Source organism: Canis lupus, chromosome 10 (genome assembly GCF_003254725.2).
Source record: "Canis lupus dingo isolate Sandy chromosome 10, ASM325472v2, whole genome shotgun sequence".
NCBI classification, from domain to species: Eukaryota; Metazoa; Chordata; class Mammalia; order Carnivora; family Canidae; genus Canis; species Canis lupus.
This window is the reverse complement of record NC_064252.1, coordinates 49919671-50140716: the sequence shown is the minus strand read 5'-3', so window position 1 is coordinate 50140716 and position 221046 is coordinate 49919671. Positions and strand designations below refer to the sequence as shown.

At 49.4% G+C, this 221046-nt stretch overlaps 3 protein-coding genes and 1 long non-coding RNA gene across 13 annotated transcripts; 3 read left to right on the top strand and 1 right to left on the bottom strand.

Annotated features, from left to right (window-relative positions):
* The first annotated feature begins 3614 nt into the window (after positions 1–3614).
* Positions 3615–42681, top strand: STPG4 (sperm-tail PG-rich repeat containing 4). Of its 2 annotated transcripts, none has more exons than XM_025466053.3 (7): positions 3615–3772; positions 5680–5739; positions 6842–7099; positions 19035–19099; positions 19485–19539; positions 39462–39566; positions 42538–42681. In XM_025466053.3, the coding sequence occupies exons 1-7, from the start codon at positions 3695–3697 to the stop codon at positions 42652–42654; spliced, it is 738 nt and encodes a 245-aa protein (XP_025321838.1). In that variant the 5' UTR covers positions 3615–3694; the 3' UTR covers positions 42655–42681. The 2 variants fall into 2 exon arrangements, with proteins under 2 accessions (XP_025321838.1, XP_048971827.1); XM_049115870.1 differs by lacking the exon at positions 42538–42681 and adding an exon at positions 41662–41802.
* A 9323-nt stretch (positions 42682–52004) lies between these two features.
* Positions 52005–196619, bottom strand: TTC7A (tetratricopeptide repeat domain 7A). Of its 7 annotated transcripts, none has more exons than XM_025466022.3 (21): positions 196292–196619; positions 158878–159041; positions 154800–154968; positions 138626–138756; positions 135687–135802; positions 124649–124727; positions 123711–123868; positions 123042–123105; positions 113307–113444; positions 111428–111511; positions 107264–107368; positions 97179–97296; positions 95894–95951; positions 94795–94867; positions 92818–92978; positions 77539–77655; positions 74065–74162; positions 72535–72669; positions 64842–65044; positions 55092–55196; positions 52005–54121 (listed from the first exon to the last, which is right to left on the bottom strand). In XM_025466022.3, exons 1-21 carry the CDS (start codon positions 196494–196496, stop codon positions 53900–53902), a joined length of 2703 nt encoding a protein of 900 aa, XP_025321807.3. In that variant the 5' UTR covers positions 196497–196619; the 3' UTR covers positions 52005–53899. The 7 variants fall into 7 exon arrangements, with proteins under 7 accessions (XP_025321807.3, XP_048971822.1, XP_025321815.1 ...); XM_049115865.1 differs by lacking the exon at positions 196292–196619 and adding an exon at positions 168797–168974; XM_025466030.3 differs by lacking the exon at positions 196292–196619 and adding an exon at positions 167645–167917.
* On the top strand, positions 168597–173790 carry LOC112671770 (uncharacterized). Of its 2 annotated transcripts, XR_003143850.3 has the most exons (4): positions 168597–168788; positions 169536–169647; positions 172768–173273; positions 173464–173790. It is a non-coding gene; the product is annotated as an uncharacterized LOC112671770 (long non-coding RNA). The 2 variants fall into 2 exon arrangements; XR_007413776.1 differs by lacking the exon at positions 169536–169647 and having other exon boundaries at positions 168599–168788; positions 173464–173789.
* Positions 196620–196745: 126 nt separating the features above from the next.
* Positions 196746–207106, top strand: MCFD2 (multiple coagulation factor deficiency 2, ER cargo receptor complex subunit). Of its 2 annotated transcripts, none has more exons than XM_049115868.1 (4): positions 196746–196896; positions 202658–202818; positions 203600–203759; positions 205351–207106. In XM_049115868.1, exons 2-4 carry the CDS (start codon positions 202670–202672, stop codon positions 205477–205479), a joined length of 438 nt encoding a protein of 145 aa, XP_048971825.1. In that variant the 5' UTR covers positions 196746–196896; positions 202658–202669; the 3' UTR covers positions 205480–207106. The 2 variants fall into 2 exon arrangements, with proteins under 2 accessions (XP_048971825.1, XP_048971826.1); XM_049115869.1 differs by having other exon boundaries at positions 196746–196900.
* The last annotated feature ends 13940 nt before the right edge of the window (positions 207107–221046 follow it).

Below are 221046 nucleotides of genomic sequence, written 5' to 3'. Positions count from 1 at the left end.
TTTATGTTTTTGTTTACTTGGCTTTTACAATATGAAGGTAAAGCACTTAGCATAGTCTGTGGCATTTTTGCAGTAAGTGCTCAGTCGATAATACTATGCTGTAAAACCCCCCAGTTCCGACTGTAAAATGAGGGGATTGGTCAAAGTCCATCTTTCCCAGTTCCGTAGTTCTTCCAGTTCCTACATTTTCAAGTTTAAGTTAACAAGGTAGAAGGGGGCACACTATTTTGGGGTATATCATTAATTGCTGATTTTTATATTCACAAAAGTCACAAAGTCAGTATTGATTTTTATAGGAAATTCAAAGTATACAGCAGGTTTTGGGGTGTTTTTAAAGGTTTGTTTTTGGGAGGGGGGTGGTGTTGGGAGAAGAGGGGCAGAGGGGAGATTGAGAAACTAAAATCTTGCTGAGTGCAGACCAGACTTGGGCCTTAATTTCATGACCTGGATCACAATAGCTGAAACCAAGAGTCAGATGCTTAACCAACTGCACCACTCAGGAGCCCCCTTGAAGTATAGAACAGTTTATGTAATTTAACTGGTCATATTGGGCACATAATGAGCTGGATTCAAATCTCAGTTCTGCCTTCTACAACGATCTTTTTTTTTTTTTTTTCTTTTTTTTTTTTAAGATTTATTTATTCATGAGAGACCTAGGCAGAGGGAAAAGCAGGCTCCTCACAGGGAGCCTGATGTAGGACTCGATCTCAGATTCTGGGGTCACACTCTGAGTCAAAAGCAGATGCTCAACCTCTGAGCCACCCAGGCGTCCCTTCTACAACAATCTTAATGGAACTCCGGACTAATTTTAAAACCTATCTTTAAATCTTAACCATACTGCCTGTTTTATTTTAGCAGGATCACGGTAATTGGTAATTATTACCTCAACTGCTATCTGTAGCACGTTTGCTCTCAGGTTATTCTAACAAAAATTGTTAGAATGCTGCAGTTAGAAATGATCCATGCTTTAGGATGTATTTTACAGAATTTTTATTAAAGATCTGATGCATAGCATAGATACTGTTGACCTCTACTTAGTGTAGTCTTAGAAATACTTTTCCCCCCTTTTAAAACTGCTGTTATAACCTGAAAATTCTAAATTTTTCTCAGTGATACTGTACAAGACTATGTTTTCTTAGGACATTTTGTTTATCCTACATGCTTAATCTGTCTTATTGGTGAAGTCCTTGAAGTCTTTGACCTATGCTGTTTCTATTTTTGAGATTCTCAAAACTATTTTCTCATCTAGATGTTCTTTTCTATTTCACACCTTGTATGGGTTTCTAGACTTCTCTGTACCTTTCATCATATTCCTTTAGTCTCTAGAGTACCAGTCCCTAGTCTGCTGAGCCAGTTTTACAGGCTCAGCCAAAATAAGAAAGTGAAATTAGGAACAGTGATGGACTTGATTTAAATCTCTTATATTTATGAAAACTCTGGCTATTAGCCTCTTTGTCAGTTGTGATTTCAAACTTGGTGCCTGCTTGGCCTCCCCTCCCCCACATTTTTTTAAAGGTTATGTTGAATTTAGAATCCCATTAAGAGAAATTTAAATGGAGTCTCACTACTCAAAAAGTCACCTACAGAATTTTAGGCCCTTGCCTCAGAATTGAATCGAATCTGTTTTCATAAGATCCCAAGTGTTTTGTATGCACACTTTTGAAAAGCACTGTGCTAGTTTATCCTCTAAAGTGGTCATTTGTTGAAATATTTTAATCCTTCTGGTTGTTCAGAAGACTCAGAATTAAGACAAAAACTTGTGTTTGGAATGTGTTTAAAAATTAGGGGAGAGGGGATCCCTGGGTAGCGCAGCGGTTTGGTGCCTGCCTTTGGCCCAGGGCGCGATCCTGGAGACCCGGGATCGAATCCCACGTCGGGCTCCCGGTGCATGGAGCCTGCTTCTCCCTCTGACTATGTCTCTGCCTCTCTCTCTCTCTCTGTGACTATCATAAGTAAATAAAAATTAAAAAAAAAAATTAGGGGAGAAACAGTTTGTCAAAATGAATCCTCCAGCAGATAGGCACAGGGTCCTTTGAGGTACAAGGATTAGGCCAAGGAGGACTTCTCAGAGGCAACTCGAGGTTTGCCAGGCTGTTGAGGAAGGGGAGCATTGTAGCATGTACAATAGCATTGTAGCATAAAGGGAGACCAAAGTGTGAAGATGCATGGGGTTTCCATGAATTACATCAGTGTGAGGTTCTAATGAGGAAAAAGGAAAGGAAATTGGATTGTGAATTTTGCTTTTGTCCCAAAGGCAATGATTTGTCGGTATTTACTGAATACACTGTGCCAGACATGGTTCCAAACATTTCACTCAAGTTAGTCTTAATCACTCTGTGTGGGTAGGTACCAATTTATTATCACCTTTATAGAAGACAAGTCACAGAAGAGAGTGGTCAAATCCTAATAATCACGGGAGGAAAGATATTCAAGAATGACGGAGTGGGGTAATAAAAATGCAGCAGTGACCAACGGGATCAGGTTTGATAGTTGAAAAGTCCCCATTGGATTTGGTGATTGGATCACTGGCTAGTTGAACAAGTGCAGTTTTGGTGGGGTTTTTTTGTTTTGTTTTTTAAGATTTTATTTATCCATGAGAGAGAGAGGAAGAGACACAGGCAGAGGGAGAAGCAGGCTCTAAACAGGGAGCCCGATGCGGGATCCCGAGCAAGTGCAGTTTTAAAAGAAAGGTGTGTACACGTGTCAGATTAAGATGGCTTTAGGGAAGTAGGAGAGGTGAAAGACCGGAGTCTCCTCTAGAAATTTGTGAAAGGGAGGAGAGACTTCATGGTATAGTGGACAGTGGGGTGCTGGAACAAGATCTGGATTTGAACTCTGCCTCTGCCACTTGTGATGCCCAGTCAACTATGTATGCTAAACTGTCCAAGTAAGCCTGTTTCCTTACTCCTAAAATGGAATTAGTATTTACCTCACAGGGTTGTTGTGAGGATTGAATTAGATTAATGTGTATGAAGTTTTTAGAACCCCGCGGGTGCTCCATAAAACGGAATTACTAAAGTTGGGGGGAGGGTTTGTTTCTGAAGATGAGAATGTTTGTAAGGCTGAGAAGCTACAGCGAAGAGAGACTGGAAGGGAAAAGGGTCTATCAGAAGGAAGGGTGGTCCGTGGTTTCACAGCTAGGGAAGCCTGCTTTGGCGAGTGCGCACTCCTAAAATCAGGCAAGAGAAGAAAACACCCCCAGAATTTCCATCCAGAGGAGCTTAGAAGCCACGTTAGAAAGTGGGTGCTAAGGCTGATTTTTGCGCTGAAGTGAAGCATGCCTACGAAGCCTACTGTCTCCCTGCTTTGGGATGTGGGGCGGGGTTCTTCTCTGTGAAAAGGCCGGTGGGGATTACGGTGCGCTCAGGCTCGCCCAAACCGTCTTCGGAAGCCTCCCTCGGCGCAGCTCCCCGCCCCAGGTTCTGCAGCGCCTCCAGGGCCCTCTAGCCTTTCCCTGCGAGGGAGCGGCCGCGCCTTGAGCCATTTCCTGTGCGCACCGGGTGGCGCGGGCCTCAGTGCGCCCGCCTCCCTCCCCCACCCCACCCCTACCTCCACCCCCCAGCTGGACACGACGCCCGGCGGTCCCCTGCGGTCCCCTGCGGTCCCCTGCGCGCGCTCCCGAGCTCGCGGGCCCCAGGCGCCTCCTGGCAACCGGACGCCAGGCTTGGCGGAGGGAGGGAGCGAGGAGGCCGCCATGGACCAGCCAGTCGCCATCACCTCCAACAGCCTCAGGGATGACCTGGGGCCTGGCAGTTCGATGGTCACCGCCTCGGTACAGACGTCCTCCCCGTCCCCCCACCCGGCCCCCCTGCCCGCAGCCATCCCCCGCCCGGCGGGCTCCTGCCCGAACTCCCACGTCTCTAATGCTGGGCCCTTGTGCTCCCCGGTTTGCCCTTCCTCCCTAACCCTGCCCTCCTACCTATCCTGCAGTCCAGTCCTGATCTTTATCTGAGGTCTACTTGGTCTTATTTCCTCTTCCCTTGCTCTCCCTCATCCTTCCATTTGCCCTTTGTCCTCCGTTTTTTCTTTCCTCCTCCTGTACTACCAGCTGCGCCGCACAGCTGCTTTGACGTCTCCCTCTGCCGAGAGGATGGGTTTTCCCTTAGTCCGAAGTGCAGGGTTTTGTGCCTGCCTCTTGCTTTCGTATTTATAAACTATTTTAAACTACCTTAGTTTACTTTTTAAATATATTTGGGCGAGGGATGTTTAGCCTATCTTTTGTAAAAAGTGATTCACCCCCTAATATGAATTTGAAGTGATAGGTGGGTGGAGTTTAGATCCCTGGCCTTGGGCAAAACAAAACAGCAGCTGCCAATTACCTTCCTTTAGAAGCAGGGTGTTTACTTCTCTCTTCTTTCCACTTCATTTGCCTGGTCCTAGGGAGAGGTGGGAGACTTGTCTTGACCTGCCTGAGAAAGTTTGATTTCTGTGACTATAAATGTGCAACAGAGAAGATCCAACGTGAATCTAATAAAGGGAACGTGTAGGAAGAAATACAGACTTTGCAGTGTGTATGAAACTGTTTTGTTTTGTTTTGTTAGATGCACATTTCATAGTGAAATTAAAGCCCAGGGGCACTCTAAGTAGAGTGGATATAAGTTGCTAAAAAGGAAGAATGAATTATATCAGTTTTACTCTAAGATTATTATTTCTAATGCATTGTTGCTTGAAATAACCTATATTTTATAGTAGTAACAAAATCATTATAAATGGAAGTACCATTCAGTGTTTTAATGACTTCATGTAGTGAAAATAGCACAAAAGGAAAAAGCTAAACAACCATGTTCTGTTGGTGGTGAGGCTGAAACAAATGTGGAATAATAATAAATGGGTATAGAGTACCTACTGTGGAAGCCAAGAGCATCCTTGGAAACTAGGGAATACCAAAATCATCTCCTTTTTAACTTGGCAGATGAGATGTTAAAAAATAAAAGCTATCATTTATTGACCACTGGTTGTGTGTTTAAGTCTTTAAATGTAGAATGCCTTATTTTTATACTCCCAAGAGGGAGTTGAGACTCATAAGGGTTCAGTGACTGGCCTAGTGCTCCTAACTGGTAAGCGGCAGAGGTGGAGTTCAAGCCCTCCTGTATCATTCTGCCTCTGTAGTGTCACAGCTGGCTGGACAAGCTGAGAAAAGTAGCTGTATCATATTTGTATGATACATATTTGATAGTATATATAAATCCAGGGAATGGTAGTTTTAAGCATTTGCCAAGTCACTGAGAATTTGTATCCCAATATCACATTAATTTGATGACTATCTTCCACCTTGAACTCCCAGCGCAATCACCTGAACCATAAACCTATTATAATAATACAATTTTGGATTTACACAACTCTTTGCTTCCTAAGAACACCAAATTTTGCCACATCTAATTTTCCTTATGACATCTCCCTGAGATGAGGATGTTTATTACTCTCATTTTTCCAAAGGGAATTTAAATGGCTAAAAAGCACATCAAGTCATAAAATAGTAATTTAAGGAAATATGACAGGCAAAATTGATCGTTACGTAGCTTTTATTTTGATTCAGGGTGACCAATTGGATACAGGTATTAATCTTTTCAAGCCAATGTTTTAGAAAATACATTAAAAAAAAAAGAAAGAAAAGAAAATACATTTGACTTCTACAGATCACCTCTCAAATGAATAAGCACATTTTATGTTTGTTAATAGAAACCAACCCGGAAGACATCATCTTTTGAAAGAGAAGGATGGTGGAGAATAGCATTAACAGTATGTGTTTTCATTCTTTCTATTCAAGTAATTTGTATTCTTATTGATATTTTAATCAGCCTTACATTTTAAGTCACTAACAATTGTAAGAAAACAGTGGACCTCATTTCCTATTTATAATTTTAGTCTCAGCATCAGACTGAGAACTAAATTTTGGATGCAGTAAAAAGTGAAACAACTCTAGGAGTCTAAGTGCTTTACAGGATAGCTAGATAAGGTCAATCTAGTTTGTGATCTGGGTGAGATTACACAAGAACAAGCCCCCAGTCTAAAAAAGGGGGTTGGGTTTCAGTTTTTATCTTGGTTAGATGGGATTTAGGGCCTGTGATAGTTCAGTTAACATGGGCAATGTAGGAAAGCAAGGTGGTAATATATGAAAGAACAATGACCAGAAGATCCCCCTTTCAAAAGACATCATTTCTATATTGTAGAAATATTTTCTATCCACATTCTTCAATAATAGAGGGGCCATGGGCCAAAGCCTTCTTGAAACTGAACTAATTTTAATGGTGGCACCAGGCTGCGTGCTCAGTAGTAAGTCAGCCATAAAAGCAACATTGACTAAACTTACAGGTCGAGCCATTCAGCCACACTGTGGTGATTTGAAAGTACCAAAGCTCTTATGGACTGATTAGACCACATGCTTTCTCAGTTCATCCCCAGCCTCATGTTCTTATTTTTTTAGCTTCTCACTTGAGGGCTAGAAAGAAATGTGTAGTGTCTGCCAAGCAGAAGTAGGCTAACTTTTTTTTTTTTTTTTTTTAAGTCAGGAAACTAACCTGAGTGGTCTCAAGGGAGACCTGACATTTATAGTTCACCTGCATTTCAAGTGTTAGTATCTCTGAAGTCACTTTTTAAAAAGTTAAAACTTCAACAATGGCCACAACCCATTTGCTATAATTCAGCAATTGTCTCAGAAAGGAAATAATCATGATTCTCTTGAAATATTGTCAAGAGCATTTACTTTATTCGATAAAATTTTATTAAACTTTAAAACAGAAAGAAATGTTCCTTAAGAGTGACTGACCCTTCTACAAATGATGCTTTAGGGGATGTTACCAGTTTACACACTGATCTGAAAAATGGTATCAACTTTCCACAGAATACTCCTATCCCTGGCACTTACCACTTGAAAACTTTCATTGAAGAATCCTTATTAAATCCAGTAATAGCAACCTACAATTTTAAAAACGAAGGAAGGAAAAAACCACCTCTTGTGCAAAGAAATGATCCAGTCCTAAATGACCTTCCCCTGTACACACCTCCTGACTTCTTGGACTTGTTAAAGAAGCAAGTGGCCACTTACTCATTTAAAGACAAACCTCGGTCGAGCCCCAGCAGGCTGGTTTACAAAGATCAGGTAAAGTGCTACTAAGTCTCTGGGTTTTTGTGGGAAAGCTACCAAGAGCCTTTGAGGAAAATATTCTATGTACTTTGAATGCATCTTCCCCAGGAGAAATTGAAATCCTTTAGGATGCCTTATTGCCTATAGAAGTCAAACAAGGGCTGCCTGATTTGCAAGTGAGGCCTTTTCCCTGTGAGGCCTCCTTTTATATATATATATATATATATATATATATATTTTTTTTTTTTTTTTTTTTTTTTTAATTTATGATAGTCACACAGAGAGAGAGAGAGAGAGAGAGAGAGGCAGAGACACAGGCAGAGGGAGAAGCAGGCTCCATGCACCGGGAGCCCGATGTGGGATTCGATCCTGGGTCTCCAGGATCGCGCCCCGGGCCAAAGGCAGGTGCCAAACCGCTGCGCCACCCAGGGATCCCCCTGTGAGGCCTCCTTAACCTTAGGAGAGTAACGTGGGGAAAAATTATTCCCTCTCCAGGCACTCTTAGCAGGATTCCTCTGACTTGGGGAGCTTCTGGGATCTTACCTGTGATTGGGCCATACTTCTGTTCCCTCAAGCAGTTTAAACCCAGTACCCTCATCTTTTAAAGAGAACATTTTTCCAGTGAATAGTGCCCTTTAATGAGAATATGACTATAACTGAATATCCTAGGGAAAGTCTTTAAAAAATTTTGTTGTAGAGGGGCACCTGGGTGGCTTAGTGGTTGAGTGTCTGCCTTTGGCTCAGGTCATGATCCTGGGGTCCTGGGATCAAATCCTGCATTGGGCTCCCGGTAGGGAGCCTGCTTTTCCCTCTGCCTATGTCTCTGCCTCTCTCTTTGTGTCTCTCATGAATGAATAAATAAAATCTTAAAAAAAAAAATCTTTAAAAAAAATTTCTTGTAAAAAAAAAAATTTCTTGTAGAAATGAGCACTGTGGTACCAAGAAGGTCAAATTCTACTCTCTGTTTCCTCCAGTTCATTCATGACACTAAGGATAGAGAGAGCACTGCTGTGCTTATGATCCTGTGCTAGGTTCCGCGTAGGGAGATGTGCCTGACTGAGGGAATCTTTGAGTAACAATGCAAGAGCAAATATATCAAGTGCTAAGATAAATAGCATGGCAGGAAATGCCAGGGGGAATTCAGTGTAGGCTAGATTGAAAAGCTGGAAGGCTCCCTGGATTAAGAAGGACCCAAGCTGGACCTTGTATAATACATGACATTTATGTGGCTCTTAATAGCTTACTGTGAGTTTCCACACGTATTCTCTTAGTTGTTCTTCCCTAAAATAGGCGGAACAGTTGTTATCCCCTTTTTATACATGAAAACCAAGGTGAGTAGATACTAAGTCACTTGTTCACAGGCACATAGCTGATAAATAGATGAGGCAGTACTTTTAACTGAGGGTTTCTGAGTTCAAATTCAGTGCTTTTTCCAGTGTGCCTCTGGCTGTGAACCCGACTTTGGATGTGTGGATCCAGAGTAGATAAAGGAAGGGCATAACATTGTCCAAGGCCTGTTCCAGGCTGGCAAATACAGAATTGGGACTTGGCCTTTAGCACTTGGGACTTTGGGCCTCCTACTTATTAAAGATTTTTTTTCTTTTTTTTAATTCATGGGAGAGAGAGAGCAAGAGCACAAGCAGCAGGAAGGATCAGAGAGAGAAGGAGAAGCAAACTCCTGACTGAGTAAGGCACCCAACTCGGGGCTCGATCTCAGTACCCCAGGGTTATGACCTGAGCCAAAGGCAGATGCTTAACTGAGCCACCCAGGTGCCCCTGAGCTTCTCATTTTTAAAGAAGCCAGTAATAGTATTAACCCCTACAACTTTATTAGAATATCGTTGTGATAACCTGAGAAGAAACGCATTGCAACTGGAAGCTGAATTAAGTACAGGGGCTGTGGTTATAAAGATGGGCAAGAAATTTTCAGCAGGGTGAGCACGTCATAGCCAGCATGTAAACCCTTCCTACTGCTTTGCAAATTATAGCTTTGAAACAGGACAGAATGATAAATGCTCATTGGGTAAATCTTACCCTGTTTGCTTCAGTGGATGAATACAAACACTAAATTATACTTAGACATTTATGGCTTGGTATCGGGTAACCATGCTACATGTGAAATCATTCTGGCCACCTCAAGTGCAAAACCATTCTTCCTCATTCTGCACCACCACTTACTGCCCTTCTACTTCCTCTCTTCTTGCTTTTAGGGGTTTTTGAGGGTAGGCCAAGGCCCACTGCTGAAAGGAGAAAACAGAGAGGGTTAGTATTAGGCAAAATTTAAAGCTTTAAAGGGTCATAAGAATTTGGCTTACCCAGAGGGGTGGATAAAACCTGAAAACATTCTCTATTGCTTTCTTTTTCTTCTCTCTCCCCACCTCCCCAAAAGGATAATGCTGTAAAAACTGGAAGAATTAAATGTTTTCCTAATTTTCTGTTTCAAAAATATATGATAATCTTCTCAGGAAGAGAGAGATTCAGATGTAACTTTGTTTACTCACAAATAAAATTCATGATTCTGGTTTTTTAAAAGCAGAACCCGGCATCTGGGTGGCTCAGTGGTTGAGTGTCTGCCTTCAGTTCAGGGCATGATCCTGAAGTTTCAGGATCGAGTCTGCATGGGGCAAAGGGAGCCTGCTTTTCTCCCTCTGCCTGTCTCTCGTGAATAAATAAATAAAATCTTTTTTTAAAAAAAGCAGAACTCAGTAAAATAATAATTTGAATCTGAGGTAGATAGAGTATACATTGCTGTTATTTACTAACACAGAACAGCATTCTCCAGCTTCACAATTTTTAATAGAATATTCACTTTGTACTGCTGCTTTTTGTGTGTAAGAGTTTTTCCTATTTTCAACGCCTTTAATCTGAAGCATGCAACTCGTAGAATCTAAATCAAAGACTCCTATCAGGTATATAGATGTGTCTGTGTGTTTGTGTGTGTTTGCACATGCATACATGAGTGTGTACGTGTACTCACCTGTCTGGCTCTTTCCAAAGACTGTTTGAGATGGTCCTACGATTTTATAATACTTCTTTTTGGAATTATTTTTTGAGAAGTAATAGGTTTTTATTATAGAACATGTGAACTGAAGTGAGGCTATGTTTCTCCCCTATCTGCAGTGTTATAACCTGCTCTTTGCCTGGCTGCCATTCTCCACTAGCGCCTGGGTTCCAACCCCGTCCCTTCTGGATGATTTTAACTCCCTTTTGCTCTGACTCTCTCCACCGCTCATGTGATTTCAGTGTGCCCCATACATGATCTTCCAACAATCTTGCTTTTCAGTTTCTTGAATTCTCCTCTGCCTTAGCCATTCACTCTTTAGAGTTGTTTGTGGCTTTTTGTTTTTTTGTTTGTTTTACTCCTTAGAGGTTTTCAAGACCAAACATTTCAATCCTCCACAATCTCAACTGCATACAACCCACTCTTATCACCCTCTCCTAATCTCACCCTAGGGCACTAACCCCAACAATTTTTCCATCCTCCCGATCTAGAATCCATGCATCTTACCTCCTTTTCACTGCCTCTGACTTTTTGATGTTTTCCTTCCTTGCAGAGCCTCAGTTCCTAGTTACTCATTAGAGCTTCTCCCCCCTTACACTCTCAGTCCCTTGCCCTGGTGGCTCATCTTACTCGTCTGGCAAGGCAACCACACTGTTTAAGTCCAAGTCTCTGGGAACTCTGTACCTGCATCCACGTAGCTGAATGACTGATCTTATTTTAAGTTCTTAACCATGGGACACTTGGGTGGCTCCATGGTTAAGCATCTGCCTTTGGCTCAGGGTGTAATCCCAGGGTCCTGGGATGGAGTCTCACATCAGGCTCCCCATAGGGAGCCTTTTCTCCCTCTGCCTATGTCTCTGCCTCTCTCTGTGTCTCTCATGAATAAATAAATAAAATCTTAAAAAAAAAAAAAAGAAATCCTTCACCTTGCCTGACACTGAATGGACTTCCCTGGTTGTTTTCTCTGCCCCTCTTGTAGGCGGCTTTATCTCACATCTCCCCTCTTTCCAGAGCTCCACCTCCTCCTCCTCAGTCCTTCCTGTTCTCTCTTCTCACCTTCTTCAGCACCCCCCCCCTTTTTTTTAAGATTTTATTTATTCATGAGAGATACAAAGAGAGAGGAGGCAGAGACATAGGCAGAGGGAGAAGCAGGCTCCCAGCAAGGAACCCGATGCAGGACTCAATCCCAGGACCCCAGGACCACACGCTGAGCCGAGGGCAGATGCTCAACTACGGAGCCACTCAGGCGTCCCTCCCGCCCGTTCTCCCTGACCTCTTCATGTTGGAGTGCCCCTGGCACTCATACCTCTTCCTCTTCTACACTCACTCCATCAGTGATCTCATTCAGTTCCAAGGCTTTGGACACCATCTATTTGTTTGAGATTTCCAAATTTATACCTCCTTTGGACTTCTCTCTTGAATTCCAGACTTGTATATCCATCTATATTTTGACTTCTGCACTTATATGTCTAATTCAGGGTTTCTTAACCTTGGCACTATTGACATTTTGGACAGGATAATTCTTTGTTGTGGAGGCTGTTCTGAGCTTTGTAGGATGTTCAGCAGCATTCCTGGAAAATTAGATGCCATTAACTAATTAAATGCCATTAGCAGTCCCCCTCCCAGTTACAGCACCAAAACTATCTCCAGACATTGCCAAATGTTCCCTGAGGGTGAGGAGAGGGGGCTAATAAAACCAACCAACCAACCAACCAACCAACCAACCAACCAACCAACCAACAAACCCACCTCCTTGCTTGAGAACTTTAGTGACAACGGGTGTGATCTCTGAGTGGTTCTTCTCAGGGTCAACAGGTTTATTGTGAACTGGCTTCATCTTACTATCCCACTCACCCCCTTCCTGCCCCTGGCCTCCTGGCTACTTCTTGAGCTCACCACTGCACCACAGTGTCTTTGCATTGGATTCTCCTTCTTCTTGAGTGCTCTCATTCCAGATATCTGCATGACTCACTCCGTTTCCTTCAGTTCTTCAAGTGTCACCTTCTCAATGAGCCCCATTTAAATTGGCCACCTGACACTTCAGACCTTCCCTACACTGCCCTTATTTTTTTCTTTAGCACCTGTAGCCATCAATATACTCTGTAATTTACTTTTACTTTACACTTACTATTTGTTTTCTGTTTTCCCCCATGAGCATGAAGCTACATGAGGACATGAATATTTAACTATTTTGCTCACTGTTACATCTTTGCCCCTAGAACAGTGTCTGTTGATTCATATGTGTTGAATGTGGAACAAATGAATGATTACCCAACTATCTGATATCTGACTGGGCCTTATTCTATTTGTTTCCTTTGATGTGTCTTTGTGTGTGTATTGTTCACTGTTCCTCAAAACTTATTTTCATGAACCCTAAGACCTAAGAGAAAAGTGTTCTCCTTCAGAGAAGGTTTGCTTTTGGTTCTCCTGATACTTGGGGGAGCTACTAATCTGATGCCACTTGAAATGCATTGTCTATGTATTCTTAGATTGCTCCAGTGTTGGGAATTTGGACTGGAATCCATGAAAGGGACTAGCCCATGGTTATACTCTCTTAAAGATGGATTTCTGCCCCCCTTTCCAATTCTGCTCAGCACCAAGGCAACTCTGTCTATAGACGTTTAGCACTGAGTGATAGGGGTGGGTTTACTTTCCAAAAGTGTTCTTTTAGGGTCTCTAATTCCTGTGGGTAGGACTCCCATTAGATCACCTTCATTGATGGGCCTAGGCTTTGACCTCTGGATCCTCATAAGACTCTGAAGTTGCCTCAAATGCAGCCCTGTTCTTCTGCTGAGCTTAGTCTGGACCAGCAAACATCCTCTGGGCAAACGCTGGCCACATACCTCTTTGGCTTCTTGCTATGTCTCGCTATAGTGTTCTTATGATTCCTTGTTATCCAGTTAGCAATTTCAAATCATTTTAAAAACTCTTGTTTGTTAGCTTTTAATATTTTATTCCTCATTTGTAGTAATTGTCTGTGGTAGGAAAGTTCATCAACCAGATAACATAGCTTGCCATTAATAGGAACCAGAACTTTTTTTCCCTTAGAAATATACTGTGAATCTTTTCCTCACCATTATATATTCTCTATATCATTTTAGATAGCTGCATAATATTCTACTATATGCACATATCCTAATGTAGTCACCATTTTCTGCTGTTAAGTCATAGAGTGGAATTGTTGGGGAAAGCTATGTAGATGTCTAAGTCTTTGGAGATGCATTGCCAAAATACTCTTACAAAGTGTGCTATCCTGCAACTCTATCTTGCAGAGTGGAATAAATCCAGTACCATTTTACATCCACTGTTTATGTTTTCAACTAAAAACACGGATCAAAGGACTTACATAGGAAATTTTAAAGTATAAACTTGAAATCAGTATGCCAGGGGAACTTCGAACAACCCCAAGTCAGCTAAGCAGAGTTTCCCTACAATGAACAGGAAAGGGAGAAGATAGTGACTCTGCTCCAGTCTAAAGCCAGTGAGTCAGTCACTGTGTGGCTTCAACACTTTTGCATCAAAGGGTAAAAATGAGTTATGTTCTCTCTCTTTTTTTAATTTAAATTTTAGATAGTTAACATACAGTGCAACATTGGTTTCTGGAATAGTCATGTTCTCTTATAATCCAATTGAAATAGATAATCTAAGAATGAACAAAAGATATGAACTAGCAGTTCAGTTTACCAGAGACATACTAGTTACTAAAAAAAAAAAAAAAAAAAAAGCACAAAGTGATGCTTGGCTTCAACTAATAATTAAACAATGAGAAAGGAACAAAAGTGACTAGACATAATTTTTTTTGCTTGTCAGATGATCAACAATTTAAGTTTGATGATACCCATTATTGGAAAAGCGAGTACAGAAACAGATATTCTCACATAATGTTTGTATAATACACATTGTTGCAAATATTGTGGAAGGTAATTTGGTAATTCCTAGCAGTTTTGTTTTTATTTTTTAAAAGATTTTGTTTATTTATTCATGAGAGACCCAGAAAGAGAGGCAGAGACACAGACAGAGGGAGAAGCAGGCTCCATCCGGGAAGCCCAATGTGGGACTCCATCCTGGGACCCCAGGATCACACCCTGAACCGAAGGCAGATCCTGAACTGCTGAGCCACCCAGGTGTCCCTATTTTTATTTTTATTTATTTATTTATTTATTTATTTTTTTTAAATTTTTATTTATTTATGATAGGCACACAGTGAGAGAGAGAGAGGCAGAGACACAGGCAGAGGGAGAAGCAGGCTCCATGCACCGGGAGCCTGACGTGGGATTTGATCCTGGGTCTCCAGGATCGCGCCCTGGGCCAAAGGCAGGCGCTAAACCGCTGCGCCACCCAGGGATCCCTCTATTTTTATTTTAAAGAGAGGGAGAGCTAGTGGGGCGGAGATGGCAGAGGGAGAAGGAGAGAGAGAATCCCAGGCAGACTCCCTGCTGAACGTGGAGCCCAATGTAGGACTTAGTCTCACAACCCTAAGATCATGACCTGAGCTGAAATCAAGAGTTGGATGCTCAACCCACTGAACCACCCAGCACCCCAAAGGATCCATTTTAATGTATTCAAAAGACGTCCTTGAGAGTCTAAGATTGAGAAAATCTGGCCAATCCATTGATCATTGTCAACTGTGTTGAAAAATGAATTCAGAGAATTTGTCTCAGGGACTGGGACCCACTTATAGTTCTTAGTTCGTTTGGAGCTGATGAAAAGTACAGGGTACTTGCAATTTTAGTATACGTGCTGTCAAAGTGAGCACTATAGGATACTTGCAAAATTAAGGACAATGTCATTGCTAGCATGAGGAAGGCTTCTTTTTGAAAAAGTTCTATGTCATCTGTTCCTCAGACCCAAGTCTGAGCAGTGAATCAATGATACTTTCATATGACATAAGAGACTTTACTTCTCAGAGAGAAGGTGTATTTGATGACATTTCTACTAGTAGGGCCTAAAAATATTACACCTACCAGCCCATTGGTTGAATTCACCTTATGATTATTCTGCTAGGGCTTCTAAACGGATGAACAATCTATTCTCTTCCATCCCACCTACTTATGGATCCAGATTTTCAAAATATTGTCATACCAAGGACCTAAGAAGTTTTTTTTTTTTTTTTTTTTTACTTTTTCCAGTTTTCTGACATTGATGGTGCTGGTACAACACAACTGAATTAAGTATCCACACTAATATCATCTTGCCATATTTGATGACTCTAAGGTATTGTAAGATTTCTGAGTGCCTAATCAACATGGATTGAAACAATTAGCTAGAGTCGGGTATTATCGTGGGCACATTGTCCAGATTCTCTGAGCCTTACATTACAAATGAAGAACTGAGAAGCATATATAGGAATTAGGAAAGTGCGTGTGTATGTGTGTGCACCCGTGTGCACATGTGCATGCACATATGCATATACATACATACACATGCACATACACATCCTTTTTTAAAAAGATTTTATTTATTTATGCATGAGAGACACAGAGAGAGAGGCAGAGACATAGGCAAGAGGGAGAAGCAGGCTCTACGCAGGGAGCGTGATGGGGGACTCTATCCCAGGACCCTCGGATCACAACCTGAGCCAAAGGCAGATGCTCAACCGCTGAGCCACCCAGGTGCCCTACATTCTTTTTTTTTCATATACATTCTTTTTGGTGTATATGTATATTCCGTTAGACCCAAGGATAATGGAACCACCCAGATAGCTTGCAACAAGGTCAGCAATGCGCGGAGTAATACTTTCTTATAAGAGGCAGCTGGATATTTAAGACTTTATGGAAAAAAATAGCCCTCTCTCAGCTATATTAAATAGCAAAGAATGGCCAATGCCAAGAAAGTAGGACAAGTATAGAAGCAATAGGTTACCAGTATTCCTTTCTAGATTAATGCTGTTTAAGACTTTTTCTATGAGTACTTTTATTACGTAACTCTTTTGTGGTTGCTGAGTATAGAGCAAACAGCAGCTTAAGGGTCGTTTTTTTCCCCCCACTTTTCACTTCTTTCTTATTTCTTCTCCTGTATATGTGGGTATATGTGCATGAGAGAGAGAGAGAGAGAGAGAGAGCACAAAAACAGTGAGCATAAAGCATATATGGACAGTTTAAACAGAAAGCAAATATCCATGTAACCATCATCAATATCAAGAAATAAAATGCTGTGGCCCCTAAGAAAGCATCTGTTTAAAATTCATTCCTGTGCTCCCATGGCATGATTAAACAAACAAACTCATGTCTCTTTGGTGTTTACTATGTCGAATAAGCAATTAACAAGGCACAGGTGCATCAGGACAATGTATGTATTTCATCATAAAATCTATATTTACTGTTCTTATCACTGTATCCACAAAAAGCTGCGTCTGCAATCAAAAGTGTATTAATATGCGAAAGAGGGCAGCCCGGGTGGCTCAGCGGTTTAGCACCGCCTTCAGCCCAGGGCATGATCCTGGAGACCTGGGATCGAGTCTCACGTTGGGCTTCCTGCATGGAGCCTGCTTCTCCCTCTGCCTGTGTCTCTGCCTCTCTCATGAATAAATAAATAAAATCTTTGAAAAAAAAAATGTGAAAGACAGCTGTGGGGTTAAATACGATAACTGAACTTCCTTGTGGCAGATAATGCCAGGACATGGATGCCTCATTTTCAGCAAAGGCAGTATTGTATTTTTAAACCTGATTTTAAAATAAAAGGGGTGGGGGAGATTGTTCCCTTGAAAGAAGGAATCTTCCCAGGATTTTGTAATAAAACTCCTCCCTGCCAGCTCCTTCAGCATAAGAAGTTCTAGAGGTCTAGAGGTCCAGTGAGTCTTCGTTCCTCTGGCTTCCAGTTCTCTTCCTTCTTTTTCTCCCCTCTCACATATCCCACTCTCTGTCTGTTTAGGTTCCTCATGCTCCTTATGTCATGAACTTCTGGACTACTATCTATAGATAGAGAGACAGTGGAGTCCCCCAGGTAGTTTGCAACAAGCTTGGCAATGGGCAAAGAGACGGTCTCTTCTGCAACATTCTTCTCCATAAAATGACCTTCCTTGGCCCCCTTGAGGAAGTCCTGCTTTCCCTAAAGTCCCACTCAAATCTCACTGTCTTTGCCATCTTTAGACCACTCAGGTGGATTTATTTAATTATTTCCCCCTGGCTTTACTGAGGTATAATTGAAAAAATTGTGTATATTTAAGGTGTATATGATGATTTTATATTGTTATGCATTATGTGGGAGCACCTGGGTGGCTCAGTTGGTTAAGCATCCAACTCTTGATTTCGGCTCAGGTCATGATCTCAGGGTCATGAGATCGAGCCCTGCATTGGGCTCTCCTTCTCTCTCTCTTTGTCCCTCGTGCCCCTCAAAAGAAAAAGAATCTATATTTTGTATGTATCATGAAATGATTATGACATCAGGTTAATTAACACATCCATCACTTCACATAGTTACTATTTTGTGTGTGTGTGTGATGAGAACACATAAGATCTACTCTCTTAGCAGTTTTCAAGCATACAATACAGTCTTAACTAGAGTCACCATGCTGTACATGATAGCCCTAGAACTTATAATAACTGAAAGTTTGTACCCTTTGACAATCATCTCCCCATTTCCCCACCCCCAGCCTCTGGCAACCACCATTTATTCTGTTTCTATGAGCACCCTTTTCTTTTTTAAGATTTTATTTTTAAGCAATCTCAATAGCTAACGTGGGGCTCGAATTCACAACCAGGAGATCAAGAGTCACATGCTCCACCAGCTGAGCCAGTCAGGTGGCCTTATGAGTACTCTTTTAGATTTTACATATGACAGATACAAAACAGTATTTGTCTTTCTCTGGCTTATTTCACTTAGCATAATGTGCTCCAGATTCATCCATGTTGTTGCAAATGGCAGGATTTCTTTTCACATTGGAATTATATTCCTGTGAGATATGTATATGTACACACATACATATGATTCATGTACATATATATAGCATTTATATCATATACTCATATATCATATATATATAGATTTATTCATTATCATATATATACTCATTATCCACTCATCCATCAGTGGACACTTAGGTTTTTTCCAGAGGTTGGCTATTTGTAAATAATGCTACAGTGAACATGGGAATGTGTAGATATCTCTTTTAGATATGAATTTTGTTTCCTTTGGATATATACCCAGAAATAGGATTACTAGATCATATAGTAGTTCTATTTTTTACTTTTTGAGGAACCTCCATCTTATTTTCCATGATAGTTGCACCACTTTACATTCCTACCAACAGTGCTCAAGGGTTTCCTTTTTCCCATATCCTGACCAACGTTTATCTCTTATCTTTTTTTTTTAAAAGATTTTATTTATTTATTTATTTGAGAGAGAGAGACAGAGGTAGCAACAGAGAGCATGAGCGGTGAGGAGAGAGAAAGTGGGCACTCTTGTCCTCTTCCTGACCTTAGAGGAAAAGCTTTTAGCTTTTCACCATTGAGTATGTGAGGTTACCTATAGGTCACTTAGTTGGATTTAATTCATCTCTCCCAACCCCCAAGTCTCCAACTTATAATTTTTTAAAATAGTATTTTATATTAGAATTGTTTGTGTATGTGCCTTCTCACTCCTGCTGGTCAGGGATCTCTTACCATGTGTTTCTCCCCATCACACCTAGCAGTGCTTTACCCACAGAGAAGCCTCACTAAATGGTACTTAAATGGATTTGTTGAATCTAGCACTTTTAAAATACGGTCAATTGTTCAGCACTTTTCTATGCATCAGCATCACCACAGGCACATTATCATAAAATTTACCATGAAAAGTGGTGTTTTGAAGCTCCATCTTTGAAAATGTACTTTTTCCACTGTTAAGATAGAGAATAAATTATATAATGCTGTATAGTCATAAAATAAAGGATTATGAATGACAGGTAATAAAATAAAGTGAGCTTAAGACCTGTATTAATCTATTTTTGGTGTCCTTGTCCATTCTATGTAGTCAGTTAAGCTTTCACCAGGGCAATACGATCTACTTCCTGCACCAGTTCCCAAGCACGCTTCCAGGTAATTATATACTTATCAAGTTGCTTTTACTAATTTCACTCATGCCTTTTTATTTACATTCTTAACCAATACTAATGGCTTTTAAAACTTATTTATGTTCATCATATCTAGATTAGCATTTTTATTTTATATTTTTAATATTTTATTTATTTATTTGACAGAGAGTACAAGCAAGGGGAGCAGGATAGGGAGAAGCAGGCTCCCCACTGGGCAGGGAGCCTGACTTGGGGCTTGATCCCAGAACCTTGGAATCATGACCTGAGCCACCCAGGCACCCCTAGATTAGCATTTTTAAGTGCTTAGTGAGAGACAGGAAATAAGTTAACAAAGTTCTCACGTTAAAAAATAGATTTAGAAAATCATCTTTTTTTTTTTTTAAATATAGAAGCTTCGTATTTCGTTCTACAGTTCAAAGATTTCCAACAAGCTACTTCACTCCTGTAAGTATATTATAGACAATTAACTCATGATGAATTTGATGTTTAAGATATGCAGTGGTTCTTTCTGATATATCAAGATTAATATTTTGTTATCTGTAGTAGATAAGCAGAGAATGATTAATGTAATTGACTTGAGATATACTTCAAGTGTATCTGAAGCTATACTAGGGATTTCAATATAAGTAACCCATTTGTGTCAAGTTACAGAGGAAAAGTAAAATCTCCTTTCCTTTCTGTAGGTCTTGACTCATATCACCTGCTCAGTGAGGTCATCCCTAGTCACCTGTTCAGAATTTCCTATGCTCCCTTTCTTGCTTTATTTTCCTCCATACTGCTCATCACTGTCTGATACACTACACTCAGACATTAATCTGTCCTATTTTATCTGTCTTCCCCACTGGAATGTAAGCTTCATGAAGGTGGGGATTTTTGTCTGTTTTTGTCCTGCATACATAACACCTGGAAAAATGCCTGGCACATGGTATTATTGACTTAATGAATTAATAAAATCATCAGAGATATTTGATAGATCATTGTATTAACAAAAAGGAAAAGTATCTCTGGGTTCTTTAAAAAATGTGAAAATGCCTTCCTGCATCCACAGATTTCCAAATATATGTTCATGTGTCATGATAAAAATGAACTTTAGATAATTAACTATTAGGATGCCAAAAAACAATTATATAAACATTTTGAAGGATTAAAGCAATATGAAATTATTCTGGGGTGGTTTCATGGACTTGAGTTACCTATTTGTAACTAGAAACCCAAGGGGAGAAAGATATACAGTGAACATCTGAAAGAGGAATTTAGATAACAGAGTTCAGAAACAGACCCTGGACTTATATAAGATTTTTATATTTGATAAAGATGGTATGACAAATCAGTAGACAAAGGAAGAGATATTTTATGCTGGGCAGTTGATTAAATAACTTAGAAATTAAGTTAGAGCCTTCCTACCACATATTGAAATAAATTCCATGTTGATAAAAGAATTAAATAAACCATAAAACCAGATGAAAATATATTAGCCCATATCTAATTTTAGAATAAGGTAGATTTTTCTGAGATAAGAGCAGTGGTTGAACTGCAAAGAAGTATTTGGTTTGGTCACATAACACTTAACATTTTTTGTATATCAGAAGACAAACTGTAAACAAAGTTAACAGGCAAATGCAAATTAGGAAAAATATTTTCAACAGATGTGGTAGATAAAGGGCTAATGGCCTTATCTAACAATCTCAAGGGAAAACATCAATAGAAAAGTAAAATAGATGAAGGCCATGAGTGGACCCTTCATAAAACAAGAAGTTCAGATATCCACTAAAGGTAAAAAAAATTGTGATCCCACGAACAAATGTGAGAAGTGAAAAGGCTGATTGAAAACTTTCTGTATGTGGGTGGTGTGCTGGGCTGACTAATGGTCCCACAGATGTGTTCATGTCCTAATTCTTAGAACCTGTGAATGTTACCTTGTGTGACAGAAACTGCCCTGCCCATATGATTATGTGAAGGATTTTGAGATTAGGATTGTCCTGGATTCTCCAGTGGGCCCTAAATGCGGTCACATTATTAGAGAGAGGCAGGAAGAGATTTGAGAAGGAGCAGAAGACAATGTGGCCACAAAGGCAGAAGTTGGATTGATGTGACCACAAGCCAAGGAAGGTGACCATCACCAGAAGCTGGAAGAGGCAAAGACAGACTCTCCCCTAGAGTCTCCAGAGGGAGCAGCACCCTGCCAACACCTTGAGTTTAGCCCAGTGACCCTGATTTCACACTCTGGCCTCTAGAATTATGAATCAAATTCTGCTTTTTTTTTTTTTTAAGATTTTATTTATTTATTTATTTACGAGACACACACACACACACACACACACACACACACACACACACACACACAGAGGCAGGGGGCAGAGGGAGAAGCAGGCTCCATGCAGGGAGCCGATGTGGGACTTGATCCCAGGACTTCAGGATCACACCCTAGGCCGAAGGCAGGCGCTAAACCGCTGAGCCACCCAGGTGTCCCCAAAATCTGTTGTTTTAAGCTACCAAATTTATAGTAATTTGTCACACCAGGCACAGGACAGCAAGATAGATGGGGAGTATGTCCCTTGGATTTCACAACGGATTGATGGGAGGAGGACATGGGAAATTCTTCCTTTGGGTAGTCCTAGACCTTTTTTCTCTTGGACATGACAGTAGCTTCAAAATGACTCCTCAGCCTCCAGCTTAGAGTATAGGCCAGTTGCCAGTGTTCTGGGGGCTAAGTCTGGGAAGAGGCTGGGGGGGTCTCACCGCTTGATGTGTGGAGAATTTCACTTAATTCCTGTTTTGGGTAAAAGCTCCTGTCCTCAGAGTGCCTGGGGTTCCTGTGTCCAGTTCCCTGGTGCAGTCTCCCAGAAATGAACCGCGTGCCCTGCCTGCAATGTAGGAAGGGAGTGAGGAGGAGATACCTGGAGAGAAGAGGTCTACCAGTTTCTTCTACTTTCAACCACCACCTGCCCATTCCCACCTGACAGGGGCCTCATTGCCTAAAATTCCTGACCTTCTCCTGGGGTCTGTGAAGCAAATCAGCCTGTCCCCCTGGAAGGCCCTCTCCAGGCATGTGGGCCTCGGCTCTCTCTCCGCTCTACTACATAAGGTACCATTCCTCCAGGGTGCTTCATGTTTTCCCCCAGTATGTACTCTCTGTTGGCTATTCTCTCTCTCTCTCTCTCTCTCTCTCTCACTCTCTCTTTCTCCCCCCCCTTCTATGTGTGTGTGTGTGTGTGTGTGTGTGTGTGTGGAATGGGAGGCGGATAGTTACACCTTATTTGATGGGAGGAAAGGAAATAGATGCATATGTACAGATGGCTTTGGCAGCAAGCAGTCAAGACAACTGGATTTTTTTTTGCTGGGTAATGACTCTGTTCCCCTTGAAATATATGCTTTAAATGAATGCTGTGAGCTAATAATGATTTGCTTACTATTAGTGAGAAGAGACTCAATAGTTCTCAATAGACTCAATAGTCCTGTCCAGGTTAGGCGTCCTGGACAAGCAGCTGGGGATGTGAAATGGCTCAAGCCAGTTGATTCTGATAGTTTTTGCCTTTGTTCTCATTGCTTTTACGGAGAGATTTTTCGAGCTCCTTATTCTGCCATTTTCATTGATGTCACCTCATCCATTCTATTTCATAAATAAAAGTGATTCACTGATTTGGAACATCCTGTCCTTCAACAAAGTGAAAAGAATACTTTCATGGAAAATGTTTTAAGACAAAGAAATAGCCCAGGGCTGTGATTCATGTCTGTCCTAAACATGCATTCCCAGAGCAGAATGTGGGTTTGGTTTAGATCCACAAACTTGTAAACTGCAGAAAGCAAACTCCTTTGATCCCAACAGTGGGAGATGACGGTGTGCTCTGTGAGTATGGTATAGAAATGCTGCTTACCATTCTTAAACCTTTTTGAGATAAATGCAGTAATCTTCAGGCCATTATAGAATGCTACTTAACCTTTATCCAAAAAACTCATTTGATTGATTTTGTCATTCAGTTTAATTGTTCTAGAAATTGACAATACAATCATAGAATTGTTAAAGACCCTTATTTTTTTTTAAGATTTTATTTATTCATGAGAGTCAGAGAGAGAGAGTCAGAGAGAGAGAGGCAGAGACACAGGCAGAGGGAGAAGCAGGCTCCATGCAGGGAGCCCGATGCGGGACTCGATCCTGGAGCCCCAGGATCATGCCCTGAGATGAAGGTAGATGCTCAACCACTGAGCCACTTAGGTGTTCCCTATTAAAGACTCTTAGAACTGGAAGGAACTTTATAAATAAGCTACTGTTGACCCTTGAAGAACATGGATTTGAACTGTGCGGGCCCACTCATGTAGGTTTTTTTCAGTAAACTCAGTATATTCGGTAAATACATTATAGTCCTATAAATGTATTTTATTTTCTTTATGATCTTAATATTTTTTCTTTAGCTTACTTTATTGTAAGAATACAGTATATAATCCATACAACATACAAAATATGTGCTGACAGTATATTACTGGTAAGGCTTTTAGCCAACAGTAAGCTATTAGTAGTTAAGTTTTGGGGGAGCGTGAAGTTATACATACATGGATTTTCCATGTGTAACCGGTGCCCCAGTCCCCACGCTGTGCAAGGGTCAACTGTATTTCATTAGCATTGATGATGATAGCCACCATCACTCATTGAAGTGTTTTCTGGTGCAGATGCATTTAATCCTCGCAGCAACTTGGTGGGTTAAGTATTGTGTGTGTGTGTGTGTGTTTTAAGATTTTATTTATTTATTCATGAGAGACAGAGACACAGGCAGAGGGAGAAGCAGGCTCCATGCAGGGATCCTGACCTGGGACCTGGGACTCGATCCCAGGTCTCCAGGATCATGCCAAAGGCAGGCACTAAACCGCTGAGCCACCCAGGGATCCCAACTCGGTGGGTTAATATTTCACCTCTACTTCACAGGTCAGGAAATGGAAGTTAGTTAACAGAGGTCACACGGTTATTTAGAAAGTAGAGCTGTGACTTAGACCCTGTCTATGGTGACCTCAAAACCTGGGCTCTAAGCTGTGCTGCCTAGTGCGTGAGCATGATCAAGTGACTTGCTTAGTGCCTTTGGACATTTAGAGCTGGTCTGGGGTCAAATCCAAGTGGCAGACGTTGTGTTGTCTCTGGCGTCACCATTCCTCACTGATGACTAAGGCTTGTTCATGGGCCCAGGTTGGCCTGCTTGACCCTTTTTGCAGTAGGATGAGTTCACAGGCAGAAGGCTTCTCTCTCCTAAGAGGTCCATCTGCCAGCCTGCCTGCTCGGCCCTGAGTATCTAAGATCCTTAAAATGAATGGATGCAGCTTAGATGCCAGCTGGGAGCCTTGCTACATTGCCTTTTCTTCATTTGCCATATTTTTTTCCCAGAGACACCTTTAGGATGTTAGAACTTCCAGTCTTTGCTCAGCAAAGTTTCTTTGGACTCACCTGAGTCTAGCTAACTCCAACAGAGGTTCTTTCATCTATTCTACACATCTCTTTTCGGTGGCTGTGTATGGGAGGCCCTATGCTAGGTAAGTATTGTTGAGTATTCAATGGCAAATGACACGTTTTACCAGGGCTCTCCTTCTCTCTTGAAGGGCAAGGACATCGTTAAGTCAATAACCAAACCAAGGTGTACCCATACAAGCACACAGAAACCTACGCAGATTAAACGAAAGTCCAGGGTTCACAATGCGTGTGTCTGACTGGTGTAGGACCAAATAGCTTGGCATGCACCACTTGAAACGTGGAACCCAAAATTAGACACTTGTGACTCAAGTTTAATATTATCTGTTGATAGAAGCACACATGTACCTCCTTCCTCCCAAGAGCCATCTCCAGAACTTTCTGATACACTCAGCAGGTGCTGACTCCAGGCTGAGGAAGGAAATAAGGGCAGGAGTGAAGAAAAGGCTTGAAGGAGGAAAGAGACACCCATACTTATCCCTTCAGAGCCTGTATCCTAAGCCAAATTCAAAAGAACCAAAGTGCTAGTTGTCCTCTTAGGCTTTGGATCTAAAGGCTTTTCCACAAGCCATTTATTAGTTGACAGGCCCAGAAGGGAAATTTGTGTTTTTATGTCCCCACTCACTGCAGCAATGCCTGAAACTCCATAGGTAGAGATTTTTAAAAATTTAATTTCTAGGGATCCCTGGGTGGCGCAGCGGTTTGGTGCCTGCCTTTGGCCCAGGGCGCGATCCTGGAGACCCAGGATCGAATCCCACGTCGGGCTCCCTGCATGGAGCCTGCTTCTCCATCTGCCTGTGTCTCTGCCCGTCTCTCTCTCTCTCTGTGACTATCATAAATAAATAAAAATTAAAAAAAAATTAATTTCTAAGTAATCTCTACATGCAGTGTGGGGTTCGAACTCATAACCCCTGAATTCAAGTGTCGAATGCTCCACCAACTAAGCCAGTCAGGTCCGCCCCCCCCCACCCCATAGTAAGGATTTTGATATGGCAGCCTAAGATCTGAAATGAGACATGTGCCACTCTCGATTTAACTGTAGAAAAATCTTTTGGGGGGATTTCTCCTTTTCACATGTCCTCTTTTAAATGCAAAAGCTCTTAGAAGGAGAAATATATTGATCCAATTCATACTGAGGAATTAGTGACTTATTAGATCCCCCACCTCCACCCCCATCCTCCAGGAATATAGATGAGATGACAAGAATTAGGATACTGGGATATCCCCATATCCTGGGTGAATTAGGATATGGGGATATCCCAGTATCCTGGGTGGCCCAGTGGTTCAGTGTCTGCTTTTGGCTCAGGTCATGATCCCGGGGTCCGGGGTCCTGGGATCGAGTCCCTCATCGGGCTCCCCTCGAGTCTGCTTCTTCTTTTGCCTATGTCTCTCTCTCTGTGTGTCTCTCATGAATAAATAAATAAAATCCTCAAAAAAAAAAAAAAAAAAAAAGAAAAGAAAAGATATCTGGGATAAAGGAAAGGCAGTGAAAAGAGGAAGAATTATAAGAAGGGGATTCCAGTTTTTAGATTTTTATATCATTAGCTGTTTGTTCTGTGCACAAAACATGTGTTACAGTTTCTGACATTAACCTAAAGATAATTCCATAACAGACTCTACAAAATGAAGAAAAATAAAATTCACAAAGACTTGCTCTGTTGGGAATTTTAGTATATGTGCTGCTGAAGCAAGCACTCTGTTGGGAATTTTTACGGATATTTTCCTTATCAAATAGAAAAGTCTGTTGATTCTTATGGGAGAATCCAATTTTGACATAATTGAAGATGCAGAGTCAGAAAAAAATCTACAAGAATGAATGTTAAATAAATGGATTTCCTGCATATGTAGAATATTTGAGTATCAATTTGAGTATCCTTGCTTCATTATAATCATGGTCATAATAGCTACTTGAATTTAAAGTTTATATTTTCTATTCTAAAAGTAATAGATGATTTCCTTCTCAGGATTGCCAATTGGCCATACGATCCCTTCTCACTCTCAAATCCCAGTAAAAATGGTAGAAAAAGAATAAATAAATCCACGTGGACAAAGAGAAAAAAAGGGAAACGTTGGCAGACAAAAGATTTCAACAATTTTTGGACAAAGTAGAGGAAGCCACCAGCTAAAAAGCAGGCAGGGGGTGGTCCAGAAGAGATGGCAGCCTGTTTGTCTCTTAGAACTGCAGAGAGGCTCAGGACTTGGGGTGGGGAAGATAAGGTGAGGCATAGGGAATTAGTTGAACCCCAGGGAATTAATTGAAATGGTACATACAGAGTAATCTAAGCCTGGTGCTCCCTTTCTTCTCCTAATGTAAAATGCTGGACTTTGGACATTTGACCCCAAGCAAAAAATTAGTAGAATTTATCCTCTAGAAAAACTCAGTGTGGGGCACCTGGGTGGCTAAGTCGTTGAATGTCTGTCTTTGGCTCAGGTTGTGATCCCGGGGTCCTGGGATTGAGTCCCCATCAGGCTCCCCGCAGGGAGCCTGCTTCTCTCTCTGCCTATATCTCTGCCTCTCTGTGTGTGTGTCTCTCATGAATAAATAAATAAAATCTTGAAAAGAAAAGAAAAGAAAAGAAAAGAAAGAAAAGAAAAGAAAGAAAAGAAAAGAAAAGAAAAAAGAAAAAAGAAAACAAAAGAAAAGAAAAGAAAAGAAAAGAAAAGAAAAAAGAAAAGAAAAGAAAAGAAAAGAAGAGGAAAGAGAACCACATCCTGATATTTAGGGAACCCCAGGAAAAAGACTGGCTCACCGTTCAGTTGCCTGATCTTCACATATCCCAGCCACATAACCAAGCCTCCACCAGGCAACTGTGAAAAGCCTGTAACATGAATGAGAGATGGAAGTATAAGACAGACAGAACAATGGAAATCTGGCTGAAAACAAAATGCATTAAATAGAGGGAAGATTTTTTTTAAAAATCCACTTAGTATCCACAAAGAGAGGAAGAAGGGAAAATTATTTTCAACTCAGAAGTCTGTGTTCAATCAATCGTGAAGACAAAAATAAAGGCATTTTCCAACATGCAAAAATTAATAAAAATTGCCTTTCTAATACCCTTTTCAAAGAAGCCACTGATGGTAAAATACAGCAAAACAAAGGAGTAAATCCAGAAAGAGGGAGGCATGGGATCCAGGATAAAGTGGGTCCACACTGGGAGAACAGTTAAAGATGTCCCAGGTGGACCACTGTGCAAGAGGTTGAGAGGAAAACTAATCCACTTTGAGAAAGAAATTAAAGATTTCAACTTCATGAAATCTTGCATTTTGGGGTAAAATTTGCAATTTCACTTTGTTTTTTTTTTTATTTTTTATTTTATTTATTTATGATAGTCACAGAGAGAGAGAGAGAGGCAGAGACAAAGGCAGAGGGAGAAGCAGGCTCCATGCACCGGGAGCCCGACGTGGGATTCGATCCCGGGTCTCCAGGATCGCGCCCTGGGCCAAAGGCAGGCGCCAAACCGCTGCGCCACCCAGGGATCCCTGCAATTTCACTTTGAATTGGATTTGCATTTTATGTGCAATGTACTATTAAACATCATTTAATAATGACAGAAAAACTGACTTACAAAGACACTGTCTGTCTGCAATGGTGGATGCCAGTATTAAGTAGGGAGAAATGTTTGAATAGGATATGATTTTGTAAGAGGTCAGTTTATTGGAGAAGTCTGACAACTTTGTTTACATTCACAACTTAGTTATACAAGCACAAAGTGCTGTATACTTTGCTGGTGCTGAATACTCAGATCAAGAGACTAATGCTAACATAAGACTCAATGCATAAAATCTTTTCTAAATTTGGGCATCATTTTTTATGGATTATCACAAATCGTATTTATTAGTGTAGAGGTGATATACAGCTTCTTCATCTAGATTGCCAACCCTTTTTAAAACGTATTACATTCATTTACATCTTTGCCAGCAATCAAGGGAGTGCCCATCTCATAAGATTTGTATAAATTTTATCATTAATTTTTAAAATACGTTAATTTGATAGTAAAAGAATGGTATCTCATTATTTTAATTTAATCTGTAGGATCTGAAACTACACATTCTAATTTTTTGTTAATCAGTTATTTGTGGTCCTTCCTGAATACTTTCTAGTCATGGGTGGAGTTTTAACATTCTTTTCTGTCAATTTGTATAAACACTATAGTGAAAAGATATTAGCACTTGTATTTGCTGAAGCTTTTCAGGGATTTTGCCTTTTACTTTCGTGTTTTTATAGAGAGAGACATTTAAAGTGTAAAATGTTGATGTCGTCGAATTAGAGTTTGTCATCATCTTCTGGAATGTAAGTTCCATGAAAGGGGGGCCATCTTATTCATCAATGCCCAGAGCCTAGTACAGTGCTTGAAAAATGTGTTGAATGAATGAATGAAATTTATGTATATTTTCTTATTTTTTCCACCACTTAAAAAATTCCCTTCAAAGACACGTTCACTTTACTTTTCTTTCATGTATTTGGTGTTTTGATTTTTTAAAAAACAATTCTTTGATTCTCCCAAAATGTGTTTGTGTACAATTGCATGGTAAGGTTGTGCTGTCATTTGAGCCCTACTGACTTAGGACAGGTTGCCTTATTGTTGGTATACCTGAAGCCTACAATCACCAGAATTCACCAGAAATCTGACCTGTATGACCCATAGACATCTACGGAGTCACTCTAAACCCTTTTGAGAATGAGGCAAGTTAAAAAAGATGGATACATATAGGTGTGGATCTCCTCTTCCTTTCTTTCCATAATCTGTGAAAAGTGGCCCATTGAAATTTGTTGATCATTCATGCATAAAATCTTCAGGAGCAGTCAGTTAAAAGATGAGTAAATCACCATATGAATGCAGAGCAGATTCATGAGAGACACACAGAGAGGGAGTTAGAGACACAGGCAGAGAGAGAAGCAGGCTCTCTGCAAGGAGCCCGATGCGGGACTCGATCCCGGATCCCAGGATCACGCCCTGAGCTGAAGGCAGACCCTCAACCGCTGAGCCACCCAGGCGTCCCTGCATGATTTTTTAGTTCTAAAAAGTACATTAACTTTGGATTTGAAGATCCTCTAGGATCATAAGTGTCTGAAGGCCTCTCAGTGTGGAGAAGCTGTTCTCACTTGTTAAAAAACACAGTCTTCTTGGGAGCTCAGTGGGTGGCTCAGTGGGTTAAGTGTCTGGCTTTTGATTTCAGCTCAGACCATGATCTCCAGGTCATGAGATGGAGCCCTGTGTCAGGCTCCACGGCTCAGCAGGGAGTCTGCTTGGGATTTTGCTCTCTCTCCCTCTCCCTCCACTGTGTGCACTCTTTCTCTCTCTCAAATAAATCTTGCAAAAATAAATAAAAAGCCAAACCAAAACAACAACAACAAAAATCCCCAGTCTTGTTTGTGCCAGGGATTCAGTTGGTGAATTACATTTTGCCCCAAAGTATAGGTAGCTCTTAAGAGAAGCCATTGGAAAGGGATTTGTTGGGTTGAAAAATGGTTTTTAATCTTCAGATTACCAAGGTGAGGTTGTATACTCATTGGCTATTTCAGTTATTATTGAAGTAATAATAATTGGTTATGGATCAGTACAACTGTTTTTTCCATAGTAAAGACTGTGAGGAGGATATTTATGTGAACATTTTGGGATAGAAGCCGGGAGACATGGTCTCCCTTAAATAAAAAGGGCCTTTTTGCATGCATAAAAAAAAATTGTATTGGCAACTGCTGCCACCTTTTAGCACCTTGATAATAATGGCCAAGCCTTGTAAATCCCAAGACCTAAAGGTATAGTTGCTTCATAGCAGGATTTTTCTAAAGAGGAGAATACTGCAACAAATCCTGGGCATTCTTATCCAAGGGAGTTGGACAAAGTAAAACTTGTCATTTGTGGGTTTTCCTCCCCTTGCCCTTCCCTTTAATTGATTCTATTGCTTTCATAAATGACCCACATAAATCTCTCGACCTGCCAAAAAATTGCGTGGATTTTGTTTCCTCTTGGATGTGTTTCCAAGGGTGGGCATTAAAGATATCAGAGATTCTGCACAACCTCTTTGAACATACTGGGGCCACTGATAACTCTTTTTTATGCCCATTAGGGTAAAGAGGACTAAGGAAGATTCTATTTTTCCAAGTCTTTTTCCCCTGCATCTACTTGGCATGTGGACCATACAGACCCAGTGCTTCTCTTGTCTGTTGCTGGTGGTAACTGATACAACACCTTGAAAAGCAGTTGGGCATTATGTTATCTTGTGCTGATTCCATTTTGAGAAAATCCTCCTAAAGTAATAATTTATAGACAGAAATATTCATCTATACAAAGATGTCATGAAGGGATTACTTATAATAGCAAGATGACAACAGCAGCAATGTAAGAAAAATTATGAAAATGCAGGAAATGCATCAAATCCATTTAGTGACTATGTGGAGGTGCTGTGATTAAGGGTGATTATTTACCTCCTTTCTTTTCCATTACTTTTATAGTTTTTCAAAATACGATTTTTAGAATTCAGAAAAGAGGCGGGGTGTGCCTGTTTGGATCAGGTGGTTGAATGACTCTTGATTTCAGCTCTGGTCTCAATCTTAGGGTGGCATTGGGCTGGCACTCACCTCCTTGGGATTCTCTCTCTCCCTCTCCCTCTGCCCTTCCTCCCACTCTTATGTGCACCCTTTCTCTCTAAAAAAATAAAAATAAAAAAGATATAAAAAGTCAGAAAAGAGGTAGTGTTTAAAAAAAAGAAAAAATAAAAAAAAGGAAAGAGCCATTTGAAGTGTTTGAAGAAAAGAGCCGTCAAAATAGTGTTTGAAGAAAAGAGCCATCAAAATGGTCAACATAAAAATATTTTGTTACTTAAAAAAATAGCGCCACTTACTACTATTTAATTAGGACTCAGTCATCCACATGATTTGGGGCTTCCAGTGATTTGCTGAGCAGATTCTTTACAGTTATTAATTCTTACAGCTGTATATAAAGTGAAAAACAAGACATGCACATCTTTCCTGACAATAGGAATAAAATCTTACAATGTCAAATGAAATTGAGTTTCTTTTATTTGATGACAGAAATATTTCAAGATGTTTCTGTATTTCTTAAAACCTGACAAGCCTATAAAGAATAAGGAAAGGATTAGATAAACAGGAAAGGGTCTGTACAGATAGGAATGAGCGTTATATGATTTGTCTGTTTTAGTCACATTTAACAGCAGTTTGAAAAGGGGATAGCAGATCTGTGCCATACTCTCTGCATTAAAACTAGCACTATGAAAGAATGCTGAATCATTCCAGCTGTTTTTTGCCTTTATGAAATTAGTTCAATTAAGAACTAAGTTGATAGTTGGAAATTCCACAAGGAACAGAAAAATAATTAGTAAACATGGTCAGATTGAGTCAAGCCAAACAGATTGATTTCTGCATGAATGAAATCTGAAAAATGATTAAAGCAGGTCCCAGTCTCAAATCTCCTCAAAGGTGAGTTCACTTGTAGGTAACATTTTTGGAAAAATACAACCTTTTAAATACAGCGACAGATGTACTAGGATTTTTTATTAAAAGATATCCTGGCAGTTTTTCTTTTTAAAAAGTTTGTGCAACTTTTCCAGTGATATTAACACCAGCAGAGTCACATATCCCTGTTTGGCTGTGGGTGTAAAGAATTTCCTGCTCTCTTTTCTTATAACAATATCTTGAGTGGGAACAGGAAAAAGAATCTAATCGGTAGGATTTTTTTCAGTTGCATGTGATAGAGAAGCCCATCCTGACTTGGCGTAAGCAAAAACATAAAACATAAAAGTGGGATGGAATTTATTGGTGCACACAGCGTCTGGGACTTTTGCCACTAATTGACCTTTACAACCTTTCGGGCATGCTGTTTATGGGCTGGGATGACAGCCCACCAGCAGCCCCAGGTGCAGCACCTGCCTGCCCAGCGAGGAGAGTGTGAACATGCAGGCTCTTTTTTTGTTTTGTTTTGTTTTGTTTTTTTAAAGATTATTTATTTGTTTGTTCATGAGAGATAGAGAGGCAGAGACACAGGCAGAGGGAGAAGCAGGCTCCATGCAGGGAGCCTGAGGCAAGACTCGATCCCAGGTCTCCAGGATCCGGCCGTGGGCTGAAGGCGGCGCTAAACCGCTGAGCCACCCGGGCTGCCCATATGCAGGCTCTTTGGATTGGCCAGGTGGCAGTCATGTGCCTGCCCTGGGCCTGTCGCTGTGATGGGGAGCTGCCTAAGGTCCTGCGTCCAAGTGCGGCCTTGGATCTCTAACCCCGGTGCAGCTCTGCGGTCCTCTAGAAAAGCGAGGGTGGGCCGGTGAGTGCTTGCAGCAATGCTGAACTGCCTGGGGGTCCCCGGCAGGTGCATTCCTGTAAAAGCTGCATTTCTAGGGTGGGCAGGTTTGCGATCGCTCAGTGTTGCCAGCCCCCTCGGCCCCTACCAGGAACCCCGACTGCCCTGGTTTCCCTCTCTAGGCAGAAATAAACGGTATGGAGCTACACCTAAGAGGTATGATCAGTTCACCATTTCGCAAATGTGAATAACTTTTGGTCTGATAGTTTTGCTTCTACCCTAGGCGACAGCACTCATGGCTCCCTGAACTTGTAGACCAATGGTTAACAGAATTTTAGAGTTTTGTGAGTTGAGTATCCTCAGCCACAGGCCTCCTCTTGAATTCCCAGAGAAGCAGTTGCAGGTTCTCCTGGCACTCACCGCCCTACAGCCCTTGCAGGGACCCCTGTTTCCTTTTCTGGGGCCACATATTCCAGCTATTACAGGCATGCGGCCACATTTTGGGGGAGATCCTTTTTACCACCCCATCTAATAATTTCAGTTATTGCTGCTCACTACTTGTGTTTTACATGTGTCTGGATAGATCTTTGAGGCCACAAATTTTATTTCTGACCTTTTCTCCAGGTATGATTCATTGAAAGTTGTGCCTAGAATCAATGGGGACAGATCGTGTGCTTTTTCTTAGGTTCCCTCTAGCTTTGTGATTTTAAAGAAAAAGAGCTTAGAACTAAGCAGTGATACCTCTCAGCAATAAGAAGCAAGGACAGAAACTGGCTCTGATTCCCACAAGTGAGGGGCTAAAGCATTTGTTGGTAGCCCACCCAGCCTCACTTCTCATGGGCTGCATGGAGGTGATGGCGTTTCCCACCTGAGGCTGCAGTGAGCACTGGGTGAGAGTGGGTTCTGAGCTAGAGATGGCACAGGATTGGGCAGCTTCCCGGGCAGTGGCGAGGGTCCCGAGGAGGTCGCGGTGGGCAGCTGAGCCTGCTCCAGACAAGGCAGGAGAGGCCAGGGGCCCTGAAACCTGCAAACCAAAGGGGGCGACTTGCAGAGATTGGAAATACAAAGGTGACACTTAACATTTTACACCATTTAAAACCATTCTTAGTGTTAAGACACATGTAAAACATAACGAAGTGGTAACTGTCTTGAGAAAGTTGAATTTCAGGTCCCTTTTTTTTTTTTTTTTTGGACTGGAGCCTAGGCACATTTTATTTCTGTGATGCAGTGAATTTGTCTGAATGGTTAACATGAATGGCATGTTCCTCCCTGGGTGGCTTTCCTAGTAATGCTTCTGTACAAACCCTTCGTCCAGCTTCTTTGTCTGCAAACTCCACCCTCTCCTTACTCTTTAGGTCTTAGATCCTTTGTAATTCCTCAGTGGCGTCTCAGGCCCCTCAGACCAGACAGTTTACCCTCCTACATGCTCTCCTATAGCATCCTATCTGCCCCTTTGTGTCATATGCCACACATTTGTCATAGTTTTTATATGGCTAAATGTAAGCCTGCTAGAATGTAAGCTCCGTGAGGGTAGCAACATGTCTATCTTGTCAATTTATGACTCTGCCAGAAGCTGAGACCTCAAATAACAATATCATAAGTGAGAGGACATATATCTGCCTTGTATAAATGTCCTGCAGTAGGCAGTTTAGAGCTGGTAAGATAATTCAGCAGCATCATGTTTCTGCGTGCTGCTCTGCTGAGCGTGGCTTCCATTCGGATGGCCCCAGAGAGCTAAGCACATAATGTGGGATCAACCAAACGGGGTGGGGGAGTTGGGGGGAGATGGAGAAGCTGCCCTCTCCATAAGGATGCTCTGGGGTTTGTACACACCTCTTCACCTCTGGCCTATTGGCCAAGAAATTAGTCATGTGGTCACACCTAGCTTCAGGGGAAGCTGGGAAATGTTGCCTTTATGCTGGGTAGACATGTGCCCGTTTAAAAATTGCTCTTGTACTAAGGGATAGAATGGATATCGGGAGACAATCACATACCACTGTATTCCCACTTCCAACGCACTGTGTACTGGCTGAATGAAGAAATGGGCTGAGCACCTACGAATTCATTTGCTAGGGCCTCCCTAACAGAGTACTACCAACTGAGTGGCTTATACAACAGAGACTTATGGTCTCACAGTTCTAGAGGAAGTCCAAGATCAAGGAGCCAGCCAGCAGTGTTGGTTCTTTCTGAGGGCTGTGAAGAAAAATCTGTTCCGTTCCTCTCTCCTAGCTTCTGGTGGTACGCTGACAATCTTTGGCCTCCTCTGGTTTGTAGACTTCTGCCTTCATCTTTGTGTGGTGTTTTCCTTGTGTGCGTGTCTGGGTGTCCAGAATCCTCCTTTTTATAAAGGATAACATTCATCTAGGATTAGGGCCCATCTTAATAACCTCATCTTAACTAATTATAGCTGCAAGAACTCTATATCCATAGAGGCTCACATTCTGAGGTACTAGTAATTCAAAACTCACAGGAGCTATGAATTACGGGGAACACTATTTGACACAATTCAACACAATAAAAATTTGTAGAGTTTGTGAATTTTAAGGGGATCGCAATTGAACACATAGTAATTTGGGATAATCTCATCTACCCTCACACAGTCTTTCAGAGGTACCTGGCATTTTGCTGCTCTGGGATGCCCCAGAGTGATACATCTTTTAGTTCCAGAGCAGAGAGGCAGAGATTAGCTAGTCCCACTCTCCCAGCCCTGGAGGAGAAGTGTGTTCGGTGGCGGCATGGCAGGGCTTTCCAAAGGCCTATAATGGTACTGAGAGTTATTGCCCACTGGGAAGCTCTTTCATGGTATGACATGGTCCCAGGAGCACTCCAGAAAAGTCAGTGGGGTCTGTGTACTCTGAGCCCTTGGTAGTAAGTGGAAAGTGGCTTCCCTTGGTACCATCCTGTGGCCCACTGCAGTCACAGTTAGCACAGGCTGGTCACAGCAGGGCCTAGTGTAGAGTCTTGAAGCCAGGCAGTTAGCTCAGCCCTCACTCAGCACCATCCTAGCTCCTCACATGTTTTGGGATAAAAAGAATCCCTCCCTGGACTGTAAACTCCTCTGAGGTTGAAGATAGTATTTTATTCATTTGTGCTATCCTGTTAGTTAAAGTTGCTCTTGAGTAGAAACTCAATTACTTTTTCAAAGGGAAAGAAAGATAATATCACCTTGTCAGGAGTAATCATGCCCCAAAGCAGAAGAATGGGTAACGATGAAAGATTTCCTGTAGTTACTTTTGGCAGCAGGTCCTGGGACCCTAGGAAGGTGACAGTTCTCTCCGCTTTTGGCACCAAATGTCAGTGGCCTTTGAAAGGTGTACTTTTGGGAAACCCAGGGTTGCCAAATCGTGATGCTAATTAAAACAAGGGTTAAGAGATGGCTCATCTGATTTGTGAGAGAGGTGCTTGGTACTGTCTGATGAACCTGGGTGCCACCCTCCACCCATGCACCCTACATAAGGTAAATCCAAGCTCTGGGTCATGCTCAGTCCCCAGTCAATGAGGGAGCAGCCTTCCTAACCATTCAAATGTTCTTCATCTTTGAAACATCCTCCCGTTGAACTGGATCCAGTTGCTCAAGCCACATTCTAAGCCACCCTGGACTGTGTTCCCTTCCCTCTACTCCTGCTCTGCTCTCTCACATTGTCCTCAGAATCAGGGACTCTGCTGGAGCTGCCGCCCACCCATTGCAGGATCTTGGCCCAATCAGTACTTCTCACATAGAACAACATGCCTGTGGCCTCTGAAATATGAATTTGGGCCTGTATCCACTTCCCTAATGTTGTCTCTTAAAAGATTCCATCTGACGCAAGTGGGGCAAAGAGTATGCAGTCATTTCTTTTCTGCCCCAAGTCTTGGGTCCTTTGATTTAGATGATCAAGCCCATTTAGGGGGGCTACTGGGTGGCACTGGCACACATCAGCACTTTGCCAGGCCTGGCACCTGGACTCCCAAGAAGCTCATGATATGGAAACTTAGGAAGGGAAGCCATGTCAGGCTTGAGGGGAAGGGGACACGTGGCAGCATTTCTTAGCCATCCTGCAAGTGGTTGCTGTAGGCGTTTATTCAACAGTAGCGCACTTAGCTGGATCTTTTGTCCCAGTACCATTCTGACTTGAAAATACTGCATATATTATGGCCAAACCAATTGGGGGGAGGTGTTGGTTGCATAGACTATTCCTGACAGATCCCCCTGAATTTCTGTGCCTTGGTTTTTATGGCAGCTCACATTTCTCCAGTGGGAGTGCAGAGGTCACTCCACTCACGCTTGTAGCAATCTCTGTCCCACGTATGTATCAGTTTCAAAGTGTTACTGTGTTCATCTCTCTAACATGAGTTGTAAAATTATGAGAGGCATCCATCTCTTGATTATCAGACTTGTGTTTGACCTTTAATAACTCCATTCATGGAAGAGTAATTGAGATGGCAGCCCAAACTACACGGCTTTGCCACCCACAGGAATGAAAGGGAAAGCTTTGCTCTTAAATCCCTTGGAAGGTCTGCAGTCGAACACTTGTTCTGCTGAATCTGATGGGCTAATTTGCAGCCCAGCCTTAGTGATGATAAAGATCTTACAGGACACATTTCTCTGTTCTAACCCTATTGTTACTTTTATCTTTTTCTCCTTTGCTCATTTTTCATGTTCGTTTATCTGTAAAGTAGATATATATATATATATATATATATATATATATATATATATATTTTCATGTCTCAAGAGCACTCAAGTCTATTGTAGAAAATTTAGAAAATGCAGGTAAGAAAAACAAAATTCTTTTTACACTACATGCTGCCACCTGGGGAAAACAGCCGGTGAACATTCCATTCCTGGTTTTTATGCACATTTTTTTAAAGCTTGCATTTTCACTGAAAAGTATTTGGAAGTAGCTTTATGTCTGTAAAAATCCATCACTCGACAGCTGAATGGAAGTATCACAGTGTACTTAGCCAGCCACGCATTATCAGTCATTTAGTTTGTTCCAACTTTCTTTTTTTTTAAAGATTTTATTTATTCATAAGAGACACAGAGAGAGGCAGAGATACAGGCTGAGGGAGAAGTAGGCCCCCCATGGGGAGCCTGATGTGGGACTCGAGCCCAGGACCCCAGGATCACCACCTGAGCCAAAGGCAGATGCTCAACCACTGAGCCACCAGGTGCCCCTCAATTTTCAATTTTTAGAAAAAACATTTGTGGCCAAATACTTGCACACGTTGTCAATTGTTTTCTTAGGATGAATTTCTAAAAGTGGAATTGCTGGGTCAGTATAATAAACATACATCATTTCTAACTTTGTATTGTAAAAACTTCAGAAATACATACTACATAGACACAATACTCTATCAAACACCCATGCATCCATTCAACAATTGTAGCTCCTGATCAGTGTGTATCCCACCCACTTCCACTAGTCCCTGCATTATTTAGGAACAGATCCTAGACATCATGTCAGAAAGATTCATTTCTACCAAATAGCACAAGTAATTAAAAATGGGAGAGAAAAAGTGAACTGCCAGAAAAAAAATAAGAGGTTAACGTCTTGTCCACATCATCCACTGCGATGTTTGGGCTCTTTCCATTTCCCCTGCTGTATCTGGCCTAGGACTCTTCATGTGTCTTCAGATTTCTGCAACAGTCTGGTAACCAGACTCCTTTCTCCCCCTCTGGATAGGTATAGATGTTTACAGGCCCTTTTGTATCTTGCCAAATTGCCCTCCAGAAGGACTAATCAAATTTATACTTGCACCAGAGTCATAGAGGAGTGTCCATGCTGGTGGTTAAAATTTGGGGTCTTCCTTCTTTAATTTTTCCCCTCTTTCCATCCCCCTTCTTCCTTTCTTCTTTTTTCATGAATTTTGAAGACCCTGAAACAAGAATCATATCCTTGGTTTTTGTTTTTTTTTTTTTTTTAAAGATTTTGTTTATTTATGAGAGATGGAGAGAGAGAGAGAGAGGGGCAGAGACACAGGCAAAAGGAGAAGCAGGCTCCATGCAGGGAGCGCAATGCAGGACTCGATCCCGGGACTTCAGGATCATGCCCTGGGATTGCTGGGTGCACCGCTGAGCCACCCAGGATCCTCCATATACTTGTTTTAATGAGAACTTATTCAGTTATTCATAGAGGTTAAAATTACTCCCAGCCACCTGCCATTTCCTCAGTGAACAATTGTATTTCCTCCTTGTGAATTGCCTTTTAGTAATTTTTCCATTAGGATGATCGTTTTATGTTAATGTCACAGCATTGTGCTGATGTCAGTGAATTGCTGTGAAGACTTGTTTGGACTAAGATAACACATATTACGCTCAGGAAAGAATATGTATGTTTTATAAAGCTTAACAGCTCAAAGCAGCAAGTCGTTAACAGTCCGAAGGGCAGGTATGGAGTGAGGCGTGCCAGTGTGGGGCAAGACGGAGGGGGACTTTTACAGGTCACTTAATCTTCAGTCTCAGACACCCACAAGGCAGGTAAAGCAGGTAAAGCAGGTATTATTCCCACTTCCCAATGGCTTGAGCCAGGGCACACCTTAATAAGATCCTCCAAACCCCAGTCTAGAGATTTTTCTACCATATTACAGTGATCCATATGTTTATTTGTGGAAGGCAAATAAAGCATTATAATATAACAAATATTAATAATTATAAAACACTCTTTTTTCCCCCCTTCCTATAGCATGAAGGCCCAGGACCAGGTCATTATGACTTGAAAATACCTCCAGCAAATTCTGTTACTTCTTGTTTTCAGTCCAGAGTACCTCGATTTCTGCCCTCTTGTTCTGTAAGTACTCTGAAAGATGATGATTGTAGGTTCTGCGACTGGGGTTGGCGGGGGGTGGGGGAAGCAGTGGGGTTTGGGTTAGAGTTCTCTAAAATCTAGTGTGTATATGGTATCTGATTGCTTGTCCAGGTGGGAAAGAGCACAGAGCTCAAAAATCTGGCAAGTTCCCAGTCTGTCTTGGGCTCAGAGTGGCTCCAGATCCAAAGACCATGGTGGAATTTTGGGTCCAGTTGACAACATGCAGCATAGTAATTAGCTGTCAGTGTGTTCTGATCTGGATGCTCTGTGGGAAAACATGTTTAATGAACTGAGGCAAGCAGTGGGCAGCGGCTGGCCCCATCCACCCAGAACCGCTTTGTGTGTCTTCTGGGAGCAGGAACATTATTATTGAACCAAAGGGACCATTAAGGCACAAGCAGTCATCCTGCCCCCAAGAACTCAGGATAGAGAGTGAAGAGGGTCAAGTCCATGGAGAGACACAGATACGTTGGAGGGGGAGGTGTTTTGAGCCTCAGAGGCCTAGAGAAGACCAAGAGAAATTGCAAAACATAACATGGAGCTGATGAACAATGGCTATTTTTATTTAAAAAAAAAAAAAAGCTGATAGTTTTAATTCCCCTGGGCTTGTTCCCAGTCTTCTCCCCAGTTTGAAAGTCCCCAGAACTCACTGGTATGTTGCCTTATTTGAGGTGGTTTGAGGAGACAGAAATACAAATTCTGCCAGTAAGATAATGGGCCCATTCCAGGGGTTTAAGGAAGGGTGGGTGTCCCAAGGTGGCGTCTTTAGGATCTTGCTCCAGAGCTACCAACTCTGGCACAGGGTAGTGTGTGGTCTTTACCTGGAGGACTACTGGGGAGTCCCTGTTGGTAAAATTAAAAATGGACCAAAGCAGGAAATGGTGGATCCCTTCCACAGATCCTCATACCCTAGTGGCATTAGCATGATCCAGACACAGATTTTTGTCCCAGCTCACAGGGCTGAGCATCCTCAGGAAGCTGGAGTTTTGTGAACCAAACTCCCAGGAAGCTGATAGAGAAGTCAGAAGGTGTAGCGTTCATTTACAAGGGTCCACCAAGGGGGCTGGGGCCCAGAGGCACTGCTTTGTGGGATGTCTCCCTTTATAAGAAACTCTTCATCGAAGCCAAGGACAATCAGAAGTTTGCTCAGTGACAGGGCTGGGATGTGGAGCCGGATGTTCTCAAGGTCTGAGAACCATAACCGGTAGCCTCCTGAGGGGTAGCCTTTGAGACCGAGGCCCACAGGCCTCCTGTTCTGTGGGCTGGCTTTCCAGAACTTCACATGCATGTTGCTTCCTCATTAATAGCACTAATGAAGGCTTCAGCTTCCTTTGACGTCTGGCCAGGGCTTGATTAGATTTCCAGGCTGCTCCTCTGCTTTTGGCAGGGGAAACATCCTGTCATTTACAGCAGCTTCTGCATGCAGCTGACTTCATCCACTCTAGGCTGACCATTCTGTCCCACTCTCAGGGTAATCCTATTTCCACCCTCTCTGTCTCCTGGAGAGATAATAAACTGCAAAGAAGGATGGGAATGACTAGCACATGATAATAGGGAATAATAATAGTGCTGGTAGCTAATGTGCAGCACTCTCACTGCCAGCCTGGCATGGTGCTCTCTGTCCTGGAGGGCCTCCAGCCAGCCTCATTACCTCATCTGATGGGTGAGTCTGGGGAAGCACATGGCCCAGGGTCACAACGAGCCATTGGTGGTGGAACTAGGACTCAAACTCAAGCCTGCCTGACGTTGAGACCCTTCCCTTAGCCACACACAGAGACACAGATGCTTCTTCAACAGACCCAAGAGAAAATTCCCTGGGACTTCAAGAATATGTACATGCACCCCGACATGGGAAATGCTGACCCCAAAAATCAAAGTCTTTCTGTCAATGAAGATGACATTCATTTACATTTTATCACCATAGAAGAGAAGCTTCATGTAAATCATTGGCAAAATAATTTTTTCAAGAATTTCATCCAAACGAAAACATGATTTTTTTTTTATTTATTTATTTATTTATTTATTTATTTATTTATTTATTTATTTATTTAAGATTTTATTTATTTATTCATGACAGAGAGAGAGAGAAAGGCAGAGACACAGACAGAGGAGAAGCAGGCTGCATCCAGGAAGCCCGATGTGGGACTCGATCCCGGGACTCCAGGATCACACCCTGGGCCGAAGGCAGGCGCCAAACTGCTGAGCCACCCAGGGATCCCCTTTTTATTTTATTTAAAAATTTTTTTTAAAAAGATGTTATATATTTATTCATGAGAGACACACAGAGAGAGGCAGAAATACAGGCAGAGGGAGAAACAGGCTCCCTGAAGGGAGCTTGATGGGGGACTTGATCCCAGGACTCTGGAATCATGACCTGAGCCAAAGGCAGACGCTCAACCACTGAGCCACCCAGGCGTCCCCAAAAACATGACTTTTAAAAATTAGAACTCACAGATCTCTTGAAAGTACTCTGGACCCTGGGATCCACAGAGCTTGAGCTACAGAAAGCTGAGTTTGGGCTTTTGCGGTCAATCACCCAGGTTCAGAATCCATTTTCTCCAACTGCTTACCATTAGGCTAAGGTAGAGGGGAGGACGTGGCATTTCTGGGGACAGGAGCAGTCTGGGCAGAGTGCCCTCTGGGAGGAAGTGTGCCTTGGGGTGCAGGAGGGATATGAGCCAAACCTGCCCCGCAGGTCTAGGCCGGCACTTGCGTGTCCTCCCGCTTCTTGGCACCTCTGGAGCCCTGGGGAAAGCCACTGATGGGAGCGGTCCTCAGCTCTAAGGACACGCTCCAACTAAAGGGTGCCCCAGGCCACAGCACAGTCAGAAATGGCCCTCATCTTCCCCAGTGGGGATTTGCCAGTCACATCTGAGCCCACAGCCCGGCTCAGGGGGCTCCAGGGTATTGGTGTCACTGTCTCATCAGTCCCTGTTTTCTTTTCTGTTTTCAGAAAACCCCAGGCCCAGGAGCATACAAGTCTTCAATGCAATTCCCCAAGCAGCCCCCAACCATAGCCAAAATGGGCCGAGAACATAGCCTTTTCTTCAACAACACAATTGGCTTTTAAAATAAAGCCATGTTGGCCCTAAGCTACTTTGAGTTTAGCAAGTTTTATGTTTAAAAAACTCTATTTTATCTGTTCTTTTGGAGTCTTTTGGAGTCTTTTAGTCAAAAGACTGGAACATAACCGATTGCCCAGGTGACCATCCTGGCCACTTATCTGGAATACTCCTAGCATAATTTCTAGTTCACTCTCAAAAGTGTCCTGGCTTGAATCATAAAATGTGCTCTCTCCGATTTTTATCAAAGGGTATATTCCAAGACACTGCCCCTGGGTGGCTCCTTTGGCAGCTTGGACAAGCCCTGATATGTCCAGGCCGTGCTCTGCATGGCCTCAGGCTCTCCAGCTGGGTCCAACTGCATCAGGGCTGGATACCTCACAGCCTCACGGAGGCTTCCTTGGGGGTCAGCATTCAGCCAAGGCCACGCTGAGTATGCCGGGATCCCAGCAGGTGGTTCTTTCTCTCTCTCAATTCCCTGAAAAGAACAATATTGATTCAACACAATGAGTGTTTGTGGTTTTAAGTCAACAAAAATATTTGAGTATCTGCTCTGCACCAGGTGTGTGCTGCGGTTGGAGAGCAGGGGCTTCACAGAAAGGTGAACCAGGCATGTGAGTTTGGGGAGATAAGGTCAGCAAGGCAATTTGGGGCAGTCAGTCCCTGGCTCAAGGGAGGCTTTGAAAGCTGTGCCACGGGGCTCCTTCTGGTCACCGTGTGTCTGAAGCTCACATGATGGCAGTTCCACTGGGAAGGCAGGCCCAAGAGTCAGGGCATCATAGGGTCACTGCATCTGGTACACAGAGGAGCGATTTGGACAATGAAGGCCATGGGAACACAGAGCAGGGACCGGGCAGCATGGCCACAAGCGGTGAAGGGCAGCCGGGCAAGGGACCTGGAGCCTAAGGCAGAAAGGAGAATGAAGGTTGGGGCCAAGGACCCGGTTTGGATGAAAGGCGGGAATAAACATTTGCTGGATGGGGACAGGGGGAGTCTGGCCCAACTAGAGGGGGTTTGGGGGGTCGCCAAGAGGGTGGGGCTCAGTCAGAAGCTCGGGGCACCTGCAGCCCTAGATGCCAGAAGACCTGCTCAGGGAGCCCCAGCTAGACAGACCCCCATGAACGACAGTGGATATCTGGTTGGACAGATTCCAGAGTCATTAATAAATGGAGAGGATCTTTTTTTTTTTAATAATAAAAAAAACTAACTTAAAAAAACAAATATAAATGCATATATATATTTTTTAATTTTATTTTTACTTTTTTAAAAAAGATTTTATTTATTTATTCATGAGAGACACAGAGAGATAGAGAGAATCAGAGACACAGGCAGAGGGAGAAGCAGGCTCCGTGCAGGGAGCCCAATGCAGGACTCGATCCCAGGACTCCAGGATCAGACCCTGGGCTGAAGGCGGCACTAAGCCACTGAGCCTATAAACCGCTGCCCTATATATATATTTGAAAGGTTTTATTTATTTATTTATGAGAGACCCAGAGAGATAGAGAGGCAGAAACACAGAAACACAGGGAGAAGCAGGCTCCCTGCAGGGAGTGTGATGTGGGACTCCATGCGGATCCCGGGCTCACCCCTGAGCCAAAGGCGGTTGCTCAACCGCTAAGCTACCCAGGTGCCCCATAAATACGAGGAAAGCAAGGGGGTCCTGTCTGGCTGGGCCTCGTGGATGGAAAGCTAGAGGAGCCTCTCGTACCAGCAAGGGGAGAGGGAGATTGTGTCGTGAGTGTGTAGGGGCGCCTCCCTGATGGGAGTGGGGGCCAGTGGCAGGACGGCCTCCCCTCAGGCCTGCGTCTCCCGCTCAGGAGGCCGCCTTCACGGCCTCTTCACCGCACCCGATCTGCCAGCTACCGGGGCCACTCAGCCTCTCCTCAGTCATTGCCCCCGCCAACACCCGGAAAGGATGGAAGCAGCCCCTCTTGTCTCCAGCATCAGATTCCCAGGGCAGAGGCTCCAGTTGGCCAGCTTGGATCAGGTGTCCATCCCGGGCCCCCCTGCTGTGGCCAAGAGGGTCGGGGACCCCCGGTCCCCAGCTGTGTGGCGTGGGTGTCATTGGGGTGGAGCGCAGTTCCTTGGATTCTATTTTTTTTTATTTATTTTATTTTATTTTATGATAGTCACAGAGAGAGAGAGAGAGAGGCAGAGACACAGGCAGAGGGAGAAGCAGGCTCCATGCAGGGAGCCCTACGTGGGACTCGATCCCGGGTCTCCAGGATCACGCCCTGGGCCAAAGGCAGGCGCTAAACCGCTGCGCCACCCAGGGATCCCTCCTTGGATTCTAGAAAGGAGTGAAGACCCTTTGGGAATAAGGAGGGAAGGATGTCTTCACCTGCCTGCAGGAAGGGACTGGAGAGGCTTACAGAGACTTCCCCTGGAGGTAAAACCAGTGGAGAACATTCTGCAGGGCCATCCCGACACCCTTGTGTTTCGTTTCCATTTGCCAAGCTTTGCCTTTGGCTCCCATGACTCTGTCTGTCTGTCTGGAGCTGGAGCTACCTCAGCCCGGCCTTCCTTACAGCTCTTGCCCTCCGGGGTGATTTGGGGGGGATGGCACAGTGACTCTGCCCGTGGATATTAGCTGAGGGCCCGGCGGGAACGAGGCGGTGAGAAGAGCAATGATTGACTTCTTTGGCGTGTTCCAGTATTTTTTTTTTTTTGTATTTCCTACAAATAGGGACAGGCTTTCCCAAAGAGACCAGAGAAAGTCTGGTTGGCTTTCTCCTGCCACAAGCTCAAAACTGAGACAGTATTTGGAGAACAGGGCTGCCTCCTGTCCTTTGCAAGAGAGAGAGACTGGACAGACCTGGGTTGACTTTGGGCTTGAGCTCTGAGATTGGGATATTAACACCTAGCAGTGAGGGCTGTTATGTGCATCAAATGACATGTCCAGAAGCGCTTAGAAAAGCCATAGAGCGCCGCAGTTGGAAGGGATCATGGTGTTTATCCTGAGTCCCCCCTTCCTCCGTCCCCCATGGACTGCTGTGACACTGCTTCTCGAGGCCCCTGTCCTGGCTTGCCCGACCCTCCTCCGTCCCTCTCCCATCCCACCCAGCCACCCCCAACTGCCCTCTGAATCTGGCGTCAACCAGAGGGCATGGCTCTTCTTGGCTGCAAATATCTTCTGCTGTTTTCATGTGAGATTCTCTCTCCATTAAGTCAGAGCATGTCAGAAGTCACAGCACTGGTGGGGACAGCTTGTCCTCCTCCTCCCTCTGCTCTCTTTCCCTTCTTCCTCACCCCCTCCCACCCTGGCTCGCTGGACCTATGGGGGACATCTTACAGACCTGGAAGCCAAGGGCCACAGGTTGCTTGGGAGCCAGGCCCTGCCTCCAGCATCATCTCCCACCTGCTGGATGCCACTGACCTCCCTGCAGCAGAGCTGCCCGGACTCAGGTCCCCAGGCCTGAGTTTTGAAAGCCCTACTTTCTTGAAAACAGAGTTCAAAATTTCCAAGTTCAGAATCAGTGGTTCTAAGCTGCATTTTAGAATCCCCTGGGGAACCTTTAAAAAATCTTGGTGCCGGGCAGCTCCCAGACAGATCACATTAAACTCTCTGGGGGTAGGGCTCAGACCCAGTAATTTTTTTTTTTTTTTTTTAAACACTGCCCTCATCCACCTCAGGTGACTCTGATGAGCGGCCAAGGTTGGGGGCTACTGCTAAGATGGTATGAAGGCACCAATCACCAATAATTCTGTGTGGGACAAGGCAGTTTGCCTAGCCCTAGAGGTTAAAGAGGAAGGCAGGGCCCGTGTGCTAGGGTCACTTTCCAGCTACAAAGAAGAGATCGACCTATGCTAGCATCTGGCTGAGGCTGGAGGGAAGAGAACGGCACAGGGCTGGTTTGTCCGGGTGAAGCTAGAACCTGGAGTGTCATTAGGTAGAGGTTATTCTGGGTAGAAAGGATCATAGGAGCCTTGAACCCGGGCACCTGTCACCAGGCTGACTCTTTACCAGGCTTCTCACAGACCTTTGGTTTTGCTCCAGGACACAGCTGCAGGCATGCAGACCCAGCAGGGCCCAAAGGCCAGGGTTTGGGCTCTAGGTTCAGGGCTGCAGGGATGGGGTGGGCTTGCGGGGACCAGCACCAGAGACACAGAGCCTGGTTGGCCTTATCTGCAGCCTCCCCAGAGAAGAGAAAACCCTGGATGGCAGGAGGAGCCAAGTCTGCACCCGCAGAGGCTGGGAGATTGGGGAAGCAAGGGCGGGAGAGAGATGGGACACTGAGATAGGGGAGGCCCGGGGGTAGACACAAGGAGAATCATCTCCCAGGGGGCACTCCTCGTGGCACTATTGGCCCAATCAGCACCCAGTAAAAGGTGTTACCCAGGCAGGGTCATGTCTGTTTAGGCTTCTAATCCCCACCCCCTCCCAGGCTGGACATGGGAGCCTGCTGCAGAGCACCCCTGAGCCCATGTGCCCATCCCTGTGCCTGGGGTGGCTTTAACCAAACTGTCTGCATTAGTTTCCTGGGACTTTTCCTACAGACTTTGTTGCTTCCAACAACACAGACTTACTGTCTTAGAGTTCTCACTGGGCTCAAGTCAGGGTGTGCGCAGGGTTGGTTCCAGAAGGAGCCTCCTTTGAGAGGCTCTGGGCGGGGGGGGGGGGGGGGGGGGGGGTAGGACTGTCTCCTTGTCTTTTTCAGCTTCTAGAAACCACCCACCTTCCTCTGCTCATGGCTTCTTCCTTCAAATCGCTCCTGTTCCCAGCACACCTACTCCTGACTCTGACCCTCCTGCTTTCCTCTTGTGAGGATCCTTGTGATTATATTGGGTTCACCCAATCCAGAAATTCTCCCCTTCTCAGGAGTCTTAATAATCATGTTTGCAAAATCCCTTTACCACATAGGCCAACAGGGTGCCTGGCTGGCTCAGTCAATAGAACATGCAGCTCTTGATCTTAGGGCCATGAGTTCAAGCCCCATGTTTGGTGTAGAGGTCACTTAAATAAATAAACTTTAAAAAGAAAATCTTTAAAAACCATGTAGGAGAATGTATTCACAGGTCCTGGGGATTAGGACATGGACACCTTTGGTGGTGGGGGCATTATTCATACCTTCACTCTATCTAACCTGTAGCTGGGTAGCGAGTGAGGCATCCTTCTGCCAGAAATACTTTCCCCACCCTACCCTTGGCGTGCTAACGCCAAGCACCCTCCCCTCATCTTCCTGAGGCAGGTTGGGTGCTTCTCATAAATGCCCCGGCAGTCCCCAATGCTGGCCTGAGGCCAAAGTTGTACCGTGGGCTCCAGGATCATAGAGTTGGGGCCTACTGGGGCATCAGTGAATTTCCCAGTGCCTGGCACAGTGTTAGCACATAGTAGATGCTCACTGAATACTGTATGTGCTCCAAGGTACACAATTATCCTTTAGGGAATGGACAAGCCTTGTATAAAATATGTTATGGAAGCTCCGTGGATTATTTTGGGCCATGAAGAATTATTTAGGGAATGGCTATTAGCCTGAATAGCCTGAGTCGTTGCTGGCATTGTGTGCGGACAGAAATCATCTGAAGAAATAAGTTTTGAAAAAGAGGAGGTAAACTGAGTACTGATTTAGAAATCATTCCTGGAGGGTTGATCTTAAGGTTGCAGGTGTTAGACATTATAAACCAGCTCTCTCTAGATCACTTAAGAGGCAACTGTGTTAAAAATTGCATAATGAGAAGTGGGGTTGGGCAGAGGGGGATCTCCCCTAATGTTTTACAAATGGTACTTATAGCCACAGATAAAATCTCCAGTGGCCACATTATTCTAGGATTTTAAAAGTGCCCTCTTTTTTATTATTATTGTTCTAAATATTTTATTTATTTATTCATGAGAGGCACACATAGAGAGAGGCAGAGACATGGGCAAGCAATGTGGAACTCGATCCCAGGACCCCGGATCATGACCTGAGCCAAAGGCAGGTGCTCAACCACTGAGCCACCCAAGTGCCCGCCCCCCTTAGACTTTAATTCACCCGAAATCAGAGCCACGGCGGCTTCTCACTCTACAATTTTTGGTCAAATATCAGAAAGGTATTTGATCAAGAGCGCTGCCCGTGCCAGTGGCTTCACGCTGTGCTGAGCCCCATGGGGCCGGAGGAGGAGGACACGTACCTCCTGTCCAGGAGAGGAGAGAGGACAGAGGTTACATAGAAGCCATCAAAGGCCAACAGAAGGGGTGAGGGGCAGTTCTCTCAGCCCCGTGGCTTCGGTCTTTTCAGCTACTGCCACCCCACCATCTGCTTCTCCCTTCCTCGACCCCCCAGTCGTAGGGCAGCGGCCAGACCCTCTGCAGGCGTTCACAGCGGCAGTGCCACGAAGGGCAAAGAGAGGCAAAAGGAAACTAAGGAGACGTGACAACCAAGTGTAGTATATGGTTCGGGGCTGGACAAAAACAACGCTACACAGGACACGAGTGACAAACTGGCATATGGCCGGGATGGGGGTAAAAGAGCGTGTCAGTGTTAAATCTCATTTGTCCACCGTGCTGTGCTTATGTAGGACAGTGGCCTTCTTCCTTCACAAGCACACTGAAGTATTAAGGGGTAAAGGTGCATGATGTAGGCACAGACGTTATGGGTGCTTCTCATAAATGCCCCGGCAGTCCCCAATGCTGGCCTGAGGCCAAAGTTGTACCGTGGGCTCCAGGATCATAGAGTTGGGGCCTACTGGGGCATCAGTGAATTTCCCAGTGCCTGGCACAGTGTTAGCACATAGTAGATGCTCACTGAATACTGTATGTGCTCCAAGGTACACAATTATCCTTTAGGGAATGGACAAGCCTTGTATAAAATATGTTATGGAAGCTCCGTGGATTATTTTATGTAGCACCCGTCTGATGATGCTCAGACGGTTCAGAAAAAAGTAAGTGACAGTACATGGTTTTGAGAGAAGTCCACAGTGACAGGGGAGGAAGAGAATAAGAGTGGGAGAGAGTGAGTGAGAACAGGAGAACTGTGACAGCCAGCACCAGTCTGGGACCCCCTGCCATGTCACAGGCTGTGGGCCAGTCCACGGAGGAGGAGCCCACCCGTGGTCCAGGCAGCTGGCAGGAGGGCAGTGGCATCACGTGGCCCAGCACGCAGCTCCTGTGGTGAGCCTGTCACGTTTCCGGGCTGCCTGGCATCTTCTGAACCCCCTTGCTAGTTGGGGACCTTCCAACCTTTTGAGTGACCTCCGCTTAAGGAGTGTCCTCCCCGGCCTCAGAAGGGGCGAGAGCAGCAGGCAGCACTGGGCATCACTCGTCCCTCCTCCCCGAAGCCGGCCTCCAGCCCCTGGGGCCTGTGCGTGGTCCCCCGTGACCCTGCGGTGGAGGACCCCCAGCGATGCACGTTTCCATGGATCCCAGAGGGGCCATCCCTCTGCTGCGGTGGTGGCACTTCTGTGGCTCTCTCTCAAGGTCCAGTGAGCTGGTGCCGTGCCGAGTCCTCGGAGGGGAGGCGGTGGGAGGAAGGCGGGGTCTGAAGGCCAGGGCCTAGGTTCCCAGGCACCATAACCTCTCCCCCTTTCATGCGGACAAAAGCCACCTCCCTGGGTGGTTGACCATCAAGGGAGCGACGTGACAGGTGTATATACATTGAATAGTCCTAGTGGCTGCCACCTTCATTGCCAGAGATGGGCAGTTAGTGGAGCTGTGCCTCTGGACCCGGGCTGGGTGCCGCCTCCGTCCTAGACCCCGGATTGTGGCCTCAGGTCTGTGCAGGCAGTTCCCGCACTAGGGCCCGGAGACGGCCCCCTGGTCTCTCTCCTGCTGCTACCTCCAGGGCTCTCTGTCCCTCGCGACTGGAAGAGTCTGATAAAAATTCCAAGGACCTGCTGGCAGGGGACAGGGAGCAGGATGCTGTCCCCATGGCGGTCTTCCTGGCCTCCGCAGTCCTAGGATCAGCAGCACGGGGGTGGCCCCACACGCCGCTTGTGTGTGAGGCTCCCTGATGATGGGCTGCCATCAAGGCTGGCAGCACGGGCTGGGGGAGGTTTGTTTCCTTGGAAGCTTCCCAAGGCCGAGAAATATTTGCATGGTGATGACATCCGAGCGCCCAGTGGGGGGAGCGAACGCAACAATGAGGACTTTGCTATCGGAAAGGAGTCTGGGTGTTGGTGGCTGAAATTCCATTCATATTTATGCCTGTAGATAAACACTATTAATACTGAGGGGCTGTGTCCCAGAGTGTGCCGGGGGTGCCGGAGGTCCCGACTCCAGCCCTTGTTCTGGCACCGCGGATCGGACACGGGGTGTGTGTACGAACAAGGGGTCTGCAGATGCGAACTGGGGGTCAGGAAGCAGCCTGGGTCTCCCCTACTGCCCGGCTCTCCTTCATCTGACCAACTGAGGTCAGCTGGCATCAGGAGTAGGAAGGCCTCCCCTCCCTCCTTGCTCTTCTTTGTAGGATGAGCTTTCTAGACCTTTCTCCAGGGCTGGCAGACAAGGCGACACCACCTCTGACCTCAGGCAGTCTTTAATTGTCACTGCAAGCTTGGGTCCTGGTGCTGGGGGTGAGGGTGTGAAAGTCGTCATTTGATACTGATGGTTAAATCACTGTGAAAGAAGCTGGGCACCCAGCAGCTCCCCCAAAGGCCCTTCCTCTCAGGAGCAGCAGGACCATCCCCCCAAGAATAGGGCTGAGGGTGGGGGTGGAGGAGGCCAGACCTCTGTGAGGCCACCGGAGTGGGGCGTTCTCGTGTAGGCCAGGCCAAGCTCTGGGGGAGCCTCTAGGGCAGCTCTCCTCCACGGGGGTGGCTGCAGTCCTGGGGGCGCACCCCACGATCCCGGGGCACACGAAGAAAACAGAGCTTCTACGCAAACTTCAGTCATCCTTCAAAACTTTGTCGCACGTTTGTGTTCCATGTAGTGTGCCGAACGGGTGTGACCTGCTTAGGAGCGTGTTGGTGTGGAGGGCACAGCGCAGGCAGCTGCTGAGGACGCGTGTGGCCGGGAGCCTCACCACGCGGCTGCCTCCTGGTGCTTCTCCCCACGGGCTGAAGATGCTCCACCAGCAGCGCCCGCAGGACATGCTCTGTTCAGGTCATGGGTCTGGCCCTGGCCTCCCCCCGCGGGGCACTAGAGGCAGCAGGGGGCTCAGGCCCACCTGAGCTACAGGTGCCAGGCCGGGAGGCTTGCTCCAGCAGCCTGCCTGGCCCCCTGCCTCCGTCCACCCCCACCCAAGCTTCTGCGCCTGCCTGGCCCTCTCGGCTCTCCCCTGCTCCAAGCAGTCTCTTGCTGGGCCCCGGCCCCCGTTTGTGTGACCTGCTGGGGTGACTGCTCAGGCCTCTCCTCCTGCAACACTCCCTCCTCACTAGGCGCTCAGGGCCTGTTCGGGGGTCCCCGTTGGAAGGAATGAACACGCTGTATCCCTCTCAAGCGTCTCTTTATTCCAGACCTTTATTTCAAACCGCCAGCAAGGTGGCCCAGCCCCCCGAGGCTTCCTCCGGAGGAACGCTGCAAGCCGAAATGCACTTGGGGCTCTTCCTATTACCAACCACCAGTCTTGGGCACCCCGAGGCAAATCAGTACCATTTGCTCTTCTCATTCAGTTTTTATTTTTTTTCTCACAGAATTTCAGAATAAAAATAGATCTCTATCATATATATATCTCTATACCTATATTTATACACACACATGGAGACAGAGATCCTTCAGCAGAGCGAGGGATCTGGTGTCCTCTGCAGTGCCGGTCGCCGTGCGGGAGGGCCAGGAGGGGGCAGGCCCTCTCGGGGGAGGCACCCAGGGGTGTGCAGTGCTGAGCCAGTGTGGCGGGGGGGGGGGGGGTCTCCAGAGGCCACCCCCCCCCCCCCACCGAGGAGCAGACTGGGCAATGAGGAGCTAGGGCAGCCCTCGCCCAGCCTTTCCACACACCCTAAGAGGAGACAGCCGTACCAGATGGAGCTTTAAAACTAAAACCCAAAGTGCAGATAGAAAAGGAATTCCCTGATGAGCATCCCCCCCAACCCCCAGGGACGGGGAATAACTTCTTGGGGAGTATCCCAGCAGGGCTGGGGGAGCCAGCAGGGTTCCACCACCCACCAGCCCCCCCGCCCCCTGCTGACGCTCCGTCCCCTCCTCTGGTGTTCAGTTCCCCACTGGACCTCAGGCAGGGGAAACTGAATGGCCTGATGCAGAGACGGGCTGTGGGTGGTGAGAGGTGCTGGGGTCAGCCCTGGAGACACCCATCTCCATATTATTATCCCCAGAGGGTTCTGCGTGGTACCCATTGCCCAGAAACATGAGGCCTGAAGGGGTACGTTGATGCACGGTGTGAGGAAGAACGGGTCCAGCTGCCATGTTCGTATCCTGGGGTCTACGGCCTAGGCCTAAGGAGACCACTTGGGCAGGGGCAGGTTTCCAGAAAGGTGAGCATGGCAGAGATGGGAGAGGAGTTAGGGCTGGTGCTCAGTGCCCCTGGCCAGGCACCAGAGGCCCAAAAGGCACTTGGCAGCAGAGGGGAAGAGCAGTGGAGCTCCACGGGCAAAGAGGGGCATCCCCCAATAGCCCAAACCTGGTGGGGGGGAACCCGGAGATCTCACCCTCTTCCCATTTGCCAGCAGAATCTTCCAGCCCTGATGGCCCTGGGCAAGACCTGAGAGTTATCTGAAACCCTGTCCTGAGGCTGGGGCTGAGACCAGGGCCCTGGGGCTCACCCGCTACAGAGGCGCAGGTGGAGGTGAAGTGTGCTGGGACGCTCCCCCACCCATACCTCCAGGGAGCGAGTCTGGTCACCATGACTCGAGGTCACTTGGGGTTCAAGCAGACCGTCTCCCGAGGCACTGGGTTAGGAAGTGGGGAAAACCCTCTTGACCTAGTCAGAGGGCAGTTGGTGGCGTTCATCTTTGGTGTGGGAGAACAGGGAGCTGAAGTTCTAGGCTAGCACCTGTGCAGTCGCCGGGATCCCAGGGTGGGGGATGTGGAGAGTGGCAGGTGTCGAATGGGGGGGGGTTCTAGACGCTGGGGGGTGGTACCGAGGAGGCACAGACCCTCCGGGGCAGATGCTCCCAGGCTGCTGTGGCTTCCCAGCCCCTTCCTTACTCATAAATGCCACCATGTCTGTCTGAATCCCAGGGAGCAAGGCATTTGCTTTTGATGCAAATCTGCTCCCCCCCCCCCGCCCCCCAGCCCCAGATGAGCAGCTCCCAGACCCAGCTGGCCCTGGAGGGAAAGCAGGGCTGGAGCGGGGGAGGCGAGGAGACCCGGCCCAGAAGTGTTCCCTAGGCGTGTATTTCCCTGAGCCCCACCCTGGGGGGCAGCCCTGTCCCCGCCGGCCGTCACAGCTCTCTGGGGATGATGGAGAAGGGCAGCACGGGGCTGCTGGCCTCCAGCTCCAGGGCGGTGAGGAAGCAGTCGACGGCGGCCTCGCTCTGGCCCTGGGCCTGCAGCACCTCGCCCAGGCCCCGCCACGCCTCGTGGCACGTGCTCTGCCTCTCCACGGCGTCCCGCAGCACCTTCTGGGCCAGACTCTTGTGGCCCAGCCGGCTCAGCATCAGACCCTGCGGGGAGAGCACGGGAGAGGTCAGTGTGGGTGTCCTGGCACCCCCCTTCCCGCCCGGCCTCCCCGTCCCGGCTCCCCCGTGGGGAGAGCTCTGTCCCTCCTGGCCCCAAGGTCAGGCTGGCAAGTCAGCAGATCCCATTACAGCTGGGGCGGGGGGGGGGGGTGGGGGGCTCCTGGCAAGTCCCCTCTCTCCGGCCTTCACTTTCCTCAGCTGTAAGTGGGAAGGGCCCAGTGCCCACCCGCAGGGCTGTCAGGGTTACAGGAGTTAGCATTGGGGCAAGCGCTGGAATAATGCCTGGCATGCCTGAGCTCTCAGCGGGACAGTCTGTTACCCAGAGGCCTGGCCACCCTGCCGTGGAGCGGCCCTTGTCCCCAGGGAGGTGGGGGCGGCTTCCTGGCCTGCCTCAGCCGCGCTCTTCCTGGGGACATCGGGGTCCTGGCACCCACCGCCCATCCCAGCCTGGCCTGGCTGGCGAGGGTCCCAGGAGGGTGGGTGCTGGGCAGAAGGACGGGCTCTGGTAAGAGGGGTCAGGGGTGGCTGGGAAGCTTGGCGCTGCTGTTGGTCTCTAACAGCCCTGCTGGCAGGGAGAGGTGACAGGAATCATCACAAAATCCTGGGAAGTGAAATTGGGACTGTGTCCCTTCTACATCCTCTTCCATTCGTATTGAGGAGAGTGCAGGGAGGTGGGAGGACAGGGTGGTGAGTGAGGCGGGGGACCAGGACACCCCCTTCGGCCTCCCGTCCCAGAAAGGCTGCTTGGCTCCATCCCACTGATCTGTGTTGCGGCCCTGAATGGAGGCATGGGGTGGCTGCATGGGGGAGGGGGGCCCCTCTCATTCAAAGATTCGAGGTAGAGCCTAACACCACCTTCCTGGACGGGCAGGGGCTGGGGTGCGGGAGAAGAGCCTCCCGGTGCCCGCCCACTGACGGCCCTGAACATTTTTAGCTGGAACATTTTCCTCCTCACCACGCTCCTGGGACTTGGGCCCTCTGTTGCTATGGCGACCCACTGGGGAAGGTGCACATGCCCGCTCATTTCATAAAGTCCTCGGAGAGCCTGGAACACGACCAGCTAGGCGAGGGCGAGAGCTGGCGCTCAGGAAGCGCTAGGAAAAGCCTCACCCTCTCCGGAGGTGGCGGCCAGGGGTCCTGGGCCCCGGGCAGGAAAGGAAGGGGGCGCCGTCTTCAGGCAGCCAGGGCGAAGCCGTGCAAGGGAACCGGATGGGGTGCAGGGCAGGGGAGCGTGGGCCCAGGGCTGCCCAGGACCGGGGTGCAGTGTCCAGCCTGGCCAGCAGGGCCTAGGTCACGGGGCTGCCCTCAAGGCCCTGGAGCTGCACCCTGGGCAGCTCCCCATGCACCGGGGCCCACAGGGAGGAGGGAAGGTGGGGGGGGGGGACCACAGGCCACCACACACCAAAATTAAGCACCAAAAATGGAAGGTTTGGGCCGCGTGAGTGCAGGAGCAGCGGGGGACAGATGGGGAGGCCGGCAGGGTCCCCCGGGGACGGGCGGGGCCCCAGTACGGTTCTGTACGAGCTCCTGAGCTCCCCAGGACAGCCTGTTTGCACAGGGAGCTCCACCACTCAAGGAGCTCGAAAACCCCTGATCTTGAGGAGAGTGTGGGGAGGGGGCCAGATGTGTCCGCAGGCTGAGCGGGGTGTGTGTGTGTGTGTGTGTGTGTGTGTGTGTGTGTGTCTGCTGGTTTTACTCTCAGGAAGCTTTGCAGTAGGCTCCTCTGCATGTTTCACATGGAGAGAAAAGCCAGGGCTCCGGGGCTCCGGGGCCAGACCTTGGCTGGGCTGGAATCCCAGCTTCGCTACTGACGCGCGCAGGAACCGTGGGCAAGTGGCCCGTTCTCTCTGAGCTGTGGTTTCCTCGTCTGCAAAGCAGGGAACGGAATGCTACCTCCTGGGGGGCACTGCTGCAGAGTCTGCAGGGATGATGTGGAATCATGTAGTCAGGGCACCTGGTGGGCAGACAGCAAAGGGACGCGTCCCCAGGATGAGCAGAGGGTCCTGCTGGAGGGAGGAGTGGGAGGAGCTGCCCTCTCCAGAGGGCAAGGCTCCCTCTGTGGGCCGAGACTGGGGCCCGGGATGGGGTTGGATCACGTCCCCCATACCCTGGGGTGCTGACCTCAGAGCCTGAAAGGAGACACCGGGCTGGGGTCAGGCTGGGGCCCCAAAGCCCGGGGCCTGTAACAGGATCTGCTGCCACCTGCCTGACACACCAGTCTGTTCGTGTTTGGTAGCAACTCGGAGCTGTTTGCTCCCTGACAACTGGGCAGGGCCCGCCTCGGGAAGACGGGAGGTCTCACCTACTCTGCCCCCGCCGGGCGCTCTGCCAAGGGCCCGCCATCACCCCCTCCCCCCGCGCCCCCACCCTAGCGGCCCACAAAATAGGTCTCCAGGGACATGGTGGAAACGCGGTTCCATCCAAACGTCCCTGATGACTCTGCCCTACTCTGGCCACGGGGCACCCTGAGCCAAGAGAAACCAGACCTGCTGGTGACTCAGCCTCTGACCCTCACCTGGGAGATGCCACAGCCATGCTGCCACCCGCAGCAGCTGGAAAGTGATGTGCAAGTTGCTCATGGCAGTTGAGCAATGCACCTTTGAGAGGGGGCGAGATTATTGCCACTCAGGGAGGGCAGGGCTGGGGCGGAAGGCCCCAGAAGTTCCCAACTTCATCCATCCCTTCTTCCCTCCCTCCCTGGATCTTGGGGAGGGGGGAGCATCTGGCCTCATCTCAACGACCCAGGACCTGCTCCCCACCCAGGAAGCCCCCCCAGGATCACACCTCCGGCTACACCATCCCCTTGAGGTTGTGCTCCGTTACTGTGGGCTCTGGTGTGCGATCCCTGTCCTGTCCCTTCCCAGGCTGAGAGGGACAGGGTCCTCGGCTCCTGCCTGCTTTGTTATTCCCCATGGGAGTCAGCTCTACAGAGCTGGGGTCGGGGGGCAAGGGGGGGGTCCTGGGTCCCAAGCCAGGCACACAGGCACTTACGTGCATGCTTACCGACCGGCTTAGGGCCACAGGACACGCAGCCTGAGGGGGACCCTCCTTGTTGGAAGACGTGGCTCTCTGCGGCCTGGGATGGGGAGGAAGGAGAAGGCCCCCTGCCTTCCTTTTTCTGAACCGCTACTGCACACCACGTCACCTCATGAATTCAGTGCCCAACACTGTCCCCCAGAGGGAAGCGGCAGTGGAAGGTCTCGGCTGCGTCTGTCTTGTCTTCTTCTGGGGGGAGGCCTGCCCTGGGAAGCAGCCCCTTGCTGTAGGCCAGCTGCAGGCCAGCCGACAGCTCCCTCCCTATCCCTACTCTCAAGTATTTATAGAAGTTATTTTGGGGCACATTCCTGGGATTCTGTAACAGCCTTTCCAGCTGGGAAGCAGGGAATCAGCTGGAGGCTGCTGGAGCCTCCTGGTCCCAGGAGCCCTCAGCGCGGGGACCCTGGGGCTGCAGGGAGGAGCCTGGGGTGGGGCCCCCTCTGAGGTCCTCACCCACCCGGGGGCTGACACACCCTGCGGGGGAGGCCCACATTCCAGCCCAAGCTCAGGAGCTCAGGCCCTCTCTGGATGCCAGGTTCTCCCAGGTGTGTCAGCCTCAACCTGTCCAACCTGACTGAGAATGAGGCGTCTTCTCCAGGCTGAGAACAGAGTCCACAGATCACCACATCCGTCCTGGAGCGGGGCGCAAATCCTCCTAGACCCCGCCCAACACCTGGTTGACAAGCTCTCCTAGGCTTTCACAGGAAGAGCCCCTGCTGCCAGAGCCCACACACTCACCTGGAGCTCAGCTAGGTGGGGGGCTTCTGGGGCAACAGAGGTGGCTGTGCCCATGCCTCTCTTCCTCCTGCCCCTTCTACCCCCACCAGTGGGCCTCTTGGCTGTGGTGGGGGTTGTCTGTCCTTGGAGGGCCATGGCCAGGCTCAAAGATAAACACTGGTTTGAGAAGGAAGCACAACACCTCCTGGGGGGCTCCCTTGCCAGCTCCCTTGCCAGGCTGGTTTCAGGTTCTGGGCCTCCGGAGGCTCTGCTCACTCTGGAGCACAGGTAGGCCCTCAGGGCTAGGTCAGGAGCCTGGACTTGGGGTGCTCAAAGTGAACACCCTGTGATGGGCAGTGAGAGGGGGCGCCATGGCAGCAGCTCTCCTCTCTGGGCAGAAGGCAGAGCTGAGGGGAGGGGGTGCCGGCCCACTGGGCAAGGGGAAGGCTGGACTCCGCTGCACCCTCCAGACATGGGGAGTCTTTACGACCAATGATTTTGGAGCTAAATTAAGCGAACGGTGCTGCACTATTGTTCTGATCCGAGTCTATGACAGGCTGACAGGAGGCTTCCCTTCCACATCAGGGGGCTGAGGCCTTCAGGAGCCCACAGGTAAGCCCGAGGCTTTCCAAAAGTCCTGAGCCAGAGCCCAGGGAGCCCGCCCTTCACCTTCTCGCGGGTGTCTGAGCCTGAGGGCAGGTGGTGTGGGCTGGGGCTGTGCCAGCCCAGGAACGAGGCCGGTGGACTAGGGGTACCCCACACAGTGAGCCTGCAGAGCTCCCTCCTGCCTCCCACTCCGCTCTCCCACCAGGGAGTGCAGACCTCAGGCAGAACTGGGCAGGGATGAGGGAGCTAAGGCAGGATAAAACCCACAGCACTAGGTCGTCAAATGGCCAACAAGACGTTCTTGCCAAACAGAGTGAAGCTCCCCATCTACAGGAGCTGGTGGGGCGGCGCGACTGTGGAGCAGGCTGTGTGCGTGTGTGCGTGTGTGTGTGTGTGCGCGCACGTGTGAACTCAGGGTCCCTGCGCAGACAGTACAACACAGCACAAGACTTCTGGGCTTCCTGTGGCTTCCGGCCGCCTGCACCCCCTAGGCCACCTGCCGTAGCGCAGGAAGCCGACAGGAGGGAGCAGGTGCGGAGCCCGAGACCCTGGCACGTCGGGCCCCGGGAACCAGAAGCCCTGCTGCAACGTGTGCTCGCAGGGAAGCTTCTGAGGGCCAAGCACTGGGTTTCACTCTTCAGCTGCTCAGGACACCTTTTGTCCTTAACGTCAGGAAGCAGAGGCTGAACCAGCCTGGCCTGACAGAGGCCAGAGTGGAAGGCCGTGTGGGGCCTCCCCAGAACCTGGCCTTCCCTCCTCTTCCCCAGCAGCCTCAGATCCCCAGCAGGGCCCTTTGGCTGAAGAGACCAGCCGTGAAATGGCTCTGGCTCTCACCTCAGACTCCAGCCTCCTGAACAGGCTTCCCCTGCACCCAGCTCAGGTTGGCCTGGCCTTGCCCTGGGGATGCTCTTGTCCCAGCCACAGGGTGCCTGGGGCCGGTGTCCAGCACATCTCTGCCTTGGCCGGAGTCGCCTGATGGGCTCGGTGAGGACCGGGAGGCTCTGCTGTACTGAATCTCTGGGGCTTGGCTCTGGGCCTCTGCCTCCTTCTGCAAACCAAGAGCGTCCAAGCCTGGCCTGGGAGCTCAGCTTCCAAATGGAAAGGTAAAAGTAACCCCAACTACTGGCCGTTAACTTACAGAACTGGTTAACCTCATTTTAACCCGAGATCTAGGGCTTGGCATGGTGACTACCATTTCCCAGATGAGGACGCTGAGGTGCCAAGAGGTTGAGGGGTTTGGTCAAGGTGGAGCAGTGAGTATAGGCAAAGCAGGGTTCAGGTCCAGCTCAGTTAGAACCAAAGGCTGTGACACAACCTCCAGACACAAGCTGGCTCTGATACTGGGGCTCAAAAACCATCCCAGCCAACCAGCCCCAGAGGCAACCTATAGGCAGCCCTGGAGCCCCTGGTCCCTGCCCAGCACTCTTCCCCTCCCTCCCTCCCTAGTACCCTGCTGGCACCCTGGACCACCAGGCAGCCTGGGGAAATTTGGGCCAGTGACCCCTGCCCCACAGCACGAGCAGCCTGGCCAAAGGTGGGGCTCAGGTTTAGGCCACGTGCCACCACGTCTTCCACATGAATGCTGACAAAAATGCCGGGTATTGAGTTATCTTTTCACGGCGCTGAGATCATCTGAGCACTAAAATCCTCCCCTTGAGGTCACAAGGGCCGAAATTATTATGCCCATTAGACAGAAGTGAAAACTGAGCCAGTGAAGGGAAGTAATCTCTAAGAACCCCAGAACACTCAGGCTGGCAGGGCTGGCGGTCCTAGTCCTGCCCTCCAGGGTGGGGGATGGGGCCTGTCAGGGGAGGGGAACTTCGGGAGCTCCCTGCCACCAGAGTTGACCTGTTTGGCCTTAGAGAGCAGAGCCTGCTGTTAGATTCCTGGAGCACCTGCAAAAGGCCCAACCCAGAGCCTCAGGGCTGGGTGGTGCAAAGCCCTGGTCCTGGCTGACTCGGGCCCCACCTTGGGGAGAGGCAGGGATGGTGATGGGGAGCTGGTGGGACGTGGAGGATGCTGTGGCAAGCCCCAGCCTGGGGAAAGAGGGACCAGAGGTTCTGGGGACAATTTGGGCTGGCCACATGCTATGGCTGTGCCCCCGAAACCCCAAACCTACTTGAGGGATGAGACAGCAAGCCCCACGCTGGGAGTGAAAGGGAATGAATGCAGGGAACTCATTCATTGCCATTCTCTCACCAGGACCACGGATGACAGAAACACACTGTCTTCCTGTCCTTCCCAGAGCATCTGGAGAAAGAAGAGGTGAGGTCACAAGGCCAGGACTGCCTCAGACATTACAACTCCAGAAATTACATCACAGGAGTCAAAGTTCATTTAGGGCAGTTTCCCTCTTCTGCTGGGGTGCCCATGGAGGAGGAGAGGGTTCTGGGGGACCAGGGCAATAGAAGCCTGGAACTCTGTCCCAAGAAGGAAGCATGACCACAGGCAGGGGCCAGTGAGGACCAGGAAAGCCTGGCCAGAGGGGTGCCAGGAAACCCCAGAGTCTGTCTTGGGAGAGCAGGGTGGGGTACTGCCCACAAACGCAGGTGGCAGGGAGGCAGCGTGCCTGTCCACTCATGGCTCAGCCAAAGGATGGGCGGGAGGAACGAGTCTGTCCATGGCCAGGGCTAGGGGCCCTCCTACCATTAAAGTCAGGTGACCTCACAGCCCTCCTGGGTTCCTGCCTTCCCCAGGCACCCCTGTTCCCTCGGAGATGCAGAGAGCCTCCTGGCGAGTGGCGGGGCAGAGACAGGCTCAGAGAGAGATGGGGTGCAGGCTGCCTCTGACTCTTCTCCACCAAGCCCATGGAGCCCTCTCTGACAAAGTGTCACCTGGGGGCCAACTCCTCTGCTGATCTCGGGAAGGGCCCTGCTTCCTTTCTCTTGTTTCCTCAGGGGAGGCAAGTAGAGTTCAGGGTCCCCCTCTTAACGAGATTCTTTAGCGCATAGATTAAGTGCTGAGCACCCAGGCTGAGTGCACAGGGTTTCTGGCCACTGGAAGGGAGGCCAAGACCGAGCTGGCAAAGACGGTCAGGACCTGCTTCTGAGATTTCACTGGGAATTTCCATCTGCAGAGAGCACGGCCTTTTCTTTCTGCACCTGGCCATCTCCTGAAGCAAGCTGGCCGTCCCTGAGCCTAGCAGAGGGGGCAGCTGCCGGGCCAGGGCTTGATGGCACGGACTCCTCTGGGGGCACTGCGGTGGCACAGTGGAGAGACTCTTCCCTGGCAGAGCACGACTAAGCTGGTGTCTCCTGCCTGCCTGCTGGGTGGAAAAGCCTGAGCTGAGCCCAGGATGGAGCCTGAAGCATGGAAACGCCTCCCCTCACAGCCAGGGCAGGGAGGACAGTAGGACCAGGAGATGAGAGAACCTGCTTCTGGGCCAGAGTTCATTTTCTTAGAAATGCCTGAACACAGCCTCCTAAAAGCAGTAGCTTTTCACTCCCAGAGGCTTTCTTTCTCTGGCCTCTCCCTAAATCTCCCATCCCATGCACACAGTTCCTGGCCTTCTGGTGTTTGATGATCCTGCCCTAAGGATTGTAAGGCTGATCTTGGCACCCACACAGCTCCCTGAGGGATCCATAGCTCTCCTAGCACAGGCTGGGTGGCCGTGCTCTCAGGGGAGGGGTACCTCTTCTCTCCTGGCACCTATCAGAGGCCAATGTCTTCACAGAACTGCAGTGGTGTGGCATGGCCAGGATGTCCTCCTTGGGAACCTGCCTTGGCAATGACCGCATGGCAGGGGTGGGGACGGATACTCCACGTTCCTTTCTCTGGATAACTCTCCAAGGATGCACCAACCTCCAGAGTTGACAAAGGCTGAGACAACTAATGTATCTCATTCTTTACCATTTTTACAATGAATCCCTTACATAAATGCCAAGTTGACTTAGACAGCCAGGTCGTGGCTCCCCTCATGTTGTACCATCGTGGAAAAGAGCCCAAGGTCACAGAGGCACTCAGTGAGAAGTGCTCTGATGGATTAGCAACGTCTGTCATGGGTGAGGGCCTGGAGAGTAGGGGCGTATATGCTGTTTTGCCTTCTCTCATGTTGCACTGCAGACCTCTAGAAGCACCTTCACGTGCGTCACCTCATTTGATTAGAACTGGTCTAGGAATGATGAAGATTATTATTCATCTACCGAAGGAGATGTCAGGAACGTGGAAGTTATGCGTGCCTTTTCCTAAATCACCTGAGTGAATTAGAGCCAGAGCCAGGATGAGATCCCAGATGTCCTGAGCCTAAAGCCAGCCCAGGGAAGGCACTTACATTAGGGAATACTGGAGAACAACGTGCCAAAGTGTTCCTATGTCTTTGGGAGAAGAGTGCTTCGTAAATCTTCTCCAGACTTGAAATTTGCTATTCCTCATGCATATGTGTGGGATGCTGGCAGGAACAGAGCATGTGGAAAGCGAACGGGCTGCCCACGCCAGAGCAGACTGCCCCTCTGCTGGCCTGTAACTTTAACAGTGGGCAGGCCTGGCTCTGACTCGCTCTCATTCCATCACATCGGCAGGGCACCCCAGGGAAGAGAAAAGGGACCATTTCAGAAACATCTGTAGGGAGCCACTCTGGGCCGCTCTTCGGTTACCATGGAAACCCACCCTTGGAACTGGCTTCAATTTCAGGAAAAGAGCTACAAACAATAACGAGCGTAAATGAAAAATGGTACACTGTGACTTCAAAGTTGTACCTGTTATTGGACTTCATCGGGTTTTAGGGACTGAGACAGCAGACCCCAAGCCCCGAGCGCAGAAAGCAGACATCTCTGCCTGGCTGCAGGCCTAACGACACAGCCCACTTCCTCCCTCCCAGCCACCCTAATCAAGTTTCTGGATGTGACCTCCAGGGAGGCATTTATCACAGGAGCTAATGTCTGAATTGCGGGAGGAAGGAGGATGTGCCTTGCAAAAAACAAACATTTGCTGAGCAGACTGCAAGGCAACACAGAGCCATGTGGAGGGGAACGTGGGCCAGGGTGTGACGTCACCGCGTGGGCTGTCTTCAGCTGGTGCAGAACATTCACATGGGCCCAAGGGAGAAATCCTTTTAGGGATCGGGCAGCAGGAATAATAGCTGGGAGGCTCTCATTTGTTTTGGGGGGCTCTCGGGAGGACCTTATAAAGATGACCTGGTCCAGCTCCTCCCCCCAAGTAGTGTTTCCATTCTCTTGGCAGCGTCCTCACCAGACGACTCCTGGGTTTGTACTATTCTGAGAGCTATACAGTTTTTCCTGACACTGAGCAGAAATCGAACTCCCGGTGGCTTCTCCTTATGAAGGAATCAGACCCCTTTTGGCAATGATAACCCTCCAGCCATCTGGAGTCATTCCGATCCCTCTGGGTTCTACATGTGGCAGATGTCAGTGACGCCCTCGTGGCCACTCCCCTCAAAGAACTCTCAAAAGGGGAAGTCTGAGGTGGAACCTGCACCCTGACAGGGGAAGACCGTGTTGCTGATAGTGTGCTAAATTATACTTCAAAAACCACTGTGCCTATGCAGGCCTGTACACTTTCAGATCATTACATTTCTCCTGATGACTTGCTCTCTGAAAGTAGCTAGGGAAAAAAATAAAAAAGTAAAAGTAGCTAAGGAAGGAAGGGAAAAAATGGTTATCCCTACGGGTCTACTACGCCAGCTGTCAGAGCAGGTACTCAATAAATGTTTCCTGCGCCAGAGGATCCCCATTGCACAGATAAGTAAAACCAAGGTTCAGAGAAAAGCACCGACTTGCGCACGATCGCCCAGAAAGAGAATGGCAAGGCCAAGCCAAGAACACCAGCATCCTGCTCCCAGCCTCCAGACATTCCCATAGAAAGCTGCTGAGCCCTGGGCACCTAGGTCCTGAGTGCCATGTTCCTGGACTGGGGGCTGCCGGGCCCTCTTCCCCTCCACCGCCCCCAGGGGCCATTTTCCATGTGTGCTCGAGTCAGGCCTGACATGACAGCCCAGCTCCAGACATCCCCAGAATGCCACCAAAGAGGCATGGAGCTCCTCCGAAGTGGGAGAGGTAGCCCGGTGATCACGGAGGGCCTGGGGACTCCCAGAAAGCAGAGCATTTTGCCTAGAGTGTCCAGGGCAAGGATCTGATGAGGAATCCCTTTGGGGTTATACTGCTTTATAGAAGTTTAGAGCAAAAAGGAAGTCACAAAGAATTATCAACTCATCCTAGATTTTTTCATCAACTCAGGCAGGCTCTGATTGAAGGAGAGTGGCCAGCCAGTTGTGTCTCCCAACAGAGCAGGGAGGAAGCCACCTCCCCCCCAACACCAGGGGACGCAGACAGTGGAGGGGGAGGGGGAGGAGGGCCCTGAGGCCTTTTTCAAGGGTGGGGGACTGACTCACCAGGCTGTGCATGATGCGTACACCGTCGGGGTTCACTGTGAGCGCCTCCTTGTACAGCTGCTTGGCCTCCTCCAGACTGCCCTTCATCTCGGCCAGCCGGCCCCGCATGTAGAGTACCGAGTGCGAGGTGGGAAAGAGGCCTGCCGCCTCCTGGATGCAGAAACCTGCTTCCTTGAGGTGTCGCTGCTCCATGAACAGCTCAGCTGCGAAACCAGAAGGACAGAGGGAGGTGACAGTGGCAGGAAAAGTCAAAGGCAGAGGTCCTGTCCCCGTATCTGACCATCAGCCCCCAGAGTTCGAGGGTCTCAGGTGACGGGCCGGGCTGGCCCTGGGCCGTGGGGGCAACAGCAGGGAATGGTTTCTGAGCGCTCACTCGGGGTCAGGCACCCTGCTACCTGCCCCACACAGACCGCCTCCGCCGACACTCACTAAAGCCTATAGAACAAGCACTTTTATTACCCCCCTTCAGGAAGGACGACACTGGGCACAGAGAGGGTAGGGAAGTTGCCTAAGGCCACGGGGAGAAGCGGTTGTGGAGTGGGGGTGTGCATCTGGCTGTCTGACTTCCAAGCCTGGCAGTGGGGGCACGGGCGGTGTCCGGCAAGGTCAGGTGGCTTTGTGCAGTGTCTCTCCACACGAAGACCACGAGTCTGGGGGCTCGGGTGGAGGCTGATCAGGGTGAGGCAGGTGTGCACTCCCGCACGGCCCACGCTCCTGGGGACTGACCGTGGGCCAAGGCCTGCTTCTGCCAAGTGTCTTCTCTCACTTACTCCTCCCAGCAGGTGCTCTCGTGCCCACTGCTGCTAACAGACCAGTCCCTCCGTGGCAAGGGGCAAGGCCGCACTGGGCTCCCAGCAGCTCCGGCCTCCCTCCGAAGCCCAGGGCTTTTGCTGCACTGATGGAATACGGGATGCCCACACCTTTCACCAACAAGCTGGAAAGATCTGTCCCACAACCAGTTTGCCTTCTCCCCCAGATCAGTGGAAAACGGGGCCATCTCCGATCCCAGGCCAGTCCACATAAAGACACATTTCAGGGAGCCCGGGTGGCTCAGTGGTTAGGCCCCTGACCTCAGCCCAGGGTGTGATCCTGGAGACCTGGGATCGAGTCCCACATCAGGCTCCCTGCATGGAGCCTGCTTTTCCCTCTGCCTGTGTCTCTGCCTCTCTCCCTGTCTCATGAATAAATAAGTAAAATCTTAAAAAAAAAAAAAAAAAAAAAGGCACATTTCAGATCCACGATGCACGGGTACACACCCCCAGCAAGTACTTTTAGAAGTAGGTTGGCTGGGCTCGAGGCTCGGCCCCATGGCCCACTCAGCCTCCCGCTCCTGGCAGCCCCGGGCTCGGCTGCCCCTCCCTGGTGCCCGCGCACAGATGGGAGCACAGAAGGGCACGCAGAGCCTGGCTTGTGACTCTGCCAAGAGCTGTTCCTAGCACAGGCCAAGGGCTGAGGTTACACTAATTCAGGTTAGGTCTAGGGCGGGGTGGATGACAGACATCCCAAAAGAAGCTCCCAGAAAGAGATGGAAAACCCGGACCCAGGCATCATGTCTTCGTCTTCCTGTTCCAACAGGCAGCAGGAAGGAAGCCCAAGGCCTTGCCTGCAGCACTCGGCGCCTGGGGTAGTCCGCATGAATGTTGCCTAAGGTTCATTGTGTAATCAAGTAGCTTGCCACATCCTTTTAATACTACCGAGGCCTTTTAGAGCAAGGGAACTCTTTTTCTCTAGAGGAGACCAGAATTTGAAAGAATTAAGTAAACAGAGGAGCCAGGCCCCCATGATAGGCTAGAGAGAAATGCAGGCACTTGCCCCATAGACAGCCTGAACGGCATAGTCCCAAGGCAGAAAGCTCGGGAAGGTGAGGCCAGGAAGGGCGGGCTTGGAGCCAGGGTCTTGCAGGGAGGGCTGGCCCGAGCTCAGGGGTTTGTCTAGCTTGGCCTAGGCTCTCCTCTGCTCTGCTGTTGTGTTCCCTTCTGGAACTGCTGCCAGGGGCTCTGAGCAGGCTGCCTTCATAACTGAGCATCCGGTGTGCAACGACTGAGTACTGACCATGTGCCTGGCCCTCCCAGGAGGAGAAAGAGCAGAGGTGGGGGAAAGAAGGGGGATCTGGGACAGCTGAGCAACCAAACTGCTGGAGGGCGCCGAGGCAATGGAGGGACAGGCGCTAATTTTGAAAGCTCGGAGCACTTAGAAGGGGTCGGGTCAGCTGTGCTGGTGTGGTCAGGGAAGACTTCCTGGAGGAGGCAACATTTGAGCCGGGGCCTGAAGGTGCAGGGACGGCTGGACTGACAGAGAAGGGAGGCTGTGGCGACCTGGAAGGCTGGACTCCACTGAGATCCTACTCCCCAGGGTCACCGGAGGTGAGGGGAGAAGCAGAAGGAAGTGTGTGGTGTGAGTGCTGGGGGCCCGGCAGGGCTGCTTCCTCTACTACATTTGAGCACAGGCCCTCCACTCCCCGGGCCCTTGCCCAGCAGGCCTGCCCCAGGCCTGGCCCACCGGCCTGCCTGCTCCTGCCGTGGCTCATTAAGCTGTTTACAGCTTTGCCGGCCTGTCTTCTGAGTCCCTGTCTCTGGAGGCTGATTCTGGTCTCTCCCTTGGGGACTCCTCCCAGTGCTTTCATATCAACAGATTTCAATTACAGGGATCCCCACCTCTCTCTTGCCTTGGGGCCCCGGGCCCTGTCGGGCTGGCCACACACCAGAGAACATGCCCTGAAAAATAGGTAGGGCTGCTTTGGTCCGATGGACTTCATTACCAGTTAGGCAGGAAACCAGATGACACAGAACAGAGCCAGAGAAGTGAGGTCCCCTGAGGGCTCCTGGCCGCCTCGCACACAGTCCCTGGCATGCTCGGCCTCCAGGGCGGGGCCTTTGACCTGCAGACCGGCCCACAGGTCTGGGGGCTGCGGGGCACCCCTTCTTCCCAGCCTTGGCGTCCCTGGGCAACTGTTTTACCAAACATGGTGCTCCCCAGCCGGCCAGCCTCGGCTGCCGCAGGAGCTGCCGGTGGCACCATGCCCGTCCACTGCCCTGATTTCTCGACCTCCCGGCCTTGACTGCCAGGGCCCTGAGGTACCCACCCATCCCGGCCTCCCCGGCCTCCCCTGGCCTCCCTGGAGGAACACTCGCTGTTACTGGTCTTTGCCTCAATTCTCACTCCGGGCCACCACCCCAGCAAACAGCTTGCTGTCCCCAGTGTCGAGGGCCCCTCTACCATCCCCTCAGCTGTTTCTCCTTCTCCCTCTTCATTTCCCCACTTCTCTCATCTTCCTCTCTGCCTACCCCTGACCTCCCCTCCTGCCTCCCTATCTCAGCTTTTCTCCCTCTTCCGTCCATCTCTCTCCACCCGCCCCCCTCTGCGCTTCTCTCGGCAGGCTCCAAATGGAAAACATCTGTTCCCTGGAGCTTTGCAACAGTCCCTTTTATTATTTTTTTCTGAGGCATCCTGATCTAACCCTGCACCCAGAGCTGGTTCCAGTCTCTCTGCTGGAGCCAAACCCCACCCGCCCCCAGGTTGGGGGATGAACTCACTCTTCGCGGGCTATTTGCACACCCTCTTTGCAGGGAGGGCCTGGTCCCGGGGCTCCTCCTGAGTTGATGAACAGGGTGAGGGTGGCTCAGGGTCGAGTCTAAGGCCTTTCAGGGGCCTCCTCACGTGAGAGGTGCTTCCCAGAGACTCACTGTGAGACCAAGGAAAGGAGGGCCACCCAGGCTAAAGGCAGAGATGCCTCGAGGAGCAGCTCAGGAAAGAAGCTAAGGTTAGGCCCTTAGCTAGCCTTGAACCCCAGAGGGGATCACCAAAGCTGCCCCTAAAGGAAACCAGCGTCCTCCCCATGGAGCAGGCCTTCAGGACCTATGGACACCCAGGATAAAGGGGAAGGGAGGGAGGCAGACAAGGGAGGGGTGAGAGAGCCAGCCAAGGATCCCAGAGAGTAATGAAAGGAATCCAAAGGTCTAATGGCGTTGTGCAGGTGGTCTGAGACCCTCCACCCCAGGGACCTGGCACGAGTCAGGGAGGGCATGGCTGCAGGGCCTGGCTGGCTCCCACTTCCTGTCCCTGAGTGCTCTCCTCACTGACTCGGCAGCAGGGAGGAGGGGGTGCCGGCACAGGAGGGAAGAAGAAAAAGCCAGAGCAAGGGAAGAGGGGACGTGGGAAGAAGGCACAGAAGGCAGGAGGGAGAACAGTGGGGAGCTGGGAAGAGGGGAGCATGAGAGAAGATAAAGAAAGAAAGGGATGAGAAATGAGGGAACCGAAGCAGAAGAGAAACATGCGGGACCACCAGTAGGGCAGAGCTTCCCCTTTGACTGACATTTTGGGGAGGGGGAAGCAGAGGGAGACAGAGAACCCTAAGCAGGCTCCACGCCCAGCACGGAGCCCATAGGGGCTCGATCTCAAGACCCTGAGATCAGGACCTGATCAAGAGTCAGATGCTTTAACTCACTGAGTCACGCAGGCGCCCCTCCCTTGACTGTAACTTTATAATGAAGATGATCTTCAGATAGAGCCTGGCCACCTCGCCCCAGTCCCGGGTCTGCCCAGCTCACAGCTGGGGTAGCTTGTACCTCCGGGTGCCCAGGGCCTCCTGAGGACGGTCCCCCTGCTGAGAAGCCTTGGGCAAGTTCTGCTCTGCCCATCGCACCAGGGGCTCTGGGCATAGATTCAGCCTGGACCAGTGGGGGCACTGGCTCTTGCTTGATGCATCCATCCGTCTAGCAGCTGGAGCTCCGTGCCCAGTGCCCAGACACTGTGAATCTGCTGTTTGGGAGCTGAGACTCGGGCCAACTTTCCCTGACTAAGGGAAAGCCCACGGCCGCCTGTGAGTCCCCGGGAGGGGAACTGTCCCCTACATCCATGTCCCTCCCTCTAGCACAACATTAGCTCCCAGAGACAGGAGCTGCAGTGAGGGAGGGAGGTGGGCCATCCTGCTCTTCCAAAAGGCACCTCCGACACGCATGCAGGATCCAGGAGCATCTGTGAGGCCCTGTGCCTCTCCCACTGTCACACGGACCCGCTGCCCAAGAGGCCACATTTCTGTAACTCATCTCTCAAGTGGAAGCTACCCCCCACCCCCGATACTTGTCACATCTGACTGAAATGGGACGGAGGCCTGAAGAGGGCAGGGAGGAGGACAAGAGTTGGGAGGGGAAGGATACCATCCCCCAACCAAAGGGGGGGCGTGTTGATGGAGCCTTACTGCCCCAACAGCCTGGGATGCAGTTTATCCTGAACGAACGCAGGGGGATGAGCTCCTTCCAAAATAATAAAAGACGACGTTCTTCCCTCCCTGCACATTTGCTGCAGCTGCTGGCATCGTCAGGCGGTATGGGGTGGGTGAGGGTGGGGATGCCGGTGAGATACACTCAGCCCAACCCCGTCAGGTTGGGGGTGAGGTCAGGGAGATGTTTTTGCCTCGGTGATTTGGTCCCAGTAGCCCTTTATTCGGTAAGTGCTCGGCACATGCTTGCTGGTGATGCCGACGGCTTACGGAGGGCAGACTGCTCCAGAATCCTCCCCTGCTCAGAAGGGAAAACCTGGGACACTCTTTTTTTTTTTTTTTTTTTTGGGGGACACTCTTACATCCCTTTCTGGCTGTGGCAGCTGTTGCCCACTCTCTTTTCCTTTTCTGCGATAACGACAGAGCCCCTGATTTTTAATGGGGCATACGGACAACCAGGACAGGGACATTTCCCAGGGACCTTTGCAGCTAGGTGTGGCCATGTGCCCACGTTCTGGCCAATGGATCATGAGGGGGACTGATGTATGCAAATTTCAAAAATATGTCCCTAGAGGGAGGGGGTGCCCCCTTCTCCCACTCTTCCTGGTTATGCCCTGGAAGGTGAACGTGATGTAGAGCCGTCATGGATCACAGGGGTGAGTGTGACAACCCTATGGAGAGCAGGGCCCTCAGAATGGAAGGAACCTGGGTCCCTGGGCCAGGAGAGCAGAACTGTCATCCCGGTCAAGGGCGCCATCTCTGAGCTGTTACAGAAGGACAACAAAGCGTCTATCTTGCAGAAGTCACTGCCACTTTGGATTGGTCACATACACCCAAACCTGTCTCCTAAAGCCACCCCACCCCGCCCTTACCTGGCACCCCATTCAAAGCATTCACAATTTGTTCTCAGAGTTGTCTGGGGGCTTACTATCTAGGATAATGTCCAGAGAAGAAAGGCCAATGTGCAAATTACTGAAAGGCATGTATTTATACTGATAATTCCCAAGCCTGATTACAAGCTTCAGGAAGGCCATGATTTAAGTTTTCCTAGAGTAAGTTACCAGAACATACCAGCACTCTGAGCGTAAAGCAGCATACCTGAGCAACGGAAAGCAGGCTTGTAAAATGCAAACATGTGTTCATTTGCTGATGGAGTAGACAACGCATCATTACAATAAAGGCCTTGGGAGCTCCAGGGGAGGCAACACCCAACCCCGGGATCTGATGGATCACTGCATTACTGCTACACTCCTTGAGGCTGGTGGAGGCCCAGGGTGGGTGCAGCCTTCTCCCCCAGGCAGGTGGAGGGGCGGGGGCTCCAGTGCACCCTTCAGGAGCCATGCTCCCTCTGTTCTTAGAAGGAGATGGGGGTGGGGGGTGCAGCCCGGGTGGCTCAGCGGTTTAGTGCCTGCCTTCAGCTCAGGGTGTGATCCTGGAGACCCGGGATCGGGTCCCATATCGGGCTCCCTGCATGGAGCCTGCTTCTCCCTCTGCCTGGGTCTCTGCCTCTCTCTTTCTCTGTGTGTATTCTCATGGAAAAAAAAAAAAAATCTTAAAAAAAAAAAAAAAGAAGACAGGGGCCCCTGGCCTCAGGGGAGGTTTGTTTAATATTCTTCTTCCTACTTAGGATGCAACAAGCTGGCCGGGGAGCCCAGCCCTCACACATCCCCAGCATCCTGAGGGGCCCTGAAATGCTAACTGTAGCAATGTTTGCATTATTAAAACGCTTCCCTGTTTAGCCTAGGCATCCTGGTCCAATTTCTTCCCCCCAGATTCAGAACCTATGGGAGAGAGGATAAGGGAGTACTGCATGCTAATGGGGCCCTCTGTGAAATCCAGACAGTGGGAAGCTTTGGATTCTCAGGTAACCACATTCTGCCTCTGACTTGCACCGTCCGCTTGCTCATCTCAGGAGCTCTCTGTCTCCCCAACAGTAACTGACTCCCAAACTCCATGGTGGCAACGGGGCCAGCTGCCCAACAAGAGAGACCGTCACCTGAATGGCCACCTCAGTGTTACCAGCCCTCTGCCATCACTGAACTACACCACCAGATTTCACTTCTGCTCTAGCTATGTTCTGAGCTCTGAGGTTTGAGCTAGTTTTACTAGGAGAAGGGGAGCAAGGAAGGATGGGGCCTGCTTTTGGGACTGAGAAGGCTATGCATCTGTGTGGTCTTTCCTCAAAGCTTCTTACATTAGTCTTTGCTGCCAGAGCCTTCCCCCAGGTAGGCAGGCAGGCCCTGTCCCCATTTGATGGAGAAGGAAACCCACAGCCAAACAGATTGAACGACTTTTCTTGGGCCAAGCAAAGAACAGCTAGAATTAGAGCTCCAAGTTCCTGATCCCCAGGCCTTTCCACGAGTACTGCAGTCTACGCAGCCCTCGTCAGGGGTCTTCACACCCCCACACTCCCTCCTCGAGGGCAGGATATGGCTCTGCAGGTGGGTGGGTGTCACTGGGCCTGGGGACACTCACCAGCCTGGAGCCAGATCTGTTCCAGTGTGGTCCACAGCTGCATGGGGCCTTGTTTCAGAACTGAGCTGGGTACAGTGAGCTCTGACATGGCTTCCTCCAGCCGGGAGGCCGCAATGGATGATGCTCGCCGAGAGCCTGCAGAGCAAGAGGGAAGGGTGCTGAGCAACACAGCTGGAGCGGTGACTGTACAGCCCCACTCTGGGCAGCTGTGAAACAGCTCACAGATGCCCTAGGAAGGGCCCTCCTCGTACCCTCACCCACGCTGGGATGAGGAGCTTGGGAGGGGCAACCGGGCAGCCAGCCCACTTCTAGGAACCTATCACTAAAGAGGACAGTCCTAAACATTGGCAAAGGTGCCTGTAATCCTGAAAACAGAAATAACCCGAATGTCCAACAATAGGGAGTGATTCAAAAGATCCAAAATAAGTGAGTTATCGTACAAGACCTTGCAGTTGTCATACTAATGACACAGAACCACGGATATGGATGCAGAAGGATGTTCACGGTATACAGTTAGGTGAACAGAAGCAAGCTGAAAAGGTGTTTGATCACATTTTTCTAAGAAAGAAATACAGGCCTGGAAAAAAGGCCTGAAAGGCCACAATTAAGGTCTGGATGGTGAAACTGGAGGGTTTTTCTCTTCTCCCTTCTGCGCTCTGTTTTCACAGGTGCCTATTATTATTTCCTCTCTACGAAGGTCCCACTTGAGATTGTGCTGTGACGGATGCTTGGGTGACGGCTCAGGCCAGACCCTGTGCCCTCTGGAGAACCCCCACCCCTCCGTCCATGGCAGTGCTGGTTGACATGGGCCCCTGCTCAGGAAATGTAAGCCATTGACATTTATAACTCACAGGCAGGTGAAACACGAGCACTACCCGCCCCCCCCCCCCCCGGGGGCAATAAAGGTGCCAATAAACTCAGGAGACCTACGGGCAAACCACAGATGGTTTCAGTTTAGTGACAACCAAGGTGGAACCTGGTTCACGTCCACAGAAGCGGACAGAAGGAGCCATGCCACTAAATACAACTCCCTCACGCTCCATTCCCGTGACTGGTTCTTGTGCCTTTGCCACCATTCCGTTTTAATGAGGTGTTCATCTGAAACAGTCCGCTTTGGGCTTAGAGCTGTAAGGTGAAGCTCAGCTCCTTCCTTTCTACTTGACTCCATCTAGTAAGGACGCTTTGGTGGGAGACCCTGGCTTCGGGCTTAGCCTAATGGGAGGCGGTTTGTGGGCTCCACAGCCAGGCTCTCCACCCTGGCTCTTCTCTCGGCACCCCTGCCCAGGAGGCAGGGTCCCTCCCTTGCCTGCTCCCGCTGCTCGCTTCCCACCCCAGAGCCAGATGGGCCCAGAAAGATGCCCAACGGCAGCTCCTCAGTTCCTCAGCACCAAGGCTCGGGAGCTGCAGCTGGCTGGCAAGGAGCAGGGTGGGTTTGGCCAGGCGGGCAGGTGCCACCCTCCCCATTCGTGCTCAGGCTGGGGGAGTGAGCTCCAGGCCCACATGGACGGCTGCCCGTGGGCATGATCTTACCGGAGTCTGCATCATGTGCGTCGGGCAGAGTCAGGTGCATTCCGCTCTGCTTCTTCAGTGTGACACCCTCGCTGAGGCTCCCGTCCTTTTCCAGGCCTCTGAAAGGCAAGGGGAGGCCAGGCCCCAGTGAGGTGGAGGGCTGGCAGGAAGAAGAAGGGGGCCTTGTGCCAGGCAGGCAGGCTCTGGGGCTGAGAGTTTAGGCCTGGGAACTGAGCCAAAGCTGGGACTACCAGGAAGGATGGAGACCCCCAGAGTGGCAGGACAGACCAGACCTCAGGCTTGGGGTTCTAGAATTCTGGCTTACCCTAGCAGCTACACTGACATGCTGTTAATGTCCAGCACGTATGTGCTGTGCACACATACATGCTGCCACCGTGTGCCTGCGGGGTCATCGGTCTCCCCGCTATTCCTTATTGCCACCACATTTTGTTCCCACAGCTAATATTTGCTCTTGCTGCTGCCACCAACATCGTTCCTGTTGTTCTTTTGGTCCAGCCAGACCCTCCATCCTTTAGAACTCAGCCCAGTGCCCTTCATCCGTCCAGAAAGCCTCCCATGGCCCCTGTGCCCTTCATCGCTGCCTCCTCCCTTGCCCTCCATCAGCATGGATCCAGCAGTATGTGGGTTAGAAACTCTCCCTCCTCTGACGTGCATGATGCTAGAAGCTTCCCCAGGCCAACAGGAGGTCTTTGCTACCTTTTGCTGCCCTCACTATGTCTAGCAGAGGCCAGGCACATAGTAGGCACCAAGGTCTGGCTTCCAAGGAAAGCTTGGTCTTCACAGGCCACCAGAAATGCTCCCAGCCCACTCCTCAGGGAAGGAAGCCCCAGAAGAGCCAGAAAGGGGGGGGGGGCTGGTAAACAAATATGGTCATCTCCCCTGCCCCAATTCCCCAGGTCCCTGTGGCTCCCACACTGCTGGGGAGGTTCCTCTTTTCTCAGAGTGCGAGGTAGAGGAGCTACCAGCCCAGAAAGGCAGCACAGCCTGTTATGCCCATCTTGGGGCACACACACCCCCAGACAGCCCTGCCTACTTCTGGGTTGCCCTTGAACCTGCTGACTTGAAGAAGCTTAGAGGAAGGCCAAAGTGGAAATGGCAGGAGAGCAGGCAAGCCCAGCCTGGGGCCAGAGGCTTCTTCCCTTCACAGGAGTGCCAAGACAATGGTCCTACCAAGAAGGCCAGGGCCCAGTCCTTTCCATTTGAACTTAGGCTCACACTGGCCTGAGCTTGGGCATGTGGGTGCATGGCCATCATGTAGACATTTATAGGATGCCATCCACAAAACAGTGGGTCCACGTTGGTGCTCTTCCTCCCCATCCTCTTCTACTCCTGGGGGGCACCTGAGTGTGGTACGCCGAAGAGCCAGAGGCATGGGCCACCCCTCCTCAGCTGTGTGACCCTCAGCAAAGTTCCTTAGTCATTCTTAGTTTTCTCATCTTGAAATGAGCATGCTTATTGTGTGCAGTGATAAGCAGGAGAGGTCGATCTCACGAGGTTTCTGTGAGGAGTACAGGAGGCAACATGGGCAGGCACAAGCAGCGTCTTGTCTTACCTCCCCTCCCAGCCCGATGGGGACATTCTTAGGGCTCCAGAAACAGCCCATCTCAGGAACCTTCTGCCACTTGGGTCTGGGCCAGCACATAGCACGGCTCCTGCCCTGAAGAAATTGGTGGCCAGGTGGGGAGGAGAGTCCACGATGAGCGCTTAGACCAAGTTCAAGAGGGCTGAGCTGAAGCACCAGTGGCTGGGTGACACTAGGCTCCATGAAGGATGGCATCTGCACGGGTGGGTGTGGGCTGGCCCAGGTGGAGCAGAGGAAGGGGGGTGCCTGGGTGGGGCCAGTAGGCCCGACCTTCAGGCTGTGGATTCTGGCCCCTGTCCTTAGCTGCCCCAAACCAGATTTCACAAGTCCTAGTTTCTGCTCTGTGGCTCCAGGTTCAGAAGGAATGCCCCCTCTTCTGGGGAAAAGCTAGGTGGGTATTGGATTGCGCCCTCTGGTCCTAGCAATTTGACTCCAGATAGCTGGCCTGGCTGAGCCCCACCCTGGGTGGGGAGCTATGGGAGGCTCCCCAAGAGAGGTACCTAGGGAACCCAGGAGGAGCTCCACTGGGCCCCCGTATCAGAGATGAGTGTGTGGGTGGTGACTTAAAACAACCCCAGCGTGAACCTACAGCCCCAGCCCCTTCGAAAACATGGGGAAGCCCCGCAGATCTGGTGCCTGGAGGGGAGGCACAGGGCTGCAGCCCAGGGGGGCCCCGCCAAGACCGTCTGAAGGAGCAGGCAACCAGCCATCCAGCAAGAGGAAGTCCCTGCCACCTCCAAGGACAGCTCCTCTCTGGAAGGGGAGCCAGACTGTGTACCTGGCCCAAGTGGCTGCAGCCAGTGAGTGGCAAGGGGCATCTCGGTGCAGGTCCCCCTCACACAGTCTGTCTGGTTCTCATCCACATACCATCCAGCTGCCAGACAGCTTCCCATTCCCTTTCTGAAAAGTCCCTCACCTCAGAGCCTCCTTCTGGCAGTTTCTACTCACTGGGTCCTGCTCTGCCCTGGAAACTTCCAGGCCTTTCAAAGGCCTTCAAAGAGGCAAGCTCTACTTTGCCCAAGGGTTTTAACCCCATTTTACCCTGGGGCCCTCTCTGTAAATTCTGCCATTAGAGAGACATGCCTCTGGAGACCCTGAAAGCCTTCTGGGCTCCTAGAGTCCTGGTGAAAATGCAAACACGTCTACCAGGGTGGGGTCCCCTAAGGCCAATAATTTCAGGGAAGGGGAGGGAATGAGCACCAGAGGACCAGGAAGACATGGTGCACCTGCCTGGCACAAGGCACTCTTCTGCTTTGGGCTACACAGTGTCAACGGGATTTGAGCAAAGACTTTCAGCAGCTCTAACTTGGACCAGAGGGCCTATCTGGCCTAGGCAAAACCTGGAACCCAGGCTGGGGACCGTGGTAGGAGACAGGCTGTGTGGAGATGGTGGGTGAGAGCATTCAGCTTCTTTCCCCCTCTTCTAGCTTCCAAATGGAGCTAGGAAGAAGCAACGGGCTCAGGAGGGCTGGGACTCAGGGGACAGAGGTTCAAGTCCCAGCACTACCATTTACCAGGTGAGCGACTCTGGCAAATTCTGTAAGGTCTCAGAGTCTTAGTTTCCTTTCTAGGCTGAGAATAAAATCTGACAGTGTTTGAGATACAAGCAGCAATCCCCATGCCTGGCCCAGATGCTCAATAATGACTTCCTTTTGTACTCCTCTGAACTTCTGCTTCCTAAGCAGATCCTTTGTGTCCTCACAGAGGATGGTCAAAGGTGAAAATGAGCCTGCCTATGTAAAAGGCCCCGGGAGCAGTTAGTAGCGCAGTGGGACTAAAATACTGTCACCACCCCCAGGCCTCACGGCCACTCAGAGGTGGGCTGCTGCCTTGGCAACCACCACCCACCAGTGCTGCCAGGCCACCCCCTGGGGACGATGACAAGCACTCACCCCAGCTGGGAGAAGCTGTACAGGGTCTGCCACAGTCGCAGCATCTGCCTGCAGGTCACCAGGGCTTCCTCCGGGCCTTTCAGGACCTGTTCCAGCTTTACCTTGCTGAACATGAGGCTGCAGGGAAGGATGGTAGTGGTCAGTGTGCCCCTGCAGAGGGCCCCCCTGCCCCTGGCTTTCCTCCCAGGCTAGCATTCGGCCCCGCCATTCAGCAGGTTCACCTCGGCCACTTGGCCCCTCTCGTGGACCCTGCCTCACCCGCCGAAGCACCGTCAAAGTGTGGCTACTGCCCTTGCTTTGTTCACCCCTCCTACCCATGCCCACAGTACGCTCCGTCCCCAACGAACACATGGCTTTATATTTACATGCCCCACAGGCCCCCAGTGGGCCTTGTATACGAGAAGCAGACCCAGAAAGCAACTTTTAGTCAAGGAATGAAGCTAGGCCAGGAACTGGCAAAGAAAGGTCCCCTAAAGGGCAGAGTTCTGCTTTCGACCTTGCCGGCACACAATAGATGCTCAATTAACATCTCCTAAATTGAACTGCAAACCGTTTCCTGACCCTGGATACACGAGGACAGTCATCAGTCATGTGTTACTTTATCAAAGAAGTCTTCCCTGGGTTTCCTAAAATAGCCAGCTCCCCTTATATGTGCAATAGGATTTAAGTGCCACCAGGTCCTATCTGGTCACCATTTAGAACAGTCACTTTGTAAAGGGAGAGAGCAACCTCAGAATCTCTTTCAATCTATAAACTGGAGTCCTCTGAGGTCAGGATGGTGTGGGATGTGGGGATGTGGCCCTGATGGGGGCTGAAGGAGAGGAAACCACCACGAGGCAGGACGACAGGAGGGGGCCGACTGCTTTCTCCCTCTGCCCTGGACACAGCAGAGACCATCAGAACACTGCTCATCAGATCCAGGGCGTGTGTCCTGCCGTCCCAGATGTTGGCCCTTCAGTTTTTGGGGAGTACTGGGGTCCTAGGGAGGGTCACGGCAGCTGGGGACACTTAGGAAATTCAAGGCAGTGGCAATTTACTAGCAGCTACTGAAGTACTGCATTCTTTACACGGTGGTACTGCCAGCCGCACTGATGCACACCAGCTGCCCCGGCAGCATGTGAACTTGGCTGAGCCACTGAGGCCCAAACAAGGCTGTGACTCCGGTTCTCACTGGGTGGTGAGCAGTGAGGCCCTTTTAATCCTGGCATCGCCGTTGGACAAACCCACCTGACAGTCAGGCCCTGTACTTGATCGCTGCCCAGTGGTTCTGCTGGCCCATCCGGGGTTGGCACACGGGCCCTCACAGAGGTGGAGTCCTGCAGCGAGGCAGGGTGCATCCTGTGATCTGAGGCTGCAGGCACCGTTCGAGGAGGCCAGCGTTCCCCTCTGACCTCCCTCCCTCGGAGCCCTGGCCCCTCACCTAGTACGGAGACTGGGCCTCCCACTGTCATGAAGGACTTCAAGGGCCTCACTCAGCTCCTTGCTTCTCACACCCTGTTTTTCTTAGACTGTGACTGGCTGCTGGAGAATGAGGGTCAGGGTACAATCTGTTCCGATTCTCTTTTCAGGGGAGGAGGTTTGGGTTCTAGGCAAGTATTCCTTTTTCTTCCTCACTTTTCATAAAAAATGCATGAGCCTTTTCTGCCCCTGTCCACAGGACAGTCAGCACCCTTTTCCTCCATCCAGCCTCACCTCTCCATATTCATCTCCTCTTAAGTCTGACCTTAATTAAATTCCATCTTCCCTGGGTAGCCTTCCCCAGACCCTCAGGTGCCTCGTGCCCTTCTTGGAACATCTGCTAATGTGGCTGGCCTACAAGGTCCCTAGAGCAGAAACCATGGTCCCCACAGTGTGGACTGCATAGGCCTTGGCAGAAATGTGGTCTTTGCATCCTGGTGGGCAGCTGCTGGGGGAAACTGGCCCTGCCAGCCTCACTCTGCCTTCCTGGATTCCCAAAGGGTCCATCATTCTGCAAGTATTAGGAACCTCTGCTTTAGGAATCTGGAGTAGAAGACCCAACTTCCACCTTAGAGGTAACAATTAAGTGCTCAAATGACAAACTACCCAGATAATCAGGTGCTGATTATCAAGTGACAAGTTGATCAGACTCAGTGCAAGGAAGAAAGAGATAAGGGATCCTGCTGGGGCTGGTGTTTGATGAAAAGAAGGGTTGGGGGGCATAGGTGGGAGCTGAGGGAGAGAGGTGAAGCGCGGGGAAGGGGGTAACCAGAGGCTGGAGCAGCTGCTGAGAAGTGAAAACCCCTTCCCACAGGCATGGGGAACATCCAGGCTCGAGTCCATCCAAAGGCTGCCCCTCCCCTCAGGCAGCTGGTTCCCAGGACAGTTCCCTGAAGCACTCCCCTGGCACCCCATCTCCTCCCACATGTCACCTCTTCAGCTCCCCTCTGCTGGACCCCTTCCTCACCTCCACCCCCTGTCTGGTTCCCCCCACCCCCCAGTCCCTGAGCGTCAGGATGAGTGACAGACCCGACCACACCATGTGCCTAGAACAGAAGTGGCTGCAAGCGGAGCTGGCATACGGTGACTTCTACCAACACAGGCTGTTATCCTCACGGCTGCTGACATTCCATTAGCGTGAGTGACCCAGCGCGGAATTTCTCAACCAAACCACATCCTTTCTGGGCTGGGGCAAGCACTCCAGCAGTCACCCTCTGGTCGGATCCTCCACTCCCAGATCTTGGATCCTAGGAGGCTCTAGATTACCTCCTGAGATTTCCTGTCTCACAGCAGAGCACTGCCAAGAGGGATCTTCCTCAGCAAAGAACTCTGCCCGGACTGTCTGTTACATCAACTCAAATGGCTTTGTGCAGCGACCTTCTATTCCTGTCACGCCTCCCCACGCCCTTGGGTGCCCCGGTGCTGCTCATATGGGTATTATTGGCAACCTGAACTGGGGGACAGGCTCTTGGACTCATCTGTGCCCTGCTGCATGTCATCGCCCTTGCTGGGACGCACCCTTCTCCTCGAACATCAGGCCAACTCCTAACCAGATGTCACCTTCTGACTTCCTGTGTGTCCTCATGGGGGCTGTATTCCCCTCCAGGATACCCTTCACTATGTTGGACTTGGTCATTCACACACCTGCTGGCAGGCCTCTGGTGCACTGCTGAGCCCCCTCCCCTCCTTCCCTCTCTTCTGTCGCAGCACAGGGCCTCTCTCTATCCCGAGTGCCAGGATGGATGGCCTGGTTCTTCCCACAACAGCATGAGAAGGCTGGCTGAGTGCTGGCATGCCACTGCAGCTGGTAGGCGACACTTCCCAGAGCCATGCAACAGGCCGGAGCCTCACCGGAACACGGTGCTTCCAGGCAGGGCTTTGGGGAACCTGCTGGGCGTGAGGGCTGGGGGATGCAGGGGGCAAGCCTGGCCTCCCCACCCCTTCAACCAGCTCAGTCCCTGGCATGCCTGTTTTATATACTGAAAGAATTCTATTTTACTATTTTAATTTAGTGGTTTTAGTCCTCAGAGAAGCCCCAGCATGACCACCCCTGCCCTTCTCTAAGTATTCAGTAGTCTTTGCTTAGCATTTAATTACATAATCTATATCTCTAGATATTATCCATCTATAAATCTATATATTTATATACTTATCTTTTTGTCACATAGGCTTATGAGTTTAATAATGAAAATAAATTCGTATCAAGCATTTTTAAATTCAAATAATTTAGAAACACCTCGTGGCCGGTCCTACCTACAGGTGGGAAAGACACCATCTACCTCGTCCTGTGTCCTGTCATGCATCCCCACCTGGATGGCACGTACTTGTCGGCCAGGGCCCTGTTTCCCGCCAAGTCAGGGTCCTCCTCGCCTCTCCAGAGCCCAGCACAAGCTGAGCACACAGTGCCTGCTCAGTTCTGCGGAAATATGTGTTTTTACAACCATCTGGCCACATTCAGGGTCTCGCAATCCGCATTAAATCAGAACTGATTTCTGACACCATCACTTCCCCTGCTGGGTCCCAGTTAGGACGGAGGGGAGGAATCTGCTCATGTGATGCTTCATAACTGCAGAGTGGGTTATGGTGCCACACAGCAAGCAAAGTGCTGGCCGAGTCCACTTGGAGCTGCCTGGAAGCAAGTTTTACAGGGCCTGGGGAGGAGCAGGGGGTGTTCTGGGCAGGACATGACAGCGTCTGGCTCCTTACGATTTGGGGGTCTTCATCCCAGAGGACAGTCACCCAGGCAGAGCCAGAAGTACAACCACGGAGTGTCCCTGAGGCAGCGGCCCTCCCGGGAGCAGAACGGCCACACCGCTGACCCTGTACTGTGAAGTTGTTTCAGAGTGGACAGACGCTGGCCCAGGAGGGAGAAACCCAAGCCAAAGTCCCAGCTCCATTGTCACCCAGCAGGGCATGTCACAGGCTCCAGTGCAACAGGAGTGACGTCTCCCACCAGGTGAACTGCCATGACCTATATGCAGCCACTGAGAAACGCACAGCTGCACTTAGTCCTCCGGCACAGGCCTGCCCCGCGGCTGGGGGAAGGGAGTCCTGCTCCCAAACTGTAGGCCTAGTGGACCCAGCAATGCAGTCTCTAGGCCTTGTGCCTCTGAGGGCTCTCAGAAAGCCCTCGACCTCTGTGGCCTGTCTGGGAAGGCAGGCGGTCCTCCTTGTAGCTCCTGGGGCTTAAAGAAGGGTGTAGGAAAGGAAGGGGATAGGAGGGGGTGGATGGAGGCCCAGCCCGTTAGGTTCAGGTGAAGCAACCGTGGCCATAACCCCCTCTTGTAAGCACTTTCCTATTTGTTCCACTGGGGAAGCCCATGTGGAATAAACACCGAGGTCTTACGAGACTGAATGCCCTTCCCACGCCTTGCATCTGAAGGCAGATGTGAAAGTGAGTGTTTTCTCTGGGGAAGAAGAAGGAGCAAGAGTCCACATAAACACACCATGAGCTCTGTCCCACACCAGGGGTGAGGCTGCCTGGGTTACGGGAAGGAGTCCTGGGTCCTGGACTCCACACTCCGGTCCAATCCAAGTGGCATGTGTGCCCTGGTCCTTGTAGGCCACCTCATGCCCAGGCTTGGTGATCCCTCAGCCACCATCCTCACCATGTGCTCATCTATTGCCATGCTCTGGTCAAGGCCTCCCGTGTCACCCGCACAGTCCAGCACCCCAGGGACACACACACACACACACACACAGCCAGTGCTTGGCCAATAAACAGGCCCAGCCTCTGCTGGGCCACGAAACACTTCAGCCTTGTGTGAGTCTGCATCTGGGCCAGCCCTCTTCCTGGGGGTGTGGGAAGATGCAGATTAGCGAGACCAGCATCTCTGGGTGTTCCCACCGGGTACCTTTGCCCATCTGCCCAGCTGCTCAGGCTGGGGGGTGATGGAGGAAGTTCCTGAGAGATGTGCAGTCAGCCTGGCATCTGCCTCCTTCTCCTCCCCCCTCTCTTCCTGGGCCCTGCCTGGCCCATGTTCCCAGGGCAGGATCAGCCTACTAATTATTTGTCAAAAGGATTAAGATTTGGAGCTGTTCCCATCTGAGGCAAAGACAACTCATTTTTCCCCACTGCCAGAAAGAGGAGATATCTTAGGGTGAGCTTCCCTAGAACTGAGTGAACATGAATCCTTCCAAAAAATGTTTTCTTAGGAAAAAAATATTTAGTAAATAGGGGATATTTTTGTAAAGATGGCTTGAGCTAAGCAAGCACTGTCCTGGGATCAGAGGTCATCTTGTCCACTCTCCCTTCCCTGGAGCCTCGGATCATTCTCTCCTGTGTCCCCTCCCCGGCCTCTCCCTGCAGCACCCCGCTCCTGGTGGTAGAGGAGAAGGTGCAGAGCAGAGGCGGCTGCAGGAAAGGACATGGGCTGTGTAGGGCACGAGCACCAGGAGTCCACATCTTCCCTTTCCTGTTCCTGAAAACGGCTCCCTATAAAATCACTCAGCACACGCAATCAACGCCTGAGTGTGCCCACTGCTGCCTACCTGAAGGGGCCATCTTGGGCCTGTGGCTGTCCCCCAGTTAAACGGGAGCACATTGTGCTGCAACAGCCACCCACCCCATCGCCGCCAGTCTTCCCTAGCAGACCCTGTGCCCGGCAGGGACCATGGCTTTCCTATCTGTACCCCCAGTGACTGACCTAACGTTGCTCAACAGATCTTTGTGGAATAACAAGAGTCTGAGCCACAAGGACTCACCGAGGCCTCGGAGAGCTGTGGGCGGTTCTCGGGATGACAGACGTCCAAGGAAGGGGGCTGCTGTGTCCTGCACAACGGTCCACTCTCCCCTAGTCCCACCAGCCCCATCCCTCCGGCTCCTGGCCCTCGTGGGAGCCCCGCCACGGTGGGGGAGGGGGTGGTGGCAGGTGTGGCAAATGCACAGAAGGGGGAATTATCTCTTTAAAGGACAGTAATTAGTAATTCCGGCTGATGGCTGTGCCGTGCTGTTTTAATGAAGAGTTCTATTTTTACAGAAAACACATAATTGAGTGAAAAAGCAGGCTATTCTTTGAGTCAGGCGGCCACGCCTCTGGAAAGTCTAACTCTTGGGCCAGGAGGCCAGAGCCTGCCCCCCGCGCAGAGTTACACAGGAAGAGGGCCCCATCCCACGTGCCCCAGGCCCGACTCGGTGCTGAGAAGCAGCTCCTCATCTGATGACCCAAGTTCAAACCCCAGCTTCCCTTTCTTCCAGCCATGTGACCTCTGGGGCAAGTCATTTTAAATTCTCTAGAACTTGGGACGCCTGGGTGGCTCAGCAGTTAAGCGTCTACCTTCGGCCCAGGGCCTGATCCTGGAGACCCGGAATCGAGTCTCACATCAGGCTCCCTGCATGGAGCCTGCTTCTCCCTCTGCCTGTGTCTCTGCCTCTCTATCTCTCATGAATAAATAAATAAAATCTTAAAAAAATACCAAACAAAACTCAGAACTGGAGTTTTGTGTCCGTAAAATGGGAAGGATGGTATCTATACCGCCGGGGTGGGGAGGGGGGACTATTATATATAGAAAAATCTGTACAGAAAAGCCTAGCAGGCCTCTAGGAAATACAAGAATGGTTAGCAAGGAAAGGCTGGCTCATGTTTCTTTCCCACAGTGAGGCCCGCGGCACCCCGTGGAAAATTGGCCAAGGTCTCTCCCCTTGTCTTCCAGTACTCCCGGTTTACCTTCTCGTCCTACTGCTCATTGCTTTATACCTCCTCGACCTCCGAGTTTCATAGTTGCTATGCCTATTGCTTTTGCTCCACCCCCAATATTTGGTCCTGCATTGCCTTCTTATTTGGTCAATTTTCCTTCCTGGGGTATGCCTGCTCCTGCACCCTCAGAGAGAACAACTGAGGACAATAAATGGAGGGAGAAAAAAGGGTTGGGGGGAAAAGGTGAAAATTACTCATTTACGTTTTTATATTTGAAATCCCATTAGTTTAGCACTAATGTGCCTTACATGATTGAAGATTCAATAAAAATTCTAAAGTTTGGAAAAAAAAAAAAAAAAAAAGAAAAAGCCTAGCAGGGGGCTCGCACTTCCTAAAGCACTTGATCCAGGCTTGCCCTACCCATCGTTACCCAGCCCCTGGCACACCTCGCTTATGCCCTCACTGGTAAAGTGGGAGTAACAGCGGTTGCTGTACAGGTCCCCAAGGAGATCAGGGACTTAACACACGTGAAGCGCTCGGAGCAGCGCCTGGCACAGAGCAAGCACTGGGTACGCTGCTATTTTACTATTACTGACGCTCATGGGGTTCAAGCATCTCAGGGCTGTTCAGCCTGCCACCTGGCTTGGGTTCTAGCCCCTGCTCTGCCCTGTACCAGCTGTCTGACCTTGAGATATCCTCTAGCTTTCCCATTAGTTGTTTCAAGTAGGAGGGCTATAAGGAGCGAAAAATAAACACATCCAAATAAAACAACAGGGTAAGTGGAATGAGGGTTGTAGGATGCCAACATCCCTATGGGCTCCATCCTTCCCTCCTGGGTAACGAACAAAACAACTCCCCCAGTCTGCCCATCGGAGGGTCTACTGGGGTGTGCTGGGTGTCTAGCCATGGGTCCCCCACAGTGAGGAGGTGGAGCAGGCCTCTAGGAAATACAGGGCACAGGCCTCTCAGTCTCTGCTCCAAAGGTGCTTCCACCCATGAGGGGAAGTTCAAACAAACCATAAGAGAATCCAGTACTCAATCAAGTAGTTCAGTTTTCAGTTTTGACCAATAGAGGTGCGATGGGGGGCTTCCAGGCCCAGTGGTGCGGGCAGGGTGGCCCAGCAAGGATGACAACGACCCAAAGGTGGGGTGGGAGACCCAGCTGACCAGGCACAGAGGCCCCACTCCTAGAACAGGATGGGGGGCAGGGGAAGGGAAGGAACAGGCCCTCTGGTAGGAGTCAGCCCACCCCTTCACCCTCATTCAGGTTGGAGTCACCTGGCTCCAACACCTGGCTCTAACCTGTGGCCTAGGGTTCAGGGCAACACGTGTTGCACACACTCCTCTAAATTCCATGCCTCTGGGAGACTCCACCAGGGAAACTAACTGGTTAAACTCACACACATGCTTTTTGAGGGTACTATTTTGAAATAACTCTAACAGGGAGTGACTTCCCCCTAAGGTGGAGGGTCAGAGTGAAGCCCAGCTTTCTTACCTTCCTCTAGACTAACCCCTAACAGGAAAGGGATCCTGTCAGCAGCTCGTAGCCCTAAAAACCAATAACTTTCCCTTGGGTCTGGAGCATTAACTGACCCACATACCCTCATCTTTTGAGGCTCACACTGACCCACACCGCCTCTTACCAAATTCATTCAAAATGAAGTGACCTTGAAGTATTAAAAACATACAGCCAACAAACTTCTGCTTCTTGAAATGAGTCCCTCTTTGCTTCAAGGGCCCTGCCCTGAGAACAGCCTCAGGGCCTTTCTGAGAGCAACCGCACCTAAGCAGGCCTGTGGCTAGCTGGACGGCAAGGCCTTCTTATCTATGCTGACCCACAGGCCTCAGGCCCTGCTTCCCTTAGCTGCTGGCTACCTCCTGTTGTTTCCAGATGAAGCTCCAAACACAAACACATGATCTTGACAGATAAGAACACAAACCAAGCAGAGCCTTTCTATGACCAGTCAGGAGTGAAAGAACTTCCAGAAAAAAGGTCCCTAGGTGGAACAAAGGGAGGGTATGAGATACCAAGAAGCTAACACCTTGGTCTTGGTCTCTAATCTCTGCTCAGTGAGAAGATCCTTGGGACTCGAAGACCACCCACTGCAGAGGGGAGGCCAGCCCCGCCTCATGGGCAAGAATGCCCGCTCTCCTAGGGGCAGACAGGCTCGGTCTTGGGGCTGGGCCACAATGTTTGCATCCAGCAAAAGTTGTCAGCTGGGAGCTCGGGGAGTGAGGATCAGCAAACCAAGGGCTCGAATCACTTTTGCAAAAAAAAAAAAAAAAAAAAAAGACAAACAAGAAAACCCTGCAAAGGATACCTTCCTTCACTTCCTCTCTACCCCAAACAAACCAAACAACCTGGGTCATGGACCCTCCTGTGGAGCACAAAAGCAGACCGGCGTGGGGAGACCGAGTCCCCTGACTGCAGCGTCACATGGAGCAAGATCATAGGAGGCTCCACAGAATAACCAGCAAGGGGAAATGCTGAATGTCAAACCAGCTTAGCTGATGAGGAACTGACCTTTGGGGAAGAAAGTGCTGGTGCCAGTGATTATGCCTGGCTTAACACTTCCCTCAGCCACACGGCCTGCAAGTTTAACCCCTGGCTCTTTCCTCCCCGGGGGCTGTGCTAGCCAGAGATGTTTAATGAATCCAGCAAAGTGACAAACTATGTTTGTGCTAATACCTTTGATCCCAGCCCCCTCACTGGAGTGTTGGTATTTTAAGTGTCTTTTTGATCTACCATGAGTCCTTAATAAGAGCCGTCCAATACACACACCGGGGTTAAGTCAGAAATGGTAACGCAGGCCCTGGACTCCGATCCCTCTGCCCGAGTGGAATGCACCAAGGGAAATAACCTGAGAAAAAGGTGAGGCGGGCCAGGTAGATCAGAGAGGTGCCCTTGAGGCCACAGTCAGCCTCAACCAGAACCAGCCAAGGTCTGGCCCCAGCTCATGCCTAGTTATCAGCTCAAACATTTTCCAAAACAGCCTAGGTTTCCTGGGGGAGATGGCTGCGCCGCTAGTTTGTTTACACACGGCAAGCTCCGGCTTGCTGAGAGGCCCGTATGATTCCCGCACTGGGGGAGTGCCCCCCAGGATCTTCCAGGTCCCCCTGGGGGCCTGGGCCGGGCCAGGCGGAACCTCCCCGAAGGGCCTAGCGCCCCCACAGGGTGGGGTGGGAGGAGGTGGTCTTGTCAGTCGCCATCCACCCACGGTCTGGCTTTGCAAAACCAGTCTGGCGGGCTGCCAGGTCTGGGTGGGGGCCGTGACTGACAGGCTGGTTATTGGAAAGCTCCCATCATCAAGCCTAGGAATTTTGTTTGGTTGCCATGGTGACTTTCACTACAAGCGCCCTGACTAAAGCACAAGGAATCTGTTACCTAAAACCAGTGCCCCCAGAGCCCCAGCCTCAGGAACCTGCTTATCGGTGGCCTGTTCCCCTTGACCCCATATTCCGTCCCGCCCCAGCTGAGCCTCCCAGCTGCCTCCCTCCGGGGCCAGGGGAGCACAGGCAGCTCCAAGCTCACCCAGGACCCGACCACTCACATCCCCGGCCCCGGCCCCGGTGTACGGAGGGAGTCTGCTGCCCCCCTGAGGCCCCCTGCAGGCTGGCCGGGGCACATGTGTCGGGGCTTAGTCGGGAGCCCTCAGGATTTCAGGAAGCTGCTGGGGTGTCTGGTTGCCCCCGGGGCCAGGTTCACACTGTCCCCGCGGGGCCATCGGTCTCCGCCTCATCACGTTTCTGCCTTTTAAACCCAAGCCCCGTTAACTAAAGGTCAGCCCACAGCTCAGCAATCAAGGTTCTCTGCTTTCTTTCTAATCCCTGAATTCGGGGGTGGATTTCCAGAAGTTCAGCTCCACAAGAGCTGGGTTTTTCTCCAGGAGTCCTGAGCCTTGTCTGTAGGAATGGGGGCCTCCTGGGCCGCTGAGGAGCTTCCACCTCTCCCAGGGCCTCTGCCCTCTGCCTACACCTCCGGGCGCCCTCCTCTCGCTCTGCACCCACCGCGCACCCCACCCTCAGGTCCCACCTGCTGTCTCACTGTTGGAGCTGCCTGCCAGGTCCCTTCACACTGCTGCCCTGAACATGCTTCTAAACCGACTGCAAGACCTTCTTTTATCGGAGTCCTCCAACAGGCCTTAGGAGGCAGCGGGAGGCAGGGCAGGTGGCAGTGTCTGGCACATGAGCAAGCTGCTGGGAGCGGTGCAGGTAAGAGACGCACGACCTGGCGAGGGCGGGAGCCTCCATGTGACCCTCATGTGGGGCTAAGCTCCTGTGGAGAGGGCTGCGTCCCACCCACTGGCCTGCCCCCCTGTGCCAGGCCTGCTCCACCCTCCACACCGGCCTGTCAGCCGCTTGCTTCACTAAGACAGCCTTTGGGAGCCGATGCATGGGCAGGTTCTGCAGAAAAGAGGAGCCTCTGAAAAGCCTCAGCCCCTCAGAGCAGCCTTCGGGGGACTCTCGGTGGCATACAGAACTCCGGTCCTTAAGTGCCCTCAAATGGAGACCTCACTGGGGATGCGGAGGCCAGGGTGAAGGAGGTTTGACTTTTTCTTGTTTTGTTTTGTTTTGCTGCAATGGTATTTACTGGACCGGCTGTTGAATTATCTGCCGTGGCAACAGCTGGAGCCACGCGCAGCTTGTTACCGGTGCAGGGAGCAGCTGGAGAAGCAGGGCAGTCTCAGTTGAAGAGCAATGACATTTTTCAGTGATCCCTGGCCGGTAATGGGCTCAATGACATTTCCTGCTAATCCATGGGTTTCTGTACTCTGCTGTTCCATCTGTGGGGAAGAGTGTTGCCTCATTCGCAAAAAGCCATGGTCATGCTCTATGGTCACTCCAGAGCTGTGTGGTAGGTGAATTTTCCACAACCCCTCCCAACCTCCTATCATATGTATTTTTTTAAGAGTTGATTTTTTTCTTTCTCTCTTTCTTTCTTTTTTCTTTTTTTTTTAAGATAACAGAAATGTATTGTCTCAATAGTTCAGGACCCCAGATATACTCTATATTTTTTTTTCAGTTAGTTTTGCAGCCTTTTAGGGCTGGCTCCAATCAAGATGGAGGTCCTCATGGTCTTGGAGGGGAGGGACTCACAGTGGCTTAGAGATGAAGAATCTGCTACTGGTCCTTGGATGGGCAGGCTTTGTAGAATGAGGCATCATAGAGAATGGGATGCTCTGGTCCCCAGGCCTCTCTACTGTGACCCAAAAGAGAAGAACCCTAGGGATGGGACTCAAAACACTTTACCTCCTTAGGCTCAGACCCCAGAGAGGTCTCCCTGCTGTCAGCCCCATGGCCCGAGCTCCTGATACCGCAGCAGGATGGGGCAGCTGTATTCTCATGCAGAACCTGCCCCTTCAGAAGGCTCCTGCCTACAGAGGTAGGGACACAGTTGACAGAGCGGCACGATTATGCTACAAATTAACCAAGAACACAGTCTGCACTGGGGATAGGCTTGTCACTTTTTCTGCGTCCCATAGAGGATATGCTGAAAGCCATCTCCCTGGATACACGCACATAGGCACAAATGTTACGGTTCAGATCTAGGCATTCTTGGAGGCCCAGAAGCCCATCCATGGGCCTCACAAGGAGGAGTCACCAACCACGCAAGGACCACCTCTCCCCTACCCCCCATGAAGACACTTGCAGTGAGTGAAGCATTCCCTGATGAAGGAGTCAGCACCTGAGTGCTGGTGAGGACGGTGGGGGTGGGGAGCACCCTTGGGGGAAGGGCACACATGCTACCAACAAGAGGGGAGGGACTGGGGACAAGGGGGCTTCCTCACCCAGCCCAGGAGCCACCTTCCCTGAGGCGGGTCGGAGGTTAAGGGAGAGCCAGAGTGCTGCCTTCTAAACCCAACACCAACCCCTCATGCCATGGGTTTCCAGCAGATTTTCCAAAAATGCCATTAGGCTCTCTACATGAGGCCAGGGGACAAGATTTTACCAGCAGAAGGCATTCAGCCCAAAAGTTAGGAGGAGACACTGCAGTAAGATGTCAGACACTGGAATGGGAGGCTCCCTGCTGGGACGCAGAGCCCGTGGAAGGGCCAGGTGGCAGCACGAGAATCCCTTGCCCTGTTTCCATCAGGATAGCTCTGTTCCCCTTGCTCCCAGAGAGTCTCCAATGCATGTAAGATTTCATTCAGGAAAAGGACTTGCTGGTCAAACAATGGCTGATGCCAGGCCCAGACTCTCTTTCTTGTGCCACACACTCTGACCTGGGGGCAGGGCAAGGAGCCCTCCCCACTCTAGGATTCTAAGGTTTCCTTAAGGACAGTTTTTGTTTCCATCAAAGCCTAACTGACCACAGAGTAAACAGACACACACACACACACACACACACACACACACACACACACGGCTAGCAGCAGACAGTGGGTCAGACTGCCTGATAATCGTGAGAATGGAGCTTGAAAAAAGCGAGGTAAACAGGTATTAGAAGAGGAGGACCTTTGTCCTTAGTGTATTTTCACTAAAAGTAAAAAATAAACTTCTACACGTAGGTAGGCCTTGCTGTATTGTGCTTGGGATTAATGAGACAAGGTAACTAATCTCTTGTACACACACGCTGTTTTATCTGTGTTTTAGTATTCCCTAAGCTACCTGCCTTTTCAAGTGAACTGATTTCAATTTTAGTAACCTCTCAAATGCAGGGTTGAGGCCAAGAGTCAGGGCCATCTCCTGAACACAAAGAATGGGCTATGTCAAGTTCATGCATCATCTCTACCTACACCTGGCTACAGGCGGCTGAGACCCACCTGGGACAGGAAAGGTCAGGAGTCAGGGTGCTGTGGGCAGGGAGTCAGGGTGGCCTAGGAAAAGCAGGGCTGACCTGCGGGGTGAACGCCCACCCTTGGCTTTATTCACTGGGGCTTGCTCTTCAGTGGGGCACACTGGAAAGCTTACCCTAAAGGCACTCTGCTGCTCCCAAAACACCTTTCTTGAGCCTTGGTGAGGACAAAGCCTTCTCGCAAAAATCACACGCAAAGCTACCCATGGCATCCTCTGAAGGAGGCCAAAGGTTCAGGAAAGCCAGCTCTGTCCCTCTTCGGCTAGGGATGGACAGAGGCAGATGCCCAGGCTCCTCACACAAAGGGAGACTCGGACTGGGACAATTGCAGCTTCCCTTTATCACTTAACACAGCGGTGGCACCCACCAATTTCACCTAATTCTTTGTGTATCTGTTTTCATTGCCAGTGTGAGTCACCCCTCAAGGTAGCCAAGACCATGCTTCTTCCTGCTGTCTGAAGCGGACAGCCCCTAGCTGGTCTTAAATAGCCCTCCTTCAGACCTGAAGGTGTAATATGGTAGGAATGGGGGTGTTCAGGGACCCCTTATCCTGGGTTCACGGGATTCAGAGAAAACGATCTATTATACCCAGTGTCACAGGCCTTGGGGGAGGGGGGCAGAAATAAAAGATGACTGACTTCTTTGTTCCCTCCTGCAGAGCAACACACCCTACTGCCTCAGCTGGCCCAGCATGGCTCTTGTTCCCGTGCCCTGGTTGGGTGGCAGTGGGTCCTCTGTGTATAGGTGGGGGCAGAAAAGTCTAGTTCTGCCACACCCACCATGGCCTGGGCCAAATGCAGCATAAATCTTATTTCAAAGAGGGGAATCTAGGCAGTGTGGCACACGGGGGGTGAGGAGTTGTCAAGGATGGAGGGAGAGGCCAGGACTGCTCTGGAAGGAGAGAACCCATTCCCCCCAATACCTGTGGCTTGCCTAGAGGCAGGGAGATGGCTCACTTGGCCTCCCCAGTCCAGGTCCAGTCAGTGTTAGAATCTCATCCTTGGCTGGCTATGCCAGGGTTATGATTAAGTTACATGAGTCAGTGTCCCATGAGGCTCCAATGCAGAGCCCGGGGTGGGGTGGAAGCAGCTCAAGCACATGCATTTGAACACCGTCTCCTCTGTGACCCACGTAGTCCCCGTGAGCCTGCAGCTGCTGCACAGAGCTTGCCACTCCCCACCTGACGCCTCCTGGCATGGAACGCCAGAGCTATTCTCTGACCCTACAGGTCTTCGCCCCACCTTGCCCCTCCAGCCAGCAGGTGTGCATGCAGCAGGCACTTAATCAGTGTGTGCTGGCTGACTATGTGGCAGGGTGGAGGTGTGAACAGGCACCTGTGTCTGAGGCAGGCCAGCCCCCAGGCCCTGGCAGTGTTGACAGGGAACTCACTTGAAGTTCTCAGGATACTCTGTGATGGCCATGTTGATGACGTCCAGGGCATGCTGGTAGTGCTTCTGGGCAGAGAAGAGGAGCGCCAGCAGGTGGAGGGCGTTGGCATCATCCCGGCACACTTTCAGGGCCTCCTGCAGCTGCTCGATGGCACTGGATATCTGCCAGAGAAAAGTGCCAGCTTAGCAACCTTCTCCAAGGCCCGCCTCCCCCAGGACTCTGGTGCCAGAGCCGGCCAATGAAGGCACAGCAGACTTGAGCGAGACCCTGGGCCCTTGGGGGCGGGGTGGGTGCTCTGATGAGAAACCCCATCCCTAAATACCATGGCGAGAGGGACTCACTGTCCCAAGTCAGGCTCGGGAAGCCACTGCTGCTTGGGGGTAAAGGGGAGCAGGTTCATGGCATAGCATAGAGGTTCTAGGTGAATGTAGGGGCTGCAAGGAGGCCCCTCAGGTCCCTGGGTGCAGACCCAGAGGTGGCCTCTCCTCTGCACCTGTTCATGCAGTGACGGAGGCCTCATCTTGCTCAGGAGCCCACAGTGGCAAGAGCTTCAGCTCTGGGGTCAGGTGGAGGCACGGATGCCAGCCCTGCCACTTCCCAGCTGGAGCCTTCAGGTGACCTCTCTGAGCTGCAGTTCTTAGCTACAACGTGAGGGTGATGGTCATGACTGTGCCGGTGGCTGAGAGGGTCAGACAACGTAAGGAAATGTCCTGCACCGTACCACATGTGTAAGATGTGCCCTTCCCTCCCCAACCCCTCAGAGCCCAGGCAGCTACCAAGCAGGTAAGATGTCTCCTCCTCATCCTGACGGGTGTGTTCTCTTACGCCCTTGGGGCTGGTGACTACATTGGCTCTTGCGCCTCTGTCCATATCAGAGACCTATTCTCCCAGGAACCTTGGGAGTCTTTTCTAGAAAGTCTTGCTCCTTACCAAACCTTAAACAGGAGACTCCCATGCTCCCCAAAGGGTCTACGGTGCAGCCAGCTGGGGCGTTCGGTTCCCTGGTGTACCTGGCCCCAGCCGGGTCTCCACCCAGCCTCTGTGCACGCACACACACCTTGAGTGTTAGTGCCAGGCCCAGACTCCTTCCACGGGAACTTCCTTTCATGGAAAGTTCAAAGAAAGTGAAGGAGGCTAGGTTACTGTGGTCACCTTTCAGTTTGTTTGTGCCTCCCCAAGGCCATTCCTCCCTGCTGATTCTCCAGGGTGAAGCCCATTATCCTGGGCTGAGTATCCAAATCCACAGCTGTCACTGCTCATGCAGCCACATGTGTTCTGAGCAGGATGGGCTGCAAGGTATCAGAGACCCAGGTGGGCCAGGTCTAGCCTAGAGTCCATGCAAGAGTCCTCAACTCCCTTAAGCTCCCCAAGATCTGAGGTCCCCAAGGGAGCTGGGTGCCAGGCTCCACTGGCCTGGCCCAGCCACCATTCTCTCTGGGTAGACAGACCCCATTCATCAGAGGTGGCTGAATAATTAAAGATCATGAACTTGACTGGCAAGACAAGCACTGGTGCCTTGACAGAGAACTAAAAATAAAGTGGCTCCAGGTATTTCCGACTGTGTTCCTTAGAACGCCAGAGCAGAGTGACGTTTCTTGGTGAACAGTCGCAGAGAGGTACCAAGTGCTTCGCCCAGGACTTGGAAGTCAGGAGCCCTGTGGAGAAAGCCTGGTGGAAGGTGAGTACAGAAATCCTTCCTGTGGTCACTCAACAAGTTCTCAGGAGACCGCACTGTTCAAGGGGGTGTGAGGGCAGAGAACAATCCCTTCCTCTGTGCCCACCATGTGCTTTACCACATTTTCTGACTTAATCCTTACTAGGTCCCTCGGAGGTGGGTACAAAGGTGCTCACGTAATAGACAACAGAGACTCAGACAGGTCACGTGACTTGCAAAGGGCCACATGGCTGGTAAAAGTGGTACCAGTAGCAGATCAGCAGCACTTAGGGACCTGGGAGTTAGGAAATGTGACAACCCACCTGGCGGACGAGGGCCAGCTGCAGGGAGACATAGAGGATGACCTGGGGGTCACCGGGCGCCAGCTGCTGGGCTCTGTGTGGGGAAAGGCAGTGACAGGTCAGTTAGCAAGGACTGAGCACCCAGTGTGTGACGACAGCCTCCAGCAGGCCAGCCCTGTGCTGGGTGCTGCAGGGCAAGAGGTCGGACATTCTCAGGGGGGTGCCCGATGGGAGATGATGGTGGCAGCCCACAGGCAAGCAAGCTCCAAGAGGGGACCATCCGAGAGGGGAGGACTGGGCAGTGGGGAATGCTCCTCGCCTCTAGGCAACTGTTGGCCTAGCTGAGGCCCTGTGGTGGCCTTGTATAGAGCCTGGAGCCTGACCTCTCCACCACAGGACAGAAAGGAACGCTCCTGTATGTGGAGGGACTGGGAATGGCTTCGCTGGGAGAGAAGCCTTGGGAATGAAGAGCTGACCCTGGTAGCTCCATGGGGATTGGCTGGAATGGAACTCTTTCACCTTGAGGGGCTGGATGTCCTATGTGTTCCCACAAAGATGGCATAAGGAGTCTAGGGCAGGCCCCAAGCCAGCAGCTTCCACAGCAGTACTTGGGGGGAGTACTCCACAGGGGAGGGGCTTCTCTGGCATCCCCCTCCCTCCTTCTCTCCAGGATCTTGGCTGCCAGGACATCTCTGTGAGGAAGGCTTGGGGGGTTTGGGGGGTTGGGAGGGTCCTCACAGCCCTCAAGTTGAAGAGGGGCTAGGAGGAGGCAAACACCAATTCTGAGCCCTTGCTACACCTAAGGCACATATGCAAGGTGCTCTTCTAACTTCATTTCACATAATTATCCCAACAGTCATGGGCTATGATTCCCATGTTAGAACCCCGAGCCCCAGGGGGTAGGGGCTGAGCCTGAAGGGCATTCCACCATCAAAGGGCTTGGCCTGCCTACCCAACCCCACAGGTCTGTCCCTGCGTCCCCTGGGGGCTCTCAGCCTTGGGTTCCTGGTCAATAAAATGGGGATAGAAACTTTTATTCCGTCTATACCTGAGGGTCTACTGAGAGAAAGCATGTGAATGTGCCACCCCGCGTCTCTGCTCTGACGGGGGCCCTCCTTACCTCTGCAGCGTCTGCAGTGCTTTCCGGTGCAATTCATCTTGCTTGGACTTCAGAGTTGCTGCAGGAAGACAGGATGGAGACAGAGCCATGAAGGCTTGCTGCAGGGGTGCCGACCCAGCCCTGCCCCATCCCAGGGCACATGGGCTCTGCAGGGTGGAGCCCGATTAGGGTCCCATCCAGCAAATGCTTACACTCAAGCAGCTGTGGACTGATGCCACCTACCACCCTAGTGACTGGGGGAGGGTGTGGGATGTCCACTTGGCCCAGCTTCCCAGCATGCCTCTTGGCATACCAGGTCCTTCCACTCCTTTGCCTTCTTTGCCACATGAGCCTTGAGAGACAGGCTCCATGGCCTGATGCCTGCCTCCTTGGGCTTCCTTACCCATAGGCCTCTTCTTTTATTTTTTAACCATTTTAACAAATTTTGAGTGTTTTGAGTATTAAATTTTAAAGGCAGGCGTTGTTTTTTTTTTTTAATTTTTATTTATTTATGATAGTCACACAGAGAGAGAGAGAGAGAGAGAGAGGCAGAGACATAGGCAGAGGGAGAAGCAGGCTCCATGCACCTGGAGCCTGATGTGGGACTCGATCCCGGGTCTCCAGGATCGCGCCCTGGGCCAAAGGCAGGCGCCAAACCGCTGTGCCACCCAGGGATCCCAAAGGCAGGCGTTTGAAGCCTTAGCTGCACACAGAACCACTCAGTAAGCTTTAAAATGACTGGTCATCCAGGTCCTAGCCCAGCCCTGGTCAGATTACTCTTCTAGGTTTAGGCTGCATGGGACCCCACTACTCCCCCTCTTGCAAGCAGACAGATGTAGGTGGCTGCCTGACTGATGGGGGGACACACGACTGAGGTGGCAGGGTTCAGGAGAGAATGCCAGGCTTGAGTGGAATCCATCCTTCAAGTACAAGTATTTATCAAGCACTAACTGTGTATCCAGCACTATGCCATGTGTCAAGGGATGTTTAAAAGGCCCCAGAAGGTCACAGCAGGGCTAAGGGTAAGACCAAAACAGAATAAAGACACTGTGGGGTCCGACTGCGAGCCCCACAGAGGTTCCAGGGGCAGGTATCAGCTCTGCTGAGGACCTGGGGCCAGGTCACAAAGGGTGGGAAGCTCCACAAAGAGGGCATGTGTGAGAGTGATGGAGTCTGGGTCAAAGAGTGGAAATGAGATGGAGGAGTGTGTGAGTGTGTGTGTGTGTGTGTCCTCAATGGAGATGTGCTGGGGACAGGGCACAGGTGGGACAAGATGCCTGGGAGGCACTGGGGCCCTGGCACTCACCGTCAGTGGCCTGCAGGCTGTATGTGAGGCCCAGTGCCAGGTAGCCCTTGGAAAGGAACTCCCCGGCTTCCTCCCTGAGGTCGATCACCATCATGGCAAAGCGCTCTGCTTCCTCCAGCTGCAGAGAGAAGAGGTACAGGTCACGGGGAGGGGAGGGCTTTCCTGGCCTCAGTACGCAGGCCGCTCCATCACCAGCCTGGGACACTCAGAACAGCAATTCCTCATGTGTGGGCAGCACAACCAGAGGCCAGGTGGCTTGTCTGAGACCACATGACCACTAAGTGGAAGAAAAAGGCTGTTTCCTCTCTCAGCAGTTCCCTGCAACCCAAGGGCCTGTGCGCAGGGTCACAGGGTGCTACCTCTCACAGGAGAAACCTTCCCTTTCCCCAGACAGCTTAGCTCCCTGAAGCTTACTCTGCCAAGAGCACAGACCCAGGACCAGGCCCGTCTGTGACAGCCCCTTTCATCATCTGGCCTCTGTTCGTCTGTCCCTGCCCTGTGCAGCAAAGAGAGAGAAGCCAGGGCCGGCGGGTGGGGGGTGGGGGGGCAGGCAAGGCTCTAGGACTGGGTCTTGGGGACACTGCCAACCCTGCAGAATGGGCAAGGTGCCACTCTGGCTCTGTCTGTAAGCTCGCTCCCGGACACAGGGAGCTCAAACTTTTCAGAGGAAAAAGGCCTGAGGCTGTTTTTGTCCTGGGAGAAGGAAGAACCATTCCAGTTGGAAAGGGACCAACTGGCGCAGGTCATGTGTGCACATACCATCACACATGTCATGTGACATGAAGAGGGGCACCCACAGCGGTCAGGCCAGTCAGGGGACAGCTGGGGGGTCTTAGCCATGCCCACTCATGGCCACAGACCTCCTCCTCAGCCCAGGAACATCATCTGTCCCTGTGCCTGGCACACAGTGTGCTAGTGTTAGTGTCAGTGAGAACAAAGATTGGCACCGCCCCACAGCTAGGGGGATCATACCCAAAGCCCCACTACCAGCCAGATGTCAAGGCCTCTGAGTGAGGCATCTTGCCCCAAGCAGAGGCCCATAAAGTTAGTCAACCAGGGAGCTAGATTCAAACCCAAGTTGGCTTCTGGCCCTCAGGCCAGTGTTGCTCCTGCTGTTCTTATCCTTGCAACCCTACCCTGGCTGGAGAGGGGGAGCTCTGTGCATCTTGTGAGCTGACCACTGGCCATGGCCAGAGTGCTGCTGGACCCTCCCTCCCTAGAAGCTGGAGCCGAGACCCTGAGACAGAGGCCATCAGCAGAGGGGAGGTGAGCTCGGTAAGCCTGCCCTTTGCACATGGCCAGGTAAGCTCTGTGCAGGGAAAGGGCTGAAGGAGCAGAGAGCACATTGTGCGGGGAGAGAAACAACAGAACCAAAATACAAGGAAGCGGAGCATGTGAGCTGACAGCCCAGACAGAGCGGGCAGGAGGGGATGCTGAATCCCTCTGTGGCCTGTCCACCGTCCCCGATGCATGCTGGCCTGGGCAATGCTCCAGCCCCCTCGTGGTGGTGCTCTGGCTGCTGGCCTGGGTTGCCAGCCAGCCACCTCCAGGTTGGTGGGCTGGTCACTGCGAAAGCAGGGAGTCTAAAGACCTAAGCTCTGACACTATCAGGCCCCAGGACTCAAGGTTTGGGGGAGACTGTAGCTCAGCTCAGGAAAGCCCTCAGCTGCCTGCCGCCCAGCCTCAGCCGGCCAGGTGGACCCAAGCTATAGCAAGATCGGTGTCCTATAGCACCTGGCCCACGACCTGAGGCAGTGGGGTGGGTGGGTTTTGGGGGGGCCCTAAAGTCAGTCAGGTGGAGAGAAAAGCACTGAAAGATGAGTTCCCAGACACAGGTTCTGATCCTGGCCCAGCACCTGACAGCTGTGGGGCCTGGAGCAGACCATTTCTATGCCCCAAAGGTCCTCTTCTGCAGAATGGAGACTTGGACTCCTCCTCCAAGGGCTCTTCTGCACAAACCTCCACCCAGGCTTCTGCAGTAGCAGGCTATGTGATGGGCGCAGCTGGGGAGCCCCAGCGACGAGGGGGTGGGATGCCTGGGTGAACTGGCACACAATCCCCACAAGCTCACCCCACACGACAGGGTGGCTCTTAGTTAAGGCTCCATGATGTGATGCTGGCCTGGGGGTAGTAGAGCTCCAAGAGAAGGGAATTTGTGTGACTGTGGTTGTCCAAGGAGGACTCACGGCAGAGGGGGGACAGGAGGCACAAAAAAAAAAGGGTTAGGTGAGCAAACTGCATCAATATCCCATTGCTGATGCAGCTCAGCTCATACACTGTCTTTAGGCATCAATATGCCCCATTCAAACAGGAACAAGCTGGCTTATAAACCACCATGTACAAGTTACAGAACCTAGAAAGCGACTACATCCGCGTATATACACTCTTCCCATGACCATGCCCTTCTGCTCAGCAAATGGTAGCTTGGCTCTCTTGTAACTCATGTAGGGAAGGTACTGGGATCAAGGCACAACAGTTACTAGCCAACAGGGAAAAGTCACTCTCCAGTTCATACACATATTCTGGGTTAGCAGAGCTTACCATACTTTAGCTTTAAAAAGTGCAAACAGGAGCGCCTGGGTGGCTCAGTCAGTTGAGCCTCTGACTATTGGTTTCAGCTCAGGTCATGATCTCAGGGTTGTGGGATTGAACCCTGCATGGGGGGGGGGGGGGGGGGTTCCTGCTCAGCGGGGAGTCTGCTAAAGATTCTCTCCCTCTGGTCCTCCCCCTACTTGCATTCTCTCTCTTTCAAATAAATAAATAAATCTTTTTTATTTTTATTTTTTTTAAAGATTTTTTAAAATGTTTATTTATTTATGATAGTCACAGAGAGAGAAAGAGAGAGAGGCAGAGACACAGGCAGAGGGAGAAGCAGGCTCCATGCAGGGAGCCCGACGTGGGACTCGATCCCGGGTCTCCGGGATCGCGCCCTGGGCCAAAGGCAGGCGCCAAACCCCTGTGCCACCCAGGGATCCCTTTTTTAAAGATTTTATTTATTTATTCATGAGAGACACAGAGAGAAAGAGAGGCAGAGACAGAGGGAGAAGCAGGCTCCTCACAGGGAGCCCGATGTGGGACTCGATCCTGAGGCCCTAGGGTCACACCCTGGGCTGAAGGAGGCACTAAACCTCTGAGCCACCCGGGCTGCCCAATAAATCTTTTTTAAAAAGGTGAAAACATACATGCTTAGCTTGTCCAACCTGTGGTCCAGTCCGACCCCCAGGTCAGAAACCTTCCTCAGCCAGTATTTGCCAGCCTTGTCCATGTAGTTTAGGCCCAGTGTCCGCATTTGTCTCAAATCAAACTCAAAGCTTGAATGTACCGTCCTCACTTCAGCAGCATGTACACAAAGTTTGAATGAACCATGTCCCTATACGGCCAACACCGTTTTGGTTTCTGTTACCTACTACAAAGCAGTCTTTTTACATGTGGAGTCACTGCAGGGATTATGAAGGAAAAACACTGTCAATTCTCATAAGTATGACAATATACAATATGATAACATCCAGTATCTACATACACAGGTGCTCTAACTGCTCTGTGGAAGGGAAAAAATGCTATCCTAGGAAAAAACAACAACAAAAACCCCCCAAACAAAAACAAACCCCAAATTTACATTTATTTTAAATATATTTTAAAAACAAGAAATAAGTATTTTAAGTGTATATATGCATATAATACCTACACGTACACACACATACAACTACATACACAATGCACCATTCCCCTTCATCTAAGACACGAGGGGCAATCCTCCAGCCTTGAGTATGTGGCTTTGTTATTTTTGTTCACAAGCACTAAAAGCCCAGCCAAGTCCAGAATCAGCTCCACACTCAGGAATAAGCTCTCCATGCAGACAGCAGGGCAGCCCTGAAGCTAAGAACGAGCACAAGCACTGGGAACAGACTTCCTGAGTTCAACCCTGGTTTGGCTACTTACCAACTGTGTGACCTCAGGCAACTCACCTCGCTTTGCTATGCCTCAGTCCCCTCTTCTGTAAAATGGGGCAACAAGTGTCTGCCTCATAGACAGACCTCCAGTTGCTGGGAGGACTGAATGAGGTTAAGACACAGTAAATGCACAGAGCAGTGCTTGAATAAATGTAAACCATTATTATTAGTTAGTTAATTCCTATCAAAAATTAGTTGGGGGCAGCCCGGGTGGCTCAGCAGTTTAGTGCCACCTTCAGCCCAGGGCGTGATCCTGGAGACCTGGGATCGAATCCCGTGTGTCAGGTTTCCTTCATGGAGCCTGCTTCTCCCTCTGTCTGTGTCTCTGCTTCTCTCTTTTTCTCTGTGTCTCTCATGAATAAATAAATAAATAATCTTAAAAAAAAATTAGTTGGAAGCTTCCAGGATTTCCTTAGGTCTCAGCCTGACAGATGCGGCAAGTTCCATCTGAGAAGAGTTCTTGTGACCCTTGTATGTGACCTCGCCGACAAATCGGGAAGTAGTGTCAAAGACCATCCCAGGATCCAGAGTGGGGTATGTACGATTGCCTGCCTTTTGTCTCTTGCTAACTTTTAGTTAGGAAAGGAGACTCTACACAAGGAGAAGCTGGGTCTCCACAGCCCTGCGCGGCCCACTGTGCTAGGTGGTCCAACCCTCTCTCTGCCCATGGTCCAGGACACATGTACACACACCCACTCACCTTCTCTTTGTCATAGTACTCACCCCTGCTGTGAGTAACACACTGGGATATTTCTGTCCTATTTTCTGATAGTCTATTCCAATTTTTTTCTTATCTTTTTTTTTAAAGATTTTATTTATTTATTCATGAGAGACCAGAGAGAGAGTGGCAGAGACACAGGCAGAGGGAGAAGCAGGCTCCATGCAGGGAGCCCGACATGGGACTCGATCCCCGGTCTCCAGGATCACACCCTGGGCTGAAGGCGGTGCTAAAACCGCTGAGCCACCTGGGGTTGCCCCCAGTTTTTTTCTTAAGAAAGAATTCTAGGGTCGCCTGGGTGACTCGGTCAGTTAAGCATCCGACTTGATTTTGGCTCAGGTCACCATCTCAGGGTTGTGAGATCGAGTCCTACATCAGGCTCTGTGCTCAGTGTGGAGTCTGCTTGAGATTCTCTCTTCTTCTCCCTCTGCCCCTCCCCCTGCTCATATGCTCTAAATAAATAAATAAAAATAAAAATTTTTTTTAAAAAAGAAAGAGTTCTATTTCACAACCCACTAATAGGTCTCAACTTCTGATGTGAACGCTGCAGCTCTAAGCCAGGGTACGCCCATCTTCGGCCACCCCTGTCCTCTTTCTCCCAGGGACTACCTTACTTGGCCTTTCTAATCTCCAGACACTTCCTCTGGTGACCTCAGAAGTCAACAGCTGGTGGCTCTGTAGTTTGGGGCTGATGTCTCTGCAAGATTAGCTCAGGTTATAGTGCTGGGCCTTCCTTGCTCATCAAAATACCTCCAAGGTGATGGGTTTTTTAAGTTTTCAACCACTCTCCTTCCAGTGATATACAGCTCTTTAATACCTCCTCTACCTATGGTAGCCCTGTAACTTCACCACGAACCCCACGTAGAGACTGCACCCCCCCCTCTCCTGCTATTCTAGAGCAGTTTAGTGCTGCCCTGATGGCACAGGTGGTAGAGAGCTGAAGGTTCTGGGGCACAGGTTGCTTAGAGGACCTGTCCAAGGCCACCTGGCTGCTGAGCGACAGGACTAAGTATCCAATCTAGGTCTCCTGAGCCTACATCTGGGTCTTTCGGAGCTTCATGATTCATGACTGCCCTCTGCAGTTGTTCACTTTCTTCCTCTCTGACCACATGGGAAAAGGATGCACTGAAGGCTGTAACACTTGGACCCTTTGCTTTGGCTTTCCAGAAGTAAGAGAAGTGTTCCCATGACTTCACAAGCTCCGACGGCTCTCTAGTCTTCCTAATTTGGTCCCCACATCGACAGGCCTCTGGCCTGCACACTTGGCTCTTGCTCGGCTGCCTTCCTCTTCAGGGGCTGCCTCATCCACCCGGCACTGAGCCAAAGACGTGATACCCCTGGCATTTTACCCTTTCTCCCTTCTTGTGAACCGGAGAAAGTTCCTTTCTGAGCCTGCAGTGCCTGTTTCAACAGTGCCTCTGGTTCTCCTTAGGTCCTTCCCCGGGGGGCCCAGGACCTGTTGCGAACTGGTCCACTGAAAATTCACTCTTCCCTTCCTGAGAGAAACAGGACAAAATCTCCTTATTTCCACATCCAGTGGCAGGACTGCTGGCATTCTTTCTTCCCTGCCTCATAAACCCTCAACTTGTCTTCCTGGCTCTGGCCATCCCTGAATCTGAAAAATGAAGGTAAAAACCACAAAAGCACCTCCCTTCTGAGAACTCACTATCTTGAAGGGGCTTTCGCAGGGATGGTGGCTATTCACCATGTACCTGCAATGCACTTGCCAGCAACGCTCCTCGGCTCTGGTGTTCAGAGCCTCCTGTAGAGGGCAGATGTGGCTACCTCCGGGGTTTAGACGAGGCACAGTCTTTACTCCCCTAAAACCAACAGCTACTGGGGGTGGGGTGGGCAGGGATTGAACACTATCCTCTCTGCCTCCAAAGCCTCCACAGTTCCTACCACTTCATCCCGCCCCCACGGGGAGCAGGCCTAGAGACAGCACCATAGACCTTTCCAAAGAGGATCATGGCCTGTTCCCCTCTTCTGTGTGACACACAGCACACAGGCACATCCCCATCTCCCATCTTCCTAGGGAACTTTCAACTTTTTAAATTAAATAAATTTTAAATAATTATGTTTGGAGAGATACTAAGAAATATTTACAACTCTTTCCTTCCTCCCCCAAATAGCTGGCTGGGGACCTTGGCAAGACATCGGCTGTGTCAAGGCAGGAAGCTGCCACATGCTGCTGTCACCAGGATGCCTTCCCCTACCTAGGGGAGCTTCGGGCTAAGCCTTGGGCCCGGTGCTCTCCCATCTGACTCCATGCCTGCCTCCAGTTCAATCACCTTGCAGCAAACCCCATGTCACCAGCTTATGACCATGCAGGTCCCTCTGCCTGGTGCCCTCCATCCCCCATCACGCCTGAGGGCCACTTTACTCTCAGAACTCAGCCTAGGGCGTCCCATGCTGGCTCTGGGCATGAGGACAGGACTTGGGGACAGCAGGTGCTCCACCTCTGGGCACACGGCCACCCAGGCCGGTTTCACCCAGCACAGCTCGTTTTTCAGATGTCCCAGTTTCAGCCTCCCTTCCTGCAACTTGGGCCAAGTTGTCCACCCCCAGATTTTAGTCCCCTGCTCATGGAGCTTGGCAGGGCAATGTCTGGGCCTGCTGGAGCTGCTGTGAGCCTGAAAAGCTACAATGGCAAGAGGCAGACAGAGGTGGCATCCCGTGCCTTTCAGGAGCTGTGCTCTGTCCCAAGCACCAGCACACTTCACTCATTGAAGTCAGGCCCATTCTTCCCGCTTATGGCCCTGCAGATAGAGTGCTGGGCCATCTCTCTCCTGGCATCCTTGGAGAACAGGCTGCCCTTAGCTACCCACGGTCTGCTCTCTGCCCAATGCCAACTCAGGAACTTGAGAACTGCTGAACCAGAGGCAGACTTCCTGCACCCATCCCGCCCAGCCAGCTGGGGTGGGAGTCATTCTATTAAGATATGAGTGGACATCTAACCACATGCAGGGTTCTTTGTTGGGGAGGGAGGCTCAGGGTGCAGACACGGTAAGTAAAGAAGCTCCCCAACTAGTTGGGAAGAAAAGCACCATACAAGGCAGAATTTGGTTGTCAAATGATTATGCTCATCGGCAAGTAGCACCGGACTTTAACTCTGGGCTGCAGTTTCATCAAGGGAGAGAGTTTCCGCCCTCAAGAAACACTGGTGATTATAATGTAATGTGCTAGATGTCCAAGGCACGTATAAACAGGGCTTTAGGGAGGTCTGGAGGTTCCAGGTTAGGGATGGCTGCCAAGACCCACCCCCTGTCCCTCCAGCGGGACCTGGATCCAGCCTGGACTCAGTGTTAAACCCTGGCTTAAACCAGCCCCCAAAGCCATGCATGCTTCCTAGCGGAGGTTAAACAGCTTGCCCTCCTCCCCGATTCTGATGACAAGTCTGCATGTTTAAGTTTCCTTTTGGACTTTTCTATTTACGTTGTCATTGATGACTTTGCTCCTAACTCATCTGATTTCAATTTGGACTGATTTGATCCTAATTTTATTACCATGTAATCTGAATGCACGTAATGACTGTAATTATGCCGCCAAGGGAAACAGCTCCTCCACGGCGGGAAGGCCTAAATTTAGGCTTCCTGGCAAGGGTGGCTGCTGGCTGGGTGGACATCCATAGCCACCTCAGGGCTGGCGGCTTTTGGGAGGACATGGGCCCTCCCCTGCCCCAGCTTGGTGAGGCGGGCACCTGGGGCGCTGTCCCAGTGGAGGACTTGAGGCTCCTCTGAGGAGTGCCAGGAGCATGCAGGAGTATGAGCGAGGGGTCGGTGAGCCCACCCTCTCTGCATTCCCTGGCTCACACCACAGCCCTCTGTTGCTGTGTGCAGCCTGGGTGTCTGCTGGCACCTGCATACCACCCACATCCCCACAGCTCCCCACTTTTAAGATGCAGAGTACCAACAGTTACTCTGGAAAGATCTGTGGAGCAAGGAGTTTCCCCATTAATCATGGGGTATGGAAAGCAAGCAGTGATGGAAGAACTGACCACTGGCCTGAACCCTCCACAGTCCAAAGGCCTCCTCCTCTGTGAATCTCCTGCCCCGTCCAGCCTTATACATACTTTATGTCATTTACGCCACATCTGAGGAACAGACTGTTACTATTTCCACTTTACAAATGAGGAAACAGAGGCATGGCACGGGTATGTACCAAGACCGCCCAGGGGTGGCACGGAAACTAATCCACCTCATGGTGTAGCCGTTTCCTAATGCTTGGAGCCTATAAGAGATCATTCTACTGGATTTCCTCCTCACTAAAACCACATTCTAAGAGCAAGGGCACCGGTGCCATGCTTCTGCCTCCCTGCACCATTCACAGCGAATGGGGCCCACCGGGCCTTGCAGGCACTCCAGCTATAAGAATCTGAGAAGCAGGAGACAGAGGGGAAGGTGATCTTTCCCCCCTGCCCCTCATGCTAGGGAGTCAGTCCTCTCTGCAGCAGAGAGAGGACAAGGCTCACTGGGGCGGCGAGGTAGGGACCCAGGGGAGGGTCAGGCCAGTTTCCAGTCCCTGGGAGACTTGGCAGGAATGGTTAGAACACGAAGTCTCCCTTCCCAGGGCTGGATGCCTAAAGAGGGGGAGTGGCAGTGGGTCAGGCAGGCTGCTAATTCTGAAGCCTGGCCCCTGCTGGCTGGGACAAGCTGGGCCCTCAACCATGGTGAGAGTGGGCTTTGGGGTTGGGAAAACAGGCAGGGGTGGACCGTGTATGAGAGCAGCTCCCTTTAGGGAGACAATGGACCTGGAGGGCAGATAGAGGAACTGGGCTATTTTGCCCAAAGAGAGGAGAAGTGGGTGGAGTAGACGACCAAAGTATAGGAGAGGATGCATTTGTTCTAGGACGGCCCCTCACATCAGGAGGCTTGTGTGGGCTCAAGGAAGCCAGGCCCTGAGGGGAGAGGGTGTATCTGACCCTTCAGCCGCAGAGCCCTCGGCAGGCAGCTGAGCACAGGGCACGGACCCATAGGCTAGAGCCAAAAGGAACAAAGGAGCCAACGGAGGAGGCCACCTTCTAGTCCTGCCCACGCAGAACTGTACGCTGTAGTCATGTGAAGCCTCCATCCAAATGATGGCTGGCCCAGGTGTTCCAAGTCCTGCCCACTCCTGCACTGCTGGGCAGGTGGGGCCCCACTTTACTTTTGACTCTACATTTTGGTTCTCTAGAGACCACAACTCAAGGCTGAACCATAAACCTGATACTAGCCTGAGTTGGGGGAGCTGCTGTTGCGGACAGAGGCTGGTTTTCTCAGATTTTCCTTCCAGGCCTGTCTGCCTCCCAGCTCCCCATGTCCCCCTCCACCCCCACCCCTTATACACACAGCAAGATGTGCATGCCCTGATCTCATGCCCATTGCCACTCTTCCGAGGTAGCTGCTGGGATCTGGGCCTTGCCCCCGTAGCTCACTCACCCAATGCAGGGACCCGATGCAGACCTTGGCAGCCATCAGGGGCACGGTGGGGTCTGACGGTCGAAGCTTCATGCACTCCCGCAGCAGTGACACAGCATAGGCCGACTGCAAAAGAAAGGGCAAGTGATACCATCACTGGCAGCCCTGGGTCTTGACAGACTGGGCGCCTCGTGCCTACAGCGGGGGGTATTCCCAAATAGCCAGTCCCTGCTCTTCGTCCCTCCACTCCAAGAGCCAGGAAGAAGGCCCAGCAGGGGAAGAAGCCCAGGTCATGTTGGCAGACAAATCTCTCCCCGGCCTCAGAGTCTTATCTGGAAAATGGAGACTATGACCCTTGCCTGGGTGAGGCGCCAACAGCTAAGGTAACAACAGGTGGAAACTCTTCAAAGGAATTCAAATGTGACCCGCAGAAATTTTAGAGGCAAAAGGGGGCTCTCTCAAACATCTGAGTTTAACAGCCTTGGTTTATAGGTGACAAGATGAGGCCGAAGCTCCACAGGACTTGGAAGAAGGGCCGTCGTGGAGAGTTCAGGGGAGGCATAAAGGCTGGCAGAGGAGGAGAGAAGCTAAGTGGGCAGAGGCAGAGAGAACCTCCAGGCAGGAGTCTGAGGTCCCTCAAGGCTCCAGGACTGGGCCACAGAGATGGGGACAGAACGGACCTACTGAGGATGGCCAGGAGAGACCATCCACAGGCAGGCAGCAATAGCATTCACAGTAATGAGAAAAAGAACACCAGGTAACACGTATTTAGGTCTTACTAGGCACTACCCGTTGCTATGAATCAGAGCTCAGCAAAACACAGTCCACCGGCCAAATGTGGCCCTCCACCTTCCGCGAATAAAGTTTTATTGGAACCCAGGCACACCCATTCATGTGTGTACTGCCCATGGCTGTTTTTATGACAGAGTGGAGGAGTTCCCACAGAGGCTGCTCGGCCTGGAAAGTCAAAAACGTGCACTATCTGACCCTGTACAGAAAGTCTGCCGTCTCCTGTTCTAAGTGCTTTATAAATTTAACTTTCACAACTCTCCTATGAGGGAGGTGTGCTATGTCCCTATTTACAGATGAGGAAACTGAAACAGAGAAGTAGCTTGTTCAAAGCCACAGTGCCCATACATGGCTGAGCTGGGGTTTGAACAGCCTGGCTTAAGCCCATAACCACTGCCCTATCCTCCCTCTGTGGTGACTGCCTTGGCAGGAGAAACAGCCTCGGTCTCCCTGCTACACACACACACACACACACACACACACACACACAGGCGCGCAACATACTCAGGGCTTCTGACCAAATCCAACACTTTTCCAAGAAAACTCAACAGTGACACCCCCCTGCCCCTCAAATGTGTACACTCCACACTTGTGTGATCCCCAGTAGGCAGGGGCAGGTGTGTAACCAGAGTCTCCATATACTAAGCTCTACTCTGAGCCAAGCTTCCTCACCATTAAGGAGCTTTCATCCATCCCAGCAACTGAGGAAACGGCTCTGGAAGGCTTACCTGTCCATAGTTCAGTGTGAGGCACGGACAGAGAGAGAGCTGGACCCCCAGCCTTTTTCTAGCTACCCTTCTTCTCCCACCAGCTAACGAAAAGCTTTTCTCAGCCCAGACATGACAGATGGTGGCCCTGCGCTCAGTAGGCCAGTTCCACGTGTCTCAGCCAAGGGCTAGCTCTGTGCCCAGTACTGCGCTGGGGTTGTGGGGTCACTGCGAGAAGAGGGAAGAGGCCATGGCTCTTGCCTATCAGGTGCCTGTAGAAAGGCCAGAGGGGAGAAGACAAAAGCTACCTTTCCCCACTGCTCACTCAGGAAATGGAGGTGTGAGACCCAGCACCGGCGGGTGTCAGCAGATGACCTATTCCGGCAGGCTGTGGGGAGGGGGCCAGGCCATCGGCTCTCCTGTGAAGGTCACTCCCAGCTTCCCGGGCCACGGCCCCCTGCCCACACACCACAGCAACCCTCGAGCTCCCCTCCCCTTCCCTGGCTGCTGACCTCTGCAGGCCTGAAGGGTTCTCTAACACTGAAATAAAGGTCTACAACCCCAACCGTCCATGTTCACCACAGACCACAAAGTGTTGCTATTTCAGAAGCCATGGGAGGACTCCGCAGTCAGGGCAGGCAGCTTTTTTTTTTTTTTTGTCATGCTGGTTACCTAGCAACACAACCAATGTGACTGCTGAAGAGACCAAGAGAAGGAGCGACCTAAATCATGTCATGGACCTCATCTTTTCTTCCCACGGGCTGCGGTGTCAGATGTATTTATATCCGGCCGGCCACACCTTTAGCAGAAGTGCAGGTACAGAACCTTACGCTGGGGCAAAGGCCAGCTCTGGCCACTCTGCTGGAGGGCTGCCTGGGCCAACCAGGCACACTGAGCTGGTGTGCAGGGTTCCTGCAGGGGTGGAGAGTACGCTTCCAGAACAATCTCTTACTGTACCAAATGCAGGCATGGGTATCACCTACTGTCTCCAGCCTGTAGAGCCTCAAGTGTGAGGTACTCACCGATTGCCCCAACTCCCTGCCTGTAAGCCCATTCTCGTGCCCATCTTGCTGGTCTGTAAAGAAGCCAGACTGGGACACCAAACCCCCTGGATCCTGGGTCGTGCTGGACTGCGTGTGGACCTCTCTGAGCCTGGCTCTTCTCAGTAGGGAGGCTGATGATCCCATACCTCCTAGGCTAACACCTTCCCCTGAGAATGGTGGGGGGCCGGGGAGAGTGGTTTCCTGGACCACCACCAGAGATTAAACCCAAAGCTAACTCCTGAGTGTGCTGCATTCTTCTGAGGAGGGGTCCTCAGCTTTTCTTGGCATCTCAAAGGGTCCATGACCCCCAGAAGGGTGAGGACCACTGCCCTGGCCCTGGGCCTCTCCTCCTGCTCTGTGCTCACTATTCCAAGACTAGAGGTTCTTTGTTTCCCAGAAGCAGGAAGAAGCTGTCACATGCCACTGTGAGCTGTCTGCCCAGGCTCCGTGGAAGCTCCAGCCCCACCTCCTCCCCTCCCTCAGGACTCACTCTATCTGTGGCCTGAATGCTCCCTGAGCCTTGACAAGACCCTGCTGAGCACAGAGTCAGGGTGGACCATGTCTGTGCATTCAGGATGCTCTGGGAGGTGGTTAACATGATGGGAGTGGGGAAGACAAATGCCTGGTGGGGGCTGAGGGGGGTGGGAAGCTCCCTACTTGATTCTCACTACACATACTTCCCTGGCTCCTTCCCACCTATGAGGCTGCAGCACCTGCTCCTCTTCCTCTTCCTTGTCTAACCTTTGTGGGGGAGATGCTGGCAAGCCGCAGAGGGCCCTCCTCTGAGCGGAGCTGAAGGCTAGAAATGGCAGGTGGCACAGATGGGCGGAGGAGGGGGCAGGAATCCCCTCAGCCCCACAAAAGGGCTCTGGGTGTTTACAGCTCTTGGAACAATCTGCAAGCTCCTGCCACCTTATTTCCTGCATTTGTAGCATCCTTGGCTCTAACACCCTTAGCACCCAGCCCCGGAAAGGTTTTCCTTTCATGTTACTGCTGAAAATAGAGGCTTATGTAAGTGGAATTCTCATCAGAGGAGAAACCAGGGGGTGCTAGAACAGGGCTTGGTGGGTAGAGAGTGAAGGTGGCCCTGGTGACCCGGAATAAGGACAGTCCCCTCACACTGGGCAGAGTTCCCCCTGTCCTGCCACATCCATGGGCACAATTCTCCCTCCAAACTCCCTTGTGGGTGCCACTTCTCTGCTCTACTCTTCAACCCCTCCCTCCTAAACAGGTCCTTTCACAGGAAGGTCCTTTCCTGACACCACACTTGATGTGCAGGAAGAGGGCTATGGCCCAAATGAACATGTCCCTCGCTCAGAACCCTTGTCCCATGCCTGTTTTGTGCAGTTGTACTCATTGAGTCACACATGGAAATTCTGATGCCCCATGTGTGCACATGTACCTGAAGAGCATCCACAGACTCACAGTTGCACACCTGTAGGTCACAGATGGACACCAGAGTCACACAGGGGTCTGTGTATGACACTCTGGCACCCCTCACTCTCCTAGAGATTAAAACCCGATGCTGGGGGACATTTCTGAATCATCGCCATGCCCTCTGCCTGCCCCTGGAAGAAGCCAGAGGAGAGCAGAGGCCCCAAAGGTGGTGTGCAACCTCCCCCACCCAACACACACCCTGGTCTTACCTTCCCACAAGCCACCATAGAGAGGGCCACTTGGTACCAAAGGTGAAATTCTTCAAACGCAAACTTCATGGCTCGCTCTAGGCACTGAGGAGAGGGTTCTGGTCAGCACTTCTCCCCAAGAGATCCTCCAACCCCCAGCCGATCTTATACCCCCCAGGGTAATCACTGTCCAAATCACTTCCTGTAGGAGGCTGCAGGAGGTCCATACTTGGTTCCTGTCAGGAAACTCCGGGCATATCCTGGCCCTGGCACTGGACAGGTCATGCTGTGTGATGTTGCCCATGTCTCTGACCGTCTCTGGCCCTCGGTTCCTACCTCTGTAACATGTGAATGTCTCACAGGGCGATGGTGAAAAGTGAATGAGATTGGGTAGGAGCTTTTAAAATGTAAACATCCCATAAAAATGATAACTGTCATTTATTATTATTGTGCATGGTACCACTCTCAGCTTTTTACATGTACTCACACTTACTGTCCCCAACAACTCTGGGAGGTGGGTTCTCCATTACCCCCATTTCACAGATCTGGAGGCTGAGGTTTGAATGACTTGCCAGAGTCACAGGGCCAGTAAGTGGCAGAGCAGGCCAACTACAAAGTTGCCCAAATGGAAAGACTTTTCTCGGTTCTGCTATTCTCTATGACCAGAGACAACTGACTGCCCCGCTGGCCTGTCCGATCCTGGGCAACCCAAAATCAGGAGTGGCCTGGTGGGGTCCGGCAGACGATACAAGTGCTTCCATTCAATGGAGGCAGCAGCCCGCATGTGAGGCCAGGGTTCACCCTGTGGCCATGGTCAGGCAGGGTGGGGGACAGAGGTGCGTTCTGAAACCAGAGAGCATGGACTTTAAGAGTCCATATGGGATCCCTGGGTGGCGCAGCGGTTTGGCGCCTGCCTTTGGCCCAGGGCGCGATCCTGGAGACCAGGGATCGAATCCCACATCAGGCTCCCAGTGCATGGAGCCTGCTTCTCCCTCTGCCTATGTCTCTGCCTCTCTCTCTCTCTCTCTCTCTGTGACTATCATAAAAAAAAAAAAAAAAAGAAAAAAAAAGCTCAATAGCCTGGGTTCACGTCCTGGCTCAAATGCACTCCCCTCCACCATCTAGGGCAAGAAGCAACCCCTCTGGTTGCTTCATCGGTAAACTCAAGAGAACATCACTTAAAGATGTTATCATCTAAAAGCACCTTGCCGGGTGCAAGCAGGGGCTCAGCGGATGTCACCACCTCTCCTCTCAGGAGCCGTCCTAAACACATGGAGAGAATCTACTGCCAAGAGGCCCACTCTTGCACAAGGAGACACGAGCCCTAGAGCTACCTCTGATCCCAGCCCAGATCTGAAAGCTTAAAAATGTGTGTATGCCATTCGCATCATGGGGGATAGAGAGGGGGCAGCGTGGTGTCCTGGTTCCCCTGCCTCCACCCCAGATGGGTGCCACCCCGGGAGTGTTGCCCACGAGGGTTTGCTCAATAGAATGGAGGTGCTCTGTCTAGCTTGAGTGGGAAGGGGTTGCAGGTTCCCAACACACACCAAGCTCAGAGCCCTGCCAGGAGATGGAGTCACAAAATACCAGTGTCATCTACAGCATAAACTGGGGGATGGATTAATTTCCCCCTTGTGCTTCTCTTTACGATCCCATGTGTTCTTTCAAAAGAAAATATACAAAAACACTAGTAGAACAACCCAAATCCAAACCATCCCTCCTACCAGTGAAGGGAAGCTCTCCCAGCACTGGAAATGGAACAGCTCCAAGCCTGGTCTCCCCAAGGACTGAGCTGTACCCCGCGGAGGCAGGGAAAGGATGGTGGAGGAGGTCAAAGGGTGGCTCCACCCAACTGCCTCGGTGAGCCGCCTGACTTCGGGGGCGGAGGTGGGAGCCATACCTCGGAGAGCATGACGTACTGGCCCCTCCTGCCCAGCGTGATGCTCAGGAGGTCATAGATGGCCGCAGCGTTCCGCAGGCTCACCGCCCGGTCCTCCTCCTGCTCTGGCGCCCGGCTCAGCACCACATCCCGGGTAGCCTGAAGAGGGATGTGGTTTAGGAAAGAATAAGGACATAAAATAAGCAGCTGCCTGCCTCCAAGGCCCAGTGACTGTGACCCTTGCGCTGTTACCCCAGGCCATGCTCCCAAAATGTGCCAGAGCGTTTCCACACCCCCAAAATGACTCCCATGTAAGACAGAAAACCTGCACCCGCAGCCTAGGTTGGGGTGAGGCAGTAGTTTGGAGGGCTTCTGGTGTTCAATGGTTCAGACTACGAATCTCAAACCCACAGAAAGGTTGCAAGGATAATGGCACCGCCCACGTCCGCTTTCTCTCTCTCTAGTATATAATAATGACAGAGTCATTGGGGTAAGATGACCCTTGACCCCTGAGGACCAGAGGGCATTCTCTTTACAGCCACACAAGGAATGCCAGTATCTCAGGAAATGTAAAATTGCTACCTCCGAACACCAGTTCAGTCACAGCTCACCACCTGCCCACCAATGGCCTTACTAGAAGTTGTCTCATTCCAGAACCCAACCCAGGACCATGCCCACATTCAGGGGCCACGTCTGTTCAGTCTCCAATCATTCAGAAGGACCCCTCAGCCCCCATCTCTTGGACACTAGCATTTTTGAGGATACAGGTGAGCTGTTTCATGGAAGAGCTGCTTGCATGCTTGTAGCTTCAAGTTATATCTGAAATTGTCTAGATCAGGTGGGTGGCTCTGCTGCCTCACTCACAGGATGGGAGCTTGGGCTGTGGCCCCTTGGTGCCACAAGTCCCTCTGATAAGGATGCCCCCCCCGCACCCCCCACTCCTTCCCATCACTCCTGTGTTCAACCCAGACCTGATCCTTGACTCCTTCTGACCATAGAGCTCTCCTCTCTGAGCTCCCTAAGAAACCTCTCCCATAACATGGGGCCTGTGTTCCTGTTCTCCAGCACTTATGCATTCAGTAGTTCAGAGTTGCCAGGTGGCTGCTGAGCAAGGGGATTGGGGGATCCTGGGGGGGGGGGGGGGGGGGGGGGGGCGGGGCGGGCGGCAGCAGTGGACAATGGGGAAATGTGCTTTAGGAGTAGGCAATTCGGGGATCCCTGGGGTGCTCAGCGGTTTGGCGCCTGCCTTTGGCCCAGGGCACGATCCTGGAGTCCCGGGATCGAGTCCCACGTCGGGCTCCCAGCATGGGGCCCGCTTCTCCCTCCTCCTGTGTCTCTGCCTCTCTCTCAATCTCTGTGTCTATCATGAATAAATAAATAAATAAATCTTTAAAAAAAAAAAAAAGGAGTAGGCAATTCTGTACAATCTGAAGCAAGAGGCTCTGTATCACCAAGCCTGAAGCCTCCCCAATGGGGATTCACGACCCTCTTGTTCTGTGGCCTATGGTCCCAAGCCCTTGCAAACCCATACTCTGGTGACAACACTCAGGCCTGGGAGTAATTCAACAAGAATCATGGAGTCTCCGAGCTGAACAGCAACAGGGCAGGGACCAGGTTAAGGATGCTCTGGGACCCCGGCATCTCCTACACACATATCCCCTGAGGGCTCTATCTGAGCTGAAGCAAAGCTTGGTTCCAGCCAGATGCTCCTGCTGGGTACTCCCAGTATCCCTCTCCCTCTGTAGTTGGGGCTGAACCCCCTTTTGTGTGTTGGGACTCCCCCTCTTCTACTTCCCCACATAGGACCTCAGAATCGAGGATGCTGGGATAAAAGGGAGCTACTGGCCCTTAAAACCAAGTTCCCATTGTCAGATCCAGACAATCCTTTGTATTCACAGATGGTCCTCAAAACCTCCCTCTGGGCAAAATTACGAACCCCTTCTCCAGGTTAGGGGCTGAGGCTCCCACGGGTGAGTGGCTATAGAGGGAGAAGGAGCCCAGTGGCCTTATCACTGCAGGCTCTGAATGTGCCCTATTGTGTAGGCCTGAAGTGCGTTCTCACAGGGTTCTGGAAGCCAAAATGCCTCTAAGATGTAAGGAAGTGACTCACCCAAGGGGGCACTTTAGGAAGACAGGCCAGTGGCCAGGGGTCCTGATGGGTGCCCCTCTGGCCACAATAGGTGAGGACTGTGACCATTCCCATGTACATGGGCCAGCCCCCAGAGAAGGTGCAGGGATGCCAAGCGATCCCCAGAAAGGATGAGCACTGCTGCCAGCCCAATAAACAAGAGCTGGTCAGGAACATCAAAGGGTTAAGGGGAGAGGAGTAGAGAGGGAAAGTGCCAGAGAAATCCCCCTCCCTCCCGGTGAAATCCACCCACACAGGCACCATCAGGAAGGCAGAAGAAATTCTCAGAGGCTTGGCAGGAGCTCTTTGACAAAGCAGAGGAGGAGCACAAACCTGGCCATGGACCACCCCTCATCTCCTCTTCTGGCAACTCCCCAGCTCTGGCCCCCGAGAATGCTCCCCCCACCCTCCAGAGGTGGCCTTGCTAGGCAGCAATGACAAGGGTGGAGGCAATGAGAGGATGTGAGGTATAGTCCTGCCCTCAGAGAGGGGGCCATGGAACCCCCATAGCAGCAGTACTCATGCCCAGTGGAACCTGCCCTAGAAACCCAGTGGGAGAGAGGGCCCTGATGGAAGGGGGGCAGTGCAGGCAGCCTGCAGCTGGGCGGCTTTGCTGTGGGGCCTGGGGCGAAGCCTGGCTGGGCACATGGGCTGTATGTGCAGACCAGTCTCATTCTGGGCATGGTCTGTCCATCCTCAGCTCTGGTCGGCCTGTCCTTGAAGAGTAACCCCTGTGGACCCCGACTCCCACCCCCCTCCACACGGTCCCAGCACAAAGTTAAACTTCCTTTTCTGTGGCTGCCATACAAGGTCCTTCACCACGAGGCCCTGTCCACCTGGCAAGTTTCTCCTCCAGTCAGCTCCCAGTCTCCCCCTGCCCCCACAGAACTCCCTGTAGCTCCCCCTAAGCATCATGGACTGTCTATGCCCTCCATCAACCTGGATGTCTCCTGGCCCCTCAGACCTCAGTGCAGGTACCTGGCCACCTGACTCATCCTGCCAGGCAAGACCACCCCCTCTTGTCCTCTCCTGGCATGGGGCACACACCCCAGCACCTGTATGCCCAACAGTTCATTGGTTCTTAGGCCAGGGACGTGCCTTGCTGTCTCCACCACCTTCTGTGGTCCACATCTGTAATCATGAGTGATGTCAAGAAAGACTTCTGGGCCTTTCTTCTCTTGACCTTTAAGACAGAGTGCATGCCTGGGGGGCAGAAGGGGCGGATTTCCAGCCCTGGGCTAGGGTTAAGTCAGAGGACTGGGTGGTTCTCAGCCTGGGGCTGGGCCTCCCCAGCAGGCAGACAGCAGGGAAGAGGTCTCAGGGCGCCTGTGTCAAGCGGGAAGTATGGTTCCACAAAGGAAAACCAAAAACAGAAGTTTGCCCTAGTTGCTATGGCTTTAGGGTGGGGCTGCGGTAAAATGCTGTGGTGCTGCTCGCTGGGTGGGGGAGACATGGCAAAAGGAAGGAAGCTGTGGGGGCTGGTAGCAGGGCAGGAACTCTGGGGGCTTCAGGGGTCCTGTTCCCTCCTTGCCTGAGCTCACCGCCCTCGGGCCAGCGATGCTCCGATTCACCCCCAGCAGCCTGCTCTGAACTAGTCCCAGCCACTCTTTCCTCCACTATTCAAGTGGCCTTGCTAGGAAATCTTTCAGATCACAGACACAGATGTGCATGCGCCTACGGCCTAGAAGGCAACATGTAGACAATGAACAGTCTTGTCACCACCATCATCCTTACTCGTCTGGGGCCATGAAGACGATTCTCCCCTTGTTCCTCCCTGCACAAACTCCAAGCCCTCACCTCTGGGAGTGCCTTTCCTTTCCTTGTCTGGTCCCCACATTTTGTCCCAGGCAGGGCTCCTGAGCTGTACCTGTTCCTAATCTGTCTCCCCCAAGGCAGCCTCCTCCAAATGGAGAACATTCACCCCAGGCCCACTGCAGGTCAAGAGGAAACGCCAAAGCATGCTCCTCCCTACTCCCTATTCTCCAACAGCTCATCATTGCCAGTGTGACCCACATCTTTCGAGAAGGATCCACGAAGCAAATCTAGGGTCTTATGGGAGGGCCGGCAAGGGATCTGCCATGGGTCCAGGCTGGCCAGCCCACGTGAAAGCCAAGGCAGGTAACCCTTCTTCCAACACTGAGTCCCAGAAGGTGAAACCTCCAAAAGCCAGTCCAGGACAGCTTCTGGCCTCATGGGCCTCCCCTGTCAGCCCTGGTCCTGACCTTGTGCTAATCGCAGAGCCTCAGACCACACTGACCTTCATTTCCATCCAGCCCTGTTTCTCCTTTCTAATCCTTGACACAAACAGGGTAAGAGAAGGAAAGGGAATTGACTTGTGGGGTACTTTGTAAGTGGCATCTCACAGTGACCTCCTGTACTATTGTCCTATTTCACACATGAGAAGACCGAGGCCCAGGAAAGCTCCCCAAAGCATACAGATAGGTGGGACCCAGATTAGAACCTAGACATTCTGACTTCACCCCCAGAGGCCTCTGAAGAAGTATCCAGTAGCCCGTCCATGCCATCAGAGGCCCCAGGATGGCCCTGCTTATGGAGGAACCGAAGCAAAACACAAGGCTGGGCCTTCCCAATCAGGGATAAAGCCCCTTGGGCAACATGTCCAGGCCCTGCTCCACCCGGTTCTCAGACACAGCTGCTCCATCCTGGCCACGGACCCAGCCTCAGGGCCCGCTGCTGGCACCCCACAGAAGCACCCCGGAAAGGAGTCTCCCATCAGCCTCTGTGACTGGCACCTGCCCCTCCCTGGAGGACACTGTCATGTTCCGCTCGTGCTGTCATCCCCCACCAGCAGACATAATTACCATGGCTCTCAAGCTGCCAGTCCACGGAGCCAAGAAATAGCATGCTCTGTGACGTGTCCCATCTACCCCAAGCCCCGGGCCAGGCCCACGCCGGCCCCCACTCTCCTGCCGCGTCAGGCTTCTGCGGCAGAAATCACAGCTCCTCCTGCCAGCGAGGGCGAGAGGCTCTCCCACCTCTACTGAACCGCCTGTTCCGAGCTGGCAGCGTTACCAGACCCTTTACCAAGGCAGCCTGCAGCAGAGCGAACCGGGTGCCAAAATCTGTGCTCATCTGCTGAGTCCCAAATGGAATCAAGCCCGAGAAGCACTTTTTTTTTTTTAAACTGAATGGTATCCTCAAACCAATTTTTCTTCCAACTAGATCTGAGCCTAAATGTTTTCTGAAATGACTGAATCAGAACCAAGTATTTATCAGGACAAAACAAACACGTGTCAAACATCTACAATGTACCAGGCACCTGTGTGTTCGCTGTCTTGCCTTTTCTGTGCAAGAAAGGCCTCATTAGGCACATTTTACAGATGAGAAAACTAAGGATCAGGGAGGGAAGAGCCTTGACCAGGCCGCACAGATGGTGAATGGCCAATTCAAGACTGGATTGACATGCGGCGTGGCACAGTGAGTTAACCTGCAGGGTCCCCAGAAGCTTACCCCTCTCCCCAATCTCACTCAACACCAGGCCTTTGTGACCTTTTAGTTCCCAAGCACCTGATACTAGCAGCAGCTTCTCCACCAGCTGAATGAAACAGGGGCCCACGGATTCAGTCTGCTTTCGTGTATATTTTTATGCCTAGATGAGTATTTTAGAAAGGATCAAGACTTGCATACTTCCTGATTCTCCAACTGTTTGAGAAAAATCAGACTAGTTTTGATATGATTCTTTTAAAAACTAGAATATACACTTGGGGTTCAGGAGACTGGGGTGATTCCTTCTGATAGGAAGACCAGGATTTCCTCCAGGTCCCTGGTTACATTCTCCCGTAGCTGGGAGTACATACGGGATGGAGGCCATGACTGAACTCCCCATCACTGTGTCTGCAGTGCCAAGTATGGTTTGGCATGCTGTAGCTGCTCAAACAAGACTGGATGGATGGATGGACAGATAGATAGAAGGACAGATGAGCAAACCAGTGGGTAGATGGATAGATTTTAAATATCCTTTTGGCCCCAAAGACTCAAAATTAGGTCCAAAACACAAATCTTCTTCAACCAGTTATTACTCGAATACCTTGCATTTCTGTGATGACATTTGTAAGGTTTCTATTTACCTTTTGAAAGACAAGGGGTGGGGTTCCCTATTCATTCTGATCACGCTCGGTTAGCCTGTAACAAAAACCATATCCAAGGTAACAGCGCCACACTCAAGACTGCATGCAGGCTACTCCTCTGAGTTCCAAACCACAAAATAGGGGCTGACGTGCTCAAGAAACCTGCAAACACCCTTTCCCAGAGCAGCTGCTCTGATGATCCTGGAGGTGGAAAGCTTTGATGATTATGTCTCCTGGGTTGCCTGTGCTGGCGTGGCTTTTACCACAGCATAATGAATTCTGCAGGTATTAGTAAAACCGGAGTAACAGCCAAGGCAGCCAGCTGCAGTTCTAGAGGCTTCTCCCTGTTATCTGCAGCCAAACCCAGGCAGCATCACAGGGAGATGAGGAAAATCCTGCAGGTACCTGGAGGCCAGGCTGAGCCTCGGGGTTCAGCTAAGGGATCAGAGCCTGGGAGGCTGGCACGGTGGTGCCCATACCTGCCTGAGAATGTGACCTGCAGGGAAGGAGAGTATGAAACAGGAGCAAGAGAGAAGTCAGAGCCCAGGCCCAGATCCCAAGAGGAAAGCCCTCTGTAGAGGACATGCTAAAGCTCCCCACCAAATTTCTGGTTTCTGAATGTGTGACAAGGCTGTGTGTGAGCAAGAGGAAACAAATCAGCAGGCCTTGGAGGAGAGCCTCCTCCCCGCCCAGTGTACAACTTCCTCTGCTGTGCATGCTAGAGGGAATTCCCAGGACCCCGCCTGGCAAGCTGGCCTGCACCCCGGATCTCTTGGGCAGGCCAGCAAGTCATACAGCCTCTTACAAAAGGGCAGGAGCTGCAAAGATGGAAAGCAAGTATTTAGGAAAATTCACCTTGGCTCCAAATGTGGGCCACCTTGTAGTAAAAGGCCATCTTCCACTTTGAGATATAGGGCAGCTTAGGGTTTTGGGGTGGGGTGGGGGGATAACCTCATGGAAAGGGATCTGAACTCCATCTGGTCCTGGCACACAGATAAGGCAGGGGCCAGAGAATATGGCTGGGGGAGACAGACTCCAGCCTCAGCCCCTGCTGTCTCACACCCACAGGCATGTCCCTGTTGACAAAGCCCTCCCTGAGCCTTGTTTCACTTAATCCTCAAAATTACCCCCTTGGCCTTTTTACAGATGAAGAAACTGAGAATCAAAGCGGCTCATAAGTGGCAGATCAGGACTGCAGGCCAGAGCTTGGGCTCCATGGGGCCCAAGCTCTGTGCTTTGGAAGCTATCTAGGCAGGCGGACATGATTTGTATCACGGCTGCGAGGATCATTACTGAGTGACCTTCACCAAGACACACACACCTGCCCTGAACCTTACTTTTGTCATCTGTAAGTTAGAGACATATTCGTTCTAGACTGAAGTACGAAATTGTTATTTTTCATACGGTTCAACGTAATGCCTCCCTCTAGGAGATAATCAGTTTGGAATCTGGCAGAGAAAGGGCCTAAGGAACATTCCTGCTTTCACCTTTTTACCTCCCACCTGTAATCCTCAGCACAGGGAGGGGAGTTTCCTGAGACAGGAGACTTTAGTGCAGTCTCATCTGAGGGTGTGGGTGGGGAGATGGCTCAGGTGTGTGTGTGGGGGAGGGGCAGACAGAGTACCGGTCTATGTCTGCAGTTCCATCATTAGAAACCAGGCTCAGGGATCCCTGGGTGGCGCAGCGGTTTAGCGCCTGCCTTTGGCCCAGGGCGCGATCCTGGAGACCCGGGACCGAATCCCACATCGGGCTCTCGGTGCGTGGAGCCTGCTTCTCCCTCTGCCTGTGTCTCTGCCTCTCTCTCTCTCTCTCTCTCTCTCTCTGTGACTATCATAAATAAATAAAAATTAAAAAAAAAAAAAAAAAAAAAAGAAACCAGGCTCAGGGGCACCTGGGTGGCTCAATAGGTTAAGCGTCTACCTTTAGCTCAGGTCGTGATCTCAGGGTCCTGGGACCAAGCTCCGTGTTGGGCTCCCCACTCAGCAGGGAATCTGTTTCTACATCTCCCTCTACCCCTCTCCAACATTTGTGCTTCCTCTTGCCCTCAAATATATAAAAATCTTTAAAAAGATAAAAAAGAAATCAAGGTGCAGTCTGTGGTCAGAGTGAGAGCCCATTTTCTTTGGAAAGTGCACTGTTCACCCATGAAAATCAAATCTGTCATTTGGATTTCTATCCCTACCTTGGGCTAACCAGCTAGATGCCCCTCCTTGGAGCAACCACTGACCCGCTCACCAGCATGACCCTGTCAACCTTTCAGGACCATGGCCTAGCCAAGGAAGGATAACCTCTATCCTACCCCAGCCCAGTGTCCCTCCTCCTGCCTACCTGCTGATGGACCCACTGAGGCAGAGGAAACCCACTGACCAAAGCTCTCTGAACAAGTCTGGCACTCATGGTCCCAGGTATTCAGGGGAACATTAGCTTTCTAGTCTGTTCAGGGACCCAGCTCATGGGGTCTTGGTTTCTTAAACTCCTATTTCCACCCACTGCTCTCAGATGTGCCAATTCAGCAAAGTTAGTTCTCAACCTGGGGGGGGGGGCTCCCCCAGCTCACAAGCTCAGAGAGACCCCTCAGTCAGAGGGCTCAGACCCAGCCTTGGACTCCTCCTGAGCACGCATGTGGACGGCATCACCACCCGACTTCTGCCCAGTGGAACCTGGACCTCCCTCAGCCCAGTCCAGGCCATCCTTCCCACCACTCCCCGGACCACACCTCTCTCCTTCCCTGGAGCTCCATGCGTGCATGCGTGTGCACATGTATAGACATGTGTGCGTGTTTGGCTCATCTCCCTGCCTGGGGCAGGGGAAACGGCTCTTGTGAAAACAGCCAAAGAGCACTTCATGTGTGCTTTATCCAGCACGCTTTTTCCCTCCTCTGCTTTACTTTTCCATAGCACTCAGACACCAGTACCCTGGATATTGTAGTAGTGAATTAATTTACTGTCCACCTCTCTCACTAGAATGTAGGCTCCAGGAGGGCAGAGACTTTTCTCCATCTGTTTGCTGCTGTGTTTCTGGCTTCTAGAACAGGGCCAGGCACAAAGATGCTAATAATAAATAGTTGCCTGAACGAGTAAATTCCTGGTACAGGCACACTTACCCCTGTGCACTACCATCATTTTACAGGTGAAGAAACTGAGGCTCAGAGGTACTAGATTTGCCCGTGGCCCTCAGCTAACAGTGGCAGAGCTGGGAGCTGAATCCAGGCCTTATGCCTTGAGAGTACATGCTCCTTCGACTCCCTCACACCAGTCCCAGCACCAGCACAGGGCTGCTCAGTGCATACTGATGACTCACTGATAATCATCTCTTATGATCCGAGAAGAGGTACTGGGGACTCATAACTTGGTCCCTACTCAAGTGCCAAATACAGCCTCGTGCACCAGACCCAAACCTGGTAAGTGAGCCTTAGCCCCATGCAGGGGGTAGATCCAAGAATCTCACTTCAGGGATGTCTGTGGGAGGCTGAGCTGGATCAGGACCTGAGCCCTGCAGTCTTACCCCACAGGGGCAGAGAAGGAAAGCCTTGGAGCTTACCATGGACTCACTGATGAGGAGCAGCAGGAGGGCTTCCTCAATATTATCCTTCGGGCAGTAGAGGCTGAAAGACACAAACGGCAACCCCGGCTTCAGCAGAAGCCTGTCAAAGCAGCACGGCTGGCCTGTCATGCAGGCCCCTCTGCCCCAGAGTCAACAGCTGCCCTGGTAAGGTGACCCCCTCCTGCATAATTCATAGACACCAGATGCCACCTGAAGCTCCTTCTCAAGCCCCAGATGCCACCTGCAGCTCCTTCTCAAGCCCCAGAGTTATGGAACTGAAAGGCTGGGGTGGGCAGTGGGCCCAGAAATGCTACAGATGCTCTGGGAGAAGAGATGTAGCTTCCAGCACCCGGTGCTGCATTAGGCAGCCAGGGCAAGGAGCAGGGGAGGGCCACTCAGATCCCACCTTCAATAATTAATCAAATGAGAGAGAGGTAGGAAGGCAGGTAACCTTCAAATAATTCGACCTTTGGATGCCTTAAAGAATTCTCCTCCCAATCTCCATCCCCAGACCATCTTCCCTGGTCTATTTGGCTCTTGCGGATGCTGAAGAGCCTGCCTGGCAGTGAGCTGGGTGGCTGCTGGAGGAAAGTGCCAGGCAGAGAGAGGGGACATCGGAGCCCCAGGTGGGGAGCACGAGACCGGCGTGGTCTGGGCAGGGCTTACTTGTCTCCTTCATAGAGGTGAGGTTTCCGCAGGGCCTGTGTGATGAAGGAGTTCTCTTCCTTGCTCATGAACTCGGGCAGCGGGTGGGACAGGGGGCTCCAGTAGCACTCCTCACTCAAGGAATGTAGCAGGACCCCTGCCAGATGCTTGGCCGCCATCTGGCAGAAAGGGAGGCGCTCAGACCCAGAATGGCCTCCGCCAAATCCGCCAGCCCTGCCCATGCTGCTGTATGCTGCCCCCCACCCCTAGGAGGCCCACCACTCCACTCCCGAGGAGCCTTTTCTCTCTGTTTCCAGCACTGAGGCCACCCCACCCCTTCTGTTGGCCTTTGATGGCTTCTACTTAATCTTCTGTCTTCTCTCCTCTCCTAGACAGGAGGTATGTGTCCTCCTCCTCCAGCCCCATGGGGCCCAGCACAGCTCTGAGGACTCAGCAGGCCCCGGCAGAGCGTGAAGCCACTGGCACGGGCAGCGCTCTTGATCAGATACCTTTCTGATATTTGACCAAAAATAGTAGAGTGAGAAGCCGTCGTGGCTCTGATTTCGGGTAAATTAAAGCCTAAGAAGGTAGGCCTGACTTGGGGTCAGGGAAAGGAGTCTAGGTTATTTATTAAGATCATAAACAATCTCTAAGAGTTAGCACACCATCCCACTAGGAAGGAATGACACTGGGTTTTAACCCTGATCTAACGCTAGAGGCTACGTGTGGTGCTGTGATAAGGATGCTGAGGGTGCTTCCCAGGCTCGGTGGGAGGGAACGCTGAGATGGAGTAACAATGTCTGCCAAGAGCACAGACAGGGCGAGTAGAAGCACGCATGTGACATACTGTCATCCCTGATTCAGAGGCTGCCTGCTAGCGTCTGTTATCTCCCACTGAAAGTGACCCCCGAATAAGCCAGCTACAGCCAGCACCCAGCCCCAAGGCCCCGCCACGTTACCACTTTGAAGTTCTGAGTTGCTTTGGTCTCCACAGTGCGTAGGACCTCCCGGAGCTCTCTCATCCCTTTCACGATGTTCCTGGGGGAAACAGTAGAAGCAGGGCCATTACCAGCCTAGTTCCCACAGGATTATCATCAAGCCTGCACACACGAGCAGGAGCCCGCCCATTTGAGTGTTGCTTGAAAACACCCAAATGGAATGAAAGGTCAGAGTTGTAGTACCAGGATCCTAGAAGTCCAGGACATTGTCAATCCAAGAACGGGTGTCCCCCACACCCCCCGGCAACCCTGGCTTCCAGTTCACCACCAGAAGGGGACCAAGATTGAGTACCTCAAATATGATGTCAAGTTACCCCAAAGCCCTGGCTAGTGTCAGACTTCCCCAAATTCTCCATCTTCACCCACAACATCACCCACCACATCTGGTCAACACCGGGGTCCATCCTCTCACGTCTCAGTCCCCATCTCCAGGTCCCAGTTCAGCCCGGCTCACTTGGGGTCTGGATAACCACAAGAGCCAGTTTCACCTCCCCCAAGCCCTGCCAGCCCTCTGGATCCTGAAATCATTTGCAAGCTTTTTAAAGCATGACCAAGGGCAAAAAAATACATTTAAAATTGTAACCCAGGGGCACCTGGGTAGCTCAGTGGTTGAGCCTCTGCCTTTGGCTCAGGTTGTGATCCCTGGGGTCCTGGGGATTAAGTCCTGCATCAGGCTCCCCACAGGGAGCCTGCTTCTCCCCCTGCCTATGTCTCTGCCTCTCTGTCTCTCATGAATAAATAAAATCTTTTAAAAAAAATTAAAAAAGAGGGCAGCCCCGGTGGCGCAGCGGTTTAGCGCCGCCTGCAGCCCGGGGCATGATCTGGAGACCCTGGATCGAGTCCCACGTCAGGCTCTCTGCATGGAGCCTGCTTCTCCCTCTGCCTGTGTCTCTGCCCCTCTTTCTCTCTCTGTGTCTCTATGAATAAATAAATAAAATCTTTAAAAAAATAAAAAAATTAAAAAAGAAATAAAATTGCAACCCAGCATGCATGAGACTTTCTTTATATAAAATGGAAGCAAGTTTCTTGATGCACTACTTAGCTCTCTTGTGTGCAGGCCACCCTGCTATTTCCAATTTTACGTCTTGCTCTATTCCTCTTTGTTATAATGTTGGCTGCAGCCCACTAAACAGATCTTGCGACCCACTAATGGGTTGTGGCCTGCAGTTTGAAACACTGCCCCCTGGTCCCTGGAGGGGTCTGTATGCCTGACGTACAAACATCATCTTGTATCCCCTGCCCCCTCCCAAGGCTGGCCCTTTTGTCAGCATCCTCAGGGCTCACTGAATCTTATCTGGGTCTTCACCATGGCATTGGGGGCTGGTGGGTCTGCCCTTCACCTCTTACTAATCTCCTGCCACTCATCTCCTCTTTGGACAACTGACCAGATGATCTATGTCAAGTCTCAGTACAGACGCCTCCCACTGCCTTAAACAGCCCTTCCACATTCATTCTCAGAATGCCCTTCCAACATCACTTCCTCCCTGCAGCCTTTCCAGACCCCTACCCACACTTGCCCCTCCTGCCTGCATCCCTCTTGCACCCCATCAATTCCTCTTCTGAAGTGTGACCTCCCGTGCTCATTTTCCATTATGGGCTGACCCCTCAGGCACTGTGTGCTCCGAGGGCAGGGCTTCTGTCTCGCTCCTGAAGCTCAGCACCAGCACAGCTCCTGGCACACAGCAGGTGCTCAGCCAATGTTTGAGCCCTGCCCTTCTCATTTGCTCTGGGGGTGCCCTGGATCACAGCTCACAAGGGAGAAAGCAGAGGCCACCAGGTCGGCAAATTGAGAAATGAAAGGCCACAGAGAGGTGAAAAGCCAACGGTGGCAGCCCAGGAAGGTCATGGGAGCCCGTCTTCCATCTTCCATGCACGGAACAGATTCCTGGGGGCTCTGGGGCCTGGAGCCATAAAAGGCCAAACAGGCAGATCAAGTAAATAAATCCCTGCCTTCTGGGAACCTCTGGTTTCACAGAAGACAGCAAAGATGTACAAACTACCAACATTATAAACACAGACCCTTGTTTGTAAGGCTGAGAGGGAAGACAGAGACCACTGGGATAAAGAGTTAGAGTCATAGTGACCTTTCTAGTCTGTCCAGAGCTTCAGAAGAACCAGGAGGGGCTAACAGGACTGGAAACACATGTGCCCTTAGAAATGATTCAAGTTTGGGCGCTGCTACTGATGCCACACAGCCCACGGAGGGGCTTGCCTCCCTGCGCGGTGCCGTCCCCAACTCTACAAATCAGGACTTCAGCTTGAACAGTGTCTCCCAGTCTTCTGCCATCTGCAGACCACACTCACAATTCTTGCTCCCAGTGGCACACCATCCATTTTTTAAAAAAATATATGTGATACTTTTCTTTACATCTTTTTTTACTTAAGTACATGTGTCTTAATAAAAAATACCTGGAATCCTAGATTTGGTGTGCTATTTTTTGGGGGGAGGGGGTTGTTTGTTTGTTGCCAATAGATATTAAATATAGAAACACTTCCAAGAAGTTAGTCTGTATATCACTTAAAACCACCTCATATATCACTAGAGGTCCAGTCTGAGAAACAGATTAGACCACAGGTTCTCGAAGTGTGGTCTCTGGACCAGCAGCATCAGCATCCCAGGAACTTATTAACAATGCAAAGTCAGACCCCACTCCAGACCCGCTGAATCAGAAACTCTGGGGTGAGCCCAGCAATCTGGGTTGTATCAAGTTTTCAGGGGGTTCTGATGGACATTCAATGTTGAAAACTACTGGTCTGGATAATCCTCAGTGTCTTCCAGGTCTCCTATGCTAAGAAGCCAAGTTCCAGAAGGGACAACCATGTTTTTAATTTGCTACGTTATCTTGCTTGGAAGTTCGGGAGTGAATGAGTAGGGGACAGAGAACAGAAGGACCAGAAGGGATCTTCCAGCTTTGTGTCCCAGCCCTGCCCTCACAGGGGACAGAAAGACAGGATTTTCCTGGTAGGCGAACTACACCCAGGGACAGACAGGGAGTCCTCAAGAGCCCAAATAGGAGGGGTCTGCAGCAGAGGCCCTTCATTCCCCCTGGAGGCCTTTGCCTGGAAAGGAATCCAGAATTGGACAGAAGGCCAGAGGTCAGGCCAGCTAAGGAGAGAGCCCAGCACCAGCCATCACCAGGAGAGAGAAAAAAGACAGACCGCATGAGCTCCCAGAAAAGACAAGAAATGGCTGGCTCTGGAGAAGCCTGCAGGAGACCAATGCCCTGGCAGCTGGGCCAATGGCCATAGGCCGGGGCGAGGCTGAACCCAGGCGCTGGATGCTGGGACTGCCCCAGAGCCTTATGGCCCAGAGACAGCCAGTGGCTCCTGAGACCTGTGGGTGATTTTCCACTCTGTGGGCTCCCTGCCAGCTTCCTCCCTGGCAGCCCAGCTCAGGCTGCTACCAGGAGCCCAGAGCCAAGAGGGACTACGGCCTCTTTTTCCCACTCCAGCTCAAGGACTGTCCTCTCTCTGCCCTTAATCTCCACATCATCAACACTAGAAGACAGCTCCCAGACCAGCGGCACTGGCATCGCCTAGCAGATGCAGAGAAACGCAGACTCTCAGGGATCCTGCCCCCTGCCCCCAATACACACACAATTAAGGAAATCAGAGCTGTGTTTTCACAAGATCCCATGGCCCAACAGTTTTGTAATTTTACTATTTTCAAATCTGTAAGTGATTCTGGCATCTAAATAAGTTCCCAGGAATTCTTTAGCAAAGCAAGTCGTCACCCTCAGGCATCTTTTGGGTAAATCCCAATTTTATTTTATTTTATTTTAAAGATTTTATTTATTTATTCATGAGAGACACAGAGAGAGAGAGAGGCAGAGACAAAGGCAGAGGAAGAAGCAGGCTCCATGCAGGGAGCCCGACATGGGACTCGATCCCAGGTCTCCAGGATCACACCCTGAGCTACAGGCGGCGCTAAACTGCTGCGCCACCAGGGCTGCCCCTAAATCCCAATTTTAATTGAATGCTCATAAAGAGAGAAACCAACACGGAGGCTCCAGTGGCCAGGGCTGTCTGGGGGAGATTTGGGCTCCCAGCTGGCCCTGACCTGTTCTATCATGTTGGGAACACCCTCTGGCTCAGCTTATCCCTCTGGGAAATGGGAAATCAGATGGGGTTTCTCCCACCAGCCTGAGCTAAAGCTGCCTGTGCCAGGTAGAGCTGGGGCTTTTCCCCGGCTCCATGAGAGGGCAGCTTGAAAGATCTCTTTGTTCTAGTCTCTCAAGCTGACCTTTCTGAGCAGAGCTGCCACTTTTAACAATATCCAAACAGGGCCTCAAACAAACCCTGGCCCAGAATCAGGCTACGTGTGGAGAAGCCAGGAAGCCACTGATCCCAACTCAAGTAAAGCTTGGCTGGCCAGGAACAGAAAGACAGAGTTGTGCAGGCAGCGATGGGTCACTGAGGGAGGGCTCCAGGTGGGACGCGCCAGGAGGTGGCAAGTTCCCCAGGGGCCCCTCGTCAGCAGCAGGCAGCAGGCAGATTTTCCAAAGTGCTTGGTCAGAGCCTCTGAGGAGGCTGGTAAGGCAGGCTTTGTTCTCACAGCTACCAGCACAACGCTTGGCACATAGGAGGCACTCAAGAAATCACTGTGGAATAAATCAACTCCCATTTTCCAAGGGAAAATTAAAGGCTGGTAGATACCTGCCTTTCCAGGCCATCGCTTACTGAGGGCGCTTATCACAGGCACCAAAGCTTCAGATTTTACTCCCTTTAAACTAAAAAGATTCCCAAGAAAAACAATGCTTGTCTTTTGACCCAGGATGGTCACACTCTCCTTTCCTGGCTGTGGGATCTCTAGGATTCCTGAAAGTCAGCCCACTGACTAGTCTTTACAAAGTACCTACTGTATACTCAGTGCCTGGTCACCAGCCCTGTTGATGAGAGGCATTCAACAAACCCTGGCGGAATGGACCGAGAGACAGAATGGGTGAATGAGTATCTCATTCGTGGCTCTGCAGGTAAGGAGCTCATGGTCTGTTAAATTAACCACACTCCTGCTTTACCAGAGTTTAGCAAAGTGTTTTGCATAAAGTAGACACTCAACAAATTATTTTTGGTTTTGGTTTGGTTTGATTTGAAACAGAGAATAAGCTGCATGGCATTTATGGTTAAATGGAATCTAAACAAGACGCTGGGTGCACGTGACCCTGACCAGAAGTCCCCATTTCAGGACTGGCACTAATTGCAGAGGAGAGGTTTCTAGTCAAAGACCCAGAAGAGCACAGCCAGTTGGCAGATGCCGACAGCTGGAGGGTTGAGTCAGGAGACAAAGTCAGGTGAAGTTCAAATACTTATCAAGCTGTTCACTCCTGCCTTAGACCCATATCATCAGTTTCAAAAGCTAAAGCTCTCCTGGTCACCCCAAGTCCCAGAAAAAAGGCAGCAATGCTTCCCTTGCAGGGCCCTAACGACGTCCAGGCAAAGAGATCTTTCCTCTCTAGGGAGGTTTGGGATGGGTAGTGAGTGGGTACTAACAGTAAATACAAGCTGTGCACTAAGAGAGCTTAGAAGAGTATGATCTCTCCAATGGACCTCAGAGGTCTCCCTGTGTCCCCCAAAGAGTAACACAGGTCACGAGGAGGCACCCCGGGGCCTCCCAGTTGGATGATTCTGGCCCCTGAATCCCCCTTAGAGCCATCTGTCTTCTGTGCTCCCCAGTGCTGCACACAGCAGCTGGCTACTGAGAATGAGACAAAATCGCTGCTGACTGAACCCACCTGTCACAGGGTCACACCACACAGCAGGCCGGGCCTTCTAAGTCACCTCGCCATTGGGCAGAGTCCTCCCCTGCAGCCGTGGGCAGCCCAGGCAGCTTTAGCTGCCTCTCAACTCCCCACCTAGTTGGCAGGGTGAAGTGTATGCAGTTGCACACCCACATACACTCACAGCCACCCATACGCACACCCCTCAGCAAGGGAGAGTGCTTTTATAAGGCTGAACAATCTGCCCCAGGAAACTCCTGCAGAAAGCGCGCGCGCGCGCACACACACACACACTCACTCCCTTCTTTTGTTTGGTTTTGGTTACAGTGAGCACGTACTGCTTTAGTAATTAAAAAAAAATTTTTTTTAACATGCACAAAACATACAGCCCACTGGTTCAATATGCATGGCTCAAGCTCACTCCCAGCCCAGAGCCAAGAAGCGGCTCTGCAGGTCTAGGCAGAAGAAAGGGGAAAAAAAACCACTCCAAAGAGAATGGCCCTTTGCCCACTCTGGGGGAAGAAGCCTACAGTTCACATTGTTTCCTGTTATTGCATCGCCCTTAGCTCCCTTGCTGCCTCACCCCTGGAGCTGCTTCATGCAAAGGAGAACCAGAGCTAGGACTTGGGGCCCCGCTGCCAGGGTCGGCAGCCACAAGAACGTGTCAGAAAGGTGCCCTCTCCTGGCGGCCAGCGCCTGCGGAACTACCTGGGAGGAAGCTCCCATCAGAGTCCACGGCTGCCCCCTGGTGGCCTCGAGGGGAACGAGCTGCAGGGTCTCAGGCCCTCGCTCTCTGGAAGAGGGCCTCTCAATTCACGACTGTCCTTTCAGGTCAGTACTTTCAGTTCCAGGTCAGTTAGGAACACTGTCATCAGCTACAGGGCAAGTGGCAGGAGTCATTGGTGGGAACTGATAATGGATCCACAGGGCCAGGCCCCTGGGAACAAATGTCCCTCAAACATACTAAGTCTAAAATACTTAGGCCTGGGCTTAACCCACGCCCAGCATAAAAGAAGAGATGTCGAAGGTCTAGCAAACGTTTGCACAGTGGAGAATACCACACTCTTTGGGTTATGTCAAATCCTCACATGGAAGGACAAAGTGGGACCCTGGGAGCAGGCTCTGCTTGTGGCCATCTGTCGTCGAGAACAGAGTACTCCCAGTCTACCCGGGGCCCACATGGGAATGAGCGCCAGTTCTCAGGTTCCACCCAGAAGCAGGTCCCACCATCTCTCCCTGCTCCTTGGGCCCCAAGAGAAGTCTTCTAACACCGGGAAGCTCCCTGGCCCGAGAGCCCACCCTATCCCAGCAGCACCCCCACCTCCTTGCCTCTTCCTTCCCTAGCACAGAGCAATATGTGACAGCTACATTTGGCTCTGTGACTGCTCTGTGCTGGGGTGGAAGCTCCCTAAGGAGGGGAGCTCATCCTGTTCCCAGCTTCAACCTCATGAGTAAGGTGGGTGCCCAGTGCGTGGTGTGCTCTCAAAGGCTATCTGTGAAATGAATGCTTGGGCTGTTCTCGGGGGTTTTTTCCTTAGCCCCTCCCCTCTACTGGGCTGTGACCTCTCTTTATGTGGCAAAGGGTTTCACCACCTTCCTAAACACCCCAAGAGCCCCAGGTGAGGAAGGGGAGGATTCAACCAACAGGAAATGGCTCTGGAGACCCTTAAACGACTTTTCGGAGCTGTCTGGAAGAGAAGATCCAGTATCAGGCATCGAGGTCCCAATCTAAGCCTGAACCTATGGTTCTTGCACCTTAAGCTAAGGCAGTGGGGATTCCTGGGTGGCGCAGTGGTTTGGCGCCTGCCTTTGGCCCAGGGCGCGATCCTGGAGACCCGGGATCAAATCCCACGTCGGGCTCCCGGTGCATGGAGCCTGCTTCTCCCTCTGCCTGTGTCTCTGCCTCTCTCTCTCTCTCTCTCTCTCTCTGTGTGTGACTATCATAAATAAATAAATTAATTAATTAAAAAATATATTAAAAAAAAAAAAAGCTAAGGCAGTGGTTCTTAACTAGATGTCATTTTGTCCTCCACCATCCAAGACACTTGTCAACATCTAGACACATTTTTGGTTGTCACGTTCGGGGCAGGAAGAGCTATTGGCATCTAGTGGGTGGAGGCCAGGCACGTCGCTAAAGCCTATAAGGTACTGGTATCTGGCTCACAAGGTCAATAAATCAGTACCTGAGAAACCCTGGGTTAAAGTGATGATTTTTTTTTAAGTTAATAACAACAAATATATTTTAAAAACCACTGGAACTCTTAATTGGCCTAGGAAGATGTAACTGTGACCTGAAGACCATAATGAGTAATTACAGAAGCTCATACCACCATGGGTAGTGGTAGGCAAAGCCAGGGACTGAGCGGGGACAGACTCCCTTCAGTACCAGGCGTGCTGGCTCTATCACCTATTAGCTCTGTGACTTTGGGCAAGTGACCTCTCCTCTCCTTTCTTCAGTAAATGGAGATGTTATCAGTTCTTCATAGGATCCTGCCTGGCATGCACTAGGTATTCAACAAGTATTAGCTACTATTAAAAGAAAAGGGGTAAAGAAACTATTTCAAGTCCAGCCAGGCACACGGGGCCACAGCCCTGCTTTAAATATCTGTCACATTCCCAGGCCACCTCTGGGCTGGACGTGGCCACAGGAAATGGATGGAGGGGCTGGGCTGTTGCCACATGTCCCAGGGACTGCTGCTCCCACTCAAGTTTTCGAATGTTTGGGCTGTTTGCTTGGAAAGAAATGACTCAGTTTCCATTGCTCTTTATTTGGGAGGCCCGGCGGGGCGGGGGGGTGCAGGGGGAGAAGAGTCAGCATCCTGTCTTTCAGGGCTATGATTTGCACTTTAGGAAAAGAGGACGAAGGGTGGAGAGCAGAGCGACAGGAATGGAACAGTAACTGGAATTACTTGGGCTGTCCTGGAGGGATGAGCGTTGGTTACTGCTCTGTCCACTGCTGGCCGCACCACCACCATCCCACCACACACACACACACACACAGCCAGAGTGTGCGGAACACGGACAAGGAGGAAGAGGCCTGCTCAGGGACGGGTGGGACCAGCTTCAGGAAGAGGAGCCACCCACTGAGAATGGTGACTCAGTATCCCAGAGAGAGTCCTGAGTCAGCAAAGCGAGGATCAGCCCAACCACCACCAGGCCCTGCTTTCTCCCACACCCCTCCAAGCTGGAAGCTACATGGGTTTTGAGGCTACTCAGATCTGAAGCCAGAATCCCAGTGGGTGAGGTTGGGCAAGTTACTCAACCTTGCTGAGGCTCTGCCCCCTGTCGAGTGACCTGGGGTCACCTGACTCCCTTCACAGGACACTGTACGCTGAGCACATGGTCCAGCCCAGCACACAGCAGGTGCTGGATCACCGCCGGCACTCTCCCGCCTTCCCTCCTGGCTGTCCTTGATGGTCACCTGAACCCAGTCACAAGTGCAGCAAGTGCGGTGTGGGCAAGGGGAACGGGCAGCCCTGAGGGGACTGCAGCAGAGAGGGGGTTCATTGCAACACTCCCTGTGCTCTGAACTCAGTACTCAAGGTGCTTTTCAGTCCTGCCTCTCCTTGGACCCTCACCCATCTAGATGCAGGACAAACAGAAGCCCCCGGTTGGAGGAAGGAAGTGGAGCTGGGGGGAAAGGGGGTGGAAGAGGAACTCGCCTGGGGTTGCTAGGTAGCCTCCCACTCCTGGGCCCCACTTTGGCGACTTCCAGATGGCCAGGGTACCCCACCTCCAACTCTTCAAACCGGAAGCTGAGGCCACATCTACCAAGCTGAGCACACTCAAAGCACACATGCGTGCGAGGCGGGAGCACCTGGGGGCAGCGGCAGGGTCTCATTACTCCTGCTGCAGGCAGGGGAGCCCAACGGGAAGGAGCACCAGCTGGGTCCTGCATTCATCATCCTGGCTCTGCCCAGGGCAGGTCATTTATGTTCTCTGTGCCTCCACCGCCCCCCACATAATGGGGATGCAACAACAGCCCTACCACAGGGCTGCCAGGAGGACCAAATACACATGAAGCAAAGCACTTAGCAAGTACCTCACACAGACTCGGCACGTATGCAGACAAACACAAGAATGAAGGGGACACTGGAATCACAAAGAGGTGCAGACGAGCACCTCCACCCTTTGTGCCTACAGGAGGCCTTGGGAGGGAGGGCCTCTTAAACACAGCAGGCGTCAGCACACTTTTCTATAAAGGGTCAGAGAGTAAATATTTTAGGATTTGCTATTTACTCCACTCCGGGTGAGAGACAATAGGTAAACAGTAGGTATGGCTATGTTCCAATAAAACTTTATTTGCAAAAACAGGCAGCAGCAGACCCATACTGCGAAGGTTCAGCTGAGGGGCCATCTCTCCACACCCCTCATTCATCCTGCAGACCGAAGGGGGTCCCAGGGGTGGGGGCAGAGCCAGGGCAGGGGCTGCCTGCAGCTAGGGAGAAGTGGCCAGGTGGCAGCTGCCTGGGCAGCAAAAACAGGAACTGGCCCACCGGGCCACTGTGTCTACGAAACTGAAGCTCAGCAACCATAAAAGGAAAGAAAAGCCCAGATGGTAGAGGTAGAACAGAGGCAGCATGCTTCCCAGGGTCCCTGTGATGTCCTTCAGCCCGTACCCTGCCAGCCACAGGGTGGTCTGAGGAGCCCAGGGTCTGGGCTAGCTCCATCCTTGGGGGCCAAGCCGCCTTGGCTCTCTGGGCCTCCCGGTCTGCATGTCCCAAATGGCGACACACCGCCTCCCTGGCCTGGCACTAGGAAAATTTAAAGAACAGAAACAAAAGGTATGAAGTTCAGGCTTGGGCCATCAGCCTACCCAGCTGGGGCCTGCCACAAAAATAATACAAATAAATGATAATAATAATACCTCTGGTTTTCTAAGCAGCTGGGATGGGTCAAGAGCTCTGGCAGGTATTCTCACCTGAGAGCAGAGTGACAGCCTGCCTCCTGGTGGGAACCCTTCCACCCTGTTTTTACCATTCAGAAGACAGGGACTTGAGCAGTATCCCCTTGTCTAATACTGAGGGTACAGTGGAGAGAGAGGAGGAGAATGCAGGCCTCCTGGAGGCCAGGGGTCCACAACTGCCCTCCTCCCCAGGTGTGTGCCTCTGCACAGCTCAGCCTGACAAGATGGGAACACACCAGCCCCCACCGATCCTCTCAAGAGCGCACACACGTACACACACCCAGATCAGAGAGGCCAGACTTAACGCGACCAGCATCAGGAGCACCCACAACCCAGAAAGAAACATCCAGGGCCCACTCAGCTGCAAGCGACCTACCCCTTCTTCAGGTTTGTCACATAAGCACTCTGGAGGGCAGCTTCCAGGAAGTAGGTGAGCTCGTAGTCAACCGGGTGAGAGCCTTTCAGATGCCGTGATGTGGTGTTATTTGTGATCTGGGAAGGGGAACACAGAGAGAGCCATGTCTCAGAACTCTGAGTCAGAGGGGTTGGGGCGAGAGTCAGCCCTGGCGGATACAGCAGCCCCATCACTAGCCCACATCCCGAGCCGCCGCAGAGTAGTACGTGGTGCCATTCTCAGACTGAACCCCACCTCACTTGCTTTTGTTTTAAAGACGGCTAAATCATGCGCTTCTCATTCAAATGCTGGATGCCCACGATGGCATGCAAAGCTGATTTTGTCTGCATTTCACAGATGTGGAAACTGAGGCTCAGAATGTGCCTAAGGTCACAAAGCTGACATGCACCTAGGTCTCAAAATTCAGTCTGGCCAGTTACAGGCTCAGGCTGTTTCTACTACTTCTTGGTTCACTCATTCAAAAAACACTCAAGTGCCTACGATATACCAGGTACTGTCCCTGTCATATAACCATGGAATGTCAGGACAGCCCAACAGCTAAGACCTCAGATTCTAGGAAAACCTGAGGAACAATTGTGTTATTAACAGAGGTGGCCTCAAGCCTCAGCTCTAAGGGGATCATCCAGCCCCACCGAGACAGGCCTGCCTTTCCTATGCCACCTCCCTTCCCTCACCCAAGAAACACATCAATGAGCCGTCCACCTTATCTTTCAGAAATTGAAGTAGATTTAAGAAAGGTTCTTAGTTCCTTGGAGCTTGGGGCTGGGTCTTAGGAGGGACACACAACATTTCTGAGCATGCACAGTGTTCTGTGGCCTGCCCTTCCCTGACCCGAGATAACCAGCTCCTGGGGCCCATTTGTCCCCCCAACTGCCACAGGGCACTGATTCCAGTCCTGCCCACCATTACAGCCCCTCACCGCAACCCCCTTTAAAAGTCGAAAGCCTAGGGGATCCCTGGGTGGCTCAGCAGTTTAGTGCCTGCCTTCGGTCCAGGGTGTGATCCTGGGGTCCAGGGATCGAGTCCCACATCGGGCTCCCTGCATGGAGCCTGCTTCTCCCTCTGCCTGTGTCTCTGCCTCTCTCTCTGTCTGTGTCTCTCATGAATAAATAAATAAAATATTTAAAAAAAAAGAAAAAGTCGAAAGCCTAGGCTTCTGGCTGAATGGGAGACTATCTTTCTCATGAAAGTTTCTCCAAACCACATGCAATTCCAATTGAATTGAAGAGCTCCAAAAATACTGCTGTCTAGCAGTGATCCACGTGACCTCAGCAGAGGTCACCTCAACCACGCCAAGTCTCTGAGTAGGTCTCTGCCAGGGAATGCACTCGAGTCCTGTTTTTGCTAAGTCTCTCAATCACCTCTCCTTTCCTCCTGAAATCTAAATCAAGCAGGAGGACTCTTGGGTAGTGACACTCACCAGGGATGTGATTTTACCCTCCAGGGACATTTGACACATCCGGAGACAGTTTTGGTTGTCACAACATTTTGGTTGAGAGGCAGGGAGCTGTCTGAAGAAGCCAGGGATGCTGCTGAACATTTTATTTTATTTTATTTTATTTTATTTTATTTTATTTTATTTTATTTTATTTTTTTTAATTTTTTTTTTTAAATTTTTATTTATTTATGATAGTCACAGAGGGAGAAAGAGAGAGAGGCAGAGACACAGGCAGAGGGAGAAGCAGGCTCCATGCACCGGAAGCCCGATGTGGGATTCGATCCCAGGTCTCCAGGATCGCGCCCTGGGCCAAAGGCAGGCGCCAAACCGCTGCGCCACCCAGGGATCCCCCTGCTGAACATTTTATAATACACAGGGCACCCCACACAGCAAAGAATGGTCTGACCCCAGTGTCCGTGCTGAGGCTAAGAAACCTCCCTCTGGGAGAACTGGCCTGGCCTGAGGATGACTCCTCTAGCAAGGCTGTCACAAGACAGGTGCTGGGGTGATCAGAGCCACATTCCCAGGGTTCCAATCCTGCCAACACTTGGACAGTGTCTGAACTCCAGGAAGCCACTGAACGCCTCCCCAAACCTGAGTTTCTCACTTAGGAAATAGGAGCAACGGGACCTATCTCAAGCCAGTGGGTGTGTGGGTTAAATTCGAGAATGACTGTCAAGTACTCAGAGTACTGCCTGACACAAAAGCAGGAACTCAGTAACCATGAGCAGTATCTTTGCTAAATATAGCTGTCTATCCTTCCCCCCCATCACGTCGGGAGCTCCCCAGATGGGAAGAATCGGGGTAACATCACGGGATACTGCTAACACCAGAACTGCTGTCCTGCAAACAGGTTCCCCAGGGGGCAGGGGGGAGAAGGGGAGACTCGAGGCCTTCCAGAGCCTGGCTGGCTGGCTTCTGCTGGCCTCTGAAAGGCTTGGACAGTGAGCCCCAAGGCCTGCCCTCCCCTAGGGGATCCAGTAGGGAGCTTCCCAGCCACCTGAGGGCGGGGAAGGGTGCCTAACTGCAAGGATCAGCCAACTGCACCTCTTCCAAAGGGACTGTGGTAAACAAATGGTTTCATCTCTCTAAACCTCACCTAGTAGATGGGGATAAATACAATACCTACGTCACAGAGAGTTGCAGTGAAGATTACACAGGTTTGATGGGTGCAGATAAGGCTGTCACACTTGCTCATCAGGATTGAGCTCACCAGGGAGGCTCTGAGCTCCCCAGTGCAGTCTCGTTTATTAAATCTATTTGCTGGAGGCGAAGGGTCTCATTCTGACAGACTAGATATACTGTGATGAGCTTTCCAACCACTGAGGCAGATTGATACTGGAGGGGTAGAGGGTGCCTTTTTCCAATATGCACAAGGGCGATCCACAGGCTTAGTGGGGGGCTGTTGTGACAGGTGCTCAATGGAGGCAGCTAGAAGCAGAGTGCCATATTCCCAGCTCACCTTCTCCAACTCCTGCAGGAACACCTGAGCGATCCAGGAGGCCCTCTCGAAGCAGGTGATCACTTCCTCCTCCCTCTCTGTCAGGCGGTGGCGGGAAGCGATGGAGTTGGGCAGGCGTTCCAGGGAGAGTCCTGCGGGAGGAAGACAGCATCTCAGACCTCCCTGCCCTGACCCCTAAGCCCCCGGCCCTGCCTATGGGCCTGGGGGTGGGCTCACCCGGGGAAACCCAGACTCAGGAGCAGCCAGTGGGGGTAAGGTCTGCGGTGGGGAAGGAGGAGGCTAAAGCGGTGGTATTGGCAGCGGCCGGGGTCAAGCTGCGGGCTAATGGCAGGCACACCTAGGCCTCACACGGGGAACCACACTGCGGCACCCCCATGTCCAACTCCTGCCTACCCTTCCGGCCCAAATCCTACAGGAACCATTCCTGACCCTCCTTCCAGGTCGCTGGACGAAAACACCCACCCTCCAGGCACTCACCATTTCTATGCTGTGCGGTGGTTACTGACACCCAGCTCTTCTCTCCCGAGTGAGGCAAAATGTAAGCCTTTCTGTACCCCCGCTACAGTCCCTAAGTATGGGCACGTACAGATACAGGAGCTGGACAGCACCGTACAGGTACCCTTCCACACACTCAGTCTCTCCCTCAGGTAAGTTATTCTCGAGCAGATCAACCTGCTGGAAGTAGACAGCTGCTGCCATTGCCCTGGAGGCACCCACTTCTGTTCTCCAGCCCCAGCACCTCGCCTTCCCTATGAGCAGCCCTCCTGCAGTCTCTGAGCATCAGGACCCCAGTCCACCTCCTGGGCAGACCCATCCACCCGGGCCACAGTGACTGGCAATGGATGAGCACAGGGCCCAGAACTGGGGCTGAGAAGCTGTGAAGAGGTCAGCCTGCAGACGTTAGGGAAAGCCTGCCTTAAAATGAAGCCACACAGCGTGAATAGAGTTCACAGGACTGAGCTATACACCTGCCAAAGCTTACAATGGTTAAGTGTTATCTTTTTTTTTTAAACCATAATTAAAAATTTTTTTATAAAATAAAGTAAAATCATTGCTCTAAAGCAAATATAAAAAACAACAAAACACACCTAAACAAGAATACACTGAAGCAAAGAAATGGTCAGAACCCAAGAAGGGAAAGCACTGTGATGCTTACTAGCAGTGAATGCCATAAAGGAAAACATGTTTGTGTCAGTTTGGGTTGGTTTTTTGTTAATTTTTGTGGTTTTGATTTTTTTTTTATTGGAGTTCAATTTGCCAACATACAGCATATCACCCAGGGCTCATCCCGTCAAGTGCCCCCCTCGGTGTGTGTTTTTTTTTTTTTTTAAGACAAGAAAAAGACTGAATAAATTAAATTCACAGCCATTGTGGGGGGGAAATCTACAGAGTATAGAAGAGACGAGACTGAAGAGGGCAGATTCCTCACGACACCATCTGAGCACACTGCCTGAAGCTCTACCCCCTGAAACTTCCCAGTGTATGACGAGCCCATGACACCCCACCCCGTTTTGGGTCAAGTCAGTTGAAATTGTGTTTCTGTCACATGTGACTAACACATAGACCTGCAGTGGGTGCTGTCCTGGACTGTTGCTTCCTCATGGACAGAATCCAGGTCTCTCTCACCTTCGTGTCCCACGCAGTGCTTTCTATGCAACAGGTGCTTGGGATGAACTTACTGGAGGAGCTATAGGAATAGAACCCCCAACTCTCTTCTGCCCTCCACCCCAACAGCCAACTGAGGACCATGCCCTTAAAACTTCCCCTTTCCTTCTCTGCCTCCCTTGTTTTAGGCTTTACCTCTTGAGTGGATGATCACATCAGCCTAATTGGCCTCCCTGCCTCCAGTTTTTGTAGTTTTTTAAGATTTTATTTATTTATTTGAGAGACAGAGTGAGCAAGAGAGAGAGAGAAAGAACAAGTGGGAGAAGGAGGAGAGGGAGAGGGAGAAACTGACTCCTCGCTGAGCAGGAAGCCTAACCTAGGGCTCGATCTTAGGACTCCGGGATCATGACCTGAGCTGAAGGCAGACGCTTTATCAACTGAGCCACGCAGGCACCGTTCCCTGCCTCTGCTCTGGTTCTAATCCATCCTGCACACTGCTCCCAGGGTGAACCTTCCAGAACTCCACTGTTTCAACCCTTCAGGGGTCCCCAGTGCTATACAGTGAGGTCCAAACACCTGGTGCCCATACCAGGCCCTGCAAGATTCCATCCTCATCACCAGGCCACCCTTGGCGCTCACCACATGCTATAGGCTGAATGTCTGTGCCTCCAGCTCCCAGGTCATATGTTGAAAACCTAGTATCCAAGGTGATGGCAGTGGAGGCAGGGGTCTTTGGGAGGTGATGAATGGGATGCAAAGCCTTATAAAAGAGACCCCCGAGAGCTGCCTCACCCCTTCTGATACGTGATCACAGCAGGAAGTCAGCAGCCTACAACCCATAACCTAACCATCTCTAGCCTCCAGAGCTGTGAGAAATAAGTGTGTGTTGTGCATAAGCCACCCAGTCTGTACTTAGTTATAGCAGCCCGAGCTAAGACATCATAGCTGCTATATCTACACCCAACCTTCTGTTTCCAACTGCTGACTTTATTCAAATTGTTCCTTCTGCCTGGTAAACACTCCTCCTAACCACCCCCCCCCCCCCCGGAGTCTACCCCAAATTACCACTTACCTTCTGGCCTCCTGAGTGCTTCCTTCTCTAGGGAACCCCTACTAAAATACCCTGGTATAACCAGCCATTCCCTCCTGGGGCCCCAGTCCATACTTTACATAACTCCTGCCCCACCTTTTCTTAAGCTTATTTATTCACAAGCTCACCCAAACAGACTGTATGCTTTTAGAGGCATCAACCATATCGTGTTCATCTTTCTACCGACTGGCACACAGTAGGCACTCAGCAAGCACTGGCTGGCTGGCTGAAGGAATGGCAAGTCTGATCATGTCTGACAAAGTACAAAGTGCCCTGCAAATTCGAGGTAAAGAATTATTGTTGGTCTTGGCTAGATCCCAACTTATATGGATTTAGTGACCTTGCCCTCTGCCAGGCTGGGGCGTGAACAGGTCCAAAGGTTGGGGTGACTCTGCCTGGGGGAAGGCAGGCACAGAATGTGAAGGCCCTTGCTCAACACAAAGACTCAGTTACCAGGGTCACCGAGTGTCAACGTGCCTCCTGCCAAATGACTCATGACCAGGAGGGAAAAGCTCCTCACTCGAGAGCACTAAACAGGATGGAGAAATAGTAGGAGTCCTGGAGGAGACACGGAAAGAAGGCAGAAGGCAGGCTCAGTGCTGGGGCTGGCCCTGTCCCTCCTCCCTAGCTGTGTGGCCTGTCCACCCTGCAGGAAGGTGGGATTAACCAACTATTCAGAGGCCTGGCCTGGGAGACCAACTGCAGATGACAGGAGGACGCAGATACTCCAGAAGCCCCACGGTAGATCTGTTTCAACACAGCCACCCTGTGGCTCACCTGAGAGACATGCTGCTCGCTGGGATCCTTCCTGCCTCACAGCTGGGCTCAGACCTGAGAGGGATGATGTTAGCCGCGTGCTGGCTCAGGCTGCCAGTCCCAAGCCTCTAGTGGGGTGGCCACTGCAAAGTGGTAAATTCAGTAACATCTGTCGGGCCACCACTGTCCATTGCTTCATTTGTCCTCTCTGTTCCAGTATGGGCCTCCCCACATGCTCTCTGGAAATTCTAAGTTCCATCCTCCTGGACAACTCACAGCAAAACCACTTCCTCCTGACACCACCTCCTGAAAGCCTTCTTAAGCCTTTTCCTGACCTCAGAACCAGCAGAACATTTCCCCCCACATCTCTTTTGCATATGCCTTTTTCCTGCCCTGTATCTATCCTCTCTGCCCATTCCTGACTGCTCTTGGCACCCAGTAAGAGCAGGGCTTGGTGTCTGGGGAGGGGATGGATACAGAGCTGAATGCACCCATTCACTGACGCTGAGGATAGAGCCCACAGGCTTTCTCTTGCTCCATTTACAAAATGGCTTTTGCTGAATTCATAAACAAATTGTGGCATAGTTACACAATGGAACACCACTCAGACATAAACAAAAGGACAAACTCCTGATATACATACAATAAGGCTGAATCTCCAAAAAAAAATTAGGTTTGGCACAAGAAGCCAGATATCAAAAAAAGTATATGCTACAGGATTTCAGTTACATGACATTCAAAAAAGAGCAAAATTATAATCCATATTAATAGAAACTAATCACCAGTCACTGCTGGGAGTGGGGATGGGGGTGGAGAAAGAACCAACTGGAAAAGGGTCTGCAGGAAACTTTTGGGGTGATGGCAATGTTCTTTGTCTTTCCTGGGTTATTGGTTACATGGGTATTTACCCTTGTCCAACTCACCAAATCATACAGTTAAGATCGGTGTACCTCACTGTATGAAAATTCATCAGAAATGATGGACACGAAGCCTTTTCTGAAGGAAGCAGTTGTGAAAGCAGAGAAGTAAAAGATCAAAGTAAAAGAGCTACAGTCACTTAGGTGATTCTTTGGGGATAATTTCCAATATACGTTAAGACCAAAAGGCTTCCTGGAGCTGGCAATGGCTTTTCCTAATGAAGGTCATGGTCCAGTCATCCAATTCTGCCCATAAGAAGGGGCTTCTTTACCTTACATTTGCTCTTTGACTCCCATGAAGATCTACTTTCCTGTCTACAAATATGTGATCGGAAATCCACAGGTGACTCCAGCTCTTGGATCCCTTCACCCTCTGCCCCATGAGTGTTTCTGTACAAGTGGCCAAACAACAACACTAGATCCAAGATGAGAGTGGGCTGCTCCTGAGCCAGGACCCCAGTCATCACGCAGCCCTGTGAGTGGGCAGGAAGCTAGAGGCTGCCAGGAAGCACAGGGCACTGCATCTCAATTCCCACTGGCAAACGGGGCTTGTTGTGAAAACACCCAGCTGTACTAGGTAAGGGAAGAGGGACCCTTTCAAGAAGTGGGCTCGTTTTTTGATTAAGTCCAAACTTTCGGTTTTGAGGCAAGCTGATCATGGTTAAGCCCTGGGCTCAACACCCAGGCTGGTCCCTGCCTCTTCAGGCTAAGATGACTCATCACATCACAGATGGGCATCTTTCCAAGAAGCCCCACCCTTGGAGCCTTGGGCCCTAGATGCAGAGGTGGAGAGCACAAGGTTTCCTCTGCAATGGGACTTTCCAGTTGGGTGGACCCCTCCCACCCAGTTGGTCCAAGGCACTCGGCACCCACAGAAGGCTAAGGCCGGAGTTAGGTACCCTGGGTTGGAGGGAGGGAGAGGAAGAAATGCAAGTCATTGCTTCAGTCCTCAGGGAGGAAGCCTTATGCCACGTAGGGAAGAATGCTTATAAATCACACTCGAAAGCAGGCAATTGCGGGAACCTAAAATGACACAGCTACTATGGCAGACAGTGACAGTTCCTCAAAAAATTACAAACAGAATTACTTATGAACCCAGCAACTCCAGTCCTGGTTGTATACACAAAAGAATCGAAAGGAGTGTCTTAAAAAGATAATTTGTACACCCATGTTCATGGCAGCTTTAGTCACAATAAGCTAAAGGTAGGAACATCCCAAGAATCCATTGATAGATGAATAAAGAAAATGTAATATATGCACACAATGCAATACTATTCAGCTTTTAAAAAGAAGGAAATCCTGTCATATGCCACCTAGATAAACCTTAAGGCCATTATGCTAAGTGAAAACAGGCCAGTCACAAAAAGACAAATTAGTACATGATTCCACTTCTATGGGGAACCTAAAGTAGCCAATTCATAGAGACAGAAAGTAGAACAGCAGTTGCCAGGGGCAGCAGACAGAGGCAAATAGGGAGATGTATAGTGGGTAGAGAGTTGAGGTTTTGCAAGATAGAGTTCTGGAGACTGGCTGCATAACAATGTGAATGTACATAACACTACTGTACTGTATGTAGACTTAGAAGTGGCTAAGATAGTGAATTTTATGTGTTTTGACCACAATTAAAAATACCACATCTTCTTGGGCTGCTCCACATCTTGACTATTGTAAATAATGCTGCTATAAACATAAGGGTGCATGTATCCCTTTGAATTAGTGTTTTTGTATTTTCTGGGTAAATATCCAGTAGTGCGATTACTGAATCCTAGGGTAGTTTTGCTTTTTAACTTTCTGAGGAAACCTCCATATTTTTTTCTACAGTGGCTGCACCAATTTGCATCCCCCCTCCCCACCAGTATGAGAGGGTTCTTTCTTCTCCACATCCTTGCCAACACCTGTTGGTTCTTGTGTTGTTGATTTTAGCCATTCTGACAAGTGTGAAGTGATACCTCATCGTGGTTTTGATTTGTGTTTTCCTGATGAGGAGTGATGTTGAGCATCTTTTAACGTGTCTGTATATTTCACCAACTTAAAAAAATGAAAAAGAGTGCCTGGGTGGCTCAGTCAGTTAAGCATCTACCTTTGGTTCAGTCATGATTCCCAACCTGGGATTGAGCCCCATGTCAGGCTCCCTGCTCAGCGAGGAGCCTGCTTCTCCCTATTCCTCTGTCCCTCTGTCCCACTCGTGCTCCCATTCTCTCTCTCAAATAAATAAATAAAATCTTCTAAAAAAATTTTTTAAATAAAAAAAATGAAACAAAAGGGAAAGTATAGACAATTTGATTCCTTGTGCCAATCTCCAAAAAGTGAATACTCTTTGATCCAGTAACTCTACTTCTAGGAATTTATCACTAAAAAAGTTAATGAGATATGTGAAAATTTAGTTTCAAAGATATCTATGGTAGCACTATGTTTGCACTGGCAAAAAGACGAGATTCAACCTTCAGGTCCAATAACAGGGGACAAGTCTGCTAAATTACACCAGATTCTTACACTGCAATGCTATGAAGCTTGAAACAGTGATACAAACATGTATTGGAAAATGACAATAAAGTGCTCACTTTAGAAAATGTATTATAGGGCAGCCCGGGTGGCTCAGCGGTTTGGCGCCTGCCTTCAGCCCAGGGCATGATCCTGGTGACCCGCGATCGAGTCCCACGTCGGGCTCCCTGCATGGAGCCTGCTTCTCCCTCTGCCTGTGTCTCTGCCTCTCTCTCTCTGTGTCTCTCATGAATAAATAAAAAAAATATTTAAAAAAAAGAAAATGTATTATAAAATATGATTGTATGAACTTATTTTTGTTTAAAAAAAAAACTAAAAGGGGAAAAGACTGGAAGTATATAGCCCAAAATGTTTATAGAGATATAAGTCTCAGTTTCCTGAAACACAAAATGGGATTGCAACCAATGGCCAACTCATGGGGGACCATGAAACTGAAATTAGATGGTATTAGACAGATTAGAAAGCACACTCTCAGAGGATGGTAAGTGAGACCCATGGTGACCTCTCTGGAAGGGGGTCTGGTCCACAGACCCTAGAATCCCTAGGGTCTGTCTTCCCTAGAATGACAAATGAAACCTCTAATTCAAGGAGAAGAGATTCCTTCCAACAGCCCATAGAGTCCAAACTAGATCCAGGTCTTCTGGCTTCAACACTGTCTGCTGACTCAGCCCAGTCTCCCTGTGTCTCCCTCTACCTGCTGGGACCCCCAGGGATTCCCAAATCTCAGACTTTCGGCCAGCCTCTGGTGGCCCACCTTTTCACATGCAAACCTGATGGCTGAGTTATAGCCATCCACCCTGCCAGGTGCTGGTGCCTCAAATGCACCCCTCAAAGCCCTGCCTGCATTCCATACCCCCTAGCCCAGGAAGGCACTCAGTGCAGGCCAGGTATGCACACATAAAACATGCCCTGCCTCTTTTAAGAGGCTCTCCATCCATTCCTCTCTCCCTGGAGGCCAGCCAGGCCCTCGCTCCGTAGACTGCAGTCTGGGCGCAGGACAGTAGTACCAAGAGTGCTGACGTGCTTCACCACAAGGCGAGCAACCCACGCCCCTTTGCAAAAGAAGCCAAAATCAACAGCTAATTCCTGCCATACCAGGACTTAAAAAACAAAACAAAACAAAACCCCGAAACCAAATATGCCACTATGCCCTGCCCTAGGAGAAGCCTGGTGTCTTTATTTTCAAAGATTCTAATAAAGCCACAAGTTCTCAGGTAAGAGCAGAATAGTGTGGGGTTGCACTAACCGAAAAAGAACAGAAAAACAAAAACTCGAGGGGTGAGAAGAGAATTTGTGGATCATAATTCTTAGAGCTGCTAAATGGTTTTTGTTTTGTGTTAACATTGTTACTTTCCATGGCCCCTTCACCATTTAGCACCTAGCTGGGGTATTTTGGGAGAAATGAGGCGATTTTTCTTAACAGCCAGGCCTGTCTTCCACTGGTCAGCCAGCGGGCCTGTCCACAGCATGGACTGCAGCTTCCCTGGTGCTGGGCTGTGAGCCAGAGGGAAAAAGGGCAGGACTCGTAGCTGGAGACATGGGGGGTCATTCCTCTCTCACATGTGACCACACTGAGCTGGCGCCAGAGAAACGGAAATGACACAACCCCAAGGGGAGAGGCAGCTGTTGGCCGTAAAACAGCCCTCTGAGAGGTGGCTGAAGATACTGTGGCTGGTGGGACTGAGCTGGGTGAGCCTGAGATGTCCATAGTGCAGGCCCTAAAGCTCCTGCATGCCCATCAAAGCACGGCTACCTGGGTGAAAGTTCTAGAACACCAGTAAAGAGACATCTTGAGCTTTATTGCAAGACTCTCAATCCCCCCTTCATTTCCCAGTCAGTCCCACACCCGCTCCCCCTTTTGCTCCAAGAAGGTGTGATCACACCCCACTCTCAACAAGTCACCTCCATGTCTCCTGGGGCTTCACTCTGGGCTTTTCCATCACCTGGAAGGCACCTCATCTGCAGATGATTCCTTAAGTTCAGCTTCACTTCCAGGCTAACCTAGAAACGCTCCACAGCTAGCTTAGGGCTCATTCCCCTCCCTCTCTGCTGAAACAAAGTGGTTCAATCTGACTAGTACTTTTTGGGCAACAGGGATGACCCCACACACTGAAGTCAGAGAGAGCCGAGTTCAAATCCTGATTTAGTCACTACCGGTATAACTCGAGGGGAGTCACTGCTGACTAAGTGCTGGGATTCTGTCCTCCGTACTTTCACCTACTTGGTCACAGCACACTGATTTGCCTTCGAGGAACCATTCCTTCAATCCAGTCCCCAAGATTCAGGTGGAGAAACCCCACCCCTGGGACTAACCCAGAAACCTAGATGCTAGTCAGTGTAATTGGTTCTAGGGTAGGCATGAGACCAAGCCAGGTCAATGAGGCCCTCTCTCCTCCTGTAGTTCTAAGTGCTATGCACAGAACCATGTAAATCTGGAGCTACTGAGAAAGACATCAACATAAGGAGCCCCCAGATCCAGCTATGCCTGATGCTACCTACCCCCAATGACTTTCTAGTTATATGGGTGCACATGTTCCCAATGCCTCCCTCCATTTTTTGTTGCTTTTCCAGCTAGCTGGAGCAGCATTTTTGGCATTATAATCCTAAGTCTGATTATATGGAAACTGATCCCCAGAAGCATGATGTCACAGAGGGGACAATTTCTGAAGTGTAAGACTTGGTTGAGTTAATGTCAGATATGAGAGATCTCTCATCTCCCAACTAAGAAACAGGAATTCTACATACACAGCAGCAGTAGTACCCATTGAAACACAGCCTATTTTGTCTTAAGGTGAAGGCTAGAGTTTTAGGGCATCTGGTAAGAACACTTCAGGATATTAGCCTATGTTGGATACTTCTTAGGGTTCACAATAAGGCCTACAAAAAGGGCAAACCTCACTCCTGACAATCCCTCTGGAAAATGCAGCTTTGCTAAGGGACTGTTTTGCTTGCAGACAACAATCTGAGGTGGCTGAGGGTCAAATGAGATAATCAGGTTGGAAATTCTTTCCCTTTTTAAGTAGGCTCCATGTCCAGCACAGGGCTTGAACTTACAACCCTGAGATCAAGACCTGTGCTGTTATAAGAGTCAGACGCTTAATGATTGAGCCACCCTGGCACCCCAGGATTGGAAATTCTCTGCTCCTGCTGAAGGCAGTGCCAAAGAAGACAGGAAGACCAGAACCTATCAAGAGCTAAGGTTGGGGCCTGGGAAAGGCCTGATGCCCCAGGATCTCACAAGAACCCTATGCTGTAGCTCTCATGTGCTGCTACGGAGCCAGATGCAGCTTGGGGATAAAGGTGTGAGTACCGTCTAGCCCAGTCCACTGCCTACCCACCAAACTGAGGGCTGGGGGCTGAGAGGGGACCTGAGGCTTCCTGCAGAGACAGAAACTTCTAGAGCCAACTGTTTTGAGTCAATAAAATCTCTGGCACTAGTTTCTTATCCATGGAGTCCAAAGGCTTATTATTAGTAGGTTTGTTCTGGAGAGCATTAGAGCCAGACAGACCCCAAACCTGGAAAACAAGGCCTCATACTGCTCAACTCTTGTGGTGATCCCAGGTTACCCCCATTTGGAAGTGGGCTAAGATGCTACAGCCCTAGTAGGGACTTTGCAAATGCCCCTCTCAGGTGTCAAGGCAGAGCTCCCCACAGAACAGAACTGGGGGCAGCCGCATGGCTGGGGCACCATGGCCAGGCAGGAAGTTCACTGTCCTGCCCCCAGCAGGCCACAGAAATAAGCTACAGACCGGCCACCTCTGGGGTGTTTCCATTTCCCGATTTTTCCAAATGGTAGACTCCACTGACACTATAACCTGTCTGTTCAGGGACTGGACAGAAAAGAGTGGCACCAGGTAGCTTGTGACTCATCACCAGTCTGGCCATAGCTACTGCAGGCTTAACTCCTCCTCCAGAGCAGCTGCTTCTCCCAGAGCCACATCACACCAGCAGAAGGCTTTGCTCACCTGACTGCTACTCCCTAAAGGGAAAGGACCCTAACTGTTCATCTTGCCATTGCTGGCAGGTGCTTGCTGAATCAACTGCTAGCAAATTTTACTTTCTCCTGGAAGACATGGGCCGGGGACCTGGAGAGGTATAAGGACCAGAGGCTAGATGCCTAGCAGAAGAACATACTGACTTCTAACTGGGGAGACTGGGTCAAGGTCCAAATGAGCTGGAAAGAGGAAGAGGATGCTATAGGCTGCAGCTATAACCAAAGGAAGGCTCCTGGTGGAGGAAGCACCTGAACTGCACCTGCAAGGAGTGTTAGGGCTATCTCTGTGCATAGTCAATAAAAAAGGACATGTTGGGCAAGAGTAATGGCTCAGGAAAAGGCAAAGGGACAGAACTGTAGATCACATTGGATGCCAGGAGCAGACCTCATCCAGCTGGATTGTGAATGGCTCCAGAAAGGGAGAACAGGGAGAGAAGACTAGGGGTGCAGAAGAAATGACCACCTGTTCCCCACGGGCATCAAGTTCAGTGGGGAGACAGGGCTGGCAGCCATGAGCACACAGAATCAAACACGTAGGCTCTGTAAGGGCTTCAGGAGGGTGGGCGGCACTGCAAACAGACTTTCTGAGAAGGGCCTCGAAACCATATCACTCTTGATTACTTTTTAATATGAAGTAAATGGGGCAGCCCCAGTGGCACAGGGGTTTAGTGCCGCCTGCAGCCTGGGGTAGGATCCTGGGGACCTGGGATCGAGTCCCACGTCAGGTTCCCTGCATGGAGCCTTCTTCTCCCTCTGCCTGTGTCTCTGCCTCTCTCTCTCTCTCAATAAATATATAAATAAATCTTAAAAAAAAAATGAAGTAAATGGAAGATGTTCCCTCACACAAACCATGATGGTAAGGAGGCAACACCATGAAAAATTGGTATCTGGATGGCATTCGACTCATGGTTTCACTTCAGGTCTTGATTTCAGGGTCCTGAGATCAAGCCCCACATTGGGCGCCTCAGGCCTTGATCTCAAGGCCATGAGATTGAGCCCCACGTCAGGGTCCTCGCTCAGCATGGAGTCTCCTTGAGTGTCTCTTGCCCCATCCCTCTGCCTCCCCACCATCCCATGCTCACCTTTGTGTGATCATGCTCTCTCTCTCAAATAAATAAATAAATCTTAAAAATAAAACAGGTATCTACTAACTGTACTTGGAACGGGCTGGGAATATTTATTCCCCAAGGCTCTCTCTCCCCTGGTCTGCCATCCTTGGTCAGGGGCGAGGGAAGGGGGCTGCCGGTAGAAGTCACAGGGGAGCCACTGTGGGGTCTGGGGACCAGGGTGGGAGAGCGGCAGAGCTGCCACCCCAGACCAAGGAAACTGCTGTCGATGTATAAGAGGAAGTTTTCTGAACACCACTGCCCAGGGTTGCATCTACACTAAGTGGACCCGTGGGACAGTGGTACAGGGCTTCACCGCTGGCTGCAGCTCCTAGTCAACCCAAGGCGAACGGAGGCCAGGAGAGGCTGAAGCCCCCTATCTAACCAAGGCCCGGTTAGGTCCCCTTGTGGGCAACCCTCATGGACAGAAGGACAGAAGGATGATGCCCATTAAGCATCGTCCCTCCTGGTTGGGGCCTGGTTTCTGCAGTGACTGCCTCCTGTCCTCTTCCCCTTTCTTGGGGCTCCTACACCACCCGCACTCTCCTTTTCTCCGTGAACCCATCTTGGTGCTAACTGTAATCTGCTCCTCAGGTGGGGTCCTCTGTCACAGGTAGGACACAAGCTGGAGAGCTAACCACCTGGCCATCAACCTCAACCCTGCTACTTAGAGGTGGCACAGCCTTGGGCAAGCCTCAGTTTCTTCATCCATAGAGTGGGCATAACAACTGCCTCCCACCTTACAGAGTAGGGATGAAGAGGAAACACCTTTCACAAGGTGGAGGGTGGTGTAAGCCCCATGCAGTACACACACATGTGCAAATATCATTTCTGTAGTCCAGGCAAAAGAGACCCAGGACTGCTGCAAGTGCTCCTTCTCTCAAGTTCCTCCATAGGTGTCTAGGGCCCTCCCTGAGAATCAGAAAGCATCTTCTGGTCTAATCCACATCCTCCTGACTTCAGAGGAAGGCCTAGTCCTTGTAAATGATGCCTTGGAAGGACTCATTGACAGGTCCCTCTGCCCTGACGGGGAAAGTAGGTGAATTGAATGTATTTTTATGTCTTTTGGGGGCTAGGGAGTAAAGAGACCTCAAGCCTCCTCCCAACTCCCCTAAGAAGAACCAGATCTCCACGCTGGAGATACCCACACACACGTACTCCCACTGAGCTCCCAGGCCTGGCCAGCTCAGGCTCACCCATGACACATGGCCCTATCCTCCTCCATCCCACCAGGTATGCCCAGGAAACCCTCTGCCCCACTGGATGGTAGCAAGGTGGAACCAGGAAGCACAACCCATTGCAAAATAGTAAATATACTGTATGATGGCCCAGCAGGCAGTGCTTAGGAGTAGGCGCGGCAAGCTCCTGAGGGAGGTCACCTGGAGACAGACAGAGCCTGTAGAGGCTGCCTCTGGTGGAGCATTCTAGTTCAAATCCAAGCTGACTGCCATCCTGGGTAAGTTCCAGTCTTGGCTTCCACGTCTGGAACACGAGGGACTGGTCTAAACTGCTTTTATGATTTACCTCAGTCTAGGGTTCAGAGCAGCACTACCATGGGGTGTGATGAGCTCTGGCTGCCCAGGTTCAAATCCCAGCTCTGCCATTTCCAGTGAAATCCAGAGTCCCTTCACCTCATCAACTGTAACTCCTCATTGGGGACGCCTGGGTGGTTCAGCGGTTGAGCATCTGCCTTCAGCCCAGGGCGTGATCCTGGAGACCCGGGATCGAGTCCCAGGTCAGGCTCCCTGCATGGAGCCTGCTTCTCCCTCTGCCTGTGTCTCTGCCTCTCTCTTGTATCTCTCGTGAATAAATAAATAAAATCTTAACTCCTCATCTTATAACAAAGGAATGAAGAGAATACCTACTCAGGGTTATTGTGTAGATTCATTGAGGTCAGGTTATATCTGGTCCAGAGCAAGAGACTAATAACTATTAACATTCTGTGAATTCCATGGCCTTCACACACCACCATCCTTTCCATGCACTGAACGTTTGCATCCACCCACCCCACCCCCCGACTCACATGTGGTACATAGCCCTAACCCTCAATGTCTAGAGACGGTGCCTTCAGGAAGTAATTCGGGTTAGATGAGGTCATGAGGGAGGGGGCTTTATGATGAGATTGGTGGCTTTATAAGAAGAGGACAGAGAGAGATGGAGGAAAGACACGTGAGGTCACAGCGAGAAGGTGGCCATGTGCAACCCACGAAGAGAGCCCTCACAGACACCGAACCTGCTGGGACCTCAATCCTGGACTTCCCAGGCTCCAGAACTCTGAGAAATAAATCTCTGCTGTTTGCGTCGCCCTGTCTGCAGTATTTTGTTATGGCAGCCCAGTAGATTAAGACAACCCCACGACCAGCCATCCCCATCCCCGACTCTCCACATGGGGAGACCCACTGGGTCCCCCCAAACCCAGGAGAATCAACATCATGCACACCCTGGAGGCCACATGCATGATCTCAAGCACACACAGGGTCAGGTGAAATTCAACATGCCAAGCAGCAGGGCACCGTCGCTGCAACAGGACAGTGAGGACAAGCAGACAGGAGGCAGGCAAGTGGGAGCCACGAGCAGTCAGTGAGAGGCGGGGAGCTAGCGCAGGCTACGAGCGAGCAGCGCACACCGGCGGCTCTTGGCTCCTTACCTCCCCTGCAGGACCTCTGACCACCAGGACTGTGTTCCCCCAAGCCGGAGGCGTGCTGGAAAGAGTAGAGAGCAGGAGACAGGGAGCAGGAGGTAGAGCCAGGGCTATAGGAGAAAGTGCTGGAAAGGGCCCCCAAGGAAGGGTGTTAGGTTTGGGGAGTCCATGGCAGAGTGGCTTTCAAGAGGCCCAAAAGACCCAAAAGCTAAATGAAGAACACCCCTAAAACTGGCCTAGGCTGGGGCACAGAAAAAGGGACCAGAGGGCAAAGGGAGAAGACCCTACATACTGGATCATCCCCGATGGCCACCTCCCTCCCACACTCTGGTGTGGCATCTGTCCAGGGTGACAATCTTGGCAGACTTCCTGGAATGACATGGACAGTCTCTCAAAAGGGAAAGAGACCCAGGGGTGGACAAATAGCCCTTGAGTAAGAGCCACGGTCAAAGGAGGCCGTGCTCTGTACAGATGTCAGTCAATCCCCTAAGAAGACAGAGTGGAGTTTCCAATCCTGGTTTCACCACAAATCTCTGAGCAACTCTGGGCAAGGCCTCTATAGGCCCCAGTTTACCCATATATAGGATGGAAAGAATGTCCCCATCTACGATAGAGAAGGTGACAAACACTCTACCATCTCAGGCACCCAATCCCCATATGGCCATAAGCCTGTCTAGACTTTTCTCTGGGAACTGGCTGGTGCTGGAATAAGGAAATGACCAATCATCTAAGACTCCTGACAAAAATCTGGGCAGAGGTTCTCCTGGGACACCTCACGCCACCAAGGGCCGCTCCTCAGGCTCTATGATCCCAGGGTTCATAGATCTGGGGAAGGAGGAGCCTAAAAGCACAAGGTCTGGGGTCAGGCTTTTACTAACATGTATTCAATGGCAGCTCAATGGCAGCTCAATTCAGCTCAATGGCAGTACATAGTATCCCAAGGGAGCCACCATCCACAGCCCCGTTATCATGACCCTGTATGCCTGGGGCCTCACTAGAACACCACTCACTCTGGGAACTGGTGCTGACCTGCCCATCACTGGATGCCAGCACTGCCTCCCTGTGCCACCTGTAGGTGCCCACAAATACCTGGGGAGTGACAGGCTGTTCTATCCCAGGAAGCACCCGACTGGTAGCCAACGCCAGTCACCAGCACCAATCTGACAACAGGACAGCAGATTTTTCAAGTCTTTCTCAACCTTGTTACCCAACTGATTCCTCTTGGTTGGGGTAACCCTGTGAGGGCAGCTATTTCAACTCTGTTTCACACATTAAGTCAACTGAGGCCAGGAAAGGTGATGTGGTAACTTGCCCAAGGACGTGCAGTTGGGTGACTAGTTACTGACAGAGCCAAGGTGAGAACCTGAGTCTTCTGATATCTACCTGGAGGGTCAGCACCCTGAGCACTATTAGGGGCTACATATCTGGGACCTTGGCCTGTAGGCCAACTGTCAACACAGCATCTACTCCCCTACAGTTGCCACCTGTTCCTGGCTCATGGGGGCCAGAGTGGAAGGAGCTGAACATGGTGATGGGGAGCGATGGCTGGTGCCCATACCTACCTTTGATGACAAAGGCCTCCGCCAACAGCCTCATCTGATAGAGTGGCTTGTTCTCCATGGACATGTCATCAATCCCAGCCCGAGCGTACATGCTGATGGCATCTCGGTACGAGCCCTCCACATAATGCAGCTTGCCCTGGATCAGCATGGCTTCACACAGGTACTGTGGCTAAAAAGACAAAAAACACATTAGCAGGCTCCTGCCGCAAAGCCTCCACCCCATCTCTGCCTCTGGAATGAACCCCGCCACCGCCCCCAGGCTCACGGAGCCATGACCACTTGCCTAAGACCCTCTTCCGGGAAGCCTTCCCTGACCCTCAAGTGCTTGTGACATCTCCTTGCTCCCCAAACCTACAGCCTGTGGTCTATACCACGGCTCTCACTGAAATTCTCTCATGAGTGCCTACTGGTTCCATGTGTGTGCACTGGTATTTTTGGTCATTGTAAATACATATTTTCCCCTTGCTTTTGCTCAAAGACAGCTCCCTATCTGGAATAATCTCCCCCTTCCCCTTGGTCTATCCAGATCCTCTTCCATCCTTTGGGAACATGCTCGGGCCCACCTCTTCCTAGAAGTAAGCACCCCTTGAGTACCAGGGGGCTCTTTCTGTTGCTGAACTCCTATAATGCCTCTACCAAGTGGACCCACTCAGCCCCTGTAGGCCTGACCTGCTCTGACTATTGGTTAACCTTCAAAGGCTGAATTTTTCGAGTGCATTTTCTAGTCTCCCCAAAAAGGCCACCTATGCCCTCCGCCATGGCTATAGATTACACACTCCCAGAGCCTGGTGGTCCACGGGTCTCCTCTAACTGGGCAAAGACTCTGCTGTTCCCCATATTGGTTTCAAGCCACAGGCACATTTTCTTACTGCTCAGGTTCATTTTCACTATTGGTGAGGGCGGGAGAGTGACACCCACCCCTCCCGCTCCCCTCACAGCAATGCCAAAAGCATCAGAGTTATACAGGTCCAGAGGAGAGCTTTTAACTTTTCTTTAGAAAGGAGTCAGATAAATACAGGGCATGAGTCATTATTATTATTATTATTATCATCCTGATCCACTATAAATGTGGAGAAGGCCAGCTAGGCTCAAAAGGACACACTTCAGGGTGTGATGACATAGTGTAGCTCGTAGAGGTTCCTGCTGGACCAATGGCCACTCACAACAGAGCTTCCATCAAGCTGGGGAAAAAATTAAGGACAATGTGAATGCTTCAGATGCTAAATTTAACTACTTAACGAGCTTCCCTTAATCCTGAAAGCATATCTGTCTTGCTTTTGGGTGTCGAGATGTTTTCTCTTTTATGGAGCGATAATAAAAGATGGTACAGTCTTCTTGCTGTTGGATTTTTGGTTGTTGTTGGGTTTTGTGGTTTGTTTTTGCTTTTGTTTTGTTTTAATGTCCTTACGGGGCAGAATTGGCAGGGTGTTGGCTGAGTGACTAACCTTTCCTAGGTCTGTTTCTTCACCTGGAAAATGTAGATAGCAGTAACTCCCCCAGCAGGTTACTGAGAGGACCAATGAGATGTTACAATGCCTGGTACTCGGGCTGGGGGAAGGGGTAGAGCTGATGTTACAGCAAAAGTTTAGAAATGAGCTAGATAGGATCTTAGAGATCATGGGGAGGAGATTCCAAACTGCCCTGAGGATGGGCCTCAGGACCCACCTTGCCCACATCTCCTCCCTATCTCATCAGAGCTACACAGTATACTAGGCACTGCAGCTGGGGCTTCATCTGAGGCCAGGAGAGACCATCCCCCCAGCCACACTCTGGCCTTTGGGGTAAGATAGAGAATCCCACAAACTACTTTTAATATTTTATTGTGCCTAATCAGCATCAAGTTTTTGGCTTTGGCCTGAATAATCGTGACTATCTCAGAGTTATTGGTGCCCGTGTAAGGTCTTCTGATTAATAAAACATGGTAAAATGTGTAATTTGTAAATGTGATTTGACATACAAACAGTTTTCATGATAATATATGTGGATGCTATTCAGCCCATGCAAAGAATGAAGTACTGGCATGGGGAGAGCTCCAAGTGAAAGTTCTCATCAAACATGGATCCTCCTACTCTTATGAGAAAAGAAAGCCCTATATGTATGTTCATTAACGCACACACAAAAGCATGTGGGACACATACCAAATGGTGACCAGCACCGAACTCTGGGGGTGAGGGTGGCAAACAAGAACTTCTATTTATTATTCAAACTACTTGTTTACTTAATGACTTTTTAACAATAAGCCTGAGTCGTTTTACTGTAAAAAAATTTTTTTAAAAATATTTAATGGAGTCTGGAAAAGCAAGAAAATTAAAAGGGGTTTTGGCAGGAAAAGCTTGGGACCTAATGATCAAGTCTAGCCCTTCTGATTGGCAGATGAGAGACTGGAGGACCTAAGAGGTCAGGGGACATGCTCCAGGTCAAATGGCTGGTTTAAGGTAACACAAAACCTCTCAGGGCTACAATAATCCCTGTTAAGGAGTCTGAAGGGGATATCCTTAAATTTTCCGTACATTTCCTCCACAGAAAAAGCCCCACATCTCTTGGTATTTCAGTCCTTGCTTATTGGCCCCAAGGTACCTCTATAATCTAATTTCTCACCATTCCCTTTTGCTCTTGCTGATTGACATACTTTAATGAAAATCTTATAAGAGGAACCATTAAATGATATATTCCTTCCTTCCTGGAATGTCCTAGCCTATCTCTATATGTCAATTACCCCCCACCTCCTGCCTGGAAAGAATCCAATTCTAGTACTACCAGTACCCTGGGTTGACTCCCCACCTCACCCTAGGGAGTAGCCCCCTGAACTTGCTTCCTCATGTAGACTACTCCTGTGGCAATGGTCACAGTCCACCTAGGACAATTTGCCAATAGGACTTCTTTTCTCAGTAAACCTGCAACCAACTGGGGGCAGGGTCCAGGTGAGATTTATCTTTAGTGCCCTCAGAGTACAGTGCCTTGGGCATTTGGTCACCACAAATGTTTAAGTCAGTAAATATATTACTTTGGAACATCCCTTGAAAAAATCACATCCTCTTTAGGTCTCTGACGATATACCCACACCTCTATTATAGCTCAGGATAATAATCCAGATCAGTCTCAACTTTAATGTGCACATAAATCACTGGAGAGCATCTTTTTTTTTTTTTTTTTCACTCTGGAGAGCATCTTAAAATGATGATTCTGATCCAGATTTTACATTCCCCAGAGGATGCCCATACTGCAGGTGGTAGACCACGGTCGGAGTAGCAAAGGTGTGGAGAGAGCTGACTATACTTCCCTCCATATCTCTCCTTGGTGCCTTCTGTACAGTAGGGGCTCAATAAATGCACATAGATTTAAACTAGCTTGCCCTGTTACTGAGCTCTTTTGTCAACTTCACATGTTTGCCTGTTTCCAACTAGATCATGGGCCCACTGCAGTCTTATTTCCCTCAGACTCCCCCAAAGGGCCCAGAACCAAGCACATGCTAGGTCAACCAAGCACTGTCTAATAGAACTTAAACTACATGTATAATTTACATTTTTTTGGTAAAATTTTCTAGTCACCTTAAAAAAGGCAAAAGTAGGTAAAATTAGTGTCAATAAATATTTTTAAAGATTTAAAAAAAAAGATTTATTTATTTATCTGAGAAAGAGAGCGCACACACACAGAGGGAGGGAGGGAGAGGGAGAGGGAGCAGCAGATGCTCCACTGAGCAGGGAGCCCAATGACCTGAGCCCAAGGCAGATGCTTTTAAGAGGCAACTGAGCCACCCACGCGCCCCTAAGATATGTTATTTAACCCAATTTATCCAAAATATTATCATCTTAACACATACTCAATATAAAGAATTACTCATCTTAAACTCCTTCATTTTGTGCTAAGTCGTTGGATTCCAGCGTATGTTTTATACTTATAGCACATCTCAGGTTGGACTGGCCCCATTTCAAGGGCTCAAGCACCATATGTGGCTAGTGGCTACTGTACTGAACCCTTAAGGGAGACTTCTGCTCAGATGACCACGTGACTCAGGGAAGAACTGATAGCAGGCAGAGAGGAGAGAGGAGGCACCAGGCGCAGGGGGCTGACCACTTACAGACAGCCTCCCGTGGTTAAGGATACTACTCAGATGGTTTCTGGCTTCATTCATCTTTGGCTCATTCTTCTCAGGCAAAGGGATGGAGTCTTTTATCTTGGCATGGTTCTCCTTCAAACACTGCTCCAGGAGGGCCTCGGCCAGGAGCAATTTCCCAAAGTCATCTGAAAAACAGGGCAGTGATGATCCAGTGAACGTAGTAGACCCTCTGAAACCGGTACACATGGCCTTGTACTCACCCAGCCACCCCTGCCCCAGCACAGGAGTGGTCCAAGTCTAAGAAAATAAATAGCGACACGGGTCTCATAAAGTTAAACAGCCTTTGGAGAAAAGACACAGGCATTCTATCATCGTCACAGTATGAATTGCCCCTTTGGTTTTATTTTCTGTAGTTTAGTGGTCGGGGAGGCAAAGCTCCCAAGACTTGGGACAAATTCCCAGAATTTCAGAATTTAAAATGAGGGACAAAGTCACACCCATGCCCCATTGTGAGTAATGAGTTCTTAGATCAAGAAGGAATTCCCTGCCAAACGACCCAAGAGGAAAAATATATGAGGTGGCTTAAAGCGTTTTCATGAGCTCCTAATTTCTGTGTATCCATAATTGGTTTTCTCCATTTTGATGGTATTTTTAACAGAATCAGGGATAACCTAGCAACGAAAGCAAAGAGTTAAGGTGGGAAGCAGATGTATTGGTGCAGCAGGGCAAATCCTTGGACGTGTCTAGTCCTGGCATCTTCTGGAGTTCTCTCACCTATGTCAGCCTATCTCCAGACCTCACCACTTGGCAGGGGAACCTGTACTATTTGGTTCTACTTGCCACCTCCCCACATAGCACACAGCACTGAAAACTCCAGGCTTGTGACCACCACATTCCTGCTACCTACAGCAGAGGCAACCCAGGGAACGGGTGGGATGCCAGTGCTCAGTGCCAGTGTCGTGGTTTCACGACAGCCTTGGGTGGCAGTGCTCAGTGTGACTGGTTTGCTGCCCGTCCCCCGCAACCAGGGTGAGGACCTGGCCCACCACTCTGCTTAAGTGCCCAACAAACAGCTGCCAAGTAAACTGGATCCCCTCCACCATGGGGTGAGGAAGCCAAGAGGCTCAGGGAGTCACGTGCCAACCCAAAATGCCTCCAGGAAAGTCTGCTTGGTCCCAAGTCTTCCCAGAGCCCTTTCTACTGCCAGGGTGGCATTCTTAGACCTACCCAGGAATGCCACTCACTCCTCACTCTCAGGACCACTGCAGTTTGCTCACAACTCAAAGCCATGGACCCAAAATTGTGTGCCTCTGAAGAGTCCCCAGAAAGGGCATTCCTCACAGAGAACACCTTGGAAAGCCCAGATCCCAGAAAACAGCCCCCAAAGATTTTCCCTGAGGATGCCACAGCCTGATAGTGATCTTTCGCAGTCTACCTCATGATTTCGAAAATTAACATTCGGAGGAAATGGCCGAAAAAGTACCTGTTCAAGCTATCATCCACCACTGGTAGAGGAGAGGCTGATGGAAGCTCTAGAAGGGGCAATTTGATGACATACATCAAAATTATTTTTGTGCACCCCCGTTGACTCCGCCATCCCACTGCCGCAGAGCTCTTGGCACATGTGTAAAATGACTGACATATAAGGTCAGTCCAGCAGCATTTTTTATAATAGCAGGAAATTAGAGACAACTTTTATGTCCATCAACAGGAGGCTGATTAAGTAAAGCACAGGGCTTCCATAAAAAGGGACACCACGCTGTCATAAAAAAGGAATGAGGAGCTCTGTCTAGACTGTTAAAGAATGAACTCCAAGATACACCAGTAAGAAAGCAGAGTGTATACAGTGGACTCAGACGTGTGTTTATAGATAAACACGTGACAGCATTCATACATATCTGATGGCCTTTCTGGCTTACAGGGAAAGTGGCAGAGACGGAGGGAGGCTTTTCACTCTTTATCTCTTGGTCCCTTTGGAAGGTTGACCACGTGAATATATTATCTAGTAAAAAAAAAAAAATCTGGGGTGCCTGGGTGGCTCAGTGGCTGTGTGTCTGCCCTTGGCTTGGGCCATGATCCTGGGGTCCTGGGATCGAGTCCCACATTAGGCTCCCCACAGAGGCCCTACTTCTCCCTCTGGCTATGGGCTCTGCCTCTATATCCATGTCTCTCATGAATGAATGAGTAAAATCTTAGAAAAAAATCTACGTCAACTCAAGAACAAAAGGCAATCTCCATTTCCAGGTGCCAGCTAGGAGGAAAGGTGGGCTGCTTAGAGGTGGGTGCCTAAGCAGCATTCTTGAGCTATGGGCCACTGGGCACATGGCTCTCCCTCTCTCCAACCTGTTTTGCACCTGTTCACCCAGAGGCAGAGTTCAGAACCTGCTCTTTCTGAGGGAACAGGGTCCCTCCCTCCCTAGTCCCTCCTGGACTGGCTCCGGGTGGGGGTGCACCAGCAGCTCCCCACTAGGCTCCGGCTCCACTACCCATCTGCTGTCTTTATTGTTCCTTTCATGCCCAGAGAAGCCAGCTTCCTTCTCAGCAACCCTGAACCTGGAAACACTGCCCAGGCACACGCCTCTCTTCAAAACAATGGGAGTGTCCTCTGAACTCGTGCTGCTCAGAGGATGGTCAGTGGACCAGGGTGGGTCTGTGTCTGTCACCCAATCCCACAGAGATGAGTTCAGCTTAGAGTACACATTTAGAAACATTGATGATAACCTGGCAAAATAAATTTGAATCTGTTGAATTGAATGATAAAAAAAAAAAAAAAATGGGGGGCAGTGGTTTGTGTATCTTATGAAAATATCAGAGCACGACAAATTGGGAACTAAAAAAAACCCTCCGAAACATCAAAAGAATCCACCACAGATCACTTGAGCAGCACTGCTCTGAACCATGAGTATCTTTTACTACAAAAGGAAGGCCAATTTTTGTTGATCCTACGAAGTGCCAAGGGCTTTATTACACAGTATCCTTTAATCTGCATGGCCTAAAAGGTAGATATTACTCCCATTTTATAGACACTAATAAAGATATGCTATGGTCCCAGCCCACAACATCAACAACATAATATCACATTCTGCCACACAGCCACAGGACAGTCTGTCCCTGTGTCCCATGCAGAGCAGAGCTTCTGGCAGCTTAGAAATAAAGAAGTCTACAAGGCTGTTAACAGTACGTTCAAAGGTAATAGTAATTCCAAGTAACAGGATTTCCAAACAGGAGTTCCAATTTCAAGGGCAGGGATAAGACTTGTTCCTACTGTCACATACCCTTGAGTGTCAGGCTGTTCTGTAAACTAATGCTTCAGGTTCTTCTCCAGCCTTTTCGCCCCCACCTTTCATTCCCCCTAGGCAGGGTCTGTGTTCGGTAGGTGTGGGGAATTGAACTGACTTTTTCTTCCCGGTCCAACATCTCTTCCCTCTCCACTCTGCCTTCCTTCCCCTTCTTCTGTCCATCCCACCATTCCCAACTGGCCAATCTCTGCATAGGACTAAAGAATATTTTAGATTCAAAGTTCTAGATTTCCAGTTGTTTAATAAGAATCCAGGTGGATTCGAGGCTTTCCCATTCTTCCTTCTCTGAAGGTAAAGCATGGCTTTTTATCATCTTGTCGGAAACCTCCACCCTGTGGAGGTTTGGGTCAAGTGTTCCAGCTTCTCCCCTCCCGGAGGCATTAGAAACACCTTCCTGACAGTGAAATCGATTCTGGGAACCTGGGTATGGATTCTGGGAGCCCAGCCCAGCCTCCAGCCCTCCACCCTGGGCAGAGGCCCAGAGGAGGCCCCCACTTAATGGCCCCTCAGACTCCCCATGCCTCTGGCAGCTAACTTCCCCTGTGCTCCCAGCCCTCTCCAGGCCTCTCTCAAGGTGCCAGGTCACAGGGACCCACTTCAAAGATACCTGCCCCTTCCCCCCAGGAACCACATTGGCAGGGCGGTGCCCCCTCTCCACAGCTTGCCAATCCACAGTCAGAAACCTGGGTCCAGCCAGGTGCACTCTTCCCCCAAGAAGTCAAATGGGGACATAGTGGTCTCTGCAGCTGCTTACCTTACCACACAGGGCCTCAGAGGGCTGGGAACTTCTAACCACAGTGAGAGGAGGAAGAGGCCAAAACTAGTAGGGGGCCACCTGCCTCAAACACACCCTCCCTAACTCCAACTGAAGACATGCTCAGAACAAACTCCAGTTGGGGGTGGGGGGGATCATATAGTTAAGAAAAAAAAAAAAGATGGGGATGACTACAGATTAACAGTCTCTAGATGGATGGATAGAGGCGCAGACATGTGATAAAGTAAGTACAGCTTAATTTTGCTGAATGTTGAAATTTTCATAAAAAAAAAATACTGGGGGAGGAGCACCTGGGTAGCTCAGTGGTTGAGCATCTGCCTTCAGCTCAGGGCGTGATCCTGGGGTCCTGGGATCAAGTCCCCTATCGGGCTCCCCACAGAGCTTCTTCCTCTGCCTATGTCACTCCCTCTGTGTGTCTTTCATGAATAAATAAATAAGGTCTTAAAAAAAAAATACTGGGCAGCCCAGGTGGCTCAGCAGTTTAGTGCCACCTTCAGTCCAGGGCTGGATCCTGGAGACCTGGGATTGAGTCCCATGTCGGGCTCCCTGCGCGGAGCCTGCTTCTGTCTCTCCCTCTCTTTCTCTCTCTCTCTCTCTGTCATTCTCTCTGTGTGTCTCTCATGAATAAATAAAATCTTAAAAAAAATATTGGAGGAAAAAATATTGGGGGAGAAAAGAGACACCTAAACTATTAAGCAAATGCAATGTGTAGCCTTACTTGGATCCTGATTGTAGCAAATGACCTGTAAAATTAAATCATTAGATTTGGGGGGTGTGTGTGTGTGTATGTGTGTGATAATGGTATGGTGGTTTTGCTTTTTTCAAAAGAGCTCTTATTTAGCCAAAAATAAAGGATTATACAACTGATTACATGAAAACAGAAAACTGCAAAAAAAAAAAAAAAAAAAAAAAGAAAGAAAGAAAGAAAGAAAGAAAGAAAAAGAAATTTCAACCCACCATCTAAACTGTCATCCTATCTCACACCAAGTCATCTTGCCCATGACATTCTAAGAGACTTATTGAAATCCTAATTCCTCTTTAGAACTCCTTTGGTATAACAGAACTCTGATCTTAATTTTTTTTTAAGGATTCCACACTGGCTCCCAGTGGTCACCACTTCATTATGTATGTGCTTACACACCACTGTAAATAAATCTCTTTGCAACTGCAAGAAAAAGAGTTCTTTTTAATAAGTACCTACTACGGTACTCAGTGTGGGAAAAAAATAGGTTGGGGTGTAGCTCAAACAAGGTAATTCATAAGTTCATAATCACTAACGCTGGTTAATGGATACATGGGATTCATTCTGCTTTTGAGGTTTTGGAAATTTTTCGTAATTTCATTTCTTTTTTCTTTAATCACTTGGATAGGTTCTTTGTTTTTATATGAACAAGCTCCATCACAGCGAGCCACACTCTGGGATTCCCCTTCTCCATCCTGACCAAATCTAAACCGGATGTGAGTTTGAAAGAAAACGTACAAATAGTGGCAACCATCTTCCCCCTGGGCAGGTGGTGGGGAGCAGCCTCCCCAGATAAGAGGGGGTAGGGGCCTCAGTGCCTGAGCACCTCCTTAACCCTTTATTCTCACCAGACCCCAAGGAGGACTCCCCTCCCCATCTTAGGAGTCCTCCTCTCCTGACCCCTGACTGAAATAGATGGCCTGGGAGTGGTTTTTAGTTTCTGTAGGAAACTCTAGATACAGCAGGACTCAGGGCCTCGGTTTCTTTTCTTTTCTTTTTTTAAGATTTTATTCATTTATTCATGAGAGAACACACAGAGAGAAAGAGAGATAGATAGAGAGAGATAGAGAGACAGAGACAGAGACAGAGAGAGACACAGGCAGAGGGAAAAGCAGGCTCCATGCAAGGAACCCGATGTGGGACTCAATCCCGGGACTCCAGGATCACGCTCTGGGCCAAAGGCAGGCGCCAAACTGCTGAGCCACCCAGGGATCCCCGGGCCTTAGTTTCTAAAATGGGGTTCACCTGGGGCTTGGCTACCCTCTCAATATGATCCCTTTCCCCTCGGTTGAAGGAGAGAACTGTCGAAGCTGCTGGTCACTGACTGTAAGACTCTAATAGGCCAAATGGTACAGTAAGAATCTCCCTCCTGGGTTGAAAGGGCTCAGCGCTATACTGCTCCAAAATAACAGGGCCTCAAGTGATCAAGGAACCTTGGAGAGAGAATCAAAATAACAGACCATCCAAAAAATACTCTATGCATAGGTTTGGGAGTCCTTTGTTTTCCTTCCTCGTGTGAGTCCGCATGTGCGCCTGCGTGTGTGTTGGGACAGTGTATCCAGATTTAGCAGTGGGAGAAAAATCACTCCCAGAACCAAACCCAAAAGTTGGCAGGAGAGACCCCACTGGTCCCCCTTGTGCCAGGCGGTCCCCACAGTGAAGCCAAGCCAGGCTCCTTGTGCCCTGACCCCACCTTCACTCAGAGTGGATTCGGTGCCTGGAACTGAGGCTCGCATACAGGCTCTGTCACATACACATTATGTGACCTCTCTGGGCCTTGGTGTCCCTGTGTCTAGAATGGAGACAATAGCTCCTGCTCTCCCCACCAGGTTGTTTATAAGAATTAAAAAAAAAAAAAATAGGGAAAGCACTTTATAATCATACCATACCATTTATAAACCACACCATACCAGTGTTTCCCAATAATGCTTCCTAGAATATGGTCAAGGCAGGTTTGAGAAATATGCTATTTATACTCCAACCTTGGCTTGTACATCACAGCAGGTGAACATATTAAAGGCTCTGAAGGGGTGGCTGGGTGGCTCAGTTGGTTAAGCGTCTGCCTTCACCTTGGGTTGTGATCCCCAGGGACCTGGGATCCAGCCCTGCATGGGGCTCCCCACTCCAGGAGTCTGCTTTTCTCTCTCCCTCTGCCCCTTCTTCTGCTCATGCTCTCTCTCTCTCTCTCTAATAGATAAATACAATCTTAAAAAATAAACAAATAAAAATAAAGGCTCTGAAAAGTCCTGCAGTTAGAAAAAGTCTGTTTAACAATACTGAATCCATTAGGTCCAGTTTCTTTAGTTTTTGGGCTCCCTAAGCTCTTTCTTCTTGGGATACCAATTAACTATGTAACCTCCTTGAGACCTCTAAAAAGCAGTTTGGAAAATACAGACCCATTTGAACTCGAGGGGGGCAGGTTCCTGTTTTGGCTCAGCACATTTCGCTGTGGGACCAACATTACTCAGATTCCCATAACTTACCCAGGGCCCAGTGCTCTCTGTGTGGGTCCTTTCCATATCCACCCTCGGAAGCCCCACCCCACTACAATCACTACATCGCCCCACAGGGGGGGACAGAGGGCACCTGCAATTTCTCTATCCTGCCCTGGAAGAGGAGGGCTCACCAGCTTCTGCCTTTAGCTCTGGTCACTCCTCCACACTGCCATACACAGACCCACCTCAAAGTCTCAACTCAATCGTCCTTCTGTCCCTGTCACCTAGCCCGCTCAGTGTCCTTCTCTCCTTCCTCCTCATTGGGCAAACACCCTCTGCCCTTCCCAATACCAGCCTGACGCCAGCACACATTCTGCTGCTTCCCCAAAACCCCTTCTCCTCTGACCTCCGCCATCTACCCCACGACTACCCTCTGGTCACTGCTCTACCTCCCCATCCCTTCTGGCAACTCCTCAGGCTGGGATTTTGTGCTACACGTCATTAAGAGGTAACAGTGCAAGTGGTTAAAAGGATATACTCAGACGCCTGGGCTCAAATCCTGCCTCTACCACTACTGACCTGATGATCAAGTTAGTTAACTTCTCAGGGCCTCTGTTTCCATATCTGCAAATGGGGCAAACAAAAGTGTCTCTACTTTAAGGGGTTGTTGCGAGGAATTAATGAGTTGGCTCAAGGGCTTGGTAGGACGGTGCCCCCCACATGGTGAAGGCTGGATAAGTGTTAGCTATGGTCACTACCATTATTGTTGCACAGGCTGCACAGTCTTTAAAATCTGCATTCGTTGACTCCCCGCCTCCTTCCACAAGGCTCTAAACTGGTGGTGCACAGAGAGGGCTCCGGGAGGGCTCCCCAGGCCGAGCTGGGGCGGGGTGTTGCCCCGGCTGCCACATCAGGGTGCTTTCCCGCCCCAGCCTAAGAGCCCAGCCCAGCCAAACCAGCCCTCCTGCCAACGCCGCCCAGTGCCGGGGCTGGATGGGTCCCGAGTCCGACCACAGATGAGGAAACTGAGGCTTACGAGGCCTCTTTCCCTCTTCTCCGGCCCGCCCCGGCGCTCTGGCCACCCCCCACCCCTGTCTGCTGCGGATGGGGCACCGCTGTCCACTGGACGGCCTGCACCTGGCGGGACCCGGACGGGGCGCGGGGTGGAGGGGGTGTGCAAGGGTCCAGCAGCCCTTGGCCCGAGCCATCCGTGCCGATACCGCCAGTTCCCGGGGGACGGACCCGCCCACATGATCCCACAGGGCAGAGAGCCAGGGCCCTTTCTCTCTGCCCCCCCCCCCCCCCCCCGCCACCCCGGCCCGCTCAAGCCTCGTGGGGTCTTTCTCCCGGGGCGTAAGTGCCCTCCGAGTAACCACCCGGTGGCCGCCAGGAGCAGCGCCGCAGCAGGCGTAATCCCGAAGGCGGCCGCGGCGGCCGGGGGGCAGTCGGGGCCCGCTTCCCGGAGGCGGCGGCGCGCGGGGTGCGCGGGGTGCGCGGGGTGCGCGGGGCGCGCGGGGCCGGCCCCTGCCCTACTCACCGGCGTCCGGAGCGGGGACCGCGGCGCCGGGGCTGGGTCGCCGGCCGCCTCCGCCGCCGGGCCCGAGCAGCGCCTGCAGCTGCCGGACCAGCTCGGGCATGCGGTCCCAGTGGCCCTCGGCGCGGCAGCGCTCCAGCTCGCTCTCCATCTTCAGGTGGGAGCCGTGCGCGCCCTTCGCAGCCATCTTCGCGCGGGCGCTGTCATGGGCGGCGCGGCCGAGAAGTGGAGACCCGGCCGGGGGCGGCGTCCGGGCTGCGGCACACACGCGGCCGGGGGGGGCGGCGGCGGGGGCGCGGGCGGCGGCGGGGGGGGCCCGGGCGGCGGGCGGGCGGCGGCGGCGGCGGCGGCGGCAGCACCCAGAGCACCGCCCGGCGCCTCGGGGCTGGGGCTCCGGCTGCGCGGCCCGGGCGCGTCCAGGAGCAGCCTCCGCCTCTGCAGCAGCAGCTCCTGGCGCTGCCGCCGCCGCCGCCGCTGCAGCTGCTGCCACAGCCCCCGCCCCGGGCCCGGGCGCCGCCAGCCGCCGGCCCGCCCCCGCCCCCGCCCCCGCCCCCGCCCCGGGCCGCCGCTCCACCTCCGCGGGGGCGTGGCGCGGCCTCGGCGAGCGGGGCGCCCGGGCGGCCAGCGCGGCCACAGCAGCCAGGCGCGCGACGAGCGCTCGCGGCCCCCCCGCCGGCCGCGCGGGGCCCCCCCGGCCCCCCCGGGCCCCCCGCCGCCCCCCGCCGCCCCCGCCGACTCGGCGCTCACTCTAATGCCGCGCGGGGCCGCGGCGCCCCGGGGCGCCTCGCTGCCCGCCCCCTCCCCATCCCATCGGGGCTCTCGGCCTGCGGGTGGGCGTCCCCCGGCCCCGACGCCCCGGCTTTGTGTGCTGCCCCCGACACGTCACAAATCCGGGGAGAGGCCTGCCGCGACCCCGGCCTCCCCGGAGCCGGCCGGCGGGCACGCGCGGGCCCTGCGCGCCCCCCTGCCCGGGACCGGGGCTGGGGCGGGGGGCGAGGGGGGGCGGCGCCCCGACCCCTGGCGCCTGCGCGCAGCCCCGTTCTCTCCGGCAGCCGCGGGGTTCCTCTTTCCAACCTGACTCCCCCGCAAGACCTGGCCGGCCCGGCCCGCCCCGCACCCGAGCCCGTTACCCGGGACTTCTTTAAAGGTGTTAACCTGTGTCCCAGCTTGGTCCTTCCTCCCTAATTCCTGGCGTCTGGAGACGGTGACCAAGACTCGCGGAAGGGCTTAGCCTGGCGCTGTGGGGCACCAAGAGGTTCAAGGGATTACAGGGTGGCCCGAAGCAGGAGGGACTGGTTAGGCCCTCGCGGCGGGAACCACAGCGACCCCAGAACACCCCCCACCCCCCACCCCCACCCCCACCCCCGTGTGTAAGTGACATCTTGCACGGGGCAGATCGAAGACTCCAGAACACAGAAGTCAGGGCCGGCTTTGACGTATAGTATCCAGACTCCCAAGACGTAGGCGTCCACCTTCCTCCCGGAGGCTGAGGGCTCTGCCCCTGCCTGACATGTGACTGTGGGAGCAGCTTGACCGCTTTGAGTGTCAGGACACTCCACTGCTTCGTGCTTCTGGACGACTGTAACTGTGGCCAGGTTTTTTGTCAGGCAGAGAGAGCCCAGGCTCCTGGCGCTTAGTCCCATAGGAGTTATCTACCTGTTGGGGGCTAACCTTCCTGCTCCCCATCCCCACAGCGCCCAGGGTGGATACCCTCCAATCCGGGTTCCAAATGTACCCTCCGTTCCTTGCTTGGGGCAGCACTTACTGACCTTAGCTGCTGCTCTGAGCACCCGGGGTCTGTTCCGAACTCCCAGGGACCAGGAAATAGGATGGAAAGCAGGGTCATCTCTGGCAGTTGGAATTTAGAATCAGTTTACTCCATTTACACAAACAGGGCGCCTGCTCCTGTCACCTCCTCTAATAGACTGGCATTTGTTAGCCTTTGGCTGCCCTTGCTGGTCACCAGAATCGGCTTGCAGTTGGAGAGAGCTGTGCAAGTCCTTTGGGTGAGGGTGCCCTGAGAATACCCTGTGACCTGCCCCAGAGTCAGCCCTGAGGCAGGCAGGGGGCAGCAGAGTTGAGGAGCGGAAGGGAAAGGCAACGCAGATAGAAATTAGGGAACCTCCCCTCCTCCTTTTCCCCCCCCCTCCGGAATCCTTTGCCAACCCTGCCCCCAGGTTGCAGGACTCCCGGGAACTAACTGAAGAAAGCTGCTCGTGATTCGTGCACCAGGATTTGTGTGGGTCTGGAGCACGGGAGAGAGGAACACAATATTGAGATTAGAACTTATAATGCATGGCAGCCACGTTCCTGACCCCTTGGTAGTTCTTTTCCAGCAGAGATAAGCCCCCAGCCTGCTAGTGACCAGCATTTTTCAGGGGAGTAAGAGACTGTAGGAGTGAGAGCAAAGAGCAACCATGATTGTATTAGTGACATTTGCTGAAATAAAAGGTGTGTAGAAAGTGTGGTGGTTTTTATTTTTTAATAACCCGAAATCTCTCAGATGGGGGTTTAGGACAAAATCTGATAAAGATGGTTGTCATTTGCTGGCTGGGAAATGCTATCAAAATTAACTTGCAGATCAGGAGAAGCTGGGTTGATTGCTTACTAGAGTGAGGGAGAGAGCACTGCCTGGCAGTCTTAGCATATCAGAGAAAGTACTGGAGTTCACGGGAGGTAAACCGGCCTGCTAAGAAAGGTGTACCTTTAGGAAGCAACAAAGATGGTACCGAATGAAGGACCAACCAAGCTCACAGAAGACTGCACTAGTTGAGATGCTCTGCCTGGACGAGATGGGGAGGCTTTTATTGCTGGATCACAAGAGAAGCCATAGTAAGCTGTCTGTCCCAGTTCTTGGGAAGTTAAGGACTTGGAGAGATGTCTCATGTACTTAGAGGTTGAAGGTTTATGATATTTGGTTAGGCCCAGAATGGGAGGGTACCGAAGAGCTGATCTGAACTCAGAAAAAGTATTTTCATGTTTGGGTTCCTAGAGAAAAGGTTTGGCTAGCAAGGGCTTGGGTAGGTCAAATTAACGGCGTGCAGATTTCAGAAAAGTTGAGAATGTACTGCCTTGTAGAGGCCAATGAGACCCTCGAGGATCCTCATAACTGTCTTAGTTATTGGCCAGAAACCCTTTGCACAGCTTGTTGTCTGGAGTAAGGAATTTTCCTCCATAGGATGTCTTGTCTTGGGTAGTTACTTCCTTTGACAAACTGTCAGCTTTTCTGTGGAACCCTTAATGCCGTCTCTGAGCTAAAAGAGTGAGCAGTAGATGACTGAGCCTTGGAACTCACCTCCTCTTTGAACAGAACAAAAGATTGTTCACGTATTGACTAAGTAGAACTACAGGGCAGTGTAAGGCTCACAAGGCTGAGGACTTGTGAAATGTAGGAGGGCACCTTGGTAAACTGAGGCATATGGTCCAGGTACTATTGTTGAGTTTCCCTGGAGAAGACAAGCAAGTATTAACTTTTTTTTTTTTTTTTAAGATTTTATTTATTCATGAGAGACAGAGAGAGAGAGGCAGGGACATAGGTAGAGGGAGAAGCAGGCTCCATGCTGGAGGCCCGATGTGGGACTCGCTCCTGGGACTCTGGGATCACGCCCTGAGCCAAAGGCAGACGCTCAACCGCTAAACCACCCAGGAGTCCTGCAAGTATTAACTTTTAATTTAACCAGACACCAAAGAGGGGCACCTGGCTGGCTTAGTCAGTGGAGCATGCAACTCTTAATCTTGGGGTTGTGAGTTCGAGCGCCATGTTAAATATAGATCTTACTTAAAAATAAGATCTTTAGAAAAAATAAAATGGGGTTACCTGGGTGGCTCAATAGGTTGAGCATCTGCTCAGGGACTCAGGTCATGATTCTGGTCCTGGGATCATCAGGCTCCCTGCTGAGCAGGAAGCCTGCTTCTTCCTCTTCTCTCCCCTCCTCCCCTTCTCCCTCTCCTGTCTTGCTTTCTCTTACTATCTCTGCCTCTCTCAAATAAACTTACAGTCTTTAAATAAAAGACACCAAAGAAAGCACAACATAAATTTGCAACTGTAAAACATATAATCTCTATAGGCCTTGAAGATAGAATAGTATATGAGTTTGATTCTAAAGGGAAGCAGCGAGTGACTAATTTATTTGTGGCCCTGGGGTCCTAAATGAATCCACTGGGTTTTTTTTTTTTTTAATTTTTACTTATTTATGATAGTCACACAGAGAGAGAGAGGCAGAGACATAGGCAGAGGGAGAAGCGGGCTCCATGCACCAGGAGCCCAACATGGGATTTGATCCTGGGTCTCTAGGATCGCACCCTGGGCCAAAGGCAGGTGCTAAACCGCCGCGCCACCCAAGGATCCCACCACTGGGTTTTTCAACAGAGAGAATAAGAGTTACAAAGACAGGGACAAGGTATGAGACTTCTGTCTTTTTGAAGGCTTTTAATTATCAATTTTATTCCTTCTTTATCGCCTTGTTTTAGAGGCTTTTATGCAAGTTTAGGTAGAGATTGAACCTTGATGGATTTAGCTCTAGGAGAATACCAGTAGAATTTTTGCTGATAAAAGAGCTTCAATCTGCTTGATTTACACACAGAAGTACTGGTAAATCATTATCAGAATGAGCCAGGATCTTATTACAAATAGGAAAGTCCTCTGGGACCAGACCGGAAGGAAGGGACCATCAGGGAAAGCATTTAATGTGGCAGTTCCATTCACACAGTAAATCCCTTGCTATTAATTTAATGAGTGTGGTGTTCCTTGGTTAAAGGTTTGAGGCTGATGGTTATGGGCTGGGGCCTTGGGAAGGCATGGAAAGGATAAATGTGTGACTGGAGTAGTTTAAAAACTGCGAAGGAAAAGGTTGTGTAGTAGCGGTAAGGTTTAGGATTGATATTATTGTGCCCATATCAGTAAAACATTTGTAAGGTTGTCCTTTAATTTTTAGAGAAATGTTTCCTTGTGGGTTTAAGAGTTGAATGAGAAACTGAACACCTTCCTTGGTATCTTTGTTGTTGATAGAAGATACTCAGCAGGGTTTGGGAGGTCTGGCCTTGGGGCTATTCCCATTCTACTTTTTTGCTTGCCCAAAAATCGATTGATCTGATCACTGCATTGCTCCTCTCTTTCCGGTTTCAAGGCCTTTCACAGAAAGATAAGAGAGCCAACCAGGGTCTTCAGGATCCACTCCTGCTTGCTGTCGCTAAGGTGTTAACCAGTCCCTGAAGTCTCCATCAGACTTCTCTCTTTCCGGCTTGAAGAACTGAACCAGAGCACAATCTATTTTTACAGGAAAGAGAGAGGATAGCCCCCACAAGACCCTGACCAGCTCTATGCTTTTCTCAACCCCTCCGATTTCCTGTGCAATTGAAGGCCTTTTTAAGTCACCACTGGGGGTCTTCCTATTCTGAGTTTTCATTGAACTTGGATCTGAAGTTCCTACTCACAAAAGGATGAATTGGAATATATGTGGCTACTCTGGGCTATAAGATCCTCAAAGGATTCTAAGTTCTTCTGCAATATTTTCACTCTGTCGCCCAGGCCCTGCAGAGTCTCTGTTGATGGCTTTCAGCCAAAAATGAAATGAGAGATTCAAATCCACCATCAGAGGTTTTCTCTGATCTGCAGGGGGTTTACTTTAAAGAGGTAAGTGAGCTATGGGGTACCTGGCAGGCCAGGAAGGAGGGGGCAGTGGGTCAGAGGAAGGGATAGAGGGGTAGCTGGAGATGGAGGAGCATAGCATGGGGAAAGAGGATAGTAGGCTTGAGTTGCGGTTTTGGGGGGAATCTAAAAGATAGTTTCAACTTGTTCGCATTTTTCTTTTTCTTTGGCCAAGCAATCCATTAAGGAAGTAATTTTGAAATCCAGTTTCTTTTGGATGCTTCCTCGTGCTAATAAAAAATAATGAAGACTATTGGATGCTCTGAGTGGTGTTGCCTTTACCTTCTAAGGCACCTCTCAAGTGAGTAACTTTGTTCATATCAAAACTTTCGGGATCCCTGGGTGGCGCAGCAGGTTAGCGCCTGCCTTTGGCCCAGGGCGCGATCCTGGAGACCCGGGATCGAATCCCACATCGGGCTCCCGGTGCATGGAGCCTGCTTCTCCCTCTGCCTATGTCTCTGCCTCTCTCTCTCTCTGTGTGACTATCATAAATAAATAAAAATTAAAAAAAAAAAAAAAAAAAAAGCTTCCTCGTGGTGGCCACTGTAATTCTAAATTATCCTTGGTGGGATGATGCTGTGTGGAAAGATAAGTGCACAAATTTGGGTATACCATAAATACAGGTAAGAAGCAAAAGTCGGGCTCGAGGAAGGCATGGATTGAGGTTTATACTGAGACAGAGCCACGAGAGCCTGGGAATGGTCGGTCAGGAGTTGCTCCTGCACCCTGGGCTCAGGGACTCCCAACCTCACAGCTAGACCTTATCCAACTGCAACTCCATTGAAGTGTATACTTCCTAGAAGATAGAATGTTCAGAGTGATCTTGGCTGAACCTCAAAGAGGTCTGAGTAAAGGTCACATAAGTGGCCCAAGATAAAATGTGTCCCTGGGCCAGGTTAGGGACCCATATCTGTCATCACCACAGTCAACTTTGCTCTTACAGATAGATGCACAACCCAAAATGAGCACGATGGAAATAGACAAGTAGTAGTGTTGTTCATCATGAGGCAGATATCTACCAAGGAGAAAAGATTTTCAAATATGTCAGATAGGGGTGCCTGGGTGGCTTAGTTGGTTAGGCATTTGCGTTCAGCACGGATCATGCTGGGGTCCTGGGATGGAGCTCCACGTCTGCAGCTCCCCCTGCTTGTGCTCTCTTGCTCTCTCTCAAATAAATAAATAATCTAAAAAAATTAAACAAACAACTATAGTCAGATAATCAAAGGATTCCTGAAGGGGGTTCCTTATTACTGGGGACAAAGAGACTCTGAATTTGGGGTTGTCAGGCCCAATGCAAGACTGATGTCTCTCACTGCCAGGGTCTAAAGGACTCCTGAGGGGCTTGAAGGCCTCGGAGGAGTATGCTTTCTGAGTCCTGGTCTTGACCACAGTGGCAACAGGGTCTCAGTAGGCCTCATAACTGAATGCTGCTCCCTGAAAATAGCATCAAAACAACTTTGTGAGGGTGCAAAGCTGAGTTTGTTCTGATCGCAGGAAGGGAAAACAAGACTCTGCAGGGTTATAGTATAGTACCTGTATTGGGCAGGGGTGGGGAGGGGATGGACACATTGGGACATTCCGTGAAGCGTTGGGTCTGGTTTGAGGTAACTTTTCCAATGAGGGGTTTGATTAGGACTGGGCAAAAATCACCATACAATAGTTGAGTATTGGTGGACAGGGCAAGGTGATGGTTTTGAGACAAGGGTTTCAAAGGGTGTTAGAGAATAAACTGTGGTAGGATGCAATCAATTGAAAAGTTGCAAAGTTTGTTGAAAAGGTTACTTCTTGAGGGGTGCCTGGCTGGCTCAGTTGATAAAGTGTGTGACTCTTGATCTTGGTGTCGTGAGTTTGAGCCCCATATTGAGTGTAGAGATTACTGAAACAAAATAAAACTTAGAAGGTTACTTCTTGAAATTTCTGCAAAAAAAAAAAAAAAAAAAAAAAAAAAAAACAAAAAACAACAATAGTTGTTTACAACTCTCATCATCCCAGGCAGTTTCCTACACTCAAAAGGTCATTTCAACTTCAACAGTAAGCTGAGTGCAGGTGGTTTTGATTCTTCCTAGGTACTAATGCAGAGAGGTATTATGCAGGATTATTGCCACAGCCCCTTGTCCCATCAAATCACTCTTATTTATACTAGTTGTCACAGTGCTAGGAGTAATTAGAGCATCCAGAGGTGAAGACATCGCCGCTCCACTTCTATTCCTCTCTTCTTTCATACTCTTGTATTTGCTATTTGGGGGACACAGAGCCCTGTGTTCCCAACAGGAACCCTGAAAATCCTAAATTTGAATACAATTAAACCTTTTCTTCATAGCCAACAGCCTTTCGTGCACTCAGATCATCAGTGTGTGTGATACAGAGCCTATCCAATCTTCTTTAGTCTCATGGCCATAGTCCTTACGTTTGGAAATTAACTTTGACTTATGACGGTGTTTGTTGTCTCATAGCATTTCTGGCCCATGGTGTCTCATGTCTTACTTAATGATTTGTACTGTAGACAGGCCAGCTGAGCCAGCCCTCCTGGAATGTTGCCATGAAAACTCTGCAGGCTATATGGTGAGTCTTTCCCTTTGACAGCTGCCAAAAAAAACTGCAGGTAATCATTAGGCGAGGGATAAGGCCCTACAAAGGCAAGCTTTAAAACCATGAGTTCTTTATGCTTGTGCATGGTGGGCAGTCAGTAATTATTTATTACATTAATTTTAGAATCCTAGAATCCTCCGACCTGGGAGATGATGAGAGCTGTGGGATGTCTTCTGTCCCTACCACTTCTCCATTTCATGATTGAGATACTAGCACCTTCTCTGTGTACTGACTTCCCTCTCATCACCTGGGTCCCTTCTGTTCCCTGGGGTCAGAGGTGACTCCTGCTTCTGCCTATGGTTTCTGTGTCATCTTGCAGGACTGCCACAACAGTGCCTACCCCCAGAGTGGGGCTCCAGACTTTATCCTGACCTTTGCTAGTGCTGGTTCTCTGCCCAGATACTGCTATCCTGGAGGAGAGAAGTCAAGCCCAACCTAGGACTGCTCAGAGCCCTTCAGCTTATGTTAGCTGATCTGATTTTTTTTTTTTTTTTTTTTTTTTTGCTGATCTGATTTTAAGCTCCACCACTCCTAAGGCCAACCTGAGTGTCTACCCTTCAACGATTGTAGCAGTTTTAGGGCTTTTTTTTTTTTTCTAATTTTTTTTTTTTTTTTTTTTAGTTTTAGGGCTTAAAATGTAGCTTTGCTCTATCTGCTTTTCAAATCTTCCTTCCTTCCTTCTTTTCTTCTTTTTTAAGTTGTTTTTTTGGGGGGAGGGGGCGGGTAATCTCTATGCCCAAACTGGGTTTTTTTTTTTTAGTTTTAGGGCTTAAAATGTAGCTTTGCTCTATCTGCTTTTCAAATCTTCCTTCCTTCCTTCTTTTCTTCTTTTTTAAGTTGTTTCTTTGGGGGGAGGGGGCGGGTAATCTCTATGCCCAAACTGGGTTTCTCTATGCCCTGACATCTGGAGTCATATGCTCTGCTGACTGAGCCAGCCATCCAGGCTCCCCCTTTCTCTCGTTTCTGCCTTTTTTCAAAAACATTTTTGTTGTGAAAAGTAACACAATTAAAGGAAAGTGCAGAAAGCCAAATTATTATGAAGCGTTTTCAATAACTACCACTTAGAAGTAGGGTTTTCGCAGCATCCCAGAAGCCCCCAGTATATCCCTTCCCAAATACAACCCTGCTCTTCCTCAATTTAACTGCTGGCTTTTTATGGTAATTACTTCGTTGCTTTCTTTGGTAATTACTTTCATTTGTTTATGGCAATTACTTTCATTGCTTACTCCCAACTTCCTTCTTTCCTTCCTCCCTCCTTCCCTCTCTCTCTTTCTTATTGAAGTAGAATGACATACAACGTTATACTAGTTTTGTGGTACAACATGTTAGTTTTACTCCAGCCTCTAACAAAGGATGTCCAATTTAGAAAGATCCCTTTAATCTTAGTTTGTTAAAAGTCTTTTTTTTTAAGAGATTGGAGTTGAATTTTATGATTTTTGTTTGTATTTATTGAGGAGCCATATGATTTTTCTCCTTCGACTTTACTTAATATAGTGAACTATTTTGATTTTCAATGCTAATGCATCCTTGTACATCTAGAATAAGATCAACTTACTTGTATCTGTTTTCTGTTGCTTCTGTAACTAATTTCCAAATACATAGTGGCTTAAAATACCACTGCTTTATTAATTTACAGTTGTTGAGGTCAGAAGTCCAAAGTGGGTCTTGGGGGCTAAATCACGGTGTTGGCAGAGCTACATTTCTTCTCCAGGCCCTCGGGGAGAATGTGTTTTCTTGCCCTTTTCTGTTTCTAGAAGCTAGCTGCTTTCATTAGCGGGTGGTCCCTTTCTCCATCTTCAAAGCGCATTCCCCAATCTCTGCTTCCATGATCACATCATCTCTCTGACCCTCCCACCTCTCTCTTATGATGACTCCTGTGATTACTTTGGGCTCACAGGATAATCCAGGATAATCTGCCCATAGGGGCCTGAATTCAGTTACCTTTGCAAAGTCCCTTTTGCCACATAAAATGGCATATTCACAGGTTTTGAGGATTAGGATGTAAACATCTTTAGGAGCCATTATACTATCTACCACGGTGGTTATAAAGTATTTTCTTTTTTTATATACTGCTTGATACAATATCTTATTTAGAATTTTTGTATCCGTGTTCATAAGTGAGATTTGGCTAAATTTTCTCTTTTGCAACTATCTTCATTGGCTTTTGGTATCATAGTTAAGCTAGTCTTATAAATGAATTGGAAGGTATACCATTTTTTTTCTATTCTCCAAAGTGTTCATATACAGTAAGCATTATTTTTCCCTTAGCCATTCAAAGTTTTGTTTTTGTCTTTAAGATTTTATTTATTAAAAAAATAAAAAAAATTAAAAAAAGATTTTATTTATTTATTCATGAGAGACACAGAGAAAGAGAGGCAGAGACACAGAGGGAGAAGCAGGTTCCATGCAGGGAACCTGACGTGGGACTCGATCCTGGGACTCCAGGATCACGCCCTGGGCCAAAGGCAGGCCCCAAACCGCTGAGCCATCCAGGGATCCCAATTTTTTAAAGTACTGATTCAACTTATTTTAAAATGATAGGACTTGAAATTCTATTTCTTCCTTGATCAATTTTTAGTAAGTTGTATTTTTCAGGAATATATTTATTTCATCTAATTTCTCACATTTTAAGCAAATTAACCGGGGATCCCTGGGTGGCTTAGTGGTTTAGCGCCTGCCTTGGGCCCAGGGCGTGATCCTGGAGTCCCGGGATCCAGTCCCACATCAGGTTCCTTGCATAGAGCCTGCTTCGCCCTCTGCCTGTATCTCTGCCTCTCTCTCTCTCTCTCTGTGTGTCTCTCGTGAGTGAATAAATAAAATCTTTAAAAAAACAAAATAGAACAAATTAACCATAAAACCCTCTTATTATCTGTTTAATGTTTATAGAATGCATAGTGATATCTGCTTTTTTCATTTCTAGCATTGGTTATTTGTTCATTCTCTCTTAATTTTTTTTTGATTTTTATTTATCTATTCATGAGAGATACACAGAGAGAAGCAGATACATAGGCAGAGGGAGAAGCAGGCTCCCCGTAGGGAGCCCCATGTGGACTCCATCCCAGGACCCCAGGATCGTGACTTGAGCTCAACCACTGAGCCAACCAGGTGCCCTCCTTTTTAATTTTCTTGATAATTTCTAAGGGTTTATCAGTTTTATTCATCTTTTCAAAGACCCAACTTTTGGTTTTGTTGATATTCTCTATGGCACATTCTTTTCCATTTCTTTTTTTTTTTTTTTTTTTTTAATGATAGTCACAGAGAGAGAGAGAGGCAGAGACACAGGCAGAGGGAGAAGCAGGCTCCACGCACCGGGAGCCCGACGTGGGACTCGATCCCGGGTCCCCAGGATCGCGCCCTGGGCCAAAGGCAGGCGCCAAACCGCTGTGCCACCCAGGGATCCCCTTTTCCATTTCTTTAATGCTATTATCATTATTTTACTATATTTGGGTTTCTTTTGTACTTATTTTTTAAAAATTATTTATTAGAGTATGTGTGTGGTTGCACATGTGTGCACAGGGTTGGGGGTAGGAGCAAAGAGAGAGGGGAGAGAGAATCCTAAGCCCACTCCACACTGAGCATGGAGCCCAAGGCAGGCTCAATCCTATGACTCCGAGATCAAAACCTGAGCTAAAATCAAGAGTGAGACACTCAACTAATTGAGGCATCTAGGGTGCCCCATCCTCTGCCATATCTTCTAATTCATTGACTCTCTCTTCTCATGCATCTAAGTGTTGAAGCCATATCTTGAGTTTTTAACATCTCTTACTGTATTTCTCTGTTCTCAAAATCTACTTAATTCTTTAAATAATCTGACATTTAATCACAGAGGGAAGTCTTCCTTAACTTCCCACATCCTCACCATAGGCCTGTTTACATATCCTGTACCACCACCATGTGCTCCCATGGCAACCTGGGCTCTAACAGGCATTTACCATATTCTCTTACATTCTCTCCCCAACTCGACTATAAGTATCTTGAGGATGGTGGATATCATTTACTCTGTGTCTCTAGCATTTAACGCTGTACCTGAATAATAGCAGAAGTGTGGAGAACTTTAACTAAAACAACCTCCCTGACCACCTAACACTGCCCCACTCTGAGAAATGGAAAACCTTCAGGAAAGTCTCCACAACTCAGAACTGTTCTCTGTGTGAGGAGATTTTTCTATAGAGGGAATGCTAAGAGATGTTCATGTCTGCATCCAGGCTGAAGAAGAAGCAGAAAGCAAAACAGATTCAGAAACAAGAGGCTAGGGAGACCTTAGGTGGCAAGTCTCTGAGAATGAGCACAAGTTATTGGGCATGCTCAACTTTTCTAGGCTGGGGAATTGGCTGGGTCTAATCCCATTATACCCAGACCTCCAAGGAATGAGGGGCTCCTAGCCAACATCTAGGTGCACTGCTGTAGTGTATCTAGAAACTCAAGGCAGAGTGGCTCTTAAGAAAGGAATGTTGTACAACCAGTATGCTGAACTTGCAAGACTTATGGGTTGTATCCACCAAAGCCACTTTATTTTTGTCTTCCACTGCTTTTAATCCCTAACAATGGGGGTTAGGTTGGTCTTTTCCATGACCATATATAAAAATCCTGCCAAGCTCGTAAATTTTTCTTGGCACTCTTAGGTAAAAGTCCAGGGGTCACTTTATGTCATAAATGCAGGCTTAATTAAATAATTAAAAGGGTCCAGCCCAATATACTAATCAATATTTAAATCTTCATTCAAAGATAAGATTTCTCTCCTACTTCCCCAAAGCTAGGGCCCATGGCAGGTGGGCTGCGGGCAGCCTGGGAGGGAGTTATATTTAGCTCCTTCTCTTTATTATTTACTTCTTATTGCTGCTGTTTCTGCCCCGCCCCCCTTTAAAGATTTAAAAAAAAATTTTTTTTAATTTTTTAAAGATTTTATTTGAAAGAGGGAGAGTAAGGGGAGTGAGAGAGAGAATGGAGCAAGAGCAAAACGAGAGGGAGAGGGAGAGGGAGAAGCAGACTCCCTGCCAAGCAGGGAACCTGATGCAGGGCTCAATCCCAGGATCCTGGGGATCATGACCTGAGCCGAAAGCAGACATTTAACCAGTTAAGCCACCCAGGCACCCCAGTTTCTGGCCTTTAATTTTGAAATGGGGAAAAAAGGAGAGAGAAGGGAGATAGTCCTGGTAAAATGACTTTATAGGTGCTATAGCTGGGGACCCATAGGCCATAGTTCCCCTGGGAGATATTTAAAGCTGATCTTGGGAGGTTTCCTGAGATCCTGGGAGACTCATCTGCTGGTCTTCTTTGACTCAATTTCTTCTCCTTCAGCATTGTCCTCCTGTTCCCTGCTCCCTACAGCCTCAGCTGGTAGCACTTGTCACCCAGTCTTTAACTGCTGGGATCCCCTTGCCCTCACTGGCCACTCTTGTTTGGGCTCCACCCAGGGAGACTTAGCTTTGCCTCCTCCTTACCTGGTCCCTGATGAGGGAACTGAAGGCTAGCTGAGGACAAAGCAGAAGCTGACACCCTGCAACCCCTCCGCCCCATAAGGTGGGATATGTGGGACATTCCTCAGGCACTCCTGGCTGCCCTAAAGCTAAAGAAAGGAAAAACAAATCGTTAAGGTACAGAGATCACAATCCTGCAAGACTTCTGTCTCATTTGACCCTCACCTAGAAGGCTGAGCAGTTTTCACCCAGGTCCTTTTCTCTCAGCCAGGACTGGATAGCCTTCCAGAGCCAGCCCACACCGTGCCATTGTCTCTGCCCTATCTTGGAGACCACACCTCAAGCTGTGTAAGTGGTCCCTCCCTTTGAAGCTTCTCTCTCCTAGACTGGAGGGGAGGGACCAGGTGATCCCTCACATTTTCCCAGGGAAGTCCTCCTCACAAGATCGTCCCTGAGTCACCACCCCTCAGCTGACTCTCTTATTTCCTCTCTCTGGGTGAGAGATTCCCTAGGCCCTAGGCTGAGGACCGAGACACAGCTAACCAGATTTTGAAGATTGCTTTTGAAATCTTTGTGGTTTGCTAACACCTTACTTTGATGCTCAATAACTAGCATATCTTGGCATTTCAATCAAAATCCAACTCAACATCCTGTTGGACTTGTTTTTTATCAGAATGAAACACCATTGTTGTTTGTTTTCTGATTATGAAATTAATGCATGCTTCTTATAACATTAAACCAAAACATAAATGTAAAAGACAGTAGTAGCTCAATGAAATTCTATCTCCCAGAGATAACTCAAAGATAAGACTTTGCTTTATACCTTTCCAGACTTTTTTTCTTTGACACACTTGCACTTTTATTTTATTTTATTTTTAAATATTTTATTTATGTATTCATGAGAGACACAGACTGAGAGAGGGAGAGAGAGAGAGGCAGAGACACAGGCAGAGGGAGAAGCAGGCTCCATGCATGGAGCCTGATGTGGGACTCGATCCCGGGACTCCAGGATCACACCCCGGACCAAAGGCAGGCGCCAAACCGCTGAGCCACCCAGGGATCCCCTGCACTTTTATTTTATTTTATTTTATTTTTTTTTTTTTTTTTTTTTTTTTTTTATTTATTTATGTTAGTCACAGAGAGAGAGAGAGGCAGAGACACAGGCAGAGGGAGAAGCAGGCTCCATGCACCGGGAGCCTGACGTGGGATTCGATCCCGGGTCTCCAGGATCGCGCCCTGGGCCAAAGGCAGGCGCTAAACCACTGCGCCACCCAGGGATCCCTGCACTTTTATTTTAATAGTGGAAAGGGGATTGTACCATACATGAACTCCAAAGAGCCTTTTCCCTACTGCCTTAGGATATGTAAGCCCTCCCATCCCTGTGTACCTGTACCTATGTTGAAGTAGAAGAATTGATGAGAGACTAGGCAATTACCTTGATAGATTGAGTATCTAAATGGTCAATTTATGGGGCAACTGGGTGGCTCAGCCGGTTAAGTGTCTGCCTTTGGTTCAGGTCATAGTCACAGGGTCCTGGAGGAGTCCTGCTTAGCAGGGAACCCACTCTTCCCTCTCCCTCTGCCTGCCACTCCCCCTGCTTGTGCTTGTTCTCTCTCTCTCTCTCTCTGTCAAATAAGTAAATAAAATCTTAAAAAAAAAATAAATGGTCAGCTTATGTTTTGAATTAAATTGGGTTTTAGTCGGGTGGACTAAATTTAGTTTTCTCTCACTTCCTATCAAGATGGGTGCTTTGGAGGAAATAAGATCAGTTATAGAAGATGAAAGGGCTGTATTTGTTTCACACCAGGAGTACTGTGTACATTTTCAACTCTACACTTCAAATGAAATTGATAGGTTGGAAAGTTTGTATCTTTTCAAGGCTTTTGATCTGCATTTCCACTGTGCATCAGAGGACATTTTTCCCTATGTGTATTTTCATAACACTGGATACTTACATTTTTGCCAGTCTCATAGGCCAGAAATAATAATTTAGTCTTTCCTTGTTTTTTAATAAGGTTGAGCAAATTTTGCATTAGGAAAGGACACTTACTAGTCACCAGGGCTCCCTTTGCCCAACTGTCTATTTTGATATCCCAATAAGATCTTAGTAAGTTTGGCCCAGCCTAAAACAAATGGGTTCCAGAGTAGACTAAAAGAGGCCTATCCCTTCCCCACACCCCAGGGCATAAATTGGCCCTTGAGAAGTATAAAGGGGAAGGAGATACTTCCCAAGGGACTCCTGGAGGCCACCATCAGGGCTGCTTTAGGCTTGATCTGTCACTTTCCCATGTTCCCAGAATCTAGATCACTCATTCATATCCCCAAAGCCTCATTACTGCCCTTTCCCTTTAGATACTAGTGACCACAGGCCAGAGCTCTTGCCCCAAGGGAGGCCAGGCTACCCATGGACCAATTAATTAGCTATCACAGGTGACTTGGCACTAAAAGATGGGCTCAACCAGAGTCTTCTTTCTGGGGATTTCGACTAAGAAACTTGGAAAGAATTTGCTTGTAAGCAGTGGGAATAAAGTTGTAAAGATAATAAGATAATGAATTGAGCCCTAGGCAAGCCCAAACCAGGCTGAGTCAGCAGGGAGAGAAAGATGTACAGAGTCAAGGAGCTGTTCCCCTCGACACAGGGACCTCTCCCAGGTCAGCGCTGCTGGCCTCCTGCAACTAGGGCTCCTCCATGCCTGGCTCCAAGAGTCTGCTGCGGTCCAGCCCTCTGCTGCTCTGCCCCCTGGAAGACTGCGGTGCCTTCCAGCTCTGCTTCGTACCCGCCTCAGTGTGTAGGTATGGTTAGAAGATGTTCCTGATAGACTCTGGATTGGGCTTTCCAAGCTACTCCTAACATCAGGAAAGGTTTTGATTATAAAGAATAAAGGGTATGTGAGCTGTTTCAGAAACATGTTGAGCAGATACAGAGCAAGTTTATATGGACCTTACAAGAAAAAGAAGACCAAGTGTTTTACACTGAATTCTCTCATTGAACTTGGATGAAGAGGGTTATTTGCTTAAGGCCTGACCTTGGCAATCCTGGTAGTATACCCCCAGGGTGGCATCTAAAATGACCCACTTTATCCTCAACATCCTCCCTTCTACTGCCATATAGTAGAGGATGAGTCATCAGTCAGTACAGAGAGGTTCATTTAAATACTCTGGAAGGAGGATGCCTGGGTGGTTCAGTGTTTGAGCGGCTGCCTTTGGCTCAGGTCATGATCCCGGGGTCCTGGAATTGAGTCTCACATCAGGCTCCCTACAGGGAGCCTGCTTCTCCCTCTGCCTAAGTCTCTGCCTCTCTCTCTGTGTGTCTCATGAATAAATATATAAAATCTTAAAAAAAATACTCTGGAATGTTCTGTGACTATATGGCAGTTACTAAAATAAAATATTTTTCCAGAAGGATCCATTTCTATCATTAAAACTTTACCCTTTTTTGAACAAAGGATGCTTTGTCAAAAGAAGTCCCTTTTCATTTTACTTTTCTCCATGTCAGGCATGGTCCTTGAATGTACTGTAGACCCCGAGAACCCTTCTCCTAATCACTTACAAAGGATAATGAACCACTTGATGACTAAGCAGAGGATTTGAGCTAATTCTTGGAGTAAACAGGGGCTGAAAAAACTCCAAGAGGATTAACTACCTCTGTTCCTACAATTACTATGACACTGAAAAGTAACATTCCTGTTGAAGTTTTATAAATTAAATCTTACTAGGAGGGCCGAAATGATGCTGTAGAAAATGTCCTCTATATGAAGAGACTTTTGTAATGTGAGTAGCCAGACTGAAATAGTTTATTGTATGTGTTTAGCTAATGTCCTGTATGGATCCCAGTGTCATGAGTCAAGCTCCCACCCATGAGTCAAGCTCAGTCCAGCTCCCACCTACGCTGTAGAGCCTTCCCCTACTGGTCAAGTTCATATTCATTCATCTGCCAACTCAGTTTTAACATGGTCTGTGTCTTACAATTCAACTCTGTTCACTTTCAGTATTTAATTACTGCAAGGCTTTTTTTTTTTTTTTCCTTAAAGAGGTGCAGTACTCAGTGTAATACATTTTAAAACTCTTCTCTTGCCTCTTCCGTTTTCTGGTTTTGTTTTTTGTTTTTTTTTTTAAAGATTTTATTTATTTACTCATGAGAGACACAGAGAGGCAGAAGACATAGGCAGAGGGAGAAGCAGGCTCCCTATGGGGAGCCTGATGCAGGACTGGATCCCAGAACTCTAGGATCACGCCCTGAGCCAAAGGCAGTTGCTCAACCACTGAGCCACCCAAGTGTCCCTGTTTTCTGTTTGTTATTGCAATCTTCAGTATATTTGTAATAATCGGAATTCCAGATATAGACACTCAGTAGGTGTCACTGATGGTTGTGGGAACAAATTGTTTAACTGATTCATTCACTTATCCATCCTTCATTTATTGTTATTAAAACTGTGGTTAGATGTTGGATAGAGAAGGGAAAACAGTTATTAATGTTGCTTAGAGAAGAACAAAACATGCAAAACATAATGGTGGAGACTCGGGGGAAGATGAGAGAGAAGTCCAGACAAGTTTGTGAATTGTCTTTTCCTACCATTCACACTACACTTTATATATGAATATATTCCGTATGTATTCTCTTTCTTTGAAAACATCTTGAAATCATGGTAAAATAAATTAAGCTTTTTTTTTCCTTTTTTTAAATTAAGCTTTCAGTTGATTGGAGAGTTAAGCTCACAGAAGGTAGGGAAAATTCTCTGTGATCAAAAATTAAGAGGGAGGGCAGCCCCGGTGGCTCAGCGGTTTAGTGCCACCTTCGGCCTAGGGCCTGATCCTGGGGACCTGGGATCGAGTCCCACATCAGGCTCCCTGCATGGAGCCTGCTTCTCCCTCTGCCTCTGTCTCTGCCTCTCTCTCACTCTCTCTGTGTCTTTCATGAATAAATAAATAAAATCTTAAAAAAAAAAAAATTAAGAGGGAGCTCAGTTGAGGGGAGGAGCAGTGAGAATGTTGCATGAAAAAAAAAGAATGTTGCATGAGCTGATGTGGAGCCCCCCATCCCCTGCCCCCAGGAGTTTACTAGTCTCAAGAATCAAGGTGCTTTTTTTTTTTTTTTTAAGATTTTATTTATTTATTCATGAGAGACACACACAGAGAGAGGCAGAGACACAGGCAGAGGGAGAAGCAGGCTCTCCATAGGGAGCCCAGTGCGGGATCACGAACTGAGCCAAATGCAGACAGACACACAACCACTGAGCCACCCAGGTGCCCCAAACCAAGGCATTTTTTAATGGACCTGTAGTAACAAAAGAAGAGACCTTGCATTAACAAAAGCACAAAAATAGACATGTACTTCCTCATAAAACTAGGACCCTCAAACGGCTGTACCTTTGGTGAAAGTATGAACCAAAGATGAAATATGCAGAGACACACAGAGAAACAGTGAAGCTGTCTCTCTTAGCCTAGCATCTTGATTGAGTTAAAAAATGTTCCCCTGAGAAATTATAATACCAGTCTGTTCTTACTCAGGTCTAAAGTACAATCTTACACTACCTATGGAAAGTGGGTGCCTGTGCGTTGAAAAATTAACGCAAAAATGGATACCAAACAGAAGCAAACATAAAATATCTCTGAAGAAACACACCATCCAGGCCACACAAGGTTCCCATATAAAAGGCCCACTGAAGATGAGCTCATCATCTAAAATTACAAAATACAGGAGGATAAATCACCATGAGTGAGAGCTAAGAAATTCTCAAGAGGGAAATGGTATAGACCTGATCTAACATAGCGTCAGCCTGGCATGACTATTCTACAATTAAAATCTCCAACTCCTCAGAAGAATCTGTCAGTAGCTAAAACTGTTATCTTTTGTTTTCCCCCAGACAGCTTGTTCAAGAGCACATGTCACAGACTAGACTCTGCCAGATATCAGCTGAACGATTAGCCTCCCTCTACCCAAATAGCAAACCAAAAGATCTAAACACTTCCTGTTCCTTGAGTGTCTTTAGTTTTTTTCTCTCTTTTAAATTCCTTCTTGTTAACAGAATAGTGACTAACCCCCCCCCCTTTTTTTTAAGATTTTATCTATTTATTCATGAGAGACAACACAGAGAGAGGCAGAGGGAGAAGCAGGCTCCCTGTGGGAAGGTAGACACTCAGCCACTTAGCCATTCAGGGATCCTGAAAAGAGAATGTTTATCCAGAAGAACTAATGTCGAAAACTCCAAACAAGAACAACATGATGAGAGAGGAGAGGAGATAAAAGCGATATTAAGAAATGCTAATGTGTTTGACCTAGTAGAAGGAAGACCTATCTACTTAGAAGTTTAAAAAAATCAACAGTTGGATTTTTCACCAAAAGTCATGAGTTTTTTGATAATAGTCAGCGATGGAAGCAGCAGAGTCATTAAATGCAGATGACCATCATTTCCACCACCCCCAAGTATAGTAGGTCTGAATTCAGATCATCCAACAGAATCCAAAACTCTGCTGTGTTTCACTCTTACCATAAATAAGAGTAAGAGGAGAAATACAAAGCCCTACCCCATATCTTGATTAAAGCAGACTTCAGTGACATCAGTAGTTTGAATTGCCCCTTTTGTGGTTATCTTGAGCTTTGTGTATCCTAGGACAATGCTTCTTGGTAAGATGTAGGGTGGTGTTTTCATTGTTTAAAGCATGATGGCTCCAGCAGCCCCCGTGGTGCAGCAGTTTACACCGCCTGCAGCCTGAGGTGTGATCCTGGAGACCCTGGATCGAGTCCCAGGTCGGGCTCCCTGCCTGGAGTCGGCTTCTCCCTCTGCCTGTGTCTCTGCCTCTCTCTCTCTCTCTCTCTCACTCTCTCTGTATGTCTCTATGAATAAATAAAATCTTTAAAAAAAAAACTTCTCTTAAAAAAATAATAAAATAAAGCATGATGGCTCTGAAAAAAAAAAAAAAAAAAAAAAAGCATGATAGCTAAAGGGGAGGCTGTGGGGCAGCCTGGGTGGCTCAGCAGTTTACCGCCTGCCTTCAGCCCAGGGCGTGATCCTGGAGACCTGGGACTGAGTTCCACATCAGGCTCCCTTTATGGAGCCTGCTTCTCCCTCTGCCTGTGTCTCTGCCTCTCTCTGTGTGTCTCCCATGAAGAAATAAATAAAATCTTTAAAAACATTTTTTTAAAAAATAAAGGGGAGGCTGGAAAAGAGAAGTGGCTTCATGTTCCAAGGCAGGTCCTCAGGCAGGTCAGTTTTAGCAAAAAGTGCGTGTATGAAAACAGAGGGTCAGAAAGTAAACTCTAAAACTACCCATGCTTAAAAAAAATAAAAAATAAAAAAAAAAATAAAACTACCCATGCCTGGGCACCCTTGGAATGTCTGCATGTACTCTTGGAGGTACTCATGCTTCTTGGGAAGAGTGAGGGGTCATTGTAATGGAATGAGGAGCACAAAGAATGTCAGAACTAGGCAGCTGCTTACAGTCAACTGTAAGCAGCTGCCTAGTTCTGATGGCTTTAAGCATAAGAAAGCTTTATTTATTTATTTATTTATGATAGTCACACAGAGAGAGAGGGGCAGAGACACAGGCAGAGGGAGAAGCAGGCTCCATGCACCGGGAGCCCGACGTGGGTTTGGATCCCGGGTCTCCAGGATCGTGCCCTGGGCCAAAGGCAGGCGCCAAACCGCTGCGCCACCCAGGGATCCCATAAGAGAGCTTTAAAAAATTAAATTAAAGGGCACCTGGTTAGCTCAGTCAATAAATGTGACTCTTGATTTCAGGGTCATGAGTTCAAGTCCCATATTAGGTGTGGAGTGTACTATTTTTTTTTTTTTTTTTTAGGGGGATCCCCAGGTGGCTCAGTGGTTTAGCACCTGCCTTCAGCCCAAGGTGTGATCCTGGAGTTCCGGGATCGAGTCCCACATCAGGCTCCCTGCATGGAGCCTGCTTCTCCCTCTGCCTGTGTCTCTGCCTCTCTCTCTCTGTGTGTCTCTCATGAATAAATAAATAAAATCTTAAAAAATAAATATATATATATTTTTAATATTCTATTTCAGGATGCCTGGGTGGCTTCAGTTCAGGGCATGATCTTGAGATCCAGGATCTAGTCCCACATCAGGCTCCCTACAAGGAGCCTGCTTCTCCCTCTGCATATGTCTCTGCCTCTCTCTGTCTCTCATGAATAAATAAATAAATCTTTAAAAAAATAAAGATTCAATTTCTATTTATTCATGAGAGATACACAGAGAGAGACAGAGACTTAGTCGGTGGGAGAAGCAGGCTCCTTGCAGGGAGCCCGATGCAGTACTCAATACAGGACCCCGGGATCCCGACCTTAGCCAAATGCAGATACTTAACCACTGACTTTAGCCAAATGCAGCCACTTAACCACTGAGCCACCCAGGCACCCCTGTGAGGTGTACTTTAAAGAAAAAAAAAAAAAAAGGTTAAATTGAAAAAAATCACAAACTCAGAATTTTAGATTCTTAGCTCAGAACACAATCAAAGCCTCTAGGAGTGTCTTTTTTAAAAAGTCTCTTTTCGGGGACTGAAATGTATAATACCAATGTATTTAATCAAATAAGTATGAAGACTATACCATTAGAAATGAACAACTTCCAATTTCAACTAGACCTTCAAGTCAGACCAGAAAGCCTTTGGTTTCCTCTAGGCAGTTGGCCTTCCCAGTTACACCATGATGATTTCAAACTTTGACCCACTCAGTCTCTCCTCCTCCAATCACAGCACTGTTAGAAAATAGCCATGCTTCCCAAATCCCAGGCCAGTCCCCATCTGGGCTTTAGATCCATTGTCTCCTGCCTCCTTAGAAATCTTATCCTTTCAATTTTGCTCACTCTGCTGTGTCTTTAGTCTGATCTTTACCGGCTCCTTTCCAAAAGGGTGTAAGACATACACATGGCACTCCATCTTAAAGACAACCCTTCCTGGATCCTATGTCCCCCTCTACCTCCTTTTCTTTCCCTTCACAGTCAGTGCTTGGAAGACTTGCTCATATTTGTTGTACCTGGGGGCTTACCTACCAGCTGCTCATCGGGCACTGCAATCTGGCTACTGCCCAGCACTGCCCAGCTTCCTGAGCCCCCAGTGACCTCCCCTTGATCAATTCAGTTGAGTCCATATCTCACTTGGCCTCTGTTTCACTTAGGAATGCTTTGGAATGCAAGTGACAGTCTTAGAGTAGCTCAAGCAGGAGTTCTCTACACCTAACAGGATATCCAAAGGCAGGCAGCTGTTGGTGCTGGTTCAGCAGCTCCAGAGCATTTGAGTAGTCCTTCTGAAATTCTCCCTGATTTCCCTTCACAGTTGCACATGACTGCTAAGGGGGTACATCCCCACTCAGGACTGGAAGGGGAAAGTTCTGAACCAGTCACTTAGCTCTTTCATCAGAAATGCAGAAGATTTCCCAGGTTTCCCTGCATCTCACTGCCAGAACCATATCACATGGCCATTTAGCTACAAAAAAGACAGAAAAGTAAGTATTTAATGTTTTTTAGCCTTTATTGTGGCAACAGACAGGAGGAAGAGGGTGGACATTTGAAACTGGGCTACCACCACCCAGTCTAACTCACCAGAATCGGCATGGTGCAGCTCTTTCTTTACCTACAACCTACTCACACCCCTCTTTCTCGTATGCACATTTTGCACAGAACATACTCACTCCTCCATAAAGGAGATAATCCTAAAGTTTCAGCCAGCTCTTACAGACAGCATGGGGTCCAGGTACTCTGTGTGCAGGCCACTCGTTCAGGTACAGATATGGTTTCTCATGGCCTGATGACTTACACTAAAGGTTAAGTACTCTGCCAAAATGAAAAAGACAGTACCAAGTGTTGGGAGAATGGGGAACAACAGAACTGTCACATGCTCTTGCTGGTGTATAAATTGTCACAGCCACTTGGGGAAACTCTTGGCAGTATCTAATAACACCGAACATCTGTGTTCCCTATGAGCCAGCAGTTTCTGTTCCAAGGTAGATACCTGACGGAGATGTGAACAGATGTATAAAAAAAAAATGTTCTGCAACATTCAAAGAAGCATTATTTGTAATAGCCTCAAACCCAAATGTGCATAGAATAGCACGCAGAAATGAGAATGATCTAAAACTGTACATGCTATAGAGGAATCTCAATGTTGAGTCAAAGAAGCCAGACACAAAAGAGTATGTACCATGTGATTACATCTATAGAAAATACAAAAACAGGTAAAATGCCTCTATGCCATAGAAGTCAGGATAGCAGTTACCCTTTGGGGAGAGGGTGGTACTTGGAAGGGAGGGCAGGGGGGATGCCAGGGTGTTGGTAATGTTCTCTTTCTTTTTTTTTAAATTTTTTAAAAGATTTTATTTATTGGGCATGAATAAATAAATAAATGAGATTTTATTCATGAGAGACACAGAGAGAGAGAGGCAGAGACACAGGCAGAGGGAGAAGCAGGCTCCACTCAGGGAGCCCGACGTGGGACTTGAACCTGGGTCCCCAGGATCACACCCCGGGCCGTAGGTAGTGCTAAACTGCCGCACCACTGGGGCTGCCCTAATGTTTTCTTTCTTGATCTGGGTGCTGGTTATATGGGTGTGTTCGGTTTCTGAAGATTGAGTTGTATGCTTTTCTATATGTGTACTTTCCTTTGTTTATACTATTGTGAATTAATAAAAAATACATATGGTGGTCTCTGCTCCTGGTTCAGGAGCTATAGAGCTCCAAAAACCTCTATAATTTCCCAAGTGACAAGAACACTAGGAACACATCTTTTGTTTTAATATTTGATCTTTGACCCTGGTTCCTGACACAGTTCCTAAATCCCTTGGAATTTCCTGGGTAATGGGAGTGTTTTGTTTTAATGAGGTGACTCTTGGTGGGCTCCTGGATGACTTCAGCATGGGACCTGGTCACCAGAAAGACCAAGCCATGATTAGAAGTTTGGAACTTTCAGCTCCACATCCCATCCTCCAGGAAGGGGAGAGGGACTGGAGATTGATATTAATAATAATCAGTCATGCTTATGTCAGGAAGTGATCATAAAAATCCCAATAGTACAGATTTTGGAGAGCCTCTGGGTTGGTGAATATGACAATGTTTTGGGAGGATGGTGCACCCAAACTTGGCAAGGACAGGAGCTCCTACACTTGGGACCCTTCCAGACTCTTTATTTCCAAATCTGGCTATTCATTTGTATCTTTTAAGATATAATAAACTGGGAAGCATAAGTAAGCATTTCCCTGAGTTTTAGAAGCTATTCTAGCAAATGATCAAGTCCAAGGAGGGAGTTTTAGAAACCTCCAATTTGGGATCCCTGGGTGGCGCAGCGGTTTGGCGCCTGCCTTTGGCCCAGGGCGCGATCCTAGAGACCTGGGATCGAATCCCACGTCGGGCTCCCGGTGCACGGAGCCTGCTTCTCCCTCTGCCTGTGTCTCTGCCTCTCTCTCTCTCTCTGTGTGACTATCATAAATAAATAAAAATTAAAAAAAAAAAAGAAACCTCCAATTTATAGCCAAATTGGACAGTAGTTGTAGGTAACCTGTGGACCTACTATTGTGATTGTCATCTGAAGTGGGGGGGGCAGTCTTATGGGACTGAGCCTTTAAACTGTGGGGTCTGCACCAACCCCACTTAGTGTCAGAATTGAATTGCATTGTAGTACACTCAGCTGGTGTTGCAGAGAATTGCTTGGTGTGGGGGGAAAATCCACATACCTGGAATCAGAGGTATTGTGTTTCTGAGTAAAAGAAAATAGGAGTGTGTCTTTCCTCTACACTCTACAACAATAAAAAGTATAAAAACACTTCCAGTGCACAATGTGAAGAAACAATGAAAGCTTCCTTTTAGGGAAAAAAAAAAAAAAAAAAAAGGAAGAAGAAGAATGGAAAGCATAATATACTCCCTTCAGTAAAACATATCCATTCCTGCTAGAAAGCTATAGCAAGGGATCTCTTCCATGGCAGTGCATTAAGTTTTTTATTGGGGAACCTGGTGGCCCCTCATGTCTTCTGTCCCCTGGTTGTGTGGAATGCACAGTGTTTGCATCCTACTCCCTGTTGGAGGGAATTCAGGAATCCAGGGATTGCCCTAAGGGTTAAACAGTAACAGAACAGTGTTGACCAGGCTTGATTTTAAGGACAAAAATGATTCCCTCAGTCATTTGTTAGGCTTCTGGTCAATTCCATGGATAAGTAATCCCTTATATAGGGAGTCTTTAAATGGTTTTCTAAATTAAAGATATAATTTTTTTTTTCTGAATAGGTAATGTTTTTCTTGTTTAAAAAAAATCAAAACAATACCAAAAGAAATAAATTAAGGCCTTATTCTCACCTCTGTTCTCTTTTATTAGTTTCTTGTGACTACCTCAAGTGTTTATTTTTGCAAAACAAGCAAACCAAGTATTAGAGTATTTAAGTCTTTGAGGGACTGCTTTTGTATGTGCTCACTTACAGTTGAGGCAATTCAATACAACAGCTGCAGGGAGAGATGCCACCTCAAGCCCATTTTTGCTACCTTGGCCTCAGTCTTATCTCCTGATAAAGCTGCCTCTCCAGTTGTGCTGGCTTCACCTTGGCTATACAAAGAAAAGTATTTGTTTCAAACCAGTGAGGCCCCAAGTTGTGGGATGTGACCAATTTAGGTTGTAAGCTGCCAGTAAGGTATTCCTCTCTTACCAAAGCCTTATTTTAATCTCTGCCTTCAAATCAGATACTTCTAATCTAGATTTGTCACTCTCTTAAAGAACTTTACTGAAAGCTACTAAAGGGGGGAGAAAAGCCAACACCGATAATGTTTTGTCTTGTTCTTAAGATCGCTCCTACAATACAGCGTTGGTTGGCACAGCAAGTGACAGCAGTTTGACAGTTTCACTATGGCTTAACAAGTTGGTCACCAGCTTTCCAATTTGGAATAGAAAGTCTTCAACTCTGGTTACCTTAATATTCAGTAGCTTATTCCACATTTTAATGTCTGTTTTTAGTGTCTTACTAGTGACACCAAATTACTTACCTGTGAGGAACGGTACAAGTTACAGGACATTCACTATAAATGGCTTAAATTAATGTGTGTTCTCATTCATGGGCTAGAATGGGGACAAGAAGGTGTGCAGGGAAGTCAGTTAGGAAGCTCTCCCTGTAAGTCAGGTGGCAGGTGATGGTTTCATGGATATCAATTATACTTCAGTAGAGCTGGGGGTGAAATAAGAGTAGCTCCTGGGGATCCCTGGGTGGTGCAGTGGTTTGGCACCTGCCTTTGGCCCAGGGTGCGATCCTGGAGACCCGGGATTGAATCCTACGTCGGGCTCCCGGTGCATGGAGCCTGCTTCTCCCTCTGCCTGTGTCTCTGCCTCTCTCTCTCTCTCTCTGTGACTATCATAAGTAAATAAAAAAAATTAAAAAAAAATAAGAGTAGCTCCTGGAATTTTGGCTTGAACAACAGAATGGATGGCAATGATATTCACTAACGTGGACAAAACAGAGACGTACATGTTTGGGGATGAAAATTAACTTGGGGGTAGGCAGGTTTTGAGATGCCAATTAGGCATTCACGTAAAGATGTCAAGTATGCAGTTTTTTTTTTTTTTTTTTTTTTTTTTTTTAGCATTAGGAATTACAGGAGAAGGTCATTGTTAGAGAAAATTTGGGAGTCACCTGCTCATAAATGGTACCTAAATCCACAGGACTAGATGAAATCACATGAGAAGAGTGGGTAGATAGAGAAGGGGACTCAGGATTGAACCCTGGGCACTTTGATATTTATAGGTTGAGCAGAAGATAAACCAGTGAAAAGAACCCAAGAAAGAATAGCCAGTGAGGTAGGAGGACTGAGAGGGCATGATGTCAGAAAACAAGAGAAGAAAGTGTTTCAAAGTGGGAGTGGTTGACTGTTGAATAGTACTGAGAGGGCAAGCAAAAACAGAAGGGGCCACTGGATTTGCATGGAGATAGCAGTTGCAGTAGCTTGGTGGCGAAGAAACCAGAGAACAAGCTTCAATGATGATGGGAATCATCTATAGAAAGCAATTGTAACTCGAGAGAGAGATAGAGGGTAAGATCCACAGAAAAAGCGGGAGTATTGGCAAACAGAATCAGAGCACAGGGCCATGTCTTGTGTATCCAGTAGCTGCTAGAGCAGTCTAGGACATAGGAAGTACTCAAGAAATGTTACCGGATCAATAAATAAATGAGCAAATGAAAGAATGGATGGATGGCAGATGCAGGGCTGAAGAACGAGCTAGGTCCAACTTCAGAGTAAGGAAAGAAGAAGGGGGCCTTGAATTAAAAGTTTCTTCAGGGACTTTGGGATCCTGGGATTTTTCTCTGGGCGGAGGGTTGACATTTCATTCTCAGATGAAGATGGGAGAAAGAATGAGGCACTGCCAATGGCGGTTACCTTGGCCAACTTTCAAGGCCCTGATCTGCTAAATAACGCAGAATGCAGGGAGGGTTCTGGGTTCATCCACTTACTTAACCTTTCTTTCTCTCCCAGTCTCTCCCTTTCTGGATCCAGACTCACGAAAAAATGATTTTGTATCTTTAGGAAAAGAAGTGGGAAGAGGAGATTTAAAAAAAAAAAAAAAAGACAGTCTCGGGGCAGCCTGGTGGCTCAGCGGTTTAGCACCGCCTGCAGCCCGGGATGTGATCCTGGAGACCCGGGATCGAGTCCCACGTCGGGCTCCCTGCATGGAGCCTGCTTCTCCCTCTGCCCGTGTCTCTGCCTCTCTCTCTCTCTCTCTCTCTGTGTCTCTCATGAATAAATAAATAAAATCTTTAAAAAAAAATGACAGTCTCACATTCCTTTACCCATCTGGCCAGTAGATATTCACGGAACAACAAGTCGTGGGGGGGGGGGGTAGTTGGAAGAGGAGGATTATGCGGGGTTTATGGTTTCTTTTGTCTGTGCGTCTGTTGTGGTTTTGCAGTGCTTTGTCTTCTACTAAGAGCAGGTGATGCCGCGAACTGCACAAGGAAGGTGGTGTTTGAACGGGGCTGCCCCTAAAATCTTGGCGGGCCTCGTATAATAAATAGGACGTAAAGGTTACCGATGATGCGGCTGGTGGAATACAGCAAGCAGGGGCTGGAGGTAGAGGCCGTGGAGTCCCAGCATCTCCGAGGCGGCTCATCAGCGGAGTAATTCGGGCTCCCATGATGTTTCGTCCCAACCTGCAGTCGGGGGCACCGAGGAACCTGTCCAGGTGGGGGCCCACTGCGCGCCGGCCGCAGCCTCCGACCATCCGCGTTAGCCATCCGGGCCCCACGCAGGACCGCGTTCCCAGCAACCCTGGAGGCGCCGGGGGCCCGCCAGCCCGAGCCGCCTGTGGCCGGGGAGGGCAGGCAGAGGAACGGCCTCCGCTGGACTCGAGCCCGCGACACGTGGACCCTCGCGAGCGGTCCGCGGCCGGGCGCCGGGCGGGGCGGGGGCGGGGGCGGGGCTCCGCGGCGCCGACGGGCGGGCAGAGGGGGCGCGCGTGCGCACGGCGGGGCGGGGGCGGGGCCGGGGGCGGGGCCGGGGGGCCGCGGTCCGCCGACGGGGGCTGGCGAGGCTCACGCCGGAAGGCTTCGCGTCTGGAGACCTGCCTGGAACCCCGGGCGCAGCGGAGGCCGGGCTTCGGCGTCTGAGGCTCGCGACCCGAGCCTGGGGAAGGAGGTCGGTGGGGCCCGCTGCGGGGCGGGATGCCAGCCGGGGTGGGGGTCGGCCGCCGGGAGCAGAGCCCCCTGTGCTGGGACTGGCCGGCGGGGGCTCTGCAGCCGGGGCGGGGCTCTGCCCTCCTGGAGCACCTGCCCGGGGGCCCGGGGGCCCGGGGCCTGGGGCGGCGCGCTCCGCCTGCCTCGGGTGCCCCGGCCTCCCGCCGGCCGGGACAGCACACAGGTCCCGGGGGAAGGCGGGGAAGCGCCCCTCTCCCGCGCGCCCTTCGCGGGCACGACAGCCGCAGGCTCCGCTGCGCAGCCCAGAGACCTGAGCGCCCTCCCCCCGCCCAGCGGCGCCCCTGGCGACTCCCACGTCGCCCCTGAGCGTCGCCGCGATCGCCCGACCGTCCCTCCGCCGAGCGAGGTCAGTCCACCGTCTGAGCTCCCGCAGGCAGCCTCCCGGCTGGTCCCCTGCGCCTCTTGATCCTCTGCAGTTTGCTGCGTACTGCAAAGCCACAGTGATGGTTTTATTTTTTATTTTTAAGATTTTGTTTATTTATTCATGATAGACACAGAGAGGGAGAGAGAGAGACGCAGACACAGGCAGAGGGAGAAGCAGGCTCCACGCGGGGAGCCCGACGCGGGACTCGAACCCAGGTCTCCAGGATCAGGCCCCGGGCCGAAGGCAGCGCCAAACCGCTGAGCCACCCGGGCTGCCCTCTTTTTTTTTTTTTTTTTTTAATTTTTTTAAATTTATTTATGATAGTCACAGAGAGAGAGAGAGGAGAGAGACATAGGCAGAGGGAGAAGCAGGCTCCATGCACCGGGAGCCCGACGTGGGATTCGATCCCGGGTCTCCAGGATCGCGCCCTGGGCCAAAGGCAGGCGCTAAACCGCTGCGCCACCCAGGGATCCCCCGGGCTGCCCTCTTTTCGCTGTTTTTGCCTCAGTTCTCTTCCCCACCCTGCTTCCATGGATCAGGTCCTCTGGCCAAGCAACCTCCCCCCACCCCCACCCCCTATCGAGTGGACCAGGTGTTCTTCCTGCTTATCCTAGGATACAAGGTGTCCGTTCCCTGCAGGTCTGCAGAGTTATTCAGAGAAGATAATCATATCCTTCCATCTGCCTCTACTGTGTCTTCAACCTTATTGAGCCTTTTTTGAGTTCCTGGACTGGACCGAGTTTCTTACAGGCTTAGGTGTTGGTTACGTTATTTTCGTTCTACCTGAAGTACTGTGTACTTTGAAAAAGATCCTTCTTGTCCTTCCTGTGTTACTCCAGGTGTGTGTCGGCGTACCTGCGGTACTCCATGGGTGTCTGTTTACTGGTCTCTCTTTTCCACCAGGCTGTGATCAGTGTGAGGGGAGCCCATCTGAATCACAGTTCTGTCCTCAGCGCCTTGTGTGGCACCAAGCTGTTAGTAAAAAGTGTGTTGGTTGAATGCATAAATGAAGCCTGGTGCTCTGTGGGCTCCCCGAACAAACCTGTAGATCAAGTTATTAAAAATACCCTGCTTTTCAGAACCAATTCTCAACCCCAAGCCCATGTAGCAATTTCTTTGGCCCAGGAACCTGGTTCTATTCTTGCCTTCAGTCCAGGACCATAGCAGTGGTAAATGGGAAGTAGTGTTGGGAGTTTTTCTTTGGCACTGACTTTGGGTGCAGGATGTCTGGATATTGGTGAGTGTGGCTGCTTTGAGTTTGAATTGACTGAGGGCCCCAGCATGAGAGAAAAGCTGCTAACAGCTGCTGCAGTCTTTATGGGAGGAAGGCTGGCTCCAAACTCTTACATGCCGATAGGGCCAGCGACACAATGAGAGGAGAGGGTGGGCCAAGCTGGCCAGGCCAGCCCTAGTGGGAGAGCTCCAAAGAAAAGTTATTTTTCCAACTTAGGCCAGGTCTGTGATAGGGAAACATATCTAGGTGCCAAAACCCACTGCCCTGAATCAGACTTGAAGGTGTGCCATTCTTGGGTCAGCTTTGTACTTTATGATTGGTAGAGTCAGGGAGAGACAGATAAGATAGGCTCCTGGCCTTCACAGAGGGGGGGAAAGAGAACAGTACGTCGTGAGAGGCTGCATACTGAGGCTGGAGGAGAGAATGATTGGTGTGGCTGGAACAATCCCGAGATGCCTGTGAATGGGACCTGGAAGTGAAAGGGAGGCTGGATGAATGGAACGGTGGGAGCAAAGGCTCTGGGCCTGGAAGAGGCTGCTGCATCAGCGAGGGGAGCCCCGTCACACTCCAGGCACTGCAAAACACCAACCTCTGAGCATCATCAGGCACCAAACTCCTGGGACTGAGGCTTCTCCTTGTGAAGGATGTCTCAAAGCATGGGTTGGGTTCTGAAGTCACCTTCAAAAGTCTCTCCTTTAGATTTTTTTTTTTTTTCCAGTCTGGCCTTCACAATTTCCCAAAGAAGGCGATGAACTTGGGAACTGCTGGGGCTTATCTACCAGGCTGTTTGCTCATGGCCTTGAACTAAGTCATTGAAGCATGGGTGATACATCATGTTCTTCAGGCAAAGGGGAGTTGCTTATATTTCTTTTTGTTTTTTTTTTATTTTTATTTTTTTAAGTATTTTTTTAAATTTTTATTTATTTATGATAGTCACAGAGAGAGAGAGAGAGAGGCAGAGACACAGGCAGAGGGAGAAGCAGGCTCCATGCACCAGGAGCCCGACATGGGATTCGATCCCGGGTCTCCAGGATCGCGCCCTGGGCCAAAGACAGGCGCTAAACCGCTGCGCCACCCAGGGATCCCGCTTATATTTCTTTTTGAATGTGACCCGTTAATTTGTTGCTCCTCTGTGTTTGTAGATTGGGCTTTTGTTGTATTCTGTTAGAAACCTGCTACAGTAGACCGAGATGAATCATGTTCCAAACCAGTGGTACTTGGCCTTTATTCTGCTTCCCTTGAAGAAGGGATAATGTGGACTCCTAGTTACTGTATTAATTATCACTTGGTTGCTTTTTGGTGCCATTTAAATAGAGCCTATCCCTCCTCCATATACTCAATTTGATATATTAAGCTTCCAACCACATAGTTATAGGAAATGGTTCATTGATCACTCAACTGTCAGATCTTCAAAAAAAGGTTTTATGCTCAGTTACATTGACATCAAAACTTGGCAGCATATCTGTGAAGGTGGAAATCCCCCTTTAGCCTCTAAGGACTATTGCCCCATGGGCTGAGAACTGCCAGCCCCTGTGCCAGGCACTGTGCCTGATGCTAGGAATGTGGATTCAGTCCCTGCCCTCGTAGAGCACAGTCCAACAGGGAGCACTGACAAGTAATCAGGCAGTTCTCAAGGATGCATTCACAGCAGTTGTCAGGCAGGACTCTTCTGAAGGGAGGTACTGGGGAGCATATGGGAAGAACGCCTAAACCAGACTCGGAATGTTTTTTTTAAGATTTTATTATTTATTTTTTCTCAAGAGACACAGGGAGAGACAGAGACAGAGGCAGAGACACAGGCAGAGGGAGAAGCAGGCTCCATGCAGGGAGCCTGATGTGGGACTCAATCCTGGGGCTTCAGGATCACGCCCTGGGCTAAAGGCAGGGGCTAAACTGCTGAGCCACCCAGGGATCCCCAGCAGACTCAGAATTGAAGAGGGGTTGCTGGAGAAAGAGATGTATACTGTGCATGAGTCTAGGATGCTTGGGAGAAAGTGGCTTCCCTCTCTGGTCTCTCCTACCCCAGAACTGTAAAGGTGCATACTAAGACCAAGCTGCGCTACTCTGGCCTGGCAGTCACTTGCTGGGAGTAACTTCAGACCTTGTTTTCGGGTACCGGGTACAATGGCAGTGGCCTTGTCACGTTCTGTACACTTTTATTTGGTAAAACTGGGAATGTAGTTTCTGTTCCTGAATTATTTTCCAGAGATAGGAATTAAATGAAAGCCCCCCCTTTAAAAAATTCCATCCATACCTATTGGAACAAAATGATGGGATACATTAAAATACATATTTGTAAAGAAAAAAAACATGTTTTTAGTAGAAACTTTAGAATTCATAGAAAAGTAAAAAAGAAAAATCAGAATCACACCTCATAATTCAAAAGATAATCTTTAACAGTTTTTAGTCATTGTTCTGTGTATGGAATACAAAATTATTCTTTACAGTCTTGTGCAGTCTGCTCTTTATTAAATGCGTATTAAAGATCTCTTATTGTTAAGTATGACATTGCATTATGATGTCCCTATACAGTGATAAGATTAGATGCTGCTTTTTGGCACCCTGGAAGTTTCTTCCCAGTGATGGTCATTTCTTTAGGGAGAGGACTGTGGGAGTGGATACTGCTGATAGGTAAAAGGGGTTTGGGAAATATTCCTGACGATTGTAGGAATGGCATTCTCCCAGAGTCTCACCCTTTGGGATGGTGATGGATTATAGCACAGCTACTTCTCAGTCCCTGGTGCAGGGCTTGGAGGTAGCAGCCACTTTGGAGTGAGCTCTGTGGGTGGTGGGTGCGAGGGAATGAGCAGCACCTGGAGCTTTCTCTTTCCTGCTGTCGGTTTGGGGGGATGGCTCTAGTTGGCCCGTTAGAAATCACTGGCCCTTGTTACCCACAGAATCTGCCACTGCCTTTTGGAAGGTGGATGTGTAGACTTGGTGTTGGTGTGGAGGACTCTTGGTGGTCCTTCATCTTCCTTTTTGAGGTTGGTCTATAAGCCCCCGAAAGGACTGGGAATTTTAGTCTAACAGTTAATAGAGGCCTGCCTGCGCCTTGGTGAGGAATTCTGGGAACAAAGTACTCCTGTCCTCAGGAGCTGGCAGGGGAGCTGACTGTGCCTGGTTGGCCACAGTTCCAGGTCTAGCCAAACTCCGGGAGTACTTGATGGCATCCTAATGTCTCTGTAATTCTTCTTTCCATTGCTCTTTCACAGCGGTTAGTTTACCTGTCTCTGTCACCGTCCTGGGAGGCGGACAAGGCAGGGTTAATGTGGTCTTCTCTGTCCCCAACTGTAGGCCTTGATGTGACCCGCTTCTTTGCTTTCCTCAACTATCACATTCCTGCCTCTGGTCTTGCTCCCCTAAATACCTTGCTCCCAGTGTGCTGCTGGATGAGCCATTCTGAAACTAAGCTCTGGTCTCCTGCACCATGCACAAATGCGCAGTGGCGTCTATTCATCCTCCAGCAACTACAGCCTCCTTGGCCTGGTGTGCAAAGCCGTATCCCAAAATGGCTGGTCAGTCTCTGTGTCCTGTTTTCCTCTGTTCTGCCGGCTTCATGGCCTCTAGGCTCCCCCCTCAACTAAGCCGCTTGGAGTTTCTTTCCCACTCATCTGACCTGATTCTGTGCTCACACCATTGCCTTAGTCCTTCAGTCCCCACACATCCAGTGCGTGTTTGTCTGTCCAGGCCCAACTGAAGTGTCCCAGGTCTGTCAGCTTTCCCTGACCCTCACCCACAGGAAATTTCTTCTTCTGAACTTTCAGTTTTATTTTTCTTTAGGACACTTCACTTTCTGCCTTATTAGTTCTTTCCATAGGAAGTATTTTACCAGACTGTAAGCTTCTTGTAGGCAGGAATACTCTTCACGTCCCTTTAAGCTCTCATTGAGTTACTTGGCACTTTGAAGGAACTTCAGAAAATGTGGAGCCTTCCCAACCCCCTTGATTCAACTGATGGGGACTTGGAGGGCCCAGTTGGACAATCTGTTCCCCAGTCTTGTTCCTTTTACAGATCCTTCCCCAGGAGCACACTGTGTCGTCACATTTTGAAAGAACCTTAGCTCTGGTGTTTTCACGTGTACCTTCTATGTTCCCCACCTCCCAGGTACCGGCGACCATGAGATCCCTGTGGCTGCTCAGAACCCCCTTCCTGTGTGGCCTGCTCTGGGCCTTCCGTGCTCCAGGGGCTGGGGCCGAGGAACCTGGGGCCAGCTTCTCCCATCCCGGCAGCGTGGGCCTGGATAAGAATACAGTGCACGACCAAGAGTACGTATCCAGCCAGGGCTGGGGGCCCAGGGCCTCCCCCTGCAGCTGCAGCCTATGGCCAGCTGTAATGGCTCCCTCCATGCGCTCTCCCTTCTATTTCTACAACTCCTTGACATTTTTCAAGGATGATGCTTACTCCTTAGAGCCACCTGTAAATCAGGCAGTCTTTTTTCCATCATTTCATAGACGGAGGATCTTGAGGCCTAGATGGGATAAATGACTTGCCTGAATTCATTTTGTCTCTCTCTTTCACCACAAGCAGACATACAGACAAACCCCCACCACACGCACATTCATACTCGTGTGTGTATGTGTACGCACATATTCTCACACACGTATACACCAGTAGTAGTGGCAGGATAGAACTGAAGTTTCTTGACTGACCAGACAGTTTTCTTTTCTTATTGGCCCATTTAAACATGAATTATTTGTTGCAACTTTTGTCGTGGGCCAGTTAGCCTCACACATTATTTATTATCTTAAAATTGGTTCAAAAAAACTTATTTTAGTTGTTAGCCCCTGAAAGTGTTAGAACAGCATTCTAATAATGGAGAGGGAAGAACACCCATAGTCTTGCCAGCTTAACAGGTGAACTGTTTGATTCTTTCCCTGCCCCTTTTATGGCATTGCCTGTATCTATCATCCTTGAGTGTGCTCTGTCTCTCTTGTTTGTTTTTCTGGGATGGGTGAACTTTCCGATCTTGAATTTTTCAGTCCTTAAGGTTTGGGGATGATCCCGGGGTTGCTGCTGAAAGGTCTGAGTCTAACTATTGGTTTTTAGGCATATCATGGAGCATCTAGAAGGTGTCATCAACAAACCAGAAGCAGAGATGTCCCCACAAGAACTGCAGCTCCATTATTTCAAAATGCATGATTATGATGGCAATAATTTGCTTGACGGCCTAGAACTCTCCACAGCCATCACTCATGTCCATAAGGAGGTAGGTCAGCTGTGGCTTAGTGGATAGTCTTGGAAAGCCTTCTTCCTGCACCCCACCCCCTAACCCGGCCCTGGCCGTTCAGTCCCTAGCCTTGATGACTGTGCTGTCCTTGCATCTTCTTTTTCTGCTCGCCACTTCCTATTCGTAGCCCCTTCTCACAAAGGGTGACCTCTGAGGCTGAATTCCCCCAGGGCCTTGTTTCTCTGACAAGTGCTATAGGCATTTCTGCCATGCACTGGAGTCTGAGAACCAGCACCTAAAGGACAGATCACATTGAAATTCAGAGCAGGGGAGAAGTTTTGTTTGTTTTTTTTTTGGGGGGGGGAGAAGTTTTATTGAGAAGAGTGGCGAACCAAGGGACCAAGGGATCGAGGGACTCAGGAGAAATTGAGGGTTCGTGTGATATTATACGTGCTCCATATGAGACGGTTTCCAGAGCACTTTCAAGTGGGTTAGAGAGCTTGATTGATCTTTGCCACAGCCTGTGAGTAGCCAGGGCAGGTGCATATGTTACCCCCATGTTACTGGTGAGGGCACTGAAGTCGAGATGGTGCATCTCCTGGTCTAGTGTCTGTCAAGTGGGTTAGAGAGCTTGATTGATCTTTGCCACAGCCTGTGAGTAGCCAGGGCAGGTGCATATGTTACCCCCATGTTACTGGTGAGGGCACTGAAGTCGAGATGGTGCATCTCCTGGTCTAGTGTCTGTCCTGCTCTGCCACACTGCAGTCCATAGAGAGGAAGAGGGGCAGAGCTGACGATGTGTGTGCTCCCGTTGTCTGCCGGAAGAGCAGGTGTGGGTTTGCTTTGAAGGTGGCAGGGAGTACCGATGGCTTTGTGCAGGAGAATAGGCACTATCACGGGAAGATCATTTGCTGTGGGAGGCAGAGTGATGGGCATGGGAAGACTTGCATCAGGGGGAGAAATTGTGATTCAGCAGTCCTGGCAGGCGAGGCTGGTGGTGGCGGTAGGAGAGCAAAGGGTGCACGTGGGAGAGGTGCCATAGGAAGAATCAGCCTAGATGGACAGTGTTAGCACTCAGCACAGCCAGCTCCACTCTATCTGCTTCTGGAGCAGGGCACCTTCACCCCCAAGAGGGTACCCTCACCTCCAAGATTATATCCACTTCCTCTGGTCGGCAGCTCTTTCCTCTTGTTCTGACCCCAAGATGCTGTCTGGTACAGACTGCTTGCGCTTTACAAGGGCACATTGCGTCCAGAGCTGACCCTCTGGAGAGCCTGGGTTGTGAGCTTTTCTCTAAGACCACTTTGTGGGTTTGTGGGAATTAGGAACCTCATCATTCTGTGTGAGCCAGACCTACCTTTCTGCAGTGAACATATGTTACATTTGTAATTAGAAAAGAATGAAAAGCAACTTTTAAAACTAATAAGCAAGGGCCTACTTTGATTGCATCTTTCTTTTTAACTTGAGTTGTTGTGAATTGACTATCTGATAGGTGATTTGTGGATTCTTAGAAGTAGCTATGTACTACACCAAAGGAGCTTGTGGACATACAAGCACGGACATTTTGGACATTAACTAAGCACTTCTGGTAAAATGTGTGACTCATCATTGTCTGCTTTGTATTTTGTAGGAAGGGAAACAGGCCCCACCAGTGAGTGAAGCTGAACTGATTAACTTAATAGATGGTGTTCTGAGAGACGATGACAAGAACAATGATGGATACATTGACTATGCTGAATTTGCAAAATCACTGCAGTAGACATTGTTTGGCCATTAGTTATATGCAAATGTGACCCATTATAATGTGATTGAATACTTTTGGTAATTCAAAATAACTCCTTTCCAAAAAAAACAAAAAAAACAAAAAAACAACAAAACAAACAAACAAAAAAACAAAGCAAAAAAACCCAGAAAAACTCCTTTCCAATTACTGCTACCGTATTTTGGTAAAAACCTGTAGCAGTTTATTACACTGGGGTGAGAAAGAAATCAAGAGAAATAGAAATGGGACATATTGCAGTCCCAAAGTACTGTTAAATCTCTTACTGGACAAGGGCTTGATTAAAGAATCCTTTTAAAATATTGGATAATTAGAGCGTAGTACTCAGGAACTTGGCTGTAGAATACTGCTAGTCTCTTGGTTTTCATTCATGCTACCTGAAAAGTAAGACAAGCTTTGCCGAGTGGACACACTTCAGTAACAGTGAATAGCATAAATGCCAAATGTTTCCCCTGGTGGATCCTGTCTTTTCGGGTAAACGTGCTCAGTATTCTGAAAAGTTCCCCTGCAGCCTGAATGGTGACGTGCCCCCGAGCAGGGGACTATTAGGCTACTCAAAGCCACTGCATAAGAAGGATGCCAGATCCTGAGTTCAGCTAGCCGTAGAGTCTAAAATTCCATCTCTTATGGCACTTTGGAAATAACACACCATTGACCTAAGTGATTGACATTTTTTCGCTTTTCAGTATTTTATAGAACTACTGCCACATCCTTTCTTTTAGGTTTTCTTCAACTTAGAAGAGACCTTGAATTTAAAAGTGTCTTTATTCTAATCATTAGCAAATGTTTTAGCTTTCTTAATATTTGTATTTAACCCTTATTTCTGGGGTTTGTTTTTGCAGTTTAGAAACTATTAGGAATGCAAGGACTATATCCCTTCTGCTTGGTGCAGTGGTGGGGTAAAACTACTTACCTGGACTTGTGTAAGTGAGGAGTGAGATCACCAGGCACCAACTGCCGCCAACTACATTAGAAGGAATGGTGTTTAAATTACCTCTTCTAGCTTAATTATGTGAATTCTTTCCAATCAGGAAAGATGAGAAAAAGAAACCTAAAAACTCTTTAACAGAATGAATTTCAATAATGGTTGAAAATGAGAAACAACAGCAAATTATAATTTGATTTATTGAATGGGATGGATGTGCTGGGATGGAAAACCCAAAACGAGGGTTGAATGGGGAAAAAACTGCATAGAATTTGCTGTAAGATGTATACAGACTTATTTTCTTTATTAAAGTATTCTTATAAGGGGATCCCTGGGTGGCTCAGCGGTTTAGCACCTGCCTTCGGCCCAGGGTGTGATCTTGGAATCCCGGAATCGAGTTCCACATCAGGCTCCCTGCGTGGGGCCTGCTTCTCCCTCTGCCTGTGTCTCTGCCTCTCTCTCTCTCTCTCTCTCTCTGTCTCTCATGAATAAATAAATAAAATCTTTAAAAAAAGTATTCTTATAAGAAAACATACGTATTTGTAAAAATGTTTTCCTGTATCAAGTATTTGTGCAATGAGAGCTGAATTGTAAACTATTCTTGTAATATCTAGTTATTTTGAAAGATTTATATAATGAATCATGGATATATGACCAATAAAACTGATGAAACAAAATAAAGAGCAGTTGATTTTGTCCATGTAGGGGTCTTTTCCTCCCACATGAAGGTTTTGCTTATTTAACACAGATGTTTACATATACCTACTTCACCACAGGTCCTATGACTCTCCCTGGCTATGCCCTGTTCCTTTGGGCAGGGGTAGGTTCCCAGTAATCAGTCACTTTCCTCTTTTTCTGCATTTCTTCTTCTGAATGAAATCACTTTTTTGGACCTTTCTTTCCTGGCCACGTTCAGATTATGATAGCCTTGTCTAGCTTAGGAAAATACAGTGTTTTCTCTTGGAGTCTGGTGACTGTTTTTCCTTTGCCAGAGAGTTTAATTAGGTAGCATTTTTGGAAGCCTCCCAGGCCCAAACAAAAAGCACAGTCTCCCCTGGTGTTTTGGGAATAACATTTTGTTCTACTATTTGAAAAGGAAAGAAGGAAGGAAAGAGGGAAGGAAGGAGGAATAATGGGAATGAAGGAAGTTAACCATTGCCTTCAGTCTCCCCTGCACCCGCCACCAGATCATTGGATCTTGTGCTGGCTCTTCTTCATCCAGAGCTGCCCCTCTGGATGGATCTAATGAATGGCCCACAGTTGGAAGAGCCTCATACTGTTGGCTGCTGGGGAGGGACTGAGATCTGGAGAGGGAGAGAAGCGGATCCTCAGAAGGTAGAATCACCCCATTAAATAGACAAGACGGACACCTTCCTCCTCCACAGCTGGCATCTCATTGTAATTATTTCATGCTAGCATTGTGGGCCTGTTTAGCAAATGTCCCTAGTGGGAGGAGCTTGTGATTTTTAGGGACACAGAGACATTCCTTGCATACCCCCCTTGACCTCCTATCTCCTACACAAAAATACCGTGGCCTTCTCATAGCTCACCTCAAGGATTTTTCAGAATGTACAAGGAACATCTCTGTACTTCAGTTTCCGTATCTCTAAAATGAAGATAAATCTACCCAAGAGAGGCAGCCTTATATGAGCATAAGCTTTGGACTTGGGCAGACCCAAATCAGAATCCTAGGCCTGCTACTTCTCAGCCATGAACTTAAAATTTTGTTTCTCATATAAAACAACAACAATAACAAAGCAAACTACAATAAAACCTACTGAGAGGATAAGAGGATTAACAAAATGAGAGAAAATGTAGAAAGCATCTAGTAAGTGCCTAACACGGAGTCACCCATTCCTCAGTCTGGCTGGAGAGTCTTAGTCCCTTCATTGCTGTGGGGCAGGAGGAGCTGTAAAGGGACTCGATGACTCCTCAGGGGCAGGAGTCGAAAGATCTCTGTTTAGGTTATTCCATTGAATGGGTAGATTGGGTGTCAATCTTATTTGCTGAGAAACTATGGAACAAGTTAGGATGTTCTACTATGTGGTGTTATAGTTACATTGTGATATCTGTGTGGGCATAAAGTCTTTTCTATGCTCTCACTTCTTGAGGAAATTGAATTACTGAGGTTTGAATCATCTTAAGCCTTAGTAAGTGTGGCTAAATTGCTATCCAGAAGAGTGGTACTAATGAATATTTCATCTCTATTGTATATGAAGAACCCATTTCCTTTAGCTGGACCCGTAGCATAACCCGACAAGTTTCCCTAAGCACAGAGCAATGAGACAGAGTTTTAGTTTTTGGCTAGTCCTGCATTTGTTCATTTGTTGATTCATTCACTGAGTGTTCATTTTATCTTTGCCATATAACCTCTCTAATCTAGATTCTGGATTCCACTTCCTTCTAGAGAGGAGAAAAAAAAAAAGCCTTTTTTGTCATATTCCAGACTTCTCCTGAAGGTGTTATCATCTGAGGACATGGAAAGATTCTTACACAGCATCCTCAGTAAAAACAAGAGCTAAATCACATTTCTACCTCAGAGGAAATCCATTTTGTCAAGGACCCAACCAAAGAACTAACATTTCAACTAGGGAATTAGTAGCAGAAACTATAAACATGATGTCTGAACTTATGGATATTAAAAACAAAACCCAGGACCTCTCCTTTTGGGAGAGGTGAGTTCCATATGGTGGTGAGTTCCATTTTGTGGTTTTTGTTCTGTTTTTTGGCCAAATATATCCCAGACTTGGAGCTAAGGAAGCTGGCAAACTAGAAATTCCAAAAGGAACACAAAAAAGCCCCAAGAAAAACCTGCTCCCTCTAGCCAGGGAATGAAGAAAAGGGCAATCTAATAAGACAGCAAACCTTCAGACAATAACTACTCTATTCCAGACAAACACTGCGGGGAAAACTGTGGCCCTGCCAGCAAAGGCTGAGTGGGGAGCCTGGGCTTCCATCCTTGCCAGGCTGTAATGAAGAGTTGTCCTCCTTCCTGTATTTGAAGTGATGCCAGAGGAGACCAAGTAGGGAGCTGGGACTTTCATTCCTCCCACTCCGGGACAGTAAGAAGGACCCTCCCCTGCCCACAGGGTCGGTGCAGAACACATGGGGAACCTGGACCTGGAGTGCCATCTCCAACCAGCTGTTGTGAGACCCCACCCCCTTCCTGCTGAGGGAGGAGACCTGGTGAAGGGTCAGGACCTTCACAACCCAGTGATAACACTACCACCTCTACCATAGTGTCAGTGGAGACCTCGTGGGGAATCCCAACTCCCAACTCCACCCAGCAGTAAGGAGGAGCTGCTGGCCTGGGGTATTGATGGAGGCTGAGTGGGGAGTAGACTTCTCCCTTCACTTGTCAGGAAGGATACAGCGCCTGCCTTTCCCCTGCCACAGTGGTGTCATGGAAAACCAGTTAAAAGAGATTTTTTAAAAAATATTTTTTTAAGATTTTATTTATTCACGAGAGACACGGGGGGGGGGGGTGCAGAAACACAGACAGGGAGAAGCAGGCTCCCCACAAGGAACCCTATGTGGGACTTGATCCCAGATCCCAGGATCAGGACCTGAGCCGAAGGCAGACACTCAACCGCTGAGCCACCCAGGCATCCCTAAAAGAGATTTTTTTTTTGTTTGTTTGTTTGTTTTTAAAGATTTTATTTATTTATTCCTGAGACACACATAGAGAGGCAGAGACACAGGCAGAGGGAGAAGCAGGCTCCCTGTGGGGAGCCCGACGCGGGACTCGATCCCGGGACCCCGGGGTCACGCCCTGGGCCGGAGGCAGACGCTCAACCCCTGAGCCTCCCAGGCATCCCCATGACGTAACCTAACATATTCTTTAAATCAACATAATGGACTAATGAAGGGAAACAAACAGAGGAGACTGGGGGCCACATACACACGACAAATCCACTCCAGCACGTTCTCACCGTCTCACGGGGCTGGCCACCAGAGTCCAGGCTCCGTTCAGCCAGCTAAGCACAGTTATAACTAATCCCCAGGATTTAGCCAAAACACCGAATCCAAAATCTCTTTGGAGTAACTACACCCATGTTAATAAATTTGAACTAATCCACAGTTAGTTCTTGGCTTTGTATCCTTGTAATCCATCCCCACACATATTCTCCAGTATTTTTTTTTTTTTTTTTTTTTGTGGATATAAATTGGCAAAAATCTTTGTTCTTTTATGGTGTGTCTTTGTTTGGGTTCTTTGGAAAGCAGAGCCTATGACGAAGACTTGGGCGTACGTGGTTTGTTCAGGAGCTGATCTCCTGAAACAGAAGTGAGGGAGGGGCTGAGCAAGAAAAGGAGGAACCAAAGCACAGTGTTCCTGAGGTCACTGCTCCGGCGAACAACCCTGACTTCACCGGCCCTCCTGCGACTGCCCCATTATTCACCCACTGCCTCCAGTCCCCCGCCCCTGAGGTCGCCTCCAGACACCTGGGCTGTGCTGGCATCAGAGGAGGGCAGATGCTGAAGACACACAGCAGGTGCCAGAGTGTAGCTCTGCAGATCCTCTGTGATTTAAGGTGCGCCGAGGGCATCAGTCAGCACAGCAGCACATACATCCCTCAGATGTACTCGGGCACCACAGAAAGTCCCATCTGTCATGAGTCTTCCAGAGGAAGCCTGGCCACAGCCTCTATGCAAGCCTCGATACAACAAAAATAGTCCACACTCCTGCAGCTGCTCCTGGGGCTCTGATACTCATTTTCCTTCCCTGCCTATTCTAGATTTCTCTCGCCCTTAGCCAGCATTTCATGGGGTTACTCATGAAACCTCTCTTGCCCTTGGTAGGCTGAGGCCGATGAAAATGCTTTTCGCTGTTATCGCTTGGCATGGAAGCAACCAGATAGATCCAGGTAAATCCTCAAAGTCCCATGCAAGCTCTTGATGGTCCCTAAGCAGCAGAGACCCGATCTCCTCACAATCATCAGAAATCAATTATCGGGACGCCTGAGTGGCCCAGCGGTCGGACGTCTACCTTCAGCTCAGGGCGTGACCCCAGGGTCCCGGAATCGAGCCCCGCGTCGGGCTCCCCGCATGGAGCCCGCTTCTCCCTCTGCCCGTGTCTCCGCCCCACCCCCGTGTCTCTCATGAATAAACAAATATTTTTTAAAAAAAGAAATCAATTATCCCCTCCTTTTTCTGCTGGTTCACAAGCATGAGTTCAGTGACCTCATGGAACGTTCACACTGAGGCTGGTATGGGTGCCCTTCCCTCCAACCAGTGGAGGTCCCATCATGGAATATCCCCTACCCGTGTAGCAGAGTTTAATGCTAGAGACAGAATGCACATACTCTACGAACGGATCGCTGAGAGCGACGGTGAGAGATTTCCCCAATCCTGGGCTCTTAGGCCTGTGTCTGTTCCTGGATCCATATGTTGTATCCGCTGGGGCCCAGCACCTCACACTGGGCTTTAAATCAAGGTATATATCCCACTCTTCAGGCTACTGTCCCAGAGCTGGGACCTTTGCTAAGTCTCTAAGAGAACATTCCATCTTTCTAACAGATGGGCTGCTTGAGGCTAATTCAGGATATTAGAGAAGCAGTGGCTCCCATGGCAATTCATAATGTTGTCATCTTTCTTTCATTGTAAAATGAGTTCTTTGATCCAAAGTAATATTATGCATGATACCATGTGGGTAAATCCAACATTCTTGAAGGTTCTGGATGGCGATACTTCCCTAAGACATTGTGGATATGTGGATATGGGAAAGCAAACCCACATCCAGAGCAGGTGTCACTTCCATTAAGGATGAATCAATGCCCTCTTCTGGATGGAAAGGATCTGCTGAAACCAACTTGTCACTGAATCATCCAGGGATGGTGCCACACCAGGGGTCGGAAATTCAGCCACAGTAATAATTACACAAGTCTTGATAAGAGAGAGCCCACGCTAGTAGACACAACCAGCACTGCTGCCACCATGGCAGTTCCATTCATGGGCCCACCATCCAAGCACAAGGGTAGCCAAGGACAGAAGCTGACAAAGCAACAAGTCATTTTGTCATTCGGTGACCCCTCTGCAGTGGACATTAACATGAGGCACACAGATGCACACATTTGTGAGGACTTCCACATCATCTTTCCCAGACTTGTCTCCAGCATTCCCTTCTTGCTCTTCCCACGTCCCTGGGCAGCCAAAGAGACATCTGTCACCACTCAGAAATTCACGTGCATTCTTTCCTTAGACCACAGCTCTGTCCACTCCACTCTCTCCTCAGCGGCTCTCTTCCTCGTCGCCTGCCCCGGGGCTGGGGCGCCCTGTCCAGTGAGGTTCCCTGGGTCACCCGGCCGGGCCCTAAAAGAGATTTAAATAAAATCCAGTCTCGGGATCCCTGGGTGGCGCAGCGGTTTAGTGCCTGCCTTTGGCCCAGGGCGCGATCCTGGAGACCCGGGATCGAATCCCACGTCAGGCTCCCGGTGCATGGAGCCTGCTTCTCCCTCTGCCTGTGTCTCTACCTCTCTCTCTCTCTCTGTGACTATCATAAATAAAAAATTAAAAAAATAAAAAATAAAAAATAAAATCCAGTCTCATTATATCACACAAAAAAGTCCAGGTGTCGATCAAAAAATCACTCATCATACCAACATAGCCAGGAAGATCTCAAACCGAAGGAGAAAAGATGTCAGCACTCAAAGCAGGTGTTAGAATTATCTGAAGCTAGTTTATTTTTTTTAACAATTTTATTTATTTGAGAGAATGAGCAAGAGAGCACAAGTGAGGAGAGGGAGAGGGACAAGCAGACTCTCCACTGAGCAGGGAACCCAATGTGGGGCTTTATCCCAGGACCCCAGGATCATGACCCAAGCTGAAGGCAGATATCTAACGGGAGTGAGCCACCCAGGTGCCCTGACGAGGGTTTTAAAGCAGCCATGATAAAGTACTTAAACGAGGGGCCCTGGGTGGCTAAGTTGCTTAAGCAACTGCCTTCAGCTCAGGTATGATCCCAGGGTCTTGGGATTGAGCCCCACATCTTGCTCAGCAGGGAATCTGCTTGTCCCTCTCCCTCCCCCTGCTCATAATCATGCTCTTGCCCTTTCCCTCTCAAGTAAATAAATAAAAATTTAAGAACTTTAAAAAAAATAATACTTAAATGAACAATTAGGAACATGAAACCAATGGAAAAAAAAAACAAGTCTTAGCAAGGATATAGAAGATGTAAAGGGTAGCCAAATGGAATTGGGAATTAAAAAATATAATAACTAAAATAAAAAAGCTCAACAGCGGGGCACCTGGGTCTTCCTTTGGCTCAGGGCATGATCCCAGGGTGCTGGGATCGAGTCCCGCATTAGGCTGCCTGCAGGGAGCCGGCTTCTCCCTCTGCCTATGTCTTTGCCTCTCTCTGTGTGTTTCTCATGAAGAAATAAATAAAATCTTAAAAACAACAACAACAAAACCTCAACAGCAGAGTGGAGGGTATAGAAGAAAGAACCAGTGGACCAGAAGATAGAACAATCTATGTTACCCAATCTGACCAACACAGAGAAAAGAGACTCAAAAAAAAAAAAAATTTGCATGGACTTCAGGGACCCATGGAAACATAACGAAAGACCTATGTTCTTCCTGTCATCAGAGCCCCAGAAGAAGAAGAAAAAGTAGATCTAAAGAAGTACTCAGAGAAATAATAGCTGAAAAGTTTGTAGATTTGACAAAAGATATGAATCTAGAGGTGCATGAGCTGAGCTAACCCCAAAGAAACTTACTGAGACACATCATAGTCAAACTTCTGAAAAATAAAGACAAAGAAAAAAAACATCTCAAAAGCGGTGAGAGAGAAGGACGCCTGGGTGGCTCAGCGGTTTAGCACCTCCCTTCAGCCCAGTGCATGATCCTGGGGTCTCAGGATCAAGTCCTGCATCGGGCTCCCTGCATGGAACCTGCTTCTCCCTCTGCCTGTATCTGCCTCTCTCTCTGCGTTTCTCATGAATAAATAAATAAATACCTTAAAAAAAAAAAAAACAGTGAGAGAGAACAGCTGATCTTCAAAGGAAAGTGACTTGAATGATGGCATATTGGCTAGAACCAATACATCAGAACAATACATCAGAACCCACAGGAGCCACAAAGAGAGGCACAATAATTTTGAAGTACCAAAAGGAAAGGACCCTCCATCCAGTATTCTAGATCTTGTGAAAATATCCTTTAAGAATGAAGGGAAAATCAAGATAATTCTCAAAGGAAAACAAAGAGCATTGTCATTAGCAGACCTGCCTTGAAAGAATGGCTAAGGGAAGTTTTTTTAAACAGAACACAATAAAAAATCAGGGGGGAAGAAAGATCATGGAAAACAAAAATATGGGTAAATACATTAGACTATCCTCTCAAATTTTGTCAATTATGTTTAATAGTTGAAGCAAAAATTACAACATAGTCTGATGTGTTTTGAAATGTATGTAGAGGAGATATTTAAGGCAATTATATTGCAAACGGAGGAGCATAGAATAATATAAAGAAAAGCAAGTTTTCTATATTTCACTTGAACTGGTAAACTGTGAAATGGTACAGCCACCCTGGAAAAGTTTGGCAGCTTCTTAAAGAAAGAAGCGTACAACTCCCATATGACTCAGCAGTTGCATTCCTGGGCATTTCTGTTTGCACAAAACTCTGCCCACAGAGGTTCACAACAGGGGTGTTTAGAATAGCCAAAAATCAGAAACAACCCAGATACCCTTCGACAGGTGAATACGTAAACAAGCTGTGGTGGATCCATCCCACCACCCAGCAATCCAAAGGAATGAACTGATGATAATGAACAACATCTGGAACACTGCAGAGAGTTATGCTGGGTGAGGATTCCTGAAGTGACAAAAATCATAGGAATGGATTAGGGAGGGGGTGAGAGCAGGAGAGAAGTAGGCATGGCTAAAAAGAGCAACGGGAGACATCCTTGTGGTGAAATGCTCTGTACCTTGACTAAACCAGCAGTGTTGATATCCTGGTTAGGAGAGCATCTCAAACCCTGTTTTGGGAAGATGCTCCCATTGGGGGGAAACAGTCAAGAGTGCACAGGATCTCTCTTATTTTTCTTACAAGTGCACGTGAATTATCTACAATGATCTCAAGAGGAAAGCTTAAATAGTATGAAAAGACATGGTCTTCTGGACACCACAGTGGCCATTCTAAACTTGGGGACCCTGCGACGCATCAAGAACAGGCCTGTTGCTTAGTGTCTGAGCCCCGGGGCTGTGCTGGCAGTGCTCACAATTATGCTCTTCTGTTGAGAGCTTTCAGAGAATTTGCTTAGCTCTGCCAGAGTTGAAAGGAAACACTGTACATTTTCTGTCCATGAATTTCTAATTGCCTTCCCACTGGGTGGCTGGGGAAGGATGTGCAGGTCATGCTTGCCAAGGCTAAAAGGCCCTGTTGCCCAGAGAGGAGAAAGTGTGAAGAGGTCCTGTGTGGCCTGGTGGGGGTGTAGTAGAGGGGCTCGCCTTAGTGGAGGCTGGAGGACTAAAGCAGGCTGAGCACCCCTGTCCCTGGTTGTGACTACAACCAAAGATAGTGGAGTGAGGGGAGGTGTGGCCATAGTTGTGAACCTGAGAGAAGAGATCCAGCAGGTGTCCACATTGAGATCTAGGGGAGAATCCTTGAACTTCAAGGATGTTGGAGAATCAGAGTGCGGGAAATAGGGAGGGCTTCTCCAAGGAGACAGGCTTTGGTGTTCATAGCTAATTTCTGTGGGCTCTGTGGGGCAAGAGATGGGAATGAGGTAACCATATCTGAAGGGACAAGAGTGCTAAGCCAGGTGTCCTTGGACTTGCTTGGAAGGGTTTCTGCCAGTGCCCATTCTGGTAGATTTTGGGTTAATGGGAACCCAGGACCTCATCCATAACAACCTCATCAAAACCAGCCTTGGGTTGTTGGAGCAAGTCTCTGAGTGGGAAGAAGATGGTGGAGATGGAGCAGAGCAAGGAGCAGAGGCAGATGGAGAAGTCATAGGGCCACAGTTAACCTGTGCCTCAAGGTAGAACCACCACCCTACAGTTTGGGCATACATATGCCTCCCTTTTGACTGTTCTCAAAATACTCCTTCCCCTCCAAGAACGAAATTAGCCTTCAAATTAGGTCAACACATCCTCTTACCCAAGGATCTGGGACCAAAGGACACAGCAGCTGGGAAGCATGGTGGTGGAGGCATGTGAGTGCTGTATGCCCTTGCTACTCAATGTGTGGTCCCTGGACCAGCAACAGCACCTGGGGAAAAGGGGTATGAAAGTCGCCCCAGACCAGCTGAGTCAGAACCTGCTCTTTAATAGAACCCCAGTGAATTGTGTGCCATTCAAATTGGAGAAGCACTGCTCTGGAGAGGGTCCCAGACACCTATTGCCACAAGGCCTGAGCTGTCCAGTTCCTACTGCTCTGAGAAGGGTGGCTTTACTCTTTTTGGGATTCCAGTGGCCTCCCATTGAATTGCCTTTTTAAAAGTCTGGCCAACTTGGTTTTTATATCATTTATAACCAAGAGAATCTTACTAATGCATAGGAGCAAGCTGGGGGTACAGTGTGACTCAGTGGCAAGCTGACCCCTCCCAAAGGATCAACCGGTTTGCCTTGCCAGCTGAATTCTGTCGACGTAGCGTCAGTCCTCTGTGTTTGTAGATGCTTTGAGTCTTGTTAAATGAAAATCCTCCTGAAATTAAAATGTTTTCAGTCATTTCTCTCTTAGTATCAAGTATTTTCTCAGGTTCTTTCCAAAGGGAGCATTTGCTGGGCTGAACATAGAAGTCGTAGAAAACTTCCCATGTTTACACTTTGGCAGAGTCTGGCTCTGTTTCCCCAGATAGGGTGAGTATCTGTGGGGTCCTCTTTAGTAAAATGTAAAGAAGACATCCATCCCTTGTCCCCTGAGAAGTCCTTTCTGGCTAGTCCAGCTCATGGTCACCTCTCCCTTCTCTAAGCCTCCACAGCAGTGACCCTTGACATTTTATGTGTCATGGACTCCTTTACAGAATAATGTTTTCATGTACATAAAATAAAAAAAGAAAGCAATTTTTAAAAAAAAAAAAAAGCTTATATTTTAATCAACCAGGGCTCATCACAACAAGTGCCTAGTCCCCATTACCTGCTTCACCCATCGCCTTGCCCACCTCCCTTCTTGTAACCCTCACTTTGTTCTCTATAGTTAAGGGTCTGTTTCTTGGTTTCTCTTTTTTCCCTTTGCTGGTTTGTTTTATTTCTTAAATTCCACATATGACTGAAATCATACAGTATTTGTCTTTCTCTGACACATTTCCCTTAGCTTTATATTCTCTAGTTCCATCCACGTTGTTGCAAATGGCAAGGTTTCATTCTTTTTTATGGCTGAATAATGTTCCATTGTATCTATTTACCACATCTTTATCCATTCATCTCTTGACGTGCACTTGGGCTGCTTCTCTATCTTGACTATTGTAAATAATGCAGCTATAAACACAGGGGTGCACGTATCCCTTTGAATTAGTGGTTTTTTGTTCTCTGTGTTTATACCCAGTAATGGGATTGCTGGATCATAGAGTAGTTCTATTTTTAGCTTTTTGAGGAACATGCATTCTGTTTTCCACAGTGGTTGCACCTGTTTGCGTTCCTACCCACAGTATAAGAGGACTCCTTTTTCTCCACATTGTCACCAACACCTTTTATTTCTTGTGTTGTTGATTTTAGCCATTCTGACAGATGAGAGGTGATAGCTCATTGTAGTTTTGACAATTCCCTGTGATGAGTGAGTGATGTTGAACAAACATCCTTTCATGTGTCTGTGGGCCATCTGGATGTCTTCTTTGGAAAAAATGTCTATTTATGTCCTCTGCCCATTTTTAAGAGGATTATTTGGGTTTTTTTGGGTGTTGAGTTTTATAAGTTCTTCATATATTTTGGGTACTAATCCTTTATCAGATGTTGTTTGCAAATATCTTCTCCCATTCCAGAAGCTGCCTTTTAGTTTTGTTGATGGCTTCCTTCACTGTGCAGCAGCTTTTCATTTTGAAGGAGTCCCAATAGGTTTTGTTTTTGGTTTTGGTTTTGGTTTTGGTTTTTTTTTTGGGGGGGGGGGGTTGCTTCACATATCCAGAAAACAGTTGTTATTGCCAGTGTCAGAGAAATTATTGCCTGTGTTCTCTTCTAAGATTTTTATGGTTTCAAGTCTCACATTTAGGTCTTTAACCCATTTTTAATTTATTTTTGTGTATGGTGTAATAAGGTGATGCAGTTTCATTCTTTTGCATGTGGCTCTTTAGTTTTCCCAACACTATTTACTGAAGAGACTGTCTTTTTCCTACTGGATATTCTTTCCTGCCTTGTTAAAGATTAACTGACCATGTAACAGGGGGTTTATTCCTGGATTTTTTATTCTGTTCCATTGATCTGTGTGTCTGTGTTTGTGCCAGTACCATCCTGTCTTGATGGCTACAGCTTTGTAATATAACTTGAAGCCCAGAATTGTGATGCCTCCAGCTTTTCTTTTCTTTTTCGAGATTGCTTTGCCTGTTTGGGGTCTTTTGTGGTTCCATACAAATTTTAAGATTGTTTGTTCTAGTTTTGTGGAAAATGCTGTTGGTATTTTGTTAGGGATTGCAATAACATGTAGGTTGCTTTGCATAGTGGAGACATTTAAACAGTAGTTGTTCTTCCAATCCATGAGCATAGAATGTCTTTCCATTTTTTGTGTAATCTTTAATTTCTTTCATCAGTGAAAAAATAAAGTGTTTTATAGAAGCCAGTTAATACAAATACCAAAATATTTTAAAAGGTGAATTGTTTAGTCATTATATGCTTTTTATTTTATTTATTTTAAAGGTGTAGGTAGGTATCTTTCTCTTTAAAATATTTTATTTATTTGTTCGAGAGAGAGAGAGAGGCAGAGTGCAAAGCAGGCTCCATGCAGGGAGCTCGAGGTGGGACTCGATCCCGGGTCTCCAGGATCATGCCCTGAGCTGAAGGCAGGACTAAACCGCTGAGCCACCTGGGCTGCCCTAATTATATGCTTTTTAATTAAGATCTAGCAGCAGGTCTAATAATCACCATAATTTCAAAGTACTGATGAATAAATCATTTGAGATATCTGCAACAATTGTACTGTGATAGGAAAATATTTAACAATTTCTGTGAATAATGAAGTCACAGGTTCTGCTAATAACTGTCCCAGTTTGTTGTTTAATTCATAATTAAAGAAAATACTAAATTTCAGTTCAAGGTTCATGAAAATAAAGCTGTAATTTTTTCCCACTCAAGTTCATGGATCCTCTGAAGTGTATCTAGGAAGGGGTAGGTGGACTTGAGGTTGAGAATCCTTGCCCTAGGGAGTATGTGGCCAGTGATATGCAATAAATTCATTATAAGCACTGAAGTAAGAAGTGTTTTTTGAAACACAGCCCAAATAGATATATAGAGAGTGAGATTCCAATTCCCTGCCCTCCACCAGAGTCTGCTCCTCTTCCTCAGGATACTATTTGGGCTGTGTCCTGTGCTTAGTGGACCAGAGTCTGTCTTCGCTTGTTCCCTGGACTACCAGCCCCACTCCAGTGTATGGCAGGGGCTGGTCCCAGAAAGAACACTCGATCACCATTTGTTGGCTCTGTCTGTGATGACTTTGAATGCCAATATTTGAAGATTCTGAGATTTTTATTATTCTGTTGAACCCGTTGGGTCTCTTCATAAAAATTTGTCATTTGCGCTTACACCACTAGATGGCAGCAGCGTTCCACAGACCATCCTTACCCTGCCCTTAGTATCTCACCCAGGGGCTGTTTATTTTTTAAAGACTCAGTTTGGTTTCAGTACTGGAAAATTCAAGCTCACTCCCCTTCCTGCCCCCTCCCCATGGATTTCCCAGACAGAATTATCACTGTAATTTGTTTGTTTGTTTGTTTGTTTGTTTGTTCCTCCAGTGGAAGAGCATGGGTGGTTATGTAGACCATCCAAGGTCATGTACAAAAATGAGCTGACTGGTCTACATGGGATTTGATTCCTCCAGGCATTTCCAGAGCACCCACTATGTGTCAGACCTAATGCTACACTTCACTTACATGGATACGCTGTTCCTGTCACAGGTGTGTGACCACATACTGCCAGTGGAGGGAAAGAGTAGCTGGGTCTTTGGAGGGATTGGAACGGTTTAGGGCCGCAACAGAGAAGCACTGCTGGTGTGAGCAGTAATGCGCTCACTGAGCTGTTCACTCCACCTGGAGCGTTTACATTATAACAGACTCTGTGACTTCAATGAAGCTAAAATTTACATGCGGATGAAACCCCAAGGCAGCACACAAACATGAAATCAGAAGTTGGGGTGCAATTGAAGAGTGATGATCTATAGGAAATGTTCTTTATACAAACTGCCCTGTCATACTGCCATTACATAATTTTAAAAATAAAAACACTAAGAAACATATAGTTAATGATGCCAGTAGACCTTAAGTTAGCCCTTATACTTACTGCCCAAGCTCTCAGTAGACGAATCAGGTTTGGTGAGACATTAGAACAGGTCATGTTTGGGTCGCTGAAATTGGAAGGAACACACAGAGCTTCCATGTGTAGTCGACCACTTTGCCTCAAGGTGGAACAACAGCCTTTTCATCTTCAAATTCAAGAGGCAGGCTGAGACACCAGAGGCCTCCGTGTATTCCAGAGCGACAGCGA

Bases quoted from the DNA above. Each gene is read 5' to 3' on its own strand.
- STPG4 (XM_049115870.1), top strand. From the start codon at position 3,695: ATGGACCAGCCAGTCGCCATCACCTCCAACAGCCTCAGGGATGACCTG. The intron at 7,100-19,034 runs GTAAAGTGCTAC...CATTCTATGTAG, and splicing joins GGCTGGTTTACAAAGATCAG to TCAGTTAAGCTTTCACCAGG. The intron at 39,567-41,661 runs GTAAGTACTCTG...TATTCATGACAG, and splicing joins GATTTCTGCCCTCTTGTTCT to AGAGAGAGAGAAAGGCAGAG.
- TTC7A (XM_025466022.3), bottom strand. From the start codon at position 196,496: ATGGCTAACGCGGATGGTCGGAGGCTGCGGCCGGCGCGCAGTGGGCCC. The intron at 123,106-123,710 runs GTAAGCCCTGCC...TGTGTCTTTCAG, and splicing joins CACCTCTATGAAGGAGACAA to CCTCTACTGCCCGAAGGATA. The intron at 111,512-113,306 runs GTATGGCTCCCA...CCCTCTCCTCAG, and splicing joins AGTACGTCATGCTCTCCGAG to TGCCTAGAGCGAGCCATGAA.
- MCFD2 (XM_049115868.1), top strand. From the start codon at position 202,670: ATGAGATCCCTGTGGCTGCTCAGAACCCCCTTCCTGTGTGGCCTGCTC. The intron at 202,819-203,599 runs GTACGTATCCAG...ATTGGTTTTTAG, and splicing joins AATACAGTGCACGACCAAGA to GCATATCATGGAGCATCTAG. The intron at 203,760-205,350 runs GTAGGTCAGCTG...TGTATTTTGTAG, and splicing joins TCACTCATGTCCATAAGGAG to GAAGGGAAACAGGCCCCACC.